This window comes from Canis aureus, chromosome 7 (genome assembly GCF_053574225.1).
Source record: "Canis aureus isolate CA01 chromosome 7, VMU_Caureus_v.1.0, whole genome shotgun sequence".
NCBI lineage: Eukaryota > Metazoa > Chordata > Mammalia > Carnivora > Canidae > Canis > Canis aureus.
This window is the reverse complement of record NC_135617.1, coordinates 42825861-43114218: the sequence shown is the minus strand read 5'-3', so window position 1 is coordinate 43114218 and position 288358 is coordinate 42825861. Positions and strand designations below refer to the sequence as shown.

Genomic DNA, 288358 nt, shown 5'->3' with positions numbered 1-288358 from the left:
GATATTGAGAAGAAATTGTCCGTGGTGAGGTGCAGTAATTCTCCATACTAGAGGCCAAGTGAAGTGCTGTAGGGAGAGGGTAATTAATTTGATTAAGGAGGATGAGGAATGGAAACTGAATATTGGATTTAGCAACAAAGGGATATTTGCTGACCTTAACAGCAGAACTTTCAGTGCATTCACAGGAGCTAACACATGATTAGAGAGGGTTCAAGAGGTAGGAGGAATGAAAACTGAAATAGCAGATAACACTTTTTGTAAAGAGAAAAGAAATAAGATTATTGTTGGAGAATGAAGTAAGCTCAAGACAGACTTGCTTTCTTATTTTGGCTTTTGTTTGTTTGTTGTTGTTGTTTTTTTCTTCTTTTTATAATATATGTATTCCCCAGAAGCTTGTAATACAGCCTCATGTGTATTTGCTGGATGGTCCACTAGAGAGGAAAAACGACAGTGATGCATGGGGGAGTGGGGGGAGGGATCAAAGGCTTTGAGTAGATGAAAAGATAGGCACAGAATGAAGGGTTGGCCTTAGATAAAGGCACAATGTATTTATCTGTAAGTCAAGTCTGCTCAGAAGCTTAAGAGAAAGCTGAAATACCTCTCTCCTTTCAAATTCAACACAATGAGTTTCTGTTTATTTGTTCATTAATCAAGTATTTTATTCAGCACTTTCTAGGCTTTAGATATTCTTCTAACTGCTGGGGACATAGCAGTGAACACAACAGATTAAAAAAAGCCCTTATGTTCATGATGTTCACCTTTTAAGGAACCTTTTGAATTTGAAAAACAAATTGAAGAATAAAACTTGTTACAGTTTTTGTCCAATATCTTTTTTTAAAAAAATCACTTCAGCGTCACTTTAGTTGTCTTTGTTGAAATTTCAGTGTAACTATTTGCTGGGGAAAGAAGCATGAAAGAAACAGCTTGGGTAATGTTTCTTTTAAAAGAACTCCTTATTCAGCTGACAGAAATGATTGTGTCTGGTAATCACTGTTTGCAAAGAACTGATGAGATTGTGTCAGCAGAGGTTTGAGAAGGAACACTGAATACTTCCAGATCTAGTCCATAAGTTCTTTCCTGAGATTGGCCAGACAAAATCAATATAAAGCCTCCATAGGTTTCTTTTCACGTCTCATGGACAAATAACTAACTTGGCAAAAGCTGCAATCAGTTACATCTTTTCAACATCAGAATCTATTTCAGTGACTAGATATGGTTTGTAACTAATGTTTTGTATAAAAGACAATTCACCATCTGTTACTTTAAATGTGGTCAGGAGAATAGTTTACCACTCAAGGTAATAACCACAATTGTCCTCACAAATATATTGTTCATTATTTGTGAATGACTTATATTTATAATTACCTGAAGGACCTAGATAAGAATTTAATTCAAAGGAAAATAGGAAAAACCTATTTGTTGAGGCTTATTTATATACGGGAAAAAAACAACAAACAAAAAGATCTTCCTACCCACTAAAGTAGGATGTTTCTTCTCTGAACCTTCATTCTGGCCTACTTTTTTTTTTTTTCTTTTTTTTTTCACTACACAAATTCTTATCTTGATTTTTATCAACTCAATGAATTTCTTGGACTTTCTATGCATTAATTCATTTCCCTTGTGATTCTGTAGATTCTATACCGTATCTGATAGACTCAATTGAAAAGCTATCAATTTAGAATATCTTAGAAGTGGGAGTCCAATAATCCTTATTTTTTTAAGATTTATTTACTTATTTTAGTGGGGGCAAGGCAGAGGGAGAAGTAGAGAGGGTCTTAAGCAGACTCCTGAGCCCTACGTGGGGCTCCATCTCGCAAGCCTGAGATCACGGCCTGAGCTGAAACCAAGAGTCTGACACCTAACTCACTGAGCCACCCAGATACCCCATGGGTGTCTTCATTTTAAAACAGCATCCAGATGATATGTACCCACATTGAAGCTTAAAAACCAGGACTCTAGATTCTCTAACTGGCCCTACATCTGAGGGATATTTTGGCCAAGAAACAATGCTGGCATCTCCTTTGACTGATTCTTCCCTTCATTTGAAGACTCTGGTTGATTATGAAATGTTGATATTGCTGGTAGTCTTGTATGTTTTGTTTTAGTACCTATAGCTCTGGTTCTCAGCTAGAGTAGGTTAATATTTTGCCATGGCAAATTTGACAATATCTAGAGTCACTTTCAGTTGTCATTCAGGGGACTGTGGGGTTGCTACTGTGTCTAGTGGATGGGAATTAGGAATACTACATAATATAGGCCCCCACAAAAGAAAAATCATCTGGATAAATATGTTAATATGATGGGAGTTGAAAAAGCCTGCCCTAAAGCAACTGCCTAGAACTGTTGACAATTATAACATGCTTCTTTGTCCACACAGCCCGTAGCTCAAGGGCATTTATTTTTCCTTGTGAAATAGTCAGGATAATCTACTTGTAACCATGGAAATTCTACAAGGAAAGGGGCAGACATTTACAGTGTTTAGATTTCCCCCACTCCACCACACTCAGCTTAACATACAAGACAATTAGAGTTGCAGGCAGGGAGGGGCATGAAACAGTGTACTAAAGAAGATAACATCATAAAATCTGAAAATTTGAATGCCAAAATGAGAGATGTCACAATGACATAAACTAGCTATACTTTTTTTTTTTTACTCTGGATATCAAAGACATAATTAAAGGTAGACTCTTACTATAAGAGTTACAAAATACAAAAAAAAAAAAATTGTAATGGCAATGAATAAGTGAAGCTAATTGTTTTTTCAGTTTTGTTTTTCTTCTTTTGACCATATAATTAAAGCAAGAATTCCTTGTTAATTTGTATGAAATTTCATTTGTTATATAACAGTATTTTAGTGTTTAGTGCCTCTGTTCCATCTGGGATTTACAGCTAAACAAAGTAGAAACACCATAGAGTAAAGAACAGTAAAAAGGCACAGTGTTTTAGGTCATCAAAATTCACTAGCACAATCTTAGAAATCAATAATAAATTGACATTCCAGAAGGCATACTCAGGAGGGCAATTCCAGAGCTATAGAAAAACTTATCCTCATGACACAGAATTGTCTCCTGTAAAAGTAAAACAAAAAATAAAAGCAAAAACAAAAACATGGTAGAAATTGAATAAGCACAAGAGAGACAAAGTTCTTGCTCTGATTATGGAATGCTGCATTTGGATTTAGACATCCCTTATATTAAGAAAATAATTTCACAAACAAACAAACACCTTAGATATTAGATGTCTTTTCAAAAGATTATCCTTTTCAAACATATAGTTTTATGATTCCAGTATGAAAGATTGTCCCAAAGAATAATTTGCCAAAGAAAACAAATCTCAGAAAACTACAGAGTAAAAGTTTATCACACCCAAATTTATATCATGCTAATTTTTATTTTTTTCATTAATATGACAATTATCACATGAATGTCTGTCATGTACTAGTTTCTGCTAAGGATACTGAAGTGAACAATAAAATCACATTTCCTCATGGAATTCAAATTTCATTGACAGAAAAAATATTTAAAGTAAGCAGAGAAACATGCACTTTTTGTTAAAAAGTAAGTTAAAATAGATGAGCAGGTTGGTTATGGTTATAATATATTTATTATACCTATATATGTATATTATACATATGTATATGTATATATAGGTATTATATATGAAGGTTTCTCTGGGGAAGTAATATTTGATACTGTGCTTTATTTTCCATACATTTACACAAATATAATAAAAAATTTCTTCGTTGAAAAATAAGATTTCGAACGTCTACTATTCTATCATGCTAATGTTGAACTTATTAACAATGTCATATTTTTAGTATATAGTTTTATATAAAATAATTAATAGGTCAAATCGAATGGTTTTAAAGTTTGACACAAATTTTGAATTTATCTTTGGAAGAATTTTACCTTTTTTTTTTTTTTAAAGATTTTATTTATTTATTCATGAGAGACACACAGAGAGGGAGGCAGAGACATAGGCAGAGGGAGAAACAGGCTCCATGCTGGGAGCCTGATGTGGGATTCAATCCTTGGACTCCAAGATCATGCCCTGGGCCTAAGGCAGGTACTAAACTGCTGAACCACCCAGGTGTCCCAAATTTTACCATTTTTAATCCCATGAAAATGTGTAAGACCAATTTTCACAAAATTCTAACCAACATGTTCATTTTCCTTAAAAAAATCTATCTTAATTTCAATAGTTAAAATAATTTCATAGTATTTTTGAATTTACAATTTTTTAATTTATTAGTGGTCATGACTATTATACATGTTTATTGAGCATTTTTATTTTTATACATGTAAATATACTTTCTGTCAACTGCTGAACAGTTCTAGATGAATTCTTAAAATTATGTAGCAAGAATATTAAAAGCTTGGTAGTTGCTTATACTGTAACAATTCCTTATAAGTAGTTTTATGTACAGAGTATTATACTTAATTTTCAGTCATTTGAACTATCCTCTTTTATCTTGGGGTACTTTCACACTTGAAAGAACACCTTGACATTATTTACCAATGATAAACAATCAACATTTCAAACTCAAATCAGAGTTTTGGAAAACTATCTGAAATGATAAGCCAGACAGTTGTCCAGCACTTCAAAAACTTTCTGTTAAGATGGATGGTAGAATTTGGGCACCTGGGTGGCTCAGTGGTTAAGCATCTGCCTTCAGGCCAGGTCATTATCCAGGGATTCTGGATCAAGCCTAGCATCAGGAACCCTGCTTGGTGGGGAGCCTGCTTCTCCCTCTCCCTTTGCCACTTCCCTGCTTGTGTGCACTCTTTCGCTCTCTGTCAAACAAACAAACAAACAAACAAACAAATAAATAAATCTTTAAAAACAAAGATGGGTGGTGGTATTAATGAGTGTGAGTTTTTGATATTGATAAAGGATGCCTCAATATTTGGAAGATTTCATTGACTAACTCACCAAATCAGATTTCCTAGGAGATCAGTAGATGGCCTTATAGAAGCATGCATGAATAAAGAACCTACTTAAAGTTGCAAGAATGATTTCTTCTAAAAAGGATTTTATTGTAGCAGACTATGACAAATCATTGATAAAGTATCATATTCCATATTATGAAGCTACCACTTGTTAAATTTTGGCATAGTATTAAAGGAAAATATTCAAAATTATATAAAAATGTCATGAAAATATCCTTCCTTTTTCCAACCACTTATTTGTGAGACCAGATATTTTATATATTTCAATCAAAGCAAAATATAGCAGCAGGTTGAATCAGAAGCTGATACAAGAATCCAACTATCAGCACTCCTGGGGTGGCTTAGTGGTTGAGCATCTGCCTTTGGCTCAGGGCATGATAATGAGATCTTGGGATCTAGTCCCACATTAGGCTCCCTGGGGGGAGACTGCTTCTTCCTCTGCCTCTCTCTGTGTCTCTCATGAATAAATAAATGAAATCTTTAAAAAAAAAAAAAAAAGAATCCAACTATCATGTATTAAGTCAGGCATTTAAAATATTTGCAAAACCATGGGGCACCCGGGTGGTTCAGTCAGTTAAGTATCTGCATTCAGCTCAAGTCATGATCCTGGGATTGAGTCCCACATCAGGCTTCTAGCTCAGTGGGGAGTTTGCTTCTTGCTCTACTCCTCCCCCTCTTCATGCTCTCTCTCTCTCTGTTTCTCTCTCTCTCTCGATCTCCCTCTCTCAAATAAATAAATAAAATCTTTAAAAAAATAAAATATTTTCAAAGCCATAAAACAATACCAGTCATATCATTAAATACGTTTGGAAATTATATTTTTCATAAACATGTTATTTATGTTAGCACATAATGGGTTTATTAGCAGTTTTAATTACATAAGAAATTTTTTTTAATTCTCAATTTTAATTTCTAACACAGTGAATATATCTGTATCTATCTATGTCTATAGTTGCATTATGTAAATAAGTCCTAAATTAAAAAGTTTGAGAATTGCTGTATTAAAGGTATTGGTGGTGAATAGTAAATATGCAAAGTAGTATTTCTGGCAAGTCCTAATGAGAGAATCACAGCAAAAGTCCTAAATTTCTACATTAGAGAACTACGCAAGTTTCATAAAAGAGTTCCGGGCCAGCTACAGAATCTAGTCCAATGGAACATTTGACCATGGGATATCTATCATATAATCATAAAGCACTCCTGCTCATCCTGAGCTAGGATTAAGCAGATATACCAATTTAGAAGATTGAATATGCCCTCAGAACTTAATTTGAGGTTGAAAAGTATATCTGAGGCATAAGAAAGATCAGAGGGCACATGTAAGTTGCATGAATAGGGCTCTAACTACCACATTATCCACCACTTTTGCAGAAATGCCTCTCCTTTAGTTTCCACTATGACCACATAGAAGGGTAATTTTGACCAAATGGCAAAGGAAATAAAGGTTAAGCTTAATTCTCAGGTGAGTAGGATAAGTAAGCACATAAAGGCTAAAAATTGCCTGATTTTACCGTAGTTGTACTGTAGGGTAGCTTTGCAGTATAAGGAAATCCTTCTCTTCTCGGGCCAAGCTTCAAGAGTTGCTTATGATCAAACTCTACATGTACAAAGAAAAGCAACTTAGTTAAGAATATACATAGATTCTTGTGTAGTAGCAAATGGCCTGGCTGATTCATCAGAAGTATTTAAGGAGGAAGATTTGTTCTGGGGAAAACACTTTAGATAGACCTATGGAAGTGTGCATGAGGTGTGAAGATCTTGCATTATATATAAACGTACACCAGAGATAATGTACCCTAGATGAGGTGCTAACTAACCAAGTAGATATTAAAAATTTGGGGTTTTTTGACATTAGCCTTTTTAACAGCCATCCCCATTCTAAAATAATGGGTACATGATCAAAGGAGTCATGGTGGCGGGGATAGAGCCTAGGCAAGCACAAATTACCAATGACCCATTCTCCATAGGTAGCCTAAGTACTGTAGCTGTTGAATGTCCAAGTATCCAGTAATAGAGATCAACAGAGTCTTTAATTAGGCACCTTTCTTAAAGAGATAACCATTCACTTGGTAAAAGTTTATTTCAGTAAACCCTGGAACAGGTAGTGATTCATCTTGATTGGAAATTATATATATTCTGAGTTTGGGATTGTCTTTTCTGCTTACAGGGATTTATCCAATGCTACTATTCTAGAAAACAGAGTATTTGATTTCCTGATATTTAATATGATATAATATTTCAGAATAAGGAACTATTTCCAGTAAAGGAGATATAGCAATGGGCTCATACCGTGGCATCCACTGGTTCTACCATATAAAGTACTATTTAGAAGATACTAGCCTGATAGAACAAGGAGATAGTCTTTGAAACCGCAGGTATGGGGACAGCTTTGAAAATATCCCCAACCAGGGTGGGGTGCCATCCCCCCAGGTTATACCATATACCATTAATTAATTACTATTTTATTGTTCTGGGTCTCCAATAGCTACAACATACAGGATGGTACAAAAGAGGGAAATATAAGAATTACTCTGATATCTGTTACACCTAGTGACATTTTCTACTTTCTTAATTTACAGCCTTGCATTTAGAGTTCCCCAGAAGAGAATACACTTCTGCTAAGGGACACAGTAAGAATCCTAGTAAACTTCAAGCTATAGCTGTCACAGACCTCTGTAGTCCATTGATACTAGAATTCAGCAGGCAAGAAAGAGTCCATCTACTACCATGAATTTTGGTTACTGTGAGGTCATATATGAGTGACAGAAAATTTTCCTTTGCCGAAGGTGACTTCACAAAAGATCATGCCCCCTCCTTAGAGTTAGTAAACTGTATCCAGTGGTGGGTCAAAGTGGGATTATGCAAGCTTGGCTCCTGTGCCTCAGTGGGGCAACATGGAATGACCACCTCAGCTCCAGTGCTCCTCAGGGTATCCGCTGAGCTCTATATTGCAACTGCTTCCCAATTCAGGCCCTCTTCAGTTTAATTATCCATCTTTCATTCATCTCAGAGCTCATAATAACTGTCCTACCCACAGATATCCTTCTCATTGTCTATTTTCCAGAAAGTGTACTGTACATTTGGTTAGGTATACTTTTACACACATTATACAGTTAACTCTTACAGAGTCTAATGAGATTAAAATTGTCTTAGTAACACATATTTTATCAAATAGAATTTAGGTATTTGTGTATATATAGATACAGATATATAGTGGACTATATAAATACATTTGTCAACATTTAGCCAGTAGAATATATTCTTTTCTTTCTTTCCTTTCTTTCTTTCTTTCTTTCTTTCTTTCTTTCTTTCTTTCTTTCTTTTTTTTTTCTTTCTTTCTTTCTTTCTTTCTTTCTTTCTTTCTTTCTTTTCTTTCTTTCTTCTTTCTTTCTTTCTTTCTTTCTTTCTTTCTTTCTTTCTTTCTTTCTTTTTTTTTTTTGTAGCAAACCACCTTCACATTTCTAAAAAATATCACTAGTGGCAATGATGTATTTTGATTGAATAGACTCATAACTGGTCTCCAATTAATTGATTAGGCAGATTAACAGCTGGTTTTTACTCTCAGTACTCAATATATTTTTTTAAGATTTTATTTATTCATTCATGAGAGACACATAGAGAGAGAGAGGCAGAGACACAGGCAGAGGGAGAAGCAGGCTCAATGCAGGAGCCCAACGTGGGACTCAATCCCAGGACTCCAAGATCATGCTCTGGGCTGAAAGCAGGTGCTAAATTGCTGAGCCACCCAGAGATCCACTCAGTACTCAATATTAAATTGACAATACCTATAGAACACTGAAGTCTTTTGACAAATGGACATTTCATTTCATTACATGTCAAGATACCTCTGCTATTACTAGAAGAATATTAATCTGAGAATAAATTTAGTTTCTCAATCTTATGATTATTATAGTAATCTTCATATTGTAAATAAATATATTAAGAAACCAGTGAGAGGTGAATAAGAAATAGAGTTCTTTGATTGAAAGTTAGGTTGAATGCTTTGGAAATATTCAAAATATTGAATTGAAATACTGCTTAAAAATGCTGCAAAATTTGGACTAGACAGGCAAATTATGAAAAGTGATGAGAAATTTTATAAAACTAGGGAATATTTGGAAACATTGTTTTCATGGGCTTTAGATTATTACTCTAAAGAAAAGGTATATTTTGAAAATGTCTAATGCAATAAGGATGTGATTTATGGAAAAACAAAGACCAGAAATGGCACTCAGTAGACCCTATAATTCAAGATTAGACTATGACCATATATAAAAAGAGTGGAGAATAAATGCACACATACATGTTTCAAATTTATAGTAAAGGCTTAGGATAAATATTTGTCTTTTTTGTGATCTCCTTTTTTAAATTTTCAATTATCAAATATAGATTAACCAAAGATATTCTGATGGGAGAGATAAGAAGGCTTTTAAAGTGTTTTAATTTTTGCTAGTGTAATAGGATAGTGAATTCATGATTGTAATTTTGTGATTATTGTTGAAGCTCAAATTAGAGAAAACTGGTAAGAAGTACCACATTACAAAAGGTTGCTAAGACAGTGTATGCCAAACTCTCTAAAGGATAGCTATATTTTTTTATATTCCTTGTATGAATGAAACCATATAATGTTTGTCCTTCTCCAACTGACTTACTTCACTCAGCATAATAGCTTCCAGTTCCATCCAGGTTGAAGCAAATGATGGGTATTCATAGTTTCTAATGGCTGAGTAATATTCCATTGTGTATATATATACCACATCTTCTTTATCCATTCACCTTATAGGGAAAGGAGAGAAAATGAATGGGAAATATCAGAGAGGGTGACAGAACATGAGAGACTCCTAACTCTGGAAAACCAAACAAGGGGTAGTGGAAGGGGAAGTGGGCGGGGGGATGGGGTGACTGGGTGACGGGCACTAGGGGGGCACTTGACAGGATGAGCACTGGGTGTTATACTATATGTTGGCAAATTGAACTCCAATAAAAAATATACAAAGAAGTAAAAAATGATAATAATAAAAAGCCACTAGCCACTCTGTCACCTATTTACAACTCAGAAAAGACAAGTATTTCAAGGAAGGAATTGAAAATCACCAAAAGTCATAAAGCTTTCAACTCAGTAGGATATGCTGTCATGGAGTGGGAAGAGCGGGTGAGAAGCATCCATTGAGAATGAGAACAAAAAAAGGGTACTGTCATCTCACTTCCAGGCTTATTTCTATTCTACAGAGTTCTGTGAGCCTTTGCTAGCATGTAGCACTGAAATAGCATGCCTTCGTAGAGTTCATGGTAGGTTCTGACACTTGTCCCCTAGAGCAGTCTATCCCTAGTATGGTCCATGAACTACTTACTGTATGGATAAACAGATAATTGATCATAAATGTTGGTAATTTGAGAACACATATCTAGAAGCCCAATGTGGGACTCCATCCTGGACCCCAGGATCATGCCCTGAGCCAAAGGCAGACACTCAGCTGCTGAGCCACCCAGGCGTCCCCACTGCCAGGTTTTAAAAAACAATAAAAATAAGCACATGGACTCAAATACTCTGACAAATGGCAATATGAGACTATAACTATGCAAATCATAACTAGATGCATATTTAGTCATATCTAATAATAATACAGGATTAGATTTCTAGAGGAATCTAATATATTGTTGTCTTAATATTTTTCATTTTTCTAATAATGTACTTTAATTTTTATTGCATTTTACATAAGCATGGTCTGTCATGATTGAAAAATAAATAAATAAAATACCTGATTTATTCTTTCATATAGAATTTCCGATGGGGCACCTGGGTATTTCAGTAGGTTAAGGGTCTGACTCTTGATATCTGCTCAGGTCATGATCTCAAGTAGGTGAGATAAAGCCCCACATTAGTCTCTGCACTCAGCAAGTCTGCTTCTTTCTTTCTTCCTCTCTCTCTGCCCATTCCCCCCACTGCTCCACCCAGCTTGTGCAAACTCTCTCTCAAATAAATAAACAAATAAAAAAAAAAGAATTTCACAAACACCATCATTGTGTATGGGGAACAGCTGGTACCCAATTTTCATCTGAAAATTTGGAGACTAGCTGAAGCATAAGGGGAGAATAAGAAAAAAGGCAGTAGAAGAGTAGCCTTGGTGTTTCTCCTTGACTAAGCAGAAATATCAGAGGTTGAACCCTGATGAGCAGTTTAAAAGTGTCCTGACAAACAGGATGATGGCCTGTCAGGGTGTGAGGACTTCAGGCCTTGCTTCAGGACCAAGGGCTGTGGGAGCTACTGGTTCAGGAGGTTTGGCATTGGCTGGTCAGAGGGGTCTAGTAGCTCTAGTGGGGATCCTTGTCTTCAGGGGACAATGCAACACATAGTTTAGAATTTCAAACCAAAACTGCTTAAATTTAAAGTCTCTCAATAACTGACTTTTTTAAGATTATCACAAAAACTTTGTGTGTGTGATTTTTTTGATATGCTTTAAGTAAAAAAAAAAAAATAGTACAGGAAAAAAAAAAGCTGCAACAGCCTTAGGTACTTAAATGTAGCACATTTGCCAGTATATACTCATTCATTAGCCAAACATTTTAGAATCTACTCATCCAGGGAAAATGGTGTTAGGGAACTTCATATAGTTTATCCTCGTGAAGTGACATTCTAAAGGGAGAAATGGATGTTAAGCATCAGAAACAGGATAGATCACTTATTTGGAGAATTCTACAGTGAGGCCATTCACATTCACTTCAACAGCTCTAAAACATTTTAAACTCAACATACAAGCAATATAGGAATCAGATTTACTGCAATAAAAATGGATTTAAGAATGTGGCTTGGGCATATATTCTATTTCTTTACCCAAAGTGTAGATCTTACAAACTATCTGAAGAAAGAGAGAAATTTGAAGCGAGGAAGAGAAAATAATGAGGATGTCCTACAGGTTACAGGTTTGTTAGCTCTACAAAGGCCCTAAAAAATTTTGCCATTTTAATGTAATTGGAGAAGAATATTAATATAATCAATTATGGATCTCTAGGTGTTCAGAGGATAGCTCATTTGATTAGAAGCCAAGTCAGTTTCTTCTTTTAACTTCTTTAGAGCTATGTTTCAATTATCCCTTCCAAGTTAATTGATGCAATGCACAGATTGAGTTTGGATGATACCCATGCCCTCTTTTAAGCTGCTCATTCCTAAAGGAGTGCATTGGAAAATGTGTTGATGCCTTACTCTAAGCTAACTGTTCTCAAGATACCACTGTTTTGGGCAGTAATTCCTAGGGGTACAAACCAATTCTTTCCAAAAATGCTTTGGTGACACACCCTGCAATGTTTAACTATACTTCTCCATGAAATGACATTCTGTATAATCATAATACATCTTCCAAAACTATCAATTGTCTGATCACTTCCAGGTTTTATTTTTTTCTTTTTGAAAAGATTTTATTTATTTATTCATGAAAGATACACAGAGAGAGAGGCAGAGACATAGCCAGAGGGAGAGACAGTCTCCCTGCAGGAAACCTGATGTGGGACTCCATCCTGGACCCCAGGATCATGCCCTGAGCCAAAGGCAGACACTCAGCTGCTGAGCCACCCAGGCGTCCCCACTGCCAGGTTTTAAAAAACAATAAAAAATAAACACATGGACTTAAATACTCTGACAAATGGCAACATGAGAATATAACTATGCAAATAATAACTAGATGCATAGTCTTTCAGAATATTTTTGTGTTCTGGAAACCTAATATATCAATATGTAAACAATCTAAATATTCTGAATGCTTTTGAGAAAAATTCTTTGAAGAAATTTAAATTTTATGTATGCCATATTCATCTGTTTTGTGCACAAATCATAAGGCTTGCAATTTACTCATTAATCTGTCAGCTATATGTCTTACAAATATAATCTGGTCAGTCTCAGAACCTGAGACTTTATTTGTAAAATGGATGTAATTTACTAGAGTAATTTACTAGAGTAATTGTTTCATACTATCTTCTTTGAATCATCTCAACTATTACTGGGAAAGAGAAGGAAGAAATCTAGGTGGTCAAGGCTGTAAGATTACTATTGTGGAAATGATAGCAGGTGTTTTTATATATATATATATGCATATATATATATATATATATGAAAAATGTTCTGATATGCCTAAAACCCCCGTATAAGCATTTAATAGTCTTTTCTTGTTTTTTTTAAGATTTTTATTTATTTATTTATTTATTTATTCATGAGACACACACAGAGAGAGAGAGAGAGGGAGAGAGAGAGGGAGAGGCAGAGATACAGGCAGAGAGAGAAGCAGGCTCCATGCAAGGAGCCTGACGTGGGACTAGATCCTGGGACTCTAGAATCACTCCCTGGGCTGAGGGTGGTGCTAAACCGCTGAGCCACCCAGGCTGCCCCTCTTTTCTTATTCTAAATAGGATTCCAGACAGAAAGACTTGAGATTAATATTGATGTCACTTCTTGTTCATTTTAGTTAAATTGTATGAAATTATAGGTTTGTAGGTCAAAGATAGGTGGACCACATGGTTCAACTTAAGATAGAAGTACTACTTTCACAGTCATGCTTTTTCCTCCACCTCAAAAGATGTCAGTCTGTTTTTATATAAAGAAATTGAATAAAATAAATTTTTGAAAAGTTTTAACATCTAAGTACTATTTTCACACATGTCCGCACTGACTTTAGGAAATGATAAGAAAGAAATGTGGAGAGGAAAGCAAATATTTTCAAGAGTATCTTTTTGAAGTCAAAAATTACATGTGATACTACTCTTTAAAAAGTAGTTACAGTTTTGAACTTTATGAGAAAAGTCCATTTTTACTTCATTACAAGGCAGTGGGGAGGGTTGTCATAGAGGGGGAAAGATGAAAAGATATGGGAACATATGGAATTTTCGTTTTTTGGTACCTGTGTTCTGGTGTAAGTAACTCATTGGTCGGCTAGGGTTTATGGATATTTTGAGGTGGGTCACCTAAAGGGCCTTTTTGTATTTAGCCACGGGATAGCAGATCACTGTGGATCCTTCTACCCTACTCAGGTTTCCATTGTTCAACTTGGTTGCCCCATAGTGGCTTTTACAAACGTCAAATGATTTTACATTTGCATTATTATATATTCTAATATGTATATGTACATTGTATCTCTTAGTTTTCTTGATACACAATTTTTATTCCAAATGTTTTTTAAATTTACATCTTGAAAATAAAGAGGTACTTAAAATTTTCTGTTTAGAAAGTCACTAAACATTTTTCTCACCAAACATTTCATCCAAAACAAAATTTTCATTATATTTTGTAACGCTGTACACCCCCAGATGTTTGTGGGGTTTTATTGAATAACCAACATGAGTACTCAGTCAGTTAAGTTCTGTCATCTTTCTTTCTAATGATCTCAATGCATAAAGGAGAGGGAAATCAATATATAAAAGAAGTTCTGATTTTTATTTCTCACTTCCAAAAAAGTTTTCCAAGATGAAGACATCCTGAACAATTATATCTGTCACCAGAACTTTCACAGTAGGAACCCTGTTCCCTGAATTAGAGGCAGCCTAATCATTGAACATTCAGGCAAATCTAGATTTGCCTTGAGGGTTTTTGGGTATTCAGGCTTTAAATCTTATTCAGATGTATGATTATCACATTTAAACTAATTGTCTTCCCCCACCCCCCAAAGACTCTATCATTAAGTGTGTCATTTGAAGTCATTGTGTGTTATCAAAATAAGCATAAGGAAAGAATGGAGACAAACTCTTCCTTGGGGCTAGAGGGTGTATCTCATATAAATATTTATGTTCTAAGTAGAAATATTCTAAATGCATTTAGCTATGACCTATCATTTATATTAGGTGTCAACATTCCAATGTAATCACCTGGAGATTGATTAATCATTTAAGGTTGTACAGTTAAAAGGAAAACATTTACTAAAAGTAATATAGAGCCAGGATGATATTTTTGGGACCTTGACCTGTTTTTTGAGTTTAAGAAATGATGCTGTCATATTTCTATAGGAGACAGCATCTGGGATGCAAGATAAAATGGTGTTTCTCTAATACATCCCAACCCCACAGAACCAGCTGATTAGAAGCCTGGATGTTTGTATGACAAGCTTAGGTATTTGCTTGCCTCTGTGAAAATTAAATTGTCATTGTGCCAAGGGTATACAGAAAATATCCATTAGCAATTGATGTCAGTATGTTTATGTAGAATTTGAATGGGCTTTTTATACAGATCAAAATTGGCTATGTGGAAAGCAATAGAGATCAATTATACACTTAGAACATGAATTCTTAAAATAAATATCAAAGCTAAAAGGGAGGAGGTACTTCAGTTCTTATCTAGTTCCACTCCTGAAGCTCTGATAAGGGAAAAATTATTTCCCTTACAAGAAAAAGGACTGTTTTTCACAAAGAGGTTGTAAAAAATTGAGATTTTTATATGTGAAAATGCTCTGAATTATTGAATTGATAGCAATGTTAATCTAAATTAAAATAAAGCTTTAAAGAACCCCTCATAGCATGAGGTTGAATTTGTTGTATTCTATACAAGATTTCTTGTTTGCACGTCTTTACAAATATATGTGTATATCTGGACCACCATGTTTGTTAATTATCACTTCCAGATTCCTATGTTAATTATGACAGGATGTTTCCACTTATTTCCTCTTTTGATCTGGTTTACTGGAAGTAATACCATTCATGTTTTTGCAAGATAGAGATAAGTAGAGATTGAAAACTGGCAGATACATAACCAAAAGCTGGATAGTGAAGAAGATACATGTCCCTAGATTAGAAAATGGTTGTGTCAATTTAAAAGAAAATCTTAAAAAGACTAATATTTTTTTAATTGCATATTTTATGTTAGTTGGAAGGTTATTGTACTATATTGCTGATTTTTAGAGGAATGGAGAAAACAATGATTTTGAAACCATCTGGCATTTTGGCACTTAGGAACTTTGAATATATTCTCCTATTTATTCTTTATAACCATCTTATTATATGTGTAATAATATTGCTTTTTCACAAAAGACAAACTAGAGTTGACTATCTTCAACACTTATATTAGTGTGTGGTATCACAAAAAACAAACTAGAAGTGACTATCTTCAATACTTATATTAGTGTGTGGTAGATTGATGATTTAAACTCCAATCATTTTAATCACTAAATCTCAGCTCTTTCAAGTATATTGTCATACATGCTAGGCTGTGTGTGTGTGAACACACACATATTTATAGATTCTCTCTCTATTCTTTTATTCTCATTCTATTCAAACTTGGTCAAAATATTAAAGTTCATCAACAGTTGCTTAAAATATACTAGTTTAGCATATTCACACATACAGCAAAATACATAATATATTTAAGAATATAGAAGAAAAATATGTCATTATTTTTAACTTCAAAAGATTTAACATATATTTTGGCAGCTATATATGAATAATGCAAAAATAATATGTATATATTTGTGTATATTTAAATACTGAACTTTTGGTCTGGGAAGAGTAAAGTGTTAACACAAGGATAGAAATACCTGTGGCTACGTGATGAAAATCAGCAAAGTAGTGCAACAAAAACAAGGAATAGAGGTGGCAGGGTCACAAGAGATATGGTTTGCCAAGTCATATGGAATAAATGAATTAAAATACACACCAAGATCCTAAATTGTCTTCACCATTGGTAGGATCAGTTGATGAAGAGCTATAAACTATGATGTGCTGGTAAATGTTTATCAACTAGTTCACTAGGTGGGAAAAAAAGCAAAAGTATGGATTTACATCATTTGCTAATTTCTGTGGTGTAAAATTCTGCAGCATGATTAATTTTAAATTCTCAATTTTATGTCACCACATGTGGCAATGGGAAGAAGCAATCAAATTGGCTCTTGTGAGCCAGTTAAGTATACATATCACTAAATAAGTGACATATACATAATAGGTGCTTCCTTCAATAAATGCTGAATCTTAATTAAAAGAATACCATGAAAAAATGATGCTTATAAGATGGCTTATGAATAGGAATTTTAAAGTAAAGTAGAGAGGACAGTTGAGGCGATTGAAGTTTAAAGGGTAGGTCTGCATGATAGAAGCAGTGAAAATACGAATATTTCTGCAAAAGCTATGTGGATTAAAATTTAAAAGTTCAGCACAATATGTAAAGAAACTTGAATAAATTACACAAATATGTGTAATTCTGTTACTAAATTTGTAGTATTGTTCATTACATGAAATATTTGACTAGTTTGATTTACTAATGGAATTGCAATGCTTAATCAACGTTAGACTTATTTTAAATCAGGTACAACTGGTGTTTACTTAATTTTCTTCAGTTAAACAAGGCTTTGAAGATATGACTATAATCTTAAAATAATCATTTCAGTTGAAACAAAAATAAGACATATCTTAATTCCCTAATTGTTGTTGTTTATTATATTTCTTAGGTCTTCTTAATTTCTGCTGCCAGTTCTCAATATACTTTATGAAGCATTTCATACCATTTCTTTCATGTTCTATCTATTTCTATCTTTCTCAAATGCATTGGGGGAAAAAAGCCTTAAAATATAAAGTTTAAACTTGCAGAAATTTCTTGACAACTGTAATGAACAAAAGGATATATCTATGCTAATTTAAATATCTTCTATTTTTGTAGCCCCAGTTCTTAACAAATAGCATGTTGGAAATAATCATTCTTGTAATGAAAAGATTCATTCACATAATATATATTTCTAAATAAATATAAACATAATATGATTATTAAAATTTTTATCATGGCTTTTTTGTTATTAACTAAAATTGTATGACTATATATCATTTTTAGATAGTGGCATCTTATGAGAAGTTTCACCATACTTGTTAGTTATATGTCCCAACTGAATAATGTTCTAAACAAATATTTTATTATAGATAACTCATATATAATTGCAGTAGAAACTATTGCATGAACCATTGTCAAAGCTTTATTAAACAATATTATTTAATAAACCAATTATAAAGGCTTGAAAATATGAACAACACATAAATTGCTTATGTAAAATTTTAAAAATGTTTAACAATATAATTTTGTAGCTATGTTTGAAAAGGAAAACATTCATACACACATTTTACAGCCCTTACTTTCAAGCATTTACACTTTTTTTTGAAATATTACCCTTTAAGCCAAAATTTCTTATTCTTACACTCAGCTTCAAGGTACAATATTTGGAAAGGTTAGTAAAATTCCATTAAGTCATTTTGAGTTATCTAAGGGTGAACTTTAAGAAATTGTTCAGATAGTTTTAATACACTTGAAGAGTTGAAAAGTAGTTTTGTTTTTAAAGTTCACACTTGGCACATATTTAGTCTTCACTGAAGAATTGACACCAGAACTTCTTGGAGCAAATGGAGGCACTTTAGGAGCATGATTGAAAATCTCTTTACCTTCTGTCTGATTCCTAAGTTATAGCAGACTGGATATGGCCCATATGAGACTGAAAGAAAGAGATATTTTATTTTTGGCCAATTAATATCCTTATGCCTTTCTATCTCTTGTCATATATTTTCTTGTATATTCATTTACTCTCTATAGGCCATCCTGCTGACAGAAATCTCATAATGGATACAAACATTTGCAAATGAGAGAAAAAATATCTTTCAAGGCAAACAGATTTATCTCTAGATTTTCTTTAAACTGTCATAGTTTTATTTATGTTTCCTTCCTATTTGCTCATGGGATGATCTCACATGTACAGTGAGTTTTATAAATAATTTGAGTTAATGAAGGGACTTAACCAAAAAAGTAAGAGACATAGAAAGAGAGGTAATCAAGAGCCAGTGGAGGTGGTGGTAGGGGGAGGGGAGGTCTTTAATTACTTACTTCAAACATAATGTAAAATATAACATTTTGTATTTCCAAAAATAAAAACACCATACCAATACAAATCAAAGATCAAATATTTAGTCTAAAACGTACATTAAAGCTGGCAAAGTACACTAAATTATGCAACCCAGAATACTATTTTTTTTTATTATTGAATGAAAATATTCAAAACAGAATGCAGGTATATATTGCCTTGAACCAGAACAAAACTTGACTACAAAATGGCGTATATATATTAACCAGCAAACCAAATCTGGTAATGTATGAAAACAATTATACACCTTGCACAACTAGAATTTACTCAGTTTGTCTAAGTCTTGGTCAACATTTGAAAATCAATCAATGTAATGACTATATTAACAAGCCAATGAAGAAAAATCCATAGCCATTTCAATTGACATAGGGTAAGCGTTTGATAAAACCCAAACCTATACATGACAAAGAAAACTTGCAGTAATTTAGGAATAGAGGAAACTAATTTACCTGGATGAAGACCATGTAATAAAAACCTGCAGCTAAGTTTATACTTAATAGCGAAAAAACTAAATCCTTTCCTCCAAAGATCAGAAATAAGATAAAGATATCTGTGCTTATGTGCCATTCTTATTCAAAGTACTCCTGAAATTTCTAAACATTTCAATAAACCAAAGGAAAGAAAAAGAAGAAAGAAGAAAGAAGAAAGAAAGAAGAAAGAAAGAAAGAAAGAAAGAAAGAAAGAAAGAAAGAAAGAGAAAGAAAGAAAAAGAAAAAGACACACTGATTGATTAGAATGGAAGAAATAAAAGCTCTATTTGCAGATAACATTATTGTCTACATAGAAAATCTCAGGAAAACTAGAAAATCAATCTCAGAGCTAATAGTTAAGTTCATCAAGGTCACATTATACAAGATCAACAAACAAAATTTAGATTTTTATATACTAACAAAAAACACATGGAAACCAAATTAAAAAGAAATCATCATTTATAGTTGCTCCAAAGAAAATAAAATTCTTTGTTATAATTCTAACAAAATATGTATAGGATTGTGTCCTGAAAATTATAAAATGCTTGAAAGAGATCAAAGAAGAGCTAAATCAATCAAGCAGCATATCTTTTTCATAGGTTGGAAGATAAACATAGTAAAGATGCCAATTCTCCCCAAATTGATGCCAATTTTTCCCAAATGAATTTAATACAATTCTTAACAAAATTCTATCAGGATTTTTTTTACAATTAGATAAGTATATTCTAAAATATAACAGAAAATTTTAAAAAACCTAAAATGCTAAAAATGTCTCAGAGAAGAAGGATAAAGTAGAATGAATCACTTTTCCAAAGATTAAGCTTAAAATACAGTAATTAAGACAATATAGAAATGGCAATGGGACATATACATAGAACAGCAGAAAAAAAATTAAAAAGCCATATATACACACACAACAAATGCCCAACTGTTTTTTGACTTTATGCAAGTCACTACTCTCCTAAAATACCACGTATCAATGCCAACTGAGACCTTATCAGTCTGTGATTTATCCCATGGGGGAAAGTTAGAGTGTGTGAGTGAGCACTTGTCTTCCCTATCTGTGCAGGATACTGCCAAAGGGGCATATTTTTCTCTCACCCTGTCCCGGTACTAAGTAATAAGATGTGCAACTAGTGGATGCAGAAGAGGCTAAGAGAGAGTGGATAGGGCTTTCAGAGGACATGGAAGGAATTCAGACTCTACTCATCATGTCAAGGATGCAGCAAGAAGCCTGCACATAAGCCACTGAGGACAACTTTCCTACAAATCCCCCCAACTGGCATACAGGTACTCCCAGCACTCCATGTACTTCACTCACATATACTCACCTCTATCATGTGGCATACTCTCTGCCTCCTGATTGAGAGTGAGCCTTGGCAGATAGGTAGAAAGCATGTGCAGAAAGTTGGCCAGAATCTGTGTATAGGGAAAGACTACAAACTTGGGCTTTAGCACCATATGTGGTAAAGCAAAAGAGAGACTGTTGACGTTCAGCTTGGTGTAGTGCAGGATCAAAAGAAGGCACACAAGTTTAAGAATTCTGCCACAAGTGGGAGCAAGAGGGCAGCCCAGGTGGCTCAGCAGTTTAGCGAGGCCTTCTGCCTAGGTTGTGATCCTGGAGACCTGGGACTGAATCCCACATTGGGCTCCCTGCATGGAGTCTGCTTCTCCCTCTGCCTGTGTCTCAGCCTCTATATTGCTCTGTGTGTCTCATGAATAAATAAATAAAATCTTAAAAAAAAAAAAAAACAACAAGTGGGAGCAAGAATTATGGAGCAGGTCTGAGAAAGCCTCAGAAACCCTAACAGAGCTAACAGAAGGTATTCTATTTCCAAAGTCAGGAAAGACTGGAGGAGACTGCTACTTCATACACAGCGACAACAATGCAAGATATCAAGGAATATGAAAAATCACAGAAACAAGACACCACCAAATAATCACAAAAATCATGAAACTAACCTCAAATATATGGGGATCTACCTTTTTCCTGATAAAGAGTTCAAAATAGCTATTTTGAGAAACTCAGCTACAAGAAAATACAGGAAGACAATTCAACAAAATCAGGAAAATAGGAAATAAACAAAATGAGAACTTTAACAAAGAGCTAAAAATCATAAAAAAAAACAGAAATTTTGGAGCTGAATAATTCAGTGAATGAAGTGATAAATGCTATAGAGAACATCAATATCAGAATGGATCAAGTATTTGAAAGAACCTATGAATTAGAAGACAGGGACTTGGAAATTATTTATTCAGAATAGAACAAAGAAGAAAGAATAAAAAAGAGTGAAGAAGGCCTACATGATCAAAACAAAAAAAAGAAAAATTATTGGAGTCCTAAAAGGAGAAAAAAAATGGAAATAGATCAGAAAGATTGTTTAAAGAAATAATGGCTGAATACTTCCCATATCTGTGGAGAGATTTAGGTATCCAAGTCCGTGAAGCTTATCAAGTCTCCAATAAATTGAATTTAAAGATATCTGCAAGATATATTACAAGAAAGCTGTTAAAAAGAAAAAGAATATTAAAAGTAATAAGAGAAAAGAAGCTTAAAACTTTCAAAGGAATCCCTGAGAAGTTTATTAGCATATTTCTCAGCAGAAATCTTGCAGGTAGAAGAGAGTATGATGATATATACAAAGAACCAAAGAAACCAACAAAAACTGCCAACCAAGAATACTCTGTATGGCAAAATTGTTCTTCAGAAATCAAAGAGAGAGATAAAGTCTTTCCCAGATAAGCAAAAATGGAGGGATTTCATCATAACTAGACCTGCCTTACAAGAAATGCTGAAAGGTGTTCTACAAGATAAAATGAAAGGATGCTAATTAGTAACATGAAAGCATATGAAAGTTTAAAACACACTCGTGAAGATATATAGTCAAATTCTGAATACTCTAAAATTGTAATAAAGTGATGATTAGCCACTTAATTCTAGTATAAAGGTTAGAGAACAAAGCATTAAAAATAACTAGAGCTACAATAACTTGTTAATAAATACACAATATGAAAAGATACATTGTGACATTAAAAACATAAAAAGAGGATGAATAAAATAGTTTCTGGATGTAATACAGGTTAAATTGTCATCAGTGTAAAACAGGTATCTATGGGAAATTTTATGTAAGCCTCAAGGAAACCATACAGCAAAAACTACAGTAGATATACAATAGATAAATGGAAGAGAATCAATGCATACCACTACAAAAAAAATCGATACATAAAGGAAGACAAAAAGAGGGGTAGAAAGGAAAAGGGAAAGTGCAAGACATCTAGAAAAAAATAAGATGGCATTGGTAAGTCCTCACTTACCAATAATTACTGTAATTGTAAACAGATTAAATTATCAAATCAGGAGCCATATAAAACACACATGCACACACAGAACTAAATACTGCCCACAAGGAATGAACTTCCAATATAAGGGCACACAAAAATTGGAAGTGAAAGGTATAGAAAAACACATTCTATGCAAGTGGAAACCAAAAGAAACCAAAGGCAGCTATACTTATATCAGACAACATAGACTGAGTCAAAGGTTGTAAAGGTACAAAGAAGGTTATTATATAGTGATACAGAGATCATCAAGAAAATATAACAATCATAAAAGCTTCCAACATTGGGACACCTAAATATATTAAGCAAACATTAAAAGATATAGAGGAAGAAATAGAAAACAAAATAATAGTAGTAGGAGACTTGATATCTCACTTTCAACAATGAATAAACCATCCAGACAGAAAATCAATATAGAAACATTAAACTTGATTGTACTTTAGAACAAATAGACCTAGTAGACTTATACAGAACATTCCATCCAGTATCAGCAGGATATATATCCTTCCCAAGTACATATGGAAAATTATCCAGAAAAGATTATATGTCACAAAACAAACCTTAACAAATGTAAGAACACTGAAATAATACCAAGTACTTTTTCTGACTATAGTGTTTTAAAACTAGAAATAACAGGAAGAAAACTGGAAAAAGTACAAATATGTGTAAATTAAACAACATATGCTTGAACAACCAATAGGTCAAAAATAAATTAAAAGGAATAAAAAAAATCTTGAGATAAAGTGAAAATACAAATACCAAAAGTTATGGGATACAGCAAAGCAGTTCTGAGAGAAGTTCATAGTGATAAACGCCTTTATTGAGAAATGAGAAAGATCTCAAATAAACAACCTAAATTATACCTCAAGGAACTAGTAAAAGAAGAACAAAATAAGCTCTCAGTAGACAGAAGGAAATAACAAAGACTATAGCAGATAAATGAAATAGAGACTGAAAAAACAATAGAAAAGATTAGTGAAAATAAGAGCTATTATTTTTTAAAGATAAGCAAAATAGACAAATATTTAACTAGTTTCACCAAGAAAAAAAAAAAAAGAGTACTCCAATTAATAAAAGTAGAAATGAAAGAACAGGGGCATGTGGATGGCTCAGTTGGTTGAGTATCCAATTCTTGGTTTTGGCTCAGTTCATGACCTCAGGGTTGTGAGATCGAGCCCTGCATTGGGCTCTGCACACAGTGTAGAGTCTGTTTGAGATCCTCTTTCCTCTCCCGCTCCCCGTCCTCCCCCTCTCAAATAAAGAAATAATCTTTTATTTAAAAAAAGATGTAAAAAGAGATATTACCACTGACAGCACAGAAATACAAGGGACCATAAAAGACTTGTATGGATTGCAGCAATATGGATGGAGCTAGAATTATGCAAAGTGAAATAAGTCAGTCAGAGAAAGAAAAATATCATGCGATTTCACTCATATGTGGAATTTAAGATACAAAACAAATGGATGTGGTGAAAAAAAGGAGAAGATAACCAAGAAACAGGGGCACCTGGGTGGCTCAGTCAGTTAAGCATCTGCCTTCTGCTCAGGTCATGATCCCAGGATCCTGTGACTGAGCTCCACATCAGGCTCTCTGCTCCGTGGGGAGCTTGCTTCTCCCTCTGCCTTTCACACTCCCTGCTTGTGCTCACTCTCTTTTTGTCTCTCTTTATGTAAAAAAATAAATAAATAAAATCTTAAAAAAAGAAAACTAAGAAACAGATTTTTAACTATGAAGATCAAACTAGTGGTTACCAGAGGGGAGCTGGGCCAGGGGTGTTATAGGTGATAGAGATTAAGGAGTGAATTAGTGATGTGCATTGGGTGTTGTATGGAAGTGTTGAATCACTAAATTCTATGCTTGAAACTAATATTACACTGTATGTTAAGTAACTGGATTTTAAATAAAAATTCAGAAAAAAACACATATATTGGTGTATAATGGAAAATTATAACCAAGGAAAAAATGGATAAATTCCTTGAAATGTACAACCTGCCAAGACTAAATCAAAGAAATAGAAAATCTGAACAGACTAATAATGAGTAATGAGATGGAATCAGTAATCAAAAAGCACCCCATAACAACAAAAAGCCCAGGTCCAGATGGTTTCTCCTATTCTACCACACATTTAAAAAATTAATGGCCAGTCCTCCTCAAACTCTTCCAAAAAATTAAAAAGAGGTGGGAAAACTCCAAACGTAATTTTATGAAGCCATCATTATCCTGATAACAAGCCATATAAGGACACTGCAAGAAAAGAATATTAGAGGCCAATATTCCTATTGAATATAGATTTAAAAATCTTCCACAAAATTTTAGCAAGCCAAATTAAACAGCACATTAAAAAGACCACATGAGTGGGATTTATCCTTATGATGCAAGGGTAGTTCAGCATTCACAAATAAATCAATATAACACACCACATGGTAGAATCAAAGATAAAAATCATATGATCATCTCAATCAATTCAGAAAAAGGCATTTAAAAAATACAACACCTTTCATTATACACTCTCAATAGATATAGAAGGAACATACCTCAACAATATAATGACCATATGTGACAAGCAACAGCTAACATCATATTCATTGGTGAAAGTTGAAAGTTTTTCCTGTAAGATCAGAAACAGGTCAGGGTGCTGCCCATTCTGACCTCTCCTATTTAACATAGTACTAGAAGTCCTAACCAAGCAATTAGGCAAGAGAAAGAATAAAAGACATCCAAGCTTATAAAAAGAAGAAGGAAAATTATTTTGTTTGCAGAAGATGTGATCTTATATACTGAAAATAATAAAGACTCCACTAAAACTGTTGGAACTGATCAATGAATTCAGCATAGTTGTACGATACAAAGTCTACAAGCAGAAATCAGTAATAAGATTGGAGGCTTGTATCAATGTCAATATCCTGGTTGTACTAATGATCTATAATCTTACAAGATGTTGCCATTGGAGAAAACTGAATGAAAGGTACATGGGATCTTTCTATATCATTTCTTATAAATTAATATAAATCTAGAATGGTCTCAAATTCAAATTTTAAATAAAAATAAAGAATATAGTATAACTATCCATGTTTAACAGTACAATACAAAATGGGTTCTCTTTAGTTTCAGTGTTTATAAATATAGACCGGGTAGAAAATTAGTGATTAGCCCAAGAAAACAAGAATTAAACTTCTATAAGGATTCCCAGAGGCCTTAATATTGAAATCTCAGGACAGAAAAAGTAAATGCACATAGACATTACCTTCAAGAAAAATTATATGGAAGAAAAGTCTAGGTTAATATTAAAGTCACAAATTCTTCATCTAGGTGTTTTGCAGTATAACCTAGATTTATATTAGAAAGATGGCATGCATTATGTTTTTCTCTTCTTGGGCATAACAAAGCTGGCAGCATACAACAGAATCTAGAAGAAGAGCTAGAATTTATATTTCAGTTGTTACAGGTCAGAGTATCAAAAAACTCGTAAGTTGAGGATCCAAGGAAGTTAAGTCACTACATCAAAGACAAGGACAAACCAAAGATTTGAAGTTTTGTCACAGAATCAAAATATGTTAACATAAATCTTAATTCTATATTCTAATACATAATTTTTCTAATTTGTTCAGTACATGTAATATAGCCTTCCCAACTTATGTATAATCCTCGACCTTTAGAATAGTTGATTAGTTTCATGTCATGAATAAAGCCATAATAAGTTTCTGCTGGAGCTTTGTTTCACTTGCATTAGTCTAGGTCTACAGATAGTGGCCTTCTGTGGAAGAAAGATTCTAGTAAAGAGGAACTATCAAATGCTATATATAAAGGTTCTTGTTCTTTCCATTTATAAACTAAAGTAAATAGCTCCCAGTGCTGTTTTCCACACAAATATTCCCCTTACCCCATAAATCAGTTTCTTATGATATGCCTCAATTTAATTGTAACATTTTACAATACATTTGGAAAAAACAAAACAAAACAATGATGAATTGCAAGGCAATCTCTCCATGTGAATTTAAAGATCGCTGTAAACATTTCACTGCTTTCAAACTCTTCTAGTCACACAACAACTTATTGGACAAACATGGATTCAGTTCATTTTAGGTTAATCTAGGAAAATGCCTGATGTTCTTTCATTTATTTGACAAATAGAAATTGCAATTTCCTCTTGTTCAAGCAAATGGAATGTGTTAGGCACTCTGCTAAATAATGGGGGCATCAAGCCAGAAATTCATTACCCTTTCCTTCTAAAATTCACAATTTGGAGTAGACATAGAAATGTAAATAATTTTAATAACGACTGCTAACTGCTTGATTACCAATAAAGTTGGGAAGGTCAGATAGAACCTGGAAATAATTAGCTTTTCATTTAAATAGCATATTTAGGGACTCCTGATGGCTTAGCAGTTAAGCATCTGCCTTTGGCTCAGGGTGTGATCCCAAGGCCTGGGATCGAGTCTCACACTGGGCTCCTCTGGGGAGCCTGCTACTCCCTCTGCCTATGTCTCTGCCTCTCTTTGTGTGTCTCTCATGAATAAGATATTTAAATAGCAGATTTAAATATTCACTCTTCCATAACTATTTTTCAATACTCTTATACAAAGAAACATGTCAACTAATACTACCTCCTTTAGGACACTATTTGTATTGGCTATGGGTCGTTCAAAAGAAGACGTGTCCCTTACCATTCTTCCCCAACTTAGTAAACAGAACCATCTTAATATTGCTTCACACATGCCAACATGTGAAGTCATCTTTGGTTCTTCTTTCGGTACTCAAATCATCCCTTCCTATATGATCTACCAAAAATACATATTCTAGGTACAGTATTTCACTTCCTCCATTAGTATTTCATTAACACAGAACTCTAATCTGGATTCTGGCAGTAGCCTCCTTTTTAATTTTTGTTTGTTTGTTTGAATATAGTTGACACAATGTTACATTAGTTTAAGGTGTATAACCTAGTGATTTAACTTCTCTATGCGATAACCTTCTAAATCTTCCTATGTCTCCACTCCTAGCATTCTGCAGCCTATATTTCAGATAATAGAATGATAATACTATTTCCTTGTTTCTCAATACCTCAATAGTTTTTAAACCTAGAATAGAGATCAGAGACTTCCTGGGCCCTATTTAATGCCACCTTTCTCCTTGTTCCCTATTTTAACTATGCTGGCTTCCCTGTTTATTCTAAAATACAACAATGATGTTCCATTTCAGGGACTTTTACACATACAGTTCCCTCTGCTTGGATTATTCTCCCAGAAATGTTTGTACACAATCTCTCACTTAATTTAGACTTCTGTTCTGATGTCATTTCTTCAGAGTCTTCTGAGACCCTTCTTAAATAGAACCTTTTGGTTCTATTATTGAACTAAGATTGCCAGATAAAAGGGGACATATAGTTTAACGTGAAGTTTAGATAAATAACAAACTTTTCAAAATATGAGTAGTCTAAAATATTTTATGAAGGACTTATATGGCATGGGATCTACTTACACATGGAAAAATGCCTTTATCTGAAATTCAAATTTATTTTTATATCTTTTAAGATTTTATTTATTTATTCATCACACACACACACACACACACACACACAGGCAGAGGGAGAAGCAGGCTCCATGCAGGGAACCCGACGTGGGACTTGATCCCGGGTCTCCAGGATCACACCCCGGGGGAAAGGCGGTACTAAACCGCTGATTCACTGGGGCTGCCCTGAATTCAAATTTAACTGTGTGTGTCCTTATTGGCTAAATCTGTTATCTCTATTTATTATACTCTCCTTTTCTCATAAAACTTTATATAGTAGTCTATTATAAATTTATTTGTCTAAGGTCTGTTTCCTCCACTAGACTACTAGATCCATGAAAATAGGCAATTGTTTTGTTGTGCTCAAAGGTAAATGATTAGAACCTAGAGTAGGAGCTACTGCACATGAAATACTTAGTAAATGTTCAGGCAAGGGAGAAATCATGTGCTATTTGCTACATGATTAATACATGTTTATGTTTCACATTCTCAATAAATATCTAGAAGACCAAACCAGAAAGAATACCTCTTAAAGCATAGACTGGTTAGTTTTAGAAATAATTTACAGAGCCTATAGAAATTGAAACATAAGAGAACCTAACTTCAAAGACATTAAAAATCAAGCAAATTAGGGAAGGTTAGGGAACATTTCAAAAGGTCCATTTGACACAAAATGATCTGTCTTAGTATATGAATATATCGAAGCAGTATTACCTATGATTGAAGAGGATTCAGAAGGCTAATGCAGATGAATGTGATTTCATTAAGAGGTAACCCTTTCTACAGTTTGAAATAACAATCACATTTCTGATTGCTTTTTTCAAAGTCCCCATATTTTTTAGGAGGACAAAAATCCCAACTATCTAGGTTTTGTAATCAATATAGTTTGGATGACTTGGATGACTCTGCCTTGTAACTACAAATGAAAATTTTGACAGCTGATACAAGACCTCATGTATGTTGGCTTTAGTTAGTCTAAGCGACTAGTGGCAATGAGTGAATGAGGGTCCTGAAGGGTGGGAGAAGGTGGGAAGTATAGGAAACACATTTGTATTAAATCTAATTATTTCAGTGATCAAAACCACAAACCTGAAGTGTAGCTTGACTCCAGTGCCGACAGTATAGCAAACCATATGCAGAGGGGTCTCAAAGAGTTTATTTATCTCCTCTCAGCCTCTAATATCATTTTAATACAAAAGGAAACTTCAAACGATTAACCTCAAAAATGGACTTTGAATCATGTTTGAACTTCAAGGTGATTTAAAAATAATCTTCACACTGACAAAAATACTTTATTATTTTCTCCTCTTTTTATCATTAAAACACTTGATATTACTTCATGTATAGATATTCTAACATTACTTGTGAGAAAAGACTATCAAAAGTACAAAATTACAAATATATTAAAATTAAATAAACTGGGTAGCTAGAACTAAGCTTTAAATGGCTTATTGCTTATCCTCAGTGGAAGTCATCTCTTCTATAAAGGGCCCAAAGCTGTGATAACACAGATTGGAAGATATCTTTTCTCAAAAGTTTATGGCTTTTAAAGAATTTGTTTCCAAATCTGAAGGCTCAGAGCTTCAGGTGTTTGTCAATTAGATGTACCAATGTAACATTTTACTCATTAGATGACACAAAACAATATTTCCTTTATTTTCTGAGAAAGTATTTATTTAAATTTTTAAATCTTTGCGAAATTTGAGTTAATCAAATAGGTTAAAGTGTTTATTTGTTTTTACACACATGGCTGTTTTATTGGTCATTGTCTGTATTCCCTTCTTGATGTTTGGCAAAATGAAGAACTCGAATCATTGATTTTTTAGTAACTGTTGGCATTTTAAGACATTTTCAAGTAAGACAATAATACATTAAATTCTTTTTAAAATGTTTTACTTTATGTTATATTTTTCAAAATATTTTTTCCAATGAGCAAAGTTTGATTTTTGCAAGTTAATTCTTTTAAAATGCAGAATAGAATGAGAATACACTTTGACTCATGAATGGATAAAGAATACCTGATATATATATTCCACTAAATATATATATATAATATCTCATATTATAGTGGAATATATAATAAGATATAGTATATAATGGAATATTATATATATGATGGAATATATATGTAATATAAAATGGAATGGAATATATATAGTATATAATATATATATATATATATATATACACACACACACACACACACACACACTATAGGACCCTGTGACCCCAGGATCTATGGTATATTATATATATATAGATAGATAGATATAGATATAGATATAGATATAGATATAGATATATAGATAGATAGATATAGATAATAGATCAAGGACCCAGGATCATTGCCTGAGCCAAAGGTGGACTTTCAATCACCAAGCCATCTAGGTGCCCCAAGCATCTGTTTCTTGTTTGCCTCTCTGTTTCTTTATTATTATTAGTAGTAGTAGTAGTAGTACATTTGTTTTGTTCCTTAAATTCCACATACAAGTGAAACCATATGGTATTTGTCTTTCTATAATGGATTTATTTCACTTAGAATGCCCATGTTGTTAGAAATGGAAAGATTTCATTCTTTTTATGGCTGAGTAATATTCCATTATACACACACACACACACACACACTCACACACAGTATAATTACATTACATATATATGCATATATCACATTTTATTTATTCATCAGTTGATGGACACTTGGGCTGTTTCCATAATTTGGCTATTATAGATAACACTGCTATAAACATTGGGGTGCATGTATTCCTTTGAATTAGTATTCTTGTATTCTTTGGGTAAATACCTAGTAGTGCAATTGCTAGATCTTAAAGTAATTCTATTTTTAACTTTATAAATAAACTCCATATTGTTTTCCAGAATAGTGGCACCAGTTTGCATTCAAACCAGCAGTTCAAGAACTTATATTTCTTATTAAGAAAGTTTTTCCTCATTATTTTTCTTTGCTTATTTTTTCATATGAACATGAGAATCAACCTTTCTATAAACAAGCTTTAATATTTTCCTGGGGGGATGCCTGGGTGGCTCAGCGATTGAGCATCTGCCTTCCGCTCATGGCATGATTCTGAGATTTGGAATCAAGTCCCGCGTCAGGCTCCCTGCGAGGAGCCTGCTTCTCCCTCTGCCTATCTCTCAGCCTCTTTCTCTCTGTCTCTCATGAATAAATAAATAAATATTTAAAAATATTTTTGCTGGGAATATATTTACAATTTTAGGGAAATTAATATCATTAAGTTATTGAGTATCTCATATAAGAATTGCATGACTTTCTATTTCTATACTTCTATTTTTGAGTACTTCAGGAGGTTTCATATTGGTGTTAATGGTAATTTTTCCTTTTTTTCTATTTATTTTTTATAATGTCTTGTTTCTGCTATGGACTCAATTACTTAGATATCTTTTTATATTTATTTAATTCATAGAGGTTATCAGACTGTTTTATTATCTAAAACTGTAAAATATGTTTAATCTTCAAATCTTGCTCTTAATATAGGTTTTCTCGGTATTTTTAAATGTTTAACTGAATCTAATTAATAACAGTGTTTTTTGTGGTATCATCTGAAACTTGGTTAGAATAAGTTTTCCTCTACAATGATTTTTTTTTCTGGTTTACATACGCTGGGTTATCATTTCCTTAAGGATAATTTTTAATTTTAATTTATTTTCTTTATAGTATCTATGTCACAGGGGCATTGTAAATTCAAACCCAAATCTGTATCAGAAATAGTTTTTTAGTTACAATTTGTCAGATGATTTATTTTTTCTACTAAGATTTCAGACAGAGATATAAAGCTTTCCTCTTCTACATGTGTAGGTGAGAAGAATTATTTCTCCAAACTTAACTAAGTGTCTGACATTTAAAGGCATTTAGATATTGCAAAGTACACATTTCCAACTTAAACAATTCTTATTATTTCCTGTCTCCATATATTGAAGTATAGAATATATGACAAATTAATTAGCAAAGCAAACAAATAATACTCATTACATAATCACATGTAATTATGAAACCAATTATATAACTGATTACAATTACTTCATTAATTGGAAGTAATCAATACTGATGCACCCTCCCTAATCGAATAGCAATCACTTCATCAACTCATATACTCATGGTTAAAGCTATGTTTTTTTTATATTTCTCTATTTTCTATTGTAAGAATACCAAAATCATAAAATTATTTTTAGGAATCCATAAATATTTTCCCATGAGCAAGTATTCTCAACTACCATATGGCATGCTTTGTTTCCTTTATATTTCGCTCTGATTACTTTCATTTAAATCTGCCTTTAAGGGCCTTTTTGGCCCATAAATCACAGAAGACATTTGCCATAAGAAGCCAATACTGGCAACCATGATTGGGACCTCTGGATCTGGCATCTCACTAATACCAGTTAGAGTGGACTCAACACTCTGGTAAGCACCCTGTTTATGAGTTACTTAGGTCAAAACTCTCTTTAAAAAATGTTTTATTTAGATTCAATTTGCCAACATTTAGTATAACACTCAGGGCTCATCCCATCAAGTGCCCTCTTTATTACCTGTCACCTACTTATCCCATCCCTCCACCCTCCTATGCCAAAACTTTCTTATTATGTGTGTGTTTGTGTGTGCATGCACCTGTACATACATACATATGCAGACAAAGATACACACATTTGTGTGTGTGTGTGTGTGTGTATGATCCTTTGAGGAAAAATTGATATTATCCATTCCTATCTATATTTCACTTAAGAGATGAATACTTAAATATATTGCCTTTTTGTGTCACAATGCTTCGCAATCATTTTAGTCTCATGGACATGTTTTATTTTATTTTATTATTTTATTTTATAACTCAATTAATTATCATATAGTGTATAGTGTATTATTAGTTTCAGAGAGAGAGTTCAGTGATTCATCAGTTTCATATAACACCCAGAGCTCATTACATTACAACATTACATGCCTTTCTTAATGCCCATCACCTCATTACCCCATGCCCCCCCCCCCAACTCCCTTCCAAGCACTCTAAATTTGTTTGCTTGGAGACTCTTTTTTTTTTTTTTTTGCTCGGAATCTCTTATGGTTTGTCTCCCTCTCTGATTTCACCTTACTTTATTTTTCCCTCCTTCCCCTATGATTCTCTTTTGTTTCTTAAAGTCCACAAAAATGAAATCATAAAATTGTCTTTCTCTGATTGACTTATTTCACTTAGCATAATACCCTCTAATGCCATCCATGTCATTGCAAATGGTAAGATTTCATTTTTTTGATCATGGACATGTTTAACATTATATTATTGCCCTTAAGCATGAGTTTAGAATAATCTAAATAGGGGGCTCTGCTTGGCCTTTACTACTAGATATTTTAGATTTTTCCCACCCTAGCAACAATTTAGACATTATTATACTGAGCTTTATTAATTAGTAGTTAGTTAACTAATTAATTAATGTACATTATTCTGTATAATGAGAAGTGTCCCTTAAACTCCAATTATGTTAGCCTAAACAGTCTACTAGACAAGAGAAGATAACCCTGAACATAATACTGAGCATATCTTAAGCTAGACTTGATATACATACACTTCTGCTTCAAAATCTATGAATTATTTATATATTAATCTAGAAATTTAAATTTTTATTTAAAATTTAAAATATATTTACTTAGTTGTACTGTATTAACATATTTTGAAATTGAGTCATCTAAGGGATAAAAATATTTTTTTTCCAAAAACCTGTTTTTTTAAATTAAATTTTATTTTTAAATTTTTTAAAATTTCAATTCAATTAACACACAGTGTATTATTAGTTTCAGAGAAAGAACTCAGTGATTCATCTGTCTTATATAATATCCAGTGCTCATTGCAACATGTGCCCTCCTTAATGTCCACCATCCAGCTACCCCATCTCCCCCCACCTCTAGCAACTCTTTTGTTTCCTATGATTAAGAGTCTCTTATGGTTTGTCTCCCTCTCCGATTTTGTCTTACCACAAACCAATTTAAAAAAAAAAATCCAATCATCAGGCCATACAAAAAGAACCTTTGTTTTTGGGATGCCTGAGTGGCTCAGTGGTTGAGTGTCTGCCTTCAGCTCAAGGTGTGATCCTAGGATCCGGGATTTAGTACCACATTAGGTTCCCTGCGAGGAGACTGCTCCTCCTTCTGCGTATGTCTCTGTGTCTCTCATGAATGAATAAATAAATAAATCTTTCAAAAAAGAACCTTTGTGTGTGTATATATATATATATATATATATATTTCATTGAATTATAATTGTTTAAAGTTCATTTGGCATTAATTTAATGAACAATGCTATAAAATGCTTACATGATATACTCAGTTTTATATAGGCATTGGTCAATTGTTAAATTTCTTTTAACCTTATTAAACATTTAGTATAAAAAAAGATTTTAATGATATGAATGTTAATGTATATTTTATATTTTTAGATAATATTAAGAGGAAGTAATTACTTAAGTGTAAAAAATAAACCATGATCTAGTTGGAGTTGTAATACCTATTGAGTATGAGTTATTTTCATATAACTTCTTGATATAAGATAGAAATTAACCATTTTGAGCATTTATATTAAAATAGTACAAATAGAAATATGTAAAGAATACAATCAATGGTTCCTATAGTACATGACATAACTAATTACACAAACATATAATAACAATATTCAAACTGTATAATATCTGAAACAGAAGTCTGTAATATTAAAATGAAAGAACTCGGGAAAATTAATAGTGTAATTATATTCAAATATGAGATTAATTTATTTAATATAATTAAGTTAATACAACTTCAATTTCATGATTCAGCATTTTTAATATTTCCCATTACTGTATTACTTAAGGGAAGTTTAAAATAGAAAGCACTACATTGTTAGATATTACAGCAAAATGGAAATAGAGAAGTAGAGAGTGAATTTATATTGGTGATTCAGAATATGTAGATATTATATTGAAAAATACAGAAAAAAAAAGAAAAATACAGAAATGGAATGTAAATAATTTTAGTTCATAAATAAATCTCCAGTTTTTGTTCCATTGGATTATTTCACAAGACAAAGGTGATAACTCTAGGATATGGGTCAATATTAACTTTAAGATAGTAGGTTAAAAAACAAAAATACAAAAAAAAAAAAAAAAGATAGTAGGTTAAATTTTGTTAAAATATGCTTCCCTCTAAAATGCTACAGCATTGAATCAGTTACTCTCTAAGGTCTTCCAAGAGTTGTATGTGTCATCCAAGTTGAATTATGACCATAATGCACCTCCCTAGGGATGATATTTGTGCATTACATTTCCATTAGAATTTTACAGTATCCATTGCACCTCTTGTCATATCAGAAGTTTACTGTTGGATTTGAAATTTTTAACAAAATAGTTCATATGGGATATTATTACTTTAGTTTGCATTTAAAGATTTTTAGTGATGCTGAGATACTTTAAGGTCCTACTAACTGACAAAGTCTGTGGATATTCTGTTAATGTTTTTTTTTTCCCCACTTTTCAGGGGGTTGAAATTGTTTTCTATTTTTCTATTTGTTTTCAGAAGCTTTTATAAATCTCATCTAGAATTTTCATAAAATTGCTAGTAATGTAGGTCAGTGAAGACATTTCTAATTGTCTTCATTATTTTAGTGGCAATGATTCATGGCAATTACTTGTATATGTATTTAGACTATTGAATTGGAATAGATTTGTTTATCATATTTAAATAAGTATATGCATATAAATGCATCCCATATCGTTCCCCATGTGTAAAGGAGAATACCATTTTTATGTGCAATTCATTGCTATGTTAAATTAATATATTTTAAAATAGCAAAATAAAATTCTTTTTAGAATAAAGAATACTTAATATCAATATATTTTAGTTTTGAAATACTGCATATTAAATATACCAGGATATTATTTAGGACTTTTCTTCTACTAGTAAAGGAAGATATTTTATGCTTTTCTGTTTAGTATGCATGCTTTCTTGGATTAGTGTGATGAAAGCTCTAAAAAAGAAATTTGTTGTCCATGCATGATTTTCTCAGCTCAAAATCTATTTTATAATATGGGAATCAAGTATAAAAAAAATAATAATATGGGAATCAACAGTTTGTCATAGAAAGAAAACATCTTCATGTTAAATAATCTAGGCCTAGTCATGGCTTCAGAGGCACTCATTGAGATGGCATTTTGTTTTTTGTTTTAAAGTCCTTTTGTGGTTTTTATTTCTGTGTAGGTTGCTCACTTCCTGAGCCAAAGATTTTTTTTAAAACACCTATTTTGTTAAAATACATTAGAATAGAGTTCTGTATTATGTTATTTTAAATTCTCCCTATATTTGTTAAATTTCTATTTGATTAGCAACTAAATTTAACTTTTATTGTTGATTTTTTCAAACCTCTTCATTATAGTTATAAATTCAACTTTATTTCTGTTAATTATTTATAAATTCCTTCTCTGAATTTTATTATTTTCTATGGGTTTCTTTTCTTTTTCTAACTTCATGTGATATTTAAACCCATAGCATTTTATTAATAATTAAAACACTAAAATCTATTGATTTGCTTGGAATAACAGTTTTTGGTTCACGTCCTATGTTTGAGAGGTGATGTTTTTACAGTTGTTTTTCTATGTCATAGGAATTTGGTTTATTTTATTGCAAGAATTATTTATGATTTTACTTATTTTCAAATAACTTGAGTCATAAAGTTTAATTTATTTTTAAATTTTATATAGCAGATGGATAGAAATAGCCCCTTCACTCCTTAATCTCTAAGCTGAACTACATATGCTTGGGGAAATCAGCCTGCTATAGATATTGCTGAGGACTAATATGATGGACAGCCTCCATAGATTCAATAAAACTTAAGTTTCTGAACCTTGACAAAGAGATTTGAAGCCCCCAAATGCTCTGTTTGATTATTCTTGGGAGCTATGTTTTACGTTTAAAACAAACATGCAATAACAAAAATATAAGTTTAAAAGAATGGTTACAGCAGTGGAGACTTTGAACATGTGATTCTAAAGAATTTTGGAGAAAGAAGAAATATTTCTGGGAAGAAGTTAGGCTTGTAAGAAGACAGAAACTTGAGGCAATGTAACAAAAACATAATGGAATAGATTCTAAGGCCAATTTTAAGGGATGTATATACTCTGGAAAATAACTGAAGTTAACATACCGAGTCACAATTTTTGAAGGAATGAAGGTTTTTGTTTTGTTTTTTACTTTTATATTTTTTAAAAAAGATTTTATTTATTTATTCATGAGAGATATAAAAAGAGAAGTAGAGACACAGGCAGAGGGAGAAGCAGGCTCCATGCAGGGAGTCTGAAGTGGGACTTGATCCCAGGTCTCCAGGATCACGCCCGGGCTGAAGGCAGGCACTAAACCTCTGAGCCACCCAGGGATCCCCGCTTTTATATTGTTTTGGATCTTAGATTTCTAAACTCTGAACGAAATTTTTATCTTTGCTTTTGTGCATTTGTTTTGGCATATTAAGGCAGTAGTTTTTAAATTATTTTTTTTATTTATAAATATTAGAAACTCTAGTTCTGATGCACCTAACACCATCTTCTAACAGATGAATTTCATTATTTTTTAAATTACAAATGTGACAGACTCTACACAAAATACTTGAATTAAAAAAGTAATAATACAGGATAGGTCCAAGATTTTGTTTTCCTATTGGGAAGGTACCATATGTATTTTATTAATATGGATCTAGTAAAGTTCAGTATCAAACATCCTCTGAATGATGAAAACTTATGAATGAACCTTTCCTAACTAATACCACACATCATAAATTTAGATATAAAGAGAATTTTAGAAAATATTGTCGGGCAGCCCCGGTGGCCCTGTGGTTTAGTGCCACCTGCAGCCTGGGGTATGATTCAGCCTGGGGTGTGATCCTGGACCCAGAATCCAGTCCCGCATCGGGCTCCCTACATGAAGCCTGCTTCTCTCTCTGTCTCTCTCTCTCTTTCTTTGAATAGATAAATAAATAATCTTTAAAAAAGGAAAGAAAATATAGGCAAAGTAGGTTATATTAAGAATAATAAGAAACGGGCACCTCACTGGCTCAGTGGGTAGATCATTGACTCTTTATCTCAGTGTCCCTGAGTTCAAGCCCAATACTGAGCATAAAGCTTACTTTAAAAAAAATACAAGAAATAGAGCTGCACTAAAAATTTATTTCTTGCTTCTTTAGGGGAGTCAAAAGCAATGGTAGTAGTTATATTCCTTTTTTTCTATTCTTTAAATTCAATTAATTAAAATATAATGTACTATTGGTTTCAGAGGTTGAGGTCAGTGATTCATCAGTCTTATGTAACATCCAGTGCTCATTACATCACATGCTTTCCTTAATGTCCATCATCTAGTTACCTCATCTCCTAGCCTCCCTCCCTCCAGCAAACCCTCAGTTTGTTTCTTATGATTAAGAGTCTCATATGATTTGTCTCCCTCTCTGATTTTACCCTATTTTATCTTTTCCTCTCTTCCCCTGTGACCCATTGTTTTGCTTCTTAAATTCCACATATGAGTGAGATCATATGATAACTTTCTTTCTCTGATTGACTTATTCCACTTACCCTAATATCCTCTAGTTCCATCCACGTCATTGCAAACGGAAAGATATCCCTTTTTTGATCGCTGGCTAGTATTCCATTGTAAATATATACCACATCTTCTTTATCCGTTCATCTGTTATGGACATCTGGGCTCTTTCTGTAGTTTGACTATGTGGACATTGCTGCCATAAACATTGGGGTGCAGGTGCCCCTTTGGATCACTACATTTGTATCTTTGGGGTGAATACCCAGTAGTGCAACTGCTGGGCCATACGGTCGCTCTGTTTTCAACTTTTTGAGGAACCTCCATACTGTTTTTCAGAGTGGCTACACCAGCTTGCATTCCCACCAACAGTGTATAAAGGTTCCCCTCTCTCCACATCTTTGCCAACATTGTTGTCCCCTCACTTGTTAAGTTCAGCCACTCTAACTGGGGTGGTTTTGATTTATATTTCCCTGATGCTGAGTGATGTGGAGCGTTTCTCCATGTGTCTGTTGGCCATTTGTATGTCTTCTTGGGGGAAATGTCTGTTCATGTCTTCTGCCCACTTCTTGACTAGATTATTTGTTCTTTGGGTATTTAGTTTGATAAGTTCTTTATAGATTTTGAATACTACCCCTTTATCTGATGTCTTTGCAAGTATCTTCTCCCATTCCTGTTTTTTGTCGACTGTTTCCTTTGCTGTGCAAAAGCTTTTTATCTTGATGAAGTACCTTTTTGCCTTTGTTTTCCTTACCTTTGGAGATGTGTCTAGTAAAAAATTTCTGTGGCAGAGGTCACAAAGGTTGCTGCCTATGTTCTCCTCTAGGATTTTGATGGATTTCTGCCTCACATTTAGGGCTTTCATCATTTTAATTCATTAACTTTTAAGTTGAATCTAACTATCACTAACTTCTACACAGAAGGAATGAAAGAATGACTGAACAGTACCTTATATATTGATTGGAGTGACACTGCCAGAAGAATGTCTGCAAGAAAACTATTCTCCATGCAGTCCTGTTCTAAAAGCTACTTTTCCACTACTGTTTTATAAGTATTTGAAGGACCAAGCCTCTAGAATTGGTATATAATAGGTAAAGTACTCCTGAGAGAGGAAGCATGATTTGATTATCATTTTATGACTGCTTAGCTATCTAGAGATTTCCTGAGGTAATGGGGAAAAAGAGTTTTCCTAAGTAAAGCACAAGAACTCTAGTAAGCTAAGATATGTAGGAGTAGAGGGTGCACTGAACCTTCATTCCAAACCTTATCTTCTCACTTACCTTTTTTCTGTTTCAAAAGAGGGACTATTTTACCCTTATAAAATAAATTACTGCTTTTAATCAAAGGCTTTTCTAAGAAAGGTATATAGAATATGACTTTCATAGGAAAAAATCATAGAAATAGAAACTAATTTGAAATGACTCTACTTAAAAGTAGCTCAAATATGTCACAGTACATTAGAAACCTCTTATTCTAATTGTGAGACCAGAAATCAGTAGAAATAATCAAAGTAGGAAATTACTAAAACTTGATAGTACTTAAGCCTTTTGAAATAATTGATAAAGAAATGAAACATTAAAATGTGATATATAACTTAAATGTCTTATTTTTGTTTAAAATATCCAAATATAGTCATCCTCTGATCTTTCATGTAGGATTAAGTCTTTTTACTTGAAAACAGTTTTTAAATTAATTAATTGTTAATTAATTAATTAATTAATTTTATTTAGGATTCAGTATTTAGACCTTATTTCTAGCATAAAACATACCTACAGATATTATATACAATTGATATTTTGGTTTTTAGATGCAATGAGAATATTTAGACAAAAATTTTTAGACCCTTCTCTTAATCAGTTATCTATTTTATTTTAGCTGCCACTAGTGAACTTGAACTTCTCAAAACCCTTAACTCAGTTGTTACAGAAAAAGGCTCTATTCCTCACTCACATTTTAAAGTTTGTCTAATAATTGTTTGTAATTATAATTAGTAGAAATGTATAAATAAACTTAGGGATCTATTAATTGATTCTTGGGAAGTAAAATCAACTGATCCTCAAAAATTAGTATATCTTAAGGAATGAGGGGTTTGTGTTACCTTTCAAATGAGTGAAAATGGAGGTCAGTTTTATCATTTATGCACTAATCCTTAGAATGCGCAAAGTATTTATCTATTATTAATTTTGTTTATTGTTTATAAACAGCTTAATTATAAAATTCACGCCATTTTATAGATTTTTTTTTCAAATACATCAATGGCCTTACATATGATTTTGATCAATTTTCTAATGCCCATTCCAAAACTTTATAGCTTTATTTGACTTTGACACTGATAAGTAATGTATGTTAAATATTTATAACATGTATAAATAAATTAGAGATTAAAATTTTTATAGGACAGATAGATGTAGATCAGTGGCTGATTTTTGAGTGGGATTCTGTGGAACTGCAAACAGAATTATACTCATGGAAGAAAAGAAGTGATGGTTTCCCCACTTTGTACAGGAAGCAGACGGTATGAAAGCCAAATACAATTTTCAAGCTTACCACTCAGCAGAAATGCATGTTTCCATATTTTTAGCTAAACTTCAGTTCTCATCCTTTCTACCCAGGCTTTAAAAAAAGGGTAGACCATAATAGAGTAGGTGAAACAGTCTCTGAAAAAGAAATGTTTGAGATGTGAGAGAAAATTTTTGTCTTTCAAAGTTGAAATGGAATGGTTTAAGAGACCCTCACATATGGACTAGAAATGCAAGTTGTGAAGAAGAGCCGACATTTCATTACCCTTTTAGATGGTCATTAAATGGCCTATTCTGATCTGCCTTAGTGCTGCCACATTAGAATGAAGCTGATTCTAATGACAGAGTTACTAAAGAAATTGACAAGTTCCCTGGAGTTGGGAACCTTAACGTAAGGGAGATACTTGCTCCTAGAACATAGTTTTTTGAGATGAAAAGCCTTTTAAGAGCAGCTGATAGCATAGGGAAAAGACAGCACTGTAATAGGTATGTGTAGGTAGAAGATTGAGCAATCCTTTCCCCAAAGCCCTTAGAAAGTTTAGAAGTGTCTTCAGTATATATATATATATATATATATATATATATATATATATATATTGGTGACCCTTTAAAGGAAGACACAAGGAAATATATATATATAGTCTCTTGAGGTTATGTGCCATATCTGGGATTAAAGAGTCATTTGTCTGGCTCTCTCTGAGAGTGTCCTGATATTATCAGGGACTAAAAAACCTGAACACCAGTTCCTTAGAAAACTGCATAAATCCTCTAAGTGGTATCATCATTTTGGTAGATGACATTCATAAAAGAATCCAAAAAAAAGTAAAATTAGGAATCCACTCCCATCACTACCACAGTTAGCAAAGGACTTCAGACTTCTACCAGTTCTCCCCTGTTTCCTCAGACAGGTCCAAAAATAGCTGGTGACAGGGGAAGACATGGGAACATAGGATAACATATTTCAACTGGACTCTACAGGACTAAAATATCTAAAATTTTTCAATTCCCTATGACACAATCCCATTTTACAAATGGGATCATAGGTGTGCAGCCAATTTTCAGGCTCTTCAGCCCAGGGCCTGATCCTGGAAACCCAGGATCAAGTCCCACATTAGGCTCCCTGCATGGAGCCTGCTTCTCCCTCTGCCTGTGTTTCTGCCTCTGTGTGTGTGTGTGTATGTCTCATGAATAAATAAATAAAATTTTTAAAAAAAGCAGTGATTATTAAAAAATAAAATCACTTTTATTTTCCCACCTAATTGAGAGTGCTCAATTACTGAGGCTAGGGTTAAGAAACAAGGGTATTTAAGTGGGAACATATTTAAATCTTCAGTTTATTAGTGAATACTTTTGTGTTAAAATAACTTTCACTTCCCTCTATAATTTCATAACTGTGGATACCTCATTAATAAATGAATAATATGAGCCTCTTAGGTATTTTGGGTGACTATATGGCTTTATTCCTGTGGAACGAGACTGGAGTCAACATAATTATTCGTATGTCTTCTAAATTTTTAAATTAGGGTGCCTGGGTGGTTTGGTCAGTTAAGCACATGGATTCAGCTCATGTCATGATCTCAGGGTCCTGGGATCAAGCCCTGCATCAGGCTCTCTGCTCAGCAAGTAGGTTGCTTCTCTCTCTCCCTCTGCCTCTTCCTCCACTCAGACTCTCTCTCTCTCTCAGATAAATGAATCTTTTAAAAACTAAATTGTTAAATTAACTTAAAATTTTAAGAAAACAACAGCTGTAAAAATCTTGATATATTAGAAGAGAAAAAAGAGATTCTCCTCTTTTAAGGTGAGTGGTGTTGAACTGATTGTTGAAAATGTGGGCACCTGGGTGGCTCAGGTGGTTAAGCATCTTCCTTCAGCTCAGGTCATGATCCTGGGGTCCTGGGATAGAGCTCTACATTGGGCTTCCTGCTCAGCAGGGAATCTGCTTCTCCCTCTCATGCTCTATCTCTCAAATAAATAAATAAAATATTTAAAAATTAAATTAAATTTAATTTAAAAATGTTCTTTAACCAGTAAGCCTAAGGGCAGTCCCAAATATTATTGTTTATATTCTCTAAATCAATATTGTTGTGTAGGACACTAATTTACAATTGTTTCTCAAGTGATACTTAGACAAGTGAGATTGAATTATAATTTTAAAATCTTTGGGATACATCTCATTCTATAACAGCATGAAATTGTCACTAATCATTAAGTATTTACTGAAAACCTACTATGTGCCAGCTACTGTTTCAAATAATGGTAATATTCTTGCACTCATGAGGTTTACAAGCTTGGGGAGTCAGCAAAATAATGAACCAATAGAATACAATTAAGAAGTACTATGAGAAAAGTATGCTTATAAAAAAGCAGAGAGGAGATACCTTGGAATTTTAGGCTCAGTCTGGAAAATGTAGGCTCTGAGGAAGAAATGATGATTTTGCTGAGTTTTGAGAAAGGAAAAAAAATTGAGAGATAGTTCAGTCTGTAAAAAGAATTTCTCAAGAAGCATGTATAAAGCTGATATCAGAAAGCCTTGTATGTATTTGCCCCAGATATGCTTTGTTGCTTGTGGGTTATGGTGGGTATCAAGGCCTGAAGTTGAGGAAAGAGGCAGCTCATGAGGGGTCTTGTCAGGGAAGACTAAGTCTGTTCTGGTATGCAAAAGGAGATCCTATATAGATCTTTATAGAAAGTTTTTAAAGCTTTATATACTTCTGAGAGTCCAGTAGGAGACATTATTAACTCATACTCTCCTCAGCAATCAGTAGAATTGTTTTCAATATGTGAGAATCTTCATTCAGGAAATTCACTTTTTCAGCCTTGGAAGGTTAGACACATTTTTAAAAGTAATAGCCTGTATAGACATGTACTAGCCACCACTATATATATATATTATAGCACATGTTTTGTCTCTGAAATGGACAATCCCACCATGGACCAAATTCATTATGAACTACAGCCTGACCATCCCATTGTTCAGGTCAACATAGCAGTGCAATAGAAAAGTACTTGTTATACATGACTTACAAATTCAATGGAATATCAAATGCTAATATTATTTACCTGACAACGTAGTAACAAATGTTGGAGACATGAGTAATATAACTAAGTGTGTATTCTTTTTTTAAAATTTCAGCTAATTAATATATGGTATTATGTTAGTTTCTGATGTGCAATATACTGATTTAGCCTTCCATACATCAGGTGCTCATCACAAGTGCAGCCTTCAATCCCCACAATATGTGTATTAATGAATAAACACATATTAGGACTAATTGTTTGCCAAACATAAAATTTAAAAAAAATAGAAAAGAGAAGAAAGATTTTCTGTGTTATTTTTGAAATAAAATCTACTTTATTTAGATAAAATAAAATACCCTGTCCTTCATCACAAAGATAGCATAAGTAAGCAAATAAAAATACAGTGAAAGTATGACTCCTATAATATTTACACTTTTCCTTTCACTGTCAAGAGTATACATTATAATAAATAATTGTTTAAGTTCCCAATTTATCCTTGTAAGTTACATTAATTACAAACCATTTAAAGCTTAAAAGATATTAAAAATATAGTCATTCTTAAGAAATCTTAATGAAACCAATTTTTAAATTGAAACATTTGGCTAGGGGATCCCTGGGTGGCTCAGCGGTTTGGTGCCTGCCTTTGGCCGGAGGTGCGATCCTGGAATCCCAGGATCTAGTCCCACATTGGGCTCCTGGCATGGAGCCTGCTTCTCCCTCCTCCTGTGTCTCTGCCTCTCTCTCTCTCTGTCTATGTCTATCATGAATAAATAAATAGATAAAAGAAAGAAATGTAGCCTACCCTTTGGCCAAAATCATTAAAAAAAATAAAGAAACATTTAGCTAAATGAATATATATTCTTACATTGGTATGCTTAGGAGTTCGTGTAAGTTTAGAAGACAAAGCATTTAAAACAAAAAGCATAAAAATAATTGGTGATTTTTAAATATAATTTTACTTTTTTAGAGACACTTCTTTGCAAATATATTAATGGTGGATCCCAGAAAATATCCTTTAAGCATTCCAACCTGTTAAAATCCTAGATCTAGTGACTGTAAGAATATAGAATATCACTCACCAAAAAGAAATAAGAGGCAGTTCTGGCAATCCCTGACTGCCAGGGACTTAATCAGTAGGGACATAAGTAAGATGTCAGAACTATAGTTCAGAGTAATGATTATAAAGATATTAGTTGGGCTTGAAAAAAGCATAGAAGACACTAGAGAATCCCTTTCTGGATAAATAAAAGAACTAAAATCTAATCAAGTTTAAATAAAAAAGGCTATTAATGAGTTGCAATAAAAATGGAGACTCTGGGCAGCCCCGGTGGCGCAGCGGTTTAGTGCCGCCTGCAGCCCGGGGCGTGATCTGGAGACCTTGGATCGAGTCCCGCGTCAGGCTCTCTGCGTGGAGCCTGCTTCTCCCTCTGCCTGTGTCTCTGCCTCTCTCTCTCTCTCTCTCTCTCTCTCTCTGCATCTCTACGAATAAATAAATCTTTAAAAAAAAATGGAGACTCTAACTACTAGGATAAATGAGAAAGGATAAATGAGAAAGAAAAGAGAATTAGTAATATAGAAGACAAAATAATAGAGAAAAAAGAAGCTGAGAAAAAGAGAGATGAACAAGTACTGGATCATGGAGGGAGTGGAATTTGAGAGATAAGTGATACTGTAAAGCAAAACAATATTAGAATAATTGGAATCCCAGAAAAAGAGGAAAGAAAGAGTAGGGCAGAAAATACATTGGAAAAAATTATAGCAGAGAACTTCTATAATCTGGGGAAGGAAATAGGGATCCAAGTCCAGGGGGCACAGAGAACCCCCCCCCAAATCAACAGAAATAGGTCAACATGATGACATATAATACTGAAAATTGCAATACTCAGAGATAAAGAGAAAATCCTGAAAGCAACTTGGGACAAGAGGTCCATAATCTACAAGGGTAAAAACATTAGACTGGCAGCATGCCTATTCACAGAGACTTGGCAGGCATGAAAGGACTGGCATGATGTATTTAGGGGTCTAAATGAGAAAAATATGCAGCCAAGAATACTTTATCCAGCTATGATGTCATTCAAAATAAAAGGAGAGAGGAAAAAAAAAAAAAAAAAACTTCCAGGACAAACAAAAACAAAAAGAATTTGTGATCACCAAACCATCCCTTCGAGAAATATTAAAAAGGATCCTTTAAGCAAAGAGAGAGCCCAAAAAGTAATATAGAACAGAAAGAACAGAGACAATATAGAGGAACAGTGATTTACAGGTAATGTAATGGCACTAATTCATATCTTTCAACAGTTACTCTGAATATAAATGGGCTAAATGCAACTAATCAAAATACAGGGATATCAGATTGGATAAAAAAGCAAGACCCATCAACATGTTATCTGCAAAAGGCTCATTTTAGATGCAAAGACACTTCCATATTGAAAGTGAGGGGTGGAAACCGATTTATCATGCTAATGGACATCAAAAGATAGCTGGGATGGCAATTCTTATGTCAGACAAATTAGATTTCAAACCAAAGACTGTAATAAGAGATAAAGAAGGACACTATATTATAATTAAAACAGCTACCCAACAAGAAGATTGTAAATATTTATGCCCCTAACATGGGAGCAGCCAATCATATAAGCCAATTAATAACAAAAGTAAAGGAACACATCAATAATACAGTAATAGTAGAGGACTTTAACACCACACTCACTGCAATGAACAGATCATCTAAGCAGATTATCAACAAGGAAACAAGGGCTTTGAATGCAGACTGGACCAGATGGACTTCACAGATATATTCAGAACAATCCATCCTACAGCAACAGAATGCACATTCTTTTGAGTGCACATGAAAGGTTCTCTCTAATGGATCACATACTGGATCATAGATCAGGTCTCCACCAGTATCAAAAGACTGAGATAATTTTCAGAATATTTAGGGCCTGCTTTGAAATTAGATCTAACCACAGGAGGAAATTTGGAAAGAACTCATATACATGGAGGCTAAAGAGCATCCTATCAAAGAATGAATGAGTAAAGAAGGAAATTAAAGATGAATTTTAAAACTTCACAGAAACAAATGAAAATGAAAACACAACTGCTCAAAATCCTTGAGATGCAGCAAAGACGGTCCTAAGTGTGAAGTATATAGTAACACAAGGTTTTCTCAAGAAACAAGAAAGGTCTCAGATATACAACCTAACCTTATACCTAAAGGAGCTGGAGAAAGAACAGCAAGTAAAGCCTAAGCCCCCAAAATTAGGCAATCTGGAAGAAATGGATGCATTCCTAGAGACATATAAACTAATAAAACTGAAACAGAGAGACATAGAAAACCTGAACAGATCCATAATCAGCAAGGATATTAAAGGAATAATAAACAAATCTCCCAACAAATAGGAGTCCAGGGCCAGATGGCTTCCTGGGGAAATTCTGCCAAACACTTAAAGAATTAATACCTATTCTTCTGAAGCTGTTTCAAAAAATAGAAATGGAGGACACCTGGGTGGCTCAGCAATTGAGCATCTGCCTTCAGCTCAGGGCATGATATTGGGTCCAGGGATCAAGTCCTACATTGGGTTCCCTGTGGGGAACCTGCTTTGCTCTCTGCCTCTGTCTTAATCTCTCTGTGTGTGTTTCTCTCATAAATAAATAAAAATCTTGAAAACAAAACAAAGCAAAAAATAGAAATGGAAGGAAAACTTCTAAATTCTTTCTATGAGACCAGCATTACCTTGATCCCAAAGCCAGACAAAGACCCCACCAAAAAGGAAAATATCACTGATGAACATGGTTGCAAAGAGTCACACCAAGTACTAACCAATAGTATCGTACAGTACATTAAAAGGATTAGTCACTACAACCAAGTGTGATTTATTTCTGTGCTGCAAGAGTAGTTCAGCATCCACCAATCAATCAATGTGATGCATTACATTAATAAAAGACAGACAAGAACTATATGATCTTCTCAATAGATGCAGAAAAAGCATATACAAAGTATAGCATCCTTTCTTGGTTAAAACTCTCCATAGTGTAGGGATAGAGGGAACATAGCTCAATATCATAATAGCCATCTATGAAAAGCTGAGAGCAAATATCATTTTCAATGATATTTGAGAAAAACTGAGAGCTTTTCCCCTAAGGTCAGGAACACAGTAGGTATGTCCACTATCACCATTGCTATTTAATGTAATGCTAGAAGTCCTAGTCTCAGCAATCAGACAACAAAAAGTAATAAAAGGCATCCAAATAGGCAAAGAAGAAGTCAAACTCTCACTCTTCACACATGACATATTATATGTGGAAAACCCAAAGACTCCACCCCAACATTGCTAGAACTCATACAGCAATTCGGCAATGTAGCAGGATATAAAATCTATGCACAGAAATCAGTTGCATTTCTATACACTAACAATGAGACAGTAGAAATGGAAATTAAGAAATCAATCCCACTTAAAATTTCATTCAAAACCATAAGATACCTAGGAATTAACTGAAACAAAGAGGCGAAGTATCTGTATTCAGAAAAATAAAGAACACTCTTGAAAGAAATTGAGTAAGACAGAAAGAAATGGAAAATGCATTCTGTGTTCATGGATTAGAAGAACAAATATTGTTGAAATGTCTATGCTACCTTGAGCAATCTATATTTTCAGTGCAATCGCTATAGAAAGGCTATTAACATATTTCACAGAGTTGTAACAAATAATCCTAAAATTTGTATGGAACTAGAAATGACCCCAAATAGACAAAGGAATGTTGAAAAAAGAAAACCAAAACTGGTGTCATCACAATTCTGAATTTCAAGCTATATTGCAAAGCTGTAATCATTAAGACAGTATGATACTGGCACAGAAACAGACACATAGATCAATGGAACAGAATAGAGAACTCAGAAATGAACCCTAAATTCTGTGATCAACTAACCTTCAACAAGCAGGAAAGAATATCCAATGGAAATAGGACTTCAACAAATGTGTTGGGAAAATTGAACAGCTACATGCAGAAGAATGAAACTAGACCATCTCCTAAGACCATACATAAAAATAGACTCAAAATGGATGAAAGCCCTAAATGTGAGGCAGAAATCCATCAAAATCCTAGAGGAGAACATAGGCAGCAACCTTTGTGACCTCTGCCACAGAAATTTTTTACTAGACACATCTCCAAAGGTAAGGAAAACAAAGGCAAAAAGGTACTTCATCAAGATAAAAAGCTTTTGCACAGCAAAGGAAACAGTCGACAAAAAACAGGAATGGGAGAAGATACTTGCAAAGACATCAGATAAAGGGGTAGTATTCAAAATCTATAAAGAACTTATCAAACTAAATACCCAAAGAACAAATAATCTAGTCAAGAAGTGGGCAGAAGACATGAACAGACATTTCCCCCAAGAAGACATACAAATGGCCAACAGACACATGGAGAAACGCTCCACATCACTCAGCATCAGGGAAATATAAATCAAAACCACCCCAGTTAGAGTGGCTGAACTTAACAAGTGAGGGGACAACAATGTTGGCAAAGATGTGGAGAGAGGGGAACCTTTATACACTGTTGGTGGGAATGCAAGCTGGTGTAGCCACTCTGAAAAACAGTATGGAGGTTCCTCAAAAAGTTGAAAACAGAGCGACCGTATGGCCCAGCAGTTGCACTACTGGGTATTCACCCCAAAGATACAAATGTAGTGATCCAAAGGGGCACCTGCACCCCAATGTTTATGGCAGCAATGTCCACATAGTCAAACTACAGAAAGAGCCCAGATGTCCATAACAGATGAACGGATAAAGAAGATGTGGTATATATTTACAATGGAATACTAGCCAGCGATCAAAAAAGGGATATCTTTCCGTTTGCAATGACGTGGATGGAACTAGAGGATATTAGGGTAAGTGGAATAAGTCAATCAGAGAAAGAAAGTTATCATATGATCTCACTCATATGTGGAATTTAAGAAGCAAAACAATGGGTCACAGGGGAAGAGAGGAAAAGATAAAATAGGGTAAAATCAGAGAGGGAGACAAATCATATGAGACTCTTAATCATAAGAAACAAACTGAGGGTTTGCTGGAGGGAGGGAGGCTAGGAGATGAGGTAACTAGATGATGGACATTAAGGAAGGCATGTGATGTAATGAGCACTGGATGTTACATAAGACTGATGAATCACTGACCTCAACCTCTGAAACCAATAGTACATTATATTTTAATTAATTGAATTTAAATAAAATAAAATATTAGAAAAATTAAAAAAAGAAAGTTAATGAGATGAATCAAATATATCTAGCACTGTATTATGAGGGGTTTAATATGATACTATTATAAAATAGTTAGTATCTGAAAGTATTTACTTAGATTATAAAAAGTGGAGGAATCCATTAACTAGCACTCCAGTGTTAAAATCATATGGTATGTAAAATTTTCTTTGAATTATCATTTATGGATAAGTCAGTTTTCTTCAGGCTCACTGCTTTTGGTTAATCTATAAGTAGTATTTGCTAATAAATACTATTTTTATTCATCTCATTTACATAAAATGACTGGAACAGAATTTTATACATATTTCTCAATGAAACTTATTGTTTTTCTAATATTTTATTTAGTTATTTATTCATGAGAGACACAGACTGAGAGAGAGAGGCAGAGACACAGGCAGAGGGTGAAGCAGGCTCCATGCAGGGAGCCCAATATGGGACTCGATTCCGGGACCGCAGGATCTCACCCTGGGCAGAAGGCAGGCACTAAACTGCTGAGCCACCCAGGGATCCCCAAACTTAGTGGTTTTATATGTCCACAATGAACTTCTAAGGAAACATGAATTGTTAGTATATAATCTAATGCAAGTTTGTCAACCTTGTACTATTGACATTTGGGGCCATATTTGTTGGAAGGGGATAATTCTGTGTATTGTAGAATATTCAGCAGTATCCAGACCTCTATCTACCACCTCCTGATACCAGTAGCAGCCTCCTTCCTCAGTTATGACACCCAAAATATCCTCAAGTAATTCTTGGGGGGAAAAATTAACCCCAGTTGTGATCCACTGATCTAATGTACTTAAGAAGGATTAGGTTCTGAGGCAATGAAATCAGTTTTACAAAGGAGCAAAGTTTGAATAAAGAAAAGAAAATTACAATCCCCAATCCTGTGTTTTAGAAATTATAGAAAATTCAGATTCACAAATCAGTAATACCAATGCTCCAGTTTTTATGCATGCATTTTAAAACCTTGTGAATAACTTAGTTATTGTATATTTAGAAAATGAGAAATCATGGGTGTACTATATTTTGCTCATACCTAATTATTCAGAAGTCATAGTCTCTCTGAACCTGAAATATACTTATGAAAATATGAGCCCTGATGGACAGCAAAGACTCATGGATATAGTGTTATTCATTCCCTTCCTCTGTTGCAAGTTATTCTACTAGCACACAATTGTCTTTATCAGCTACATGTCATTCCCCTGTCATGAAAACAGTGTTATAATTTAAATCACAAAAAGAATGATACCTTTGTCTGACATTTTTTTCTGGGAATGGAGAACAAAACTTTAGACTTTATTTGACTGGTAAATCATCCATTCATATCCCTGTAAAAAGTCTAACATAGCTTTTCTTATTTATTCAGAGAAAAAAATGTGTCATAGAGGTAATATTTCATCCATGTGTTTGTGGCAATATCTAATTTTATGTTAAATGGCGCATATATTTTAAATATCTACAATTCGTCAAAAAAAATCCCAGAAAAGAAAGTGAAGATGATCTAAATTTATAAAACATGAAAACATTAAGATGAAGATATGTCTCATTATGCAATTTATCAAAGCTAGTAGTTCTTAACCCTGGAAGCATATTAAAAACACCTGGGAGACTTACAACTACTGATATCCAAATCATTTTGCAGACTAATTAAATCAGGCTCTGACAGATTGTTTTGTGCATCTATATCTTTTCAAGGCTTTCCATTGATTATCATGGCAGTCAGTGTTGGGAACCAATTATTCAAATTCTCACCATGGTCTAGAGACTCGTAGGGGTTCCTTATATACTTGCAGTAGTACATGGGTCAAAACTATTTTTATGCTTATATTGAGATCTTATTTGCTATTTTTACTCTTATTTTCCAATTATAGTATGGAGTTTTCCAGAGGGTAGGTCACGTACATATTGCAGGAAATTGAATCCAGAAGCAGGTACAATTATCTGACTGCCTTTGACTAAAACATACATTAGCTTTATAAAAATATAAAATAATGCCACTTCCTTCACTAATTTTTAGTTTTGAAAAAACTGCTAGTCTTATTGGAAAATATATTATATAAATGATATATTACTTTTAGTAAAATATAAGTTGCAAAATAAAACAAGATTTATTGCTTCTATTTTTAAAGGAATTCATATATAAATATACTAAAATTTCTTAATTTTAATTTTAATCGTGATAACTATTGGATAAAATACATTTTAAAAAGTTCTTTAGGTTCCTTAATAATTTACCTTTTAAATGTTTTTTTAATTGAAGTATAGTTGACACATAATGTTACATTAGTTTCCGATGTACGACATAGTGTGTTTCAGTAAGTCTATACCTTATGTTATGCTCTACTCACCACAAGTGTAGCTACCATCTGTCACTATACAACACTATGACTATAGTAACTCCCACTACCTCCCTCCGGTAGCCATCAATTTATTCTCTGTAGGGTCAATAATTTTTAAAATACAAAAGTATGCTGAGAATAAAATAGTTAGATACCACTGATCTAATCCAATATGTCTAAGCCCAGATCTAGGCATCACAAACAATGGAACATCTTTACCCCAGATTTCTTCTTAAAAAAAAAAAAAAAAGATTTCTTCTTGGTCTGCATGATTTTTTTTTAATTTATTTTTTATTGGTGTTCAATTTACTAACATACAGAATAACCCCCAGTGCCCGTCACCCATTCACTCCCACCCCCCGCCCTCCTCCCCTTCTACCACCCCTAGTTCGTTTCCCAGAGTTAGCAGTCTTTACATTGTCTCCCTTTCTCATATTTCACACACATTTCTTCTCCCTTCCCTTATATTCCCTTTCACTATTATTTATATTCCCCAAATGAATGAGAACATATAATGTTTGTCCTTCTCCGATTGACTTCCTTCACTCAGCATAATACCCTCCAGTTCTATCCTCGTTGAAGCAAATGGTGGGTATTTGTCGTTTCTAATGGCTGAGTAATATTCCAGTGTATACATAAACCACATCTTCTTTATCCATTCATCTTTCGATGGACACCGAGGCTCCTTCCACAGTTTGGCTATCGTGGCCATTGCTGCTATAAACATTGGGGTGCAGGTGTCCCGGCGTTTCACTGCATCTGTATCTTTGGGGTAAATCCCCAACAGTGCAATTGCTGGGTCGTAGGGCAGGTCTATTTTTAACTGTTTGAGGAACCTCCACACAGTTTTCCAGAGTGGCTGCACCAGTTCCCATTCCCACCAACAGTGTAAGAGGGTTCCCTTTTCTCCTCATCCTCTCCAACATTTGTTGTTTCCTGCCTTGTTAATTTGCACCGGTGTGAGGTGGTATCTCATTGTGGTTTTGATTTGTATTTCCCTGATGGCAAGTGATGCAGAGCATTTTCTCATATGCATGTTGGCCATGTCTATGTCTTCCTCTGTGAGATTTCTCTTCATGTCTTTTGCCCATTTCATGATTGGATTGTTTATTTCTTTGGTGTTGAGTTTAATAAGTTCTTTATAGATCTCGGAAACTAGCCCTTTATCTGATATGTCATTTGCAAATATCTTCTCCCATTCTGTAGGTTGTCTTTTAGTTTTGTTGACTGTATCCTTTGCTGTGCAAAAGCTTCTTATCTTGATGAAGTCCCAATGGTTCATTTTTGCTTTTGTTTCTTTTGCCTTCATGGATGTATTTTGCAAGAAGTTACTGTGGCCAAATTCAAAAAGGGTGTTGCCTGTGTTCTTCTCTAGGATTTTGATGGAATCTTGTCTCACATTTAGATCTTTCATCCATTTTGAGTTTATCTTTGTGTATGGTGCAAGAGAGTGGTCTAGTTTCATTCTTCTGCATGTGGATGTCCAATTTTCCCAGCACCATTTATTGAAGAGACTGTCTTTCTTCCAATGGATAATCTTTCCTCCTTTATTGAATATTAGTTGACCATAAAGTTCAGGGTCCACTTCTGGGTTCTCTATTCTGTTCCATTGATCTATGTGTCTGCTTTTGTGCCAGTACCACACTGTCTTGATGACCACAGCTTTGTAGTACAACCTGAAATCTGGCATTGTGATGCCCCCAGCTATGGTTTTCTTTTTTAAAATTCCTCTGGCTATTCGGGGTCTTTTCTGATTCCACACAAATCTTAAAATAATTTGTTCCAACTCTCTGAAGAAAGTCCATGGTATTTTGATAGGGATTGCATTAAACGTGTATATGGTCTGCATGATTTTTGAAGTCATTTACTTTTCACATAGAGCTATTGCCTGCTTTCACTCCGACAGCTGATGAAATTTTATAAGACTAAGTCCTTCCTTTGATGTCCCTGCTTCGTACAAAATTTTCATTACCCTGCCTATGTAAAGAGAACAAATTTCTGAGAAAGGGACCTGCTCTGGCATATGCAGCATCTCAGTTTAATATTCTAGTTCTTTAGGGCAGCCCTGGTGGCTCAGCGATTTAGCGCCGCCTTCAGCCCAAGGCATGATCCTGCAGACCCCAGATCGAACCTCCCGCCGGGCTCCCTGCATGGAGCCTGCTTCTCCCTCTGCCTGTGTCCCTGCCTCTCCTTCTCTCTCTCTCTCTCTCTCTCTGTATGTGTGTGTCAGTCATGAATAAATAAATAAAGTCTTAAAAAAAAATCTAGTTCTTTTAAGCATTATTTGCATAAGCTATGAATACATGTAATTAAGCTTGATTCATGTGGTATAGCTATGTAAATATAAGAAGTTCCTAGAATTGACAAAATACAATGAATGTCTGCACAGTTTGGGTGCCATAGATAAAGAACCCACATATAATTAAGGCTAAATATAGGAACTTAATCTTATATTTTAGAGTCTGTATTTGAGAGGAGTAAACCAATACCGCATTTTGAACAGGACTGATTTTCTGAATTTGGTAGACCTAGTCTAATTTTTTTCATGTATCCTTTAATATTACTTGGAATAGTATCATAATTGAAATATGGTAGAACATAGAAAATATTTTTATAAAAGCAAACACAATGTGAAAGTAACCATAATTATTTTAATTATACAGTTTAACCAATCATAACACTTCAGTTCTGAGTTAACATTTAATCTGGAAATATCCAATATGAGGTATTAATGGTTCTTTTATTTGTTTGTTTTGTATGTATTTATTCTCTGGTCATCTATTTTTTTCATTTTATAAATGATAATATAAGAAGATTATTTATTATTATTTGCAATTTCAGTAAGGATATTTGTTGCTCATTTCTAGAATTTCAAGTCTCTTGGAGCCTTCTGATGCTTTTTAATTTTTAAATGTAATTGTTCTATGCTGTTTTATGGTATTGTATAGTAGAAATTGAATTCAAGGATAACTGGATTCTGAGTTTTAAAGTTGTAATGTAATAACTGCACAGCTGGGAGCAAACCAAATTTTGAGGCACCAATTTAATAGGAAAGTGAATTGAATATCATTGTTAATAAGCAAAGTCCCACTGAAATAAATGGTGCAGAAATTCCATTCACATCATGGCGGCTTGGAACAATACAAATAATGTATAACAAGATTGTTGCCTAATATTGATATAAAAGTCATTCAATTAATTTATCTGGAACAGTGTGGTCCATGCATTACACTCAGCACTAGGCATTCAGAAATAAATAAAATGTTCTTCTTATGCTCAGTTTTCTTTGTAACTGTCATCTAACCCTTGAAATACAATCATAATTCTTCCTAGCTTTGAATGGATTTTTTTAACCTTGAATAAGACAATGATCCCAATTTCTTATCATATATAGATGAGGCATTGTACCTAATGCAAAAGGGGAAAAACTTATGTTTCTCTCTTGATCTTCTTTTTACTAGAAAAATAGTCATTATAAATTGGTGATTGCTAAGAAATAGTATGTCCAAAGCTTTCTGCTTCTTTTAACATTTTTTTAAAAAGAAGTCAGGAAGCTAACTGCACAACTAAGTGAAATCACATTTAAAGTTCTTCTGTTAGCTATTGTAATTAAATAGATTGTAGTATAATGGGTAAATGAGAAATTACTATTTAGTGACCATGCAGGCTTGGTATAAGTAGTAACAAAACTAGTAATGGGGTTTGAAGAGTGAAAATAACCATTAAAAACCACAAAATAATTTTATTTAAAAATTGGCCCTATTATCTTTTGCAGTATTTTATTACATTAAATGAAGAAATACCTGGCTATTTGAAAACATCTTTTATTTGGGGAAGGAGACTTTTTTTCCCTTGAAATCTAAAAAGCAGATTTTGCTATCTTTTCTTTTCTTTTCTTTTTCTTTTTTTTTTTTTAAGATTTTATTCACTTATTCATGAGAGAGAGCCAGAGACATAGGCAGAGGGAGAATGTAGGACTTGATCCCAGGACGCTGAGATCAGGACCTGAGATGAAGGCAGATGCTCAACCACTGACCCACCCAGGCACCTCTAAAATTTGCTTTCTTTAATCAGGTTTTGCTTAAAGAAGGTGAAATTCTTAACCTGGAATCTCATAGTTTGAAGAGCAGAAATTGTACCTGAAAATAAAATCACTCGAATTTTTTACAGTAAAGCAATAGAATTGATGAGGTTAAGGTCTTGGGGACAATCCTGTATCACGAGATGGTTCAGAGTATAATTCGCTACAGTAAGTGAAGCCATCTTCCACTTCAGATAGATTTGGATACCTGGTTAATAAATTATTCTCCAATCCATGATCTGATATAACCTAAAGTCATCACAAAGTCTGGGAGATGAGGACACAACACAGAATCTTAATTGTTTCTTTATTTATTTAAATGTAATATCTTCATAACCATTCCAATCAGCTAAGACCCGATAATCACCTGGAGCTGCTGTTCCTTGTTTTGCAGGTTATGTTTCCTCCCATCAAACAGGCAAATGGGGCTAAATCATAGTGTGCAAAGATGGTGGTTTAGAATTAGTAAGATAAAAACAGGGGTCATAATATGGAAGGCCTGGCAAGCAGTGCTAAAGACTTTTAGAAGTGTCAAGTTAATCCTGAGAAGTCACTGAATGGTTTGACATGGGAGTAACTCTTCCTTTTATTTGAAACTACCTTTAAAAAAAAAACAAAAAACCCATATGATGTTTATCCTGTCAAAGCTCACCTGTATTACCACTCCAGATCTCAAGATGGATTTTGTGCCAATAGATTAGTCTCCTCTAACCCATCTTACGTGCTTGCCCACAAATTGCTCTCTCTAAAATGTGACTCTGATCTTGATAATTGCCGATTTCAAATCCATCCATAGTTTGCAATTGTCTCCAGATGTATGGTAGGCTTTTTCTGGATTCAATCGGTTCCCAGTTATATAAATCTAAAAAATTTAAGTTAGGCAATAATACTATTTTCTCTTACGGTTATCTTTCAAGATATTTCTAACTTGCACTGATGGTAGGGAACCTTGCTTTAAACAAGGAAATGCTGTGGCTACATCACAAGTAGTTTCTTCATTGCCAGAAGGTTCATTTTGAAGAGATGAAGCATGAAAATTAAGGGATCTAAATACCGATTTTTTTTAAAGTGATATTACCTTTTGTAAATTTGTTTGGATAAACCAGAATTTAAAGTTCCCTGAATAGGAAAATGGCATGTAGGTCTTGAATTTTCACTAACTAGTTTATTAATGTGACTAACCACCTCAAGCTTTGGAATTCAGTTTCTTCATCCATGAAACTTGAATAATAATAAAATCACCTTCCTTACAAGATGGTCTGAGAATAAAGCTAAAGAATATGCATGTGAAAATAGTATATTATCTCAAAGAAATATGTACATATATTGTTTGTGTTAGGGACACTCAGACATCTGTAGTTTGCATGTATGACTAGGATATGAGGCCTTTTTCAATTACTTTAATTCCTGATCTGCAGTGTGATCTTTCAATTAATAACAAAAATGAGGTGATGCATTTTCTAAAAAATGGTATGAACAAAAATAATATTCTATACATTCACAATCTCTAACATGTAACAAAAATAGAGCATTAGCTGGAGCTTACACTAAAATAAGAATACATTTATTTGCTCAAAGCAAATAATTATGTACTTTAACCATGACAATCAAACTCTCAAAAGCTTAAAAATTCTGAAGTTCACAGTAATAGTATTGTGAGTCTGTTTTGTTCTGTTCAGTTATTCATTTTGTTCACTGAGGTAGGGTGTAATTGGAAGGCAGAGACTAAACAGCTCTAATTGTGAAAACTAAATAGGTATGCCAGGAAAGGGAACCAAAACTTCCCTCTGTTTTTATTTTATTTTATTTTTTTAATTTTCCTACCATTAGGTCATTATTTACATCTCTTTTAAAGCCATCAGACAAGTGTGCTGATTGATAGCCAAACACAAATAACTAACAGAAACATTTTCTCTTGTTTTCATAATGGAGTCTTTTTTTTTTGATAAACAGACAACTGTTTTATATTTAAGTAAAATGATGAAATACAATCACTGTAATTGCAATAAGAAAAGTTTCTATGTATTTAGTTAATCTAGAGAGTCTTAATGTATCTTTTGTAGAGGGTGAGACTGCCTAGTTGACAATAATTATTTCTACATATGTTTTTATTCAAAAGGTAGCTACATCAAACTATGCTGGCAATAAGGCAATTTTTATAAAGATTTTCCAGTTCATTTCCCTTGCTCTGGTTCTACAATTATCAAACATTCTGAATACGGTTTTACTTCCCCATCAAAACAATGAGCTGAACAGAGGCAAAATTATCTAGTTTATCATTCAGTTATATTATTCATTGTAACTTAATAAATTTGGCTTTCTGGTTTGCACATTCATCTATTATATATCTGTTTTATGAGTCAGTTCCCCTAAACTGATTTAACTGTCAACCATTGAGTTAATGAATTTGTATGTCTGCTTTGAATGCCTCAAAAAAAAAAATTCTACCCCCTAATCAGTGTCTGAGTGGCCAATTCATTTTTTCTGTAAGAACTCCATGAATTTATCTTTATTTTTTTTAACAGAAGGCATGTGTAAAATAAAAGGTCGATGACATGTTACCTAAGTACTACTCAAGAACCATGGCTGAACAGAGATGAATAAGTTAAATATCAGGAGGGTTTTTTTTAAGATTTTATTTATTTATTCATGAGAAACAGAGAGAGAGAGAGAGAGAGAGAGAGAGAGGCAGAGACAGAGGCAGAGGCAGAGGCAGAGGCAGAGGCAGAGGCAGAGGCAGAGGGAGAAGCAGGCTCCATGCAGGGAACCTGACATGGGACTCAATTCCGGGACCCCAGGATCACGCCCTGGGCTGAAGCAGGTCCTAAACTGCTGAGCCACTCAGGGATCCATGCAGAAGGGGTTTTGGACCAGGAAATAACCAGATATCAGTGTTCAATAAAAGAATGAAACTATAGGAATTGAAAGCAGCTACAAATGAGCAAAAGTATAGATAGATATTGATAGTATTGATGAGGAAGAAAGCCCCCAAAAGGTAAAACATTAGAAAGCAGGGAAAATGTTAAGAATATTAGGTCTAAGAAACTCCACCTTGTACAGAAGGAGAAGAAAATGGTTATAATGAGGCAGAAAGTTAGATTCTGAGGCAAATGTGGTAGTTACCAAAATAAGTTCAACAATAAGAAGACTGGGATCTGAGCTGGAATAGGTCATGTTTAGGAAGAATTATGGTAGACAGAGGGTGAGTAAGCATTGGGAGTTATAAGGGGTAGTACTGAGTGGAAGATGAACTGAGTCTGAAAAATAAGGAATGGGATGATGGTATCAACATACCTCACTCCTTTCTTAATATATTTCTTCTGTAAAAACACTCATTCTTCAACTATATTTGTAATAAATACCTCTGAGTTTCAATGTAGCTTATGAAAAAAGACAATAAAATGAAAAGCCAATACTTTTTCTACTTGTGTAAGCAGTAAGTAACAAAAAAAGATAACCTATCTTTCATAAAGAAAAAGACCTAAAAAAAAACAACTCAATACTAGATTATTAAAAATAAATAAATAAAATCCAATAACCTGATCTCTGAAAAAGAAATGATTACCACAACTCATTATGGAATGTTTGCCATCTGAATTAGAGACCTCTTTCCCTCTAGAATAATCTAGCTTTATTTTAATAACTCTATTTTAAAGCCAGAGATAATTGAAGTTTATGTATTAACTCAATTATTCAATTATGTATTAACTTTAGGTGCCAATTTTGGTGATGGAGACTAAGAATACAAATGCAAAGAACAATGAAATATGGATGAAATTAGAGGTCAAAGTCTTCTTAAGATTTTGAGATTTCGAAGGACAAAAAATAAATTATGCTAACTTGAATCTCCAGTTTTCCTTCCATTGTACAAGCTAGTGAAATGATATCTTAGTACTTTGTGGATGAGTGGATGAATGAAATGAGATTTTATATGCTTTTTAAAAACTATGTACATTTTACATGGTGTCTGAGTCAATAGACTATAGTTGATATGCATCCTCTCCTCTCTCTAAATAGGCCCTAAAAAGTTTTCCTAGTATGACTCAACAATTCTTTCCTCCTCTCTTTCCCTCCTTCCTTTATTCTCTCCTTTGATTAATGTGAATTTTCCCCACAGCTGTACTCAGTACTGAGGATTATAAAGAGAAACCTCACATGTCTCCTGTCATCAGAGATCTTGTAGCCTCTCTAGTAAGGGAAGATAGGAATACATCCCCTTGTAATAAAGCAGTGAAGTCCTACAAAAATAGGTACAAGAAGTAATGTGGCATAATTGAAAGAGTAGTACATTCCATTTGTGAATTCAGTGGAGGATGCAGCTTAGAAGAGGTCCTCAGTAAGTTAAGTAGAAAAGATGAAAAGATTTTTTGCCGCTGACACAAAAGAAAATAAAGATAAAGAAGAAATCAAGTGTTAGAGGGAATGTGTTCATGGAAGAGCAAATGACTGGCTTTCTTTAGGACAAAAAGGACATGAAAGGACCTGAGAATGAGGTTGGAAAAGTAAGCAGGTAAAGTAAAGTAAGCACTTGTATACTATCTGGAAATTCCACTTTACCTTGTAGACCTTACAGAGTCAATAATGACCTGTAAGCCTAGCAATATAATCATCATACTGGCAATGTCTAAAACTCAATCTGGAGACCACATGGAAGGTAGATTGAAAGGATGTAAGTCTGAAGTCAAGATTATGTTTCTACAATCCAGGAAAAAGATGTAGCTTGACCTAAAGCAGAACTGGTAGCTTTTTTGTAACTTCATGTTCATCTTTTTCAAATCTGAAGTGAATCTTAGACTATTTCAATCATGAAATATTCACTGAAAATTCACATGAAATATTCACATTCACTATCTCACTTTTGAAAAGCAAACATTTGTGAGGCTTGATTTATAATTTTGCAATGTTTGTACCTTCCTAAATTCTATAATAATTGTTAGAGATATTTAGTTCAGATTTATCCTTGGTTTCAGGAATGAATCCATCTGAGTCAGGTGGGCCATTTCAGTATAAACTAGAACTCACTACATTACCCTCCACTCACAGAAAAATAAAAAATAAAATTCTAATTCACAAATATATTGCTACTTTTCATCTGGCATGTTCACTGAAAACTCTAATATATTTCAGTGTGGATGAGTATATGGCATTTTTCCCAGTGTCTACACAAACTCATGTATGACTCTAACAAAGTGAATCTAGGTTTTGGTTATGGTGATGCAGCATAAATAAAATATGCTTCAGGGAATACACATTTTCTATTCCCGTTCTATGATAGACATAACTCAACTTTAGTGTTTCATCTAACTGAAAGATACCTGTGCGCTGGGGAAAACCAGGTTAACACTTGGCTATAGGCTACATACTTTGTAGCAGATAATTTTATTCTAAGACAGTCTCCAGTCATGGAGTAAAAAAGTCTCAGAATGCTGAAATCCTGTTCTTAATTCTATTTAAAAAACCTGAAAGGAGGGTGAGGTTGGACAGGTGATGGAAGGTATCTTTTGTGTAAATTTCACTTTCTTTATCTGAATTTTTAAAGATATTGTTAGGTAAAATTCATAATATACTTATATATAATAAAAGACTTAATACAGATTACCTTTAAAGCCAAAAGGGTAAGGGAGAAAGAGAAAGGAAGAGAAAGACAGAATGATGGCGAGACATAGAGAAATTATTATTTTCTGATCATGTTTATTGCTGGATGGTGAGCAGAAAATTGGAAAATTATAAAAGCTCCACTATGCTTAATTGTGCTTAACTGATCCACTCTGTTTAACCGATACTCTTGCAGACCCAAAATGATGAATGTTCATGAATTAGGAAGGGTCATTAACTCAAAGAATGTTGATGTTAGAATAGACTTATAGAGGTCCAACTTTCTTCCAAAATAGGAACATATTCTATGACATCCAGGAGCAACTTGAATTCTTTTTTTCATGAGATTAGCTAGAAAAAAACAAACATAGTAGAAAGAAAGATAAGAAAGAGGGGGAGAGAGAGAGAGAGAAAGTACATACATACATACTTAAAGTGCTCTTAAAATTTAGAGCTATTTAGATTTAATTTTGAGGAGGAAAAGGATGAGAATTATGAAAAAATTTCTTTTTTTACATTTTAATATTTCTAATTCTAAAGTTTTATGGGGTTTTTTTAGGATTTTAAGTTCTCTTTCTCGAAACATGTAATCTCAAACATTTAGAATGTTAATTTACTTGAAATAGATATTTGCTACAATTAAAATATCACACTGCCTCAAGAGAGTTTAGTTTGGTTTTACAGTGCCAAGAGTTCTGGATTTTTATTTATTTTATTATTATTATTTTTTAATAATAAATTTATTTTTTATTGGTGTTCAATTTGCCAACATACAGAATAACACCCAGTGCTCATCCCGTCAAGTGCCCACCTCAGTGCCCGCCACCCAGTCACCCCCACCTTCCGCCCACCTCCCCTTCCACCACTCCTAGTTTGGTTTTATAGTGCCAAGAGTTCTGGATTTTTATCAGTGATTCCACTTCTGGCCACCAGAGTACAGCCCAGGAAAGAAAGTTAGAAATCAATTCTTTCATAGTATAGGGTCATGAAGATTTATGATCCTCAAAATTGATCATTACAATAGACTTGATTGTTGTTTGGCAGACAGTTTTTGCAGAACTGCAAAGCTCTTAGCCACTTTCTCCTCAGATTAAGCATATGCTATAATGTCCCACTAAATTCTAACAAGAGTGGAGGAATAGTAAAATCCGCTATGGGCTTAATTTCAAGTGTCAAGGAATATCTAGCATCTACTGTGGTCTTTGATATATATATAGAGAGAGGCATCATTAAAATGAGAACTAAGAGTTACACATATTGAGAAGTAGTAGATTAAGGAAAGTATTAACAGAATGTGGTCCATGCATCACTTGTATCAGAATCACCTGGCATGTTTATTACTTCAGTTCCATGATTTCAAAGACCCATGGTAAAATCTAGTATTAATGCATTTTTAAAAGATTATTATGCTCACCTAATTGTGGTTTTGACTGAATTATGAGAAACATTGGTTTCCAAAATGCATCCCATTGTTATTTTTTTTAATCTTTAGTTCAGAGCCCTCTAAAATATTTCTATATTAAAAAACATGGTCTTCACATTATTTAGAGAAATCCTTTCTTGATTGGGAAATACAGTGCGGAAATGCTATCAGTAGAGACTGGATTTGTCTTCAAAATTGCAGCACTCAATAGTAAACTTTAAACTCAATACTTTGTTCCAAGTTGTCTTCCAACCATTAGGACAAATCCGAATTTAGCCATGCCCTCCTTTATCATATGTAACTATATGCAAATATAGGTAATGGCTAACCGATTCTATAAATGATATACTAAGTTCAGGAGTTGGCCCTGAAGTACTCTTCCCTTATAGAGAATGGAACAAGGGAAAACATAACTCACAGACCAAAAGGAAAACAATCAAAATTATTTGTAGAGTTCTAACTTACAACTTTATTTTGTTCTTTCTAACACCTGAAATCTATTCACCCAAAATGGGGGAAATTACATTATTTTAAATAAGCCAAAGTAAGTACAAACTCTATGTAGCCCATTTATGAAGTTTTAAGTTCTCACAAGAGGTTTTCTGTACAATCCATCAATAAATACTTACATATTCTGAAAATATTTGGAATGATGTGTTATGTAACTATTTTAAAATAAATCTGGGGGGATCCCTGGGTGGCTCAGCGTTTCAGTGCCTGCTTTCGGCCCAGGACGTGATACTGGGTCCTGGGATCAAGTCCCACATCAGGCTCCCTGCATGGAGCCTGCTTCTCCCTCTGCCTGTGTCTCTGCCTCTCTCTCGGTGTCTCTCATAAATAAATAAACAAACAAACAAATAAATAAAAACTTTAAAACAAATTCTTTATATTAAAAAAATCTGGATTTGATACAATAATAGGAAGACAAGTTGAAGTACTGGGTTTCAAAATTTACTCTTGAATGCTATTATTTTGGAAACAAATATATATCTCTATACTGTCAATAACAAAGTGATTAATTTTCATTCAAAATATGAGTTCCATCCTAATGCTTATTTCCTTTCAGAAAGAAATGCTTAGAGGTTAAGAACATAGACTCTACTGACTACTGGGGCTACTTATTAACTTACTTAGCCATTTCTCAGTTTTCCAAACTTAACAATTGAGGAGTTGGTGGTACCTGACTCAAGAATTGGTTAAATGGATTAATATATTTAAAGTTGTTGGAACAGTACCTAGCTCATAGTAGACGCAGTATCAATGCCTGAGATTATTATTATCATTATTAATTATCATCATCATCATTAATCATCATCATCATCTTAGCTTTTCAACTATAGACTTTGCAATGTTTTTTAAATATAGAGAATACGTGTTTTTTCATAAATGATATATGTGTAAATTATATATCACTAAGAAAATAAATATATTTTAATAACAAATATGTTACTAGAGGTTTAATTCACCCTGTTTTCTTTCTTAGTAATTGTACAAATCTTTTCGTGCAATGTCTAATGAATGCGAGAAATGTGAAAACATTTCCTCCATATGGTACTGCTGCAGAACAACTTCTAGGAAGAGATTTGTTCAATAATAGCACAGATGTTCCAATCTTCCTTTCCATGAGATGCCAAGATATGTCTGCTGGGAACAAAACCAGGGGGTAATTTGTGTAAATCATAGTATGTTAAGTGCATTATGTATTAAGTGTTTGTCTATTAGTGCTAGAAAAATAATGTCTTTTAAACTTCTGCAGCCTGTTGTCTACCCCATAGCAAGAGAACTGGATTACCCTAATAAAAGACTAATGAGCAACTTAAATTCTGTGCCACACATCAACAAGAGGTTTTGCAAGATAAATGTTAGTCGGCATTTAGTATTCCCTGAGAAGCAGAGAATTTAAATGTTTCTTCCTCTATTAGAGATTGCATAACACATAGTGCTATCGGAGCTTAAAGCAATCACATTTTTTGCCATCCTTTCACGTGGGCTACCTTTATGTTGTGATGTTTGGCTATCAGTTTAAATTAAATATTAAAATATACAGAGTAATGTTGCAAGTGACAACCTTCCATGAATTACCATATCTGTAAGTCCTTAACAGCACGTGTGTTGTGTCAGAGCATCATGAATGCTAGACATATTTGTTCTTTAGGGTAGATCAGAATGTTCACCATCTATCTTCCTAATACTCCTATGGCCAGCCAATTGCAGAACTTGCAGAACTAATTACAACAAAATGTTCTTTGGTATTTTGAGATTATTACTCGTATGTGTCTAATTCAACTATTCACCTTGTCATTCTACTGGCAATATGAAAATATATTTCTTACATAACACATCCTCCAGCTACTAGGCCATAGATATCCCCACACTGCTGTAAAATTATGCATTTATTGCTTCATTTGTTTTCTGCCTGGCTTCCATTTCTAGTTCCTAGAACTAAATAATCGAGTCTGCCATTCATTACAAGAGTCACTTGCTTAAGGAAATTGCATTCCTTTTCCATGATGTTTTTAATTAGCAAAGACATAAGATGTTTTTCTGGAAAAGCCTTCTCTTTCTTGTATTTCTTGTCAGGTAGACAAAGCTGTTATTTTATGCATCAGGTATGTTTTTAATCCATTTGAGTTCTTTAAGAAGCTTTATTAAAATTCTACTTAACAAAATACCTTCATTCTCGGAGTAATCAATGAAACTCATTTCTTGGTAAAAGGTGAAATTATACTCTTTAAAATTTTCTTTTTAGGAAATCCTGGTTGGCTCAGTCAGTTAAGCATCTGACTCCTGATCCTCAGGTCTGACCTCAGGATCGTGGAGATTGAGCTCTGTGCTAGGTATAGAGCCTGCTTAAGATTCTCTCTCTTGTTCTCCTTCTGCCTGTCCCCACCCCCACATCACAATTAATTAATTAATTAATCCTCTTTTTAATAAATGATAATTTCTAATATTTTAAGTGGACAAAATGTATTTAATAATCAAGAGTTTGCTATCAGGGGCACCTGGGTGGCTCAGTGGTTGAGCATCCACTTTTGGCTCAGGTCATGATCCTAGTATCAAGTCCCATATTAGGCTCCCCCGCCCCCACCTCAGGCAGCCTGCTTCTACCTCTGCCTATGTCTCTGCCTCTCTCTGTGTGTCTCTCATGAATGAATGAATAAAATTAAAAAAAAAAAAGATTTTGCTATCAAATATTTATTTCCCTATTTTTCTATTATTTTTTTCCCCTAAACCATCTTCTGGGAATGGGATGTATATTTGGAATCCATGGATTCTTCAAAACTTAAAAGGTCACTTCTTCTCTTCCTTGTTAGGTGTATTCTCACACTTTCTTGTCTACATCATCAGGTCATATTATCATAACCTGTTTCCAAACACAGGTGGAGAAGAGAAGTGAAGTGTATTTTTTATCAGGAGGGAAACTGCTCATGATAAAAATCTGTCATTATTTTACTCTCACTTCACAAATAATTGTCGTAGTTCAGGCTCTTCTCTCACTTACTGAATTCTGTTTATTTAGATGATGCTTCCACTGTTAATTTTTAATTTCTTATTATTTGGAAAATTAGTGTTTTTGTAAAATTAATATTCTATTTTTTATTTTTTTCTGAAATTATAATTTGAAATGCATATGAGGAGCTTGTTAGTTACTTTGGATTCCTCATTTTATTTATTTAAGTAATAAACCCTAATGTTCATACTTTATGTAACTAAAATGGTATACAAAAAATAAATCATTTGTATAATAATTCTTCATGTTTAGATTGTATATTCCAAAGTCAAACTAATTCTTTTGCACTGCTTGTGTCTATTTTCCTACTTCTAAATATGCACAAATGAATTATGATGAACGAAATTGTGACTCATTTATCTATTCATTGAGTAATACGTTCTTAGATTAAATATTTCCTTGAGCAATAATGGATATCATGCATTGAAGTGTGAACAAAAAAACTGAAATAGTTCTAATCATGACATTTTACAAGAACTTCAGTAAAATAGTAAGTGATGAATATAAGATAATGAGTAGTGATTAAAGTTACCACCTGTTTCAATTTAATCAAAGGGAAAAGAATACTCAAGTCAGAAAATGAATATGGATTATATCATGCTGAAAATGCATCTTTTTTTTTTTTTTTTTGTTATACTTGAGACTCTTTTGTGAACTATCTCTAATTCAGAGACTAGTCTTTTGGGAAACTTAAATTTCCAGTATGGTGCCAGCTTCAGAATTTAAAATAAAATAATAGAAACCAAAACACAAAGATATTTTTAATTAAAAATGCAAGTTTTGAGGAAACAAATAATTAAACAATTAAAAAGAGCCAATAAGCTAGAAGCCCAAATATCACATATGATAAAGTATAATAATAACAAAAATCTTCATAGATAAAAATAAATAAATATTGTGATTCAATATGTACAAAAGATAACTCTTTGTGGTGGAAAATAAATATTTGGGGAAAACAGCTAAGAATAGAAGATGGAAAAGAAAAAAAAAAGAACTGGAAGAAGTCAGAGGAACAAAGGAAAAATGTTTATCAGTGAAATAATGCCAGCGCAGCTAGTCACTACTAACCATGCAAATAGTGGAGATGCAGGCATATAACAAAACAAAAAAAGAATAAAATTGTTGCTGAAAAACAAGATAGAAAATTTTATATCCATGAGATTTCCAACTCATAATGTATTGCTAATGTGCATGAACATGGGAGGAAGAATAAAAAGAACATGTTAACAACAAATGATGATGGGATAGGTTTGTCAGCTCTGTGTACATGGAAACAGAGGCAATACTCATTTGTACTTCAGCACTTTCTTCAAGACCCTAAAAGGTAGCCTTGCAACCTATTAAAGAATATAAGTTTACCATAAGTTATGGTAGGAATTTTATAGCTGCCGCCATACACAATTACAAACAGTGGGACAAGACTGGGATCATTAACTGGGATCATTACAGAGACCACTGAATATCAGTCTTTTGAGAAAGGAAATGGGTGAAGCTGAGTGTAAATAGAATAATTACAACAGCCAAATGTGTATTATTTGCTGCATGTCAAAAGGTGCACTTCAACTGTAACAGACTTTTCAAAAAATGGTGTTTGAGGAGTCACTTAGCTCTTCTCTTCTGATACACACCCCTGTTTAGAAACTATATGAAATGCTATCTCTTGGTCTAGCTTTAGCTTTTCTTCTCTGCTATCTTCTTGGACATTAGGCATAAGTATCATTTTTCAAAGCAGGACAGAATACATATTTGCTTGTATCATTAGTTTTCGGATTACATAAAGAAAAATTTTTGGATATATATGGTGATAAAATGAGGGTCTGTCCATAAGGTGTTCCTACACCGAAGCAGTCTATATAGTTTATATATTGAAGGTGCATGTAAAAAGAAAGTACATAATGGGATAGAATGTTTGTTGAGGTTTTTCTTAAGCTTTGGATACCAGAATTTAGTTAATAACATAGGCAATTTCAGATCACAAAAAATTACAGGTCCCAAAGCAGAGGGAATTCTTGCATGGCAATGGTAATGCAAAACAGTTTGCCTGAGGAAATCAATCACATCTACCACTACCATGGTATTCTTTGCTAACAGTCTTCTGTTTCTCTAAGCATGGAACATTCTGAAGATAAGATTATCATGAATATTTAGATCTATGACTGGAGCCTTGGAGAGGATCAGAACACCACACAGCAGAATTCTTATGATCTGAATTGGCCTCACTGAGATCAGTGAAACAAGAAAGCAAAGTGCTAAGCATAATTAAAAGAATATAAATTACTTGACAATGAATGAGTTACTACTAGGCTTTGGGTTGTTATAAAAACTAGCTGGTTCTAGGTCAAGCATGCAGCTGATGTTCGAATACCTCCTAACTTGTGACACAGCTTGGCACCTTGGATAGCCGGTTTATGATCCTGAAGAGCTCGTCAGTAAAACCTTACACATATGGAGCCCCATGGACTGTTTTGCTCTGAAATAGCGTAGTAATACATAACTCTGAGGAAGATAGCATCTTCCATCTGTTAAAAAAGAAAAGAAAAGTATAGAAATATAGATTGTAGTACATATAGGATCACTAGACTTACTGGTTTCTGTGACCCACCATGACACAGCTACTACAGTGATTTCAGTGACACAACAAAGAGCCTTTCATTAAGTAGTTGTGTGATATAATTTTGACTGGTTTTTCAGAGAATTCCATTTTTGGCCAAGAGATAGTATATGGCTTCTTCTGTTAAGAAGAATGGAATGAGTAGGAATGTCTGACACCCTTGTGCTAATCTAGGCTCAGGGAATTTTACACTCATTGTGATTGAAACAGTACCCCAAAATGACAAAGTGAGACAAAGCAGTTACATGCATCATACTACTGTCATCATCTAAACATAACACTGTATCTCTTTCATTCATTTTATGAAAAGGTATTTGTAATTTGGAATGTCTTACAAGCAGTTCTAAATTCTAACACAGGGATAACGCTAATTATATTCTTTTTCTTAATATGGTTTAGCTCTATATTTTAGTAAGTAATATAAGTACTTAAGGTCTTTAATGGGAATTACTATTTTTACTTTGTTTCTATTACACTTAGTGTGCATATTTCTAAACATTTCAAACAAATATAAACCCATACTTCTTCCATCTTAGCACAGATAATACTTTCTTCTCTTAAGTTTTAGACTACGGGAAGTATCTATTTTATAAAATTTGATCCAACAACTTGGAAAAATATATTTAACATAAAATGGAAAACATGAAAATATTTAATTGGGCAGGTACAGAAGTATATATTTCCTACTTACTAATGCCTACAAGTTTCATAAAATTTAGGTCAATTTGCTTAATCTAGAGCCATATTTTTAATTTCCAACTTATTTTTTATTCTTTTTATGTTCATCAAAAAGCACATTTTTCTCACTTTACCATATATAATATTGAAATGCCTCTTATAAATAATGATGTCTTAGATAATGAAATTGAGTAGCTATGATACTAAATGCGATTAATTTTGTGCTTTCTGTATGTCCGAAATCTCTATAAATACTTCATTTAATAACAACTCCAGGACATAAGAATTATTATTGTCTCTCTATGGAGTTGAGGAAATAGGATTAGGGCAGTTAGGGAATTAGCTCAACGTTGCCTAGGAGGTAAGTGATAGAGCAGGTAATGTGTTGGGACACATTGGGTCTTACTATGACAACATCCGACACTCATTACTAAGACCCCAGCAAGCCAGAACCAGTGACACTGTATGTTCTGAAATGCCTTTAATTTTTATTTCACAATTGTAATACAAGAAAACAAAAGGTGATAAATTCATAATCTTGGTTCTTATTATAGATAATGTTACTTTAACATGGAATCATAAAAATTCTCAAAAGTCTGTTTTTTACTAGTTATTACCTCTCCCTCACTATTCAAGAAATAGTGTGGTGCTAAGTTTCTCATCCTCACCTCACCCTTTCTCTCCTTCTTCTGCTGCTGCGGCTTCTTTATGGAGAATGTACATAAAATAAGCTTCATTTTTCTTCCCAACCAGGTTCTGCCTTCCCAAACTAGTTCTTTACTAGCTCCAGTAAGCAAATGGAAACTAGTCTGTAGGACTTGTACCTTCCTTAGAAGGAAGTGGATAATATTATAGAGTGAAGCATTTATGAGCCAATCAAGTCCCATAACAATTATTAACAATTTGCCCCTAGCACTCTGGCTTAATCTTTTATTTTTTCAAGGGATTTCTTCATTTTCTCAGGGCAATTGAGCAAAACTGCTATTTTCATGGTTGAGTCTATATCTACATGATCCAAAACAATCCTTCATTTTAAATTGAACACTAGACATGCACAAATGATCAATGCTTCTCATGTTTGGTTTAGGGCTATTTGAAATTCCTCGGTCTTTATTCACTAGCTTATTAGAGGTTTTAGGTCCAATTTGTACTGAACTGTTCTCCAGATTGCTGGGAGGATTTTTGTTTTGAATAAACAAATACTGGTTAAAGTTTGCTAGAAAAAGTTATCATTGTGTATATTTACATTTATTTGTGTTTGAATCAACAACTGAGGGAATCATCACAGGGTACTTCCCTTTCGGGTTTATTAATAGGAACAACCTCAGTTCCGAGTGTGGATTTGAGTAGTCAATAATTTTACTCTTATGTTTATTTTGTTTAAGATTTTTAAAATTTATTTATTCATGAGAGACACAAAGAGAGAGGCAGAGACATAGCCAGAAAGAGAAGCAGGCTCCCCATGGGAAGCCTGATGGGGGACTACATCCTGGGACCCAGGGGGACCTAAGCCAAAGGCAGATGCTCAACCACTGAGCCACCCAGGTGTCCCTGTATTCTTATTTTTATAAACATAACTTACAGTGTTGTAAATGAAGAATATCATTAGGCCTGCAATTTATTATCTCATTTATAGAGGGAAGACCAAGGGAAAGGCAAGTAATGAAAAATCTTTTTAAAACAAGTCAATGACAAACCTGCTGGCAAACACACAAAACTTAAAATCTTTACTGATATTTATTTTTGGAAAGTCCTTCTATAGGGTACGTTTTTAGCATGATTTACTTAAATCTATGGTTTTAAGATGTATTACTACCTGGAAAATACCACAAAAGCTAGACCTTTGGAGTATAAAATAAAGATGCTTAATGACCAAAATATCTCAAACTTTCACAATGTAATGTGCCAGTTTTATCTCAATTAAACACACACACACACACACACACACATACACATACACATACACACACACAGGGAGGGAATAAACTGGGACAAGAAGAAAGGCACTGTTTTAATTGTGTTTAAATAAATTTATTTCTGTAGATACACAGGGTAGGAGAAAGTTGAAGACGTTTTATTTTACTTATGTTACATCATCCTTGAAGTGGGTAGGATCCTGACGGCTAAGGGTGAGCAGGAAGGAGTTTGTGTATTTGAAGAATGGGAAAAAATGTTGCAGAGAGGCAAAGAAAAGAAGCTGATAAGGAATATATGATAAACTTGTTAGGCAGCATTGATAGATTAATCTGTCTGCAACATGCCATATGAATTCATATTTTTTTTCACTAGCAAAGATTATTCATTAGTTACATGTCAGGCACTATGATAGACATGTGGAGGTATAGATATAAATAAACCACAAATCCTAATCTCAAGTGATTTACAGCCTCCAGGAGATGTACGAAGACAAAAGGCAGAAAATATCCAGAAAAAAAAAATTTGAAGAATATTGCGACAGAGTTTAAGTAGAGGTTGAAAATATTTCAACCGTGGTTGTATTTGTGGAACTGCAGAAGAACAGAAGGATCCAAACTGATATGCCTGCTCCATACACTATGGTAGTCACACATGTACTGTTTTGTGTTTTATTGTTGTGGAAGTGCTTATAGCAGAATGCTTCAAGAAGAGATGGGCACAGTTTAAACTGCTAATCCCTGATACCCCTACATGGTACTGAGTTGAACAAAAAATAAATCAAGGATTGTTATTTTTCCTGATGCATTCCTAAAAGAGGGCAGACTATGAATTCCAGAAAGTCAATTCAAGAACTTACTTTCTCAGATTTTGCTCTGATATCCTCGGAGTTATCTATTGCAGACACAGAAATTTAAGTGCTATGTTTAGGTAAATAAGAACAACAAGAGTGATCCCCTGAAAATATGACTTTGACCAAGAACATAAAGTTATGCTGTAGATAAGATGATTCAGGGCAGCCCTGGTGGCTCAGCGGTTTAGTGCCACCTTCGGCCCAGGGTGTGATCCTGGAGACCCGGGATCGAGTCCCACCTCGAGCTCCCTATGTGAAGCCTGCTTCTCCCTCTGTCTGTTTCCCTCTCTCTCTCTCTCTCTCTCTCTCTCTCTGTCTCAAATAAATAATCTTAAAAAAAAAAAGATGATTAACTTCCTGGCAACTAGATGGAGGAGTAATTGTTAAAATAACCACCCATTTTTAATCTAAGATGTCCCTTTATGATATTGAAAGAAAAGATGTCATGTTTCTCAGAATTTAATTTGCTTAGAAGGAAATAAAATGATCATAGACAGTAACTCAAAATAGCAAAATATCTTCACCTATTAGCAGTCAAAAGTAAAAATTGCACAGTATCGATTCACTTGCATGAACTATTCATATTCAGGTCAATTAGTACTTGATATCACAGAACTTGGACTGATTTGGGGAAAATTCCCTGCAAATTCTTATCTATGACAAAGTAATTTCAGTTTGAAAATGTACACAAACATAGAGACCTATGTAATTAGATGTAGGGAATGCCTATTACTCTTTCTTTTGAGTGTTGTGAGGAAAAATAACTTACGATTGAAAATACAAAATTATTTTTCTCCCAAATTTTCATTGAACAAAATGAAATTTTGTTCTCCCAAATTTTCATTGTCCAAGATTATTTATATTGCCTGGTTGAACTCTTCCCCATAAAGGGATGTAGTAAAATGTGTATGTGTCTTAATGATCAGATCCTCACTGCATGAGAGCTGCTGTCTGAGCATGAACAAGACATTTTCCGCAGATACTTTCTTTTGTGCTAAATTAATGTCAGAGAAACCTGTAACCAAAAGGTGAAGCAAATAACCTCTAAGTTGCATTCCTGACATAACACTTTATGGATCTATAAATTGGTGCTTGAATGATATTGCCACAGTCCCCTGTAACAACAGAAAAGAAAACAGAAAAGATGCATCCCAGTGGCTTACTAGGAGCACATGGATTGTTATGCACCAATAATTCTATTATTTACTATCTCCTTGGGCCATGAATAATTTTCTTAAGGTATATGTATCTTTACATTGAATTGTGTTTTTAAAATATATATATAATCTCCTCAAATATTTATTTTAAACTTATTCAGGAGAGACACAGAGAGACAGAGAGGCAGAGACATAGGCAGAGGGAGAAGCAGGCTCCTCACAGGAAGCCCGATGTGGGATTCGATCCCCAGACCCAGGGTCATACCCTGAGCCAAAGGCAGATGCTTAACTGCTGAGCCACCCTGGCATCCCCTCTCAACAAAATTTTAATGCCACAAATTACAACTCAAATGGTTTTTTATATCTAACCCAGTTTCTTATATACACTGAGTTCTCTATTTTTTTTGTTTGTTTTTCCAATAAATGTATCTGTAAACTAGTAACTTAATAAATGTCTGAGCTTATTATTCTTAAACCATGACCTGACCTGCAACTGGTGGCTACTGCTTCATTTCTAGATAGTTAAAAAGGTTTTCCTCTTTTGTTACACAGATCCCCTTGGACATTCATCAACAGTTTTTTGATAGATTGGTTCTACTTTCCACAAAGGCTTTTGGCCAAATTACCTAAATTTCCAGGTCTCTCTAAAGAATCCCCATGGCAGGTTTTTTATTCTGTCTCATGCCCAAGGAAATGAATTTATTCACAGATGAACAGAGTGAGGATCTCTTTGCCTCATTCCTCTTGTCCTCAGTTAATGTTGCTGCCAAAATTATTTCCCATATGTATTTATATACACATCAAATCCTTCTCAAAAACTCCAATGACTACAAGTTATTTCTAAATTTAAATTAAGTTTCTGAACATCATAAAAGATTTCCTTTAAAGTCAAGTCTGAAGCCAATATAGACAAACATTTCTACAATTATTTTGCAAGTCATTGAAATTAAGCTACTATGCGTGCAGGCTCTACGGCTGCTGCTTCTTCTTTTTCTTCTTTTTCTTCTTCTTTTTCTTCTTCTTTGTCTTCTTCTTTGTCTTCTTCTTTTTCTTCTTCTTTTTCTTCTTCTTCTTCTTCTTCTTCTTCTTCTTCTTCTTCTTCTTCTTCTTCTTCTTCCTTTTCTTTTTTACAGAGAGACAGAGAGAGCACTAGTGGAGGTAGAGGCAGAGGGAGAGAGAGAAGCAGACTCCCCCCTGAACGGAGCCAGACATGGGACTTGATCCCAGAACCCTGAGATCACCACTTGAGCCGAAGTCAGACACTTAAATGACTGAACCACCCAGGAGTCCCTGTGACTTTGCTTTAAAAAGCTGAAAATTCTGGTCACGAACACCATTCATTCATTTATTCAGTCATTCATTTAGCAAATACTTGTTGAAGATTTACTATGTACCAGAACTCTGTTCGAACTGGAGACAGTGATGTGAATGAAATATTTATGTGTTCTATAAACATTTCACTAGCAGTGTGTCAGAGAACACATCTACTAAAAAATTTTTAAAGAGTACAGAATGTCCTGAAAGGAAGGTCAAGATGCTGATGAATCTTAAAAGGGAAGGGCTTAACATGGCCTGGGAGATTCATTTCTATAGATACATGGTAATTCAGTTTGGTCAAAATTATAATAATTTAAGTATTGTGCTTATTAGTTACATTTCAGCCTGTCTGAAATACATCTGCTTCCATATACAGCTTTTCCTTCTATTTTCCCCTACATTGTTATTATTAATAAAAAACAAACAAATAAAAAATGACTTGTGGTTAAATTTCAAAGGAAATATGTATAATATAGTATTTCCATGAAACATTCTGAGTTTTATTTTAGCTGTTACTGACAGGTAACAGACACACTCTTTTTATAGGTAATGCCAGTTAATTTAGGGTTATTCAGGTCTTGATTCTATGCTCCCTAGTGTGTGATATTGAAACTCAGCAATTTCATTTTTCATGTCAACACTTGTTCTTTCTTTCTTTTTTTTTTTTTTATTGGTAATGGTAGTGATGTGTAGGCGAGTGTGTGCTGAAGTTAAGATATTGATTTTTTTTCCCACACCAACCTAATCTTGTTTGTACATGTATCTCTTTATCTCAGCACTTCTCTCTCTCCCTCTCTTTCTCTCTCTCCCTCTCAATCCCTCTCTTTCTCATTCTCTCTCCATTACCCTCAATATTTAAAGCAAGCTTTTAAAAATTAATAATTTTGACTGTTCTAAGCTGAGAATTATGGTAGGAATTAGGGAAAATGTGAGAAAATAGACATGGTCCTTGAACTATTAGAAGGACATTTTTTCTTAAGGAAGGATAACAGACTATGTCATAATCAACTAAGATCATTTTTAAAATTTTTGGGCCTTTTTTTGGACACATTCATTGAAACTCACTGGCAGTGGGGCCTTGGAATGTTTTTTAAAAGAAAATCATTTACTTCTTTCTGTTTCTTCAAGCTCACTTGCCTTATTGCCTTGAATTTGCTTCTAATTCCTATTTCACATATGTCCTTATTTGGCAAACATATCCAGTCTTTCTATCCAATTTGACCTAACATTACACCTCAGAAAGAATTTAATCTTTATAATCACCCTCCTCAGCCATTGAGCAGGGCCACATGTGAGAGGTAGATGAGATCTCCTGTATCTCCCACTTTGATGCACGGAACTGAACAAGTGATCCCACTTTATGCACTTTCTCTTAGGGAAGATATATCGGATCAATTATTTAAATTCCTATGGAATTAATAAGTCATGGAATAAAAGAGACAGCTTAGAGAATATAGTCAATGATATTATAATAGTGTTATATGGTTACAGATAGTAGCTACATTTGTGGTGAACATAGGGTATAGGATAGAGAAGTTGAAGCAGTATGTTGTACATCTGAAACTAATGTAACTTTGTGTGTCATCTATACTCAAAAAACTTAAATTACCCCCCCAGTTAAATAAAATTCCTTTGAAGATGCACCTCAGATTCATCAGTTCAACAAGTATATAAGACTCAATATTTTGACTAAAACCAGAAATATTTACCACTTTCCTAAATAGAAGGAAACAGTTTATACACTATTCTAAGATTTATTTTGTACATTATTCTAAGATTTTTTAGAGATTAGCAGTAAAAATACATAATTTATAGCATTTGTACTAGTTTGATGCCAAACAACCTCCAGCATATTTTTCTCAAGTATATAGTACAATTCAGATTCCTGGACACACTGAAATATTAATTATCTAAGAGTGGATTCCTGTTACCTATGTGACAAAAAGCTTTCCATATAATTATTACACATATAGAAATTTGAGGTTCAATATTATTTATTTATACAGGTTCTTAAAACTCTAAATATAATATTTACACTCTATTTTCTATGGTGTTTGAGATCATCCTTTAATGGTTCACAATTTGAATACATCATGACCATATATGGAAAAGAAAGGTTTTTTTTTTTTTTTTTTTTTTTTTTTTTACAAAAACAAATGTATTCTCACCTAAATGTGTTACTGAAGTTAGCATGGCTTATAGAAATAATGAACAGATATGTCATCAGAATAATATTATTTACAACAATAGAAGATTGAATCTATAAATATTTGTCATAGCAAAAGCCATATAACAAGTTGAAAATAGTAAATTGCCAATGTAGCATTTGGTTCAGCAATACAAAGGGGGTCAAATATTATTGCTACTTCTTTAGGAGATATAATAAAAAAGACACTTTTAGAATGTCTGCAGCTCAGTATGCAGCAAGAAAACAATGAAATTCTCTTACAATTGATATAGGAGAACAATATCATGGGAGTGTATTAAAGGTTTCCAAATAAATGTAACCCTGACTTTAAAAATATTCTGAGGTACAGACTAGAGAACTTTATATTACCTGATTATAAAACCTTATACTATTTCATATCATGTGTGATTATTTGCAAAAAAAAAAATTAAATATCCTACAAAAACTAAGTCAGTTTTCATTAAAGAACTACCAAATTTAATAAACAGTAATTAATAACAGCAGTGGACTCTGCTATGGTACAAACCATATTATAGTCTAACAAGAGAGCCTCATGTGTACCAAGTAACTATATAATCCTATCTAGAATATGATAAATGCTAAAGGTATAAAAATAATGTCATAGCTTAAGGGATGGAGAAATAAAATCACAAGTAGGGGCCATTTTTGTGGACATTTTGAAGATACTACGTTTTATACATTTTGTATGTGACTTAGCAACTCCCTCATAACAAATAAAATGAAAAATGAAATCAGGACAGAGATATGATTACATAACAGAATGAAAACTAGAAGATTGAATTTGGGTTGTCTTTTTTCTTTCTTTTTTTTTTTTTTTTAACTTTACTGGTCTTAAGAAAAATCATCCCAAACTTGGGAATCAAAAGAGAGTACAGTATTATCCTTCCAATGACATACTGAAACAATATTTAACAAGCATACTGAAGGATTCTTTCATGATCTGGATATTGGAATGGAACATATCTTTCATGATCTGGAACATGGAATATTCCATGTTGCAATTTACAATTTGATCAGAACCCAAGTGGTTAAGAAGTTAAATGTTACATTGCAGACTACAGCCCAATAGACAAGATAACCACAATGGTTATGATGTTATTGTCTTATAGGACACAAAACAGTTTTGTATGTCACCTAGCATCATATTCTTTTGCTTTTTTCTCTCTTAAATGACTTTCTGAAGTACTGTACTAGGGTTAGCAAGATTTTCTTGTATAGGTTCAGATAATAAATGTTTTCTGTTTTGTGGGACATGTCTCTGCCTCAACTACTTTATCACTGTAGCTTAAAGGTGGCTATAAAAATATATAATCAAAGACTGTTGTGTTCTAATAAAACTTTATTTTAAAAATTAGTAAGTAGTTGGATTTGGCCTGTGGGCAATAAAATGGTATCTTATTGGCTTACTCATTTTTCATGAACATGTTCATGTTTATCTTATATTTATATGTGAGTTATAGTTTTACCTTTGGAAAATAATATATTGACAATAGCATATAGTAAAATAAGGAGGAAGAGGTGACCCAAAAATATATTCTCTTTTTATGTTAATCCAGACAAACTACCAATTGTATCATAATCCTGCACAATGAATAAATTTAGGACATTTCAAGAAGGACCATCTTGCCCAATAACCAAGATAATTTCAATGTGACAATGTTAGTTGACATAACTTTTTGTGATGCATCTTATTGATGTATTTCTTCTACATTTTATATTCCTATAAAATTTAAGATAATCTTCATGCTTGACAACTTTTTTGAATAATTTATTTTCTATTATTTTTTAAAGATTTTATTTATTTATTCATGAGAGACAGAGAAAGAGAGGCAGAGACGCAGGCAGAGGGAGAAGCAGGCTCCATGCAGGGAGCCCAACACCGGACTGGATCCCAGGTCCCCAGGATCCCGTGTCAGGCCAAAGGTGGCGCCAAACCGCCAAGCCACCCAGGCTGCCCAAAATAATTTAATTTAAATATTATCTTAAAACCTAATAGATTTTGAAAATTGTAAAATGTAGCTGCATCACTCTTTTTACCAATATAAATTTAAAGCCATTGTGCATCTCCTAGAAAAGAAGTAATGAAGTCATGTTGATGGATAGCAAGCTTTTTATTTAAGTGCCAAAAGCATAGTACAAATTCATCTGGAAGACATTTTTAATTAAATATAAGTATTTAAAATATTTGGGTTAAGACTATTAATATTAAGAGGAAAAAATTAATCTAAAACAAAGCATATTTTGATGGACAGCTATAGGACCCAAGTCAGCCAACTAGTGAATTGGAGATGAGGAAATATATTAGGATAAAAGGAGTAACATTTTATAAACAGAAATCAAATATCTGACTTCTATCTAGTGGATGAGAAAAGGGTGGGAATCAGTGCAGGCACAGGAGGTAGGGACCAACAGCTCATAACAGCTTCTGTTTAGAAAAATCAAGAGATTTGGTGTGGTAGGAAAGGCATATAGCATAAATTCAAGGTCACCAGGGTCTGGGTTCTGAACAGGCTTAATCAACTCAAGAGTCTCAGAGTAATCATCTGGGTTATGTGTGTGGCTCAGTAAGTTAAGCATCTGACTCTTGATTTCAGCTCAGGTCATCGTCTCAGGGTCATGAGACCTGACTGGTGTCAGATTTTGTGCTCAGTATGGAGTCTGCTGGAGATTCTCTCTCTCTCCTCTTCCTCTACCCCTCCCCCTGCTCATGCTTTCTAAGTTAAATACATACATACATACAATCTTTAAAAAGGAGTCTCAGAGTAATCATCTATACAAAGTTGCATTTAATACCTACCTCAGGAATAATGAGATAATTTATATTTGGAAAAACATTAAAGATCTCAAATACATTGTTTTGGATTTATGTAAAATGTTAGTTTAAGTTGAAATTTTGAGTGAAGAATTTGACCCGATACTTTTCAAGATTGCTAAATTGTACTACTGGGCTACTACCAAAACAAGAAGGAATGCCTGCGTGGCTCAGTCAGTTGAGCATCTGCCTTGGGCTCAGGTCATGTCCTAGCATCCTGGGATCGAGCCCTGCATTAGGTTCCCTGATCTGATGGGAGCCTGCTTCTTCCTTTGCCTGCTGTTCCCCTTGCTTGTTCTCTCTTTCTTTGTAAAATAAATAAATAAAATCTTTTTTAAAAATGAGAAGATATTGACATCTTTTACCTTATTATTTGAATAATATCATGTCATTTACTTTAATATTTGAATTGAGAATTTATTCTGCATTTCTTCACTACCACCTAAATTTTGGTCTGTTTATGGAAGAGGGAAATAAATTAGTTTCAAAAGTTACTATCTAAAAACTATTGAGTTTGAAATGATATATTTGTTAAAATTTCCATTGTAGAAGAATGTGTATATCCCCTTAGGATGATAAACTATATTTGTCAAAAGATTGTGGAAAATAACTGCTGATTACTAATACATTAGTCTTATTATCACTAACCCTCCAGAAACATAAAAAAAAAAAACCTATAGATTTTCTTGAATTTAGAATAACAAATGAAAAGCTCTTTATTGACTAGGTTTATAAAAGGGAAAGTGAGATGCATAAAAAAGATTAATTTTAAAGGAATACTATGTTTCTTTAGCATTTGTACACAGGGTTTGACAAGAAAAGAGGTATAATTTTTTCTACCTTTCTTTCTCAAGTCCTTTACTTACTTGATTTTATAATTTCATTCAAGAATTAGAAAAAATCAGAACATATAAGACAATAAATTGCTCCACTATTCCAAAAAAGCAAAACAAAACAAAAAAACAAAAACAAAAACTATTTCACTAATTTTCATTTTTCAGCTTCATGTCTAAGATCATGTTTTCATTAGGATTCAAATAATATATCCAAATGATAAATCCTCCCTGACAGGTGGGAAGTATAGCCTTTCTCTAGGTTTTCTATAAGCAATTTCAATGAAATCTTTGAACGCTATACTAGGCAGAAAAATGCACCGCCCCCCAAGATGTCCATACCCTAGTTTGGAACCTGAGAGTATATTCATTTACATGGCAAAAAGACTCTGCCGATGTGACTAAGGTAAAGACCTTAAGATGGGTAGATGGTCCTAGATTACCTAAATGGGTCAGTCTAATTACACAAATCCTTTAAAGGGAAGAACTTTTCTGGGCTGAGGTCAGATGAAGATGCAACATGTCTTCTTCCAAGATGAAGGAAGGTAGTTATGTTGCCAAGGAATGTGGGTAGCCTTTAGAAGCTTGAAAAGGCAAGGAAACTCATTTCCCCCTACAACCTTCAGAAGGAACATAGCCCTACATTTGTGATGATTTGTTATGACATAGATAGGAAACTAATATAAGTACCCATAGGAACGACAAAACCATCTTCATGTTTGCTATTGCCTAGCCTTTTCATACACTCCCCGTGTGAAGCTACCAGGTCACTTAGCAGAGTTTCTTAAACCTTAACTCCAGGCCATTAGCTTTCTTTGTACCTATTTACTTCACATATGATTTTGGTTGTTTCCTTTAACTTCCTCTCTTATTAAGGTCATACTATGTGTTTTCAAAGTTTGTAAAAATTCCTTTTTTAAAAGATTTTATTTATTTATTTGAGAGAGAGAGATAAAGGCCACACATAAGCCGGAGTGGTGGGGGGGCAGCAGGGAGCAGGGATGCATAGGGAGAGGGAGAAGCAGGCTCCCCCCTGAACAGGAAGCCCAACATGTGTCTGGATCTCAGAATCCAGAGATCATGACTGAGCCAGAGGCAGACACTTAACTGACTGAGCCACCCAGTGCCCCAAAAGTTTGCAAGAATTGCTGAAAGAAAAAAAAAAAATAGTACTAAGCCTAGTTGCCTGTCCTATTAGCCCAGACATTGCTGGTCAGAATTTCAAGGAATGCCAACAAATCATTTATGATAAAGAATAAAGCACATAGTGTAGAGATTAGGTTTTGTACAATAAAAAGGAGGACGTAAAAAAGTGCACAAAAAGTTGTTTCTCCTGAAGCTGCTGTAAGTTACCAGGGCTTCAGTTAGGAGGAAAAGCTAGACATGACCTGGGGAGAGCAAGGACACCCTGGAATCCACATTTGCTTCTCAATGCCTCCAATGTTGATGGGACAACATTTTCTGTAGGTGGCCTACAGAAGAGGATGCTGGCCTTGGTCACATGACTCACATCATTAGGACTTAGAGAAGATGAAGTAATTGAGCTGGTATAACCTGGTATAGTTGCATAACCTGCAAGTGCCCCAATCATGCTAACCGGGCAAACTGGTGTATCAGAGACAGCATCTGCAAACTTCAGTGGTATCCTGTGCCCACTGAACTTCACAGCATATGGCTGTCAACTCCTTCTTCCTTCCAAACTTCATACAAATTTCTCTTGTGGTCAACTCTAAGCCAGAACCATTCAGTCAAGTGAAGTTGGAGGGAATGTAGTCCCATTAAGTGGGCAGGGTCCAATCTACCAAAAGGCTGTAAGATCTTAGGCTCATGTATTTTAGTATTTTCCATTGAGTTCTAGTATGTGAGAGCTATCTCTGTCCCCATAATAAAAAATCCCCAGGGCTTTCTATTATTTTATTTGTGTAGCATCCATTTACAAAAGTAAAAGGGTCCTCTTGTCCTCCAATAAGAGATATTACAGGACTAGCAGTAGAGAATGGCAGTGTTCTAACAGTCAGGAGGCAAGGAGAAATATATTCCAAATACATGTGTGACAATTCTTATATCCAATCATGTGATCTGAACTCAGTGTTCCAAATAAAGTAACCATAAAATTTATTGAATTGTTAGGTGTTTGAATTTTTCAAAATTAAGTAAAATTTATGTTGGGAAAACCAGTATACTAATCCAAATCTGCTTTGGAGAGAAACCTGTCTCTAATGTTTTAATATCAGAAATTGTTTATAAACACAGTTTATTTTACTAAAAAGCAATGATGAATAGTTCCATTTCACCTCTCTGATTAAGATGACATTGCACTTTTTAAAAGAAGTTATTGTTTTGCTTTTGCCTTTGTGTTTCTGAAGTATAATTTTACCAAAACAAAGTCAGTTCCAAAACTAATCAAATTATTTCCTTCATGAAGAACTCCACTGATAAAAAGAATCAACCTATTCCTCTTCACTGGGCACTCTACTAGAGGAAAGCAAAATATTCAGAGTTTTTCATGAGCTCATAAGGATACCCTAGAATTGGGACTGGGAATTGAAAAAAATTAAAGAGTATATAGCAAAATTTGTTCATTCTGCATTCATTTTGTGACGAATTGCTAATGTATATTTAGTATTTCACACCAAGACCATTCTAAGAGTGTTTTTGTTTTTGATCTGCCTACTTATATCTAAGATTTGATAGGAAGTTCATGGTAATGGGTGAAGAGTGTTATCAAGACAGAGTGTTGGTTACAAGACAAAAAGACTGGGTTAATTTATATTTTAAGAACATCAGATTCTTTTTTTTAAGGCTTTTATTTATTTATTTATGAGAGACACAGTGATAGAGAGGCAGAGACATAGGCAGAGGGAGAGTCTGGTAACAGCCTGGTGTGGGACTCCATCCTGGAACTCCAGGATCATGCCCTGAGCCAAAGGCAGACAGACGCTCAACCATTGAGCCACCCAGACATCCCAAGAACATAGGCTTCTTAAAGTATGCACAAAAATGGGTAAAGAGTAAGAAAGATTAAGTCAGTTTGAGAGAAAAGTCCAGCAAAGGTTAGAGTTTAAGAAAAAATAAATTCGTATCAATACCCATTGTAATATAAGAATTTAGGGGAAATTGGAAAATAGTGTTTTTAGAAGTTTGCATTCATGGTACTGTATTATCTCCTTCTTCCTTGTCTAAGAGGCTTCATCAAAGACATGTTTCAAGATTTTTTGTATTTAATTTTAGATTTGGTTCAAGCTATAACATGGTACCAAAATTAAACACAAGGCCATATAACTTTAGGGAGCTTAACATGTACTTATTGTTTCATTTTGCATGCATTTCTTGAGAAGAATTTTCATGCTGGAATCTTTTGTTGATGAGTTCACATTGCTCCCTCTTCCCCCAAACAACACTCTCCCACCCCAACCCACCCACCCCCACAAAAAACAGGTAGACAGATTAGTCATTACAAGTCATATTGATTAAGTCCCTTAGAGAGGATAAACCAAACTTGTTGTGGGAGCAAAAACAAAAAGGAAAATCAATGTTCAAAAATATAATACATTTGTTAAGAAGTGATGATCTTTTAAAAAGTATCATAATTTATTAAAACATTTATAAGTAGAAATATGGAAGTATGAAGAAGTGTTATTTGAAGTGAATAAAATGAATTAGGGTGACACCATTAAAATAAAGTATGTGGCTAGCAGCTTCTGGAATATTCTCTCCTGATTTCCCTTTAATACCTATAAAAGCAGCAATGTCCAACATGGGTAAACTATGGAAAGAGTCCAGATGTCCATCAACAGATAAATGGATAAAGAAGAGGTTGTATTTTTACACACACACACACACACACACACACACAATGGAATACTACTCAGCCATCAGGAAATGAAATCTTGCCATTTGCAATGTCATGGATGGAACTAGAAGGTATTATGCTAAGTTAAATAAGTCAATCAAAGAAAGGCAATTATCATATGATCCCAGTTGTACGTCGAATTTAAGAAACAAAACAGCGGATCATATAGGAAGAGAGGAAAAGATAAAACATGACAAAATCAGAGGGAGACAATCCATACAAAGCTCTTAATCATAGGAAACAAACTGAGCATCGCTGGAGGGGATGGGGTTGAGGGATGGGGTAACTGGGTGATGGGCATTAAGGAGGGCACCTGATGTAATGAGCATTGGGCATTATATAAGACTGATGAATCACTGATCTCTACCTCTGAAACTAATAATACATTATATGTTAATTAATTGAAAAATTAAAAAATAAAGTACCTATAAAAATATTCACAAAAGAGAATGAAGTGTATGTGTATATGTTGTGTGTGTGCGTGTGTGTTTGTGTGTGTGTGTGTGTGTGTGTGTGTGTGTGTGTGTGTTGAGGGAAAAATAATTGTTTGGCATATAAATAAAAGATCATAGACACAGATACAGGTTGGCAGGACCTGCACGTCTTCTCCGTAGAAAAGTCTATCATATCTAGGACATATTTATTTATTTATTTCTCATTTTTTCTTGGTGAAGAAAGAGAAGGCATTGAAATTAGATATGATTGGGGATCCCTGGGTGACTCAGCGGTTTGGTGCCTGCCTTCCGTCTGGGGCATGATCCTGGAGTCCTGGAATCGAGTCCCACGTCAGGCTCTCTGCATGGAGCCTGCTTCTCCCTCTGTCTGTGTCTCTGCCTCTCTCTCTCTCTGTCTCTCATGAATAAATAAATAAAATCTTTAAAAAAAAAAAAGAACTTAGATATGACTTGATCCACATATCATTTCATGTAACTGGCAATGTGATCTTGTGACTATGTGAGCAACATAGTCAATCTCTCTGGAGCTAAGTTATAAAAAGAAAATAAAAGCCAAACCACAGGCCATATTTCATCTTATCTAAATCTCTATCAATTGATAGCACACTATTACTGTATATACCATTAGGGAAGGAAAAAAAGTTCTGTATTATAATTTTAATATGTATCCTGAGTTGAGCATTAATAAAATAACATAAATATAGCTCTTGGTAAAATACATGCACTCAATAAATTTTATCTCTGCTTTTTGCAATATAATATTATAGAAGAAAAGCAAAGCAAGAAACCTAGCAAATTAATATTTTCAGTTTCTTTTCCTATTCCTGCCTGGGTTTATGCATATATCTTTAGGAGTTACAGTAATAATAATGTCATTTTAGTCTAAGGATTATACTTAATAGATCATAAGAATTTTCCTTATTCTACAATCGTCAGTTTCTGACTACATATTTCTAACTATATAGCTAGAAAAATGGTTTCTAACTATATATTTATTAAATTCATGTAAAAATGCATTTGATCATATATCTTTGTGTTCTAAATGTTAGTTATTATATATGATACTATCATGAATATATTCACTTATTTAGCTTTACTGCTTATTATATGAGTTCCTAATAGTAAATATTGACACAATCAAGTTACTGGGTCAAAGCAGAGAGGCATCCCATAGCTCTTAACATTTATTGCCACATCTTGTTTTAAGCAATAGCAAGTCATTGTGAGTCTATAAATATAAAAATGCTATATATATATATATACATATATATATACAAATTCAAAATTGCAGAATTATAGCAGTTTCACATTTTCTCTAAAAAACTTGAGTGTATCATTTTACCAAAATATTCAAATAACTTTGCAGTATTTTTAAAAATTTCATTTCAATGAAACAGCTTAATGTACATTTTTTTAACTAGTCAAAATAGTCTTTTCTTCCATACTCATTAAAAATTATAAGTCCTTTTGGTTATGTTTTTAAAAATCATAGGTACTTATATCTATTGTTTGAAAACCTAGCCCTTATTTTACCAAATTTTGAAACTGTTCTTTGTGATTGAAACATAAAATTTTTATTTTTATATATATGTTAAAAATTTACATGTGAGAACAAATTCTGCTATATTTTGTTTACCATTTATATTTTTAGGGCACATATCCATTGTATTATTTTTCCATCTTACCATAACAAGAAGGTAATTTATCTTTTCTTCTAATTTTATTTGAACATTTGAAACTCATTGACATCTAAAATCATGGACGTTGCTAATGATAGGCTAGACAATGAATAGTTAGAAATTAGTGAGATAAAGATATATATATGATCATTTTAAAAACTGCAAAACTCTTATGGTGTAGAGTGGAGTTAGTTAAATATGCTTGATCTTAATTACATGTATCAAATTTGAGAACTTAAGCTTTGGAGCCGTAAAATAATTAGACGAAGCCAAGTCCCAAACAAGTAGATAAAAGTGTTTAATGGGGGTCCTCAGTGATTCAGTCAGTTTATAGCCATAATCTTGATTTTGGCTCAGATCCTGATCTCAGGGTCCTGATGTCAGGGACATGATTTTGAGATTATGAGACTGAGCCCCACTTTGGGCTCTGTGCTAGGCATGGAGTCTGCTTAAGACTCTCTCTCTCTCCCTCTCCCCCTCCCCACCTCTCCTCACTTCCTCTCTAAAAACAAAACAAACAAAAATAAGAGTTAAGTAGTAAGAAAAAAAATTGATACATTTTCTTGGTCAACTTAAACAAATTCACTTATAGAATCAATATATATTTAGCATTAGTGAGATAATTTGAAAACTATTAGAAAATATTTATATAATGATATATGGAATATGCTGCACAGCAGTATCTTTTTAAGCTACTTAATGAAACATAATATACATAAAGAAAAATACATATATGAAAGTATAGAAATTGAGTTTTATACTCAAGATGGCACTATGATTACTTATGCCATCATTGTTATTTTTAGTTATTTGCTAAACTTGGGGCTAACTTCATGCTTGAAGATAGGCAGAAGGTCCAAGAGACCTAGAGGTAAAGGTCTTCATTTATTTATTTTTTTATTCGTTTTGAGTTATATTGTATTTGTTGGTTACTCTGCATAATTATTTTCTATTCAAATAAGATTAAGGCATATTTAATATTACTCCACTGATCTCAGGCCAATGTTTCTGAGATTTATCTGTTCCCTTCTCCTTTTCTTTACCTTCTCCTCCTCCTCCCCTACTCTCTTCCTTTTGTCTTTTTCTATACCAATAATAGGATCTGATTCCTCCACTATTTAAAGGAAGAACAAAGATTGATATCAAAGACTGATAATTAGATTGATTAAAAAAATAAAATACAGAGAATCAGGAAGTTCAACCCATTCCAAGGACACTTTTGGTTTTGAAATTTTTCAATCTTGGGCAGCTCCGGCAGCTCAGCAATTTAGTGCCACCTTCAGCCCAGGGTGTGATCCTGGGGACCTGGGATCGAATCCCACGTTGGGCTCTCTGCATGGAGCCTGCTTCTCCTTCTGCCTGTGTCTCTGCCTCCCTCTCTCTTTGTGCCTCTCCTGAATAAATAAATAAAATCTTTAAAATATATATATTTAAAAAAAGAAATTTTTCAATCTCTTAATCCAACATATTTGAAACAACAAGCATACTGATCACAGAATGTGCATATGTATTCATTTTATAGAGGTAATCCTTCTTGTGTCCCTGCTATGGCAAAGAGCACAGATAATGTTTTAGTACTTATGAGGATCACTGAACATTATTAAAACAATTTGGCAGAGTATGCTCTAAAGCAGACTAAGAGAGCAAAACATAGGACTTATGCCATTTTTTTCTCTTTTTACATTCTTTATATAGAATCTGTATATTACTGTATATTATTATGTTTTTCTCACTATAAATTTTATTTTTTTTAAGATTTTTATTTATTTATTCATGAGAGACACACAGAGAGAGAGAGAGAGAGAGGCAGAGGGAGAAGCAGGCTCCCTGCGGGGAACCTGATGTGGGACTCGATCCCAAGACTCCAGGATCACGCTCTGAGCTGAAGGCAGGCAGTAAACCGCTGAGCCACCCAGGGATCCCCCTACTATAAATTTTAAATCAATTCAAACCAGAGTAGAGATTTTGGAAATGTCTGTAGTATTTGTTTCTATAATTCAAAAGATAATATTTGGCAGCTCTACTTTCTGAATTTTTCATAAGCTGTGATTGAAATGACTATAGTTTGGTATACTTACGAGGTTTTCTGCTTATGACTTTCAGATAGTATGTGTATATTTTACTGAGATACAGATGAAATATACAAAAACTCATGGCTGAAATTACATACAATAAACCTAAGTTTTGTTTAACTCAATAATAAATCATCCGTGATTATTGTTAGCACAGATATATGATAAATTACTAAATATTCATGCAGACAAGAAGAAAAAAATGTCAAAACATTGGGGGCCACTGGACAATTACTAAAAAAAAAAAAAGAAAAAGAATAAAGGTAAAATGAACAGTATGAGTCACTACCTAGGAAACTGGGAAATTGAGACACATTTAGTTTTCCCCTAGACTTTTCAAAGGAGTAAGAGAAATGGAATTATGTTTTCTCTAAACATGTAGAATATCCTTTTATTCCTCATCTGGACTTTGAAAATATAAACTCAATAGCAAGTATATTAAGGCTTTTATAAATGTGTTCAAATAAATTTTCAAGTTCCACCAAGAATGCAGAGGGTGTTTACTGACACCTACTTGATCAAATCATAAATATAAACAACTGTCAATAGTGGAGGAGGCTTCTATTACCATAAGTAATTGGATCACTGATATTACCTGCCAAGAATAAGATGATTGAATTCAAAGTTCTTATTTTTAAATATTATTAAATGAAAACACTCTTTATTATACTTAGTTCAAGTATTTTATTTTAAAAGTCATTAATGTGCTTAATTTTTGCTCTTTCAATTTATTTGTGTTGAGCTGGTTTTTAGTAATGCTCTTTAGCAAGGATTAGCATAGGGTCGTAATAATGAATATTTGCAATCTCTCTTTTGCCAGCAAACTAAACCAAATAGAGAACAAATAGTCTAAGGAGAAAAAGCAGTCACATTTTGTCTCCTTTCATCCAGCTTATTCTGAGGCATCAGTGTGTGTTTTTGAAAATGGTCATTGTCTATATCATCAGGACCAAAGATCATTTTAGTCACACAATTTCTGATATAGACATGTGTCCTGCCTTCAACATGATGTATTCATTTCTTTAGGCTTTCCTTTCCAAAATCATCCAGCTCTCATGAAACCATAAATATTCTTTCTGAAGCAGAAATCACCTTTCTGAGTATTGTTTATTATAGCTAGAAACACGTGGTGTATATGTATGATAGAAATGTTGGAAAACATGTTTGCATGTATTAATTTTGGTGGAGAGTTATGAAATCTAATCTTTCTGCTCCTCTAATATTAGATGCCTCTTTAACCTCAGAGAATGCGCAAATTCATGAAATACCTCTGACACTTTTACTCCTCCTCTCATTAACCTTATTCATGCATGAGTTCCCAGTGCTAATATCTATTCTTTAAGACCCCCGGTGTTTTCCCTTTATAGCTTTTTTAATATGCTTGCAATTATTAGTATTTGTGTATTTATTTACTATTCCTAGCTCCCCTAGACTACTATTTATCTGAGGGCAATAAATGTATCTGTGGTTTGCCTGGTGTTTTGTGTACCTAACAATGAATTCACTAAGTGTTTTTGGACAAATGGATAAAAATAGATCTTTAAAACATACCTATTCTGGTAAGTTGTAGCAATCAAACATACAATTGTTACAACTAAAGATCTATGTTGAAAAATTGGGTAGTACAGATTGCTGACTGAATTCCGTGTCCTCTACAACTCTTCCAAATATGAATCATTTTCAAAGTTAGGGGCGAACACACAAACACACACACACACGCACACACATGCACTTATTTACACACAACATTGACAGTGCACTTATTTTTATTCTGATAAGTGATAAAGCTAGGAGTTTGGCTAATTAAAGAACAGTAAAAAATAAGAAATAAACAACCAATTGGAATGCTATGAATAATGTAAAATACAAAGCCTGCCTCAAAACATCTAGAGAATGTATAATATTTTGGGGATCAAAAGGCTAAAAAAACATTTAAAAGAAACAAAAACAATGAATACAGGCTCAAATGCAAGTCCTCAGATTTTCAAAGTTTTAAATGTAGAAGCTGCTTCATCTTCAAAGGAAAAATAAAATTCTAAGGAAGCTTACTTGATATGAAATGGGAATGACACCCTATCTCTTCCACTGTTTATATCAGTTTCCCTCTTTGCCAACACCAATTAAGGATGACAAGGAAGCTGTGGCCCATCAAAGAATTCTAGGTCTTGTTCAACTGTAAAGGAACCCGGTCCAATCTAAATTAAACTTTTATCTCACATCTCAGTTAAATTTTCACACTCATCTCTCTGCTCAGTACTGACCCAGACTCCTTAACTTGTGATAACGAATATCACAAGACCTGTCCTTTTGTCTTGTTCTTTTCAACCTTATCCCCCTGCTTGTCAAGCTGCTTCTGTTTCCTCCGGGGGCACATTGGGTAGAGAGATAAAAAGGAAAAAATGAGGTCTCATTTGACACATGATGCTATAGTCTGGAGGGGTGCTGTCTTGAGTAACACACACTCAAATGCTGCTTCTTTTTTCATATAAGGTGATTTTGGCTCCTCAAAGACTTGCCAGATGGGGTAAATGAATAATTACACCATTCTCTGAAGTGGGCAAATGACTCTATTGTGGCTTCTCCTCAATTTCTCCTTTGATGTCACAAACCACAGAACAATGTTTTTCTGGGGTTGGCAGCCCTTTATGCACAGTCCTTTCAAGATGGATCACCCTGTCTTTCTTCTGTGATGTCCACTAAGACCACTATAAAACTGATGAAATTCTGGAAGAGAGGTATATCTCTCTCCTGGCTTTTCTTTTAACATGGAAATCTCTGACAGCTCCAGCCAACTTCTCATCTTTAGGCTGAGAATCATTTACAAGTCGTTTTCTCCTGGGCCTTCCCAGCTCCAGAGGGCATAGACGACATTCTCATATCTCTCTTAGCTCTGGAGTAGGGTAATAGCTTAGGATAGTCTACAAAGTTTGGCAGCTCAGCCATCACCCAAAGGAAAAAAAAAAATCAGTCCCTATGGACAGAAAAACCCAATAGTTTTGAAGTTGTACTCACGAAGCTTCCCTTCACTTGTCTTAAGATGAAAGAGTGACATCATTACCCTTGACTATTAAAAAAGGAAACTATATGCTAGCACATTATATCAGGGAACTAAAATAGCCGTATCAGGTTCTTTGGAACTCTCCTCAGTTTTGGATTTTTCTTTCTGTTTTTCTTATAACCAGAAAGTGGATGATGAGCTAAGAATCAAAGAACTATCCTGTGGACCTTCTGAATTAGTAGCAAGTCTAATGAAAAGGAATGGATTCTTATCATTCACTAACCTCAGCCTTAGGACCTCAGAAATCCATCTGCAATAACCAAAGTCCCATAAGTTATCCTGTTTTGATTAAATGATATAAAAACATTCATAATAAATAGTACAGTCTTCAAACTCATCTTCAGTTTTACTTACTATAGAAATGATTTTTGAATGTTGTCATTTTTAATTTTCAATTTTAATTCTTCTGACTCCTCTATAATTTTAATATCTTTTGTCTTTCTTAATTGAATTAAAAAATATCTATTGTCCCCCACTATGAAAAAGGCTAAGATGTTTAACATATACCATGTTTCTTTATTCCTACTTTGTTCTTCAAATTGTTCATACTCTCTAATTAGTTTTTCAGTTGATTATTTTTACAGCTGACTGACATCTTTTATCTCTGGTTTCATTAAATATAAGTAGTATATGTCAATCCTCTAATAGGTGAAATGTAGATATTAATAATTTTCCTTCTATTTACCTCTCCCCTGCTAGCTTCCATCTTGACAATGATGAATTTACCTTTATATCATAAAACTACTTTTATATTACACTTTGCTTTAAAATTATATATAAGCTATTTTTTTCTGCATGCTACCATGTAAACAATAAAGAATGCTTATCCTATTATTGCTACAATAATACTGGCTGTGGCAGATCCAATAAATATGCTGAGATTAATTTTCTTCTCTGCAGGTCCAAAGCCAGATTCTCCATAGCACTTAGAAAAGAAATTTTCTGGTGTCAAGGTCAAATTGATTCTCAGATTCTCTACTCTGTGGTAGAAGCATTTACTGTTCACTGAGTGTGTGTGTGCTTCCTTCATTTCCCAGAATTTTTACACTCGGGGATATAAAACCACATACTACTAGTGAATAGGACAACACTATTGTAAGCCCTCCAGCTTGTTCCTATTGAGATGCAGTGATCTGCATCCCATGTGTTCTAGATGATATGATAATGAGATATAAACAACCTGAATCCCTGAGTCCCCACCATTTGAAGGCAGTCTTGCTATGGAACCAATGAGCCCAGGATAGATCCTGACTGATAACATGTAAATCTCTACTTGTTAAGCCACTGATACATCAGATGTGTGTAAACTGCAGCATAGTTTAGCATAAGCTAAGTAGTTGCACTATAATATTTGTTCAAAATCATGCAACACTTTAATCTGCTTTCTACTTGGACTATGGTATGCTTTTGCAAGTCTTGTTTCTTTCAGCATTTTCATTTGACTTTCTTTTCTCTTGATGAGCAAGCTATAATATAAGCTTTCATCATATTCTCAATAGTAATCAGTATTTCTCTCATTCTTTTTAGTATTTATAATTGTTTTCTTCCTGGTGGTATTCTCCCAAGGAATTGACAATCTTCTGCTGTAATCTATCTGTACAGGATTTTCTCTTAGCCTGCTACAGATCTGTCCCATTTAAGGCCTCCTTTCAGTGTTCCTACCAGTTAGAGGAAGAGTATCAGAGCAGCTATGCCTTTTCTCTTATCTTCCTTTTCCTTTTACTGAATATTACCTCAATTAATATATTTCAGAGAGGTATGAAAGAGATAACATTTCTGATTGTATATCTGACAAATATCTTTATTTTTATCGATAATTAGCAAGAACTATCTTTGTATTATTAGAGTACTGAATTCTTCAATCAAGGTAATTTTTCCATCTTCAACTCATTTTCTATTTTCCTCTGACATACATTTTAAGATGAATGAATGCTAAAGTGATTTCTAAGTGGCCTGCTGTCACCCCACCCCCTGCCTTTGGGAAGATAAAGAATCTTTTGTGTCTTTTTGAGGTCTCATAGAAGTATCCAAATGAAGTTGCTAGATGGGATTCATTTGTTTTCTTTCATTTTGTTTTTCATACTATATGGGACTTCATGAGTACTTTTATGATGAAGACTCTAGTCTTCATTAGCTCTACAATTTCTTTTTTGAAAGATAATTGTCATTTAAACTTTATCTATTATTTTTTGCATTAATATCTTTAATTTCTAAGAACTTTTATTTTATTTTTATTTTATTTTTTTAGTAATATTTTATTTATTTATTTTACACAGAGAGAGAAAGACTGCTATGACAAGCAGGAAGAGCAACAGGCGAAGGGAAAGTCAAAAGCAGACTCCACAAAGAGCAGGGACCCCCAAGGTGCTGGATCCTAGGATTGCCAGGATCATGACCTGAGCCTAAGGCAGATGCTTAACTGACTGAGCCATCCAGGTGCTCCTGAAAGTTCTTTCAAATTACCCTCAGGGTTTTGTTTTGTTTTGTTTTTGTTTTGTTTTTACAGTTAAATAGAAAAGCCTGGCTGCTGTCCTCAAGTGTTGAGGGGGGGAGTGGGCAGACAAGGGGACAGACTGGTGTAACTATTCTCAAAACAGTTTTTGGTTCAATCATATTACTATTTCATAGCTGACAGGTATGTCCATTTTAAATCCCTACTTACAATTGCTTTTTATCTTTCAGTTTTGTGTACCCATGAACTCTGAAAGCAAAGTCTCCCTAAGTTCTCAGTAAGACTGGCTCACCTCCACTGCAGCACCACCTTGTGCATATGATATTTCAAGCTCTCTTCATCAATCAACAAGCTCTCGTATGTCTTTGAATTTCATGAACTTGTGGAAGTCATTCATTTGGTGTACTGCTTCTTATTCATTTCTCTTCTAGAATAAATTACCTTAAAAATCTATGCTGTCTAACCACTGGATTTTTAAAGAGATGGGGAAAAATAAAGCACGTATGCCCACTTTGTTACAATGGTGCTTAACCTTCCATGCCCCACGTGTCCTAGAGATGAGAGAGTCAGTTTCCTTACTGTTCAAAAGCACTTGCAGGTCCATAAGCTTACACTCTGGGTAACATTCCAGAGATGTTCTTTATCTGAATTCATCCAAATGTTTTCTGATTACAAGTTTTCAACCATTTCTCTATTACTTCCAATACACTACTTACTTTTTACAGAATTGACTGCTTCTATTTTCACTAATTTATACATTCCTACATTTCTTCCTTTCCATCCTTCTCTAGTTTCAATTTTAGGATTATTTCACTTGAACCATTTTCTTGCCAGTTTTGGGATCCCTCCTGTCCTCTTGCCCATGACCTCATGTCATTTACTCATGTTGACCTGGGAAATCATCAGCACTAAACCAGATGTCTGACTTTTGTGTGCTCACATAGAGGCCACTGAGTGATAATACAAACACACACACGCGCACACATGCTTACATATGCACATTCACATAACACATTAAAATAAAGGTATCTCCACAAATCTGTAGCCTTATATATTAGCTAGTCACTCAGTAATTAATGGCCATGAGTCTCGTTATTTCTATGTAACTTTCTCCTCTCTTACACAGTAAGAATGACTATATTTCCTCTTTTCTTCGAATGTTCTAAGCAAAAACTTTGATCTTTACTCTTAGCAGATAACTTCATCTTCTATGATGAGAAAATAAGACTTTCTTATTCTCTTATAAACAGCATAAACTGTCTCCATGTCATTTATTTTTCTTTCCAGCTATTAAGATAAAGGTATGTATAAAGGACAGATTGGTTATATTATGGTAAGGAACAATCTTTGAATCTTAGTTGCTTAAACAAGAAAGAGGGCTAAATTTCTGCCTTTTCCGTATCTTTCTTTCCCAGACACAATTCTTAAGTGTGATTGTTTATTTGCTCCTTCAGGTATATTGTTCTTTGGAACACAGCCACAACCACTCACTGTGTATTGTCTGTTTTCACATGACAGCAACAGAGATGAGTAGTTGAGACAGAGACAGTATGTTCCACTAAGTTGAAATTATTTACTGTGTCCCTTTACAGAGAAAAATTTTGCTACATGCTCCGGGAGGTTAGAGGATAAAATCTAGTAGTTAAATAAGAATAATTAACACTTGGGCTGCCTGGGTGGCTCAGTCAGTTAAGCATCTGCCTTCAGTTGAGGTCATGATCCCAGGGTCCTGGGATGGAGTCCCAAATTCATTGGGCTTCTTGCTCAGTAGGGAGCCTGCTTCTCCCTCTCCTTCTCTCTCTCCCTCTGCAAACTCCCCTAATCATGCATCCTCTCTCTGTCAAATAAAATCTTAAAAAAAAAGAATAAATAATATCTGTTGAATACTTGCTCTTCAGTGTTCAATGAGTAAAGTGAATCTTTCCATGACTAATGAAGTAGAATTAGAAGGCAGCCCAAGCATCAAAGTTTGCATGATTAACCACATTCTAACTGGTGGTTGGCATCTGATTCCAAACTGTGTTTTACTCTGTAAATTTCTTTTACATAGTTGTCTAGATGAAAGAATCAAAAGTGTTTTATTACTGTATTTGTTGGCTTCATTTTAAATACTAAGACACTTTAGTGTTGCAGATGTATTATCATTATTATTATTATTTAGAACTGCTTAAATGTTTTAAGTGTTTACTTTTTTTTTTTTTTTAAGATTTTCCCATTGATTCATAAGAGACACAGAGAGAGATAGAGACAGAGAAACAAGCAGAGAGAGAAGCAGGCTCCATGCAGGGAGCCCGATGTGGGACTCGATCCTGGGACTCCAGGATCACACCCTGGGCCAAAGACAGGTGCTCAACTGCTGAGCCACCTAGGTGTCCCAAGTGTTCGCTTTAATAATCAATGACTTTTTCCAAGTCCGTAAAAAAAGGTTTTGGTACTGTTCTTATGGTATATGTAAAGTCAATGAACCTTCATATTAGCTGCTTTTCTTTAGGGGATAAGTTTTGATTGGTCTGAGTTTATTGTCTATGAAGTATTTATTTCCATCCTATTGATGGATAATATAGACCACCCCGTAACTTTACCTATGATATCATTTCATAGTAAGTTATGCATATTGGCATGATTATTTCAGTCATAGGGATATGATATACAGTTTTCTGTTAATGTTTTAAATAATAAGCTCTATTATTATTTTCAGTTTATATAATTTAACTCCTGAATTATTTAGTGTAGCTTAAAATGGAGGGACTTTGCAAATGTTCCAGATATCATGTGAGAGCTCAATAAATTCAAAACGGTGTATACTGTCAACTGACAAGATTTTGTACAGTCAGACTGTCAGAACGTAAATTCAGGAAGAAAACAAAGGTGATAGAAAGAAACTTCTTTTGTTTTGCAAATTTCAACTCTATTTTTTAAAAATCTGTTCCTATCTCAAATACTTGCGTTATCTCAATACAGTCCTATCTCAAAGACTGACAGCTTTTTAAATTGTTTATACTCAATCTGGAACTCCAAAATTCAAATGTATTAGATTGGATTATTGTATCTAATCCTCCATTCATGTTTATAATGTAATTACTAATCCAAACCCTTTGTTTGGTGAATTTACAGGGCTTCCTTTTAGAATACCCGGAGTAAACTTTCTTGCCCCTTTAAATATTGGCCTTGTGATTTGCTCTCTCCAATAGAATGTAAGGAGAAATAATGCACACAGAACCTCTCTGTGTATGAGTGATTTGACTTGACTTTTCAGAGCTTTTGGTCTCTGTACTGAAGAGAAATGTGTTACAGGTAGCCATACACCATAAATTATAGAATGAAAACACATGAAAAAACCTAAACTAGTATATCTCCACCTTCATGATGTTATTGACTTTCTCTAAAGAAATCCTTTAGACCATTTTTTTCCCTAAATGCCTTCTCTCACTCATGAAATTTTAATACCACAAGTATTCTATTTTTGTTTCTATATTGTGGCCCTTTGGAAGAAGACAAATCATCATAATATCTAAAATCCCACACACATATCAATAATAAATTTTTATCCCAGTGGAGTTGACGTTGCTTCCATTGGCAATGCATATTTTAAACCCAACCTTATGCCAGGAGTCCATGCTTGCCTATCCAAGACTGATAATACTAGAAAAACCGTAGCTGATAGATAGCCCCAAGATTGTGAAATATTGTTTTACTGTAGTCCATTGAAATTTGGACTTGTTTGTTATGTTGCAATTTGGCAGACAACACTAACTAATATATCACCTTTTTTTATACCAATATTCATTTATTTAACAAATTTATTGAGAAGATGTAGAACACCACACACTATGCATGACATGGATACAAAAGTAGAGCTTATGGCTTTGAAGACACAAAATAATCAAATAAATACCATGATAGCTGATATGTTGATCAGATAGGAAAATTATAGCAGAACAGAAACTTTCTAGGAAGAACTTTTAAATAAAGCTTTAGCAATGTGCAGGTAGGTCCTGATGTTGGAAAAGGATTACAGAGTTTGGGAAAATTATGTGTAAATTTTCTGAAATTAGAGTAAGGCTCATTCAAATGGAGAGGAAAGTAGGGAGAGATGAGTCAGGATAGAAATGGGGACTCCTTAGGGCAAACTGTAGAGTTCTGATTTTATCCTGTAGCCATGGCAAGTCATTGAAAAAGTGATTTTTTTAATATAGAGGTTGTGTACCCATCATAATACATCAATGTATAAGCCTCAGTTCAATGTATTTCCTGACTGTTTATATGAAAAATTATGGCAGGGATGCCTGGGTGGCTCAGTGGTTAAGCACCTGCCTTCAGCCCAGGATGTGATCCTGGAGTCCGAGATCAAGTCCCACATCAGGCTCCCTGCATGGAGCCTGCTTCTCTCTCTACCTATGTCTCTGCCTCTCCAACTCTGTGTCTCTTATGAATAAATAAATAAAATTAAAAAAAAATAAAATAAAAATTATGGCATATGGGTATATTGTTCTCATTTTTGAGAAGGTCCAAACCTTGAAAACACCTTATCAAAGGTGACCTAGCTAAGATTAAGACATATTCTTATTTGTTGAGAAGGTCTAAACCTTTAAAACCCTCTTAAAGGCGACCCAGCTATGATTAAGTCACATTTAATCAAAAGATTTGTGTGTGGGATTATCATATTCAATTTTGTGTTTTAGAAAGATTACTCTAGCTATACGCTGTAAAATAAATTTAAAGAATTAAGATTGAAATCAGAGAAGTGAGTCAGCAGGGAGTGAAAGTCAGGGGAAAGGTGAGGATGAGAGAAACTATAGTGATACCAGTGAATAAGTAGAGAGTTTAGAGAAATATTTAGGAAACAAGATTGATAATATATGGTAACTTTATATATGGGGACACTGAGGAAAGTTGGAGTGGACAAGTAAATAATTCCATGTTTCGAGTTAGGGAAACTGGAGGAATGGCAGTAGCATTTCTGTGTAAGGGCAGAATTTGAGCCCAGGATGTTAATGATATGGCCGGAGTGAAAACCAAATTTGAGTAGGTGCAAAAGGACTCCTATGTAGCCCCTTTCCCATCCATAGGGCAAGATAAACTTGTCAATCTCAAGAGTGTCATCTTGATGGATAAAGAAGGTACTGAGAAGATTATATGTACTTTATCACCAAGTAGAGCATTTCCCTGAACTAGCTGAATTGTATCCCTTCTCAAGTTCAGTGAGTCTTGTATTCCTGTGCATCTCACTTTTTCTGACCTGCTGGAAGCTGTAGGATGGTCTTTTCCATACATCCCCAACCCATCTTGTCTCTCAAAGCCATATGACTTGCAATCTCTGCTCCATTAATACCTCAGACTTCTTACTTTGCTTACCGTATACCATATTATTTATGAACTGTGTCTTTAACTTCCCTCTGTCTGCTTTGTGACTAAATTTATTTAACTTTTATGACTTCTATTAATCCTCTGAAAATCTAATTTGACAACTTCAGGCTTGGCTATGAGCTTCACCCCTATCCATTAATAATAAATCATTTGTACTTTTATGGCTAACGTAAAAATGTTATATTATCTGCTTTTCTCTCTAAACTGTGATCATCTTAAGTGCAAATACCTTGTCTAATGTACTTGTTTTTGCATCTCTAGGGCATATTGTATTACCTGTGAAACAGATATTTCCTATTTGTCTTATTAAATAAATGAATAGATGAGTTGCTGTTAACAAAATGGCCTAATATATTTTTCTCATCACATTCACCTTCTGAAATTCTACCCAAACTCCACCTACTTTAAGTTCCTTAAGGCTTAGCAATTCCTCCTTATCTCAGTCCATTCAGCTGCTAAATAAAATACCACAGACTAGTTAGCTTACAAACAAGAAGGAGGTGTTGTTCACAGTACTGGAGTCTGGAAGTTGAAATTAGGATGCCAATATGGTCAGGTGGGGGTCCTTTCCTGTCAAAGACTTCTTATTATATCATGACACAGAAGGAGTAAGCAAACTCATTTGGGGTAATTTAATAAAGATATTAATCCCATGCATGAGGACCACACCTTCATAACCTAAACATCCCCTAAAGTATCCATATACTAATAACCCTCATCTTTGGGAGGTAGGATTTCAACATATGAATTTTGGAGGGACATAAACATTGAAACCATACCCTTTATTAGAGTTAGACTGACTTTAACTCTAATCTTATATCAAATTTCAACTATATCAGGAGTTATTATAATCTACTAAGACTTATAGTCTGACTCATTAAAAATACATATGTAATTTTTTATTCATTCAGAGTACAAATTGCAAACATTTTTGTTCACTTCTTCACAGTGGTACACATAGACCTTAGCAGATTGTACACTCAATAGTCAAAGCCCAATATACATAAATACATAATTTTTCATTTGAGAATCGATATATTGTATATATTTTTAAAATTCATAACATTATTTTGGGTAACTCCATTAGACTTTAGAAGCCTTTATTATAACTCTAAAGAAATTTTGATTTATTTGCCATTAATAATTTGATTTTTGCCATGTCATTGATACCGTTTTGTCCATTTTTATATTAAATAGATGTTTTATGTTATATGTTTTATGTTTTTATACATAACATAAACATAAAACATATGTTTTATGTTTTTTATGTTAGAAACTGGCAACTAGGACACCTGGGTGACTCAGCGGTTGAGTGCCTGCCTTCAGCCTATGGCATGATCCTGGAGTCCCAGGATCAAGTCCCACATCGGGCTCCTTGCACGGAGCCTGCTTCTTTCTCTACCTATGTCTCTGCCTCTCTCTCTCTCTGTGTGTGTCTCTCATGAATAAATAAATAAAATCTTAAAAAAAAATGAAAAGAAAAGAAACTGGGAACCAGGTTCATCCTTTTGTTATTTCAGATGTGCTCTCCACACCATTGAGAGTTGCTCTTTACATGCAATAAATGTCACAGATCAAATATCTTTACATGCAATAAATTTGTCACAGAAGTTTTATTCCAGATACCTATAAAAAACTCTTAATAGAAGTCAAAGAACACACTGAAACTTTCTCTTAGCAGTGAACTAGAATCATCCCAAACTTTGCTGAAATAGTTTAACTAATTGGTGCATTTCTCTAACAACTATCTTTTCCAGTTTCTTGTGCAGAATTTTTTCCTCTCTGGTATATAAATCCACATTCTCATGCATTACTTAAATTTGGTACTTTGGAAACAAGTGAATTTCTCACAGTAGGAAGCTGAGTTTTCCTGGAGTAAAGGATCTATAACATAAGCTTTGTGAAAACACATAACTTCTTCTACAAACTCAAACCATTTAATGAATAAAACATGAAGCTCGTAAAGAACAGTGCATTGCCCTTTAGCTAGGGACTTCAAAACTATTGTCTAGAAGAGACTGCCATTTTTTTCTAACCTTTTTGAGAGACTCAGTTCTGCAAATCTATCTCCTCTATGTTCTCTTTTATGTCATTTCAATCAGTCTTTTATTTAATTGTACTGCATTGTCATTCAATAAATCACAAATATAGTTATTGCTGTATTTTCAAACTATAAAGGAAAGAAGGATCTTATTTATATCCATTAAAGCTACTAGTAGTCATGGAAAACTATGCTTTCTTAGGGACTGCCTGAGCATGATTTTGTGACCTATACAAGACACTTAGTGACAAATGTCTGCCTTCTTTTTAGTTCCTATTCATACTTAAAAAGATTAAAAACAAAAAAGATTAAAAACAAAAACCATACTTTTGGCATATCACTATAAAAGCCTATCATTCCAGACACTGATTAAACTCTGAACAGAGATAAAGGACCCTGACTTTAATGTGTGTTCCTGCACCAAATCTCCCTGGGCTCATCCATTCTGACAGTTTTACTAGGCTCCATTAACCATTAGTTAAATTAGCCATAACTTTTTAACATTATTGGCTAATTGCTTTGTGATTCTGAGGTAACTCGGGAGTATGCTAAAACTTCATACCACTATGATACACTTTTACTTCACAGTGTGGTATTACATTATTGAAATGACTGGTTTTCAGGATACCATAGAACTTCCCTATAGAATCATAGAGCAAGAACTAGAGAATTTAGTAAAACAACTCATTATTTGATTCATTTACACATGCAATTATTATCCTTAAAGGTTACCAATGTTCTGAAAAGCATTCTTTTGAAAGCATTCTATGAGTACCTGAAGTAAAACAGCTATTGATGATGGATAATTTCTTTCTTATATTGCTTACTTAATTACCTTCTTTTGAAATTTGCCTGTCTTTTGGAACTCTACATAAAATGAATAATTGAACATAATTAAACCCTTGTGAGTACAAGAAGAGAAATTGTACCCATATTTTTCATTCATGTGTCCATTTACTAATTTGTCCTACAAATTATTGAATTCATATGATAATATAGATACGAGTTTGGACTCTTTGGTTGTGTTTGTCTTAAAGAATATGATGTATTCTGTATATATTTGGGAACCTGGGGGGTTCAGACAGTTAAGATATGCCTTTGGCTCAGTTCATTATCCCAGGGTCCTGGGATTGAGCCCCACATCAGGCTCCCCACTCCGCAGGGAGTCTGCTTCTCCCTCAACCCCTCTCCACTGCTCCTGATCTCTCTTTCACCCTCTTTCTCTCTCAAATAAATACATAGAATCTTTTAAAAAAAAAAACTATGTATTTTAACCATTTAGGAAATTGTGTATTTTTAGTATCTATCTGCTAGATAAATTAGAGTGCTAAATATACAAATGGAAAAGAAATCAATCTAATGATAATTTTTAAGTTTTTAATCATTCTGTTTTTCATGATTTTCCATCAACTCTTGTTTTTTCTCTCATACAATCAACAAATATTTATTTTTCCAGCTTTATTGAGCTATTATGGACATAAGATATTGTATAAGCTTAAGGTATACAGTGCGATGATTTGATATATACGTATATATTACAAAATTGCCATAATAAGGTCACCTAAATAAGATTATTACCTTACTACCAAGATAAGGTTATAACACATCTATTTCCACACAGTTGCCTTGTGTATATGTGTGTGTGTGTGGTAAGAAGTTTTAAGATCTACTCTCTTAGCAACTTTCAAGCATATAATATAATATTAACTCTAGTCACCATGCAGCACATTAGATCTCCAGAAATTATTCAGCTTATAACTGAAAGTATGTGCCCTTTGACCAACATCTGCTCATTTCCCCTACCCCCCACTTTCTGGCAACAACCAATCTACTCTCTGTTTCTGAGTTTGATTTTCCATGATAGGTGAGATCTTACGGTAACAAAAAATATTTATTGGTTGTCTATTACATGACAGAGAAAAATGTAAAAACTGAAAATATAAAGCGGTGAATAAAATATGTTCTTGGTCTCAGAGAGTAATGGGAGAAAATCATTAAAAAACACATAAATAAATTCCTATTTAATATGACTGGTGCTATGAAAGAAAATAAAGAAAAGTAAATAGAAGAATGACTGCTAATGGCATTTTTGAGGAAGAGGTATTTTTTGAAGGATGGTCAGGGAAGGCCTCAGTCTTAACGTTGCATTTGAGCAGAGACCTGCCTAAACATGGTACTTTAATCAAAGTTAATAAATTATCATTGATACAATGATATCATCTACAGATTTTATTTGGATTTCTCCATTTGCCTCACTAATGTGCTTTGTTATATTTCAGGATGCAATCCAGTATACACTATCTTATGTATTTGCCATGTCTCCTCAATCTATGGTAAGTGACCATTCTTCATTTTCTTTCATGACCTTGACATGTTTGAAAAATACTGGTAAGGTAATTTGCAGAATGTCACTCAATTTCTGTTTGATGTTTTCTCATGATTAGACTGAGGTTATGAATTTTGGGAAAAGTGCTGGAAAGGTGATGTGCCCTTCTTGTAGCATCCTATCCAGGGAAACATATCAACATGAGTTATTATTTGTGTGATGTTAATTTTGATTATTAGCAAAGGATTGATGTGACCTGATCTACCTTTAGAAACTATCTGCCAGCTACTTGTTTGAGAACAGATTGTAGGGGGATGAGGGCATAGCAGGGAGACCAGTAAAGAGGCTTTTGTAATAGTCCAAATGGGAAATGACTGTGTTTGTACAGGGATGCTGGTAATGGAGGTGCTAAGGAGGGGTAGCACGGACTCCAGAATGAATTTTTCATGGATTCTTGAAGGAATACCAGCCAGATTTGCTGACAGTTTATAAATGAGGAGACAAGGCTATTACCAAGGATTTTATCCAGAGCAACAGGAAGAATGAGATTGTCATTTACTGATATGGGGAAGCTTGTGGGAGGAACAGATGGCAATAGAAGTAGTAATTTGCTTTTAGACATGTTAATATTGAGGTGCCTACTCAGTGTCCAGGTGGAATTATTTTATAGACTGTGTTATATGACTTTGGAGTTTGTATCTGAGCCAATAATGTTCATTTAGTAGTCATTTGTGTGTAAATCATATTTAAAGCCATTAAACTACATGAGGTCACCTAGACAGTGAATAATGGGAGAGGCCTAAGGACTGAAACTCAAAACAGTACTAGTGATAATTTCTATTTATTCTCTTCTTAGTGGCAAATAAGGTGTTGTTAATATGCTACCATGATACTGGTTGATTTCATTTTATTTATTTAACAACTCTTTGTTGACTGCCTACCATATGCCTGATACACAGTGGTGAACAAGTCATAAAATAGTCTCTGTTCTCAGAGCACTTAACATCCTAGTGGTAGAGAACAATAAGTAGGCCAAAAATGACTTATGTATTAGGAGTATATGTCACTTAGTGGTAAGTGCAATGATGGAAATAAAATAGAGTGAGAAGAGAGGAAAGTACTATGTTGTCCACGCAGGCCTTAGAGGGTGACATTAAACTGGTACCTTAATGTCAAGGAACCAAGTGTGAGAAAATTCAAGTGGGATAGACACAAGACACATAATTCTTGGCCCCAGAAAATCAACTTCTAAGAATTGATTCTATGGATATGCTCAAGTACAAGAATCTTCAATGAAGAATTTTTATATCTCTGAGGACAGAAAATACTTGAAATGCTTGATTTATATTAATATGAAACTAGATAAGTAATCATCAATCACATGGAACACGTAGTAGTACTGTGGAATACATACCACAATATAGCTCTTCAATAGAATGAGGTTTAACTTTATGCATTAATATGAGAATATTCTTTAGGTATGAAGAAAAGTTACTTAACATTATGTATGTTATAATCTCATGTACATTTTTATTGAAAATAAAGACTATATTCTCATAAGTATTTCTCAAGGAAGCAAAAGAGACTGTTAATGAATATTCATGAGAAAAAAATGACCAAGTTTTACTCTTCCTTTGAAAGCTTCTAATTAATTTTGAAGTTTTCCCATGTATATCAATTATAGTTTTAATGTAATTCTGAATGGATGAACTTAAATAAGAAATACTATTTAAACCATAGGCACCTCCATTTTAGCATTGATGTGTTGTTGTTTTTCTGAATACTTTGTTCCTTTTTATCCATTTGTTTTCCATATATTTATTTATTTTTATTTTTTTAAATTTATTTTTAAAGATTTTTTTTATTTATTCACGAGAACACACACACACACAGAGAGGCAGAGAGTTCTAGAAGCAGGCTACATGCAGGGAGCCGGACGTGGGACTCAACCCCGGGTCTCCAGGATCACGCCCTGGGCTGAAGGCGGCATTAAACCGCTGAGCCACCCGGGCTGCCCTGTTTAAACTCATATTCACAGAGCCTGGCCTCCAAAGCAGCCTTGGAAAGCCTTCAATCTTCACACTCTTTGCTCCAACCCAACCAAAGCTAGTATTATTTATTCCTATGTAATCCAGTTTGCATTATGTCACTAATGCTGAGGAGCAGATTGTAATGTTAGCGAGTGATGGGGTAGAATGGGAAGAGCTATCCAGGGTGTCAGAGAGAGCAAGGTTGACCTAGGCATACATATTAAAAATACAAAAAAGGATAAGGAGTTAGAAGAGTAGTTGAAAAAAGTGGAAGAGTTTAAATTGACAATAAGTGTAAAGAAGAGATTCAGAAAAAATGAGAACATGAGATATAGGAAATGTATTTCAATTGGTTTTTCCTAGAAAAACGAAATCTAAAGTTCAAAGGGTTGAAGGTGGGAAAGTATCAGAGAATATTGCAATTCAGGTTGCCCAAATGTGTGACTGCCAAAGCAGAATGAATTGATTTTCTCCATAAATTCTCATGCAGGAATTCACAATGTATATTTTTATGTTATAGGTAATTCCCATCTCTCAGGGGAACAAAGAGTATGCTGTGATTGGAAACTTTCCAGTAGAGATAGTGGTTTCTGACCAAGCCATTGTAATGATAAGAAATATCTGTCAAACAAGCTCTGTAAACGATTAGCAGCTAAGCGAGCTCTGTAGCTTCACTAAGATGCTCTGCTGATTTATGCATATTTTGCAATCCTTCAACCCCTGTGCCTGGGCCAGGGTCAGCAGTTGTAACTTAAAGTAAGTGATCTGATGCTATTAACAAGAGATATGCTTAAGGTAGCTGAGGTTCATCAAATTATTTCTAGTATACTTCTGGGTCTTTCAGAGATCTATGTTTTTATTTTATTTTTTTAGCTGCATTAAAAAAAATGCTGAAGAGACACCTGGGTGGCTCAGTGGTCGAGCATCTGCCTTGTGCTCAGGTCATGATCCCAGGATCCCCGGATGGAGTCTCGCATTGGGCTCGCTGCAGGGAGTCTCCTTCTCCCTCTGCCTGTGTCTCTGTTTCTCTCTCTGTGTGTCTCTCATGAATGAATAAATAAATAAAATATATTAAAAAAAAGAAAAAAAAGCTGAAGTATAGGTGAGATTTGGCATGGAAATAACGGAGATTTTAAATAATTGACTTTATATGGTGATTAAATTTCTGATCTTAATTATATATTTCTAATATTCTTTGTAGTTCACAGTACTTTGCTCAAATTGTACTTCTTTCTGCTTATGGAGAATATTGAATAGCTGTCAGGGCTCCCTAAGAATGAATGACTATAAATGCATGAGGCAAGAAGGAACCCTTTAAAGTTGCCATTATAAAATTGGAAATATTGTTAAAAATGCAACCATACAGCAATTCTCTATATTCAAATAATATATGTAAGAATTAATAATATAGATTATTAATGTTTAATATGCATTAATAAAAATTCTTGAAAGACTGAAGAAAGGTCTGTATTTAATTGTTTATGAACAAAGAAAAAGGAACTAAGGCCTACCACCACACTAAGGTTACACTGCAAAGTCAAATCTACAGTCAATCTACTGCAAAACTCAAGATTGAAATAGTGCAGAGAGTCACATAATTAAAAGAACATGGAAACTATTTTATTTCTTTTATTTTTCTAAATGTTTTATTTATTTATTTGAGAGAGAGCAAGAGAAATCAGAGAGGGAGAGAGAGAAGCAGATTTACTGCTGAGCAGAGAGCCTGATTGGAGGCTTAATCCCAGGATGTCAGGATCCTGATTTGAGCGGAAGGCAGATGCTTGACTGAGTCACTCAGGCACCCCCAAAGGAGACTATTTTAAAACACATTCTTAAGAGAGTAGTAAAGATGTCTAATACTTAAACCAAATCCCAATAAGGGAAACTTTATTCATGGAAAAAGTAAATGCAATTTAGTCTATGGCAGTTTTGTAATAGGAATATATATGGATGATTTCACTACACCTAGTTTTCATTTGAAAGAAACTATAATCTTTCAGAGTAATTGTTTGTAAGTAACTCTGGTCTCATCTTTGAAGACTTATAAAAGTAGAAAATTATTTTTAGGCATTTTGGTTAATGGACATATTTTTCTAATACACAAAGTTATAGTTTATGGAGTTTAATGTATTTTTGACCTAAAATGGAAGTTTACACAATATTTCAAGTGGAAGTAAAATACTATGATTAATGCACTCATCCTCCTAATTTAAGAATTTATAGAAAATTTATAATATACTAGAGTAACTAAAAAATTCATATCCAATCAGGATTCCACTATGGAACAAAAATTAAATTCTTTGGCCTTCATTTTTTTTACAGTATATTCTTTCAGTGGTTTCATTTTTTTTTTTTTTGTATGTGTACTATTTAACAATTATAATCCCAGTGTCAGTAGCTTCTGTCAGTAGCATTTTTGACATACCATTTATTTCAGTACACATTTAGCTCCTGCGTTTGCAATCTCTTATGTTTCTTAACTACTGACAAGATATTTGTAAAAATAAAACAAACAAAAAAGTCATATAATCATTTCTCTTAATAGGATATATTACAAAAGTGTAAAATATATTCCAATCATTAAAATCAAATCAGTGGGAGTTTTTAATATGATAAAACATTATAAGACTCCATAATTACTAGAACTAATACTCTTTATACAAAACAAGCACATTCATAACTTCAAGTACTCATTAATATTCAAAATAACCATTAATAATATTATAGAAATGTATAACAGAGGAATGGCGATTCTTCAGATTAGCAGTGTCAGCATACCTGAAAACTTTATAAATCCAAATTCTAAGCCCCACTTCAAGTCTATTGAATCAGAAACTACAGAAGCAAGTACAGCAATGTGATGTATTCTAAATTCTGTTAATTATTAACATAGAAGAAGAAAAATGTACCAGTACAGTTAAGACGGGTTCCTGGGTGGTTGAGTATGTTAAGTGTCTGCCATAGGCTTAGGTCATGATGCCAGGGTTCTGGGGTCAAGCCCCTCGGGCTCGCTCCTCGATGGGGAGTCTGCTTCTCCCTCTCCCCCACTTGTGCTTTCTCTCACTCTCTTTCTCTCTCATAAATAAATAAATAAATAAATAAATAAATAAATAAATAAATAAATATCTAAAGAACAAAAAACAAAACTAAACAAAAACACTACAGTTAGACATGTAAGGCAATTCAAATGGCAAAACCAATTGGACTACATGATTGCTATAAGTAGGAATCTTTCTTCTGAAATAATTCCAGGTTGTATATACTAGTAGTATTTAAGTAGGTAGCTCAAAGATTTTAAGCTGTACAATCAAATCAGCGTCATTGTTCCATAAATCTCCTTAGACCTTTTTACCATTTCCAGCTTTCAGGATGCTTGTACTCCCAACAGCCAGTACCTGTGTTTTTGTCTGGTGGTAACCTCAGACTGCCCCAGTTTGTCTGCCTCACCCAAGTTGGACATTTATGGAAATTTAAGAGTACCTTATTTCACCTTGAGCAGGTATAACCAGTAACTGTGGTGTGTAAATGCTCCATCTGCCTTGTTTTCCCAAAGATATTCTGAAAGATGACTCACACTGTCTGCAGGTCTCCCCTGTGGGACCAGTGACTCTCCATGAGACTGCTCAAGAACCCACCTGTGCTCATTTTTGTGTTCCTAGTTTCACTTCTGTCCTCCCCACCAGTTATTCCAGAAGGAATAATTCCTATTATCTCTCTATCACATGAACGCTTATCTCAGGATTTACTTCTGGGTAACCCAAACTAAAAGTGATTATACCCTTATCTCTGTAAGTAAAAATATTAGGTTTTGTACTGATGTGGTCAGAGACATTCTCAACATCATTTGATCTTTTGCCATGATACTGTATTTCCACCACTATTTTTTTTTTTTTTTTGTGGATATGACTTTACATAGATGTCATTGTTCAGGCAGTTTTAGATATGCAGAAAAATTGAAAAGACAGTACAGAGAGTTCTGGTATGTCCCACACCCACTTTCCCCTGTCATTAACATTTTGTTAGTATGATGCATTGGTAACATATAATGACCTGATATTGACACACTATTATTATCAACAGTGGAGGACTGTGTTTTTAGTTAAATTCTACTCATTCTTAAGACTCCACTCATGCCCAATAAGGGCTTTGTATTTGTCCTCATTCATTCACTAAACAGTTCAATAACTTTTTTTATTAAGTACTTATATATATATATGTATATATATATATATATATAAAGTATATATATATATATGTGCCAAAATTGTTCTAATAGTTTGAAACAAGGCAGTGAACCAGACATACCAGATCTAAGCTATCAAGAAAATTAAATTTTAATGAAGAGAGTCAAATAAAAAAGAAGTAAATAAATGCATACAAATATAATTTCATATAGTAATAAGTGCTACAAAGAAAGAAGAGTTGTAAAACTATACTAGTCTTTAGAAAACTGGACAACTAATAAAAAAAAAGAAAAAAGAAAACTGGACAACTTTGGGGAGGATGATCTGTATAAATCCCTCTGTGCAACATCACTGGAATTGCCACTTGAATTGTGAGTGGCCACAGGTAGAGGTGACAATGGGAAGACCTAAGCAATGAAGGTAGAGGGAGAAGGAACAGTAATTCCAAAGGGCTTATAGCATATCTGATGTATCTGGAAACAGTGAAAAAAATCCAATGTGTCTAGAAGGCAAGGGGAAGATGAGTATCAGATGGAGTGGGGGGACTTACGTGGGCAGAAATCCCATGAGGCTATCAGGAAACAAAAGGCAATATTGAGTTTATCCTAAATGGAATGAGAAGTCATTCCATACTAATAATTAATGGATGTAATACAAGGATACCATATGAGGTGATTAACTTTTAAAAATGTAATTCTGACGAATGGATTGGGACATATAAAGAGTAAAAAGAGGAAATTGGATGGATGCCTCATGTTTATTTTCTCAACCACCTAGAGCCCTAGGTTCTAGTTTGTATGCTTCTTTCTATATTTCTTCTTAGAATGGGGGCATTTAGGTTCAAGCGCCAAATTTAATATTTTTTTCCCAAGTGATAAACCCTGTGCTTGATACAGTGAATTTTCATTGTTGAAAGAAGGAATGAATAATATCTAAAAACTAAGAGCTAGTTAACACCAACTTCAACTCTTTTTGCTTTTAAAGCCAGATAGCTCAGCAAGTGCAATTTCACTTTTTTACTCATGTTTACCAGATCTGTTGTATCATTAGATATTATATTTAATTTTCTTTCTGAATTCTTTCCCCAGTAAGTTTGAACAAAATCTGATTCCTCAAGCATGTTCTACCTGGTTTTATTTCTCAACTATTTGATAATTTTGATATATTTTAAGTGACATATCTGCTAATTCACTACATCCTTTTTCATAGGTACATTTCAGTAGAAAATCAACATTCTAAAATATATTTGGCAGGATAAAGACAACTGCATTCTATGGGGCTCTATACTGATGCTTTACATTTGCATAGGAGAATCTTGACTGAATTCTTTTCACAATATCTCTACCTCTACGTTGTTCATGTTAAATGATTAATAATTTATCACTTTGAGTTTTAAATCTTTATTATATATTTATACTTATAGCCACTTTTATTTAATTATATTTATAATTTTACCTTTTCTCTGAATGTTAAGTCTTAGAAAGCAGAGTATTATTAATTTGACATATTTTTAGATGGCAAGCTAATAAGTGATTTAAATTTTAATTGTACTATATATTATAGCACTATTTTAAAAGTTTCTGGTTAATTTTAAAGGCCAAAAATTCTTTCTAAACAAAAATCCCTACCCACTTCTCATTTATTCCATTTCCTTTTTTCATTTATTCCAGTTTGATTGCCACAGAGATTTGAGTAGCTGACCCTAGATATATTCAAAATAATGAAATACCAAAGTTCAATAATCTGCTAATTATCGTTATCCTTTTGAGATAGCTTACTTCCATTATTTATTAACCATGGGAGTGATCTTTGCATAAAATATGTACTCCTGTAGACAAAAGAGTATGTTAGTAAGGAGATAGCCATGTGTTAGTCCCTTTTCTCAAATGATCTTCCCAAAAGAGCCTTTTACATAACTTGCTGAACAATGACTTTGAGTGTAAATTACTTTCTCTGAATTTTAAAAATATTCAGTTGAAATATAGTATTCTTCAGTGATGATCACCCACAGGCATCATAATAGGAATATATACCCCCAGATATCAGAGTAGCAGAGGTTTTCTATTGTTTCTCAATGATTACTATAGTAGAAGAAAAGATTATAAATAAAAACTTTTACTAAAATTTACAGGGAGAATTGCCTATCTAGATGATCTTGCCAATATTCTTTATGAAAAAAAATGGAATTTATGATTGAGCTATTATTTTTACTGTGGCTACCTAGAAATAGACACACATTTAATGTTAAATTCAGTCATGTTAGCACCCTTTGTTCCTTGTAAAATTATTAATTTGTTTCTAAATTTTTTAGACTCACAAATTGTTTTCTTATCTAAATTTTTGTTCTGTTCTGTATTTAGGTATTTTAATATAGTAAGTTACTTAAAATCCTTTATCGTTAATTATGTCCCATACATTATAAACAATGGATTAATTAATAGTATGAGTTTCCTGAATAAAATACAATGTCTACATTTTTGCCTCTGATTATATATACATCAGTTATATTAAAGAGTTGAATGCTTTGTATATTTGCCTAAGCTACAGGTAGTTCTTTAAAAAAAACACTTTGAAAACAACAAAAGGTACTTCAGGTTAGACCATTTATCTAAAGGAAATTGTATTTATGTAGTTGAATGTTCAGATTTCAAAGGAAAATCAACTCTGTGAGATTTATCTAATATTTAAATTGCTATTCAACCTGTTCATCAGCTGTGATCAAACATTGTTTAACATCTGATCAAGATGGACACCCCAGTAGCTCAGTGGTTGAGTGGCTACCTTCCGCCCATGGTGGAAGTCCCAGGATCGAGTCCCTCATCGGGCTCCCTGTGTGGAGCCTGCTTCTCCCTCTGTTTGTGTCTCTGCCTTTAACTCTCTTTCTCTCTCTCTCTCTCTCTCTGTAGGTCTTTCATGAATAAATAAATCTCTAAAAAAAAAAAAATCTAATCGAGAAACTTAATCTCAAGACAATGTATCTAATAACTAGAAATTAAAAGTGTCCTAAAAATTCATTCTTGGAATTTATTTATTTAATAAATTCATTTATTTAATAAACTATGATAAATGTACAGAATAGAAAAATATTCAAATATTTCATTATGATGTAGTTTATACATTGACAAAGAACATTATTTATGAAGTAATTTAAAGAAAAACACTGTCACAAAATTGTATATACAGCTGTACATCTCACAAGTGATACAATCAAATCAAGATGGCTCCAAGCCTTATTATGAATGGAAAATAAAAAAGTGAACAATAGAAAATAAAAGAAGATAAAAAGAATAAAGCTTTATTTACAGGTTTATAGATAATGATTGAATTCAGTAATTTTTTTTTTTTTAGTAATTTTTTTTATATAATTGTCTCTCACGGTATAATGAAAGTAGGAGTTAAGGGGCAAATATTTTGAACAAAATTAATTTTAAACTTTGAGTAAGTATTATTAGTAGAGCAATCATGAACAAGACAAAATGTCAGTAGTTTAGTGACAACAAAAATTCACATACACATAACAGTACACTGGCAATGTCTCTGGTTGGCAGATTGCCTTTATCCACCTAGTGATTCGGTGATTCCAGCTCTTGTCATCTTGTGTTTCTACATGCCCCTAGGACTTGCTGTTCTCTTTATCCAGCCAGGAGAAGGGAATAAAAAATTCGAAGAAACTACAACTTCTTTAACTCTGGCCCCACAAATACAATATTCACTTTCCCTCAAAAAAAAAACTCATTTTTGTAGCTAACCAAGATACAGAAGACTAGAGAATTTGGTTCAGAAACTGGGCAATGCTTTTCAGTGATGGTGCTACATTATCTGTCACCATGCTCACAGAGGAACCTGTGGTGAGCTTGTCCCACGGCCCTCAGTGCCTTTTCTTTCACTCAGTCATCACCTCAAAGTGGTGACTTTTGGATAAACACACTATTATTTGACTGAACACATGAATAGATTTTATGTACTTACCTCTTTTTTCTGGATTATCTGTTCCTTGTTAGATCTTCTGGAAAGGAGATTTATACCATGTTGGTTCAAATGCTCTTTTTTTTAAATATTTATTATTTATTTTAGAGAGAGAGAGAGAGAGAAAGGGAGAGAACATGAGTGCGAGAGGCAGATGGAGAGGAAGAGAGAGAATCTCAAGCAGACTCTGCACTAATTGTGGAGCCCTACTAAGGGCTGGATCTCAAGACCCTGAGATCACGACCTGAGTGGAAAACCAGAGTCAGAGGCTTAACCTACTGAGTCACCCAGGTGGCCACAAACGTTCATTGTATTGAAGAGAAAATTGAAACCCAGAGAAACTAAGTGACTTGCCTTAAGGTCATACATTGCATAAGAAAGAAACCAATGATTAGAACCCATTTTTGTCTGATTTCCTTAGTACCTTATCAATCCTGATAATTTCAGCAAAGTATCAATTGGTTTAATGCAATGGTTTTCAAATACTTAAAAGCAGATCTATAATGTATTGGAGAATAAAATAATAAACATCCGTTAGGCAATTTGCATATGTTTTGTTGGATCTGAAAAAATACTTTGTTACTTTTGGTATCCCTGAGGCAACCAACTACCTGTAACTATAGGACTCTACAGAGTTCAGGACTAGCTAATTTCAAAACATGTAGTCTTTAAATTATACATACCAAGACTATCACATAATGGAATGTACAGAAATGAAGTTTTCTTGGTTAAGCTCCTACAAAACAGCCTATGAATTGGAGATTAGTATGCAGTTTATCAGGGACTGCTCTTGTTATAAACACCTCTGAAAGGGACAGGAAGGTGGCAGGATTGAAAATGGAGAGAAGTATTGCTGCAATACAGACATAAAGGCCTTATGTCTTTGGAGTTTTGATGCTGGGTTTTCATACCCCAACATTAATTACTCATTGAATGCAAGCCATACCAGGAAGTGAACACTCCCTTGGGTAAGGTAATTTTCTTAATTTATATTTGAAAGGGCTGATAGCTGAGGCTGCTGTGGCAGCAGCTGGGTGTACTATTCCTGAATTGTGACCTAGTGGATGCATCACATTGTTCACTACCAAAGTTTATGTGACAGATCTTCCTAGGGAAAAAGAGTAAAGGGAGAATCCAAATGGCTTTGTCTAAAACTTAAAATCATTAGTCCATTTACTTCATAGACCAAACTGAAACAAGTTTTTTTTTTTTTGATATATAATAAGAAATATTATTCTATTGAAAAGTCAGTTTTCCTTATATAATTACACATTTGCTTAGGTTTTTATTTGCACATTATTTCTTTTATTCCACAAAAAAAAAAAGGAACAAATAGCTTAATCTTAATTTTTCAGTTAATTCCCCTTTTTGGATACTGTGTTGATCTACAAATTATTAACGATAGTAGCATTTTTGCACCTAGCAGAAAGATGCTGCAGAACAATTAATTTTTCATTTGTGCAACTTTGACTTGAGTCCCTAAAGGAAAACAATGCGAAATACCATGCACTAAATCATTCAAAAAAGATTTATTGTGTTTCTTTTGTGACTGGAACTAATTTATTGATCATTGTAGTTCATTCCAAATTTTCAAAAATAATCAAGTATTATTTCGTAAATAGTGAATTCAATTGCTGTAAAGATTTACCAGTGTATTATTGCCACTATACTTGTATGTGTAACAAAAGATTTTGCATAGTCAAATATTTATAGTTGCCATTTAAAAGATTTTTAATTCTCGTTTATATTTAGAATAATACAGTAAGCATAAATGTATTCTATAAATCTAATTGATGTAATGTAACAAGTAATTAAAATTTAAAACTCTCTATGAGGTATTTTTATTCAATGTTGACAAATTTAAGATTTAATACAAAATTATTGTGCTCTATCTCTTCTAAATTATTTTTCCTAGTCAAAGAAAATAAACAGTTTGAATTAACTTCAGTTTTATGGCTTGTCCATTAAAACTTGCTGAAAAAAAATTCATACCAAAGAATCATTGCACTACTGCTTTCAGAGAGGACAATATATACTGCTGACATTCAATTTGTCTCAAAGTGCAAAACAGATACATTTTCAGAAATTTAGGAAGTGATGGATTTTTATCATAACAGCAATGAGGAACATCTATTGAATTAACTTTTGAAAAAAAACTATGGAATGTGAAGAATGTATTAAAGACAGGGTAAGAGAGAACAACTACTATGGTCATGTTAGGAGGAATTCACAGCAATCTAAACATGGGTAATGGAACATTATAGGTATATAAAATTAATAAATGTGTGTTAACCTTGGTAAATAGGTATATGTCTGTTTACATAGATTTAACTACAAATGCATGAATAAAATTAAGTTGATTTTGGTTGAAACCATTTTTGTCCTATGTTGTTTATTCTTTAAAAAACTAATTAGATTCAGTGTATTTAAAATATATCTCAGTGTGATTTGGAAAAAATATAAAAAATAAGCATGCATCAAATATTTATTTATTTGGGGATCCCTGGGTGGCGCAGCGGTTTGGCGCCTGCCTTTGGCCCAGGGCGCGATCCTGGAGACCCGGGATCAATTCCCACGTCAGGCTCCCGGTGCATGGAGCCTGCTTCTCCCTCTGCCTGTGTCTCTGCCTCTCTCTCTCTCTCTGTGACTATCATAAATAAATAAAAATTAAAAAACAAAACAAAACAAAACAAAAACCCACAAATATTTATTTATTTATTTATTTATTTATTTATTTATTTATTTATTTATTTTTGCATGCATCAAATTTATATGGGTAGGATTGGGAATTTGTTAAATTTTCTTAAATATTAAAGATGGCATAGAAAACTCTGTGAAACCAAATCAAAGAGTGCCTTCATGTTGGCAGATATTATAACAGAAGGCTTGATTAATGGTGAGACATAGTTCACTGTAGTCTTGAAGCCAACAGAGCTTATCAATGCTTTCTATTACGATTTTATATTAATGCTTCAATAAAACAGTCATGTTATTGCTGAATAGAAAGTTTTAAATAAGATTTCAAATTATTTTTGGACTCTGGAGAATTATTAGACTAATACCTGGGAAGAGATCTTTACATGAAAGTTTCGTTAATACCTTCAGACTGTGATTAATAAAAAAACAAAAACAGAGTAAGAGACTAGATGCCTAGTGTTTGAGATAGGGACACAACAAAAAATTCAGAGAAGGCAAGAGCAGCTGCCAATTGTCTTATACATGGTACTCTGAAGCAAGGCAAAAATATATACAAACATAATGACGTAGATATAAACATTTTAAAAAATATTCATAAGCATTGTGGATATCAGCAGAAAAGTCTTCAAATGCACATAATATAGAGCATATTAATATTTTAGACTAAAATATAATAGGCTAAATGAAAAATAATAATAGATAGACTAGGCTATCTAAAAATAATAGACCAAATGAAAATAATAGACTAATGAAAGAGGAAAATCTCCTTCCCTGAGAGAAAATAATAATATGCTTATTAATTTTTCATTTTTGTTTTATTTCAATGGAACCATGGATTCATTTGAAATTTACTGCTATCATTTTCAGAGTAGAAATTCACCATTCGAGAACTGACTGTACAAGGAAACTTAGATCATAGAAATTTACAAGGATCACTATAAGGAGCTGATTGCATAAATATATATTTAATTCCATTTGGTAATCTAATTTTGAAAAAAAAGGCATATAAAATCAAGACTAAAACGTTAAATGAAGATATTTTTGTCTTCAAATTCTCAAAGGAAAAAAATTTCTTGACACTCAAGTTAGAATGAATGATCCAACATATTTGAGGATATTAGCTATATTTATATTTTTAACTATCTATTGTCTATCTATTATCATCATCTGTGTTGATGTATATACAAGAAACAAAATGAAAAATACTGTGAACAATTGCTGTCAGAAAAGATACTGTCTTTTATTTGACTGACTCAAATTTTACTTAGCCTGAGATATTCCTAATTTACAACTCTTTCTGGACATGGAAAAGAGAGTAATGAGTTAGACGCTAAGCTCCATTGGCTCACTGATGCTCCCTGCCCTTCACTCATTTTCCCAAGTCTGATATCTTACTTGTCATTTAAACAGTATGTCCTAGTCTCTGCTTCTCTACCTCTCAAATTATAAGCTAAAAATCTTGATCCAGCCTTTCTTTCATATTATGATGATAGCTCCTTATAATCAGGTGTCACATATTTTTTCCTACTGTATTTCTCATGGAATCTATTAAACAATTTTGAATGGCAGATATTTAATAAATATCCATTGAATTAATTATCTCCCCACTCCTTTCTTCTGGTTTTCTGAATCCTGGAACCTGTTTTCACAGCTTCCTTTCTTTTTCTTCTTCTTCTTTTTTAAATCTGTTTATTTGAAGAATATCCACTTGACCTCACCATGATCTCTACCCCGATTTTAAGTGACTTTTTTTTTAATGACTCAGTGTAATTCTGGAGTATTTTGAGATCTTTCTTTAACTAATTAAACTTCTGATTTTGACCCTAACTATTGTTCTCTACTTTGTTATCTCTTAAATTCTAAGGAAATATGGCTAGTCTCTAGTATATGTGTAACAAGCCCTTGGTAATTACGTGGCTATCAATGATTCTGCAACTTTGAATTCCTATTAGTAGACTTGAAAAACACAGTAAGGAAGTCACCACCATCATTACTGTCATCACCACTGAAATCTTTGTCATAGCTACCACCAGGTTCAATTTATTTAGCACTGGCCATTAGACAAGAGCTATGTTAGACATTTTAAACAGGATCACTTTCGTTTTTGTAAATCTTCAAAGTAGTTATCTTCAAAGAGAGAAGAAGTGAAAGACAAAGAGAGAGAGAAAGATGAGTCTAGGACCTGTAAGTAAATGGCCAAAGACCATTGATAAGAAATGCATCCAGGATTCAAAGCCACATACATCTACAAAACCCATGCTCATTAGTACTTTGTTTTTGTTTTTTATTTTAAGATTTTATTTATTCATGAGAGAGGGAGAGAGAGAGAGAGAGAGAGAGAGAGAGAGGGAATGAGAGCGGCAGAGATACAGGCAGAGGGAGAAGCAGGCTCCATGCAGGGAACCCCACGATAGACTCAATCCGGATCTCCAGGATCAAACCCCCGGCCAAAGGTGGCGCTAAACCACTGGGCCACCGGGGCTGCCCACATTAGTTCTTTTTTATTACAATGTTTAAGACATTCAGAACTTAAGCTGAATGGCAAAAGGAACAGTTTAAAATAGTTTAACCTAACTTCTTAAAAGAGGTAATTTACTCTGATACCATGAATAAAAATTTGTGGGCAACTAATAACTAATCCCAATAAAAACCTAACAAAATGTTATGAGGCCAAAACTAATAGAAACTATATTGTCATTCCAGGCAGAAAAGTTAGAGAACGAAGTGTGAGGAGAAGTCCAGAAGACAAGGAAGCCAGATAAGGGGATTCCCTAATTGTATATATAACCTCCCACTAGCTAAATGTCAGCCTACCACTTGAGCCTCTCATTCTTGGGATGATACCAAACCACTATAACTCAGGATTTGAGAACTAAAATGAGATCTGAACTACTCTAACAAAAGCAGAGAGGAGAACATAACGTTTCATCTAGTTTTGATTGAGATAATGTAGTGGAAGATAATACTTGAAAAATAATTTTCAGCATTTATAAAATTAGATAATAAAAGCATGAGAAAAGAATTTCTTTAATACACTGGAAAAATGTAGAGCAATTAAAAAATTAAGTATATGGATGTCAGGATATGTAGGTCACATATGCTTAATATTTATTTAAACAAAATCACACTAGTTGTTAATGGATACATGCAGTAAAAATTTTATTTATGTAAGCTTATAAACAAACAAGAAGCAATGTTATAATTACATATGGAAGAAAATTATAAAAATATACAAAGAAGGGATATATACAATAACTTCTGTGGATGATAACATAGTATGATAAGTGTTGGTTGATTTCAATTATATCTGTAATATTTTAATTTAACTCAAGGGATAAAATAGAGAATTTTGATTGTGCTATCTAAGGTGTCTGTTATCTCTATCTATATTTGTATCAATATCTCTATATCTCCTATTAGATATCTGTCTTTTTATAGATATCTATCATCTATCTATCCATCTATTGAGAAAGGTTCATTATATAGAACTGGATCACATAGTTATGGAAGCTGACCAAGGAAAATCAATGGTTAGCTCCGGTTTGAGTTTGAAGACCTGAGAATCAGAAGAACTGATGGTATATGTTTTAGTTCAACTCTGAGACCTAAGACAGAAGAACAATGTCCCAACTCAAAGACAATCAAGCAGAGAGAGTGAATTCTCCCTCATTCAGCTTTTTGTTCTATTTAGGCTTTCACTGAATTGGATGAGGCCCAACACTGGGAAAGACCCACTACACTGGAGAATCTGTTGTACTCAGTCTACTGATTCAGATATGAATCTCATCCAGAACCACCCTCACAGATATACTAAGAATAATGTTTAACCAAATATCTGTGAACCTTGTGGCTCAGTCAAGTTGAGGCATAAAATTAACCTTACAAGTTAATTAAGTTTATATTGAATTATGTAATATGTACAAAGGAAATGCAATAAAATATACCTAAAATTATGGACATTTTACCAAAAAAAAAAAAAAAGGAGAATACATCACAGAAATACATATAGGTAATGCTACCTGTTTAGAAACAAAGATAAATAATAGTTGTCTGAAATGATAATTGCACACTTAACATTCTTATACAGCACCAATCATAACTCTGCTTAAAATGCATATTAAATATTATCTAATGATGTAGACTCTATATTTATCACTAAAATTGTAAAATCAACTGAAAATTAATGTTACAGTAATTGAAATGTTAAAAGCACAGAAAATATAGATTCAAACAATAAATTTATCCCAAATTCTTAACAAAACAACTTGAGTGAATTGAGGTGAAAAAAATTGTCTTTTACAAAATTAATATTTAATCTTAAATTAAAAATTATTGTAATTATCAAATCAACCTGGTCTCAAGGTCATATCTTCATTCCTATAATATCATATGATTAGGTATAGTTGTTTGAAATAGCATTTATAATTAGATTTTATAAAATATTTCTTTTTTTAAAAAAATTACATGCTGTCTTGTTCATTAAGAATAGACTCCCTTTCTTTTGGCAAAATTAAAATTAAGTGATATTTACTTGCACATATACCTGAAAGTAACTTAAGAACTTCAATTATTTAGCATCTTTTTATTTACAATGTTCCATTTTCATTATTGCACTTCAATATGTATTTTTAAAATTCACATTACATAAAAGTTATTATTTTAACCATTTATTTGTGTAGTATAAAGTAACATTAAGTACACTCTTATCGTTATACAACCATCAACATCATCCATCTCCAGAATTCTTTTTATTATGACACTAAAATTATGTATTCATTAAACATTAACTTTCATCCTTCTCTCTTCCCAGTTTCTGGCAACCACTTTGTCTCTATGCATATGACAACTTTAGTTACCCCATTCATGCTAATGAAACCATACAATATTTATCCTTTTGTGATTGGCTTATTTCACTTATGTATATCTTCAGAGTTCATTCATGTTGTAGCATGTGTTAGAATTCCCTTCCCTTTAAAAGCAGAATAATATCCCATTTATGTATATGCCACACTTTACTTATCCATTCATCCATCTATCAGTTTTCCATAGCAGCTATACTAGTTTACATTCTCACCAGCAGTGCACAAGTATTCTAAGTCCTTACCAATATTTGATATTTTCTGTTTTTTTTTAATAGCCATCTTATTGTATATCAAGTGGCATCTCAATGTGGTTTTGATTTACATTTCCCTAATACTTAATGTTAAGATATCTTTCATGTGCTTATTGATCATTTGGAGAAATTTATTCAAATCTTTAGCCTATTTTTAAATGGGGTTTTTGTAGTTGTTGAATATAGGAGTTCTTTATGTATTTTTGATATTAACCTCTTATAAAACATATGATTTGCAAGTATTTTATTCCATTCAATGGAATTTCATTCTATTGTGCCCTTTAATGCACAAAATGTTTCAATTTTAATTTAGTTTAATCAATTTTTAATGTACTTTTTCCTGTGCTTTTCATGTTATATCCAAGAAATCATTGTTAAATCCAATGTTATGAGAATTTTTCCTTACATTTTATTCTAAGAGTTTTATAGTTTTAGCTCTTATGTTATTTCCTTGATCTATTTTGAGTTAATTTGGTATGTGGTATATGAAAATGTCCAACTTCATTCTTTTATACATGGGTATCCAGTATTCCAACAGTATTTGTTGAAAAGGCTATCCATTTATTATTTAATAATCTTCTCATTTTTATAAAAAATCCTTTGACCATGTATGTGATGGTTTATACTTGAGCCTTCTATTCAATTACTTTGATCTGTAGGTCTGTCTTTATACTAATACCACATTGTTCTGGTTACTGTAGCTTTGTATTAATTGTTGAAATCAGGAAGTGTGAGACCTCCACTCTGTTTTTCTTTCTGATGGTTGTTACAGCCTCAGGATCCCTGCACTTAAACCCTGAATGCTTATAACCCCAAAACTTTAAAATCTGAGAAATATATATATATATCTAAAATAAACACCATTTTGTATATGCTGTGCTGCTCTTGCAATTGAATTTTGGTATCATTGTATTCTTTAAAAATTGTTAATTTTAATTACTACTTTTAGATTTATTGGCACTAAAATATGAATTTTTTTGTTACTGTTTATTTCCATTTTAAAACATGACTTATCAATAGAAAACTAGAATATTTTGTTCTAATAATGGATCCCACAACTGTTTGTACATACAATTCTTAAGTTCTTTAGAAAGGGTGGCTACCTAGACTGGGCTCCACCCATGGGAATTCTACTCTAGTAACTCAGTGGTGACACTGGGAAATTTGATTTCTTTGGCCATTGCTAAACTGATTCTAAGCAGAGGTATTTGCAAATAACTAACTAGGATAAATATAATTAAAATTGTTTATTCAATTTTGTCCCTATTTGATAGAAGAGAAGAGTGGAAGATGGAATGAGAAAGAGATAATTTGTTATATCTTATATTCCATAGTGAAAGGGATTATAAGGGAAAGGAGGGGAACTGAGTGGGAAAAATTAAAGAGGGAGACAAACCATGAGAGACTCCTAACTCTGGGAATCAAACAAAGGGTTGCAGAAGGGGAGGTGGACAGGGGGATGGGGTAACTGAGTGATGGGCACTAAGGAGGGCACTTGATGAGATGAGCACTGGGTGTTGTAGTTATGTTGGCAAACCAAGCTTAAATAAAAACAAATGTAAAAAAAAAAAGAGAGAGAGAGAGAATTTGAAAACAAAGTGGTGATCAAGACTAGCCTAATACATTGATTGGTTGTTAGTGTTATTACTGAAGGCCAGCATGATGCCTAAACTTTCAAGCCATATAAGATATTTACAGGTGCTTATTGTCGTTATCACAGTCTTAACTCAATTATATGAATAATTAGTTAAATAAATATCTCATTATTTTAATGATCCGGCATTGAATTTTCTCAATGGTTATATAAAATTACTAATCATTCCTTCTACCTTTTGGTCTGCATTTTTTGTATTTGGCCTGGAAAATATTTGTAATCTTACTAATATTAATAATAAGGGAAAAAAAGAGAAAGAAGAAAGAACAACAGGAAGAAAGGAAGGTATGTTGGGAGGTAAGGATGAAAGTAGGAAGGAAGAAAGGGAGGGAGAAAGGGAGGGGGGAAAGGGAGGAAAAAGAAAGAGAAAAGAAGGGAAGAGAAATAAAAAGCAGGAAAAGAAGAGAAAAGAAAGGAAGGGAAGGAAAAGGAGGAGAATCACTTGCCACCATTTAGAATATAAAAATATTATAGAAAAAATTTTAAATTTCTGGCTTCTCTTGAAAATATTGAAACAACTGGCCACCCAAATGTCAGCAAATGGAAGATGCAAAGAAATGGCTAGCTGGTCCTTTACCTATGGCAAACACTGTTCATGACTCTGTAGAAACATTAGCTATTCTGCCTCACATGTATATTTCCCAGATTTGGTAATTTTATTCACATCTGGCATCTTTAGATATTTTTTTAATCGTAATCTCAGTAAAATCACAAAGAATCTTGCTGTTTATACTGGCTTATAAAACACAAAGGCATATATAAATCCTTTGGTCTTTACTCTAATGACCTTTTCCTCTTATGCTTATTATCTGAGTTCAGCCCAGAAGGCAACTCATGCTTGTTTGATTTTTTTTTTTCTTATTTTTTCTTTCTTTCTATAACAATTTTTGAGTTAAAATTAACTGGTGCTATGCTTAAAACAAATTCAGCTAAAAAACAATAACAAGTCTACAGAAACAAAACAAAAACAGCATTACCAGTTCAAAGCAAAATTTTGGAAGCAGGAATGTAGTGTGAAAATTATGTTAACTCTTCCAAGCTAGAAGCAATTTGGTAAATTGCTTTTGCTGTGATCTTATTAACTTAAAGACCTACTGAATGAGAGAAGATATTTGCAAATGACATATCCATTAAAGGGTTAGTATCCAAAATATATAAAGAACTGACACAACTCAATGCAAAAATATTTCTCCAAAGAAGACATACAAATAGCAAACAGACACATGAAAGATGCTCAACATCACTCATTATGAGGACAATGCAAATCAAAACCACAATGAGATTTCATCTCACACCTATCAGAATAGCTAAAATTAAAAACACAAGCAACAAGTGTTGGTAAGAATGTGGAGAAAAAGGAACCCTCATGCACTCTTGGTGATAATGCAAAATTGTGCAGCCACTATGGAAGACAGTATGGAGGTTCCTCAAAAAAATTAGATATAGAACTACTGTAGGATCCAGGAATCTCACTACTGGGTACTTAACAATAGAATATAAAAAATGCTAATTTGAAGAGATATATCGCCTCTGTGTTTATTGCAACATTATTTAATGATTAATAAATAATAAAAACATTATATAATGGAAATTTATATATATATTTATATATATATAATGGAAAATTATTCAGCCATAAAAAATTTAAATCTTACCATTTGCCATCTAAAGAGTATAATGCCACGCAAATAAGCCAGTCAGAGAAAGACAAATACCATATGATTTCACTCATATGTGGAATTTCTGAAATGAAACAAAGGAAGAAAAAAGGAGAAAGACAAACCAAAAAACTAAAAATAGAAATAAAACAGATTCTTAACTTTAGATGACAGATGGTTACCAGAAGTGAAGTAGTTGGGAGAATGGATGAAATAAGTGAAGGAGATTAAGAGTACACTTATCATGATGAACACTGAGTAATATATGGAAGTGTTGAATCACTATATTGTACACCTGAAGCTAATATGACACCATATGTTAACTACTCTGAAATTAACATTAAAAATTAAAAATAAATATAATCTTATATAAGTGTCTAAATGTCCTAAATCAGGCTTTACATTTTTTCTTAAAATAAGTAGGAAGCTATATATTTCAGTCAGTATTCATTTATTTGAGAATAAGGAACGTTTTAATATTTGATACCATAAGTATATATTCCTTGCTTAATACAATGAAATTCTGCAATATGTCTGGCATCTTGGAGTATTAAAGATTTATTCTTGGGGATCCCTTGGTGGCGCAGCGGTTTGGCTCCTGCCTTTGGCCCAGGGCGCGATCCTGGAGACCCGGGATCGAATCCCACGTCGGGCTCCCGGTGCATGGAGCCTGCTTCTCCCTCTGCCTGTGTCTCTGCCTCTCTCTCTCTCTCTCTCTGTGATTATCATAAATAAATAAAAATTAAAAAAAAAAAGATTTATTCTTGGATGCCTTCCCAGTTAAGAATGCATTCCTTTCTGAGAAATATACTGTCCCAACCCTCCTACCAATTGCTTCCAAAATGTGAAGACCTCAGGAGTCATGTGATGCTGTAGAATTTAGTCTATATTTGATTATAACAGGTGAGGATGACTGACCCAAGCCAAAGAGATCGTTTCTATTAGGAATCTGGAGTTGAGTGTCAGGGATATTGTTCAGTCTCTTCTGATTACTAAATCTGAGCATGCATGTGAGTGAATGTACTGTCATATCAAAACATCATATAGCTAACCTGTACTTTCACAATAGTAATTTCAACTTAAGTGGAAAAAGACAGATGAGGCCATGATAATTTGAAATGATGCAAAAGAAGAGTCTCATACATAAAGTTTGCAAAATTATGAATAGTCATATCTGTTTGAATATCTATCAACTAGGGAAGAAGTGGACATTATTTAGGTTGTGATCTGCATATACTGTCCCCTGGAATTGAATCCACATCCATTATCTGGAGGTCACACTGGAGAAGGGAGACTTTTTTTTTTTACCTGTAAAAGGATAGTTTGGTTATATTAAGTTCAAACTATCTCTAAATGACAAAAAGTTTTGACTGAGAAAGCACTGGATAAACTACCTTGGGCAATTTTGTGCAGTCTACTCAACCCAGGATGTTTCCTTATGAGACCTACAGTAATGTCAATGGATGTGGACCCCAGCAAACACATGTCATCTGTATGACCCAGGCATTCTGCCATAGTTGACTAGGTGAGGACCAGATAAGTTATTCACAATTAGCCAAATAAGATTGCCTTGTGGGAATTTATGTTTGGGGTTCACTGATTACCCTTATTAATTACTTAACCTGTAGACATATAAACCTTGGAGTTACGGAGGCAAGCAATCTAATATTTTGGGTGGATAGAAATAGGAAAGGCAAGGTTCTGATTAGTTCTTCAATGCATTTCTGGATATTTGAATTAAATCCCCTCTTTTATGAAAATATGGTTTTCTAATTTTTAAAATCAAGAGTGATAATCAAATTGGAATAGTTGTGTCAGAATTCTCAATTGTACCTTAGGTCTGCATATGTTTTTATAGAATTATTTTTTATTTCTCCATCCTGGTTTTCTGAAAGAGAAAATGAATAGAGAATTACCTTAAAACATATATACAAGCTTCCAAGAACTCTTCAAGAAATGTCATCACCAGCTGTCCAGCTGCTCAAATCAGAAACATGGAAGTCATTCCCTACTCTAAAACACATATCCAGGGATCCCTGGGTGGCTCAGCGGTTTGGCGCCTGCCTTTGGCCCAGGGCGCGATCCTGGAGACCGGGGATCGAATCCCACATCGGGCTCCCGGTGCATGGAGCCTGCTTCTCCCTCTGCCTGTGTCTCTGCCTCTCTCTCTTTCTCTCTGTGTGACTATCATAAATAAATAAAAATTTAAAAAAAGATACTTATATAAAAAATAAAAAATAAAAAATAAATAAAACACATATTCAGTCCACCACAGAGAACTTTTAAAAATATCCCTCAAAGCTGGCCACTTTTTTCCACTTGGTACTAATTTTGACCAACTCATCATTAGTTTTCAGTAGGATTACTGAAACATTCTGTAATGATTTCTGTGTCTTCATCTTCTCCTGTTATAATCCATTCATCATATTAGTCAAAGTAATCTTTAAGAAGTGTAATTTTCACCATGTCACTCCTTTACAGAAATTTCTTCAATGGCTTCCTGTTGAGTTTATTATAAATTCTAAAATGATATAATACTATCTAACTTCCAGTCACAATTTATATCTTTATCCCCTTAGCTGTCAAACATTCTAGATCATGGCCATATAGTCTTGGAAGTACTAGCTTCCAAGTCAAACATTCTAGATCTGGTCATATAGTCTTGGAAGTACTGGGTTTTTCTACCAGATTATTCTTTGCTGTGAGAGATTGTCTTGGCATTATATTTAGTGGCATCTCTGTCCACCATTCACTAGATTCCAGGACATCACTCATTATTGGGACAAAATTTCCCCAGATATTGTCAAAAATCCCTGAGGCTTAAAATCACTGAAACTACCACTCTAGATAAAGTCTTGTTCTTTTACATATTGTAACAGTGTTCTTCCTTTCTTTTCTCCCCCAAATCTTCTAAAACTATTGCACCCTTCCTGGAATATTCTTTCTGTACTCCCATTTATTTTTCCATTGATTTAGTCACTCCCTCCCAACGCAGTACACTAGGTTAGTTTTGCTCTCTGATATCTTTTTGATTCATCATTTTATTCTCTGCTCTCAATTTCTATGTCGCGTTATCTTTTCATCCAATGTGCAATGTTCTAGTTCGTCACAAGAACTTTTTCTTTAAGATTTTTATTTATTTATTCATGAGAGACACATAGAGAGAGGCAGAGGGAGAAGCAAACTCCTCACAGGGAGCCTGATGTGGGACTCAATCCGTGGATCCTGGGATCACACACTGAGTGGAAGGCAGATGCTCAACAGCTGAGCAACCCCAGGTGGCCCCATCACAAGACCTTTGCTCATGCTTTCAAATTTTCTGATCACTGCCCTATTTTGTTTCAATGTCTACTCATAGCCCCATCTCACTTCTTTTAAGAAAACTTTCTTAGCACCACAGACTTCATTTATGTTGTCAATATGCCTCCATACATAATTGTGTTCCTTTTATCAAAACACTTGACTCAGTTTGCCATTTTGTATTTATTTGTGTAATGATCTGGCTAATGTATTTCTCATCCAGAAATATTCTTCTCAATGAAAAAATGAACCATGTTTATTTATTTGTTTTTGTTTTATTTACCATTTTATCTCAAGCACCTATCACAGATTCTGACACATAATAGATACCATATATATGGTGAAGAGAATGAGGTTAGAGCAATGCTCACAATTATAATTAGATGATTACCTATGTGATCATGCTACTAGTATGGATTATAAGCTGTCTGAGTGCTGAGATTTTTGTGTTTGTTTGGAATCAGTACATATATAGTACCTAACACAAAATCTCGGTAAATGTTGTTTTTCAAAGCAATGGATGTTTCCTGGAAATAACTGTTGTTGTAAGTTAAAACTGCAGAATTTTTTTTATCTACGAAATTTCAGATTAAAAAAATGCACCTTAGACATGTTCCAGATCATTTTTATTTACTTGTTTTTCATTTTTTAGATGAACATGCATATATTCTTAGTGCAACATAAGTTAATGGTAGGTTAGTGCTAGAATCTGGTCTCTTGACACCTGGTTAAATATTACTTTTTCAGTTGCCTAATATACCCGCCAGAAATATTTGAAAACTACAAAATACTCTAGTGCATGTTTTCTAAACTCTAATATACCTACAAATACCCTAAATTGGTAATATGTGTTATTTTCCTATCTACCTTATCTTCACTATTTTGCTTTCCTATTCAGTCTCTATTTGCTTTAAATATAATTTCTTCAATAACACCTTTGGCAATAAGTTGACACCCCATTAAGATTATATAATTAATGTATAGATTTAGTAAAGGCATAACTTCTTTTTTTTTATTGTCATTGTTAAGGAAACTTATTTGCCAATATAAATATAGGTTTAGATCTGTAAGTTCCTCAGTAAAAGAAGGGCCTTTATATTTTAAATAATATCACTGATGCCCAAGGGTCTCTTATTACCCAGAAACCATATGAACTACATAGAATGTTATCAAACATATTTGGGACCACCATACTAATAACTGATTTCATAAAAAACATGGGAAGCCCTGGATAAGCTTCATTTAGCCAATCTCAAATATTTAGGAGAAAGGTTATAATTCATTGATACAAAAACATTAAATGATACTGACATAGATCTTGAGGAAGACATATATAATAGGAGAAGTTAATAACTCCATCTCCACTATGTTGAATAGCAAAAAGCAGAATTTACAGGGCATGCTTACAATTCCCCTTGTACACAAAGGCTGCATGGATTAAATGGTTCCAATTCCTAGATATACTGTGGTTGAATAGCTGATGTAAGCATGCCATTTCTGGAAAATAACTCATTAGGTTTGGCAGCATGAATCACTTCCTATATTACTAACCATGAAAATTATATGATGCAGGCCCTTTGTGGTGAAATGTCTGAGAAAAACCTGTCCTCTAGGCTTCACAAAGGAAGGATAAAAATCTGTCTCATATCATCCTTTTTTTTTTTTTTTTTTTTAAGGAGATTGGTGTTTGTTTCAGGAAAAGTTTTGCATTGATCACATCTTGAGGGCATTGGGTATATGCATCTTTTTACAAATTATTGATGAATATTAAATCTAGAAGAAATAAGTGTCTCAAAAAAAAAAAAAACTTTTCGAAGTAGAGATCAACAGTGCCTTCCTTTAACTGATATATTTTACTATCCACCCTCCAAAGAGGATAGCTTGGAATATATATGTTTCTCTCTAAAAATAACAGCATATATTTAAAAATGTTTTAAAAATAAAGCCCTATAAAGTACATTGCCAGTAACTTACAACAATAAAAGCCACTCATTTTCTCATCTCATTCTTTAAATATTCACATTTACTCAAAGAAAATATATATTTATATTTTAAATTTTCTGTGGTTTGTTGTTCCAAATATACAATTTTTTATTTTAATAAAAAATCATTTATAAATCAGATTTGATGAATGAGTCATATAAATATTTTGGTTATAAAGGACAGAAGCATATTTTTCCTCTTTCTGAATTTTCCTGTAATGAAAGTCCACAAATTATCAAAAATCCCAACATGGTGATTTAGAAATCTTATATTCTGAATTAAAATTTCCCAGTAAGTAGATCTGTGGCTTTAGTACAACTCTTTTCTTGCATCTCAGCTAGTTAAAAAAATGAGGAGGATGTTTCAGTGAATTGCCTTAAATGTATATTCCAAATTTGTTTATCTATAATTAAGAAGAAAAATCATATTCATCTAAATGAATGACAATGAGCAAGAAGCAATATTACATCTCAAATGTTGTTTTTAGGAATGAAAAGTATTGATTTAGCTTAACAAATGTTAACCCAGAGGTCTCAGTGCAGGTGTCCTTCCCACAAAGCCTGACTAATTTCCCCTAAATGGCTCACATGGTTCTTTTTGTTGAGATCCAGTACTGCTGCTTCTTCTGCCTCTTCAGTCATTTTAAGAGGCAAAAAGATCAGCTGGGATGTCCTGAAAGCTATGGCTTCATGCCTGCTTTTGTAAATTTTTCCTATTTGGTCTCTTGTTTTCCTTTATTTTTTGGAGCTGGTTATACGCCAGTTGAATTGAATTTCAATGTATTTGTCCCATATTAGAAATATAGTTCTTTTACATCTTCATATTTAGTCTTTAAGTTTATTTTAGATCCTTCAGTTCTGATTTTTATATAATTTCACAGATATCTAAACTGTACTCATTGGTAATTACCAATTCTGCCCTATAGTTTATTTCCCTACAAGGAAACTCTTGCAGTAAGTTTTTTTTTTTTTTTTAATTTCCCCCACATTTACTTTACTTCAAATATTTTTACAGTAGGCATCCACACATTTCCATCACACTCTTCTCCCCTTTGCTGTGCACTGAGGCTTTCACCCTAGGCATTCTCACCTAGCAAAGGGGCTGCTGATGTATTTGCAATTTTCCTCACATCTTCACTTTTTTTCTTTCTTTCTTTCCTTTTTTTTTTTTTTTTTTAAGGTGTTGAAAGGAATCACAAACCTAACATAGCTCAAAGAGACATCTGTTTCCTCCTGAACTTACTCCTTCTGTCTTGGTATCTCACTAACTGGTACCACAATCTACCTAAATTTCTCAAAACAAGACTTAGAAGTCATTTATCACTTCTCCTTTTCTCATCAATTACATGCAGAACCACCTAGTCCTTTAATTATAAAATAGGTGTCAGCACCAGTCACCTTGTGCTAACTTTGATTCTACTCCCCAGTTCATTCTACTATATCTCTTGCCCAAATTGTAATAGCATAGCTGCTTTTTCTGTTCCAAAAAATTCTCACTGTACATGAATTTAAATCCAAATTTGTGTTCCTAAGTTGTATATAATGTGGCTCCTGTTTGTTTCTCTTCAGTTTCCCTGCCACTCGGAACCATGACTTTTTAGGTTTTGTTCATTTGCTTGTTATTCTTAGTGTTTTACAAATACAAATGTGGATAACTTACTTCCAATGTGTAGTCTCACGCTTGTTGATCTTTCTGTTGAGAATGCTCTGCTTCTAACTTTGCTTGGCTGGTCTTTTCTTGCCATGAAGTTTTCAGCTCACATGTGACCCCCCTTCTTGGGTTAGCTTTTTGACTGCTTCAACTACCAGTTTCCATCCATATCCTCACCTCCATAAACTCAATTACTTTATGTTTATTCTTTTTCATTATAATAATAATGTAACTATCTTACATTCTCAATTTTTTAAAATTTTGCTTTTTACGTGTAATCTTCCCACAATAGAATATATATTTTATATATATATATATATATATATATATATATATATATATATATTCCCCCCCAAGAATATATATTTTAAGATGTTTATCTTGGCTCAGAATTGAAAATCAATAAATACTTGTTGAATGAATGATTGAATGAAGAAATAAACCACATTGCAAGTGATAACTCTTATATGCTAAACAACCTAAAGAATTAAAGCTAGAACACATCTTAGAGCTCTCTAATCAAAGTGACTCATTTTATTAACAAAAAACTGAGTTCAGGGTAGATTATGTAACTTGCTGAAATCCACACAGATGGCTAGTAGAAGAATTAAGACTGGAATATGTATATCCCACAACACAGAGAAAAACTGAGAAAAAGAGAAATGATCAATAGTTCTCCAGTGATTTTTCCTTTTCACACCATCTGTTTCACTCTGTTATATCATATTACTCTATAGGCACCTTTATTCTCTTTCAAACTTATTCTTACAAGAAAATATAACAAATCAGGTAGTATAAAAGTTCTATCAAGACCTTATGTTTCTGCTCACTAAAGATCTTGAGAGTCATCGCAACCATTCAGACAACAAAAGCTAAGAAAACTGAAAATGACTGGCAGAGATGCACCAGAGAAGTGAGGCCTCAAGTCAAACTACCACTCCAAAATTTGAAAAGACAGGTAAATACAGAGAATCACAAGCATCATCTGTGAATCTAGACCAGAAACCACAGGTGACACTAATTGGATGGAACAGTTATATGGTAATTTTGACAAATTGTTGGAAACGGAGTATGAACTAGTAAGAAAATATGAGACCCATGGAGGCTGTAGTCTTACGGGTCCCGACATATTCATGGTTTTTACATCCAGAGACTGTATAGGTTGTCATGTTGGAGAACCAAGAAAGATACACTCATGGCTCTAGCAGAAGGAAGAAAAAAAATGACCATTGTGAAATATACCATTAAAAAGCAGCTTACTTTCCATGGTAAAATCTTACTAAAGCCTAACCTACCTAAATGAAAGGCAGCTGCACGAATCCAGTCTGCTTTAACCTTCCTACCTCACCTGATTGTGTGTGTGTGTGTGTGTGTGTGTGTGTGTGTGTGTTGGGGGGGAAGCTGAGAGACACAGCCCAGGGGCACAGGCCTATTAAAAATTGAGATATAACCATAAGGTAACAAATTGCTTTCCCTCCTGCACACCATACCATCATATCAATGGGACTCTATATGATAATAGTGGGTTACAGATAAAAGACATAAAAGATAGACCATATCTAAAGAAGAGTTCTTAAGAAATTCCAAACAAAATCATGGAGACAAAATTAGAAATACTACAAGATTTGATTGTCTGACCCCTACAGTTATAGCAAATATTAAACGCAGCCTAATTCCTGGTCAAATTAACATAAAATCTCACACTAAATTTCTATTTACTTCAGACTCTGTTATCCATTACATCATATCTGACTTTTTACAACAACAACAAAATTATAAGGCATACCAAAAAACATGAAAAAGCAATCTGAAGAAAAGATTCAAATATGAAAATTTGGGGGAATGTTGTATTGAGATTTAAAGCATCTATGATTAATATGTTAAGGGTTCTAATAAAAAAAAGTAGACAACATGCCATAACACATGGGTAAATGTAAGCAAAGATGATAACTCTCAAAACAATTGAAATATAATAGTATAAATTTTTTAAAAGGGCTGTAACACATATGAATAATATATTTGATGGGATCATCTATATACAACACAGCCAAGGAAGGAATCAGTAAGGTTGAAGATATGTCAGTAGAAATTTCACAAACCAAAATGCAAAGAGAAACAAGAGTGCACAAGAAGAAAAGAATATCCAAGAACTCTTGGGCAATTTCAAAATGCTCAACATAGGTATAATTGAAACGCCAGAAGGAGAAGAGGAAAGGGAACAGAAGAAAAATATGTGGAATATTAATAGCCAAGAATTTTTCAAAATTAATAACAGACACAATATCTCAGAACCAGGAATTTTAGAGAACATCATACATAATAATAAATAAATCCAGACCCATGTATATGATATTCAAACTGCAGAAACTGAAGGCAAATAAAAAGTCTCAAAAGAAGACAAAGGAGGAGTGACTGGATGGTGCAGTCAGTTGAGCCTCTAAATCTTGATTTCAGCTTAGGTCGTGATCTCAAGGTTATGAGATTAAGCCTCATTTGGGACTCAGCACTCAATGGAGTCTGCTTAAGTTTCTCTCTCCCTTTCCCTTTACTCCTCCCACCCATTCTCTCTCTCTCTCTCTCTCTCTCTCTTTCTCCAACAAATAAATAAATCTTCGCAAAAAAAAAAAAAAAAAAAAAAAAAGGAGGGGCACCTGGGTGGCTCACTTGGTTAGCATCTATTTCTTGGTTTCAGCTCAAGTCATGATCTCAGGGACTTGGGATCCAGCCCCCCATTTGGCTTCATGCTCAACAAAGAGTCTGCTTGCCATTGTCTCCTTCTCCCCCTCCCTCTGCTCATGCTCTCTCTCTAAAGTAAATAAAATAAATCTTAAGAGAGAGAGAGAGAGAGAAGCCAAAGTGAAAAAAAATTAACTTATCATAGAACAAGGATAAGAATTACAGAGGTCACTCATCAGAAATCATGCAAATAAAAACAGAATGGAGTAAACTACTCAGAGTTGAAGAAGATAAATTAAAAAGGACACCAATGTATAATTCTAACTCCAGCGAAATTGTCCTTCAAAATGAAGAAGAAAATACACCGATTTTAAAAAATGGAGGTTATCACAGTGAATAAAACAAAAACAAGACCCAACTATGTATTGTCTAAAACAAATCCATCTTAAATATAAAGGCTGAGACCAGTTAAAAATAAACAGGTTTAGAAAGATACAACATGTACCCCTTAATGAAAAGTAAGGTGGAGTAGCTATATCAACTATGGACAAGGCCAATTTCAGAACAGAAAGATTATCATGAGTTAAGTAGGGGATTACATCAGCAATACTTTTAGAAGACAACCATTCTTAATGCATATGCACCTAACACTAGTGCATCAAAATATGTGAGGCAAAAACTCATAGAACTGCAAGGAGAAAAAGAAAAATTCACACTTATACTGGTGACTTCAACACCCTCTTTCAATAGTTGATTGATCAAGTGGTCCCAAAATCTGTAAAGATATAGCTGACCTGAATAGCACTATCGATCAACTTGACCTAAGTGACATTTACGAAATAGCACCTCCAATAACAGCAGAATATACATTTCCTCAAACTCATATGGAACAGTCACTAAAATAGATAATATTATTTTATATATAATGCCTCTCAGCAAATTTTTAAAAATAGAAATCATCAAAATGTTATTTTAAGGAGACACCTGGGTGGCTCAATCCTTTGAGCTTCTGTTTTAGGCTCAGGTTATAATCTCAAGGTCCTAGGATCAAGCCCTAAGTCAGGGGCTGAGTGAGGAGTCCACTTGTCCCTCTGTCTGCCCTTCTCCCTGCTCATTCTCTCTCTCTCTCTCTCTCTCAAATAAGTAAATAAGATCTTTAAAAAACTGTATTTTCAGGTCACAATTGAATAAAATAGAAATCAAATCAGAAGGATATTTGGAACACGCCCCACCCCCCCCCCCATTGAGAAATGAAACACCACAGTTCTAAATAATGCAGGGGTCAAAGAGGTAACAAGAGAAAAAATTTTTAAAAATCTTTTGAGCTAAGTGAAAATAAAATCTCAACTTATTAAAAACTGTGAAATCCATTGAAAGCAGTGTTTAGAGGGAAATTCATGTATTAAATGCATATCTTATTAAATTAAAAAAATCTAAAATCAATCATCTAAGCTTTCTAGAGAAATAGAAAGGAAATTAAGCCAAAAGTGAGCATAGGAAAATAAATAGTATTACAGTCTCAATAAATGAAATGGAAAAGAGAAAATCAGCAGATAAAAATCAACAAAGCTAAAAGCTGATTTTGAAAAGATTAATAAAATTGATAAACTTTTAGCAAGCTTAAAAAAAATGGCACAAACCTGCCACTATCAGAAAAAAAGAGATGTCATCACTACTTTTTTCATAGACATTAAAATGATAATAAAGGGACACTTCAAACCACGATATACCCACAACTTAGATAACTTAGATGAAATGGACCAATTCTTTAAAATACAAAATGCCAAAACTTACATGAGGAAGGGGCGCCTGGGTGGCTCAGCAGTTGAGTGTCTGCCTTTGGCTCAGGGCATCATCCCAGAGTCCTGGGATGAGTCCCATATAGGGCTCCCTGCAGGGACCTTGCTTCTCTCTCTGCCTGTGTCTCTGCCTTTCTCTGTGTCTTATGAATAAATAAATAAAATATTAAAAAAATAAAAATACATGAGGAAAAATAGATAATATGAAGAGGTCTATATGAATTAAAGAAATTGAACCAATAATAAGTACCTTTCCAAAAAAGAAATTATTAGCCAAGAGGGTTTTGCCAGTAAATTCTACCAAATATTTAAGAAAGCAATGACACCAATTTTACATGATCCTTTCTGGAAAATAAAAACAGGGAAAATTTTCAGACTCAATCTATAAGGCTAGATACTCTTCTTATATTAAAAAAAGGAAAAGATAAATACATTACCAAAAAGGAAGAGCAAAGACTGATATTTATCACATCAGAATATAGATATAAAAATCCTCAAAAAAGTAAATAAATATAACCAATATATTAAAAACTATACACTATGATCAATTGAGATTTATTCCAGGTATTTATTTCAGTTAGCTTATTTCAACATCTGAATATCAGTCGGTGTAATCCACCACATCAACATATTAACAAAGGAAAGCCATCATATACAATGATGAAGAAACTTGACAACGTTTCTTCAAAGTTTCCAATATACATTTGAAATAAAACCCCTCAGCGAACTATACATAGAGAGAACTTCCTTAACTTGATAAAGGGCATCTGTAAAAAGCCCACAGGTAACAACATACTTAAAAGCAAAGGTGTGTCCTCTTACTACTGTTCTTTAACATCATAATGGAACTCTCATTTAGTGCAATAAGAAAAGGAAATTAAAATACAGAAATTGAGTAGGAGAAAGAAAACTGCTTTTGTTCATAGATGTTACTGTCTATATAGGAAATCTCAAAGAATTGACAAAAATCTCCAGAGAATAAAGGGTCAGGATGCAGGTTAGTATGCAAAAGTCAGTTACTTTCTTCTATGCCAGGAACAAACTGGAACTTGAATATTTTAATTATAGTACCAAGAAAATGAAATAATGCCTATGTATATACCTACCAAATATGTATAGGATCTATATGCAGAAAATTACAAAACTCTGGTGAAACAAAATCAAGATCTCCGCAAATGGAGAAATATTACATTTGTGGATTGGAAGATTTAATATTGTCAGGATGTCAGTTTTTCCCAACTTGATCTACCGATTCATTGCAATTCCAATCAAAATTTCAAGTTATTTTATAATAAAATGATTCAATTTTTTTATGGAAATATAAATGATCTTAATAAAATCCTAAAGAGAAAGAGAGACTCACATTAGTTGATTTCAAGACTTTTAATAAAGTACAGTAATTAAAATGGTGTGGTATTGGTAAAAGAACACAGATTAAGGAAAAAGTTATGGTATATAAATCTGTTCTTCTTTACTCTCTATTTCTTTTGGATATTTCTGGTTTCATCTATTTTGGCCATTATGCCTACAATTCTAACTAACATGTTTATGTTTCTCTTTCTTGATTTTTTGACTTTACATATCTGTTAATTACTTAGCTTTCCACACAAAAGAACTCAAAATTGTGTGGAGGCCGAGAAAATTAAGGCCATTCCACTTTAAGTTCAGTGTTATCACAAGTACAGCCATCCCGGGCCCCTGTGAATAAGAGCTGAAGTTTACCTTACTTCAGTTACAGGAAGAAAACAGCTTACAGCTTAATGTCCTAGAAAGCCCCATATTAGAATAAAAACAGAGCCCAGGCCAAGGGCAGGAAGCCCCTATTAGAATAAGAACAGAGCTCAATGCCCTTGAAGGCCCCATATCAAAATGTAAACAGAACTGAGGAATTGCTCCACCCCTTCTGGAGGTCCCCAGACTTTTAAGTTAGTCCTTAAAACTAAGCTGAAACCCACCTGGGGGTCTACGTCCCTGCTCTGCTGCCTCGGGTACACTTGGACCCAAGCTCAAGCTTGTAAATAAACCCTCGTGTGTTTGCATCGGTGTCGGCTCCTTGGTGGTTTCTTGGATTCGCGATCTTGGGCACAACAATTGTAAAATAATACTAGAACTCTGGAAATACAAACTCTTGCCTGCACTCCCTTCTCTTTAAAGGAAGCAATTGCCATTCTGCTTCTTAAGTTAAATAAAGATTCACATTATTTTTATTTATTTTTATACACTTTTTTACAACAGTGAAATTATTTGTCTTCTATCCCTCCTTATGTGAACTAATGCAGTATTATAGGTGTTTTTTGAATATAATCAATAACATAAAGCCATCACACCAAAGAGGCTCAGATCAAACCACTAACATAAGAGCCACATAATCAAGCAAAGGAAGATGACAACAAGGTGCAGGTCACTTTTTGTGTGAAAAGCTAAACAACCACAACTGAAATTTCCTCCCTTTTCTCTCTTGTATCCAGAAGGGTCATCTTTACAACAGCCCAGAATGAAGAGGATTTTGTGGAAGCCCCAGAGAGCTAAATTAAACAATCCCTGCTGCACTAAAATCTAGCTTTTCATTGCTTGGTTTGTTTCTTGCCACTGAACATAATCTTTCAATCACAGGAAAGCTCTGCCAACCTAGCAGTCCTTGGTAATTAGTGAACTAAAAAAGAGAAGAATTTTTAGTACATACGTCAGAAATCGAAGACTTTAAATAAGCCAAGAAGGAAGTGTGATCTGAATCTTAATTACTACTGTCCATGCTTTCCACTTCTTTAGAGAGAGATTAGATGTCTTGACATTACTTTGGATGAAAAAGGACCAAACACATATATACACACACACCCCACACACATACACATCCCCAAAAATGAATGAAGTTACTGAGTTCTACCAATGAGAAAAAGATTACTTGGTACAATTCAGAACCCTTCTACCTCTCACAGAGTCACTTAAATAAATTACAAGTATGAAACCTGTAAAATAATTATGTATTAAAAAAAATTAACATCAGGGAGTTTTGACAAGTGTTACCAAAAGGGCTCAGAAAAGAAAAGGTGTTTTAACAAAGAGAATTGTTGATTTAGTGTAGCTGTAAGCTTAATACATAGCATCTGGCCTTGCTACTCAGGACAACCTTTTTTAGTTAAACATCAAAAAGTTTTCTTTTCTCCTGCCTTGATTATTACCTCAGGTCTTAATTAACAAGTTGTTGTTGTGTGTGTGTGTGTGTTTTTTCCACTTTGAATTATCGCTAAAAGATCTAGAAAGATCAAGGGAATGCAGAAAGAATGTAGGAGTGATGTAATCCTTGCCTAGTTATCAATGGCCTTTTAATTCCCCTAAAAGCTGTGTTTGCGTATCCTGATGGACCTAATGTGATCATAATCACAACAGAGACAACACCTCATCTAATATTCATGGTGAGCATTTTCCACCCACCCTATTCTGTTCAGCATTCAGAATATTTGTAGGTAAAGCAGCTGAAATCATTGAAATGCTTTATTTCCATAGATGCACTTAAATAAAATCAGTGAAGTGTTACAGCCATCCTGTAATTTTGATTTGCATTAATCTGTATGACATATAATTGGCCATTCCTAATGCCTTGCAGCAGAGAAGAAATGCATTTAATATTTATCCCTTGCATGATGAATCAGCATTGCTGTGTCTAAAGAGTTCAAAGTAAAACAGAAACTTGACAGATATCTGGCTAATATGATCATAGAGAAAATGAGTTATTTAGTGCACGAATTTCTCCATTGCCAGTCCAGTTTTCAAGACACATTCATAGATAATTTATTTAAGCTTTATAGATCTAAAAATTGTTTATCAAAAAATATTCAAGAAAATATTACTTTGGGAAATCAAGTCACCACATATCAAAGAAATAAAGTTTGAACCATCATATGTTTCTTTACATTTATTTATATAAATATATAGCTATATTCACAATGAATCTGAATAACATCTCATTTTATATAGTCTTGAAGCTTAGCTTCAACCACATCATTTTCAAAATATAAATTAAAGCAAGCAGATTGATAATGAAAAGCACAGGTGCAGAATTAACACAGAACAAAGTAAATAACACAGAAAGACCTATTTAAAAAATATTGAAAAGAGAATAATATAGAAAAATAAATTACAGGAATTAGTTACTCCCATATTTTACCCCTGGTTTATTTTCGAATTTAAATTTTACTGAGTAGAACTTAAAGACCTGGGAACTATAATAAATATTTGCCAATTTAAATATAGCATTAAATAGAATTATTGCAATAATGAGAATAGAGCTTAAGTAAAAAAGTATAAAATGCACATGTTCATCTTTGCATCAAATTTTGAAAACTGTATGCATCTGAATACATTTATTGCGTGAATAATTTCTTTTTGTACGTATAATTTCTTTTTGTATGTTGTAATTTACATCATTTTCTTCATGGACAAATTTTACAGGACTAGAAATTACATAGTATATAAATATATTTTGTTTTAGCCTTTTGGGAAATACACTCATTTCACACATAGACAAAAATATCACAATTTTAGAGTGATAATCATTACTGCCATCTTATAATCACATAAATCAGAAAGCTAATCAAAAAGTACTGAAAAGAGAGCTCAAGATAAACATTTCTCCCATTAGTCTACAAGCTGAGCAAATAAATTAAAAAAATCTTTGGCCAATCACCTTTCCAGGATATAATTATTTTAAAGACAAAAAATCACCATTCTTTGAAATGAAATGACAAGAAAAATGAGTTAAATATTCTTGAAATTTTTATATCTAAGTAGCTGACTACAAAGATCTTCCTCAGAAGTTATTATTTAGCCAAATTCTATATTTGGATTAGGGTAACATTCTCTCAGTGCTGAGGAGAAAGCATCTCTTTTCTTCTTTCCCATTTTAATCAGGAGACATTTTCTCCTCTGTTGTCAACACAAATATAAAATATTTCAGAACTTTAACAGTTCTGAAAACACAGCAGCAAAAATGTCCTAAAGAAATCTAGTGGCAGTATTTTCAGAGATTCCAACAAACCTGCTTACTACTGAGTGAAATAAAAGAAGGTAAGCATTTGTTCATGCAACCACTCTACCATGACCCAAAAGGAGATGAAAATGACATTTAAAGAGTTAAACATTGGTTATATTATTATCAATGTTCCAGACTTTTTTGAAGAAGAAAACAAAAATCAAAGAAACTCTTATTTTCAAAATGTTTTTACCATGTATATTAAAAAATAATATTATAAATTGAATATGACATTAAATAATTATGTACAGGCACAAGAGTAGATAATAGCTTAAGGATCAAAATTTAATATGGATTTTTTGTGTTATATTCTTTTAAACTTTTATTTTATTGTTTCCCATATTCTATTACTTACATTAGCCATTTTTAAAGAAAAGTAAAGGCTGTTTAGTTGATCATCTATTTTATGCTATAGTATTTTTTTCAGAAACTGATGAGAGAAGTTTTTTACTCCTAAAGATTCCCCTTAACTATTACCCACCTACATTCAGTTTTACAAAAAATTTCAAGAGATACAGGAACATTCTGTTCTATATCCATTGACCTCTGTTCAGGAAACCCAGGACTATATAATTTGATTTTCGGTGCACATGGTATATTATTTCTTTGAGTTCTATATCAGTATTTCTATAAAATTTGTCCTCTCTTAATTTTTTCCTAATTTTTTGCAGTTTGTCTCCAATGCCTATTAAACTGAATATGTTTGTATTTTATACTTTTTTTTTTAAATAAAAATGATGATTGGTTGCTGCTAAACAACAAAAATTCAACTGAGTAATTTAAAACTTGAAATGGGCTTTACTGAACTATTTGTGAATCAGCAGCAGCTCATCTAGCCAATTGAAAGGAGCTCTGTGGAGCCACAGAGAAAGAAATGTTCTTAAAGGCAGAGATTGGGAGGAAAAAAGGAAATTATTAGCAAATAATGCATTGTTTTAAGCCAGGCCACACTCCTAAGGGGAATGGAGAGGGGTTAGTAAATTTCCTGGTGCTAATGAGGAAATTCCATGTTGATTGGTTCAAGATTACATTCCGGGCTGGAGGGGTGTGATTGAAACCAAATTTAAGTTAGATATTAAGACTTGGTTTGCTGACTTGAGACAATAATGGAAGTAACTCCATTTTGAGTCTGTGATCTTCCTTTTACCAGCTGTATATTTCAGTCTCTTAGCTTTCCAAATGTGTGTACCACAGCAGACAAAGCAGTTAGGAGTCTGGGATCGTAAAGAGTTTCTGGATCCCAGTCCTTGTTTCACCCCTTGCTCGGTATTCTTGGAGAAACTTTTTAAATTTCCACCATTGTACAGTGTCTTCAATGTTAGTAGCTATATTCTAGAATTGCTGTTACTATTAAAATAGAATATCTACATAAAGCACTTGGTATGATGCCTACCACAGAAGAAGCATTCATATAACCAGTAGTTTCCACCATCATCATCATCAAAATGCTTCAATTTTCATTGCCTTTAAAGTTCCTGTAAAATGTAATGATCACACTTTTTTCTTTTGTACCCCAACTTATTCAATACAAATTTTCAATTTTTAAGTCTGGAATGACCACATTGGTGTGTCCGTCACATGCTGCATTTGGACATTTTTAGCAACTGTTCAGATTCATACATCTCAGCCACTTAGCTGATTCTTTCCATTGCACTTTCTCTTCCATTATAAGTTCTGTTTCTAACAACAACAAAAAAAGATATTTTTTAAAATCTATTTTTATAATAACATTAAAGTAACATGTTTATTAAAAATACTCCCATTTGTGTTTTAAATTAAATGAAATTCTTTGTACATTTTAGTATAGTATAGTATTCATGTTTGTCTCTACTCACAATGGATTGTAACCATTTTATTTCACAGCAACCTCAGCTAGTGTGTAAATAAATTGAAAATATTTTGGCAATATTTCAGCCACCCTCCCCAAAATATTTATAGTTTACTTTTCTTTACACCTTGGAGGCAGTGAAAAAAGCTCTTCATTGGAAAATTGTTAATTTAAAATAATTTGAAGTATCATTTTTCATTGTTGATTCTAAGCAGTCTTAGAGAGGAAACAACACTGGATGTTTATCTCTAATAGATTAAGCCACAGAGTTGATATCAGAGACAAATAGTTTCTATTCCTGGCATCATCTCCTATATACATGACCTTATATAAATCATATGTATTGAAAATTACTATACCACTTGGTGCATTACTAAGCAGTGCCAACACCAGCCTGTTCTTCCCAGTATGGATCTTGACTTGGCTAGCACAGAAAAACTAAATGTTTATGGTGGTTGTTTCTTCCTTTGTTTTTGTACCATTAATTTTCATGGAATGTTCTCTTTTCATGGAATATTCTCTTAATATATTGCTTGATTAATATCTCTCTATGATGAAAATGGGATATTTGTGAGCACTAGCTAGTATTCAATGTACTCTCTAGTAGGTAAATATCAAATTCTTCATCTAAAGCTATTGGTATAGCCTCAATAAGTTTGATAAGTTTATTCTATTTTATGATTATTTCAGAATTGCTCTTAGAGAAATAGCAACAATAATAGTATATTGTAAAAATGTGAACTTCAAAATGTTCATGTTTGGGTTTTGGAAAACATTTTTTTCATATCTCAGTTAAAATTCTTTTAATTAACATCCATTAAAAAATGGCATGAAGAGATATATTTTCATACAGTTAGGCCATAGTAAGGAGAAAAGTGCTGTTTAATTCCAATTGAGTCATCATTGGGAAGTTTATTACATTTGACAGATGTTCCCAAATAAGTTAGTCATGGTAATCTAAAAGCCAGAACCCTGAAAAGCTATATTTAACTTAAAACAATATACTATTTTACAGTGAAAAAAATTAATACACTTCAGCAATGACTGGATAACAATTGGACTTAGCCATCTTTAGGAAAAAAATTTTACAAATTGAAAAGTGTAAGTGTTCATTATTTTCACTAATTACACAATAGATAGTGCAGGACTGCCATACTCAGGAGATGAATAGCACATGGAGAGACCTCCAAAGAATAGCACATGTAGTGACTTCCAAAGCTGTACTTGCCTGCATAAAGGGCACTTTCCACATAATAGGACAGGTAAGTGCAGCCCAAACAGTGATCAACAGACTTGTTCAGTATAGGAAACTAAAGTCAGAGGTCAGAGCAGTTCACAAGATGGTAATTTGTAGAGCTGGCACCAGGAAAGAGAGGGCTGCCCAAGAAGGGAGCCCAAGCATCTACAAGGTAATGCCTGTGAATGTTTGACAGACTTTTAAGTTATGCATGCTTAGAACTAGAGTCTGCTGGGCCTAGCAGAAAAAGGCAATACAGGCTTCTGAGCAGAGAAGATATTCCAGAAGCTGTGTGGTGCTGAGCACCATTTGAGTTCTAACAAGTCAGAGTGGAGAACCTAACTGGTCTCCCCAACCAACAACAGAAACTTCAGAAGGCCACCAATTTAAGAGAAGGCATAAACAAAATGTGACAGGATTGAGCTTTAATGTGACTAAATGAGGTTTCCATTAGAGGAAAAAACAAAACAAAACTCAATGTACATTCAACGAAGACAAAAATAAAATAAGACTCTCAACAATATAACATCTACAACATCCGCCATACAAAAACAAACTACAGACTGGAGAAGTAGGAAATTGTAACCATACCAAGGGAAGAAGTCAGCAAAACTAGACTCCAGAGATGTTAGAATTAGCAGATATAGACTCTCAGGCAGCTATTCTAAATATATCTAACTATTTAAATAAAAAGATGGAAACCACTATTGAGACCAATGAGAGAATTTATTCTGTTTGCAAGCTAAAACTTAGCCTGCTTAGCACATGATTTCTGTCAGAGACATGGAACTCTATGGCAGAGGTGACTTCATTACTTGTGGCCCAGCAAGTAGCATGAGTTTTCTGTCTGTAGCAGTTCTTGCAAATATTACTGTTTTACTGAATATCTAGTCACATCTTTCATATATGCTACACCATTATAGCTAATATGCATGGTACCTTTATGTATCTGTCAGGCTTTTTGTTCTACACTCTGCATATTAAATACCATAGCACATTATATAAAATATTCTTTGATACTGAAGGTTAGTGGTTCTGAAATTCTTTGGTTTCAATATATTTTTTATATTTTTATTTTTTTAGAATGTCAAAGAGCTTTTATGTCATATATATTAATTTTTACTGTATCATTAAAACACTGAGAAAATAATTAAAAATATGTCTTAGTGAATTATTTTAAGATAACAACAATAACCCCATTACATGGTTTTGTTTTGTTTTTTTAGATTTTATTTATTTGAGAGGGAGAGCGAGCAAAGGAGAGGAGCGGAAGAAGAGGGAAAAGCATAATCCCCACTGAGCTCCATCCCAGGACGCTAGGGTCATGACCTGGGCCAAAGACAAATGCTTAACCAACTGAGCCACCCAGATGTTCCCCCCCCCCCCCGCATTTCATGTTAATATAAATAATGTAAGTCTTATTTTTCTTAGTATTGTTGCAGGTGTTTGTAAAACTCTTTAATGTGTGGCTTAACAGAAACAGCTAGATTCACATATCTACTTTTGCATTCAAATATGTTCCTATATGATAATTAATATGAAGAAAATTCAGATTTATCCAGATAAGAAGGAAAAGAGAGGTATATTTTAGCATTTTTGTGTAATTATGAATATTCTTTGTTACTATACCAACATTGACAAGTGATAGTTGGCTGCAATGTGACATCTGAAACCATACCCATATCCTTTTCATACTCTGTTATATGAACATCCATTTGTTTATCCTGAAGTTTGAATGCATTTTATTTCTCTGGATATTTTATGACATCATGGCACAATTATTTGGAAAGTATATATTCACTAAGTTATGCAGATATTCTAAATATTGAATTTTTACCAAGTGCATTAAGAGTTTGATTATTAATTGAGTATTGGGAAATTGTTCATATGCCAAGAAATTAGATCTTAGCTTTTTTTTTTTTTTACTAAGTTTACTCTAATAAAACCATAGTTTCCATATCTGTGAGTTGACTTTAGGTATTTCCTACTGGTGCTTAAGTATTATGGGTAGTATTTCTCAGCCACTATGTTCTCAAATAAAAAAAAGAAAATTGCTCCTTTAAATAATGCAAAACATAATAAATTATGTGAGTTTATGTCACTATTGCAGCATCAAAGATCAAAAACATTGGGAATCTTTAAGACTGAAACAGAAGTGCTTATGTGTAGTTGAAGTTTCTGTAGTGTTTGTGGTTACATCATGGATTTGGTTGGAATTCCAGTAAAAACATGCATACTTTTTACATATAAAAATATGTATTCATGACATTGTTCTTTGTGTATTGATGTGTTGCCACACAGAAAATATTTAAGTGAATGTAGTCTTAAAATGTTATATCTGAATGGGACCTCAGAGATTATCCAGGCCAACTTTCTCATTTGTTCATAAAGAACCCACGTACTTTAGAGATTATTTGAATTAGTCAAGGTAATGACTGGTTGGTGATACAGTAGACCAGAATATAGAGGCAAGATTTCTGAAAGAGGTGCTATCCTACTTTCCCCTCCAATAAGAGTTATCATTAGTTTCAGTTTACTTTGAAAATGGATAAGAAATTTGTGGTTTTGTATTTTATAAATGAATCAGATTAAAAATAAAGCCATGTAAAAAAATACATAAATATCTATTCACATTTACTGTAGTTAAGGTAATGCTAGTCCATGAGACTATCCTTTTTTGTTATTTATAAATCATGTATGACTGTATAAAATATCTGGTGAGTCAGTGGAATTATCCAAATACCTGCATAAAAAATTAATGTAAACTTGAAACTGTGTTTTCTTTCATAATCTGATTTTACTTACCATAACTTAGAATAAAAGACAAAACCCTAACTTCTGAGTTTGGATTTTAGTTAGCTGGATATGTCTCTTTATTCTCACTCACCATTATAGACAAAATGTAAAATGTAAAAAAGATGTTTTTGTAAAATTTTATATAAATTGATTTAAATTTTTGTAAAAATAAAAAAAAACATGTTATAACAATAATTAAGTGTTCATTATTTTTAAGAATCTAACTCTCAATATAACCAATAAAATCCAGATTTGAGGGGAAAAGAAAAAGGTTTTTTTTTTGAAGCACCTAACAATAGACACATGAAAGAAAACAGTTCATTGTTTGCACTGAATGTTATCCCATCAGAGGATTGGAGCATGAACCATTATCTGTCATCAGGAGTGGCTCTATAAGGTAGACAAGCCAAATGTATTGCTTCTGCCTGCTCTGTGGTTAAAATTACATCTCTTTTGCAATTATTTGGAAGAAATGAGATTGGCAATACTTATAGAATCATAAAATGTGTATTCAACTGTAGGTAAGGGCACTGAGAGTCAGAATAGTGTTAACAATATATTCATTATACTTTATTTTCCATATTTCAATTTTAACACATAAACTACAGGCTATTTCACATCACCCACAGAAATATGATTTCCATTTTCTCATAGATTACCAATAAAGCAGAGGAGAAAAGGCCTACTGAGCAGGAGAGGGTTAGCTGCAGGGCTGCAGAATTAATTCTTTTCTGTAGGTAGGAGGAGGAACATTAAAGAATAACACATCAATAGTCTTAATTTCCTCCATATAATAAGAAGCACAGTCTGCTGTTAATGATAGAGTGGATATTGAGTATGGCACTTATGAAGATTCATTATGATTTGGAATAATCTTCAAGAGGAAAGAACATTCGAGCTGATCAAGGAAAAGTAAATCGTTTGCTGATTGGCCTTGAAGGTTCTGCTGAAGTTTGAGACTGTGCCTTTATGGAAGAATCAATCCACCCATTTGGTTGCATTTCCGTATCATACAGGAACAGAAGAAACAAATAGCAGTGTTTTAGCAGGGTTTGGGGACAGGAATATTGCTGTATTTCTGAGATGGAGAGTGAAATAAAAAGTATGCTGGTGTAGCTTAGAATCATGTCAGAAGATAGAACAGAATGTAGGTTGAATTGTAAGGGAAGAAAATATAATAGAAGCTGTTGCCATGAAAGAAATAAAGGAGATTTAAATGACTTTGAAAAATAACTCTTGAGAGAAAACTGTTAAGAGAGAAATTTTTGGAGCTGAAGATGTGGAAGTAATTTTGTAGATCTAGATTTACAATGGATCTAGATTTTTAACAAAGTGCAAAATGTAGCCCTATAGTAGGTCATTGGAGTTAAAGAAATAAAGTCACTGTGAGGAAAGGGTTTTAAGGAGGTCACCACCTTGAACAATAAAATGACTCAAGCCCTAGAAGGTGAGCTAAATAGTGATGAAGGACAAGGACAGAGCCCCATTTCTAGAGTGAATGTTGTGGTGTAAACAGGCCTCTATTAAATTATGGATCCAAGAAAATGAGAAAACATACATTGCAAAGCAATGATAAAATTGAAAGTGGGTCGAACAATATTTAGAAAGTGACCAACAACAGTGCTGACCTCAGCTTTGACTTTAGAAGTAGATCAGAGATTGACTTTCCTCAGTATAGAAAGCCTCAGGAAGTGAGTTCAAATTTTTGTTTCTTTTACCATTTTGTATTCAAAACAGTGACTTGCTCTCTTAATTCTTCTCTCTGGCTTTATAGTAAAGTTCGATATTTTTATCTCTTTTTATCTCTCAAATTTCCCAATATTTTTTTTTCTTTAGTTTAAAAAATAAAAACCCTGGGCAGTATAGAAAGGTCAAAGATTTGAGTAGTAACTTAACATTTAAGAATTTATCCTACAGAAATACAAAGATATGAGAGGTGTGAATTATGTGGAAGAATATTTGTTTGTAACATTTATGCTACTAAAAATTTGGACATAATTTAGGTAATTAAATATTAATACAAGAATATATAGCTTTACGTCTATTTTGGACCAGATATAATACAAAATATGAACTTATGATTTAAATGATATTTTCAAAGTATTTTAGTATAATCTAAAATTCTTAAATAAAATATTGCATAAAAAATAGAATGCTGCTAACAATACACCAAAAATAAAATATATTTTTCCTGTATACATATACTCAAAAAATGATATGATAGCAACAAAGCCATAAAAGTAGTTTTCACTGAGTAGCAAAATTATGTAAGATATTATTTCTATTGGGTTTCTTATTATCCAAAGCATAGTCAAATTAAAAACAGCAAGATGATAAAGTTAAGCTAACTTTAAAAATTATATTAAATGCAAATTGTCTAAACACTACACATTAGAGGCAAATATTGTCAAGTTGGTTAATAAAGCAAAAAATTTTATGTTGCCTATATATGATTTAAATATAGACACAAATAGGTTAAAGATAATTATTGGAAAAAGAAATAACTGTTAATACTAAACAAAGTAAAATAGAATGCTTGTGTTAATACCAAAGTAAACTTCAGGTACTACTGCCATAAGTAAAGGCAAATATTACCTGTAATAAAGAAAAGGCATTTCATGATGATAATAGAGTTAATTCAGCAAGAATCTTAAATGTTTATGTATCTAATAACAGAGCTTCAAAGGATATGAAGCAACACCAGAGAACTGCAAAGAATAATAGATAAATTCAAAAATATTTTGTGAGATTGTAATTAATACCTTCCCTTTAATGATAAACAGAACAAGTAGGCATAAATCAATAAGTATGATATAGATGATTTTGAAAACAGTGTGGACCAATTTGACGGTCATATATAACATGCCAAATACAATATAAAACATATTCCTTTCAAGTACATATGGAACATTTATCATAATAGGATATATTTTGGGCCATAAACCAAGTCTCAAATTTTAAATTATTTAAACTATACAAATTCTCAAGACATGAATAGACATTTTTTTCCAAAGAAGACATACGGATGGTGAACAGACAGGTGAAAAAAATGGTCAACATCACTCACCATTAGGGAAACACAAATCAAAGTACAATAAGATATCATCTCACATCAACAACCTTCCTAAACATAAATGAGAAAATTCTATTTTTTTATTTTTTACTTTGTTTTTATTCTTTTTTTTTAAGATTTATTTATTTATTTATTTATTTATTTATTTATTTATTTATGGTAGACAATAGAGAGAGAGAGGCAGAGACACAGGAAGAGGGAGAAGCAGGCTCCATGCCCAGAGCCCGATGTGGGACTCGATCCCGGGACTCCAGGATTGTGCCCTGGGCCAAAGGCAGGCACTAAACTGCTGAGCCACCCAGGAATCCCCCTAAATGAGAAAATTCTAAACACAACATTAACTAATTGAATCCAACAATAATAACAGATAATACTTCCAGACCAAGGGGGCTTTATCTCAAGAATTCAAGTCTGGTTTAACATTTAGAAATCAATATAATTGACTATACTACAAAACAAAAAAATATAACCTTATGATTATCTGTATAGATAAAGACAAAACATTTTAAAAAATCTACTTCTATCTGATAAGAACTTTCAATTAATTAGGAATAGAGGTAAATTTCCTTGACCTGATAAAAATCCTACTGTTAATATTATTCTTGTCAAAAACTAAATACATATCTCCTAAATTTAGAAGAAAAGACAAGGGTATCCATTCTGTCTACTTATATTCATTATTACACTAGGGAAACTATATTATGCAATAAGTCATGACAAAGATGAAATAACTCTTTCAAATTCAAAAAGAAGATTGGCAGGACCAATCTTCATTTGCAGACAACATAGTCTCCTACAGCATAATCTTCTAGAAAATCTGTAGATATCTACAAAATAGCTACTAGACCTAATAAGTGAACAAAGCTGGACAACACAAGATGGATATAAAGAAATAATTAGAAAATTAGATTATTATTTTTTAAAGATTTATTTATTTATTTTAGAGAGAGTGGGAGTGGGGGCAGAGGAAGAGGGAAAGAGAGAATGTCAAGCAGACTCCCTGCTGAGTGCACAGCCTGATATGGAGCTTGATCCCAGGGCCCTGAGGTTATGACCTAAGCTGAAAACAAAGGCTAGAGTCTTACCTGACAAAGCCACCCAACTACCCCTAAAAAATGGAATTATTAAAACAATACTATTTAGAGTAGCATAAAACAATGTGAAATATTATGCAAGAATCTGACAAGAAACAAAAGATCTGTACAGTGTAAACTATAACATGGTGCTGAGAAAAATTAAAGAAAACCTAGACATAGAGATATACCATATTCAGGAGTCAGAAGATATAATATTGCTATATGTCATTACTCCTAAAATAGTTGTGTGCACAGCACTTTGCCTTACTACTTATGTTCAACTACAAATACACACTACAAATTATTTTGGGGACAAAAGGTTGTATAAAAAAAAAACTGCAGCTGCTTTAGTTATGCAGTGTAACTACAGTCCTAACTTGAATATTCCAGATTGGCAAGGGAGTTCTGGCTCCTGAGAGGGGCTCAATTAATATTCCAAAAGATAATTTTATAGAAATTGATAAGCTGATACTAAAGAATACATGGAAATGCAAATTTAAATGAATAAAAAACTTATTAAACTTAAAATATAAGAGAAAACTTTTTGTGACCTTAGATTGACAGAGATTTTTTTAGACATCATTCCAAAAGCATCGTCTGTTAAAAAAAAAAAAAATCTCATTGATAAAATGAACTGCATCAAAGCTGAAAAGCTGTGCCTTTTGGAAGACACTGCTAAGAAAATTATTAAAACAATCAGCAAACTAGGAGGAAATATTTGCAAATCACATATCTATTAAAGGACTGCTGTCTAGATGCCTGTGTGGCTCAGCAGTTGAGCATCTGCCTTTGGCTCAGGATGTGATCCCTGGGGTCCAGGGATTGAGTCCCATATCGGGCTCCCTGTAGGGAGCCTGCTTCTCCTTCTGCCTATGTCTCTACCTTTCTATGTCTCTCATAAATAAATAAAATTTTAAAAATAAAAAAATAAAGAACTGCTGTCTGGAATATATAACTCTCAAAGTTGAATGATAAGTAAACAAGCAAATTCTAATATTGGCAAAATATTTAAAGAGAAAATTCACCAGAAAGAATATACAGATGATAAAGTAGAAGATGAAAAAAAGAGATACAACAGCACACACAAATGACGTACTTCAGAACCCCATTGAAACACTAATACAGGGGATCCCTGGGTGGCTCAGCAGTTTAGCGCCTGCCTTTGGCCCAGGGCGTGATCCTGGAATCCCTGGATGAAGTCTCACGTTGGGCTCCCTGTATGGAGCCTGCTTCTCCCTCTGCCTGTGTCTCCGCCTCTCTCCCTGTGTCTCTCATGAATAAATAAATAAAATTAAAAAAAAAAAAAGGAAACACTACTACAGAACTATTAGAATGTTTATAATAAAATTATTTACCATACCATGTGTTTTAAGCACTGGAGCAATTGGCAATCTTATACTTCTCATAGGAATGTAAAATGTTATAAACGTGAATGTTCATGTTACTATTTTTGATAGCTAAAACTGGAAATAACACAATTGTCCATCAAGAGGTAGATGAATAATCTAATCCTGGCATGTTCATAAAGTAAAATACTGTTCAGTTATAAAACAGAGTGAAATACTGGTATACACAACCACATGGGTAAATTTCAAAATAATATGCTGAGTTAGGGGTGCTTGGGTAGTTCAGGCAGTTAAGTGCCTGCCTTCAGCTCAGGTCATGATCTCAGGGTCCTGAAATCAAGGCCCCAGTCGGGCTCCCTGCTCAGTGAGGAGTCTGCTTCTCCCTGTCCGTCTGTACCTCTTCCTCCTCACCTTCTCTCTCTCAAATAAATAAGTAAATTTTTTTTAAAAAGTTATGCTGAATTAAAAAGCCAAAAAATATATGGAACATACATACAATATCTTTTTTACATAAAATTTGATAATTGTAAACTGACCTATAATTGCAAAAAGCGTATCTCTGTTTATATGGAAATGGTATGGGACAGAGTGGACTAAGAGGGAGAGATTATTAAGGATTAATAATACTTTGAATAATTATCTTTATCTTTATTTTTATGATGGTTTCATGAGTCTATGCATGTGTCAAATCACATCAAATTGTGCACCTTACTAAATGCAGTTTATTCTATGTAAATTATGCCTTACTAAAGTTATAAAATCTACAAAAAAAATAAATAAATAAACTGGTGTCCTTGAAGCAATATCTTACCCAGGAAAATTAAAAACAATTTTTTCTGGGTATAAATTATAATAAATGTTATAATGATATACAATTATTATATCAAAAGAACAGATAAGTTCAATGTTAGCATCTATATTTTAATATTTTTAAACTTACTGAATTTTTAGCATCAGAATGTGAGGAATTAAATGGTTACTTAGTTAATTGTTATCCAAAACCAAATGCTTAATTTGATTAAATTAAATTTATTAACTTATTTTAGTAATTTGACACCATATACCAGATCCAAAACTAAAAATAAAAGGACATTTTTAGAAAAATGTTTTAATATTTTAAATAATTAATTAAATCATTTATTAAGATACTTTCTCTTTTATCTTTATATCATGTAAGTCAGTATACATAGAAAAAGTTTAACAGTACACAAAGAATTAAGACTACCTGAATTCTATTCCCAATGAACATATGATCTATTTATGAAATAGTCATTTATACACACAATAGATATTTCAACTGAATAAAATAAAATATTCACAATAATATACTTCAAATGAAGGAGAGGTATATCTCTGGTTGTGGTAATCAGGAATGGATTTATAAACTACAGGAGGAATGAACCCAGTTTAGATTATTTGTAGAGTTTGAATAAGCTAATGGAGAAAGTGTGAGTAAAATGCCATTGCTCTTTTTGAGAACTAATAATAATTCATAGATATGAGTTAAATCATAACTGACATGGTTTTCTTTTCTATTACTCAATAAAATATAAATACCATTGACATTTAGTAAAACATTAAAAATAGTTCTAATAAACCATATAAATAAACACATCTGATAAAATGGTTGAAACAAAGGCAAAAATTCAACATACAATTAAATCCATTAGGATATGTTTATATAAAGTTTTCCATCCAAGAAACAGCTTGAACATTTCTATTCTACTCCTATTCTATTCTATTCTATTCTATTCTATTCTATTCTATTCTATTCTCTGAGTACTTTAAAGACACTAGAATATTTTCAGGGATGTAAGAATATAGACACCTAAAGATTATCAGATAATATGCTGAGTTTTAAAGTATGCTGAGGTTTAGCAATGTGCTAGAGGATCACATATTTTTTTCTAGAAATTTTTTCTTTTAAGTTCAAGTGACTGATACGTACCTAGAAATAAAAGCACTCAGGTGAATGGCTTGAGGGACAGGATACAGGAATATGACATTCACTGAGAATAGGCAAGCAGAAAAAATGGTGGAGGAGATTTTGAAGAACAAAGGTAAAGAATTAAGTAGGTTTGATCTAGTTGGTTTCAGGAACCTCAGGTCTGTAGGTATATTAAGCTGTGTGGTACAGTGGTACAGAGTGGAAGAAAGCCATAAAGTCAAGAGTCATCGGCTTAGATGTTAAACAAAATCAGGGGACAGTATGAGTTCGTTCAATAAGATCTGTTAGACAAGTAGAAGAGCATGTAAAGCAAAACAAGCAATAGAAAAGAGAGAGAGAAAAAAAAAAAAACCTAAGAAATAGACTCTTAGCTATTGAGAACAAACTGATGGTTACCAGAGAGGAGGTGGATGGGGGGATGGGTGAAATAGTTGTTAGGAATCAAGGCATGTACTTGTGATGAGCACTGGATGATGAATGGAATTTTGAATTATTTGTCATCTGAAACTATTATACATTAACTATTGGATTTAAAATAAAGCTTAAATTAAAAAAAAAAACTGAGAAAAGAAACATTTAGATGGAGCATAGCAGGTAGAGATGGCAAGAGAGACAGAGTATGGGTGACTAGAGAGGTAGGAGGGACTGCATATCTTCCACTGCATTATACAGCTGCCAATTGTTTATATATAAAAGCATGCTATATACACTTTTCAAAGTTAAAAAATCTAATTAAACATTTTAGCTAATCTATTTTTATTTATATAAAAAACTAATCTATTTATTACACTTGATAAGTATTAGCAGAAATACTGAACTTTAGTGGAAAGTAAAACATATATTAAACTAAGTTTTGTAATCATATTTGTTTTCTGCATGAACCTAAGTGTAAACTGTATTTTCCCAAAGGGAAAAATAAGATATTTTCAAAATAAAATAAACAATACAATACTAATTTTCCCCAGAGTTTCTTGATCTAATTGCAGTATTTATGATCTTTGAGCAAGTCACAATTCACTCAGGTTTTTTGAGAGAGATAACTGATGTTACATTTGATTTTTATAGTTCTTGATGTCTTAAATAATGGTTGCAGTACTGCAGATTTTATTCGGAAATATGCTCCATTGACTTAAATAAGAAGCTGGTTTTTGAAAGAGAGCTGAATTACCCTCCACACTCCACATACTTATTTTGTCCAGCAGGGATTTTAAAAAGGATGCTCACATAATAATTATTATCTGCTTCCTGTTGGCAGCTGCTCTATTTCAAAAACAGAGTTTGTGATGTCCCATGTGACATGTTTTGTGCTTCTCTTATTGATGAAGAAAAGGGAAAGCCTAAACTGATTAAAATTAAATTTAGGGAAATAGTGCTTCAAAGTTTAAGTACTTATATTCCAAGTTTCAGAGAAAAGCAAATAAAAACTGCCAAGTTATAAATCATTCAAGAAGGGGGATTTATGATGGAAACAACAAGCCAGGTTTAACTATGCCTTCTCTGCTGGGTTCTGCTCTACAGAACGGTTATAATAAATCGTGCAATGAATGAATAGAAAATAGAATTCTTTTAACTTCCTGAGGATAAGCTCTTGAGACTTACTTCTCTCTGACTGTACACTTATGCATGCATATCTCTTTTATTATTCCAGATACTTTACACTGCATGGAGTGTATCATACTTACTAAATTTCAGAAAACAAATTAGACAACTGTATATGATCAGATGGATATTCATGCTCTATATTTTATTTTAATTTGGTACATTATGTATTTGTGTATACAGTGCCAGGGTTTCAGTACAACTTGCTGTAAGAAAACCTCCCATATTTGAAGAGGCTATGAAGGACATATTTCATATAGCTGAAAATGTAATTTGCAATTTTATAAACTACTTGAATATTATACGATGTTTTTTTTTTCAAAATTTTAGAGTTTATTTTTAGGGTTACTGAAAATATTCTCCTTCTTGTATCATTATTGCTTAATCCAACTTATGAAATTGAGGACTGGCCTATACATTTTTTTTTTCACAATGGGTATAGTTTTTTCTACTTCTGTTTACATTAATCAAAAGCTTGGAAGTTTTAAGGAAAAAAATAAAAAGTGATAAGAGAGGGCAAGATAGGAAATCAGGTGAAAGAGCACAGGAGAAAAGAAGGACATACAGTGACAAAGAGAGATGGAAAATACTTTGGAAGAGATATAAGGGGAAAAAAAATCACAATAAATTGTCTTTCAAATATGGGACTACTGGTATTTAATCTCCTGGATAATTTGTGTACATTTGCTGCCTAAGAAACTAAAAAATATATAAAGAGGTGCAGAGAAGGAAGACAGGAGTATAATTAAAAGGAAAAAAAATTCTAAAAGTTCACAACTCTGAAATTTTCCCACAGACTTAACAACTCCTCAATAGTTTGATCTAGCTTATTAGGATTAAAATTACCTTAAAAACTAAGCTTCTTGCTTATTAAGGAGTGCCTTGGATTCAGAAAATTATAACAATGTTGTCATTTGTCATTTTTCAATTTATAGTCCTTTCTATCAGGTAACCCAGAATAATTATTTTCTAAGGAAAAGCATTTTCAACTTAATTTTGTTCAAATTTTCAGTCAAAAAATGATTGTGTACTACCTAAAGTAAATAAATGAGATTTTAAGTAAGGAGTCTTTATGCTTATCCTTAAAATGGTGAATGAAGGACATATCGTATCAAAGGGTGACTATGTACTTTCTGAGAAGAGTGCTTCTTCAGAATTAAGAGACAGGAAAGGACATCTACTCTACCTGCACTCATTTCAAAGATTTGCAGCAAGTTAATGAGAAGAGTTTTGGGAAATTCACCAGCTATGATTCTCTTCCAGGGCTTGCTCATGAATATGAGGATAGGAATAGGACAGAAGCTTAATGCTAGGAAGAAAGCAGCCACAACAGAGAAGAGACAGGGTGACAAAAGGGGAAATGCCACATTGTTTATTAATATCAACATGTCTGTGATATTTAGCAAAGACCAGAATGTAGTAGGAGAGAGAAAGAGGTACACCCTGCACTAAGCTGTTATGTTAGGTTCACTGAAACCGTTTGACTCAGTTCATAGGCAATTATGTATTCTTGAATGGGCAATTGGATTTTATTTACAACTGACAGCCCACATAATTAGAAAAGACTACCTCCAATCTTCCAGTGTGATTTAGTTTTGTAAACAACATCAAAGCTTTTTTTTCTTTAATGATGTTTATAAGAAATAAAAGAAAATGAAATGGTCGTGGGTAATTGTAAGGTGCTACTTCACACAGGGCGACTTAACTTTTGACCTGACCTGCTGTCAGGAATCTATAGAGCAGGTGAAGTGGAAAAAAAAAAAAAAAAAAAAAAAGAAGGGCAGACTAACAATCAGGAAACCAGAGTTCTTATCTTAGTGTTGCCAATAATTAGCTATCTAACCGAAAACATCAGTGTCTCTGAATTTGAATTTTTCTCATCTGTAAAATGAGGGAGTTGTTGATCTACAAAGTCTTTTCCAGGGCTTAAAAATCTATATACAGTGCATTTTCTTTTCTAGCAGCACAGATAGATTCATGCTGACCTATCCATGTACATTTTTTTCTGATCTTTTGTGAGTAATGCTATGCTCCAGTAACCTTGACTGGCAGGTAATGTTTATAGGTACAGCCCAAGTGACAGAGAGACTCAAAGTGATTCATTCAAGAACCAAAATCCCAACTACTGTCAATTAGCAAAGGCCCCAATTAATGAAGTCACCTGGTGACACTATGATTGCCAATAATTCCTTGGAGATGTTTCCATGAATGTCTATTTGACTAAGAATGAACTGCATGCACAGTGAAATAATCAATTAGAATTTCAATAACAATTGGATAAGATATGCTGTCTTGAAAGCAAAATTACAGCTTATATTGCTTCTTCAACTATGTCTTTATGATACAGATAGAAAAGATGGAAAAAGATTAGTAAATTAAGGAGATTATAAATCAGCACCAATGGAGTTAAGAGTGCTTCTGTGAGCTAAAGTTGCATGCATAAATATACTTAGATTTCAATAGCCCAACCTAACAGTTGAGAAATACTTATGTATATATAAAATATCATATATAATTATATAATATATATACGCATATATGTATGTATGTATACATATATGTGTGTGCATACACACACACATAGTGGGAACACTATAACTGTCATAAATATTGCATTGGCTTGTAGTTCTAAGTCTTTGTTTCAGTCTCATCTCAAGATCACTGGTATTTCTGGGCCATGATATCTTGTGGAATTATTGAGGAATTGTAGTTAAATTTTAATAAATGTGTTTAATTTGTGATGTCTTTAACAATCTGAGAACAGAATGATGAGTGACTAATGTACTTTTGAATGACACCTCTGCAATATGATATAAATAATAGAATTTTGCTCCTTTTCTATTAATCAGTTTATTTAAGGCACATTGTTTAGGAGAACAAGGTCATGTATATGAAACCAATGTGAACTTTATCCTGTATGTAGTTACAAACTTTATTACTGGTGTTTTCAAAAACTCTTTTTCAAAGCTTTGTTTTCTGTCTAAAAAGGACAGTATGAGAGAATGCAGATAAATCAGTATAAACCTTCATGTCATTTATCAAGAATGATAGGCTAATAATGGGTCAGTACTGATACAGAATTCAAATTTATAAAATATAAAAGACTGAGAAGACCATATGGACTAACCAAAGCAAACTGTTTTTTCCTTTTCTCTCCATTTTTTTTTACATGTCTCCTAGATTCTCTCTCATATGACTTAAAACATTTACTACTCTGAAATACGATCTGACTTGAAAACTACTGACCCAACCCAACCTTATTTCAGATGAATTCACTGAGTTCTAAGGAGTTGAAGTGACTTCCTAGAATCAAATAGTTCATTAAGAGCAGAATTTAGCACCTAGGTCTCCTGACTTCAAATGTAGCAATTATCTTTTAGTCTTCAGACATTTATTTCTTAGGCTTTGTTTAGGCTAAAAATCAAGACCAATTATTTTTAATGTGGCTTTCTTGTGGTATTCAAAATCCTGAGATTATTTAGGAAATTAGAACTCATATAATTTTCATGGAAATTAGGTTCTTTCCCAGAAGATGTAATTAATCAAGTGAGAAAAGAGAAAACAGGGTTTTCAGCAATTAGAAACAGATCCAATAGTTTAGGAGGCTTTGCTGGACAGATGTGAAGGAAACACTAAATGGCAGATCCAGATGTGGCCATCCATCTGAACCCATGTGCACAATGTAGCATCTTGACCCAGGATCACTTGAGAAAAGAGTCTCCATATAATTACCTGCTCAAACGTGCAAGAGAATGCTCTCAGGAATTTTTAAGTAAGGAACAGCATAATCACCGATAAACTTTATAAAGGCAAATTTGGGGAGCCTTTGCCCACCCCAGATCCACACAGGTATAGGACCAGTTAATGGAAACATAAGGGGTGAGTCTATTAAGGAAGTAGGGCAAATACACAGTAGGATTTTTACATTTCCAACAGAGTAGGTCCATGTAAAGTTCATAATTTAAAAGGAGAGAAATAAGCCCATTATTAGAAGGTTTTAAATGGAAGAGTTACATTAATAGAATAATACATTAGATTTGACAAAGAAACACTGGTTAACTCCCAATTTTTCATGTTGGTCTTTGGCCAATTTAGCACAATCTAGGGTTTGCTCCCATGCGTCTAAGAGTTTGTAATGAGAAAATTTGGCATATGCTTAATGATAACACTCGGACAAAAATCTCTGTAAGTAGATCAACATGAAGTAAGTAGATCTCTGTAAGTAGTCATGAAGTCAGTAAATCTCTGTAAGTAGATCAACATGAAGTCAAATATAATTAAAAACTTACTTTATAAGCATATAGCCAAGACTAAGTATGTGATGATCTATACATTTAAAACTTTTGCATTTTATTCTGAAATAATCTACACAAAAGTCAAAAGAGAGAAATTGAAATTTTAATGGCATCTGGATAAGTGAGCCTTATCTCTATCTTCACACTGGGGACATTATTATCAATGTGACTGGAATATCCATGGTCTGATGTTTTAAAGAGATGTGCCAACTCTTGCTCTGTGATACTCATTTTGCTTTTAAGCCCAATCCATTCATAAAAGGCCAATTCTCAGCATGACATGCTGTATGTTACTTGGATCGTCTCCATGTTCAGCCTCTGAGTTGTACATGTTTTAATCCTATGGAGATAGAAAACTATACATAAAAATTGAAAGATTTTTAAAACCCTTTTTGTGGGCAGCCCGGGTGGCTCAGCCATTTAGCGTCGCCTTTGGCCCGGGGCCTGATCCTGGAGACCTGGAATCGAGTCCCACGTCGGGCTCCCTGCATGGAGCCTGCTTCTCCCTCTGCCTGGGTCTCTGGCTCTCTCATTCTCATTCTGTGTTCGAATGAATGAATGAATGAATGAATGAATAAATAAATAAATAAATAAATAAATAAATAAATCTTAAAAAATAAATAAAACCCTTTTTGTGGAGCACTGTAGGAAAAACTATACTGTTTGGTACTTAACCAAGAGGAATATAATTGTTGGAATGAGAGATTTCCCCTGAATTTCCCCCTGAAACCAGTTCTGTTGGGAAAGGAGTGACAGCCTCAGAATTGTCAGGGGCATAAAATGGGATACAGATGCCTGGCAAGAGTCTATGGTGCAGCCATGGAAGCGATGAGGAGGGTATCATAGTTGAGCATAACTCATATTCAGTGATGACAGGCCAGAATTCTTCATGAGTAAGTGTACAAAATCCCTTGGTTTCCCTGGAAGTACTTTGAGAGTGTTGTGTTGAGTATAAACATGAACAACTTGGGGCAATGACCTATAAAATGTAAGCCTTTGTTAATATACCATCATTTTATCCATTGGGTATTAAAGAATAGGGAAAATTGATTTTCAGATAATTTGATTTTCAAAGGAACACTTTACATCTTCCTTTACCAAACACTTGACACAGGTGACATTTTACTACTCCTAGACTTTTTCTGAAAATCTGTTCTGTAGCACCGTCCCTTTCTCCAAACCATAGAGAAATCTACTGTTGAGCACTTCATGGCAGTGTGACAGTGTAAAGGCTTATGTGAGATCTAGAGTAATGTTTCTAAATGTAACACTGTGGTTACTCTGGGCTTTGAGACTAGGGGACTAATCCCTTGGAGTCTTTTGGCCCTAGTGCATCAAATATGCCTGCTTGATACTGCTCACTAGGGGATCTAGTATTCCAGTCAGTGTCCATTGCTGAGAGAAAACAGGGACTTCTAATTTTTCTAAAACAAAGTAGAACATTTTTAAGCAACGTTCCCGGGATTGCTGACATAGTGAAAAATATTTACTAAATTTAGTCCCTATGTTCCAACAAGAAATGCTAATTCCATTCATTATTGATGACTGGGAGAAAAATACAACTCAGTAGACTAGGAAAACACTTTTTGAGTATTATACTCAAGGAATTATTATTACTTCTGTCCAAATTATCACACATCTTAAAGTCTCTGGGTAAAACATAATGATAGTGCTTACCGAAATTTGCACGCTTGTAGCTGATAGAATCCTACAGTTTTTTTTTTTTTGTTTTGTTTTTTTTAATGTACTTCTATGGCCTCAAGACCTAAATTTAAGATTATCAAGATTCAACTGTACTAATAGCCAAACCTGTTTATATCAGTAGAACTTGTTATAGCATTTAATCAGATCATACAAACTAATGAATTATAAGGAGGAAAAAACTTGAGCTTTTTTTTAGCTTTTTATATGAAAATGTTTTGAATGTGATAAAGTGAGTTACTAAAAAATCAAATGAATGAGCTTAAGTGTAAATATTTTAAAAATTAAAATATTCTGCATTTGTAATTTAAGTATTTAATTTTTGTTTGTAATTTAAGTATTAATCTACTTTTTAGACATTCTGCCTTGAAATCATAGATTAAATTCACTGAAGTTTTGAAAGAAAGTTAATAGAATCCTTCTTAAGCAAACTGTATCTTCTAATACTACAGTCTCACAATTAGGTTTGTTAATGAGCCAACTTATATACTTGAAATTTAAACAAAAATGTCATGTATTCTTATGTAATTTTCATGTTTTCCTTCCTAGTAGCACTTGTAAATTTACTGACAAATTAATCACTTGAACCAATCATGAAGGGTAGGCAAACCTCAAAATAATTATTATGCTAAGGCTTGTGCAGTCTGATTTTAGGATTTTCCTGCTGTTATTGTTTTGTTGTTTGTTTGTTTGTTTGTTTTTTTTGTATTTTTTTCATCCAGTAAAATAGATATGAAATAGGAAACTATCTCAGTCTATACGGAGGCAAATCCCTTTTATAAAAATATTAATTTTCCTCTTTTTTAAACTAAAACCCCTGAAGATCAATTGCAAAGAGCATGGAAATGTTTAAACTTAATGTTTAAACTATGAAAATTATTAAATAAGCAAATGATGAATTTCCATTATGATATCATATTTGCTTATCTTTCCCAGTATGTATAAGATGATTTTTAGATGGATGCATGATTATCTAGATCTAAGCATAGAGAAATAACGCTTACTAAAAAGTAGCTGAAAAATATGTAGTCAGTGATGCAGTAAGTGAAAAATGTAACAACAGAGCAGAACAAATGCCTGTTTTAAGATTCAGTAGTCTATTTCAAGATTCAGGAATAAATGAATAATTGTTATAATAATAAGTTGGAAGCACTTTAACTTCATACAATAAAGTTGAAACCAAATTTGGATGTATGTAGTTTTTAATATACTTGTTGCCAACAGGATGCTGGCTGTAATGTTCTTTTCCACCTTCTGCTTTATTGGAAAGCGTACACATATAATTGTTCTATAAAAAAGAAGAAATAGTATATGCTCTTTTCATTCAACTGTTTCATGCCCCCAAAGCATGATGGGAAAGTTATCTGAAAAGCTCTGGAATGAATGCACTATAAACCATACTACAACTCTATGGATAGTGAAATGACGAAGTACTTTGAGATTGTTAAGCAGAAGTTAGAGGACAAATCCCTTTCAACATTTTAGTTATGGACTTTTTAAATCCCTGGAACATTTGGCTTGAGTTTGACAGCACAGCACACTGCAGAATATCTTATCTCCTTTGTCTGAAACCACTGCAGTCACATTGTCACATTTTGGTTGATTGATTCTCAAGTTATAATTCAGTTTGAGCATGACTTTGTAGGATATCTAGCCAGAGGAAGAAGATGGTGATGATGAGGCTCCTGGAAGGGTGAAAGGCTGGTACACCAGTGACAATGAAAGCCTCTGTACAGAAATTTTCAAGCAAAGCCTTCATATAAGAAACAAAATAGTAACCTCCACAGTCATATTACATTTTATTTTCTCAAGCAAATAGATAATTTGTTTAGTAAATGTTCCAAGAGGATACTTCATAATGCTGTTTCCAAATTATGACATATGTGTCAGAGGACAGATAAAACTGAGTAACTATATTAGGTCAATAACATTTGATCTATTTCCTTTCTTCTATCATATACAGAATTTTCTTTGCCAAACCATGTATTATAAATATTAAGAGAATTTTACAAAAATCACTTTACTTATTGTGAATTAGGAGCCCTCAGCTCCCGACACAAATTTCCTAAAACCCTTGAAAATAGGAGTAGTAGGACAATCTTTTGTTTTAACATTTATTCTTTGACTCCAGTTCTTGACACAGAGCTTATAAAGCCTTTGTAATTTTCTGAGTGATAGGAGCATCTATTCTGAACTCTTAAATCTCTTGGAATCTCTTGAGTGTTGGAATACTTTCTTTTAATGAGGTGACTCAGGGTGGCTCCTGGATGGGGTCTAGTCACCAGAAAGATCAAGCCATGATTAGAATCTTTGGACTTTCAGCCCCACCCCAACACCATTCTCTAGAGAGAGAAGCTGGACTGGAAATGGAACTTAGTGATCATACCTGCATGATGAAGTCCCCATAAAAGTTCTAGCAGTATCAGATATGGGGACCCTCCAGATTAGTTAACTGTATATACTGGAAGGGTAATGGACCCCAACTCCACAGAGACAGAATCTCTGGCACTTAGGATCCTGTCAGACCTTACTATATGTATGTCTTCATCTGGCTTTTCATCTGTATCCTTTTTATTGGGGGGGGGGTGCAAGGGGTTTTTATTTCAAACATTTCTGCGTTGCCTGAGGTTTGTGATAACAGGCATGAATTATTTGCAATCGGTACTTAGAGCAGGAGGTTCTATGCTCTCAGGGAAGAAGGTACATGTGCACATATGTGTGTGTGTGTGTGTGTGTGCACGTGATGAGCTGAGTGCACAGAGGAAATACCCCCCAACGTCAAGGACCACTTCCCAGAGGAAGCAGTATCCTTTAATATATAAAGTATACTTTATTATATCATAAACTGGTAAAAGTAAGTGTTTCCCTCAGTTCTGTGAGGAAAATAATAATTTTAACAAATTATTGAACCCAAGGAGGCTCTCGTGAGAACTCTGATTTATACCCAGTAAGTCAGAAGTACAGGTGACAACCTGGGACTTCAGATTAATAAGAAATAATATTTCTTATTATTTCACTATGGGTGATCACTGACTACATATTTTTCAATTACTTTTTAGTAAGTGTTATTTCTCTATGCTTAGATCTAGATAATCATGCATCCATCTAAAAGTTTTTGTGAAATTGCCCTTAACATTTATAATATGTTGTTTAGCAAGGAAATTTCTTTGGAAGATACAATGGGGAAATAGATCCGTTGTTAAATTGATTAAATTGGGGACACTTTGTGGGACTCAGCCCTTAATTTGTGGGATCTGATGTTAACTCCATGTAGATAGTGTCAAAATTGAGTTGAATTGTAGGACACCCCACTGGTATCATGTAAAATTGGTATGGAGGAAAAGAAAAGCAAGCAAGCAAACAAACATAAAAAACACTGGTTACCAGTGACAAAAATCATTTTCTTGACCAAACTTTAGTCAGGCTCTTGAATCTTTTCCTAAGTCAATCTGTGCAATTCTTTGTAGATTCCAGTTTTAGCAAAAATACTATTAAGTTAGTTTAATAGGAACCCCCTACCCTCTTCAATATCTGATCACCCTTAATACCTGATAAGGTTCCTCATCCTCCACCATCACTCAAGCTTGGCTTTAGTCAGAATCTTGTTAGGTTGGTTAAGTAGAATAACCCTTGCTCCTGATATTCCTCTTATAACTTTCCATTCACTGACCTACACCCCTGTTCCTTGGTTATAAATCCCCACTTGCTCATGCTGGTTTTGGATTTGAACCTAATCTTTCTCCCATTGCAAAATCTCATTGCAGTGGTTCCTATTCCTATCAGGACAGTCCTGAATAAAGTTTACGTTACCATCTTTGACAAGCATCACTGAATAATTCCTTCTTTAACTCCAGAGATTCCAGCAGTCCTCCGTATGAGTAGCAAATGAGAAACATGAAGGACTGTATTTTCCTTTACACACTTTCAATAATTAAATTAAATATTTTTTATTCATTTTGGTCTGTAAGTTTAAGACTGTACCAATATAGGCAAATGGGTCATGAAGAATTCTCTATTAAAAGTATTAGTGATTCTGAATCAGTAAAATTCAAGCATTCACATAAGCATTTAAAATACCTAGGAAGGACAGCCCGGGTGGCTCACCAGTTTGGTGCTGACTTCAGCCCAGAGCCTGATCCTGGAGACCTGGATCAAGTACTGCGTCAGGATCCCTGCATGGAGCCTGCTTCTCTCTCTGCCTGTGTCTCTGCCTCTCTCTCTCTGTCTCTGTCTCTATGTCTCTCATGAATAACTGAATAGAATCTTTAAAAAAAATACCTAGGAAATGTCACTGAAGAAAAACATTATGTATTCTATACATAGTAGACATGAAAAGGTTAGGTAACAAAGTTCCAAGCAATTACAACTGGGTTGTTGGTAGGGTGCATGTCTTATAGAGTTATTAAATAACTGACATAGAATAAATTACTTCTGCCATTAGTAGAGATTTTTTTCTAGGTAACCTCTAAACTATTTTCTTCCTACAACTCTTCTTAACTCATATGCCTCCGACCACAGTCACAGAGCTGGACAAAGGATGCAGAGGAAAGATTTGGCACTAAAGGAACTAATCCATTCCTGGACATCCAGGAAATGGTGAAATTTTGATGAAAGCTTTGTGAGGTACAATGAAACTAATATTTCTGGATCTCTCTAGAATCAAACTAGGAAAAGCAGTAGCTAGAGATTGGGAATGTTATAATGAAGACTCCATTTTAATCTTTGTTAAAAGATAAGCAGCTGACTTTTAACATAGTCATTTCACATGAGATAAAAAGAATTGAAATCCAACAAAATCATTAAAAAGAACTCCAATTAATTACTAAAAATAAGTCACCCAAAAGGCAAATGTCAAATGATATGAACTAAATAGTAATAAAAAATGAATATAGTAAAAGGTGTCCAATCATACTAGTAATCAGAAAAATGAGGATGGGACTCTGTTGATATATAAATGTACAACCATTAAAAATTACAGTGTAAAAGAAGACAGACAGCCCATAGAATGTATTAGAAAGGTTTTGGAGGGTGCCTGGGTGGCTCAGCAGTTGAACATCTGCCTTTGGCTCAGGGCGTGATCCTGGAGTCCCGGGATCGAGTCCCACATTGGGCTTCCTGCATGGAGCCTGCTTCTCCCTCTGTCTATGTCTCTGTCTCTTTCTGTATCTTTCATAAATAAATAAATACAATCTTAAAAAAAAAAAAGAAAAAGAAAAAGAAAAGTTTTGGAAAAAATAGAAACTCTCAAACCCTGTTAGAAAGAGGGTAAATTTGTATGAACTATTACAATGAGACAGAGAATATCTAAGAGAATTTTAAATGTTTTAAAAATAAATTAAAAATTAATAAAAACATAACAAAGGGTATAAATTTAAAAGTAATAAACTGTTTTTAATGTGTAAGTAAGCTCTAAATATGTAACCTACATGAATGTTTAGAAATATGCACTAGAAAACTTTTATATGATTGTTTATTTTATCTCTCTTTGTAAAGAAGGATACTGGAAAAAAACCAAAAGCACTTCTGATGGTTTATAGCTATATAAAGGGAGGTATATTAATAAAATAAATTATAATATAACTATTAAAATGAATAAATTAATTCTCTTTGTATTAATATGGATATAAATACCTAAATATAGATGATACAATTCTACTATGTAATAATAATTCATGTAAACTTAAAGACAAATATTTCAAAATATTTCATATAATTAGATATTATTAGCAATAAATTTAGAAAGGAAGGGGTGGAAATGGAACAAGAAGAGTATTGGAGGGAATTTCTATTTTTTCCTACTTATTAAAAATAATTCAAAGGAAATATAATACATATTTACATTCACTGATTGTGGCTATTTATGTGATGAGTGGATTATATATGTGTTTTCATTGATTTCAAAAATAAAATAATTATGTCATATTTAGATTAAATAGTGTAACTTAAAGAAAGATGAAAATCTGAAGAAAATATAGTGAAAGAGAAGACAATTTTAGTTATGCAGATTCACAGAAATTTTTCAGGGTTAGGTAATCTACTGCGCATAGAAATATTTACTATGTTGTAGAAAAATAGCATGACCATCCAAAACTAGCAATATGCATTTTTAACTTCCTAATGTTGTACATCATTTTATAATTCATCCTCTCAGTCTACTCATAAAGAGAAGAGCTTTTATACACTCTTGGCTATTAAATATTTAAAATACTATTTGTTTAACCATAACTACACATTTCAAGTCTTTAATATGGAAATAGTTACAGAGCTATTAATAGGAATTTTTAATCAAATTTTGCTTTGATTTTAAACATTAAGGTTACAAAATGTATGCAATAAGAATATATATGTAAGAAGTAGCTATAGTGTTATTTAATAAATCAAACTATCTTATTCAATTTCTGAAAAAGAATTTTTGTTAATTATTTCAATCCAAGGATGATTTTTAAATTTTAAATTGTCTCAAACAGCTTGTATGTTCTGGAGTTATTCAGCAACATAACTTTTAATATGAAGTGTAAATGCCAGTTTAATGATATAATATATTTACCAAATTTCTAAGGCTTAGTATTGCAAAGACAAAGACTGATGAATTACATTGTATTTGTCTTCATATAAAAAGAAAAGATTTCCTACAACTCCCTTCTTGCCCTAAGACACTGTCAGTAAATCAATTATATTAATATATTTATGATGTAAAACTCTGAAGAATAACAGCTGAAGAACATCATTGACTCTTCTGTCCATCATCTTGACTTTTTAAAGTGACCAAATATTGACAAAAGGAAAAATATCACGGAAGTAAGTGGCTTTTTTAAAAAACTAAAGTGTATCTTATTTAAACCAGTATGTCCAAAATATTGACATTTCAACATGTAATTAATATAAAGCAACTAATGATATATTTTACATTATTTTTTTCATAATAACTTCAAATTCTGGTATGCATTTGACACTTAGAGCACACCTCAATTCAAACCAGCCACATTTCAAGTGTTCAATAGCCAAACTGTCCAGTGGCTGCCATATTGGACAGCACAGCTCTGGATTTAAGAAATCAGTAGAGGAAATAATGTGAATTAAATTTAATAGTGCTGAGGCTGAGAAATTTCAATCCAATTAACACAGTTTGTGCTAACGATGAGAAATCAGTATGTTATGTACCAGATTTAATGACAGAGACTTATTTTATTATTCTTTTGATCAGCTTAGAGCAATTCTGTAGGAAGGAAATGCAGAAAAAGTGATATTACAAAAAATCAAAATTGTACTTAAGGATAGATATAGGATATATTTCAGGGGATGTACCAAACAAGATAGAATTCAAAAATATTGTGAGATAGAATCAATATCAAGAATGATTTATAGGACATGTGGGAAATTATAATTTAAGCCTTTTTTATTTGTGTCAGTTCATCTATCTCCACCTCAAGTTCTTTTGAACACATACATTTCCCATACTGATTTGCTGAGGATCAACTTCAGTATTCTAGGGAACTGGAAGATATATTTTCTGTGTTTATACAAAAGACAATGAATTAAGATAGTCAAATTTTGTTTGGAAGGAAAATAAAAATTTACTTTTATACTTTTTATATTGAGATATTTGTATTTAATTGAACCCAAAATCTCTACTATATTTCATTGAACATATCCTTAATTGGTCAAAGGTTAAAAATGGAATATCTGTAGTCATCATTCTTTCTTAATTTCATTTCATTTTCCTTCCATTTGACCATTTTTGACATTTAGTATCATTTATTCATTACTGAGGTAGAAAATGTTATAAATCAGACACATGCAATTTTTTTTTTCTGGTAACTGATATGCATGGGACTGGGAGTAGAATGAGTACCTCCTTTTCATAGGATTTATTTATTTATTTGAGAGAGAAAGGGAGAGAGAGCAGGGGGCATGGGGCAGAGAAAGAGGGAGAAAGAGAATCTCAAGCAAACTCTGGAGCTGAACAAGAGCCTAATGCAGGGCTTGATCGCAAGACCCTGAGATCATGACCCTAGCTAAAGTCAAGAGTTGGATGCCTAACCAACTGAGCCACTCAGGCAACCTTGAGTGCCTTCTGTTTTCATTATTATTATTAAATTAAAAGTTGAGATATATCATTGTGTCACGGTATAGGTTGCATAAAAAGTCTGTGAGGGGGGATCTCTGGGTGGCGCAGCGGTTTAGCACCTGCCTTTGGCCCAGGGCGCGATCCTGGAGACCCGGGATCGAATCCCACGTCGGGCTCCCGGTGTGTGGAGCCTGCTTCTCCCTCTGCCTATGTCTCTGCCTCTCTCTCTCTCTCTGTGACTATCATAAATAAATAAAAATTTAAAAAAAAAAAGTCTGTGAGGGTCACCTGGATGGTGCAGTTGAGAAGTACACTTTTGGTTTCCTCTCAAGTTGTGATCTCAGGGTCCTGAGATCAAGCCCTACTAGGACTAAAAGTTCAGCACAGATTCTACTTGAGATTTTCTCTAGCTCTGCCTCTCCCATTTGTGCTCTCTGTCTCTAAAATAAATTATTAAAAAAAAAAAAAAAAAAGTCCATGAGGTTTCAGAGTCTATGTTGGTCCCACAACAACACTTTGAAAAATGCAAAAAACAAACATACCAAAAGTGGCCTAAATAGTTAATTCATCCCTAGAAATAATTGTTTATGCCATAAAAAAATAAAATAAAAGCAGCCCTATTACTCTACCTATAACTGATTGTAAACAAAGAATTAATTTGCCAGAGTCAATGGCCACCATGTGAAAGAACAGAGATTATGGATTTAACTCTACATGATAAGGTTACCACAGATTGAATGGAAGCAAACCTGACCAATTAAATCCTCTTATCTGTAAAGTGTAAATGGTGTGTGAACAAAGAAAATCTGAATCTCTTCTCACGTTGCTTCCCCAATTGACACCAACTCATCAGATTCCTATAAAGCCTAGGGGCTTGTCAATTTCAGTATGCAGTCCACAGTGTCTGTGGTATAAAAGTACTACATCTTCTATATATTTCTATAGAATATACTCACCAAAGGGAATCCACACATTTCTTTTTTCTTTCAAATTTTTAAAGCTTAACTAATAACTATGGATTGCCAGATATAAGGACACCTTTCCATTGTCATTTTTATAAATGTATACCTGTGATTTAATGTTTTATAGACTTTTTTCTCTTTTCTCTATATTGAGTTGGAAATATTTTGATCAGTTAAGGCAGGAGAAAGTATCATGGTAAAGTTGTCTTTTGCAAATCTATTCTGTTTTCATGACATGCACTGCATTATTTTTGAGGTAGTACTGTGGATAAGAGTTGAGTTCTGAAGCCAAACAGATTTTAGTTTGAAACCCAGTTCTTCCCTTTACTCATAGTGAGATCCAGGACAGTTTGTGTAATGCCTCTGAAAATTGGTTTCTTAGGAAAAAAAAAAAAAAATGAAGAAATCATACGAGGTCACAGAAATAATATATTTAAAGCACTTAGGAGCTTCTGAAATATAGTAATTCTCCAAAAAATGATGGTACTTATTATTATTAATAGAAAAACTGAAAGTAACTACAAGATGGAAAATATCACTTTGGAAAATTGAAAATGAGAATCATAAGAAAAGAAGAAAGACAAGTAGGTTAGAAGCATTTGCATTCAGAGAAAAAAAAACAAATTGATAGGATCTAAAAATGTTAAATACTTATGCTGACTGTATTATTTGCTTCTGTAAATAATTATTCCCTGCAAGTCTCAAGGCATCTCTCCTAATCAATACCACCCCTCCTTGGGGCAGCAACTCAGTGACATACTCCTATAACACCAGGGCTTCATGCTGCTTTGTGATTAATCAGAAAGACAAAAATTAAATGATTATTTTCTTACTTTAAGGGGCCACAATAAGAATTAGATTATGTCATATATTGTCTTGTTTCAGTAATAGTGTCAGATCCACACTGAACCATCCTGCCCTCTTGCTCTGTTACCCTAGGGTCTAACTTATTTAGGCAAGTTTTGCCTAGTCTAAGTAGCATCCAGCTGCCTTCCAATGTGCATTTGAATAGTCATACATTTCCATTAGTTTTCTGGTCCCATTTAATCACTGGAAGATAGTTCCTGAAAAAAAAAGTTGTTAACTATCACACCCTAGGGGGTCTCTGGGTTGCACAATCAGTTAATCATCAGACTCTTGGTCTCAGCTCAGGTCATGATCTCAGGGTCCTGGGATTAAGTCCTGCATCAGGCTCCATGCTTGGTGGGAAGTCTGCTTGAGATTCTCTCTCTCTCTCTCTTTTTCTCTCCCTCTCTCCCTCTGCCCTTCCCACTGGTGTTATTTGTGTTTGTGTCTCTCTAAAATAACAACAAAAGAAAATCACACTTCAGCACTGTGTGATGTTAATATTGCAACAAATATTAATTTAATGAATGATGAGCAAGAGAAGTTCTATCTTTGTGAATCAGCCAGATACAAATACCCCACTGCTAAAACATAAAGTATGAAACATAAAACACGTAGTGCCATCACAAACTGTTTAACCTGATAGTGAATGGAGATTTGTTCAGGAAAAATAATGCTTTTAGCTGCCATTATTCTGAGTACTCTGTGGAGCAGCAACATTCAGTGTGATCTATGTCTCAGTATCCAACCACAAACTATTCGCATTCTACATAACTTTACTACATAAATTTAGAGCAATCTATTAGAAACTGTAATAGCAATTTGATAAAGTATGTTATGTCTGTTGAATGTAATAAAATGGATTCATAGCTTTATATTTTTGTTTTATTTTAATATTATAGTAATATATCTTTTATATCCTTGTACAAGAGTTTGAAAATAATTGGGGGGGGGGAACACCTGATTGTTCACACAGTTTGTGAAGAACTAAAATACAGTTCTGCTATTCAAAGTACAATGTTTAGAGTAACAGTTTTAGCATTGCCTGGGAGCCTGTCAGAAATACAGGATCTCAGGCCCCAACCCCGACCTACTGAATCCAAATCTGTACTTTAACAAATCTCTAGGTAATTCGTATGTACATTGAATTTTAGCAACTATTTTATAATTAACGTACAACAAATACTTAGTTGTACAATTTGGTAAATTTTAGCACATTTATGTAATAGTAAAACCATCACCACAGTGAAGATACCAATATACCCATCGATCCCAAAAGTTTCCTTTGTCCTTTTATAATCACTTCATCTTGCTGTTCGCTTTTTCTGCCTCATTTGTAGGCAACCACTTCTGTCCTTTCTGTCACTGTAGAGTATTTTTCATTTTCTAGAAATTTCTGAAATTGAATTATACATTGCTCAGTCTCTTTTGTGTGGTTTTATTCATTCAACAATTATTTTGTGATTCACGAACATTGTTATATATATCAATGGTAAGTGTGTTTTTATTGCTATTCTATTCCATATAGTATTCTATTACATGGACATACCACAGTTTATCAATTTCCCTGTTGATAGACATTGGTTTGTTTCCAATTTTGGAGCTCTTTCAAATAAAGTTGATGTTAATATTTATATACAAGCTTCTGTATGGACATATGTCTTATTTTCTCTTTCACAAATACCTAGCAGTGCAATGCTTCAACCATATGATTGGTATATGTTTAACTTATTAAGAACTCTCAAATTATCATTATACTATTTTACATTCCTACCAATATTATATTAGAGTTCCAGTAACTCCACTTTCTTGTCAGCATAGGGTATGATCAGTCTCTCCTGTTCAGCATTCTAATAGGTGTTTGTGTCATTTCATTGTGTTTTTCATTTGCATTTCTCTAATAAATAGTGTCATAAAGCATGTTTTCTTTAGCTAATTTGCATCTGTATGTCGCATTTGGTGAGATAACTATTAAAACCTTTTGCCCATTTTTATTTGGTTGTTTTATTTTATTGGGTTTTAAAACTTACATATTCTGGGTAAAGCAATCTTATCAGGTATATGATTCAAAAATTTTTCTCACATTCTTTTATAGTGTCATTCTTTCAACAGAGACTTTCTTAAAAAGATTATTTATTTATTTGATGTATATAGAGAAAAGGCACAAGCAGGAGGAGAGGCAGGCAGAGGAAGCAAGAAGCAGGCTCCCTGCTGAGTAGGGACCTCGATGTGGGGCTCAATCCCAGGACCCTGGGACCATGACCCGAACCTAAGGCCTAGCCAATTGAGCCACCCATGTGCCCCTTTAACAGTGACTTTTATCATGCTTTTTTTTTTTTTAATGTATCATGTTTTCATTTGCATATCTAAAACATATCCTCCTAATTCAGGTCATGAACATTTTTTCTTATGCCTTTTTCTAGAAGTTTTATAGCTTTAGTTCTTAAATTTAGGATTCAGGTTAATTCTAAAGTAATTTCTACACATAATGGGAAATTAGAGTTTGGTTTTGTTTGTTTTTTGCTTTTATTTTTGTTTTGCATATATATCCAATTGTACTAGCATCATTTGCTGAAAAGACTCGACTTTACTATCTTTCCATATCTTCATTAAAAATCCATTGTCCAAATATAAGTGGGTCTATTTCTGGAATCTCTATTCTGCTCCATTGATTTACACATCTATTTTGTTATAAATACTACAATTTTTGGGTAACTGTAGCTTTATAAGTCTTGAAATTAGGTAGTGCTATTCTTTAAGCTTTGTTCTCCTTCAAAGTTATTTTGTCCATTCTAGATTCTTTGTATATTATATGAATTTTACAGTCAGACTGTCAACTTCTACCAAAAATACCTGCATGGATTTTGATTGGGGATGCACTGAATTTTCTTTTATTATTTTAGGAAAATTGATATCCTACCTATATTGAATCCTCCAAACTATGAACATGTTTTGACTTTCAGTTCATTTAACAATCCTATAACTTCTCTCAGTAATATTTTGTACTACTCAATGTAAAGGCTCATATTTTTTAGTTTTGATTGATCTCTAAGTATTTTACATTTTGGATATGATGTTAAAATGGAAATACTTTATTAATTCAATTTCCAACTGTTTATTGAAAGTTGAAAAACATTATAGTGATTTTTTTTTTTTTTGGTATACCAATCTCATATCCAGCAACTCTGATAAACAAACTGATGAGTTCTAGTAACATTTTAGTAGATTCTTCCATCTTTACTGATATGGATGATGACATTATTGAATCAAATAGTCTAGTTTTCTATTCATTCCATCTAGTGTATTTTTAATTTCATTTATTGTGTTCATCTCTGATTCATTTTCTTTTTATCTCCGTGTTAAGGGTTTCACTGATATCCTCTGTTCTTTTCTCGAGTCCAGTGTTTGTCTTATGATCACTACTTTAAATTCTCCATCTAGCATATTACTTATGTCTGTTTCACCTAAGTCTCTTGCTATGATTTTGTCCTATTATATCATTTGGGACATATTCTTCTGTCTCCTCATTTTGTGTCTGTTTCTGTGTAAACTGCCCTTTCATTCTTAATATAAAGCCCATTTGGCCATGATGAATTATCCTTTTTACACATTTTTGGACTTGATAATATAATTTTGTTTAGGATATTTATATATTTTTCATGAAAGATATTGGTCTGTCGTTTTCTTTGCTTATAATGACTTTGTCTAGTTTTGGCATCAGAATAATGGTAGTTTCATGCATCAGACTAATGGTAGCTTCATACAATGTACTAGAAAATAAGCCCTCTTTTTTCAATCTTTGTAGAAGCAATTGCACTGAATTTATACTATTTCTTCATGAAATATTTGGTAGAGTTCACCAGCAAAGTTATGTAATTTTGGATCACACATACACACAAATAGACATATTATTATAGGAACTTTAAAGATTCCAAATAACCAAAATAATCTTGAAAGCTAAAAGGACTTTGAATTCACCTTACATCTTAAAAACCATTAAAAAAAAAAAAAAAGGAAGGAAGGAAAGAAAACCAATGGAGAAGAAATGAAATAATCAATGTCACAGAGGACAATAAACTAAAAAACAGGAAACAATAGAGAAAAAATCTATAAAGTCAAATCTAGTTCTTTAAGAATACCACAGGAAAAAAAAAAATCATTCTTTTGCATGTGGGTATATTGTTTCAATTTTTTATGGTTACCTGGATTCATTCAAGATCCTGTATCAATTTTAGGAGTTTTTTTTCATTTCTGCAATATTATCATGAACTAATCAAAAGTATATGATAAACAAATTAAAATTATTTAATGAGTTTTCTTAGACATTGAAACTGCATCCAACTTCAAAAGAATCATGAGGCAAAGAAAAAAGATATCTAAATATGTTAGCTTTATAGTATGTCAGATGGGAGATTGAGGAACAAAAATCATCTGAGCTGATAAAGTTAATAAAATATCTTTCCTTCTTTTCTGGAGCAAGCTCCATAACTATGCCAATTTGAAGATCAGTGACAATTGGAAAAAAATAAGTGAGGGTTGAAGGTATAAAACGTGTTGTCTTGACTTAAAGCACTTTAAAATGTAGACCCTTCCTTTTGATAACAAGATCATATTTTACTTCGTGCATCTGAGCAAATAAATATACAGAAATCAGCATACCCTAGCAATTACCAACCTTACTAGTATCATACATTTTCCACTGCTCCTGTCTTTCTCTGTCATTGGGTAATATAATTACTATACTGGATGTTCTTTATTTTCTGCAAAGTTATTCTTCATCCTGTGCCTTGTAATGCAGTTGAAAATATGTTGATAAATTGAAAAATGCTTCAGTGTAAAATGAATACATCCTAACTTGCTTATTTTTAAGAGCAAATAAAAATATTTTTCAATAACATTATTTCTATCTGTGTTTGCTTATACTGATTGTTTTTAATTATAAAAATAAAGAGATTCAATCAAAATAAAAATTAGAAACAAACAAAAATTCAATGTGAAGATGAAGTTTAATTCTATTCTTTCATTAGTAGTTCTATATATGCTTGTAATCATAATAGTGTTCTATATATGCTTGTAATTATAATAGTAATCATTTTAATGAATTTTTGAGGAAGTTAAGTTTCTGTAACTTGAGAACTTGACACATTTGCATTTGTTCCTATTCTGGAAACTCATAATGTTGAAGATGTATTGAAGAGTAATTTCGTTAACTTTTAAATTCAACCAGATATGCCCTCGAACCATTTGAGACAGATGGATTGTCAATAAATATTTAATAGTTCTTCTTTTCTCAATTTTTTTTTTTTGAAATTTAGTATCTACCAGAAGAAAAAATGAAGTGTTTGGACTATTATATCTAATACCCCTTTCCAAAGATCTTTCTAATAACCACAATCTGTTACCTTATTGTAGGGGACGCAAAATGGATAAAATTGAGATTGTCTCACCATTAACATGAATGTATTTTACTTTAACACAAAATGGGTAACTAGTTGCCCAGAACATACACATAAATAATTTAAAATAATATCTAAATTGCAAAGTCAGTTTCTGTGATGCAGCCATTTCAAAATGTCCAATTTTGAGGTTAATATTTCCATAGAGAGTAGCAGAAGATCAGGTCATTAAGAAAGTAATATAATTCGGGAAGAATTAGTCAATTTTTAAGAGGATGTGGAATTTATCTCTTTTTCAACTAGGAAAGAACATAACCAAAAGGAAGAAAAATAGCATTTCAGCATTACTAGAAAGTGAAAGAGGTTTTTGAATTGGAGACTAAATAAATTCTAAACCAGTTCCCTTCCTCAAAAACACAACTAGATAGGACAGTCCCTGTCTTAAATAAACAAAATGTAAGATTAATCACTCAATCTGTGCTTCCATAACTGTTTCTCCCACCCATTCATCATCAAACCTAGTGAATCATAGATGAAAATAAAGTGTATAACTATATATAAAATTAGTAGATATATAGTATAGATATATAATATATATTCACACACATTTTTACATACATATAAAATGTGGGTTATTTCATTACTGTGAACATCACAGACACCTGGAAGGAGGATTTAAAGTCACAAATAGTATATTTTTATTTTTATTTTTTTTATTTTTTTTAGATTTTATTTATTTATTCATGAGAGACACAGAGAGAGGTAGAGTCACAGGTAGAGGGAGAAGCAGGCTTCCCGCAAGGAGCCCAATGCAGGAATCAATCCCGTATTCCAAGATCATGCCCTGAGCCAAAGGCAGATGCTAAACTACTGAGCCACCCATGTGTCCCTACTTCACTTTTTCTTAATGACTTGAACCTGATGGTAAGTATGTGTCACTGAAGGTAAAGGAGATAGACATTCGTGTTTTTATGCTTGTGTGTGGTCTCCAGATTTATTTTGAGGTACATGGAAGACCCACTTTGACCTATTTCTTATTGCTTTAATGAAAAAATGCTCACCTCAAGCTGCCAGTCCTAAAATAGTAATATATCAGGTTCTGACTCATTCTACCCTAGGAAAATTCTACATTTTGAAATATATCAGAGTTTAACTTAGTCAAGGACATGGATTCCCTTCATGCTAAGCCTCTGTAGCACCATCACAGAGAAGAAGCCAGAGAATAAGTTATACCACAACATGAAAAAAAATACTATCAAATGAATATTGGTTGGAATTTACAGAAATGTTCAAATACCCAAAAGTAGAAGTCATCCTATGATTGATTTCTCACTTACCAACTTGTAGCAAACTTTGTGACCCTAATAAGCAATGTGAATATTTTGAGATTATGTCTTTTAAATAAGGGGACCTGTCAAGACTCCCTGCTCTGCAACCAGTTCATGGGTTGATTTGGTTATATGGATTTGTACATATGGAATTGATTTTGTCATATGGATTCTAACAGAATCCTGATAAAAGCCAGGATACATATATACCGAGATAGATAAATCTGTCATCCATATATATATATATATATTTTATTTTATTTGTGTATGTATGTATGTGTGTATATATATATATGTGTATATATATATATATATATATATATAGAGAGAGAGAGAGAGAGAGAGAGAGTGTGTGTGTGTGTGTGTATATAAAGGGGGAGGGAGGCACACATCTTCTTCATTGCAAACCTAACTCTACAATGCATCATGTTCACCTGTAACTTTATTTGTTGATGATTCCTGCTAGACATATATACAATATTATTATTCCTTCAAATTTGATCAACTTTCTCCAGGTGATATATTTAAGAATATAAGGTCAATATATGATATTTTAAACTTATACTGAGATTAGTGTTAAAAGTGGCTTACAAATCATTTTGTAAAGAAAACAAAACTAACATTTTGAAGAAGTTATGCACGTATATGAGTCTATAAGAATATGTGTGTGACTCGATGTGTAGTGGCAAAGCATTTCATCTGCTATTTTTTTATTTAACAAAAACATTTTTCTAAGAAAAAAGAGAAAATAAAATGTATTATATACCTCCAACACTTGCATTCTACGATATTATAAAACAATAGTAATCCTGAATTCACATGTAACTTCAATCTTTAAAACTAGTCCCCCAAATACTATAATTTTGTGTCTCCAAAATTCTTCATAATTTGTAAATGTATCCTCCATTTTCAGGGTATAATTAATTTGAAGACAACAATATGAATAATACTATATATAGTTGTTCTCATATCTATGTTGCAGGGTTTCTTTTCTTTTAGTTCCTGTAGCTCTTGTTCACACCACTTGGAAGAATGAAGAGGTAGACCAAGTGAAGAGTGATCTGCAGCAAAATTTATTGAGCGATAGTACAAAACTCCCAGAAGACGGTTGCCACAGGAGTTTCTAAATCTAGGGAGTTTTGTGGACTTATTGACAGACTGTTTTAACCTGATTAACCCTCCAGGAGCCTGTCCCCCAATCAGGTTTTTGTCCACGTGCTTATCTACCTATCAGGCTGCTGTTGTTCACAGAGTGGCGGGCTCCTTTCAGGGTGGTGTAAAATCCCTTTAAGGATGATTTCCTCTTAGAGCAGGGGTGGGGGGTGGGGGTGTGTGTGTGAAGCGGAAGGTCCTTGTCCCTGCCTGCCTTTCTTTTGACTCTCCTTCATTATCTACACTTTGAAGAGAGAGTCCAATTTATTGCTGTGATATTGCAAATAAGATTCTTTTAGCATTCATGCCTTCTACTAATACACAGAACTTAGATGGAGAGTTTCATTTATGTGTATTTTGGCAAATTGCCATTAAATTTTATTTTTTACCTTTCCAATATTAAATAATACAGTGTAATTATAGAATTGAAATGCTTAAAGCTTTATTTCTCCTTCTGTCTTTAATATGCTATGATTCTAAGCTAGGCTTTAGACATAATATCTGAATATTCTCCTCAATTGATTCTTCAAATATTCCACAAACAATGATAAGTCATGTTAAGATTGAAACAACATCTCTTTAGATCAATTTGCTACTAAAATGTGTTCTGTGATAAGAGTAAATCATTCTTAAGATAATAACTATAATTACAAAGAATATTTGAGAAAATAAAAGACTATTCCATTTTTTTTCCAAAGTTTGAGTCAAAGCTAAATATCTTCTGAAACACTGGGCATTTCACCAGAACTCTGCAGGGAACGTCTTCTGCAGTTAGTATCATACTCAAATGATCACTTTCTGATATAGTATTTTAAACTTTTATCCTAAAAATAATTATATTAGCTCAGTCGGTGAATTCCTACTTGTTCTCTTAATCATTCTCTCTCTTAAAAAAAAAAAAAAAAGAATTGCACATGTTATTCAAGTATTTAATGAGTGTCTCTGCAGTACAGTTTTACATTAATTGATTTTGACTATTACTATGACTTGTATGTAGAAACATGAATATGAAGAAGAAATTAGATTTCTAATTAATCAGTCCACAATAAGATTATTTCCTGGATGTGAATTAGTTTTAAGGGCATTTATAAAGAGATGTTTGAGGAATATTTGTGTCCAATCCTCACTAGTCAGGGAATTATTTAGCAAAGTTCTGGCGCAATTCCTGTACCAGGTGTGGGACCCAGGAAATTTAACAAAATCCCCTACCCCTGGACAAGCAGAGCAGGACTGACTATTTTGTGCTGCACCCGCCTTGTGCTGACCTGCTTTTTACTTAGGGCACTGCCCCACCCTAGTCAAGCCCAGGGCACACCCTAATCGGAAATCCGGCTCAGTGATAGGCCAGTTCAAATGGATACTTATAGGTAAAATGTAATTCAATAGGCCACCTGCGAGTGGACCAGCATGACTGTGCAACCTTCTGCTATCCCATTGGCCACTGGCCCCTATAAAGTTGCTAAGCCTCTTCGTCTCGGGGTCCAAGTCCCTGCTCCCCTGTGTCGGGACCCAGGCTCGAGCCTGTAATAAACCCTCGTGTGTTTGCATCAGTGTTGGCTCCTTGGTGGTTTCTCGGATTCTCCATCTTGGGCACAACGCCATGAGCAAGCAAATTGTGGCTTTGTTTACTTGTTTGTTTTTGGAGACTGTTAACAACTAAGTGGGTGTATGTATGCATGGTTTAGCCCTGAGGAGTAATTCCAATCAAAGAATTTCAGAAGAGATAATCAAGGTCAATGGTGCATATCTACTGTGAAAGGAAATTTCAAGCAGGTGGGAACTTCCTAACACTTCAACTTGAGGACTAGGCTACTTTTTAAAACATAGGCTGCTCTGACTATAGTATCCTTTTATTTTTATTTTTTTTCTCAGATTCAAAAAATAGACTATTAACAATTCTGGAAGATTTGGTAGCATTCTGTATGTATCCAGGAATCTAAAAGGAGCTAAAAGTCTTGAGATATATTTATCTCCAATTTTTTTTTCAATAGCCTGTTATTGGTATCTTCAATTTAATGTTTAGATGTTTCTCATTCCCACCCACTAAAATATCTTGTGTGACCCCTCTGCTAGGCAGGTTTTATTTTATTCTTATTTTCATTTATTTTTTTGGGGGAGGGGCAGGTTTTAAAGTAGAAATAATCTTGAGAAGAATAGAAGAATAAATGGCAACTGAAGGAGGAATGAATTGGTTTGTTGACAGGAATCATTAAGAACAGCATGAGAGGGGGATCCCTGGGTGGCTCAGCGGTTCAGCACCTGCCTTTGGCCCAGGGCGTGACCCTGGAGTCCTGGGATCGAGTCCTGCATCGGGCTCCGGGCATGGAGCCTGCTTCTCCCTCTGCCTGTGTCTCTGCCTCTCTCTCTCTCTCTCTCTCTCTCTCTCTCTCTATCATGAATAAATAAATAACATTAAAAAAAAAAAAAAAGAACAGCATGAGAGTATTTGGTGATCTGGGTATGAAAAGGGGACAAAAGAGTAAATTACAAAATGAGTAGATATAGAAACTGAATTAAAACTTAAATACTTTAAAACTTTGCTCCAAGCACTTTTCATCAGTGAATAATTATACCCATTAGTGAGCAATTATTTTAAAAAAGGGTTGTAAAATAGATTTTAATACTAGCCAATAAGTTTTTAAATTTAATAGCATATAACTTTTGGATAATTGAAAACATTTTCTTTCTTTCTTTTCTTTCTTTCTTTCCTTTTCTTTTCTTTTCTTTCTTTCTTTCTTTTTCTTTCTTTCTTTCTTTCTTTTCTTTCTTTCTTTTCTTTCTTTCTTCCTTTTCCTTTCTTTCTTTCTTTCTTTCTTTCTTTCTTTCTTTCTTTCTTTCTTTCTTTCTCTTTGTTTTTTTCTTCTTTTTATAAGAGAGGGATAGAGAGAGAGAGAGAGAGAGAGAGAGAGAGAAACAGGCACACACATATACAGAGCCTTGAGCCAGGAGCTCAACACTGATCTGAATCTCACAATTCTAAGATTTTGACCTGAACTGAAATCAGGAATCCAATGCTTAACTTCCTGAGCCATCTAGGCATGGTGAAAACATTCAATCTTTATTGAATGCTGATTTGTTGATTGAAGACATTAAAAGTACTGTAATACTCCTACTTTGATTAAATCAAATAACAAATACTTCTAACTAATATCTAATTTCATACTTACAAAAATTTATTAAGAACATATAAAATTAATATATATTAATATTTAATAGAGTAATACATATTTATATGAATTTCAATTACTTTAAATATTAGTCACATTTTTATAAAATGTACTTTTGCAACATTTGCTGACTACAAATTCAATGTCAATTTATTTATTTTAAATATTTTATTTATTTGACAGAGAGAGAGATTGAGCACAAGCAGGATAAGTGGCAGGCAGAGGGAGAGGGAGAAGCAGTCTCTCTGCAGATGTGGGGCTCGATCTCTGAACCCCAGGACTCCAGGACCAGGACCTGGGCTAAAGACAGATGCCTAACTGACTGAGTCACCCAGGCACCCCCGAATGTCAGTTTAAACTGCAAATTGTTTTGAGGTACTTATTTGTACATATATATTTGATTTTGGAAATTATTTTTTGGGTAATATCGAGAAGCAAATAATCTGTTGTAAGACAATCATGTTAATGTTATTTTTTATTTTTAATGTTATTTTTTAACAAGTGAAATACTTTTAAAAAATAAAAAGTAAAAATGACTTAAATGTATTGATGTTCTCTAATTTTCTACTCTCTAATTTTTTTTTATTTCATATATTGACCTACTTTACATTTCATTTTTGGGGGGAGCAACTGTGAATATAACAGAAACCTTAAGAGACCTTTATAATTGGAGATTCTTATGATAACAGCTGGTCTAATACTTATGACCTGTCTGCTCTTTGGACTGATAGGTCCACACTTGCTATTAGTAATGGGATGTATAATTCCAATTTGTGATCAGATTAATCACCTCCTATTTGTGTTACATAAGGCATGCAAAGAAGCAAAGTACTCAGATTAAGAAATCCTTTATTAGTTCTAACTAATAAAGTGTAACTAGTCTTTATAGAGTCCTTAATATATAATATTATATCACCTGCCTACAGAGATTATCAGATTTTTACCAATAAGTATATGAGCTGTGAGCTTTTCATATGCTTTTAATATGTTAAGATAAATTCATTCTATACCTAGCAAATTCAGTAAAGTTGCAGGATATAAAATCAACACACAAAAGCCAATGCCATTTTTATATACTTAAACTTTTGAAAAAACAATTAATAAAAAAAATCATTTACAATAGCCATGGAAAAGAATAATACTTATGATTAAACTTAAGAGTCAAAAGATTGTACACTGAAAACTACAAAGTAACCTTACACATAAAGGAGCTGGAGAAAAACCAGCAAATAGATCCTACACCCAGCAGAAGAAGAGAGTTAATAAAGATTCGAGCAGAACTCAATGAAATCGAGACCAGAAGAACTGTGGAACAGATCAATGGAACCAGGAGTTGGTTCTTTGAAAGAATTAATAAGATAGATAAACCATTAGCCAGCCTTATTAAAAAGAAGAGAGAGAAGACTCAAATTAATAAAATCATGAATGAGAAAGGAGAGATCACTACCAACACCAAGGAAATACAAACGATTTTAAAAACATATTATGAACAGCTATACGCCAATAAATTAGGCAATCTAGAAGAAATGGACGCATTCCTGGAAAGCCACAAACTACCAAAACTGGAACAGGAAGAAACAGAAAACCTTAACAGGCCAATAACCAGGGAGGAAATTGAAGCAGTCATCAAAAACCTCCCAAGACACAAAAGTCCAGGGCCAGACTGCTTCCCAGGGGAATTCTATCAAACGTTTAAAGAAGAAATCATACCTATTCTACTAAAGCTGTTTGGAAAGATAGAAAGAGATGGAGTACTTCCAAATTCGTTCTATGAGGCCAGCATCACCTTAATTCCAAAACCAAAGACCCCACCAAAAAGAATTACAGACCAATATCCCTGATGAACATGGATGCAAAAATTCTCAACAAGATACTAGCCAATCGGATACAACAATATATTAAGAAAATAATTCACCATGACCAAGTAGGATTTATCCCCGGGACACAAGGCTGGTTCAACACTCGTAAAACAATCAATGTGATTCATCATATCAGCAAGAGAAAAACCAAGAACCATATGATCCTCTCATTAGATGCAGAGAAAGCATTTGACAAAATACAGCATCCATTCCTGATCAAAACTCTTCAGAGTGTAGGGATAGAGGGAACATTCCTCAACATCTTATAAGCCATCTATGAAAAGCCCACAGCAAATATCATTCTCAATGGGGAAGCACTGGGAGCCTTTCCCCTAAGATCAGGAACAAGACAGGGATGTCCACTCTCACCACTGCTATTCAACATAGTACTGGTAGTCCTAGCCTCAGCAATCAGACAACAAAAAGACATTAAAGGCATTCAAATTGGCAGAGAAGAAGTCAAACTCTCCCTCTTCGCCGATGACATGATACTCTACACAGAAAACCCAAAAGCCTTCCCCACAAGATTGCTAGAACTCATACAGCAATTTGGCAGTGTGGCAGGATACAAAATCAATGCCCAGAAATCAGTGGCATTTCTATACACTAACAATGAGACTGAAGAAAGAGAAATTAAGGAGTCAGTCCCATTTACAATTGCACCTAAAATCATAAGATACCTAGGAATAAACCTCACCAAAGAGGTAAAGTATCTATACCCTAAAAACTATAGAACACTTCTGAAAGAAATTGAGGAAGACACAAAGAGATGGAAAAATATTCCATGCTCATGGATTGGCAGAATTAATATTGTGAAAATGTCAATGTTACCCAGGGCAATTTACACGTTTAATGCAATCCCTATCAAAATACCATGGACTTTCTTCAGAGAGTTGGAACAAATTATTTTAAGATTTGGGTGGAATCAGAAAAGACCCCGAATAGCCAGGGGGATTTTAAAAAAGAAAACCATATCTGGGGGCATCACAATGCCAGATTTCAGGTTGTACTACAAAGCTGTGGTCATCAAGACAGTGTGGTACTGGCACAAAAACAGACACATAGATCAATGGAACAGAATAGAGAACCCAGAAGTGGACCCTGAGACCATAAAGTCAATATTCGATAAAGGAGGAAAGACTATCCACTAGAAGAAAGACAGTCTCCTCAATAAATGGTTCTGGGAAAATTGGACATTCACATGCAGAAGAATGAAACTAGACCACTCTCTTTCACCATACACAAAGATAAACTCAAAATGGATGAAAGATCTAAATGTGAGACAAGATTCCATCAAAATCCTAGAGGAGAACACAGGCAGCACCCTTTTTGAACTCGGCCACAGTAACTTCTTGCAAGATACATCCACAAAGGCAAAAGAAACAAAAGCAAAAATGAACTATTGTGAATTCATCAAGATAAGAAGCTTTTGCACAGCAAAGGATACAGTCAACAAAACTAAAAGACAACCTACAGAATGGGAGAAGTTATTTGCAAATGACGTATCAGATAAAGGGCTAGTTTCCGAGATCTATAAAGAACTTATTAAACTCAACACCAAAGAAACAAACAATCCAATCATGAGATGGGCAAAAGACATGAAGAGAAATCTCACAGAGGAAGACATAGACATGGCCAACATGCACATGAGAAAATGCTCTGCATCACTTGCCATCAGGGAAATACAAATCAAAACCACAATGAGATACCACTTCACACCAGTGAGAATGGGGAAAATTGACAAGGCAGGAAACCACAAATGTTGGAGAGGATGCGGAGAAAAGGGAACCCTCTTACACTGTTGGTGGGAATGTGAACTGGTGCAGCCACTCTGGAAAACTGTGTGGAGGTTCCTCAAAGAGTTAAAAGTAGATCTGCCCTATGACCCAGCAATTGCACTTTTGGGGATTTACCCCAAAGATTCAGATGTAATGAAACGCCTGGACTCCTGCACCCAATGTTTATAGCAGCAATGTCCACAATAGCCAAACTGTGGAAGGAGCCTCGGTGTCCATCAAAAGATGAATCGATAAAGAAGATGTGGTTTATGTATACAATGGAATATTCCTCAGCCATTAGAAACAACAAATACCCACCATTTGCTTCAACGTGGATGGAACTGGAGGGTATTATGCTGAGTGAAGTAAGTCAATTGGAGAAGGACAAACATATGTTGTCATTCATTTGGGGAATATAAATAATTGTGAAAGGGAATACAAGAGAAGGGAGAAGAAATGTGTGGGAAATATCAGAAAGGGAGACAGAACGTGAAGACTCCTAACACTGGGAAATGAACTAGGGGTGGTGGAAGGGGAGGAGGGTGGGGGTGGGGGTGAATGGGTGATGGGCACTGAGGGGGGCACTTGACAGGATGAGCGCTGGGTGTTATTCTGTATGTTGGTAAATTGAACACCAATAAAAAATAAATTTATTAAAAATAAATAAATAAAGTAAATCCCATGAAAGCTCTAGAGTAAAAATTTCTCCAAAATCTCAAAGCATAATACAAACGAACAGTAAATCAGTGTTACATTAATGGTGATATACTATATTTCTCATAATATTGGATTATTGTATAAAGTATTAGATAGATAATAGAGATTAATTCAATAAAACTCATCATATATTTTAGATTAAAATTCCACATTGCACTATCACTTGTAAGTTTCTTAGACTGAATGAAATTATCTAATGCAATAAATATTAAACTGAATCCATAAGACATTATATTGGGCTAAAGAAACTAAATAATGTTCATGCTTCCTATGCTAAATGAGCTGTTCTCTAGAAATTAATTAATATTAGAATGTACCAATTGTAAATACATTTACTTTGCTGATGATACAGACTTGAAGAAGCATTGGAGCAAGAAACAAGCAGCTAGTAAAATTTAAAAGAACTGTAATTTTATCTTCTGTGTAACTGCTGACACAAGATATTACACATGCTGTAGAATTGTGATTATAAGGCTGTTAGCACATCCACAAAATTTGGGGCAGTTTCAAATTTAGAGGAAAAAAAAGATTTGAGGCCATTCACTTTTCAAGAGGTAAAGAGAGGGAGGAAAATTGAGGGACCTTTTGAATGAATGCATCAATTACAGAAACCTAATTTCTCATTTGATTAGAGTCACAGAGGTGACTAACTTGAGTGAGAAGTTGTCATGTATTAGAAGTGACACAAATGTTATTTGTCAAGAAGTATATAACAATAACAAATAAATGAATTTTAAAAAATGAAAGCTAATCCCAAGTTGTACAGCTCTTCTTAGATTTTTCTACTCTCCATTCATCCTGCCATCTTAAGAATTGATATTGTGGGGGGATCAATGGCAGGCTGCTCCAAGATTCTGGCATAAAGACTCTTTTGAATTAAAAAATAATCGAAATCTGGCAGGCTCAGGAAAAGTTCTTTACCTCCTTCTCAACTGCCTAGAAATAATTTAGAGGGAGGATCACTCCAGGAAGAGAGTGGTATCAACCATCGATAACTACACTGTGATATGAACTGTGTACGGTGGTCAGAGAGGGTTCTAGCAAGGCCTGTTCGATCAGCATCCTATCTTTGTCCCATTCTCTCTGAGTGACCCAACAAACATTTGTTTGCTAAACATTTACTCTTTTTCATTCTTCCGGAGGACTACATTCCTTTCCTTTGTAGTCTCAGACCACTACCCCCTTTTTCTTAGTTCAAAATGACATATGTACCTCATTTTGCTTGACTATCTTTGGATTGTCTGTGTGAGTTTCCCATGTGTATGCAATTGAATTTGATTTTTCTCCTTTTAATCTGTCTCATGTCAATCTGATTCTTAGTCTGGCTAGAAGGACTTGAAGATGACAGTAATTCTTGCTCTCTGACAATATCGAGGTTGGACTTTTTTTTTTAAGGTTCTAATTCTTTAGTAATGCTATAAGTGATATATAGCTCCATGAAATTACAGAGGATAATGGAGCACTGACGGTGATCAAGTCTGACACTTCATGTTAGTATATTTGGATGAAATGTCATACAAGTGACTGAGTGTAAATGACCATGAGAAGAAAAGTAGAATGACTACTCACTCACAAACATGAGGCATTTTTAAAATGTTTATTGCCATTTAATTAACACTAAATATCATTTTTTCCTCCAAAGTATTCATATTTATGAATTAATCTGATTACATCCACTGTCTTTACACTATTTTGTTTAAAATTATGATATATAAATATTTGGCATATTTATTACACTTCCTTTTCTCCTTTGAGTTGTATATTAGTTAATACACTCATTAAGAATTCTTCTTTGACCCATTAGCTGTCAGAATGTGAAGAGTTTGATTTCTGATCCTGTTGGGAACAAGACCCAATTTACATTGCAGTTAACCTTTTCTGCATGTCTTCAATAAAACAAAACATAATAAAACAAAACAAAAAGATGTGGAGAATATCAACAAACTGGTTGGAAAATATTCCCTTTGAAGGATTCCACTTAAAATAAGACTAGTATAAACTAAGCGTCACAGAATATATGAATACTTGATTTCTTCTGCAGCAAATATAGTTTGAGGGCTAACTGTGCATCAGGCCCCATACTAAATGGCATAGATATGAAAATAAAGTACGAGGGCAGCCCAGGTGGTTCAGCGGTTTAGTGCTGCCTTCAGCCCAGGGCCTGATCCTGGAGACCAGGGATCCAGTCCCAGGTCGGGCTCCCTGCATGGAGCCTGCTTCTCCCTCTGCCTCTCTCTCTCTCTCTCTGTCTTCTCTGTGTATTCTCATAAATAAATAAAATCTTAAAAAAAAAAAAAGAAAGAAAAGAAAGTACAAAGCATAATCCATATTTTCAGTGCAAGCATGCTTCGGGGGTGTGAGTGAGAAATAGGCCCATAAAACAGATCATTACTATTCAGCATGCTAGGTGGTACAGTTATCCTGAACAACATGCAAAGAAAACTACAGCAGGAGACTGACTATCCATGAGGAAGGTGAGAAAGGAGCTCCAGAGGGAAGTAATGTTAGAAATGAGCTGTGAAAGATAAGTAAGAGTTTCTCAAACAGAGAAAGAGTACTGGGGGGAAAATAGTAGTTCCAACAAGAGAGAATAGACTCTTCCTCCCCCTTTCTCCCACTCTCTTTCTGTCTTTCACAGACACACACACAGTATAGAAATATGAATTGATTTTACTTAAGTTTTATTCATTTAAGTAATCTCTGCACCCAATGTGGGGCTCAAATTCATACAGACAGGAGTTGCATGCTCTTCCCATTGAGCCAACCAGTTGCCCCTGAACTGTTTTTTGTTTTGTTTTGTTTTTGTTTTTTTTAAAGTAGTCTTAGGAGTACTGAACCTGTAGGCTTCTTTGAGGGTTCAGATCTTAATTTCTAGATTTCCAAATGTGCAAAGAATTTGAACCAGACTGTTCATGATGACAGCCTCAAAGATGGATCTTTTTAAGGAACAAGAATTTTGGTGAATTAAATTTTGTATTACTATACATTTTCTCATATCCACAAAGATCTCATCTACCTAACTACAGTGTTCTAGGGACACTTGTTTTATTTATCCATTGCTTATCGAGAGACTGGCCATTGCTTAAGGACAAATGGCAATAAGCCCTTTTATTCGTTTTTCATTTTGAGTCAGAGATTCAGTGTAGGTAAGATTATACTGAAGATTTTAAAAATACAAATTTAAAAAGAAATAAATAATGAGAACTTTTAATGTTTTTAAGTCTATTAAAATCAGTAAACATCTTCAGTTCTCAAACATCTAAGTACTAAAGAAGACCATGGATCTGATATTGAAAGTAAGTTTTGAACCACATTGTATTATGATTGAATGAAAGAGATGTGACATTATACCTAAATTATGTAAGTTGTTTCTCTCAGATATTTTGTGGCTTCGAAGAAATGTAGTTATAAACGTAGTTATAAAAACATTCTTCTTTCTGATAAGGAAAATGTGCCTGCTTCACTAAAAAGAGATCTAAAAGAACCTAGATTATCTTTTGACTTTTGGACATACACATAGAAACCTATAATATGCATGACATCTGTCACCCTCCACTAAAGGACACAGGTGTGAATGGCTATAGCAGCAAGCATTTGGTATACAATTTGAAAAAGGCAATTATTAAAATACCAATATTTTAGGATAAACTTGCATTAAAATTACAGTTGCCATCAAGTTACCTTAAAAAAAGGAGGAACAAAAGTAAATAATTGATGATGCATTCTATCAACATATTAAAATATACTCCTTTCTTCTTTATAGACAATTTCAAATATAGGCTGTTTTTTCTCTAGCTCCTTTATGTGTAAGGTTAGCTTTTGTATTTGAGTTCTTTGCAGTTTTTGAATGGATGCTTGTATTGCAATGTATTTCCCACTTAGGACTGGTTTTGCTGCATCCCAAAGATTTTGAATGGTTGTATCTTCATTCTCATTAGTTTCCATGAATCTTTTTAATTCTTCCTTAATTTCCTGGTTGACCCTTTCATCTTTTAGCAGGATGGTCCTTAACCTCCACGTGTTTGAGGTCCTTCCAAACTTCTTGTGATTTAGTTCTAATTTCAAGGCATTATGGTCTGAGAATATGCAAGGGACAATTCCAATCTTTAGGTATCGGTTCAGACCCGATTTGTGACCCAGTATGTGGTCTATTCTGGAGAAAGTTCCATGTGTACTTTAGAAGAATGTGTATTCAGTTGAGTTTGGATGTAAAGTTCTGTAATATCTGTGAAATCCATCTGGACCAGTGTATCATTTAAAGCTCTCGTTTCTTTGGAGATGTTGTGATTAGAAGACCTATCGAGTATAGAAGAGCTACATTGAAGTCACCAAGTATAAGGGTATAATTATCTAAGTATTTCTTCACTTTGGTTATTAATTGATTTAAATATTTGGGAGCTCCCACATTCGGGGCATATATATTGAGGATAGTTAAGTCCTCTTGTTGGATAGATCCTTTAAGTATGATATAGTGTCCCTCTTCGTCTCTCACTGCAGTCTTCGGGATAAATTTTAGTTTATCTGATATGAGGATGGCTACCCCTGCTTTCTTTTGAGGACCATTTGAATGGTAAATGGTTCTCCAACCTTTTATTTTCAGGCTGTAGGTGTCCTTTTGTCTAAAATGAGTCTCTTGTAGACAGCAAATAGATGGGTCCTGCTTTTTTATCCAGTCTGAAACCCTGCGCCTTTTGATGGGGTCATTAAGCCCGTTCACGTTCAGAGCTACTATTGAAAGATATGAGTTTAGTGTCATCGTGATATCTATTCAGTCCTTGTTTTTGTGGATTGTTGCACTGAACTTCTTCTTAAAGGGGAATTTTAAGAGTCCCCCTTAAAATTTCTTGCAGAGTTGGTTTGGAGGTCATATATTCTTTCAGTTGCTGCCTGTCTTGGAAGCTCTTTATCTCTCCTTCCATTCTGAATGAGAGCCTTGCTGGATAAAGTATTCTTGGTTGCATGTTCTTCTCATTTAGGACCCTGAATATATCCTGCCAGCCCTTTCTGGCCTGCCAGGTCTCTGTGGAGAGGTCTGCTGTTACCCTAATGCTCCTCCCCATAAAAGTCAGAGCTTTCTTGTCTCTTGCTGCTTTTTAAGGATCTTCTCTTTATTTTTGGAATTTGCAAGCTTCACTATTAAATGTCGAGGTGTTGAATGGTTTTTATTGATTTTAGGGGGGGATGTCTCTATTTCCTGGATCTGAATGCCTGTTTCCCTTCCCGGATTAGGAAAGTTTTCAGCTAGGATTTGTTCAAATACATATTCTGGCCCTCTGTCCCTTTCGGCGCCCTCGGGAACCCCAATTAAACGTAGGTTTTTCTTCCTCAGGCCGTCGTTTATTTCTCTTAATCTGTCTTCATGGTCTTTTAATTGTCTGTCTCTTTTTTCCTCAGTTTCCCTCTTTGCCGTCAACTTGTCTTCTGTGTCACTCACTCGTTCTTCCACCTCGTTAACCCTCGTCGTTAGGACTTCTAGTTTGGATTGCATCTCATTCAATTGATTTTTAATTTCTGCCTGATTAGCTCTAAATTCTGCAGTCATGAAGTCTCTTGAGTCCTTTATGCTTTTTTCTAGAGCCACCAGTAGCTGTATAATAGTGCTTCTGAACTGGCTTTCTGACATTGAATTGTAATCCAGATTTTGTAACTCTGTGGGAGAGAGGACTGTTTCTGATTCTTTCTTTTGAGGTGAGGTTTTCCTTCTAGTCATTTTGCTCAGTGCAGAGTGGCCAAAAACAAGTTGTATTGGGAAAAGGAGAAAAAGAGAAGGAGAGAAGGAAAGAAAAGAGAAAAAGAAAAAAGAAAAAAGGAAGAAAAAAAGGAAAAAAGAGAAGAAAAAGAGAAAGAAAAAGAAATAAAGGTGAAAAAAAGGGTGGGGGAAGCAATCAGAAATCAAAAAGAAGAAAAAAAAAGAAGAAGAAGAAAAAAAGAACCACGGGGGAGTATCTTCTGATTCTGTGTACTTTAAGTCCCTTGACTTCCCCTGGAACTTGTCCGTCTAGCTGGTCTTCTGGGGGAGGGGCCTGTTGTGCTGATTTTCAGGTGTGAGCACTTGGGGGAGCTGCTCTGCCCCCTGCCTGGTGCAGGGCTCAGAGGGGGTTGTTTACCCCGTGAGGCCCCAGGAGGAACAACCGCAGTGGCGGGGCCAGCTCTGGAGCCCTGGGTTCAGCCCCCGCAGTAACTCCGGAGCTCTCCGTCTGCAGGGCCTGGAGGCTCCGGGGCGGGGCCGCTGATCTGCTCAGCTGGGGCAGGAGCGTCCTCGCTGTCCTGGGCCCTCCCGGCCTCTGCCTGTCCCAGGGGAGGCCGGATCCTGGGCTGTGTCCCGGCGCCCGGTGCTCCCGGTCCGCGCTGTTGGATTCGCGCTCCCGCCCCGCAGCCCCCTCCGCGGAGCCGCCCCCGAGCCCCCCGAGCTGCTCCCGCCCCGCAGCCCCCTCCGCGGAGCCCCCCCGAGCCCCCCCGAGCTGCTCCCGCCCCGCAGCCCCCTCCGCGGAGCCCCCCCGAGCCCCCCGAGCTGCTCCCGCCCCGCAGCCCCCTCCGCGGAGCCGCCCCCGAGCCCCCCGAGCTGCTCCGGGTCCCGCCGTGCGCGCTGCAGCCCTTAGGGAGCTCGGCGCACTCTCCCGGGGCGCAGGTGTCTGTTAGTGTCCCCGGAGCCCGAGGGCATCCTCGCCCTCCTGGGTCCTGCTCCCACTCCCCGCGAGCCCCTTTCCGCCCGGGAAGGTCGGTGCAGCTCCTGCTTCCCCGGGACGGGGCTCTCCTGTCCTGGGGACACTCGCCCCGGCCTCAGCCCGGCTCCTCGCGGGGCCCCTCCCCCTCGGAGGCCTTTTGTTTCTTTCTTTTTCCCCGTCTTCCTACCTGGATAGAAGCCCGAACTCTTCTCACTGTAGCATTTCAGCTGGTCTCTCTTTAAATCTCAGGCCGAATTCGTAGATTTTCAGGATGATTTGAAGGTTATCTAGGTAATTTGGTGGGGACAGGTGACTTGGGGACCCTAATCTTCAGCCGTCTTGCCCCTCCTCCCTAAATTCACTTTAAATAAATATGCAGTCAGCATAAGGATAGTATTGTTAGTATGAAAAATTTACACAATTTTCTCTTTTGAAAATTCAATTATTTATATAGTATATATTTACTTAAGCATTACAGTTAATTTATATTAAAGTCTCTGTTTCATTTAGTGACATTTCCTATATTATTTTTTTTAATAAAACATTTACAATAAACATGAAATAAGCAGTGTAGGTGTGGAATAAATTCAACCAAAAATGGAAAATGTAAGATGAGAATGATTGTTTTTCAACTAATATTTCAAGCTTCAAATTAATCAAGTACTCTCTTTGACATGAATAGTAACGCTCTCAACTTTTCACTTTATTACAGTTTAACAGTTCAAAGACAAATCTATACATGAAAAAAATAGCCTGGTAAAAATACTTGAATATATTCTTCCCAAAAATTTACAATTAACATAAGTAAAACTTTCTTTTTGGTTTATAACTTCCTAATTTCAAACAAAAGCTGATATCTGGCCAAGAAAACAAAATATCTAAGTTTCATTTTCACTAACATAAGCTGTTTATTCAATTCCTTTAAAAAGAGAAAAAACCTGATACCTCTTCACAAACACAATTTTTAAGTCAAATGTACAAAGTTAAAATTAAGTTCAAATTGAAATGTATATGCTCAATCTTTCCCCAAAGGACATTTTTTGAGAAAGATAATAGAAGGATTTTTTTAAAGGTATTTTCTTAGATTATCTTATTTAAACCTCCTAAACACCCTCTGGAATACATATTATTAGTCCTTCTGGATTTAAAAATCACAAACTAAAATTTTTAGAAATTAGATAAAATGTCAAGGGCACATAGATTCATAAATAGTGGAGAATATGGGATCAAAAATAGTTAGTTTTCACTTTTATTTTTCTTTCTTTTTTCAAGCACCAACTTGGCATTGAAAAAATCTTGCCCTAGGGAACAATTTTTAGACTAAGTACAAGGCACAATATTAGCATTTTAAAATTTGCACATTTTTCTTGAGGATGACTTATATTTTATTGTTTTGTGGAAGATTCCCATAAATCATTAATATTTGAAATGCTGACTTAACATTATAATCACTTTCCTGCCCCCAAGAAACTTCTTCACAACTAAGTTAATTCATCTTTGTTTAGTTATATTTTTATAGGTTAAATGGCTGCTTTTATTTGACAAATTAAGCACTTAAGAATTTATTATTGGGTCTTGGTTTTAACGGTATGATTTCACTGCAGTTCTCTCAGAGCTCATATGAAAAATAAATAGTTCTGAGGTTTGAAATAAGGCTTAAAAGTTAAAAGTGCTGCTCATATGATCAAGTAAGGCATTTAGTAAATAAATATGGTTCTTAAAATGAACAATAACATCTTTTTAATGTTTTTTCTTATAAAAATTTTCAATATATAATTCTAATTGGGAATCAGAATTTTCTACGTATCATATAATATTATTTTGTCTCTATTTTAACTGCCTTAAAATAATACATTTTAAAGATGATGAAAATAATCTGTGAATAAAATTTGTCAAGAGAGAAATAAATGATATCAGTTTTCATATAAATAGACCAAATGACTAAATGCTACTTACAAAGTGAACCTAATGTGGCTTAAATCCATATGATGAATAAAATAGGTAATCTCTTAGGCATTATGAGTTGAAGTCACATTTAATTAAACCTGTTGGAAATATATATATACTAGGACTAAGAGGTAAGGACAGTAATTATGAAGCACCATATGAAACGATGGAATGGAAGTCCTTCCATATACTCTGTTTCTCCTTCACCAATGCTAAGTAGTCAGAGAAACAGGAAATACTCCAAATGAAAATCCCTTCATGATGATCTTTATACCATAAGCATATTAGTATTCTAAAAATCTTCATAGATTCATTATTTTTTTTAAAATTCTGTTTAACTTTATTCAAATCAAAAGTATTTGACTATGGATTTTTTTTAATAATGTTTATATCTTTATGTCAATATCTTGTGTAAAAACACTTTTTGAAATGTTGGTATGGACTATGTAGAGATTGTCAATACTAATAAGTCATTTATATAATTAATAAGCTTTTGTTATGTACCACGATGATCTGTTGAATACTTTAAATAGATTCTCTATACAATGAACACAGCAATCCTAGGAAGGAATTTATTGCTATTTTCATCTTCCAGGGCAAGAAATTACTTATGAAAATTCAGATGATAGGCCCAAAGACACATAATTGTCTGAGAAAGTAAGTATATATTGTTTCCAAATGCTAAACTTGAAAGAGAAATTTATGGAGTTTTTCTTTATAATAGCAAATATTTTATTTGACTAACACTTTACATTGATTAGAAACCATTGTAGTATGCCAAACCTGACACAGTATTCAAAAACCATCAATGAGGTATTCTAGTTTAGTGCTCCTTCCAAAAACAAGAAAAATGATTCTAAAAATTGATTTGGAAGTGTTAATAGTAAATATTGTCAGCTAGAACATACAAGATCAGAACTTATTTCAAATAATTTTGGATAATAGACTCTCAAGGATAGCTCAAATTATTGCAGAGATAAATAGGACAAACATCATTTACTTGTGTTTAATCTGTAAATCACATTGGCAAAAGATTACCAGACATATAACAGTTATTGCTTTAAGTGATTGAGCAAATATGTTGTTGATATGTCCTACATGATGTCTATTTTTTCTATAACTTCCTTCTCACGTTTCTTGCAAGAATTCTAGTTACAATCTGTGTTTTTTTTTTTCTTTTAAGATTTTATTTATTTATATGAGATAAAGTGAGAGAGATAGAGAGAGAGAGAGCAGGAGAAGGGGGAAGAGGGAGAGGGAGAAGCAGACTTTCCATTGAGCAGGGACCCTGATTCAGGTTTTGTTTCTAGGACCCTGAGATCATGATCTGAGCTGAAGACAGATGCATAACTTGACTAAGACACCCAGGCACCCCACAACCTGTGTTTTAATTGACAATAAGTATTCTATCTGCAGTCTTTCTTGTATCCATTTCTCTCCACCCTTCTTGAAGATTAAAGTTTTAAAAAGCATATGTCTTATGCAGGTACCTTCCTTTGTAGCTATGTTCAAGATGGTCACATTTAGACTATGGAACCCTAGGGCTCATTCTAACTGATTCTTTGTGGAAAGGGGTGAATAAGGAAGATGATTTTAACTAGTAGTTTATGACACATGGAAACATGGAGGGGAAATCTGGGTGTCACAGTCGATTAGGTGATAGACTCTTCATTATAGTTCAGATTATTATCTCGGGGTCATGAGACTGAGCCCCATGTGGAGTTCTGGGCTCAGTATGGAGTCTGCTTAAGTTTTTCTCTTCTTTCCCGCTCCCTCTGCCCTTCTCCATTGTGCTCTCTCTAAAATAAACAAGTCTTAAAAAGAGAGAAAAAAGAAAAGAAAGAAAAGAAAAAAGAAAAGAAAAGAAAAAAAGAAAAGAAAGAAAAGAAAAAAAGAAGAAAAGAAAAGAAAAAAAAGAAAAGAAAAGAAAGAAAAGAAAAGAAAAGAAAAGAAAAGAAAAGAAAAGAAAAGAAAAGAAAAGAAAAGAAAAGAAAAGAAAGCAATGAGGATCCCAGGACTAGACTCAAGGACATCTCACTCAGCCATGTGATCTTCCTTTTATGTCATATTTATTCCAACTTTAAGATTTATCTATCCTACCTTGTCTTCAATTATATTATAATAGTTCTGGAAGAATAAGGAAAATGGCCACAATAAATATATACAATGCATAAAATAAATAAATATACATAATTATTAATATGGATATGTATAAGTAATTAGTGTGAATGAAGAAAAACTATCACATATGAGGGTATGATAATGCTACTTTCACTGGTTACACAGGAGCATACTTAGTGTCTCAAAAGAGCTTTTAAGTAGTCATTTAAAAAACTAGTTTTTACTTCATATAAAGTATGCCCTGCTTTGAAATGGCTGCAAAGTAAAAATTTGAATAAACGTAAATAAGAAATAAAATGGTATCTCTAACTTGCCTTTCACTCTCATTGCATTTATAAATAAAACTTTATGTTAATTATACAGATAAGAAGCAAGGTCCTCAAATAATTTTTTTAAGATTTTATTTATTTGTTCATAAGAGACACAGAGAGAGGCAGAGACATAGGCGGAGGGAAAAGCTAGCTCCCTGTGGGGAGCCCGGTGTGGGACTTGATTCCAGGACCCTGGGCACTCAACCACTGAGCCACCCAGGCATCCCAAAATAAATCTTTTTGATGTGAAATATTTAACATTTCTTTAAATGCATCTTTGGAGTTATTTCTTCATTATAATAATTTATTTTAATGTATTATATTACATATGTTACAGTGATCAAAATTATTGACAAACATCATTTACTCGTGTTTAATCTGTAAATTATATATCAGATTATATCATGTCTTGAAAATTATTTTGCATACTGAAATTTATTCTTAAAGAGTATTTGAAGAATTAACTTTAAAGTAGAAAGATTTCTAAGCCTCCATGCAGAAAAATGGTAACTAAAGATGATCTGGTCATCTCAATATAAAAGGAACAAGAAGAGGTTTCCTTATACCTCCATGGAAGTATTTTGTGACTTGTACCAATAATTCCATAAATGCAATTCTAAATTATTAATATGTTGATATATTAACATGATGTATATTCAAGTGACATCTCGATGGAAATTAAAACTATAATTTAGAGTGTGATATTTATTTCAATCATCATCCAACAAATAAATATGTACATATTGGAATAATAAGAAATGCTTGTTATTAATTAACATAATTGTACCCAGGGATGGATGAGACACAATTAAAAAATGACAACCTTCCTGCTTTTGGAAATGTGATCACTAAGCATAATGGAGATCCCTCCTTTCACCTGTAAGCCTCAGTTAAATTACAAAAAGCAAACAAACAAAAGCAAACCACCACCACTACCATAACAATAGAAAACAAACTTAAAGCAAGGCATGAATCTACAAGGACAACAGGAAAGAAAAAAGAGACAAGCATGAAGAAAGAACAACATAATTTTAAAGATAAAAAAGTGATTTTATTTTCTTATCTCATGGAAAAGGCTGAAATTCATTGCTGCAAGAAGGAAAAAAAGGCATTTACCTATGAAACTCTGGAAGGTTGACAAAATTAGCACAATCAGGAACATTAAAAATTGGAATGGAATGGTGAAGATTGAAATTATAATTATTTGTTGCAGGTCCTTTGTGGTAGCATTTAGAAACACAGATTTTTTCCCTTCAAACACACATTGTTATTAGAATACTTGTCTCCCATAAGAGAAGAATAGCAATTTATTTTTTGGAAGTTGTTGCAGTAAGAGGGACTCTGCCTTTGGAGACATGAACCACATAGGGAAGTCGGAATGCTTTCCTGAAACCAATAAATGAAAGAAGCTTTATTATAATAAACTGTATGATTTCCACATGCTATCCTATTCTTCGTTTTCAGAACACAAGGTTAATGCTTAGCCCAACTTCTATTTACATCATAGGCTTGTGCCTTATGGAGTTTACAGTGTGGTTGTAAGCCAAGCTAGAATTAGCAAGAATTGGCAAGGATATGAAATAAAAATGACTCTCATATATTAATGATGGAGTCTAAATTGTTGCAACTACTTTGAATAACTGGCAGTATGTAATCATATGACCCAGAAAAACTACTCCTAGTATACCAATAAAAACATGTGCATCTGTGCACAAAAAAGGCATTAACAAGAATATTTATTTATTTATTTATTTATTAACAAGAATATTTAGATAACAACATTATTTGTATTAGCCCCTAAATGGAATCTACCTATATTCCAGTCATCAACTAAACAGATAAAATAATGGTAGTATATTTACATATTACTATAGCAAGGAAAATAAACATACTAGAATTATATGCATGGGTTTGGATGGAACTAATAAATAGTGTTCAACAAAAGAAGCCAGACACAGAAAAGGTACATACTGTATGATTCTATTTATATAAAGGTGCAGAGGGTTTCAAAGATGCTGGTAAAGTTCTCTTTCTCAACCTGAGTACTGGCTAAATTAAATTTTCTCTGTTTGTGAAAATATTGTGAACTGTACCACTTGATTAGCATATTTGCCTATTTTTTGTTATTCTTCAATAAATATTTGCTATTTATATATATGCACCCGTATGTACACATATATATTTATACATTTAATATATATGTATGTATATATGAATATGTAGATTGCAAGATATTTGAAGGTAGATTCTTAAATTAAATGGAAGGAGAAAAGAATAAAAACCAAGAATGAGGGACTCCTGGGTGGCTCAGTGGTTGAGCGCCTTCCTTTGGCTCAGGTCATGTTCCAGGGGTTCCTGGGGATCGAGTCCCACATCAGGCTCACCGTGGAGAGCCTGCTTCTCCCTTTGCCTATCTCTCTGCCTCTCTCTCTCTGTGTCTCTCATGAATAAATAAATAAAATCTTTAAAATAAGTAAAACTAAGAATGAAAGAAAACACAGAGGAAAAAGAACTAATAAAAGAGTAGAAGAATTTTCTTTGTCTGGAAATATAATTAATATCCTGTGACAGATAAAATAAGGTAAGCTGAAACAAAATCAATATAAGCAGTGGAAGATAAAGTTGAGGAAATTCCCCAGAGAACAAAATAAAATATCAAAAGATAAAGAGATGGAACATAGTAAAGAAATGTGTGTGTATTCATGTCCATTTTAGTAAGTGATTGGACTAAGAAGCTCAACATTCAAATAATATAAGTCCCAAACAAACAGACAGTAAACACTGAGAGAAAAGAAATGATGAAAGTAATAATATTACAAATTTCCCAGAACTGAATGACAAAACATATGTCATTAAATACCTGGTATAAAAAACAGGAGTAAGTGCTATGCACTGGTTAACAGACTTAAAAGCTTCCAAAGAGTAACAAACAAATGAATATTAACAAATGAGTAAAATACAATTGAAAGGTAGAATAAAGTCCTTTTCAGATATGCAAGTTCTTTAGTAGCTGGAGATTTATGTGCTCCACAGAGATGGCAAGTATGTGATAAAAGAGGAACAACAGAGATTGGGATCCAACCTTAAAATAAGGAGGGGTTGGGGATGAAGGTAATTCAGAAGATAATGACAAAGGAAAAGATTAGGAAAATAGCAGGAAGCTGGCTTAAACGGTATACTCCAGATTGAATGAGGCAGACTTGGATTCTAATCCTACCACTGCAAGGCAATGAATTCTGCTGGCACCCTTGGGGATCTAAGAAGCAGACCCTTCCCTGGCCAAGCTTCAGCTGAGAACCTAGAGCTGGTCAACACCTTCACTGGGGCCATGTGATACTCTGATGAGAGAACCCAGCTGGGCCATATCCAGATTCCTCCTAACAGACCCTGTGAGATAATAAATGCATTTGATTTTAATCTGCCAAGTCTGTGGTAATTTGTTATGCAATGTGGAAAATTAGTACAATAAATATTTCACAGTATTTACTCCCAGGTAGAAAGTTGTTGGCCTGTTTCAGTCTGTTCTTTATTTCTTCTCACAGTCTAATTCTCCTTCATGTGCCAGATTTTATCATGTACTTCCAAGTCCTCCCCAAGCTCAATTCACATGCAGCGTGTTTTCATACTCTGCCCCAATGTGGGAGAAAGGACCACCAGTACTATTCAGTAGGCTTTCTTAAAGTAATAGGCTTAATCATATAAAATTGAACATTTTTTGTTTTTTTGTTTTTTTACTTCAGGACATTTTAAAGCCTATGATACACTAATAGGTGTAGGGTTCTCCAAAAGGGAGATATATAATATTCAGTATTCAGTGAAATTGAAAAACACCAAATAAATAAATAAACAATAAAAAAGTAAGTACTTTAAAGCCCCTATGACTAGCTCTTGAGAAATTGTGCTGCTTAGAATAGTTTAGGGAATATGGGCCCAGGCTTTATGTTGGTCATTATATTAAAGCAAGTGATGAATGATATGAAATATGAAATATTTATTCTTTTCCCACAAAGCAATTGTAAGTCACCCATAAATGAGGCAAATCAGACTTTTATTGAAATTTTGCTATGAACCAGGCACTGTGCTAGGCTAATGCACTCACTCATTAGATCATTTCTTTTCCTCAGTACAATATTATAAAGAGATATTATTCATACTTTACCAGTTTTAGATACTGAGGATCAATGGGAATGAGAAGTTTGCACAAGGTCTACATCTACCAAGTTCAAGTTTTGGATTCCAACCAAACTGCTCCTGGGTCTAAGTCTATATCTTCTAACCATGTAAGTTCATTTCTAAGGACAAATACAAGTGCATGTCATTTTGTTTGTAAGGCCGACCTATTAATCAAGAAATTATATAAATATTGAGTGTTTAGTCCCATTGGGCAAATGAATATTGTTTCATTTATATAATTAAATGATAGTTAGAAATTTACTAAAATCCATAACATACTTCCAGTTAACAATCAGTATTCCTTTGATGCCTTCTGAGAAATAAGACATCCCTTGGGATGCCTGAGTGGCTCAGCAGTTTAATGCCTGCCTTCCACCCAGGGTGTGATCCTGGAGTCCAGGAGAGAGTCTCACATTGGGCTCACTGAATGGAGCCTTCTTTTCTGCCTCTCATTCTCTCTCTCTCTCTGTCTCTCAGGAATAAATAAATAAAATGTTTTTTTAAAAAAGACATCCCTTATTGATAATCAATTATAATTTTTGCCTTTCACATTACTTACATTACTTAACCAGGTGTTTCAATGCCTATATATTAAAGTGTAGTTCTATATTTAAAAACTGACAAGTAAATATTAGGAGAACATTTTTATTTTTATTTATTTTTTTTTTTAGGAGAACATTTTTAAATTCCAATCTGTCTCACACATAAACAGGTAGATAGAACAGACCAATGTAGCATGTATTTGCTCAAATGCTTGCTGGGTAATATCCCTATCAGCAGAGAAACCTCACCTTTTCCCTAGGGTAAATTTAGGAACTTGGCCTAAAGATACCCATCCCAAACTCAAAGGTTTGGCAAAATCTGGGATACAAACTTTAAACTTCACATGAATTTTGAATGTTTATCCATGGTAGTTTCAATGCAAAATTTTAAAAACCATTTCAAAACCAAAATTCTGTTGCAATTAGTCTATTTATCTTGAAAATTAAGATGAATTGAACAGAGCTAAAACACATATCAAGATATACATCCCCTTAATTTCTTTTCTCTGTCTTCAGATTATAGTGTGTGAGACAGATTCTTACAAATATATGGAAACAAATTTCCTCCCACTGCTCTATGAGATTATGTCAAGATACAGCTGTTTCAATCTTACTACTATTAATAAAAAATTCAGGATACTGTTAGTAAAATGTTTGAAAAACAAATGCATTGTTTTTTGGAAAAGATAGCTAACTAATTTCCTACCATGGACTAAAAGAGCCTCTGATTGATTAGTCTATTTTCTTATCTGAGAAGAAAATGAGTCCAAGGACTTTTTTTTTTTTTTTCATTGAGTGTGGATGAGTAATGAACTTTATTTTAACACTAGTTTTCATTCCATGGAAACGAATTGAGAACTTCCAATGACTCATAGATCTCATGATAAGCCTTTATCCAACTATCAAATCTAATTTCCATTGCAAAGATCTATTAATGACAATTCCTTTTATTCAAAGCTGTCTTACATTTGATGATTTGTGTTGCACTCTTGAAGAAATATCTCCTGAAGAAGTTGAATTTGCAATTTACTCTTAAAAAATAAAAAATAATTTATGTAACTCGCCTGAATTTTAAGCATTATGTTTTAAAATATTTTACTGTCTTTCTAAAGAAAAATTAAGTACTTTTGGTCAAGACAGTGTAGTATATTCATCCATGAATCTCTTTCAAATCTATATGAAAACTTTAAAAAGTATGAAAAAGATAAAATAAGAAAAAACTTATCTGGGTTCAAAAATAAAATAAAACATCCTTAGATCTTGCTCAAAGTAAAAATTGCAATGGATAGAGTAAAATAAGCATTAGAAACTATTTAAGGCAATAGGAAAAAGAAATCAGAATGTAGTTAGACCTCAAGTCTAATAAAAACAAAGGCCTGAAGAGTTTCTAAAAGCTGACTGGGTTGGGGGTGTGTGTATTTGCTAATTGGCCTGACACAAAGGAAAGTAAAATTCTTGTATCTCAAGGACAGGAGGTAGTTCTACAATTCAGAGCTAGGAGTTCATTGATGTAAACTCCTACTCTCCCAACAGAGACTGGGAGATAGGGAGCACTATCTTCCTCAAAGATTACATTTTATTTATTTATTTATTTATTTATTTATTTATTTATTTATTTTTATTTTTTTTTAAATTTTTATTTATTTATGATAGAGAGAGAGGCAGAGACACAGGCAGAGGGAGAAGCAGGCTCCATGCATTGGGAGCCCGATGTGGGATTCGATCCCGGGTCTCCAGGATCGCGCCCTAGGCCAAAGGCAGGCGCCAAACTGCTGCACCACCCAGGGATCCCCGAAGATTACATTTTAAAGGGCTGGCTCTGCATTCCTTGAGAAAGAAAGGCTGGGTGGTAAAACTGGCAAAAGGCTTTTAAAAATATTTACATTTCAAAGGGGCTAATAAAAAATTTCCAATGATGAGATTTCTAAAGTAAATGCTCTAAGAAAAAGGAGTGAGGGGCCTCTATAGTTATGCCATCTGGATTCTTCTATAAGGCCCAGAATAAGAGGGAATTCAGGGACCTAGAGGCAGAAAGAAACCTGTCTTAAGTTTACTCTGAGAAAATCATCAAGACCTACTTGGTTAGTCTAAAAAAGGAAAAGTGATTGCTTTTAAATCCAAGGGCCAAATAGGTCCAGAGTCTATTAACAATCATAAATTTAGTTTCTGAAGGGAAATGGGGCTACAAGTGATCTATGTATGATATGAATCTGAGCCACTACTTTGTACTAGGGCTGTATGTAGTTTTAGTTCCCCTTCATGTGATCTGAAAAAAAAAAAAAATGTAGTCAATTGTTGGCTATCAGTATTATGGGTCTGAAGGACTGAAGACATAAGGGATAGAATTAAAACCAGGAAGTGAAAAGAGCCATCTGCAGTTCTCCAACTAGAACTGCAATCTTTCCAAGAGCACCTTAGGGTAAGAATCTTGGTAGACCATTATAAAAACATATTCTGAATAGCCGATAGGGAGGCTAGTAAGATATAGTAGCAACAAACCAAAAAACAATCGAGCAAACAAAAAGTCCCCTGGACATTAGGGGAAAATCACAAGAAAAAAGAAATCCAATTCATAGTGTGTTAGACAATATAATAAGAGTAAAAAAGGCCAATGAAATTAAATAGAGCTACCCAAAACAGACCTAAGAATAAACCAGGGAATTGGGTTTGAATTTTTTTTCTAATGGAGGGGTGCATGATTGGCTCAAGTGGTTGAGCTTTTTTTTTTCTTTATTGAAGTTCAATTTGCCAACATATAGCATAACACCCAGTGCTTATCCCATCAAGTGCCCTCCTCAGTGCCCATCACCCAGTCACCCCCACACCCAATTGGTTGAGCATTGACTCTGGTTTCAGCTAAGGTCATGATCTTATGGGTCTTGGGATCAAGCACTGTCCCATGCTGAATGCTCAGTGGAGAGTCAGCTTGGGGATCCTCTCCCTCTGGCCCTCTGCCTACTCACATTCCTGTGTGCATGCTTTCTCTCTCTCTCTCTCTCAAATAAATAAATCATTTTTAAAAAAATTGTAAAAAGTTGCTTTAGAGGAAGCTCAGTTTAGAAATTTAAATAGGATAGTTGAGGAACCTCAGGGAGAATGTAACATTTGAGCAAGGATATGAAGAAGGTTGAGAAGCCAGTCTTACAGATATCTGGGAATGGGGTGGGGAGAAGCAAGAGGCCCAAGAAATAATGAGTATAAGGATTGAAAGAACAGCAAGAAGACCATTGTGGAGATTGGAAGATGATGAGATCAGGGAAGTAATAAGAGACTAGTTTGTAAAGGGCTTGTGAGGATTTTGATTTATGGAAAGTTTTGAGCAGAGGAGTTTTATGATCTGACTTACATTTTAGAAGGGTCATTCTATCTGCTATGTTTAGACTACATGGAAGAAAAGCAAATACAGGATGGGATGGGAGTGGAGGATCAGCTTCATTAATTCAGGTGCACAGTCATGGTGACTTGAACCAGAGTATTGCTTGTAATATGTGACCGTGTTTTCATATAATATAAAGGAATGAATAACCATAATATTTCATTAATTGATACATATTTTCAAATTCTGCTATATGAACCAAACTGAATCAGCATCCCCTATATTTTCTATAATGAAGATAAGTAAATCTCTTGGAAATATAAGTATTTTCTTATTAAAGTGACCAATAATTCTTTTCATTGAATAACTAAATTTTCTTCTTCATATATAAAAAGATTTTTTAAAGATGAAATGGTGACTTACAGAAAGATAAAATGAACATGCTTTAAAAGATATTAAATCTTTATTAATGAGGAAACAAGATGTTTCAACAAGTTCAAAGGAGAAGTCAAAGAAACAAAGATTAATATATAACAAAGACATGCTGAAATAATTCATTTTCCCCCTTTCTAAAGTTTTTATTTAAATTCTACTTAATGGGGGCCCCTGGGTGTCTCAGTCAGTTAAGTGTCTGCCTTTGGCTCAGGTCATGATCCTAGCATCCTGGGTTCAAGTCCCACATCAAGCTTCCTGCTCAGTAGGGAGTCTGCTTCTCCCTCTCCCCTTGCCCAGCAACCCCACCCCCCACCAAATTTGTGCTCTCTTGCTCTCATGCTTTCTCTCACAGACTCTCTCAATAAAATCTTAAATATGAATAAATAAATAAATAGAATCAGTTAACATATAATGTAATATTCTAAATATAGAATTTAGTGATTCATCACTTACATATAATACCTAGTGCCCATCACAAGTGCCCTCCCTACCCCATTTTTCCATAGAAGACATACAGATGATTAACAGACACATAAGAAGATGCTCAACATCACTCATCAACAGGCAAATATAAATGGAATAACTTATAAAATGAATACCAAACTGACTTCTTTTTAGAGGGGCTGAAGTTAATCTAAATTTCACCAAATCAGTTTTATTTGCACTTCTATAGAAAATTCTTATGCGTTACATTATTTACAGTTTAGCGAATTAGAAATTAGCCTAAAGGCAATGAAAAGCAAGGATCAGATAACCTGAAATGGTATGCTCTAAAAAATGCATATATAGTTTTTCATTAAAGATATCTAGTAATTTTTTAAAAAATTTTATTTAAATTCGATTTGCCAACATATAACACCCAGTGCTCATCTCATCATGTGACCTCCATAATGTGTTCATCACCCAGTTACCCTATCCCCCCACCAACCTCCTCTTCTGCAGTTCTTTGTTTCTCAGTTAGGAGTCTCTCATGGTTTGTCTTCCTCTCCAATTTTTCCTCACTCATTTCCCCTTCCCTCCTATGGTCTCTTTCACTATTTCTTATATCCACATATGGGTAAAACCATATGATTTTTTTTTTTTTTTAATTCTAAGTCTCATTATGCCAGTGTGTTCAGTCAGTTAGGCTTTTGGCTCAGGTCATGATCCCAGGGTCCCATGTCAGGTTCTCTGCTCCTTACAGAGCCTGCTTCTGCCTCTCCTACCTGCCACTTACCCTGCTTATGCTCTCTCTCTCTCTGATAAATAAATAAATAATAAATAAATAAATAAATAAATAAATAATAAATCAATCTTTAAAAAGGATTTTACAATTCTAGAGAGTGATATATTTAAAAAGCAGTAAACAAAATGATGATTAGAGATAGTAATTCATAGAATCAGGTTCAAGATAAAACATATAACACCCAAACAATCAAGTACTAGATCAATAATAAAAGGACACATAACTACAAACCATACCTTTCCCAACTATGCTAATCCTCTGTTCATTCCCTGTAAACAATCAGAATTATTATGGAAATTTATAGGTGTGGTCAAAATGAGTCAACTTTGACTTCTTTTTTTTTTTTTTTTTTTAACTTTGACTTCTGATTACAATTTTGTCCTTATTGGTTCAAACAATTATCCTTGACTTTCTTTGTCAAATATGTATTCAATATGGCAATAAGAGAGATTTTTCAGAATGAACACACCAACTGGAGTCAAGGTATTCTTTTCATCTCTGCATCCACAGTTAAAGTCTTACACTGTGGTTTTCTGCTATCTGAATTATTTTTTTTTAATTTTTATTTATTTATGATAGTCACAGAGAGAGAGAGAGAGAGAGAGAGAGGCAGAGACATAGGCAGAGGGAGAAGCAGGCTCCATGCACCGGGAGCCCCACGTGGGATTCGATCCAGGGTCTCCAGGATCGCGCCCTGGGCCAAAGGCAGGTGCTAAACCACTGCGCCACCCAGGGATCCCATATTTTTAAATTATATCTTCAATGGTTTTTGCTTTTCTGGTTTCCTGCCAGATAAAAGTAAAACTTATTCTCAATTAGGGGGCTCTTTCTTATGAAATCCTAGATTATCTGCTCTCATTTCCTACTTCCTTACTCACTTCTATATCACCCAATTATCTTCTCTCCTTATGTTTCTTCCCAAACTATGGCACTTTTATGTGATATACAGTTCTTATGACATACCAAAAAATATTAGCTTGAATGGCTTCTGAAAAAAATTTTCCTTTGGAGATTGTGTCAACTCTTTTTATCTATTCTGACTTTTCTTTTGAAGGTTAAGTCTTTATCTTTCTCAAAATAGTGGTAAAAGATATTCAGGCATTGGATAAGGGTTTCAATAGAAGTTATGAAATAGAACGGAGAGGTTTACTACAGTCACTGACATTATGTGATTCCTGAATTGGGGTCATGGTGGAAAATATAGCAACAAAATAAGGCTTGGATTTATTGAATCACAAAGCAATGTGAGTTCAGACTACTTACCAGGCAAGTGATCTCTCTGTGTGGATTTAGTAATTAACATTTATAAAATGAAATAACATACCAACTGGACATTGTGTGAATAGTAAAGAGATGCAGTTGATTCACACTTTTTGGATAATTCTGGTCAAGAGACTCTTGCTGCCAACAAAATATCCTGGACCATTATTGTTTAGTTTTAGATGTTTTGCTTTCTTTATAAAGAGTTAAGGATTATTTGCTTATGACTTCTACTCATTGGATGATATTTCTGTGGAATCATACAAAATGAGTCTCTTAGAATGATGAAATGAATCATTTTAAGGAGAAATAAACTAAGATCCAGAGAAATTAGGAACAGCTCTAAAAGCATAGAATGGATGGTGATGATATGGTATAAAGTATACAATAAATGTATGCTGCCGCATATACGTATCTGAATAAGCTCTACATTACAAATATGTATGTATGTGTATATGTACAGATGTATTACATAGGTGATGTTAAATGTCAAATTCCCTATAATGCATGTAATAAACTTGAAGTTACCTATAAGTAATAAAAAACCTACTAGCTGAATAATCCAAATAGTTGTTTCAGTTTTCCTTTCAATTCTGTTTGATTATAAAATCACATTTTTCATAAGCTTCTGATCTAAAACTAAATTCCTCAAATCTGTTTATTTTTTACAAACAGGCTTAATATCTTAGTGGAAATAAAAATAGTTCACTAGAAAAAATCAAATATATCTTGTGCCTTGTACATTCGTAATTTAAATATGAAAATTCCTTTGCTTTCTATGATTTGAAATATTTCACAGTGATGTGAATAGTAACTATCTGGCAAAAAAACACAACGAAAACATCCTACTCACATTCATATATTTGGGAAAATTTCAACTAAAGTAATAAGATTTTGTGGTCCAAATAAATAATGATGGATATTAAAATGAATGTTAAGGAAATTTATGGTTTTATATGAGGAAATAAACTCAGAACTTTGGTGTCTTGAGGAAAAATGAGAAGAAAATCACATATTAATCATAGTGGGAGGCACCTGAAAAATGTCTCCTCTTTCTTGAGACATGTACCGATGCAATATTCAAAGATGAGGCTCTCAAACCCAATGGCTCTGTTCACTGCTGTGTGCTAGGCAGCATGCACATGGCTATGTTAGCACCTGGGAACTGAACGGACCATGAAGAAGGATAAGGAGATCATCCAGTGGTGGAATACGAACAGTTCATATGTTGGAAACAAAAATAACATTATAAGCTGATGAAAGGAAATAAAGTAATTCACTTTTGAAATCCTCATTATATTTGTATATTTCTCAAATTCTTTGACTTTGTTAAACAGGTGTATAAAATGTGGATTTTAAAGCAGGGGAAAACAGAAAGATTTCACATTCAAAGCTCTTTCATAAACAGAAATGAAAAAATGATGTGTGTGCATTTCAGTATTTAATATGACCTCCAGAAGAATTCAAACTGCCCTACACATTCATACTAAACACATATTTGAGGGAACAAGATGCTTCCTTTCAATTGTTTTGAGAGCAATAAGGATTCTAATCTTTACCATCCTATATACACATTTGTATATTTTAAAATGCTAAGACTTTTTAAATTTTTTTTTTTAATTGAGAGAGAGAGAGTGAGCATGAGTGGGAGGAGAGACAGAAGGAGAGGGAGAAGCACACTCCCTGCTGAGCAGAAAGCCTGATGTGGGGCTTCATCCTAAAACCCTGAGGTCATGACTTGAGCTGAAGGCAAACCCTTAACCAGCTGAGCCACCCAGGTGCCCTAAAATGCTAAGAATTTCTAAGAGTATCTTTACTAAGTAAAAATTAAGCAGGAGGTAATAACCAAATGAATGCTCAATCTACCTGGCTATTACACATTTTAATTGTACAAGATTTGGATGAAAGAACAGAATAGCAATAGTTGGAGGCTGTTTTGTGTCTCCACTTAGTTCCAAGTTTTATGTAAATATGCTTTTAGAAGTATTTCCCAAGTAACCCCATCCCCCTCAATGCACATACACAAAAACAGTGCCATATTTCAGCTAGAGTATGGTATTCTATATTCTGAGTAGTACGTATGAAATGATTTGTAGAGGGAGGATAGCTCTAGGTTTCTACTTGTTGTGGCTGTTACATTATTTTTGTCATAATGCTCTCCTCCCCAAAATTCTTCTTAATAATAACAAGTTCATGTATTTAGGGGGAGAGAGAACTACCTCCTAATTATATTACTCATTCATCATTCATTTTTTACCTAGCATTATCCTGTGAAGAAAATTGTTCTTTTGAGAATTGAGACAAACTAGAGTTCATCCTTTTTTTTTTTTTTTTTTTTAAGATTTATTCATGATAGACAGAGAGAGAGAGAGAGAGAGAGAGACAGGCAGAGGGAGAAGCAGGCTCCATGCACCGGGAGCCCGATGTGGGATTTGATCCCGGGTCTCCAGGATCGCGCCCTGGGCCAAAGGCAGGCGCTAAACCGCTGTGCCACCCAGGGATCCTCGAGTTCATCCTTTTAAAAAAATGTGAATGTTAAATTCGTCCTTTTGCTTATCCTTTTTATAAGGTTAAAAGGTTGGCATAGCAATCAATGCTAGTAGTGGCAGACAAGCTTGAGGTTTTTTTTCTTCCCCTTTCCCTCTCTCCTTTCCTTTTTCCTTTTTTCTCTTTCCCTTTCTTCTTTCTTTCATTTGTTCTTCCCTTCTCACTTTCTATTTATGTATTATTGATGTACGAACAAGTTAGGGGCAGATCCGGCTAGGCAGGAAAGATAAGGGAAAGGCCCTGAGTCAGTCTCTGACCCATCTCAAGAAAACAGAGACAAGGCAGTAAAAACATAAAATAAATATAAAATAAAAAAATAAAATAAAATAAAATAAAATAAAATAAAATAAAATAAAATAAATAAAATAAATAAAATAAAATAAATAAAATAAACCTGGCTCTCTAGCTCCAAAATGTTAGAGAGCTTCCCTTTTAATGGCTACTAAGTAATCACAGAAATCCCAGATGTAGAGAAATGTTATGTAGGAGATCTTAACCAAAGAGAAGGGAACAGCTTGTTTGAGCTCATGATATTTACAAAAATATTTTGTTTGTTATTATGATAGTTACATGTCCACCTTGTTTATTCCAAATATCCACCCTGATATTGATAAGAAATTTACCAAGTTCCCTCCTCAATTTCTTCAAAAGACAGACTCTAAAAGCCCTTAGTGGCAACCTTGTCTGGACCCCTCCCACTTTTGAAAGCTCTCTCTGTTGCTCTGCTTAATAAACTTCTATCACTTTGCTCACTTTCTGTTGTTTGCAAGATTCATTCTTGGATTCCGTGAGACAAGAACCAAGTTGTCCGGTATCATTGTTAATGCATTCATGGATTTTTAAAATTCAATGTTTTATATTAAATGACAGTCATTTTTCTTTTTGTTATTCATATTGTCATAAAGAGCTTTTAAAACTCAACAACAAAAATAGAATCAATCCAAATAAATCATGAGCAAAGGGCTTGACTAGACAATTTCCCCAAACAATATATGCCAATGACCAAAAAGCATGTGAAGATGTATTAACATTAGTAAAGAAATTAAAAAAAAAAACCACATAGAATGAAGTATCACTTCCCATCAATGAGGATGGCTATAATAAAAATAATTTTTAAAAATATTTTATTTATTTATTTATGAGAGAGAGAGAGAGAGAGAGAGGCACAGACACAGGCAGAGGGAGAAGAAGGCTCCATGCAGGGAGACTGATGTGGGACTCGATCCTTGGTCTCCAGGATCACACCCTGGGCTGAAGGTGACGCTAAACCGCTGAGCTATCCGGGCTACCCAATAAAAATTATTTTTATTAAAATAAGTGTTTATAAAAAAATGGAGAAATCTAAACCTGCATATGTTGCTTGTGAGAAAGTAAAATGGTTCAAATGTGCAAAATAGTTTGACAGTTCCTCAGAAAGTTAAATATGGATTTATATTACCTTGCCATCACACTCCTAGCTATATACCCAAAAGAACTGAAGACAGATATGTAAACAAGTACATGTACTTTCATATTCATAGCAGACTATTCACAGTAACCAATAAGTGAAAAAAATCCAAATGTACGTCATCAGATAAATGAATAAACACATTTTGGATATACTTGGGAAAAATTCCACATGCAATGTAATATTATTAAACCAAAAAGGGATGGAGTACTGACACATACTATAACATAGATGGATCTCCAAACATGCTGAATGAAAGAAGCTAGCCCCTATTTTTCCCTTCAGTTCTGTCAGTTTTTGCTGCATATATTTGGAAACTTTACTAGTAGGGACCATATCCATTTAAGACTGTGAGGCCTTCTAGATTAACTGATTATTTTGTCAATACGTAATATCTGTTTTTATATCTCACAATTTTCTTTGCTCCTGCATCTACTTTGTCTGATTTAACACCACTGCAGCTTTCTTTGATTAATACTGGAATGGGATTTTTTTTTTCCATTTTTTCCATTGAACCTACTTATATAATTCCATTTGAAGTGAATTGCTAGGAGACAATATTATAACGCAATGTTTTGTTTTTGTTTTGCTTGTGACAATCCTTGTCTTTTGATTAATGTGTTTATGCCTATACATATATTTATTGGCATGTTTCGATTTAGAACCACTATTTCACTATTGTCTTTTATTTTTTTTTCCTCTTCTTCATTTTTCCCATATTTACTCTTTCCTGCTTCTTTTTGGGCTATTGGCCATATTTTAGTGTTCCATTTTAATTTTTCCATTTTATATTACATCTTTTTATGTAAGTTTTATTCACTTAAAGTGAAATTTAGAAAACTTACTACTATATAGATCCATTTAAATCGCTCTTTTTTATATTATAATTGCCTTATACACTATAGCTACCTACATTAAAAACCACATTAGTTATAAAATTTGATTGGAAACAACAAATCTAATTTTAAGAAGTCTAGAATAGAATAGTCTCTCACATATACCCATCCAGATAGTTCCCATTTCTGTTGATCCTCCTTCAGTCTGATGTTTCATGATGCTTCCTTCTGGTATCATTTAACTACTTTCTGAACAACTTCCTATGGCAATACTTATAGAGGTACAATTTTTTTAGTTTACTTTTATCTGAGAATGTCTTTATTTCATCATCTTTTCCAAAGTTTGTTTCCACTGGATATATAATTCTGCAGAAGTGATTTTTTCTGTACATTAATTTTCCACCTCCTCATGGCCTGAATGAATTCTGTTGAAATATCTAGTCATTTCAATCACTATTCTCCTATAAATATTGCTTTGATTTCCTCTGTTTTTTCTTTAAGATTTTATTTATTTATTTGAGAGAGAGAGAGTCTACATGTGTGAGAGAGTGCTGGAGAAAGGGGAGGAGCCAAGGAGGAGGAGCAAAGGGAGAAGAAGCAGCTAACTCTTTGCTCAGCAGGGAGCCAGAGGCAGGGCTCCATACCAGGACCCTGGGATCATAACCTGAAACAAAGGCAGTGGCTTAACCAACTGAGCCACCCAGGAACCCCTCCTCTGGTTGTTTTCAAAATTTTTCTTCTATTCAAATTGTTTGGTTGTGATATGAGTGGGCATTTTTTGTTTGTTTATCATTACAAATTTTTTGTGTGTTCCTTGAATCTGTTGTATATTTTCCCAAAACTTAGGAAATTTTCAGACATTATTTCTTTAAATATTATTAAAGCCTTTCTTCTCTTCTTCAAGTATAGTGACATGTATATCAATCCTCTTGCTGTATTTCCGGAGATCCCTGAATCTCTGTTTATTTTTTCCTAATCTCTTAAAATATTCCTTTTGCCCAGATTAGATAATTTCTATTGTTCTATCGTCATATTCTTTTCTTTGTCATCTCCAGAGGACTACTGAACCCATCCTGTGTAATATTTTGTTGTTGTAGTTGTTACTGTATTTCTTTATTTCTTATATATTCTATTTCCTGGGTAAGTCTTTAGTTTAAATTTGTTTCAAGAGGGTTCATAATGGCTTATTGAAACATTTCTATAAGAGCAGCTTTAAAACCTCCAGTAATTCCAAATTTTTTATTTTGGCACTTTTCTCTCTTGATGTCTTGCTCCATGCCAGTTGAGAGTTTCCTGGTTCTTTATGTGCTAAATAATTTTAGATAGTATACTGTACACTTTGGGTATTGTGCAATGAAATCTCTGATCCTGTTTAAATCATATGGAAAATGACATTTTTTTCTTTAATCATGCAATTGACCTGATTAGCTTTAGGCTGTAAATTTCAACCCAACTTCTACAGACTGCAGGTCCGATGTTAGTTCAGTTTTCAAAGACTTTGAAGTGCCATTTGGATCTGTCCCTGCTGTGTAGGGCCCAATTACTCTGAGATCTGAGTGGTAGTCTCTTATAGCTTATTTTAAAAAACATTTTATTTATTTATTTGAGAGAGAGAGAGCAGGAGCCAGAGGAGGGCAGAGGGAGAGAAAGAAGCAGACTCCCTGCTAAGCAGGAAGCCTGATATAGAGCTAGATATCTGCACCTAGAGATCATGACCTGAGCCAAAGGCAGATGCTTAACCCACTGAGCCACCCAGGCGCCCCTATAGTCTCTTAGTTTAGTTCTCAAAATCCTTGGCTTGCTAGTTAGTGTCATATTTGTGCATACATATCTCTCCTTTATTTCTCCAGAAAGCCAGAAAGCTGAAGCTTTAATAATCCCACTCTGTTGCACACTTCTACAGCATCCCCTGCATTGAAGATGAAGCAGCAGGGGGCACCTGAGTGGCTTAGTGGTTGAGCATCTGCCTTTGGCTCAGGTTGTGATTCTGGGGTCCTAGAATTGAGTCCCTGCATCAGGCTTACCACAGGGAGTCTGCTTCTCCCTCTGCCTATGTCTCTGCCTCTCTCATGAATAAACAAATAAAATCTTAAAAAAGTAAAAGATGAAGCAGTGGGATACATAGAGAAAAAAACAAAAATAAAGAGATTTGCCCCATACTTCTGGAATCAGAGCACCATTTATCAGAGTTTTCTTTCTCTCTGCATTTTGGCTCCTATAGATTACTACATTGACATTTCTGGTAATATTGCCAAGAGATTGTTTGGTTGGCTAGAACATGAGAATGAGAAAGAAAGGGGGAAAAAGAGGGTGGAGGTAGTTCTGCCCTGTCTCTACTACTTAGCCAGAACTGGTAGGGTTGTCCTGGATTATCCTTTATTCACATTCATACCCCCTTTGGGATTGTTCTTGCATTCTAGGTAGAGATTTTTTTTTTTCCAAGTAAGGGAAAAAGGGTAAAGTTACTGCTGGTTCTGTGGCATTTAGAATTCTAGGGTTTTTTCCTCCAAAATGCCTATTTTTTTTCAAAGCCCTCAAACAGATGATCCATGCATTCTGTCCAGATTTTATAGTTACTTTCAGTAGGAAAGACAGAAGAAAGTGTGCTTATTTTATCTTCCCTTGGCCGAGAGTAAATAATTTAGATCTTTAGTTTTTTCTACTAATAGTGACTATTCTGTTCTAATTGATACATGATGTGAAAGTTTATGATATATGCATTTTACTGGACATATTACTCATCTAATTAATAACCAGTATAAGTATTTTACAGTATTCTTAGACATTCTGTGGCTCTCTGAATAAATTGTTAGATTACTTGTGATGTGTTTTCCTTGTTTTTTGTTTATATAGATGTCCATTTACTTCTTTTTAAGTCACTTAGTGAGACATTAACTTTGTCATTTTTCTGTTATGTCTATCACTCAGTTTTTGCAAATTTCCTAATTAATAATTGATTATCACAATATCAAGGTAAAGAGTATGTTGCTGTATATATATATATATATATATATATACATATATATATATATACATATATATATTTTTTTTAGTTGAACTGTTCATGTTTTCTGTTCCTTCTCAAAGAAATTTTGGTAATTTCTCTTTTTTTTTTTAGGAAATTGTCAGTTTCACAAAAGTTTTCAAATTTAATGATATACATCAATATTATTTCATTAGCTTTTAAATCTAGCTTAATAGGAAGAATCACTTACTCTTCCATTGCACAAATGCTGTGTTGATCTCTGTTCTACATATTTCACAAATAATAGCACACTAATTATCATGATTAAAGAGTAGTCAAAATTATTGTGGGTTTTGTAACAGAAAAAGAGTAATATCCCATAAAATAAATAATACGATTGATATGATTCTCCCAATTTTAGAGTGGAAGTAACTGAGGCATGAACCCAAGTCACACAGCTGATAAATAATATAGCCAGGTAGTCTGGATCCCCGGTCTTTGGCCTTAATATCTTTACTCACCACCTTTTTATTACTGGATTATGTGCTTAATTTCTTCAATATCTCACTTTTGTTTTTCTGAGATGATTATTTTTGTGTGAGTTTTGTTCCTGTAGCTTGCTCATGATTATTGTTTGCATCTCTGCTCTGTTTTGTGAAATATTCAACTTGATCTTACTTCTCAACACTAACAACCTATTAAACAGTGTGGATTTATTTATTTATTTATTTTAGTTTAGAAATCAAGTCTTACTTCTTGAAAGTTTATTTTTTTCTTTTTTTTTTTTTTCTTCAGCAACTCTTTGAGGATTGTCATTATTTTAAATAAATGTTCTCATACCTCTATGGTACTCTTGCAATGTTGTTCATTATCATAGTTTTGTTCTTTCACATTAAATTTCTGCAAAACTTTCAGTTTTGAGAAAGTTATAACTTTTTCTTTCTTTATTAGTTAGTTGTCTGTTTATTTTCTATAGTTCCAGATCAGTCTATTTTTTTTCTAAAGAGTTAATTTATTTGCGAGAGAGAGAGTGACGGAGAGAGAAAGCGAGAGACAGTATGAGCAGGAGGAGGGGCCAAGGGAGAAGCAGACTCTGCTGAACAGGGAAGCGATTTCAGGACCCTGAGATCATGATCCTGAGCCAAAGGCAGATGTTTAGCTGACTAGCCACCCAGGCACCCCGTATCAGTCTGTTAAATAAGAAAATAGGGGGAGGCATATGTTTAGTGTGTGGACATTAGAAGGGCTAGGAAATGGTCACCTTTGAGCTGAGATGCACAGGGAAAGTCCCTTATTGACAGCCCTTTCTAGATGTAAAAGTCTATCTGCTCCTTTTCTTGTAGACCAAATCATTCAGTCCCAGAACCGTACTCACAGCTGGATTGAGGATTGCCTGCATAGATCATTCATGTGGATAATACAGAAAGATCTCCTTAATTTGTCATGAAATATACAGATTTCTATGATAGCTTTTTGTTTGGTGGCTCTCCAGTTCTCTTACTGTATAGTAGAGAGTGAAGGCCATCCCCTGGAACTTACCAGAATAAAAGAGCCTGAGGCATGTTACCTAAACTACATAAGCATGCTTATGTTTTGCTGTGCTATTTCAAAGGATGTGACACTATGACAAGGAATTGAGAATGTGTATTCAAGTTGCACCTTCCCAGAATCCACTTTCTTCACATTGCTTCTGGAAAGGTACCTTTCTGACTCCTTTACTGCATACTTAATATGATAAAACTTTAGAAGTGGGGCACCTAGGTGGCTCAGTTGGTTCAGTACCTGACTTGGTTTTAGTTGAGGTCATGATCTCTGGGTCATGAAATTGAGCCTGGTGTCAGGCTCCATGCCCAGCATGGAGTCTGCTTAAGGGATTCTCTCTCTCTCTCTCTCTCTCTCTCTTTCTCTCTTTCACTCACTTTGACCCTCTCCCTGCTTATGCTTTCTTGTGCTCCCTCTCTCTCTCTCTCTGATAAATAAATAAATAAATAAATAAATAAATAAATAAATAAAATCATAAGATGTTAAAAGTAATATCTTAGGCTTTCCATTACACATTTTACATTTGGAAATGCAAAGTCCATTGCATTTTATTTTAAGAAATGTTTATACTGTGAGGAATCCATCCACTGACTAATGAACTATTTGTTACTTTGCTCTTCAGCATAAGGTGTAAAGCTAAGTAAAACATTTTAAAGGAAAATTATGTTTCTAACCATTATGGGGCAAATTTAAATGTTCTGAATAATTGAGAACAACAGCAATTAATTTTCAAGATAATGAATCTGTCATGCAGAATTCAATCATAAAAGAATAGAGCCACTAGAAAAGATAAAGAGTATGGAATTCATGCAAAAAATTTATATTTAAACAATTGTAGGTCCTGGTTACAGTTTATGTACACTTGTTGCTTTGCTTTTGGTGCTGGTCCTGAAGAGCAGGGCAGTCTGTCAGAAAGGAAAAATAGATGTGAAAGAGAGGAGAGTGAGGGCACACTGGAGCCTATGAAGGCCAGCCAGAATTTGTACCGGTCTCTCACAATCTCCAGTTTTGATGATGAAGGTGACATGCAGAAGAAACAAGTGCCCAGGAGTTGGAGAAAATGAGGAAGATCTGGTGGGAACAGAAGAAGCCATGGGCCTGGCTACTGCCCCAGGCCAATGAAGTGAGCCAGCAAATCTGTTACAATATGTGTGCATTACCACAGCGCCTAGCTCTGCACTACCCTTCTGAGCCTAAAAAGAACTTGGCTGCTGGTTTACTTTCATTTTCCAAATCCAACACAAAATGTCTCTCATGGCCCATGATGATCTAGAAATACAGATTTGGAAACTAGTACCAGCAAAGCTCAGTTGACCCAGTACAAATCTGTAACAATGAGTAAGAGTATATATGTTGGCCTTTGGAATTTTTAAGAAGTTATTGTAACAACTTCTATTTGCTCAGAAAAGAACAATGAAACATACTATCCTGAGGAATAACTATATTTTGAACTAACTTGAGGAATTATATTTTAAAAAGATGTTACTATATCAATAAATTATATTTCAGGAAATAAAAACATGCTGATGGATGGATTTCTGAATACTGTGAGGATTTGAGAATTCTGTGTCCACTTAGATTTTTTTAATGTCTGGGTTTTTTGTGTTTTGGGCTTTTTTCTCCCTCATAATTTCTTCGTGTTCATATATGGCAATTTCAGGACAGTTGCATATAAACCATAATATTGTTCAGGTATTGTTAGTAGAACTATTCATGAACAGTATGGAGGGGCCAAAAAAGAAATATTTGTCCAAAGAAAAGTGACCATTTTGTAACAGACTACAATGATTCCAAGCTTAAGAAAAATGACATACCTAATGTGGTGTGAAAATATTTTGTGAAACCCAAATGTAAGAAACAGAATCCAAAGCTTATCTTTTTCACACCAATTTAGTGTCCATTAAGGATTATGAAAGATAAAGTTAAATTGATTCAGCACTAAAATTCTATGATGCTTTTCAAACTAATGTAATGATAATGTATTATTCAGATTTTGGGTGTCATTAACACTGAAACAAAATGAATGGAAGTTATATATTTTCTTCTTTGAAATATTAAAGTGCTAGAAAATTCCACTAAACACCATAGTCTTTGAATAAAGAAAGTGAGCCAAACTAGAATATTATTATATTAATGATATAAAGCTTTTGACCTAAGGTAATGAGCTATTTTTAAAAAGTTATCAGTTATTAAATGTAAACAAAAGCCTGTGTGCTTGTTCTTAAACAGTAAGGAACATTTAGTCAATCATTGTCTCAATTTCTGTGCATTTTGTCCAGTCTTTCCTTTCTCTTTGTTAAGTAGACCAGGAGTCAGCAAACTAGAAAACTGGAGCCAAATCCTCCTCACACATTTTTTGGCACACACCTCAAGCTAAGAATGCATTTTACAATTTTAAAGGTGGTAAAAAATACAAACCGTAAAACAAAAAAGATGCAACAAAGTCCTTATGTGGCCCAACAAAACCTAAAATAGTTACAACCTAGCCATTCATAGTGTTTACCATCTCCTATGCTAGATTGTAAATTCTTGGAAATCATGGTATATATGCTTTTCACCTTTATATACTTAGCCTAATATATGCTTAATGACACAATAAATTTTCAATAAAAATGTTGAATCTATGAAAAATTACTTGATGTTCATTAGTATAGAGGAGTCATATCAAGTATGGAAATAGTGGCATAGCTATCTAAAAAGTTCTCAAGGGGCAATTACCAGCACATTGCACGAAGAAACTTGAATATGGACTATGGCAAAATAGCTATTGTACTCACAAAATTCATATGTTCCTTTAATCCTTAACATGAAGATTTTTTGGAAAGTGACTTTTTAGCTAGTGACTGTTTCCTAGCCAAACTGATAACTAGGTGTGGAATTGTGACCAGCTCTAATTTCAGCAAATGAGAGATTTGTCTTTTTTCTTTAGTTTGCTTGATTCAAAGAGCAACCAAAGTATAACATGCATATAAGCACATTCACACAACACAAATTACAATATGTCATGAAGGATTTGCATGTAGCAGGATGAATCATGAGTTATATTACATCTTAAAACCACTCATCTAAATATATAATTTGACCAACAATACTATAAGTGTATATGTATTCAGGTATAACAAAAATTAATTTTACGTACAGATCTTCCTCTGGCAATGTCCACAGTGCTTTGCAGCATACAAAAATTACTGGCATGGACTCTAGCTTTCTGCCATCCACTTGACCCCAGAGTGCCTCATTATTTTCATGCAATTATAAAATATATGATTGAGAGGCTATTTTTAGAGTAAAAAATGAAATTGTTCAGAATATCTAAACAAATCAACACTATATATAATTGATTGAAACAGGTAAAATGAGTGACAATCTTTTTTTTTTTTTTGAAGATTTTGTTTATTTATTCATGAGAGACACATAGAGAGAGAGGCAGAGACACAGGCAGAGGGAGAAGCAGGCTCCATGCAGGGAGCCCGACGTGGGACTTGATCCTGGACTCCAGGATCATGCCCTGGCCGAAGGCAGGCGCTAAGCCACCCAGGGATCTCGAGTGACAATCTTTAACCCTGTTTTTCTTCTTCTCTCCTTTTCTTTCTTTCTTTCTTTCTTTCTTTCTTTCTTTCTTTCTTTCTTTCTTTCTTTCTTCTTTCTTTCTTTCTTTCTTCTTTCTTTCTTTCTTTCTTTCTTTCTTTCTTTCTTTCTTTCTTTCTTCTTTCTTTCTTCTTTCTTTCTTTTTCTTTCTTTCTTTCTTTCTTTCTTTCTTTCTTTCTTTCTTTCTTTCTCTTTCTTTCTTTCTTTCTTTCTTTCTTTCTTTCTTTCTTTCTTTCTTTCTTTCTTTCTTTCTTTCTTTCTTTCTTCTTTCTCCCTCCTCTCTCTCTCTCTTTCTTTGTGGCAAGACCTTCCCAAGGCATTGTTTTCACATTAAATTCATGAAATCCATTACAAGTTAAAATGTTATGCAGTATTTCTCGACTAAATATTACCTTCTTTAAATTATTCCCAAAAGTGTTGCCACAATAAGTACAAGTAGTTCAATATATATGTGCTTTAAAGAGATGATGCACCCACAGAAAAACATTGATGGGAGAAGGAGCAGCAATAGTAGAGGCAAGAACCTGTTCACCAATTTACTCATTTCAGGAGGTAGATTACTGGATGTTAAAGGAAATTGAACACTTGATACTAAGAAAGCTAAATCACTTTACACCCAAGTCATCATTGTTCTAAACATGTACGGTGATTCTATTCCATTGGGTGAAGTGATGTAAGATTTCTTCAGGTAGCTTCTGGAAAGGCTTTCATCCCTACTAAAAAAAAAAAAAAAGTGGTTGGAAGAAGGCTTTGTTTTTGTGTTACCACTTACTATTTGGATCCTGGTATGGGTCTTGATGCCTTTTTTTGCAACTAATACTCTGTATATGTGAAATAGAATGGGGAAAAGCACCTCAGTTCTTGCTGAAATTTATGAGCTACTGAATAAAACTTTAGACAGTCTGTTTTATAAATCTAGTTAAGAAAAATATAAATACCCTTAAGATTTAAACCATGGTCGGGGTTTGTAGATGAGGGCCTTTCTAATTCCTATCTTCAGGGCACATAATATTTATGGAAAGCACATAATGAAGATAAATATGAAAATCAACTCTTATTTTACTGCCTTGAGAACTTTCCTGAGTGCTTTAAATATATCAGTTCATTTAATCTTCAAAACAACATTCTGAAGTAGACACTAATATACTGGCCAGAAGGGAGGAGGATATTGGCCAGAGAAGAAATTGATATACAAAGATATGTAATTTGACAGAGATAATATATGTAGGTAATAATTGAACCAGCATTTAAACCCAGACAGTTGGCTTGGGAGTCTGGGATTTCACCACTAAATTAAATGATTGTTTAGGAAAAAAACAAAAGTAAAAACAAACAAACAAAACCTCTCCATTAAAAACAATATTTCCTCCTAACTTTTTACTTCTAATAAAACCCAACAAATTTACTATGAGCATTACAGAGAAATTACATTGCCTAATCTTTAACAACTCTATGCTATTTAATAATCTACCACTGAAATTCAAATGTCTCTAAACTTTTCATGAAAACATATGTTTCTTTTCTTGTCAGATGTCTATATACTTCATTAATTTTATTTACTTATTTCTATAATTCAAAAAGGCAGGAGGAAAATAACTATGATGGAGGAAGTGAAAAGTTTGGAACAGATTATGGAGAGTCTTATATTTCTCAGTTTTTCATAAAAATATAAATATACATTTTATGAAAAGAATGATCTAATCTCATAACTAAAATTTTAACTTGTCCTTTAAGGATGTGGGTATTCCTGGTGCACTGAGTTTTTACATTTCACTTTCCAGAGGAAGAAGTAAAAGGAATGCCTATATGGTAGAAACTATATTTGGCCATTATCTATATTTATGCTTATTTATACTATTGGAAATATTTAATAGTGCTAGAAAAATGTAGAAGATAATATTAGTTCCATTAGCATAGTCACCTATATTTACATGATATGATATGATATGAATGTGATAGGATTCCATCTGGTCCATTCCCAGCTCCCCCCCCGCCCCCCGCCCCCCCCCCAGGAAACAAGCAGAAGATTATTTTAAGCTGAAATCCACAGTATTTATTTCATTAAATATTTTCATAACCAAATACTCTCTATGATCTTTGCTGTGGTCTTACGTGCAGGCTTTCATCCCATTGCCTGGTGACTCAGTCTGTTCTCTATGTACACTGTAAATGGAATTATATGCTTCACTTTGATATTTCAAATTTGCTTCTGAATCTTTTCTATAAAATTAACCTACTTTTTATGCTCACCAAACTCTAATTCAAGAAAGAATTCCTCCTGAGCTCAATTTAAGCCTGGGGGTATGCATACCACACTCAATATTCAGGGCACTAAATTGACTTGAGGGAGGATGAGGTGGAATCAGGACAATACGGGCAGAATCTGACAGGACAGAATAAATTTTCTTTAAGGTCTTATTTAACTCTGCAGTATATATTTTCAGACATACTGCAGGCTATTTCAGTGCAGACTATGGACTTTGCATGGAATTATTTTTTAAACAAACAGGAAGGAAGAGAATACTGCATTATGTGGAATGAATTACATCAACTAAATTTTTCATCCAGTTGTCATGACAACCCTCATATTTTCCATAATGTGTAGTCTATTAAGTGTTGAACTAGATGTGCTTAAAAAAGATACTAACATTCAGGAAAACGTTTTCCATTAGAACTCTTTGAAAAGACCACAGGATTATTATGCTTCAACAAACAACCTGTCATCCTTATGCTATTCCTTGGATCACAAAATGGGTGAGAAAAGCATGAAAAACACCCTATAATATCAGGGTTCATTGATATTTTCTTTAAATGTCAGGTACTTCAACCATCAGCAGAATTTTGGGTCCTATCTATGGAATTTGTGACAGTTGTTGTCCAGCTAATGTGTAGAATATCTCCAGTGACTGTGAATTAACCACTTCTGTGGAGAATTTCTTGAGACTAAATAGATTTGAGATATTAAAACACTCTCCAAAAACCCAAACTAAACCAAACCAAAACAGTACCCTCTCCCTTTATCTTTAACCCACTTTTCTTCCTTTTGTAGTTATAAGCTTGAATCTTCTTCCAAATCATTCCCCTTAAAATAATTAAAGCCAACTTATGTTTGAATTGAATTCTCTAGTTAGCAGATTAAATAATACAATTCTCAGTAGCTATTTCCATATGGTTATTATAAATATTGTTTCCATTCTGATATATTTTTTGTAAGAGAGGCACTCCAGGTTGGTCAAGATCAAAATTTATAGACCATGTATCTCTTCCATCATTCTATAGCTCTGACTGCTTCAGAAATAGGATTGGCTATAAAAAAAAAACAAAACAAAAACAAAAAAAGTCTCATTGGATAACATCACCATTTCTAAATCCAGTATGTCACTCTAATATTCCCAATTTTTACTTGCACAGATCAGTCTAGTTTATTAAAGTCTCTTTCTCTTCTCCAGGCACTCATTCCTTCCTAAAGTTGAAATAGGAAGCAAATATGCCTAAAGAAAAGTCAAGGCATACCATATTTCATAGGCATATAATGCCATTTTGGTATAAAGCTTTACTACAGAAGTCTGTCTAGAATGACTTTTATTTCCCCTAAATTTACCTAATTTTCAAAATCAGTTTAGCCAATATTTATTGACCCTCAATCATGTGGCCACCATTTTGCTAAAAGAGGAATGAAAATGAGTAAAGTAGCAATGCTAATCTAAGAAGGAAAGCAAATGTATACACAACATTTTAATTTAATAGCTTATGTTTTTATTATGTAGTTCTATAAATTGAATGTGTTCTTCCCAGATTCATATGTTGAAACCTTATCCTCAGTATGATGGTATTTAGAAGTGGGGCTTTGGGGGTGGTAATTAGGTCATGATGGTAGAGCCTCATGAATGGAATTAATACTCTTATAAAAGGCAGCTGTCTATGAACCAGGAAGTGGGCTCTGACCAGACATTAAATCTACCAGCACCTGATCTTGGTTTTCTGAATGTCGAGAACTGTGAGAAATCATTTTTGGGGTTTATAAGCTACTCCATCTATGGTATTCCATTACAGCAACCTGAGCAGACTAAGACATGTAGAGAACTCCACGCAACACAGAGAAAAAACAATTTCAAAGGGAAAGTCAGTTTTCCCTGAACAAATAAAGACAGAGACAACACCGAAGGATGGATATAAGGAAAATTTTGTTCAAGATTTATGGGAAGAGCGTTTTAGGCAGAGGTAAGATTGTGACGAGAAGATATATACATATAAAATAGTAAGAGATGTGTGAGACACTGCAAGCTATCAAGCATTTTAAAGTATAAATCTAGATAGGACAGTGCAGAGATAAGTATGTGCCGAGTCATGTTGACCCTTGAATAACTTGTTCCCAAATTTGAATTTATCTGGCATAGTGATCCATTAACAAGTTTTAAAGCCCATTGGTGATGGTCATCTATGTTGTCTTTTGGTGGGAATCTATATATTTTCCTTAATTAGCTGGAGGCCATACTTAAAAGTAAGGTCTTACTCCTAACATGTAAGGAGTATGCTATACTATACTATACTATAGTATCTAGCATTGTTCAGAAAACATTTAATAAAAAAATAATAATACAGTAAAATTTTTACCTGACCCTTAAATATGCTACTGCAAATGTCATCTGATGTATATTTCAGAGATTATCATCAGTCTCTTTTGTGCTCAGATTCTAATCATTTTATGTTAGATGAATCCTAAAGATATGCATGTAACTCCTCAATGCAAAACTTCAGCCACTTTAAAATCTACATGCAAAGAATTCTGGATTCCACAACTGGGAAAGTTTTGGATTTTTCAGTACATCTGTGAGACAGCTTGACATCTACCTTATAATATGCAAAGTGTTGAAAAGACTAATTGAAGGTAAAATTTTTTAAAACCATACTTATATCAGGACAATCATTTGCAAAACTTCAACCTCAAAGCATATAGTCTCTAGTGGGTTCACTGTTTTGATTCATTTTATGTGTCTGGAAACTAATTCATATCTACATAGAATTACAGAATCATTATTCTTTTGTGACAATTCACACTCCAGAAGACAAAGCTATGTCCTGGCACAAGGTGAATGAGATTGCTGCCTAGTCAAAACAAGCCAGAATACATGGCAGAAAACAGACATCACTCATGAGCGATAAATTACAGCACATACTTGCTACTAAATCCTGAAAGAAAATCTTTTATGATGCTCTTTAACAGCTCTTTTAGACATACGGAAAGTAGAAATGAATTTCAATACATTAATTTATGGCCAATTTAGTCACCAGAAAATGTAAGCAATCATGGAAAAAATACCAAGTCCAAGATCCTGCCCTAACTCTGTTAACTGCAGGTGACATTGGGGAAACTCCTTACCACTTTGGTCTTGATGAGCTAAGATTACAAATGATGCAGTAGGTACATCAAAATCAGTCATAATGTTAACTTTGTACTATCTATAGTTTTTTTTCCCCACAAAATTACTGTGTTTAAAAAAACACTGCAACAGTTGTTCTTATGTGGCAAATCTAAACCAGTTAATTTCTTTGAATTGTGTGCATAGTTAATGAAGTCAAAGTTTTGATTTTAATCTCTAAGGGAAGCCAGTTAACTCCACACAGAAAGTGTTCTTCTAATGCAATTAATTGTACTCAACCATAACCCTGAGCAGCTATATCTCAAGTCTGATCTTGATTGTAATAGAAATTAGGTGAAGTTCAAACTACTCCACTTATAGAAAATAAAATATGTGGTACAGTTTCCTATCTAGACTAAGCCATCAATATAATTTTGAAAGTGTATTTTTCAAGTGTTTTCTGGAATAAGTATTTTATTAATGTTTATTGTATGGATTTTCAGATTATCTTATTAAATAATAATAAATGCATACTTGTAACACAGATTTATTATATTTAGCACACTATTTGTAATTTACATGTTATTTATTAATTTATTTAGTTTAAAAGATTTTATTTATTTATGAGAGACAGAGAGAGAGAAAGAGGCAGAGATGTAGGCAGAGAAAGAAGCAGGGTCCATGCTGGGAGCCCGATGTGGGACTCGATCCAGGACTTCAGGATCATGCCCTGGGCCAAAGGTGGGCACTCAACCACTGAGCCACCCAGATGTCCTGTAATTATATGTTATTTATATTTCTTATTTTAAAAATTAATATTTTATTAAATTCAAATTATTAAACATGTGCTAACATTTTGAATTACATAACATATATAAACAAAACAAATAGGGTACCTGGGTGGCTCAGTCGGGTAAGCATCTGCCTTTGGCTCAGATCATGCCCCACATCTGGCTCCCTGCTAAGCAAGGAGGCTGTTTCTCTCTCTCCTGCTCTGCCTACTTGTGCTCTCTCTCTCTATCCCTCTCTCTCTCTGTGTCAAGTAAGTAAGTGAAATCATTAAAAATAAATAAATAAATAAATAAATAAATACAACAAATGATTCATAACATGTTTCAGACATCTTTTACTATCATATATAATTAGTTGCTTCATTTTCAATATAGACTTTGTGCATATCTTTGAGTCAGAAAAGAACCATCCAAAAAATGTAAATATTAAGATTATGCCTAAATTGGGTCCTCTTTCTTCAACTTTTTAATATAAAATATACATTCAAAGAATCATTTGGATAAATACTATTTCATAAACATCAAACAGAATTTTATACTTATAGTCTTCCATTAAAGGAAAGTATTTGTAGAAGTGTGTTTTGGCCATGAAATCCTCCATTTAAAGAAGGCCAGAAAAAACTTAAAAAAAAAAAGAAAGAAAGAAGGCAGAGTACTTACATTTTAACTATTTCTTATTCTTAAAATTATTATAAATTCCTCATAAGCATTGTACATAACCATATTTGTAAATGCTGTATTAAAAAACAAAAAGAGATTGTTAAACTATGCCTGCCTAGGATGGCAAAATGAAATAGAATGGAAAATTATTATTAGAATAAGACCACAATAAAAATATTCATTCTAGGGCAGCCCTGGTGGCTCAGCCGTTTAGCGCTGCCTTCAGCCCAGGGCATGATCCTGGAGACCCGGGATCGAGTCCCACGTTGGCCTCCCTGCATGAGGCCTGCTTCTCCCTCTGCCTGTGTCTCTGCGTCTCTCTCTCTCTCTCTCTGTCTCCCATGAATAAATAAAATCTAAAAAAAAAAAAAAAGAATCAGAGTGTAGTTTATCAGATTATGATAAATTCCATAAACCTGATATATATAAACCTAGTGATAAGAAGAAAGACCCATAATTCCAAGAGCTTGGAACAATAAAGTTATATTACACTCTCACTTAGAGTCTATTACTTGGCTAGAGACGTAAGGCATGCTCCTTCAGGTGTTGCCTCAGCATGTCAGATATCTCCAATCTTTTAGACCAATGTAACAAAGGAGCTTTATGTTAAAGTAACTAGATTAGGCCCCAGATGGAGTCACTCATGCTAAGCCCCACATCAGCAAACCAAAACTCAACTAACTTTCTATACTTGGCTCTCCCATAAAAGAAAGGCCTAGGTCAACCACTCAGCACTTCCCTGCTCAACACAAGTAAGCAACTTCATTCCATGACTACCCGTTGCTCTATATAAGGAAAGTAGCTCAGCTTTAACCAATCAGCAAATGCCAAGTATAATGTCTTTATTCCTGTTCACTGTGTTTTATAAACATCTCTCACCTTGTAGAGCTCTTCAGAGCTCCTTTTTGTTTGCTAGACTGGATGCTACCTAATTCATAAATCATTGAATAAGAGCTAACTAGATCAATAAATTGTCTGTGGACAATTAAATTTTCTTTTAACAATTATTATGGTGCTAGCAACTAGATGTTTTGACCATGTTCAATTTTATCCAGATCTGTGATCCTAGAAAACATCCACAGTTGAAGAAATTGCTTCTCCTTTGTGTTCTAGGAAATAGCCTACTATAGATAGACATCCTTATCCACATGATTTAGATGACACTTGTGGAGGCCTCCTTGTTTATGACAAAACTAGACATGAACACTCCAGATTCTCCTTCTTCACTCCATAAATGATTAGCCGAACTGCTTGTCTCCAATGATTGATTAGAACAAAATGCTTGTTTACCAAATTTCATTTAAGATTCTTTCCTTCCCCGGCTCCTGGACTTTGACCTACCCTTGGCCTAAATTAGGATAAAGCCCTTCCTTAAATGCCACCCAAGAGTATAAGATGGCCTCCAGCTAAAACATTATCTGATCTACTATATAATCATGCCACTTCCATTCATTCCACTGCCCCACATTGTTATTTTTAGTTGTGTTTACTCCTTCCCATAAAAGAAAAATCATCTTTTTTTTTTTTTTGCCTAACTCTTGAGGCTTTGCAGATCTTATGTTCTAAATGTTTTCCATATTGCAATAATCCCCCTTCCCCTATTGCCATGGTCCTTTCTACCCTCTTGCAATAACTTTTTTGAATAAGTCTCTCTTTAGTGAATATGGACTTGTTTTTTTATTCTATTCTGTTTTTGCTTCTATGTAGAATGGACATATTTCAATTCTGCTCATTTTTCCTTAGACAAAGCAATTCACATAGCCATGCTTGACCTCAAGGTCATGAAAGTGTTATCCCCAATGGCCCAGAAAAAGTAGGAATTATTAGTTCCTTTGTGGAACTTGCAACAGGATACATGAACACATTTTCTAATAAAAAGAGATGAAAAACCCTCTTCCTATGATCTCACAAAACCATAATAATTTCTTTAAAACTTTTATTTAGTTTTTGGTCACAAGACTTCTGTTCTCTGTAATATCATGATATTATTTTAAACTTTACTTAAATCTACTTTAGTTTTCTTTCAAGTTTCACGATTTTCTGTTATGCTACCCAATATAACATCATGGTACACTAAATAAAAAAAGAAATTAGATAGCTTGTTGAATTAATTTTAAAGTTTTCTGTTATAAGATCACTGACTACATATTCATCAAATAATGATTTTCCAAAAAGTAACTAAATGAAAGACAAAGATGATATCACTCTGTCATTATTTGTTTGAAGAATGGAAAAAAAATGCTCACATTCTATAAATGTAATAGTCTAGATTAGGAGTTGGCACACTATGTCCTATAGGCCAAATCTGGTCCAAAGCTGTTTTTTATAGCTCAAGAGCTAAACAATTTTTTAAACTTATTTACATTTTTAAAAGTGTAAAACAACAACCACTAAAGTATTGGTGGAGGGGAAGGGGTATACTTCAAAGCACAGTCAAAAATATTCACTACCTGTCTCTTTGCAACAAAAATTTTGCTGACCCCTGACCTAGATAGATATATGTCAAAGTTAAGAACAAGATTAAACTAGCGACTAATTTTGATTTATTTTTTGCTTTATAAAAATGTTTGGTGTTAAAAGAAACTAAAATATATGGCAAATATTATATTTAAATTGTCTATCATTCCTAAAAGGTTTGGATAGTTAATTCTCAGATTCTCAGATTTTTAAATCAATATAAATGTTATACAATATCCACTACTTTATGTGAGATATTTCAAGTTACTAGTGGAAATATATAACTCTCCTTAAAAGCATTACATAAATTTATAATATAATTTTGTAATGTGAAATGTTCATATTTCAACCAAAATATTAATTAAAGAAATCTAAATTTTATGTATTTTGAAATTGTACTCTGTTTCTGAGCAATTGTCTCACCAAGAAACCTTATTGAATTTAGAATGAAAACACATTTAACTATATTTCAAGTGTAATAATTTTTGCCAGGACTCAGTTGTGCCACTAGATGGAGCATTTAGCACTGCAGAGAGCTCTTGAAGAAAACTCCTAGTTTTTGTTGTGTTTTAAATACAGTTTAAAGGGAAAAGTCATAAAAAGTGTGATGGAAAGAACATATTCCTAAACTTTTATTGAGTTATCTGGAACTCATCTAAACACTGTGTGATTATTTTATAGTCAAAAATTACTTTTTAGGCTACTCTAGTTGATAGACAACTGGGTGATCAGATTTTATAAAAAGAAAAATTGCAATGAAGTTCCAAATTGACTTTTCAGTGGTATTCTTAATTTTCTCTGACTTGACATATGTTCTAATATAAATGTGTTTCTGTGAGGTTTGGAGAGCAAAGAAATACTGCTACTATTCAAATAAGATAATGGCAATTTTAAGAAAGAATAATGGAGTCTGTGTCAGCTGGCACCTGTGAGAAGAAAAGGAAAAGAAGAAAAAGAGAAACAGTTGTATATCAATGAAAAGGAAGCAGCAATGGATGTTACACTGTCACTGCATGGATCAGAAAATAAGAATGATATAGCCAAGAATATTTCTCATGCCTGGGCCTGAGCAAGGCAGTCACAATGGCTGAGGCAGAAGGTCAGGGTTTATAAGTTGAAGCCACAGAGCTGAACAATGGCATATTGTGCATCATTCTTCAGTCTCCATTTTTAACCCATTGTCTTCATCTATAGATAGATGTCCATATTTGGATAGATATCTATATTTTATCTCATTTTTAAAATACTATTTTTATTTTTTATATAGAGATAGATGATAGATACATAGATGATAGATAGATAGATGATAGATAGATAGATAGATAGATAGATAGATAGATAGATAGATAGTAGATAGATGGGAATCAAATTTCTGAAACTTGGCTTTTGTCCAGGTTGATTTATACATCTTCAAATGTATGCTTCACCGACTTACTAAAATCCTTTCCAATGTACAGCTGTTTAAATGAGGTTGAAAGCAATTTTGCCACATGATGCTGATGTCAGTTAAAAGCTGAGTATTAGCAGAATGGGCAAACTCCAGATGAGTGTGTCAGCTATGTTGATCAAAATTCCCCAAATTCTAATGGCTCTGACTGACAAAGAGGCCCAGCTCATTGGTCTAGAAAGTGAAAATTGACCTCTTGACTATTACAGATATGCATGTATATAAGGGAAGCATTTAAAGTAGAACAAAAACTAGAACTTTTTCCTCTCTGGAAAAAAGCCAAGAAAATTCTGAATAAAGATTTTCAGGCAAGGCAGATACAAAACTGCCAAGTGTGAAAATGATTACAAATGACAACTTATGTGGAAAAGCACTAACCAGAAAGGATTTCCAGTTTCAGGACTGTATTCTGTGATAACATGACTCCACCCATATCAAATAGTGTTCCAGACCAAAGGATGGTAATTGCTTCAATATTTATTTGTAAATTAAAAGAAAAGGAAGCCAAAAGGAATATTTCTAACACAAATATTTTCCTTCAAGTACTCATTGAAAAATATTATTTTGACATAAACTGTTTATGTGGTGTATGGTAGGCATTTATAGTAAGACAAATACTTATTTTGGAAATAATTATATTTAGGTAAATAAAATCAATCTTTTGCTGAGCTTTGAGATCTATTCTGGACTTTTTTCATCTCTTCATTATTAAAACTATAGTCAAGTTTTACAAATGTTCTCAGATGCTTTGCAAGAAAGTCTCATGTTGTACTTAACTTTAGATGGCCTTTACTTTCTTCTTTTAAATTTATTGATTCAGGCAACTATTATTATAAAATAGTGATAAATGCTTAAACTTAAAAAATTACAAGTAATAAAAATCACTGAGGAAAAGACCAATGATGAATAAGGTATAGAAAAACAGATTTACTCCTTGACGATAAAAAATACACTCTAAAAAAAATCTTAACACTGATTATTTACTTATACTGTCAATTGGTATTTTACAAGATTGATCTGATGAAGATGAGACAATTTTTTAACTGATCAGATTGTGACCATATGAATTTGTCGGAGATAAAAGTAATCACTTTACTTGGAGGGGATCACTTATCAACATAAATTTTCAATTGAAAGTTTTTAAATAAAGGCCAGATTGCACATATTTGAAGAAACAAGCATTTGGAAGTCAAAAGACCTTTCCTGAAATGATAATTTTCTGCATCGCTACTTAATGTACATTATCTAACACAACTTCCTGAGTTCTAAATTTTTCATATATGAAATGAAGATAATGATGGAACCAAAAAATTATGAAGATTATAGAATATAATAGATTACTCTTAAACTTTCATTATTAGTAGCAATAGTAATTAAGCTCAATATTTTTATTTTGAAGACGTTTAATTTTTTGTATGTGTCATCCTGTAATGCTGATCACTAAATAAATAAAACTATTCTGGAATCTATAATAGATATAAAGATAGGAACAGAAATGGAAATATGGATATATACTGTTTACTATGTGCCAGTTGGTATAATAGGCCCTGAACAGTACTTCATCATGTTTTAAGTGATAACGGTAATTATGGAAAAAAAACAAACAAATTGAATAAAAGCTACCAAAAGTGTTGTTGATAAACAAGTTCAGCTAAGATTCTGAAGTGTATATCCTATTTCCAAATATATATGTTCAAATATGTTCATAATAGGCAAAGCTAAGCAGTCTGGTTTATTTTATTTACAAAAACAGGACTCATATTTATTATGGGCTTCATATAATGTATAGAAGCAGGATGGGTACCAGTGTGTTATTTTTAAGAAGTTTAAAAGTAGACCCAAATATACATGTTTCCAATCATGGGTCTATAAATCCACTCATCCACTTGATATATTAATTCTGAAGCTCTTTTTGTGGATCAATAAGAATGGATCAATAGGAATTGATCGACAGTCTTTTTAAAAATTGGCTCATGTTATTAGTTCTTATCAAAATATTACTTAAACTTTAACTACAAAGACAAAGTAAAATAGATAACTGGTATGATAATCTAAACTAATTATGGAGCATTAATAAATGGGTTTATTGTTCTAGGTAATGGATATTGTTACTCCTATAAGTGATATAACTAAACAACCAATGGACTCTTTATTTTTTTCAAATTTAGAACATTTCCTATTTGAAAGCATCCTTGAAAGTTGTCATTTGGAAACTGACAGAATACACTCTACTAGATTAAGACTCCTAAAAAAGAATATTATTGACTTGCTTGATATAATTGCCTCTTCATAGCCATTATAATCATTCATGTAAATACATATTTAGGGAGGCATCAAAAGCAGATTATTCACCTAGCGGAGCATGACAGCTCCAGAGGATTTACTGTGTTTGTTCATTGCTGCAGTTGTCACCAAAAACTGTTAATTCACAAGCACAGCTACCTACTTTTACATAGAAATATCTATCAGTCATTATTTCCCCTCATTGTATCAAGGGGAAGTCAATCTATATGGAACTAAATCTTAGTCTTATTTTGTAAAAGGTTATTGAAGAGGGACTGAGTTCATCAGTAATGACATTTTCAAATGAATATATTAATTTAAATACCTTTCTTTTAAGAAATATGGGCAGATAGTTAACTGTACCAGACAGGGTGCACTTAATATCTCATTTTTGAAAGAAAGAACATATAATTTGGAATAAGTGCTCTTACGTATCTTCTAGTTAATACTTCTATAATTCAGGCTTAAAAATATAGATGCAGCACTTAGTGAGGCAATCTTCAAATGAATAGTGCTAATGAATATCTGCCATTTGCATGGCATACTTTGAGAGTTAAAATGAATGCCGTTGGGTGGACACTAAGTTTCTTCTTTTTCTTTATAGAAAACATTCTGGATGCTGGTTAAAGTACATTGCAGGATGATTGTGAGAGGTGGCTTGGTCTGTTTCTGTGTTTGCTTACTTGCTTGCTTGCTCTGTCCATTCAGATAGTTAGGGGAAAACTTATTCCAGGATAACTTTCTATCAGATGATAGAATTAACTAGATGATAGATAGGTAGACAGACAAATGTTAGATGGGTAGAAAGGACATTAACTAGATAGCTTAATAGATTATTTGTAGTGCTTTGCTCTGTCCTGTAATTAGTTGATAAATGTACTTTTAACTGTAGAGAATGTGTATGGAAGAAGAGAAGTCATTCTGTTCTTTTCACAGTGAATACATTTAACTGCTGAATTCAAAATCTGAATTGAATATGCAATTTCATATAATCATTTTCAGCTTTGTTATGAACAGATCATCTATGGATTGCAAAAAGCTACGTATCATTCTTTCCTGTAACAATGAGTACACACTCCTCAGGGATAGGACAGACTGATGCAATGTATTCACTTAGAGAACATACACTTATTTTGCTTTCCCCCTCTATTATGTCCATCTGTTCCCGGCTTAACCGAGCTGGTAAATTCTGGCAAAAGTACTGAGTATTCTATTTCGAGTATCATAACATAATCCCACGGCTAGTCACAGCTCTTCTTTGAGCTTTATTATTCCAACATGTCATGATGATACAATTTTCTTCCAACCTCCAAACGTTTTGAGAGAATTAATGATATAAAATGGACAAAACATTCTGAAATCCTTAGAAAAACTACTCAGTACAAACTATTAATTTTAGTTTTGAGGACATGGAAAATGCTTCTTGGCATAAGTGTAAGGCACTATTTAATATTAATGATGTAGCCTGACTGCTTTGAGAAGTCTTGGTTACATCATAACAAAATATCATAAATGATACATAAACTTTGTACTCTGTAAATTTTTTTAAGATTTTATTTATTTATTCATGAGAGAGAAAGAGAGAGGCAGAGACATAGGCAGAGGGAGGAGCAGGCTCCCTGCAGGGAGCCTGATGCAGGACTCAATCCCTGGACTCAGGGATAATGCCCTGAATCTAAGGCAGGTGCTCAACTGCTGAGCCACCCAGGCGTCCCAACTATAAAGTTTTACTCAAGTAAAAGTAACATTAGAATTATAAACAATAAGGTGCCTGGGTGGCACGAGGGTGGCACCGTCCCTGGGTGGCTCATCCCTGGATCCCTGGGTGGCTCAGCAGTTTGGCACCTGCCTTTGGCCCAGGGCGCGATCTTGGAGTCCCGGGACCGAGTCCCAAGTCGGGCTCCCGGCATGGAGCCTGCTTCTCCCTCCTCCTGTGTCTCTGCTTCTCTCTCTCTCTGTATGTCTATCATAAATAAATAAATAAATAAATAAATAAATAAATAAATAAATAAATAAATCTTTGAAAAAACATGTCTTTAAAAAAAGAATTACAACTATATGTATACACAGTTATATATTAAAAACATATAGCATGTATATAAAAATATATATACATACATATCTTTTCCATTGTGATAGTAATTGTTTTTTCTTTTAGCTAAAAATAGTTGAGGGAGGCTTAGAGACTTTATATCCTTTTATTCAACTTAGCTAATGTCAATTATATTTTATCAAGAGTCTAAAGTGATTTATTTCTTGTACATTTTCTAACAATATTCCTGGGAGAAAAATATAAGCTTGATTTATATTCAACTATAAGCATTTAAAAATAAATGTATAGATATCTATATACTAGAATAAATATACGAAGACATTTAATTTTACCTTTAACACATAGATGTTCAGTTTTTCAAATTTCAGCTGCTTTTATTATATAACTCTTTTGTTCATTTTTCACTTCTGCCCTGAGGAATTCATACTGCTTATCTGTGAAATAGGAGAAATCCTCCCTTTATGCTTTTTTGTAGTATAACTTGATTTTATGTCCAAGAGGATGTTATTGGCTTAAAACCTATGGAGTGTTGGAGCAGGCTTGCACTGGATTGCAGGAGCTGATTGTACATATCTCTTCCCAAGTCTGAGCTCTCGGTGATATCTCACTGAAAGCTTGAAATCAACAGCAGTGGGACACTTATCCCACAGAGATTGGCAAATGCTACAAAGCAGAATTTGTTCCCTCTGGAGAACTGGTAGTTGAAAATTTACTTCTGCACCACTGCTTACAACTGAAAAATCAAAGGAACCTGTTCCCACATATGAGGGTATATACAGAAAGCTTGTGAAATTGGGTGTTGTACCTTCATTGATAAATGAATGCTAGAAAATATACATTTACCTTATGTATACTCCATGGAAAGAACAATGGAACAATGTATGAAGGTATTTCAAGACTTTAATAGGAAATATAGAGGTATAACTACAGCAAGTTTTCTGTACAAGAAGATAATGTATGTCTTTATCAATAATTTTTGAAAGATAAGTGGAAATACTATGCGTGAAAATTTGTGACACTTTCCTCTCCCATGTGTTCTCATGCAAGAAACTCTAAGCAGTCCTATTAGGAGGGAAGTAGAATCAGATCCTGCTTCTGTGAGAAGATACTACTCTTGAATTTCAGTGTATCTATTTATTTAGCAAGCATGGCATACAATTATGTCAAACTCAATATGTTCAAACTAAAAAAAAAAATTTTCCCCAAAATTGCTTCACATTCCTTTTTTTTTTTTTTTTTTTTAAGATTTGTCTATTTATTGGGGGGGGGGGGTGGGCAGAGAGAGAAAGAGAGAGAATCTCTATCAGAATCCCTGCTGAGTAGGAACCTGAAGTGGGGCTCAAGACCCACAACCCTGAGATCATGACCTAAGCCAAAATCAAGAGTCCAAAGCTCAACTTACTGAGCCACCCAGGTGCCTCAAAATTGCTTCACATTCTGTACACCTCACCTTGTTTAAATGATTCCACAATACCCACCTCTAACTCCATCTGGTCCAGAAACATGTTTTCCTAATGCCACACTCTCCTTTGTGTCTTATCTTCAAATTCTAATTATTAGCTGGATGAGAGCTACTCGGTTGACATTACTGAGCCAGAAATTTTGAGAGAATCATTTATAAAATGAAATAGAATTTTGCTAATTTTCTGCTTCAAGTCTTTCCAAAGTTTCAAGTCTTTCCAAAGTTTTATTGTCTATGGCCAAAAACTTAAAATCTTTATTAGGTTGAATAAGATCTTCTTCGACCTGCTCCTATGTTTCCTAGGTATATTTTTGTCATGCCCTACTCCTTGCCTTCGATATTTCAACCATGATAACCTACCAATTGCATATTCTCTAGCTTTATTCTTTTCTCTCCTACAACACCATATCTCACATCTACTTTACGAATCAGGATAATTCTGGTCTCAACAAATCTAAATGTGGTGATCTCCTAGATATTCAATCACTAGCAGCTATTATTTACCTCCATCTGAGAATGCCATGAATTTTCATCATTTTAGTCATCTGTGAGATCTTTGAGGGCAAAAGTCACTGATACTCAGTTTTATGGACCAGCACCCAGCACACAGTAGCATTGCATAAATGTTTACTGATGAACGGATATATTTGCTGTACTATTTATGAAAGTAGTTTTCAAAAAAAAATAATAACTTATTCCTATCCTTAAATACAGGTAAAACATGGGTCATATGTTGTGATCTATACTAACATCTATAGATGATAATTCTTTCAAACAACTTAGATTGAAGAAGAAAGGGTTAATTAGTGAGAGAGCTGGAGGCAAATTTGGGCAAGTTCATAAGACCTTCTATGTTAGCAAATGGTGAATGCTCCAAGAACATCAAACATTCTTTTGTAGATTTTAAGTCCATATTTAATACTTTACATTAGCCATTTTTTTCCAGTGTGTCTGCTCCTTTTTTATTAATTCACATAATCGATGTTTTGATTTTATGGAGGAAGATCTTTTTTTGGAAAATGTAAATGTCTTATTCTTATTTAAATATACCACAGGCTAAACCTTATTCCTTCTACATCATCATTTAAAACACTTGAATATTTTATGAGTTGATGATTATTAAATATATTAAATCCATGGAAAGCTTCATATTTTTAAATTCCACTCCAGTACAGAGAATCAAGTTGGAAGTTTCCTTAGAAAAATCATGTTATGTTCAAAAGCCAACTTCTTGTGAAAGTGAATAATAAATTATTGCAGATATCAAAGAAATGTCTTTCCTGCCTGTCTTCCCATTGCACACAGACTCCGATGAAACTGACATGAAAATCTGACCAAACTGCAGCAATACAAGTTTTTTCCTGCAAAATAGTCACGTTATTCTGTTTTGGGTGCTATAGAGCCCTACATAGCTAGAAATTGAGTATTAATTTTCTGTAAGGATGCACCAAAGCAAAGTTAGTCTGCTGAGAGAAAAGAAAAGTTGAAACAAGCTGAAAGAGCCACACACAAAAAGTCCATGAATTTCAGCAAAAAATATTTTTACTCTAATCTTCCAATTCTTATGTCAGCCTCTCTTGACTGTATTTCTTTGCCACTTGGTTTTGTGGGATTGAAGCAGTCAACTAATGGTTTCTATTTCTTACAGCCGAATGGCCGCTGATAAACAACCAACTCAATTTTTTCGTTCCAACTAACCTTTATAATTCTGATCTCTTTTTGTAATTTCTACCTTATTATTTTTTACTTTTTTCAGTACTTTATTTTTAATACACATATGAGCACTTTCCAGATACTATTCTAAGCTTTTTACAAATATGAATTAACATAATTCTTATAACAATCTTATGAAACATATAGTGTTATTGGTCTGATATTACAAGTGAAGAAATAAGGAACTGGCTAAGTAGATTGTTCAAGATCACACAGTGAATACATGACAGTGAAGACTGAACCCCAGGCATCTGGCTCTTGGGATATAATCAATACCCTCTACTCTCCTCATTTCTACCTGGAAGGACTTTAGAGGATATACATATTTTGTTATTTAAACTAGCTTCTGACTTCTGAAAATCTGCAAGGCATTACATAGCACATATCTAACCTTAGCTCACAGTCTCTTGAAAGAGAGAACTTGGTAAACAGTGTGATAATATTTACTGTAGCTGGATATAATTATCCTTTAAAATGTAATTTTAAATTAATTTCAATTAACATATTAAGAAGAATGAACTAATTCCTTCCTTTTCATGAGATAAGTTGGTCTCTCTGGCAAGAGGCAGCTTTCTTTGTATCAAAACAGTGTGTTTTTCTACAACCAGGCTTATTTACCAAAAACATTAACAGCCTGCCTTCATAGGCTTCTTTAAAGAAGTAAAGCAATGCCTCTGCCAGGACACTGAGGAGCATATTTCTGAGCTACTGGCTACTTGCCTATTGTGAGGGGCAGCCAAAACAATATAGAGAACCCAAGCAATCCCTCTCTCAAAGGCTGTAAGCAAGACTCTAAGCAAAACATTTATCTGAGCTCCTGATTATATGACCTAGAATTTGTGTGGACAGACTGCTTCCGGAGTAACAAAACTAATTTCTTACACCAAGGGAGTGAGGCAAAATATAAAAATGTTAATATTTGGTTTACCTTTGAAAATGAGAAACAAGTACCTGGCCATAGATGGACTCAAGAAACCAAAGATATTTACACAGAACATTAAGTTTCTTTTCGTAGCTGCCAAGGGAATAAAAATTATTATTAAAAGATATCGACTCCTCAATCTGTGGCATGGGTAAGGCACTTTTACGCAGGTAGAGCAGAATACCTTTAGACTTGCTGCTGGTAGTATAAACATCAACCTGTAGTCATTCCTACTATTATTGTATTGGTTTCCTGTTGCTGTAACAGATTACCACAAACTTGAAACAACACAAATTTAATCTCATGTTGTTCTGGACATCAGAAGTCTAAAATCAAATTTATTAGGTTAAAGTCAAGGTTTCTGTAGGACTGGATCTTTCTGGAAGCTCTGATAGGGAGAATTCATTCCCTTGTCTTTTTAATCTTTTGATAGCTGTTGGCTTGTGGCCCCTTCCTCCAACTTCAAAGCTTATCACTCTAATCCATTATCACATCATCTTCTCTTCTGATGCTAATTTCTCCTGTATCCTTTTTATGAGGATCAGAACTATTTGTGTATCAGGCCCAAAAGGATATCAGGTAAATCTCCCCATCTCAAAGTCCTTGACTTAAGCACATGTGAAAAGTCCTTTTTTGATGTATGAGATAACATTCTTTGGGAGATTGGGGAATGCACATATCTGGGGGACCATTAGTTAGCTACAATTACATATTCATATTGTTTCTTTTCATTGTTGTGCTTAGGAGCTTTCTTTTGTGACTTCTGAAATAAGGGGACTTTTGATGGATTTGGGAGCAAAAGATGACCAAAAAAGAATGTATGGTGTGCTATGTGTTTCTGTTTGATCTGGTAGACTGAGCTCCTATTGGAAGGGAAGTGAATTGGTTAAAAACAGGATTAAAAAGCACGGCTCAAGCCTAACCACAAATCTTTGAATTCTCAGGTATTTGTAAACCTTATGGAATAGATAGAAAGAAGCTTTCCCCTGGCTCTGCTCAGAACTCATGTTTGATCTCTCTAAAGCATAGGCCAGGTGTTATTTTTAAGATGTTCAGTCAATGAAATAGCTTCTGCAAAAAAATCAACAAACAACAGCAAAGATTTTTTAACTCAACTATAGGCAATTAGTTTTAAGTCAGTCTGGGAGTTAGCACAAGGAAGGAATAAAAGAGCCAATGTTACAAGAGGATTAGCATAGGTAATTGGTTTATGGGCAAATAAAAAGCAAACCATTAGTGACTATTTTATTTATCTATTGACATATAATAAATAATCATATAATTTAGGGATTAAAATACCCATTATATTATCTCTTTCATGAGTTAGCTGGATTCAGTTGAGGAGTCCTATTGATGTCACTTGTGGTTTCTTAGCTACTTGCAATCAAAAGACAGCTCAGCCTGGTGTCATCTGAAGGCTTAACAGAAACACTGGATTAGTTGGAATTATCCTCATTCTTCATGTAGTCTCAAGGCCTCTCTGACTATACATCTATGTATGTCTCCTCATAGTTTCTCCAGTTCTGGGTTTCCAGAAAACACAAATGCAAATGCTTCCAGGCTCTAAATGCTTAGGTTTAAAATATCCCAGACTTGGGACTATCGATGAGGCAAGTCACAACCAGGTCAGATTCAATGAGGATTACATTAGGTCATGAGTGCCAGGAGCATCATTCCTAGGAGACCAGGTTTTTGGTGACCACTAAAACAACAACAACAACAAAACAAACAACCAACCCAGAATTAACCAACTCTTCTAGCTTCTCTAGGACTAAGAGAATTCCCTGGACATGGGACTTTTAGTGCTAAAACTAGGTAATTTCTTTTCTTTTCTTTTTTAAGATTTTATTTTTACATAATCTCTACACCCAATGTGGGGCTTGAACTCACAACCCTGAGACTGAGAATTGCATGCTCTACCGACTGAGCCAGGAGGCACTCCAAAACTAGGTAATTTCTAGGAAAAGGAAAATGACTTGGCCATCCACAACTAAATTATTGGAGAGTTTGCCAATGGGAGTTATAGTAGTCTGGTATCACATGAATACAGGATAGTAAGACAAAAGACATTTACTTTGAATAGATTAACTCATTTTTCCTTACCCTAATTTTAGACTTACTGTTTCAATGATTTTTAGAGATAAGGACACACAAGATAAAAACAAAAAACAAACAATAACAACAATAGCCAAATATATTTTCCTTGTCAATGGTCAGTCAATTTTAGATGGAAAGGTTTGGAGTTAAGCTTCTTTTGATTTTTTTTTTTTTTCATCACACTGCACTGACTACAAAACTGTCACAATGGATTTACCTATAGTTTTACTTATCTCTTATACCATTAAAGCTTGAAGTTTGGCCTTCTAGCTAATTTTTACATAAGGTATAGACGAGGCATGCTACTATATCATGAGATCCTGAAAAGGAGAGATCATTCTTATTTATCTTTGTAATAGCTGTCATAGAGATTGGTCTACGACATTTTTTTCAGTAAATGTTTGTGTGTCATATATTGTTGAACTTTTTAGTATCCTTCCATTCTATACTATTATTTATAAATGTCTGAAAATTCCATAGTCTTTTTTTTTTTTTTTTAGATTTTTATTTATATAGTCATTAGAGACATACAGAGAAAGGCAGAGATCTAGGCAGAGGGAGAAACAGGTTCCCTGGGGAGCCAGATGCAGGACTTGATCCCATGACCCCAGGATCACAACCTAAGCCAAAGGCAGGTGCTCAACCACTGAGCCACCCAGGTGCCCTACATAGTCTTTTTTCATTTTCATTTTCCAAGTATACTGTCATACCTTTATGAGGTTGCTGTAACCAATGATCACAAAAATGGTGGCTTCAAACAACAGAAATTTATTCTCTCACAAATCTGGTAGCTAAAATTTTATAATCTGGCAAGGATACACTTTTTCTGGAGGGCTATAAAGAAGAATTTGTTCTTTTCCTCTTCCAGCTTTTAGTGGCTGTTGGCTTTCTGTGACATATGAACCATATCATTTTAATTTCTAACCTATGGTCATAGAGTACTTCCTTTTTTGTGTCTCTATGAAATCGCCCTTTGCCTCACTAGTATAAAGAGGATCATTGGATTTGAGGCCCACTTGTAAAATGCTAGGATAATGTCCTTCTATCAAAATTATTAAGTTAATCTCAGCTTTTGCCATTCTACTAAGAGATTAGTCACAGATTCTTGGGATTAGGATGTGGAAATATCTTGTGGAGGGCTATCAGTAAGCTCATTATAGGTATGGAAGCCTATATATGTCCAAATATTCAGAGTTAAAAACACAAGTCTAAAGTAGTTTACAGAATAAACACTACAGATCTCTGGATGGTGAAAACAAATTATTATAGTTTTATACTTTTTATGTTCATATAGTCAAAAAAATTCACATTTAGTTTTCTTAAAAATGATCTAAAGAAACTGAAGAAATGAATTTGTAGTTTCTGTGAGAGAACACTAAAATTCATGAGTCCAGGATAAGAGCTGATGAGCTCAGCTAATGAACCAGCTAGTAAACTAAGGGAGTGAACTCTTTGAGATGATGAGTTTCACAGTCATGTACTAAAGTCAACTGAGGAGTAGTTAAAGGGAAAGCACTTTGCTGGATATGAGAAAGAAGGAATTGATCTTTTTCCTTCTGATGGAGGTGTGTACGTGTGTGTGTGTGTGTGTATTTGTGCGTGTGTGTTACTGACCTAAGAATTGACATATTCTTAAGAAAGAGAGTTGAGTTTATTAAGAAAGACAGTGTTATCTGAAACCTGAATTTTATTAAGTTCAGTTATCTAAAACCATCCTTGGACTCAGGCCATAAATAACTTGATAACAAAATGTCTGTATTTAGAGAACATAGCACATATTTTTTTTCTTAAGATTTTATTTATTTATTCATGAAAGACACAGAGAGAGAGAGAGAGAGAGAGAGAGAGTCAGGGACACAGGCAGAGAGAGAAGCAGGATCCAGGCAGGGAGCCTGATGTGGGGCTTGATCCAGGGACTCCACGATCATGCCCTGGGCTGAAGTAGATGCTCAACCACGGAGCCACCCAGGGATCCCCCATTGCACATATTTTATAACAGTTTGATACTTATAAACTGTTTGTTTTCTACAAATATTTAAATCAATTAACACAAAAATACTTTAGCAGTTTTCTTTCCCTACAACATGAGAATATCCACAGTATTTTTTATTAATACATTTCTTGATCTATTAGTCATTCTCAAGAATAACTTGATAAAGATTAATTTTACTTGATATGAATATGGTATATTAGCTTTTTTATAAATATGTCCAAATGCATTGAAAACAAGTTATGATGAAAAGATTTAGCTTTCATTCTTTTTCTGTCCTGTTTTGAACTATAACCTTCTTTCCACTCTATTTATTTTGGTTCCTTTTGCTCGATACAGTATATCCCCTTGAATTGCATTTTAACACGGATGTCCAGAAATGTCTATTGTCTTTCTCTTTGCAGAAGCTTACACAGCAGATGGTGCAAATGGTCCAGCATATATTTGAGGGATTGATATAAAAATGATTTGCCAGAATGCTAACTTTTTTGGCGTTTTGTCAAATTTTATCAATGACATGTTAGAGAAATTCAGAATATATGAAATATTTGCAATATTTTCTCATTTTCCAAGTCTATATTACTATTTTCACAACATATGATGTAATTTTATCTTCTAAAAATGTGCTTTTTCTCAAATCCTTTCTTCAGCTTGCTTCTCAGGTATCATCCGTGGCCATATTTTTATTTTTTTTCTCTTTGTTTTCTTCTAAGAGAATCTCAAGTATTTAGCTTCTTTTAACTCATGGAGGATGAAAATTAGATAAAAATTAACTGGAAACAATGAAAATGCTTTCTGTGACTTTATATTTACAAACTGTCTCAATACAGATATTTTAATGAATAACAATTATTAAAAAGATAGATCATTGGAAGAAACCTCAATACATTGGTTTATCTTTTCAATTATCTTTCAATAAACTCACAAATTGAAAACATCACAGATATAAAAGTAACAGCCATGCCTTCTTAAGTATTTCATTTACTTCTATATTCATTATTACGTATTCAGTAGAGATTTTGTTGGGGCATTGTTCTTGAGAATGATTTTAGAAAGGAAAAGGGGCATGTAAACCTTAGCCAAGCTAGCCTTTCAGCTCTGACTTCCCAGTAGGAAAAGACTACTCAAAAACCAACGTTAGTAGAGAGGAAGGCAATTTTACTTAGAATAACCTAAGATGATGCAGGCCATTGAGGCCAATGAGGCCATTGTAATTGTTTTGGTAATGTATTTGTGTTGAAATCTTTTGGTTTGTTTTGTTTTGAATCATTTACTGCTTCAACCTGAAATGCTTAGTGGCTTGTAGTTACATTAAAAATTTGTGATAACAGTATAATGCAATGAAGCTAGTTTTATATTATTCACTGCCTAAAAATTGCAAAAAAAGAAAAATTTGGTGAATTGATTTGGGGACATAATATTTAATTGATTATTAAAATAAATTAACTCAGTCCCTGGGAAATGTACTATAAGATACTGAAACTTCTGGATTGGTTATCTTCTGATAGCCTCTGAAACAAACTTTCCCCCCAGTCCTCTGTAGGTATAAAATGAAATTCTGCTAAATATTAGCAAGCATTTAGCAAGTTACCTTATTGCCTCCATGTCTTCACTTCTCCTTGCATTCACATATCGCATGGTTCAGTGGTGGAATGATTATGTGCTCTTCTCCTTTTCTTTGGCTCTGATCATGTAACTTGCTTTGGCCAATTGAATTTAGGTAGATGTAGTATGCCAGTAATGAACGTAAACCATAAGATGTCCTGCATTTTTTCATTTGTCCTTTTGTGTCTTTGCCAACATCTTGAGAAGAACATTCTCCAGGTATTCCAAGGAGGATGAGGGATATGTAAAGAGGCATCATGGTATTGAGAAGTAAAGTGTTAATAATTATTACCACAATTATTAAGAAGAAGAATTATGTAAAGAGTGGAGAAAACTCAGAGCATGGAATTTACAGACGTTAGTTGATATAGTCTACAAGAAAAATGTAGTGATATTGTTGGCAAAGTGGAAATTTAAGTTTGGTATCACAAATTTTGAAATAGAACTACTTTGGCCAAGCATATAATTTTTTTACCAACAATCGTGAGCTCTTCTTTGTCAGCCCAGAGAATAACAGGACAATCTAATGGGGGGTAGTGTTTGGCCATGGATCATAAGAAGATGGAGGTCATTCACAGTATCTTCAAAAAACTAATTAGCATGATATCCTAAGTGATCTTATAGGAAAAAGTAGAGAAATGAGGGTAGTGGCACTGTTGAGAGAGCCTGAGAAGAAAATAGTAACATGACCTTATAAGACTTAAAAAATAAGGTAGAAAAATTGCAACAAGTGAGCTGAAAAGATATTCCCTTACAATTGAGAGTAAAGTATAAACATTATACATTTCAGAGATGGTGCCATTCATTTCTTTTATCTTTAATTTTAAGCCTGAATTTTGTTTTCCTCTTCCTGCCCAAGTTTGGCAAAGATGAACTACACATTAAAAAAAGCATAGGTTTTAGATGCCAACATTGTAGGATGCCAGTCCTCAGTGAAGGAGTTCCTAAACTTATAATTTTGGAGTTACAATTTGAAGATACTTATCCACTATTTTTTCACCTGTAAAATGAATAAATAAAATATTAGTATTTAATAACTACAATATATATAAAATACAACAAATATTTAGTAATTATAGCAAATGGAATTATAACAAAAAATATCTCTGGTCACTTCAGAAAACTTGGAAAGGCAGAAATCCATAAAGAAAATATAAAGACATATTTTATTTACAAATAGTGACTAAAAGATATGAAATCATTAATAATTATATATATAATTATTATATATATATTATATATATACCACATATATATGTTATTGATACCTGGATCTCTATTATAAAGATTTAGTAGTATTAATTCATTTAATCTTCACAGCACATCCGTAGTATTGATGCTGTTATTATCTGTATTAGATGTGTTTTATAAGCAAGTGGAAACAGGAAAGTACATCATTCAGAACTCAAAGGCAGTTTAGCCCAGATTTGAACTTGGGCAAGCTGGCTCTAGAGACTGGAGGTTTTTGGAGGTTTTTATTTTCTGCAGTACATTAAACATAATTGCCATATAAAAATTGAATACAGTGTACACAATCAATACTCACCTTTAAATATTTGCATTTTCTACTGAAAATATATCAATGTCAATTAGAATCTGGAAAAATATTTTTGTGGTGACAGCAAATATTCCTTTTGTTGGTTATACCTTGATATTATTTCATATTGTGTTATTGAAAATATGTCACATACTTTTTAATTATATAAATGCCATTTCAACGAACATCTGAGGACATAGATTGTTCAATGTTTCTTATTTTTTCTAGAAATATATTTAGATCTCAGTTTTCATAAGTGAGTGTAAAGATAGTATGAAGGTTTAGGAGTTTATTAAAAACAAGTTGTGTGAAGATAGTGTAAGCCAAGTGTAAAGATAAGCACAGAAATGTACAGCATTTATAAGAAATTTGATATAATTTTTTTTGTCATAAATGCCTAGACTGCCTTGGAGAAACTTTTTTCATTATCACTTTATCTATTACAGGTACGTAGGTCTTGTTTATTATAATTTTTAAAAAACACACAAAAAAGCTTACTTTTAACTTTATGCAGCTAGAATTTACAAACATATTAAGGAAAAAACCAAGAGGGGATGAGTCCACAAAGGTAATCTTACAACCAGATTTGGAAGAGAGGAGAATCTAGCAACATGGGAAGCAGTGATAGTTAAAATAATTGTCTAGTTGTATAGTAATGAGAGCACAAAACAGGGGAGCAGCTGTGAGGGAATATAGTTAACTGGTGAAAACTGGGAGGTGGAAGGAAGCAGAAAATAGAAAAGAGCAAATAGAAAGAGAGCAAATGAAAAACAGAGAGGAAACAATGTTGATTTGTATGTGTTGAGCTCCGGAAGATAGAATGATGGTGATGTCAAGGAATATTACTTATGAGAGTGGATTTTCAAAATAAAATGTCTGGCTTACATGCACATTGAATGTAATCCTCTTTTCTACTTATCCTGTTCTTTCATCTTCCACCTAAGCCAGCTCTCCATAAATATATCAGCCTCAGGGAGAACCTTATGAATAATCTTATGAAAATAATTTCAAATGTTTTTTTTTTCCTAGTGCACTAAGGAAGACCTACATGAAATCATCACCCTATGTTTAATAAATCAATCAATACTAACAAGTATATACATTCTTCCACAGTAAGTATTCAATCTCACAATGGATTCTTAAGGACTCATCCAGTATGCTTCTGAGGAACATTTCCTAAGTTCATGTGTCTTAAATGAATATAAATTAATTACTGAATAATCCTAAGAGATGATTGATAAGACAATTGTTTTTTGAACTGCATATAATAAATTTAGATAATATAACAATGGCTTCTTTCTACTGAAATATTGAGGATTATATCCAATATGCTTTCCTCAGTGCTTTAGAAATGCTTTCATTTTGAATATTACCTTTACCTTCCTTTTAGATTCTTTATTTTTAATATCATCTTTAAAGCTACAAAATATTTTCATTTCCCCAGTTAGATGGCAAGTTTATGATGTTCATATATTTATGATTGTAAGCACTGGAATAGAATATTGAAGAGGTGGGACTGGCTGAATGGGATAACTATCTAAAATTACCTTATTCTGTTAGCATATAAATCTGCCCTGAAGCAAATTGTAACCTATGAAGTATTTTAACTGTCCGTTAGTAAATAGGTGGACATTTTAGAGGTTGTTAGAGACCTATAGTGCACCATATTCTATTATTCTGCTTATTTCACCCTATTTCTAACTACCCCACCTTTCCCCTACATATGTGTCTATAGGCTCTTCACATGATACATGGTCAGTGACATTCTCTTATGCTCCTCAGTGTTAGATCTCCACTGAAGGCCTTCATTTTATACTTCCATATTCCACTTTGATCTATGACAAATATTTTTTCTTGGTAATATTAATATTATGGTAATTCACTAGAGGTCTCTAACTTCACATCTGCAAAAACTCACAGTTCAGGTCTTATGTTTTAGTTTTTAAGTGACTAATATATCATTTAGCAGTGCACTTTGCTTTTTTTGCTATTTCTGTTCTAAATTATTGCAGCATAGTATAAATGTGCAATATGTGTCCATAAAACACAGTATAAGAAGATGGTAAAACTTTACTTATACTTTCTTTGCATAGATTTCCCATTTGTAAGGAATAATAGTACTAAAGTGCTCTGATTTCAAAAAAAAAAAAAAAAAAGAAGAAGAGCCAGCAAAACAAAAATCAGTGACTACCAAGCTCCTAATCATTATGAAGGAATCTCATTGATCTTAATATTCCTTAAGTCATCCCTCTCAATTTAGATCGGAACACTGCCTTCAATATCTTCAATATTTCTTTTCTAGTGCTACATTAGTTAGAGTCTTTGCTGCTAGTGATACATATATAGCTCACTTAAACAAAAATCAGTTAAATTTGCATATGGAAAACAAATGTGACCATGACACCTGTGTTGCTTGCTGTGCCCTGGGTAATAATGCCCATGGTTTCTGACCCAGAAATTTCATGTCTTTGGCCAACCATCCATGAAACTGTGACAAGTTAATTTTTAGCTTGAAAGGAGGTTAAAAATTCTTACTCTTTATAGTTCTTGACACTGTTCACCTTTTGATGGGTATTTAAATGGTTTCTAGTTTGGGCTATTAAAAATAGAGACTATAAATATTTGTGTACACATTTTTTTTTAAGATTTTATTTAAGATACAGAGAGAGAGGCAGAGACATAGGCAGAGGGAGAAGTAGGCTCCCTGCGGGAAGCCTGATGGGAAACTCGATTCCAGGACCCCTCCCAGGATCCCAGGATCATGCCCTACGCTGAAGGCAGACACTGAACCATTGAGCTTCCCTGGTACCCCTGTGTACACATATTTGTATGGATATTTCCTTTCTTTTATTTCCAGGAACCATCTAGTAAAATGGCTAGATTATAAAGTTCATGTATGTCTCACCTACTTAAAAAACTGGCAAAGTATTTTCAAGATGGTTGTACCTTTTCATACTTTCACAGAAACATGTGAGAGAAGCAGTTTCTCCACATCTTCCCATTTGTTATAGTTAACATTTCACTAGTGAATATTAAGGTACATCTTTTCTTAGATTTGTCTATTTGTCTATCTTCTCTGGTATAATGTCTTTAAATATTTGACTCATTTTTATATTGGATATTTATTATTATTATTAACTTTTGGGAATCCTTTCATATATTCTGGATAAAAGTTCTTCATCAGATACATAATTTGAAAATATTTCTCCAGTTTATGTCTTGTCAATACATTCCCTGAACAGTTTTTTTTGAAGACTAGATTTTTAAATTTTTTTTTTTATGAAATCAACTTTTCCAAGTTGTTCTTTTATGAGTCAAGACTTTGATGTCACATTTAAGAAACTTGCCTAATCCAGCATTAAGCAGGTTTTCTCCGGATGCTTTTCATTTAGTTTTTGTTTCTAGCTCTGGCTGGAACCTTAAGAACAATACTGAATAGCAATAGCAATGGTAAAAAAATCCTTGTCTGGTGTCTGATATGAGGGGAAAAGCTTTCTGTCTTTCAACATTGAGTATGATATTGGCTCTGGGTTTTTCCATAAATGCTCTTTATTCTCTTTGGTGGTATTTCCCTGTATTCCTAGGTTTCCAAAAGTTTTTATCATGAAAATTGGTGTATTCTATCACCAGGTTATTAATGCAAAAGGTTTTTTTTTGCATTAATTGAGATAATCATGTGCTTCTTTCTTTCATATGCTAAAGTGTGTTAAATTGATTGATTCTCTCATTGAGAACTTCAGGGATTCTTAATCCCAGTGCTGAAATATATTCAACTTGATTATGGTGTATATTCCTGTTAGTATGCTGTTTGATTCAGTTTGCTAGTCTTGTTTCGAAGATATTTGTATTTATTGTTGTAAGAAGTATTGATCTGTAACTTTCCCTTTTACAATGTCTATTTGGCTTTGGTATCAGAGTAGTGAGTATTACTCAGGGTGGGTGTCTATTCTTTATAAAATAGTTTGTAGAATTCACTCGTGAAGCTATCTGGCCCTGGGCTATTCTTTTGGGGAGGCTTTTGATTACTGATTCAATTTATTAACTTGTTTTAGATTTGTTGACATTTTCCATTTCTTCTTGAGTCAGTTTGGTAATTTGTGTGTTTCAAAGAAATATGTTCATTTACTTTAGGTTATTTAACTTGTTGACATAAGATTGTTCATAGCATTTGCTAATAATCCTTGCAATTTCTACAGGCTGATAGTGATGCCCCTATAATTTCTTACTTGAGCTATTTGCATCTTCCCTTTGTTTTTCTTAGTCTGTCTCAGTACTCATTTTCTGAAGTTGAAAAGCCTAGTATCTTATTTATCTTAAGACAGACCAGCATTCTAAGTAGGCCATCACCCAAGTGGCTAGTTAGTGGCCAGTTAGTGAATGAAGCACATAGTGGAACTGGCTTATAGACACATTTTTCTGAAGGTAGTCATGAGATCCATTAGAAAAGTGAAGGGAATGCTTTGCCTCTGAAGCAAACCATAAACAAATAATTGGAAGGGGAAAAGTTCTGTGTAGTTCTGAAAGCTATAAAGGAGAACTTCATTTTAAGCACTAGTTCAGAAAAGATACATTTTTACCACAATAAGGCAAACACTGGCAAATTAATATTTTAACAGCTCAAATTCTCCAGTAAAACATGTCTATAAGTATAAATACAGTTATTTCAATAGCTATAGCTCTATCTATGTCTTAGAGTGACTCTCCCCTCAAATAAGCAAATGGTCAGCTTGAACACAGATCACCTTGTCAGCTGCTCTCTTCTCCAACATAGTGATTAAAAGCCTTCTACTCTTACTCTGCATGAAGCAGTTAAAATGGACAAGGAAACAGGGTGGGGACAATTAGAAGAAAGCAAGATAAGAACAATTTAAAAAGATAGAGTCCAGCAGTCAAGTCAGGAGAACAAAGGAGTGGAACTCCTAATACAATCAAGGCCTACTGCTAACTACAGGAACTATATACAGGAATATTGCTAACTGCCAGATAGTAATTTGCTCTTGTGCCAATACAAATTAGCTGGACTGGGGAAATACCCTGACTTCACAGTTCCCCACCCCATTTTGTTCTTTCTTTATAATTGGTATCATTGACCCTGAAATAAGGAAGTGACTGATCTTCATACAATTGTATCTTAGTTTCTATGATAGGGCAATTTATGCACTTCATAAAGGTAGCCACTGAGGGGTTGATTGAGAAGGGCTGCTATATATTCACTATACACTATGTTTATGTGAATGCAGGGCCATTTTCTTCTTTGAAAAAAGCTTCATCTATTCATTAAGGCATGCTTCACTAGGGCTCTCTCCTGTGATCACCCCCTTCAAATTTGCTTAAAGATACTTCTTTATAGGGTAGTGTGTATTTGCATATGCACATATATTTGCATATGCATATAACCACATGTACATACACATACTTTCATTAGACTGCTGAGGAAGAGAGAGAAAATGCTATTTTTGTTCTTTTCTACTGATGACCATTGCAAATACCTGAAACTGCTTTCTAAACTGAAATTGGTTGACAAATGAATCTAACATTTTTAATATTACAAGTTAAAGTTTAGGGTATAAGAATGGTGAAAATGGGGGATCCCTGGGTGGCGCAGCGGTTTGGCGCCTGCCTTTGGCCCAGGGCACGATCCTGGAGGCCCGGGATCGAATCCCACGTCGGGCTCCTGGTGCATGGAGCCTGCATGGAGCCTGCTTCTCCTTCTGCCTATGTCTCTGCCTCTCTCTCTCTCTCTCTCTGTGACTATCATAAATAAATAAAAATTAAAAAAAAAAAAAGATTAAAAAAAAAAAAAAAAGAAAAAAAAAAAAAAAAGAATGGTGAAAATGAACAAAAAAAAAGAACAATGAAAATGTATGGGTTTTTGTCCTTATTATGTTTCTAATTTGCCCTACCACTTCAAACTATAACCTTTCTTCTGAGTTCAGTTACAAAGCAGAAAGTCTTTGGTAGTTCTTCTCTTCTTCAGTTTTCACACTGAATAAGTATGTGCTGAATTAAAGCTAGCCACAAATTCTTTGTTTAACTCCACACCAGGATATGGAACCTATTCCTCCTCCCCTGGAATCTGGTCTTGTGACCATTCATCCAATAGACGTGCCAGAGTGACCCTCCTTCATTCCATGTCCAGCCTACAGGAGGACTGGCAGCTTCTGCTTCTTGTTCCTTAGAATGACTATTCTTGGGAGCCCCCCACCCCCACCCCTCTGCCCAAGCCATCTGTAAAAAATCCAGCTTCCTGGGGAGACCACGTGGAGAGGAGATGTCCTTGGACTACCTGGAGTAGGAGAGGCTGAGCCATTTTAACATCCTAGTTAAGCCTCCAGTTGAGCTGGAACGTCAAGAACGATGAAAATGTATGGGTTTTTGTCCCTATTATATTTCTAATTTGCCATACCACTTCAAACTATAACCTCTCTTCTGAGTTCAGTTACAAAGCAAAAAGTCTTTGTCTAACTCTAGAAATGACTATGGAAATTGAATAACATGTGAATAAGTTTTGAAAAATATAAATTATGTATAGTATATTTATACTTTGAACTGAACTTCCAGTCTTAATTCTAAGTCATATTCCTGTACTTTGGCCAAAATTGAGCACTAAATGTCCAATTTATAATTATACCATATTATTTTACACACCATAAGCACATGTTTGTTTTTGTTTTTGTTTTTTCTTCTTTTTCTGACTTATTCTGTCCCTCTGGATTCCATATCAAGAAGCAAGCATGAAGGTGATGCCATATCTGATCTTTTAAATTATATAATGATGAAAGAGAATATTTCATACTATTCTCCTTGCACATATACATGCCTCCAGTCTTGAAATAATTTGCTTGGATTTTGTACTAAGCACAGAATGAGGAAAAGAAAATTCTCTGGAGAATAATTAAAATTAGGATAGTTGCTACCTTTATACTGACTTGGAGGTTTTCACTGAAAATCTCTTAATTTCACTTCATTGAATAAAATCATTCTTACATATTTTTGCCTGATTACATTATTGCATATCAGAAACAAAGTCATATAAGACACTTGAAAGCACACACATTTTAAGTTACAGAAAGTGTGACTCCACCTTTACTCTAAGGTTAAATCTATAGCCCACATGCACACAATCAATCCAATTAATTCAGTCTATATAAATAAATCCAGTTGAGTGTCATATTTTGTTTAAAAAAGAAATGACTGCTGAATAGGAATTTTTCATTATTTGAATATTACAAAATCTCAGCTACCAGAATTACTTTATGGAAATGCAGTAATATATGTAAATGTACAGTGGAGATTTTGGATTAACAGTGTAATTTATAGTTTCTTTGTGATTATAATGTTAACTTAAAAAAGACTTCCTTTCTATGACATACTTTTAATTGGTGTTAGAGTAATTTTCTATATTACTTTCTAGATCAAGTTAATTTCATACTCAGTCCAGACCCATTTTTATTAAAACTGATTTGAAATTCATATTTTATTATAGAATTTTTTCACATTTTTCTTTATCTTTAGTTATTTTGCTTGTCTTTCCTTACTAGGAGCTTGAATAAAGTAGAAATAACTATGCCTGAGCTGTGTTTTCCAATGCTCTTTATAACTGTTATGAGTCTTCACAAAAAGTTCCAAACTCTGCTAAGTCAATTTCTTCCTTGTCAGATACAACTGATATCTTTCACTTTTCTTTTGATAACAAAGATTATTTATTTCAGTTAACTGAACCTTAGTTAACCAACATGAGCAATGATAATGCATCTTTGATAATATATTTCGTGTAAACAAAATCCTTCATTTAAATGAATGAGTTTGTTTTCATGTTATTTCACGAGGGCTCTTAGCTTCATTATTTACAAATCATAAATTTATATGTAGTGTGAAGAACAATTTCTCATATGGGTGAATGTGATGAAAAGTGTTTTCCTAGAGTTATTAACATATTTTTTTTTCAGTTTCCCAAATGTCTGTCCCAAAATACCCTAAGGTATTTTGTAAAAATATACTTTTTAAAGATGTCATCTTTGGAGGAAAAAATAATTTAAATTTCTCTATTTCTAATTGAATCAGAGGGAGGGAGAATAAGGAAAACTGAATTAAGCTATTATTCAAAAATCTTCATTGGATTATCTCACCTACACATTTTTTGACATTTGCTAAATAATTCAAAATTGGTTTATAGCTGTATTAGGATAAATTAATGTATAATATAAAATAGTTCACATTTGATTTAAGTTTATTTGTCAATCAGTCAGTAGATGAAGATGGACATTGTTTGTTGGTAGGTGGTCTGCTTCTATGTGGTGAACCAAGTACCGAATCTATTTATTTTTCCATTTTACAGCTTTGCCATTCCTTTGGATACCTTGTCTTCCATAGCTAGTCAGTTGAAGAGGAATGTAACACTGTTTCTTAGGAGCCTTTGTCTAAATGTGTCATGCTTCACTTTCACTCACATTTGTAGGTGAAGTCACACGCAAGAATTAGAAATAACAAATTATTTACTCAGGTAGAAACACAATTTGGTGAATAGCTAGCTGACTTTCATAATTATTCTCATGGGTTGAGATTCTAAGGTATATAATGAACAGAACTAGCATTCCTCCCTCCCCACAGGCTCATCACTCTGCCAAAAGGGTCAATAAATATTCTACTACTAATTTTTTAAATTCAGATTTTTCTTGATGTTTAAAACTTATTTATTCTTAAGGATGTGATGTGATGTGTGTGTGTGTGTGTGTGGGGTGTATCTCCCAGATTTAAGGGATTGTATCATATCTCAGACTTGCCCAGGTGTGTTTTTTTCATGGAAATTTTGAAGTCTTCTTCAATTTTGTACTTAGCACTCTCCAAAACAGAATCATGTCAATTAATCCTTCTGGTGCAGTCAAGGTCCATTGATTGACTACTCTAACTTTTATCAATCTTAAATCTGGGAGTAGATACCAAATATTCTTTGGTGATTTGAAGTGGATCAAAGGGCAGGGGCTACCATTTTATGTATTTCCACTTATAAACACTTGCCCTAATTATTAATTTGCTTTCCTATGCACTCAATGAATTCTGTTCAGTTCAATGATATAGCAAATTTAATCTCATCTTTCAGAAATCTTATTTTTTAAAAATAAGTCTGTTTAGGGGCAGTCCGGGTAGCTCAGTGGTTTAGCCCTGCCGTCAGCCCAGGGCATGATCCTGGAGACCCTGGATCAAGTCCCATGTCGGGCTCCTTGTATGGAGCCTGCTTCTCTCTCTGCCTGTGTCTCTTCTTCTCTCTCTCTCTCTCTCTCTCTCTCTCTCTGTGTCTCTTATGAATAAATAAATAAAAATTTTTTAAGTGTGTTAGTTATTTGTATCTTAAACTTTGATGAAGATATGGACTTGATGATCTGTTTTCAGGAAGAAATTTTTAAGTGTTTAATAAAAGTTGGATTATTTTATGTAACAGGTTTACATCCCAATCTAAAGTAAATAAAGTGCATAATATAGTGAGCAAATTAGATGTCTTGTAAGTAAATTCAAATAATTGAAACTACTAAGTACTCACCTCTAAATGACTCCTCTGGCCATAATCCACCATTACACATCCATGATAAACTTCGGAAGTAATACAGTTTCATGAAGCTGGGGATATCTATACTGAGTCACAGAGAAAATAATAAATGAAGAACAAAAATTCTTAATAAGCCAGATTTCAAACAGAAAGAATGAATTTGTTATACTGGTTGCCCATAAAAATAGTGTGGTATTTGTAAAAAGTACTTTTATTCTTTTATGTTTTATTACATTCTAATTATATCTATTCTGTACTGCCTTTAGAAAAACCCACATAAACATTTTTCTTCTTCAAGCTAGGAATTTTGATTCAATGTTTTTGGATTCTTACACAAAATTTACTTTTAAATCACATCTTATTGTCAGACTATTTCTTCCCAAATAAGAGATAATATACCCAAGGAAATAATTCAGATAATACAAAGAATAACCAATCTTAGTAGAAGTGAAAGCAATTAATTACCACATGTACTATATGTTCTGGGTTTGTCCCTCTAGATCCATTCTTCACTCTGCTCTTATGTAGGCAGAACACTGATCTCTATGAATTGAATCATCCAGGTTGTCTTGCCTTGTTTTCTTTTGGGTTCATCCCAGAGGAGGCAGTGACCTGGGATCAGAGAACAATTTCCTTCTTCCACTTGGCCTTACCAGGCCCCAGTACTTTTGAGCATTTGTAGAACTTTGTCCCTCCCTCACTTAAGTTTAATGATAGTGATGGCTTCTTGTTTTACTGCTTCCTGGATGCCTTACATCCTTCAAGAGTGTTTAGCCCTGCCCTCACCTTTGGTATGGCAGTATTGAATTGTTTCCATGGGTTTCTTGCTGGAACCCTGTTTGAGACACTGAAATGGATCTACTATTAAACTAATTAATGACATTCAAGCTTCAGAGCCTACACTTCTACAAATCCCTGGTGTCACAGAAATGCTAGTTATAATAGACTATTCCAAGTGGAGAGGTGAAGAGAGGTAGTAATCAGGAAGCTTTACCTGGTAAGATTTCTGAAAAATGGCCTAAAAATTTTCAGAAGAAAGAGACCTATATCTCTAAAGGTCAGGTAATTGGGTTAGATTTTTGTTTTCATCATAAATAAATATTTACTTTCATGGCAGATTATATCTTTGTAATTTTATTTTTTTCCTTAAATTATAACAGCCATACATTATCCTAAATTAGACAATGTAAATAAGATGTTATTTGCTGGAAATGTAATTCAAATACTAATTAGTAGATCTATCTAAATGAATTCAGAAACCAAAGGCGAGAGGATTATGCACATCCTGCCTGGCTTATTGAGAAAGAGCATATTAAGAAGGTGACATTTGAACATCGTTTTGAATACTGACAAGGATGTTGCAGGGCAAAGACTAGGGTAAGGGCAGGAGAGGTACTTGCCTCAGGTAGAAATTTATTAATCTACATAAATAATAATTAAGTCAATGACGGCCTCAGAGGAAGGCCACTCTCTTTTCCTGACTTCTTCCAGGGTCCAAGTAGGAAGGCAGATGGAATCTTGGGGCTGGGGCTTCTCCTCCACACTTTGGTGCCCACAAGTGGAAGAGAAACTAAGGGATCTGGAGAGAGAAGAGACAGGAAAGCAACGATATCAATCAAGAAAGATGAAGGCTGAGGGGCTGAAGAAGAATCAGAGACAAAACACCTTACAAATAAAAGGAGGGGAGAGGGCAAAACCAAAATCCACCCCAAATTAGAAACTTCCTAAAAATAATGGAAGTTCTCCAGTCTTGTCAATGCTTCTTCTGTGGTGGGAGTGCTCAGGCATCAGTGCAGCCTGGGAGTTGGTAGTATAGTCCCTAGGGCTCATCCTGGGCCAGACCAGACACAGCATCTTCCTCTTCCTCCTCCTCATTGTTCTTGTCTTCCTTGTCCTCCACCTTGTCCTCACTGTCTTCTTAAAAAAAAAAAAAAAAATCAAATCAATGTAAAAGCCTAGGGTGACCAAAGTAGCCTGACTTCAAATTAAGACAAGATTAATATTGCTGTTTTTATCTGTCTTTTACCTTTGTCTTCAATAGCGCTCAGCACAACACTGGATCTAGCTAAATTTCTATCTCCAACTCCAACTCAAGTCTTCCCTTAGAAAACTCTTTCCATTGCCATTTTGCACACGTCACACTGGACATTTTTGTTGTTCCTTGAACGTACTGAATATTTACACCTTCTTTTCACATCAACTATAATGCTCTTCTCCCTCATTTCTTCTGGCTAGTTTCATCTTCTTTGTTCTCATCTCATAAGTCACCTCTCAGTGAATGTTATTCTTAACACCTGGTCTAAAGCTAACACCTCGTTTCTCCTACCATCTCACACCAATAATCTAAAATTATCTTATTTACTGTTTTGTGTTTAATGCTTATCTTTTCCCAGTAATATGTGAGTTTCAAGATACAGTTTCCTTCTCAGTCTCATATAAAGCTGAAAGCACACAACTTAGAACAAAACTTGGTACCTGATAGAAATACAATAAATGCTTGTTGATGATTAATGCTCTGCAATAGTGAGTTCTCTATCACTGAAAATGCTATGTAAAGTCTGCATGACTTTCATTGTGGGGTGTTTTGAAACATTTGGTTGCTCTGAGTGGGAGGTTGTATAGGGTGGCTTTAAGCAACTACTTCAAGTAGACAATGTGAAGAAGCAATACCTTCTATTTCTTCTGTAATTGATCCTTTGCTTCTAAATTGAATTGACAGTGAATGCCCAAGCTATTTCTATATCTCTAATCTTCAATATTAAATATTGAGAGTTCTGGACTGTAAAATAATAAAAAGACTAAACTGTCCGCGTGATGTTTTGACTGTAAAAAATACACTCAGAAATATATTATTATTTTTATATTTATCATATTTATATATTTTATTTTTATAAATTTATTTCATGATTATATTTTATACAAATTATATTTTTTATAAATACATATATATATTTTAAGATTTTATTTATTCATGAGAGACAAGGAGAGAGAGGGAGAGGAAAAGACATAGGTAGGTAGAGAAACAGGCTCCATGTAGGGAGCCCAATGTAGGACTCTATCTCAGGACTTCAGGATCATACCCTGAGCCGAAGGCAGACTCTTAACCACTGAGCCACGCAGGCATCCCAATAAATGTATTTTTAAACATAAAAGTAGTCTTTATTTTTAAGGATAAACCAATATGTTTAATAAGAGGTTAGTTTATATTTTCTTTCATTACAGATAATAAATAAAGATTCTTACTTTATTCATCTTAACTGAAAGATAGAAAGCATAAGAACAAATATGATTATTGGAGTTGTGTTAATACAAGCATTTAAAGAATCTTAAGCATGTCCATTTCCACCAAAATTATCATATGTCTTATATCCTAAGAATGGTGGGAACCTGGCTGGATAGACCAAAAATTTGGATGAACCAAAAATTACTTAATTATACATAACAAGGGTAATCAGGATATCTTCAATAATGCCAGAGAAACAGAGAGAGAATATCAAATAAAGGAAATGATACATGTTTTTCAAAGAATAAGTTGAATATGAGATTAAAATTTAAACATATCATTAGAAATACCTAAAATCAGCAGCCACTTGTATATGTACTCACAGGTAATTGGTTAGTAAAATTATTAGTCCTAATTTATTCATTAGAGATTTATTAAGTTTCTGCAGTATATCAAGTTCTATGCTAGCTGGTAATGATATGTTATTGAATAAAACAAAGACTTTGTCTTTTTGGAGATTATATTATTTGGGAGGAGATGGTAGAAAGAACTCCATATATGTCAACTGGCTATATGGGCTATAGAGGAAAGTCAAATAGAGTAAGAAGTTTCTCAGAGAGTGGTATTTTAAGTACACTAATATTTTATTTCTTTATAGTTTCATTTTTTAAAAGATTTTATTTATTTATTTATGAGAGATAGAGAGAGAGGCAGAGACATAGGCAGAGGGAGAAGCAGGCTCCATGCAGCAAGGCTGATGTGGGACTCAAGACCAGGACTCTAGGATCATGCCCTAAACCTAAGGCAGAGGCTAAACCACTGAGACACCCAAGTGTCCCAGTACACTGATATTTTAGATATAGTGATGAGGAAAGATATCTGTGAAGGATGTTAAATTTAGAGAAAAGCTCTTATGGAGAAAATGAGATTTTGAAAGATATCAAAGAAACTTTGGAACTAGGGAATAGAAATGAGGGATGTGAAGAAAAGTCATAAAAGTAACAGAAGAATTTAAGTTATCTGGGAAGCGATTAGAGGATTTTGAGCAAAAAATGAGATGGTCTAATTTGTATTTTTTTTAAAGATTTTATTTATTTATTCATGATAGTCACACACACAGAGAGAGAGGCAGAGACATAGGCAGAGGGAGAAGCAGGCTCCATGTAGGGAGCCCGACGTGGGATTCGATCCCGGGTCTCCAGGATCGTGCCCCAGGCCAAAGGCAGGCGCCAAACCACTGTGCCACCCAGGGCTCCCGTCTAATTTGTATTTTAAAAGAACTGGTCTTGTGAAAATATACTAAAGTCATGTGAGAATATACTAAAGGCATAAAGGTAGATAAAGAGATAATTTAGGAGACTATTACAATAACTAGGTAAGAGCGAAGATGCTTGGGCCATAGTATTAGCAGTGGTTCAGGTGAAAAAAATGGCATTATTTTCAGCATATTCTGAGAGAAAAGATAACAGAATTCACTAAATGATTGGATGTGGGTTACAAAGTAAGAGAAATACAGTGGTGATCCTAGGATTTATGGCTTGAGTCACTGAAGAGATGGAACTGCCCTTCATTCAGCTAAATGATCTAGATCAGAGAGTAGAAAGTTTGGTGGAATAAATCAGGATTTTGATTTTTAAGATGTTAATTGAGATGTTTCTAGTAGTTAGATATTCATATCTGGAGGTCAGAATGTGGAAAAAATTGGAGATAGAATTTGGGAGTCACCTGCATAGAGATGGCAGTTAAGTACTGGAGCTAGATAAAGTTTACAGACTCACGGTCTTGACATTAAAAAAAAAAAAAAAAAGAAAAAGAAAAAAGCAGCTAGATTTTATGACTGTTTCTTGGAAGATAAAAAAAGGCTGAAAATATTGATTTAAGAATCATCTACATAAAGGTCATAGGTGATACTAAGAATGGGTAAATCCTCTAATTATATTTCAGCTTGAAATTACAAAGATAGAAAAAGGAACTTTGGGCAGTGATGATATCAGAAAAGTCCTCTCTACCAGTAAGTATGAGAAAATAAACACCCATAATCAAATGTCCTTGATATTAAAAATGTCAAGCTACTCCATAGCTACTCCACAGCACCTATAGAAAATATCTACAGTAGACGTGGCCTCCAGTAATGCTATCTCACAGAACAGGTTGTATTGTATTAATTTCTTTTTGCCATAATGATGCTAGATGTTAACACAATAAATATCTCTGTATATTTTATATTTAAGTAATAGGTAGATTTTTAAATTGTTTAATGTTGTTAATTATTTTGGACTTTTCACTTTGGACATTTTCTAATGCTTTATATTTTATTTTACCATCAAATCCCTATTTAGCACTCTTATCATCCAGATACCATGAAGTTTAGTTTTACATTTATTACAGGTATTAGATATGTCAAGGTGTCTGTAAACTATCGATTTAGCTATATATTTGGAGATAGAAATTAAATTCAAATTTTGAAGAATTATTTCCTTTATGTTGAACAATTGAAGCTCTTCTTTTAATCACTATTTCTAGTTGTGTTCCTTTTTAACGAGGAGGCATTTGGATGTTTGAAGGTAACTAACACATAACATAATGAATACATGATAAGTTATTTAAATGTTCTCCACTTAAATTACCTAGAAATTTTAAATGCCGAAATAAGTTAGATGGTCTGACATTTCTATGATTCTAGGGATTCCATATTAGCTGTGTTGTGAATTTGTGCATCAGGTCAGAGACTTAGAAAATTGTGCAGTCTGTGTCCTTTTTAAAGTAAATTGTATCTTATTGATATTTATAACTCTATTATCATGAACAATGCTGGCACACAGCAGGCATTGGCATTGATATAATTACATCATATATACTCCTGCCCTAAGATTAACTGGAAAGCTCTTATGCAACAGGAAAAGTCAGCTAGACATTAGGCATAGTCATCAACTATGCCAAGATGTAAAATTAACTCAACTATTTGATGTCAGAGTAACTGGAATCAGATTTCCCTGTTTGTTTTCCGGGGCATCATCATAGTTCACAACATTACCAAGAATTTTTCAAGATTTTAATAAAAACTTATGGTCATTTCTAATCTCATTTTTATTCTCTGCTTTCCTGAATTACTGTCACAGTGGGAATTTTGTTATACTAGCACAGTGGATTATGGGTACATCCTATCTTCTTGCATATTTTCTCCCAAGGTGCATGTTCATCCTAATCCTTTTTCTGTCTTCTCAGTTTTGGAGAGAAAATGCATGATTTTATTTCCTTCCCAAATATTTCCAACTTGGTTGGTTTCCAGCAGCAGAACAGCAGCTCTAAAAGCTTAATTGGAGGATTGAAATCATGCTTTGTAGAAATGAGGAGACCCTAAGTGCTATTAATTTATCAGAGGTGCTTAGATTGTCTGAATAAGAGTCAAAAGCTATTTTAAAAAAGATAAACTAGGTTCAGTAACAGGTATAGGAAAATACATACACATACAAGTCTCCTCTCTGGAATCTTTCCCATGTCTTATTTTAGTGATAAAATAACTGAGGAGATTTCCAACTTGCTAAAATAACTTAGACTTTGGAAGATAGTTGTTTCTAACATTATTATTAATTTTAATGGTACCAATGTGTATCGAGAGTTATAGGGAAGGACCATAACATAAATTCTCATTCTTTTATTTTTAGCAGTTTCTATGTGCTGAGCATTATACTGTATATTTGTAATAAATATGAGAATATAAGGGCATGTTTTTTTCTCTCAAGGAAATTAAATTTTTGTAGGATTCATTTTGGTTATGAAATATAAAAACAATATGTATATAAAATATGAGGTAGTAATGAAATAGGCATTTTGGTAAATTTCATAAATGGCATTTATTTATTTAATTTTTAAGGATTTTATTTATTTATTCATGAGAGAGAGAGAGAGAGAGAGAGAGAGAGGCAGAGACACAGGCAGAGGGAGAAGCAGGCTTCATACAGGGAGCCCGATGCGGGACTCATCCCAGTCTCCAGGATCACACCCTGGGCCAAAGGTGGTGCTAAACTGCTGAGCCACCCAGGCTACCCTACATGGATGGTATTTAATAATAAATTTAGTCATTTCAAAATCTAATTTTAATTGTCTTAATGACAGAATCAACTATATGATTGTGTATCTGTTTCACAACTTACTTGCATATAATGGTTCCAAATAAAACATTACACCTGAATCCTGCTCTATTCAACTAAACACAGCCATATGATACTATTAATTGGTGTTATAGTGGTAAATATTCCAAATTGCATGACTCTATTTTGATAACCAATAAAAAAAAAATCACATAGTTATCTCTAACCTCCCTGGCCATAGCTCTGCCTATTACTCCTTCTTTGTTCAATGACTTTCAATCCCAGTCTTTTCAATGTCTTTTCCAAATACCCACAGCTCTTCCCTTGCTCTATTCTATCACTAATCCTTAGCCCAGAGGACAACCTAACATTGAATATTAAATCAACAAGAAAATGTATTCCATCCTCATCTGTGGTGAACTCTAATTTCAGGGTTTTTTTCCAACATACATCCCTCTTATTTCCATCCTCAGCAACCTCTCACCCTCTACTTTTAATGACCATTTCCCTCAACTTATAAATATGTGTATGTCTATTTCATCTTCATCTTATAATTTTTATTTACTGGATATTATTCTCCAGTCTAGTATTTTGCAAAATATCTGCAACTCTCAAAGTCTATTAACGATTTGACACAAAAGCAGACTACAAAACTAATGTACATTAAAAATATCACAGCTCTTAAATTATAAAAATAAAATATAACAATTGAAAATGAAAAGAACTATTAAGAGTTTCAATGGATGAGGGAGTTAATATTGTTTATAATCTTTTCCAAGCTTTTTATAACCACATTGTTGATGAATGACTTAAAACACTCATCTGGTTTGACCTTTACTAGGTTTCTTTGCTTATTCATTACATATAATAAATTAGAATATCCTAACTTATAATTATCATTCATTTCGAATGGCAGGAAGTGTTTGATGATTTTGTCAGGCAATTTAAGATATTTGGATTGAACATGGACTGAGAATTTATGAAGAGATTTCTCACTTGTCAAGGGAAACTCACTTTACATTGCTTCTTGGAAATGAATCTGTTAGAGTCACAAAATTTGTATTCCCAAAAAGAGCATGCAAGAATAACTTTATAACACACAAAAAACTTAATTTTTCTGCCTATGAAATCAAGTCATCTACATAAAAGTGAATATAAATATAAATAAATATATTAATTTCAACATATCCAATTGAAATTAATGTACCTACCTAACAAATATATTTTCTATAAAAATTTGTAATAAGTAAAAAAAATGTCTATGCTGTTTATTTAAAACAGACATTTAAAATGCAGTAATAGAGATCCCTGGGTGGCTCAGCGGTTTAGCGCCGGCCTTCAGCCCAGGGCGTGATCCTGGAAAACCGGGTTCGAGTCCCACATCGGGCTCCCTGCGTGGAGCCTGCTTCTGCCTATGTCTCTGCCTCTCTCTGTGTGTCTCTCATGAATAAATAAATAAAATCTTAAAAAGAAAAAAAGTATGGGGCAGGGTATTCCTGGGTGGCTCAGCGGTTTGGCACCTGCCTTTGGCCCGGGGTTCTGGGATTGAGTCCCACATCGAGCTCCCTGCATGGAGCCTGCTTCTCCCTCCTTCTGTGTCTCTGCCTCTCTCTCTGTCTCTCTCTCTGTGTGTATAATAAATAAGTAAGTAAATAAATAAATAAATCTTTTAAAAAATAAAATGCAGTAATAAAATGCTAAACATTTTAGAGTTTTAAATGCAGCAATGTCAGAAGAGGGATTCTTTCAAATAAATTAACCAAATTTACTTTGGTTATGAAATATCACAAATATAACTTGAAATAATGCTTACCCTAATCTGGATTATATAAACATTTTATTTTCCATATATCTAACTGTAAATATCCTTCAGAATTCCATTTTTGTTTTCTATAAGATATGATTGTGTATTCAAAATGTTTGTATTTTCATATGTCCAAGGTGTTTTATTCAGAGATATTGAAACCTTTGCCCTATGGCTTCAGCTATAATTTTAGAAAAGCAGAGCCAAACTGTAAAATATTTTTAGTTCCTATTATTATGCGGAGAGTATTTCAGTGCTCTAGGAGATGCACAGTCATTTTCAAATCTAGAGTATTGATTATGTTTTGGTAGTGGCAGTTCAATAACTACTTTTGGTTAAATAAAGCTGAAACATTTTTTATCTTACGGATGTACTTATTAAATTTGCCAATAAAAAATAAATTTGCCAATAACATTTATCTACTTGTTTTCCAAATCATAATGAAATCTCAAAAATTAGTGGTGTTGAATTCTCAATGATTATGTCATCTGTATCAGTTTTGCCTTCCTTACCATTCTTAATATTAAAATATCATTCTGGATATCTTTCTTAATATTAAAAATCCAGAGATTTCTACCTGAGGTAAAATACATATCATTCAATTATTTTAGCTTAGTAATCTGAATATTAAAAATTTCCCCTTACATCTTTATCAATGTCATAAAATCTAATCATACATTAAGAGAACAAAAATAAAATAAAAACAACAGCAACAGCCAAAACTCATGAAAGTAGCTCTCCTTAAATAACTACCTAACCTCAGTGTAGAAAAGTTATAACAAAATGAACAGTTTTTATTTAACATCACACCACATTCTGAAAGCTGTGTACTCACAGATAAAACACTTGACCACAATCACAATTTTACTGTTTTAGTGAACTAGAAACCAGCATATTGTTGATGATCACCTCTTCACTATAATGAAGCAAAATGTGGATTGCTCTCTATGTTCAATCTCTCTTTGTACATGAATAATGATCCCTCCTATATTTGTGGGTGGATGCCCATCGGTACCAACTTCAATTCTTTTTAGTCTTGTTTCCTCTAAATGTGATGACCAGTTATCAAGGAATTTATATATACACACTCATGAATGTATACACACAATATTTACATCAATAGCTAATTTCATTACTGAAGATCATTGGTATCATCCTTGGTCAGATAACACTTAGTGCTTATTCTTCCACAATATATGTCTTTAATATCAGGTAACATTAATTAGTATAATGAGATGAAGAAATTTTGTCTATAGCAAATTTTTCTTTATACAGATTATAACACTTAACATTTCAGGAATAATGAAATGTATCTTGTTTTGTTACTAAGACTCCATTTTTAATAAAATCTCTGTAGTTTTCATTGTTTTTAACTCTTCTAGGTATAGAATTATCAGTTTTGTACCCAAAATATTTCCTTCTGTTTTAATCTGTATAATAACATGTAACTATTTAAATGTTTAAAACATTAAACATTTATGAGTAATGGAAAATGTGGAAGATTGGTAAAGCAAAATCTATAATAAAATATTGAAAGAATTTAATGAAGTCCTAAATAAATATATATGTTATGTGAACTAATTGGAAGACTTGTTATCATAGTCTTTGGGAAGATGTCAGTTCTCCCCTAACCTATATTTAGAGTGAAAATAATCCAAATCAAAATCTGTAACAGGCCTTTGGGGATGGAAAATTGTGATTAATTGATGTATATTCATTAAAATTAATATGGGAATGCAGAGTACATTGAGTCTAAATTAAATACATATTTTATTTATAAACATATTCTATAGATTCATATATATGAAGAAAATTGGAGGAGGTACACAAAAGGCTGGTATACCAGCTTTTGAAGCTTACTATAAAGCTCTAGTAATTCAGAAGAGTGTAAAACTGGTGGAAGAGCAAAATTATGATCAATGAAACACAATAGAGAGTCCAGAAATAGACCCATATATACAGTATAAATTCATTTTTAAAAGGCGCTAAAACAATAGGAAAAGGAAAGTTTCTTTCAAGAATAGTGTAGAGATAACTGGATAAATGTTTCAACATGCATATCAAACACAAAAATTAACCCAAAATATTAAAGAAACATAGAAGAATATAGTCACAACATTGAAGTAAGCAGGATTCCTACATAGGGGTTGGGGGTGGGGAGATCTAAATATTATTTTGTCTTCATCAAAATTGAGACTTGGAGCAATTCTATAGTCATCATTTGGAAAATGAACATTGCTCAATAGTTTTACGTGTTTGGAAAATTAAATGTCAAATTAAATTTGACAATTTGACAATTACTTAAATAGCTAATAGTGAAATCATTGGAAAAATCAAATGTTGGTGAGGCTGTAGAATTACTGGAACTTTCATTCTTTGCTGAAGGAATATAAAATTATGCAACCACCTTGGAAAACTGTTAGGGCTTTTTAATAAAATTATACATGAATACACATTTTTACATAGGTCCATCTTTAAGTATTCATACAGGAAATATGAAAAATTATTTTCAGATAGAGAAGAATCAAATAATATTTATATCAACTTCATTCATAGGAGATCAAAACTCAAACAACTACCTGGATAACTGACAGATTTGTTCCACAACTGGATAACTGATGAACAAATGTGGTATTTCAACTTATGGCATACTACTCAACAAGATACAAATAATTTAACTACTGAAATTCCACAACAATGTAGAAAAATCTTAAAAACATGTTGAATTATTCCATTTATGTGAAGATTAAGAATGTATGAAATTTATTTATGGTAATAGAACCAGAAGATTGGTTTCCTATGGAGGTAAAGAATGACAAGGTAGAGGATCCCTAGGTGGCTCAGCAGTTTAGCGCCTGCCTTTGGCCCAGGGCGCAATCCTGGAGTCCTGGGATCGAGTCCCACATTGGGCTCCTGGCATGGAGCCTGCTTCTCCCTCCTCATGTGTCTCTGCCTCTCCTTCTCTCTCTCTCTATGTCTATCATAAATAAATAAATAAATAAATAAATAAATAAATAAATAAATAATCTTAAAAAAAAAGAACGACAAGGTAGGGTCAGAAGGAAAGTCGCTAAGGAGATAAAAAGTTTTGTTATTTTGATAGGGGTATTGGTTATATGGGTGTGTACACACATCAAAATTAAATGTCTCCTGATTTGTTAATTTTAGCCATTCTGCATGGTGTGAGGTGATATCTCATTGTGCAGAAAAGGGAACACTTTTATACTGTTGGTGGGAATATAAGCTGGTACAACCACCCTGGAAACAGTATGGTGGTTTCTCAAAAAGTTAAAGATAGAGCTACCCTATGACCCAGCAATTGCACTACTAGATATTTACCCAGGGAAGAAATGTTGTGATCCAAAGAGGCACCTACACCCCAATGTTTATATCAACAGTGTTGACAATAGCCAAACTATGGAAGGAGCCCAGGTGTCCATCAACAGATAAATGGAAAAAGAAGAAAAGATGTAACTATATAATAAATACTACATAGCCATCAAAAAAGATGAAATATTACCATTCACAATGATGTGAATAGAACTAGAATGTATTCTGCTAAGCAAAATAAGTCAATCAGAGAAAGACAATTATCATATGGTTTCTCTCATATGTGGAATTTAAGAAACTAAACAAATGATCATAGTTAAAAGGGAGGGAAAAATAAAGTAAAACAAAATCAGAGAGGGAGGAAAATCACAAGAGACTTTTAGCTGTAGGAAATAAACTGAGGGTTGCTAGAAGGGAGGTGGGTGTGGGGATGAGGTAACTGGATGATGAGCATTAAGGAAGGCACATGATGTAATGAGCACTGGATATTATATAAAACTGATGAATCACTTATCTCCATCTCTGAAACCAATAATACATTATATATTCATTAATTGAATTTAAATAAAATATAAACAAAACAAAACAAAAAAACCTAAACAAATGATATTCTCAAGAAGTTCTCATTTCACTGTGTGTAAATTTAACCCCAATTCAAAAAAATGAAATGCAGTGAGAATTAGATGAAAAGTTTTGATATGTTGTACAGGTATTGGTTATATGGGTGTGTGTGTAAATATAGCCCCGAAAAAAAAAAAAAAAGAAATGCAGTGAGAATTAGATTCAAAACTATCACTAATCTAATAAAATCGAAGTCCAGACTTCTTTTAGATTTTTAAACATTGGGTGCTTGTATGAATTCTCTCCATAGAAGATTAATTTTTTCAGTACAAGTAGAATTTCATTTTATCATTTTATTGGATTCCTCTTTACAATTTCTAGAAAGAGAAACAGTAACAATAATTATTTTTAGTAAGTATTAAATAAATGGAGTTATATATCAATGCAATATGTATATATCTTTAATTTTGATAATTTTCAATGAACCCTCCTTCATACCAGATTCATTGTATCAATTAGGAATTTAACAGTGCAATAATGTGGTAAAAATTATAAATCTGTCAGTTGATAACTACTTAATGTAAAAAAAAAGTGAAAATACTTTTGGCAAAATAACTGCACATACCTAACTGTTAGCTAAATTTAGACTGGGACATTGTATGCATTCTATGTGTCACATATCCAAGCAACAAAAGTCAAATATTACTAAAATCACAATGAGATTTTTGTAAAGTTATAAAAATAATATAATTTGCGAATTGTGGAAAGATAGGACAGTAACATTTTTAACCATTTTTTTTTCTTCTGATACTGACAAATATCCTTTAATTCTCTTAACAAAATCTCATAAATTATCAAAGGTCCACCAAGTACTTTTTAAATGAAAAACTACTATAGTCTAATATATGCTTTCTACCACCAACATACTTATCCAATCTATTCAAAAGAAATTTTTTCATGTATGGTACTCATGAATGAACTCTGCTAAAGAAGAGGGAATTCTGTTAGTCGAGCGATTTTTGGACTTGACCTGCAACATGAACTCTTTCCTGTGTCTCCAGCATGTTGGCCTACCTTGCACATTTTGGACTTACCAACCTTCACAATCATATGTACCAATCCTTATAATCAATCAATGAATCTCTCACATATATACACACCATTGTTTCTCTTATTCTCTCTTAGATAGATACCATCTCCATATAGATATGCATATACATATTCATATGTATACACACACACACACACACAGCCTATTCTCTGGAGAATGCTAACTCCTACATCATGTTTGTAAGTTTATATTTAAACATGACTGTTTGAAAGACATTAACTCTTTAGCTAAATCCAATAAAACTGGATTTGTAATGCTTACACATAATTTCAGTTATAAAGGATGAGTTGAAGGCCATTGTGTAAGAGGTGCTAATATTTTTAATGTTAAAATTGCATTCTATGTAAAGAAAATTCTATAGGAAGTGCAGAAAATGTGACAGGAACTTAATTCACTAAAAACAATACAAAATATTGGGAAGAAAAAAAGGCATTTTCATTAGAAATAATGAAAAGACAGAGGGAGTTTGTCTGAAAATATTTAGTAAAAAATAATAATTGAAAATTAAGTTGACTGATTAAAGTCTGCATCTGGGTCAAATACTAATATCACCTTGTTACTGTTATTTTAAATATAGTTCATTGTAGAGCTGTAAAACAGCACTTCATTTGGTTCAAATATTATTATATCTTAGAGATTTTTGTCAAGGTGATGGGTTGTTTTAAAATGTCTAGCCATTTTCATTCAAATTTTGACTTACACAAATTAGAATAACGGTCTACACCAACTGAGAATTATGTGTTTTTATCGTGTTTTTAAAACTAATTCATGATTGATACTAATTCATGATTGATAATTCATGACTGATACAGGTTTGCAGGTATCTTTTTAGGAAAATGTGCAAAGAAAATATCTCAGTATACAGAAACTAAGATGAATCTCTCAATGAGAGAGATTGAATACACTACTGTTTGTTGTTTAACATCATTTTCTATCAAAAGTTAACTTTCAAAAAACCTTTGAAAAAATGACAGATAAAACTTCCCATTCTGGCAAGTTTTATAATGAAACAATTTAGATTTATTTGTTTTAATTAATATAATATCATATTTTTAAAATGCATTTCAAATAACTTTTTATCTTTATTACTCTAAAATTAAATACCCAATGAAATATGCCATCATCATAATATGATGGCAGACCATGACCTCTCAATGATGTTGAAAGATGCAATGTGATCAACCTGCTACCATGCAGTTGGCTGTCCTTTCTGGACAATGGTTCCATGTTGAGCATTTAGTTTACTCTTGGCTTCTGCTCTTGGCAGGCTGGGAACTCAGCAGTTAGATAATCAGATCAGCCTACCACATACACTATGATACAGGAAAAGCTGGCCTAATATAATTTTATGCACCAACAGAGGAGTCAGTTATCATGCCAAATGGTAACCAATAACCAATAAGATTAATGAGCTGTCCTCCCAATTTTTTGAATCAGTTACAAATATAAGGTACTGTCTCTACCGTTGGCTAGATTACACAGATCAGAAACTAAAGATTGGGGTGAAAAGTGATATTACTGAGTATTATATACCTAATGATCCACCAGAAATTTTTGGCATCTTGTTTCTGCAAACTTGCTCTGATGTTCCATAGTTCTTAGTTTCTGAATGAAGATGTTTTCATCAGGGGAACAATAGTTATCTTATTAAATTGAGAATTGATACTTAACACTAGGATATTCTGGGCTCCTCAAGCCACTATACACTACTGGTCAGAAAATATATGTCACATATCAGGGAAAAAATTAGTAGCTGCTACAAAATACTTGCAAAGATGTCAATGTCTGGGACTGAGGCAATTTGGGAGGATACCCTTTTGTAAATTATGCCCAACAGTAAAGGTGACTGGAATGTTAGAAGAATATAATAAAAGGAGAACCACTACTAATTCAGATATTTCATGAATAACGTTTTACTACCAGATTAAAAAAAAAAACAAGAAAAAACAATGAACTGAGATATTAACTGAGGATAAGAGCTAAATGATATGGGTAGTGATGAACTTAAGTAATAGCAAGTGAAACTCTATTCAGTTTCAAATATGAGTACTTTAGCAAATATGTGCACATTCCAGAACTCTGGTGTCATGACCTGAGCCAAAAGCAGATGCTTAACCAACTGAGCTACCCAGGTGCCCCCAAAGATCCTGTGTTTATATGTTTATATGAGAGATCACTGTCTTATATTAGGCAGAAGCATGAAGGTTTTTTGAAGACAATAAAATACAGCAAAATGGATGAAAGAAAACACACACAGAGTGAAAACAAAGATTGTCCCATTCCTGCCCCTGTACTCCCAAAGACATTTTTTTTTCATTTGCTATTTCTCTGTTCTAATATTTATTGCAGAAGGGCTGACTGCAGTAGGGATATTCCCTAGGCATCCTTATCAGTTGACCTCCAGCTAGATTTTACCTATGAAAAGAACCAGTGGAAGATTGTGTGCCCCTAGATGTGTGGAGCTGCATCTCTGAGGCCAGCTGAATCTATATCTACATGGAACCAGCTCTTACCAGATTCCTTACTCTTACAGTTTCCTTTTAGTAACTGCAGTCTTTGAGCTCCAATTATAGCTCCCAATAAATTCTAGTTAAGTGTTGGAACTATAGTATCATCAAATCAGAACCTAATATCTTTACTGTAAGGATTCAGCAGAGGACTCAAAGCCCAGCTACGAGGTTAGAAAACTTTTGCAGTGGTCAGTAACATAAGAACTGTGTTGGATATTATGCCTCTTTCATGTTATGCATTCTATCATCTGAAATGTACTTCCATGTAACTCCTGCTCTTGTTCAAAAATTCTTATCTCAGAGAATAGAAAAATAGGTTAGATAAAATGGGATACATTGTTAATATAAATCTAAAAGCTTTAAGTTAGAACAGAATGAATTATTATTAATTTGAAGCAGAAATGTTTTTTCTCAAATATAAAAATTCTATAACAATTATGAGAAAAACTGAAAATTTTTATTTTTAATGTTAACAGTCCATAATTTTCTCTTCTAAATCAACAGTGTCACTTATGTAAATCATTAGTATATTCATTGCTAATTTATGCGTACAGTATAAAAATTAATAGGTATTTTAAGACAATTAATTTAACATAAATCATTATTAAGTTAATATTACACAAGAGCCACTAAAATAGATATTTCATTACTGTGCCAAAATAAAATAGTGATGCAATTATAAAGATGTTCTTCATAATTTTAAGGAGAATTTAAGAAGCAATTTGTTTAAGATGATCTGAAAGCAAAATGAACTTGGTATAAAACTTGTTTTCATTTTATAGAAAATACAGCATTTTATTCTCTAGTTTTACATCAAGTTTTCAAAAATGACAAAAATAAGATTACTTTGAAAATTATAAATTCTTAGAAAATAACACATTGTGTGCATGAGTTTAGATTAAATTCTGATCAATTTTGCATGTATCGCAATTAGGTGTTATTTACAAAAATCTAAAAGTTAATAAGTACAAATGGTGAAATTAAAAAATTATGGATAATGGCTCTGCACATATAAACTAGACACTCTTGTAAACAGTGGCTATATAGTAGTGAAAGTAGAATGGCTGCTTTACAGCTTGCTTTAATATGGGAGAGCCAGACAAAAAAAAAACAATAAAATATAAGTACATAACATGTCCTGTAGTTATATGTATTTTGGTTACAATAAAACAGACTGAGTGAAATAGAGAACTGTCATGGAGACAGTCAAGAAAAAGGTTTGCTATTTTATGGTAGAGAAAGTCTCTCTCAAAAGGTGTCATGAGCAGAAGGCTGAGAATGAAAAAACAAACTATGTGGGTATCCAAAATAAGAATGTCCCAATTAGAGGAGGTAGAAAATTCCAAAGTCCTGATATTGGAGAAAACTTGAAGATTGCAATAAACACCGGGAGGCTGGTAAGAGGCTATCAGAAGAATTGAGAAGAATGATGCTGATGAGTTGGACATTAGTAACTATGATCCAGTCTTAACATGTATAAACAAGATGTGTGGTTAATACACCGAGTCCGTGTTAATTATTTTTTTTTCATGTCCACATAGTTTAGGATGTTTCCTTTCATTGGAAACAACTATCATCAAATTACTATCCATTGACTCTGAAATATTAGAGCATTAAATTTGAGTTTCTTATTTTGTTTTGGAGGCAATTTTTTAAATTTAGTAATTTTTTAAAAATATTTATTTATTTATTTTAGAGAGAGAGAGAGCACATGAGGAGGAAGAAAGAGAGAGAAGGAGAGAGAGAATCTCAAGCAGACTCCCCAATAAGTAAAGAGCCCCATGTGGGGCCTGATCCTGTGACCCTGAGATCATGATCTGAGCCCAAAACAAGAGTTAGATGATTAACTGATTGAGCCAACCAGGTGCCCCTAAAATTTAGTGAAATTTTAAAAAGCATATTTAAGGGCAAGAAAATATGGCTTAAAACCCAATTTAAAAGGAAAAATGGAAGAAAACATATATATATGACTTTATGTTGAAAGTTTAAATATGAGTGCAGAGTCAATGACATATCATTGATGGACAGTAGCATAAATGCTCAGTGATATGCAGAACTTTATATATTATATAATCAGTTACAAAAGGGCCATTGTCTACAATCATGGACAAATCTGATTAATTAACTAGGAAAAGCTTTATTCATAATAAATACAAAAAATCAACAGATAAGCACAAAATAATTTCAATAATTCTACTACTCCTTTAATCTGTAATAGGACTAAATTTTGGATTTGTAATGCACATGTGAAATAAAAATAATATAACACAGATCAATATTTTGCTTTCCTTGAAATATTCTTTCAAATACTCAAGCTAGAAGAAATTAATTAAAAGCATTATTTGTTTATATGCACACACACACACACACAAACACACAAAGTTTTAATCATATGGTAAGTAGTTTGGAAAAATGGAGAGAACATATGCTTTATGATTAGGCCTATGTTTAAATCATTTCTCCACTAATTAAATATATACATGTTGTGAGAATTTACTTAACTTGGACCTTATTTGAAAAATGGGGATATTAAATTATAATATCTGTTGCATAAAGTTGATGCAAATATTAATGATAATACATGTGAAATATTATGCATATATCAGGTACATAATGCCCTTTCAAATAAGATTAATTATTATTATATTAATTGTCTGCTTTTTATGCTATAGGAAACAAATTGCATATATATAGCTTCAAGGTGCACAAATACAAATCATGTCATCAAAATCTTTTAGAGCAACCCTAACACCTGTGAATATTATGAAAATAATGCTATTATTTTCATGTCAAACGTATAGAACATAATTTAGAGGATTTCTCTCCTCATTATTCATTATCAAAAGATGAGGAATGCAGCATTTTCCTTAACTCCTTGCATTATTGACTTCTCTAGCATTGTTGTGTCACATATTATTCAATAAATAATAAATGAACAAATTAAATAACAATAAACAAATATTGGTAATTCCGCCTGAAGTGTATGTCAAATATTTCTGAAGCAACATTCAATGCTTAACTTATGCAGCATGTTTCATTGTCAACTAAAATTTAAAATAATTTATTGTCTTTTTTTTTTTCCATTTTACTTGGTGGGAAGTGACTAGCAATATGAAGAATGCATTAAACTTATTGCCCTATTTTTATTGTTCTAACTCATTTCATGCATTTCATGTATTTGATTTCAAATACACCTAGGCCAAAAGGAGCAAAAATATGATTGTATTTTTGAAAATAAAATCTAAAGTCTTTTTTTCTGATTTATTGTCAAGTTGCATACCATAACAAGGTATTATTAATAATGAATCAAATATACAGAACATTTTTGCTAGTACTTTCTTATATATTATTGAAGTTCTTATTTTCATATTTAGCACATTTTAAAGTGATGGCAAACTAAATAAGGACTTCTCAACCAATCAACTCACTAAGAAGAACAAACTAAACAGGACTTAAAAGATACAATTTAGAAGGCAAACTGACAGTTTGCCAGTTAATTTGCTTTTTAAAATTAATAGATTTGAAAATTGTTTAAAATTCTTTGAGAATTTCTGACACATCTTTCATTCTTTGTTTTATCTATTGTCTTTACCCAAACACCCATGCACATGCACACACATGTATGCATGTGCACACACATGAATACTTGGTCACTGAGCTTGGAATTACTATTGAGAGGCTGTGTTCTCAGGTAAGCAGAGATCTCTGGTAATATGAAAAAATATATGTATAAGTAAGATTTTAACAGAGCTGATACCTAATAGGTACATAGCATGTGCTTAGAACATTAATGCTTAATTTCTATTCTATAATTGTAGCTTGGGTGTCTGATTAAAATTGTGAAGTTCAGAATAATTTGATCAGTGGAACAGAATAGGGAACACAGAATTAAACTCTCCTTTATATAGTCAGTTAATCTTTTTACAAAGGGGATCCCTGGGTGGTGCAGTGGTTTAGTGCCTGCCTTTGGCCCAGGGCGCGATCCTGGAGACCCGGGATCGAATCCCACATCGGGCTCCCAGTGCATGGAGCCTGCTTCTCCCTCTGCCTATGTCTCTGCCTCTCTCTCTCTCTCTGTGTGACTATCATAAATAAATAAAAATTAAAAAAAAAAACTTTTTACAAAGGAGGCAAGAATATGCAATGAGAAAAAGACAATCTCTTCAGAAAATGGTGTTGGAAAAACTGGACATCTACAGGTAAAAGAATGACGTTGGATTACTTTCTTACACCACACACAAAGGTAAACTCAAATGGATTAAAGAACTAAATGTGAGATCTGAAACAATATAAATCCTAGAAGATACTGCACAGGCAGTAAATTCTCTGACATGGGTTATAACATCTTTCTAGATATGTCTCCCAAGACAATGGAAACAAAAGCAGAAACAAACTATTGGAACTACCTTAAAATAAAAAGCTTCTACATAGGAAAAGAAACAATCAGCAAAACTAAAAGGCAACCTACTGATTGGGAGAAGATATTTGCAAATGACATATCTGATAAAGGGCGAGTACCAAAAATATATAAAGAATTTATACAACTCAACACATAGAAAAACTAAATAATTCAATTTAAAGATGGGCAGAAGAAATGAACAGACAATTCTCCAAAAGAGACATACAGATGGCCAACAAACACGAAAAGATGCTCAATTATCACTCATCATCAGGGAAATGCAAGTCAAAACCACAATGAAATATCACCTCATACCTGTCAGAATGGTTAAAATCAACAACACAAGAAACCACAAGTGTTGGAGAGGATGTAGAGAAAAAAGGACTTTCATGCACTATTAGTGGGAATGCCTACTCGTGCAGTTATCCTGGAAGACAATATGGAGGTTCCTCAAGAAATTAAAAAAGTAAAATTACTACATGATCCTGTAATTGCACTTATGGGTATTTACCCAAAGAATATGAAGACACTAATATAAAGGGATATAGGGATATATACACTACTATGTTTACTACCACATCATTTATAATAACCTAATTATGGAAACAGCCCAAGTATCCATTGATAGTTGAATAAAGAAGATGTAGTATATATATATATATATATATATATATATATATATATATATATATATATGTTTGTGTGTGTGTGTGTATGTGTGTGTGTAAACCCACATGTATATATGGGTGTGTGTGTATATATATATATACACACACACCCATATATGTGTGTATATATGTATATAAAATTAAATTTAAAGTTAACTTTTCTCAAAAATATAAAATAAAATATTTAACCAACAAAAAAATCAGGAACAATTATTTGTTACTCATTACTCTTTTAAAGGATATGATGATATATGTTGTTCACCACTGTGTGTCTTTGCAGTTAGAACTGTACCTTGTTTAAGCAGCAATTATTGAATAAAGCACACATAATTCTGTTCCTAGAAAACTAGCCAAATTTCTAAACTTGTTTTTCATCTTGTACTTTCTATGCCTTTATCTAACTCACTTCTAAGAACAGGACTGAAGTAGTTATTAACTAGTGAGCATGTGGCAGGTAATAAAATGGCATTTACTTTATAAAGGTAACCTTTCTCACAATAAAGTGTTTTTGTAATGTATACTCCAATTATTAGCAAATGAAGAGATAAAGACACATTGTTATATATTATATAACGTGTCCTTAGAAAACAGAGGCAGAGAAAGATTTGATGAAGAATAGGAGAAGGCAGTTTGACCATGGAGGCCGAGATTGGAGTGATGTGGACATGAGCCAAGCAATAACAATAGCCATCACAAGCTGGAAGAAGCAGAGAACAGATTATTCCCTAGAGCCTCCAGTGGACGTATGGTGCTCCTAACAGCTTGATTTCATTCTAGTGAAATTGATTTTGGATTTCTGGCCTCCAAAACTGTGAGGGAATCGATTTCTGTTATTTTAAGCAACAAAGACTGTGGTAATTTGTTACCTCAGCCGTGTGAAACTAATACACACTCCTCCCCAAACTCACACCTAAGGCCCCACAGAAGGTCCTGTATAACAAGCTTAATATGGAGGAAAAAAGGAGATTAATGCCTGGATATAATTCCAAGATGCAAATGGACAGTAGTTGTACTGTAGTCATATTCAGGCGTGGTTTTAAAAGACATTAGAGAGAAAAAAAATCTTCCTACCTGCAAGTAAGACACTTTGTTAGCCAAATGGTGGAAAAAAAAAATGGCCTGAAGAAAAACTGCATACTGGTCTAATTGTGAGATCAGGGTTGGAGAAGAAAATGACCTAAAAACTTGAAGACGTGACAGTCTGAGTAAAGGTATTTCAATAGATATCAGGGTAGCAGGAAGTGTGAAGATGTTTTTTATTACATGTTGATTCTCACCAGAAAGTGTTTATCATGAAAGAGGTAACAAACAACCAAATAGACTAAATCATGTGCCCACTCTAACATCTACCTGTGTGTGTGTGTGTACACAAGAACGGAATAGTCATGCTGTTTGACTGCGGCTATGTATGGTCCCAACATCATGGACTCTCCCTTACCAGTACTGGTCTTTTTATTGCTACCTCTGAATATCCAAACTATAAACAAAGGAGATCTCCAGAATTGCACTATTCCTTGAGGGGTTAAAAAGCCACTTGATGACCAGTTAACTATATTGAGACCCTTCATTCTGAGGTTGCTTTTGCTGCCTGTAGAGCCTCAGCCAATACAAATGAAGCAGATGATGATAATTTGCTCTTCTTTCTAATCTCTATAATCTTTATTATTTTCTGGTTAATTTTCTATGATTTTCTCATATGGAAGATGGTGTTCTCAGTACACAATCTTTAACTTTGTTATTTCCATATAGCTTTCAATTTTGTACTTCCTTATCTTCCATTCATTTTCTGAAGCCTAACATATATGAGAAATATCATTAGCTTTAGCAGATCTGTGAGCTGTTTCATCTATCTTTCGCTTTCTTGTGTCTCAATTTAGAATTATATTTTCTGATTTTTTTCCCCCCTTGATTTGCTGGGAACAGGAGATTTTTCATTCCGATATATAAGCCTTGCATTTTGGGAAGTTTATTTTCTGTTTTGTGGATACTCTATACACATAGATTATCTGATATTTACTATTTGTTTGATGAGAGGAGTTCAATCCTGGCCCTTCATGTGCCGAAAAACATGGTGTCAATAGGCAGAGAAATGAACAAAAGCAGCTGGAGGGTTTAACTATATATATATATGTTATATATATAAACTATATTTAATATATTAAACTATAAATTTAATTTATAATTTCATTTAATATAAATATTAAACTATATATATATTTTATTTATTGATGAGAGGCACAGAGAGAGAGAGAGAGAGAGGCAGAGACACAGGCAGAGGGATAAACAGGCTCCATGCAGGGAGCTTGACGTGGGACTTGATTCTGGATCTCCAGGATCACACCGTGGGCTGAAGGCAGCGCTAAACTGCTGAGCCACCAGGGCTGCCCAATATATATATATTTTTTAAAGTAGACATTTTGGGGCTCCTGGGTGGCTCAGTAGGTTAAGCATTGAACTCTTGATTTCAGCTTCGGTCATGCTTTCAGGGTTGTGAGATCAAGCCCAACCTAGCATGGAGCCTGCTTAGGATTCTCTCTCTTCTTCTCCTTCTGCCCATTCTCTGCATTCTTTATTATCTATCTATCTATCTATCTATCTATCTATCTATCTATCATCTATCTATCTATCATCATCATCATCATCATACTCTCTCTCTCAAAAAAAATTCTGTCATATATTAGCTTTGTTTGCTAATATTGATATACAGTGCCCTTTGGTTTCCAGCATCCCATCTCTTAGGGCTAAGCAAGAGCTTTGCATAATTCATTTTGAGGTTAAATACAAAACGTTTTTCTTTCTTTCTTTTTTTTTTTTTTTTTTTTTTAGTTTGTCTACTTGGTTGCATCAGGCCCATAGCAGAAAACCTCTAGCTTAGGAAGGTAGGCAAAAAGGAAAACAAAACAAAACAAAACAAAAATAGAATGTCATTTCTTTTTAAACATTTCTGACATTCTGGATATGGAATTTAGTGGGTCAGTTTTTATACCTTCTCTGTGATAATGCCCAAACTACTGAATTTTCATTCTTCTCGTATTTTGCATGTGTTTTCAACAATGTCCATTTGTTACTAGGAAAATCTGTACCTTGTCAGTTTATTCAATGTATTTCAGTAAGGGAGGTGGTACGGAAATAGGCAGCTCACATTTATCTTGAGAATGTGGTCTTGATTGTTAATTTACTCGCTTTGTTTTTATACTTCCGTGAGTGTATACGGGTGTGTATGAGTGTGTGTTAGCAATGTGATTATGAAAAGTAAGCATACACCAGTTATCATGCTTTGTTTCCTTTCAGTCAGATATCACCAGAATAATAATAGTGTCACTCAGTCAGAAATAAGTGTTCTTTTTCATTCACATCCTAGGTCCCAGTTTATTTTTTTTATAGCATGATGTTATTTTATTTTATTTTATTTTTAAAAATATTTTATTTATTCATGAAGACACACAGAGAGAGGCAGAGACATTGGCAGAGGATAAGCAGGCTCCCTATGGGGAGACTGATGCAGAATTCATTCCCAGGACTCCGGGATCACAACTTGAGCCAAAGGTGGGTGCTAAACCACTGAGCCACCCAGGTCCCCCAGCATGATGTTATTTTAAATTATTTCTGATGGCCTAACCAATCTGTGGGCACAATTTGAACACATTATTGATAACTATCATATTTTATTCAGTTTTGATTTTACTTCCTCATACCGAATACAGTCCAACCTCTTCCTTACTGGTTCTGATGTATAAATTCAAGCAGCTACCATGATGCTTCTTTCAGAACTATACTATCTCCTTTTCAGAAGGAACAGTGATTTTTTTTTAGCTTTCAACCACAGTCTCTGACCATTCTCCATTATGAATGTCCCACTGATCTGGAAACTTCAGGCTACCACACTCCAAGATTCTCTATGGATCCCTCACTCCTGAATTTATACTCAGTTATATGTGTTGTAATACATTGCTGAGTTACCTTAAGTGTTTCATTGTAAACATCTTTTTAAAAGACCTTTCTTTTGGGATGCCTGGGTGGCTCAGCAGTTGAATGTCTGCCTTAGGCTCAGGGCGTGATCCTGGAGTTCAGGGATCCAGTCCCACATTGGGTTCCCAGCATGAAGCCTGCTTCTCCCTCTGCCTGTGTCTCTGCCTCTCTCTCTCTCTGTGTCTCTCATGAATAAATAAATAAAATCTATTTTTTTAAAAAAAGACCTTTCTTTCTGTATGATCTAAAAATAATTCCCTAAACAGGTGATGTATGTTAATGTCAGAGCCTTGCTACACTAAGAATCAGTCCTCCCTTCTGACAATCAAGACTTTGATAATAACCCAAACTCCTTGAATATGTATTCAACTTCCTTTAAATTTTTTACTCCAGAAAACACATCAATCCTTTATGAAAATAGGATCTATAAGGTTTCAATGTACCATTTCTCAGTTATGCTTACAGATGCCTGAATCTGAACAGCTAATAGTGTTTGGCCTCAAGCTAAAAATACCCTCTATGGTGAATTATGTATATAAGAGAGTACATGTTTGATTATGTTGTTAGATGTTTTCTTAGTAGGTATTTTATATGCAAAATATGAATATTGTGATTCACTAAGTTGCTTTATTTAAATTACAGTTTTCAAGTTAACATTAATAATATCCTTCAGTATGCATTAACTATCCAAATCTTTCAGATAATTTGATTAGTTTTATCTTAAGTCTTCAACCTTGGAAGTACTTTCTAAGCACTTTCTTGAACTTACTTTTGAGGTTAAATCACTGTGTCATTAATATTTAAAAAAGACTAAATGGAAAGAGATGCTCATAAAGTCCAGACATCTTTGTCACTGATATAATAGGGCAACGAGACAATTTCCCTCCTAAGAACCGGAAGATAGTTCTGACTGTTCTGTGTTGGCTCATTTATCTCTGTTACATTGATGAATTCATTTTCATGACAATACTTGGTCTGAATAATGAAAAGCTGAAGGAGATAGTCTGATGGTTGAGATGGAATATTTAAAATTTTCTTTCCAATTATAGCTAACCATCTTTTTGAGATTTACCATTGAGATGATCAATCATTTAGGGGGAACATTCCTAGATGATATTCCTAGATGATATTTTTAAACTAAATTACAAGTCATTTGAATAGCATAATCTCTTTTAAAGCTTTACTAAACTGGTGTGAACTCCAAGTCATTATATCTTCTTAAACATAAGTGCATAAAAGTATAACAATGTGTTTTCAGCTATTCACTTGGCAAGAACTTGAATATACATTACAAAAAAGTTTATTGAAAGATAACCTTTATAAAACAAATCAACTTTCTATTATATGCTCAGTTCCACACATGTTCACTAGTTAAACAGATTCATTTGTTCTCTTTTTAGTTATAAATGAGGTAGATAATTATTCTGCAAGATGACTTAAACTTCAGGATGCCTAAGAAGCACTTGAGGATCTTGGCAGAACTTGAGACTGCATTTTCTCAAGCTTTCTCAACATCCACCTAACTAGTCAAAATCTGGGGCAAGTTTTCTGCATAAGAAGTTCATATACTTGGATGGATCCTGTTTTTTGATTGGCAGTTAAAATACATACAATTCTGAAAGAAATAGTGCTTTAAACTATATGACAATTTACAATATTTTTAACAATAACTGCTAAGATAAGTTAGTGCCATTTGTGAGCCTATTTGATCAAATTTTGGCTATGAATGACAGTAACAAAATAGGATATTATCATTAAAATGATGACTCTGTTTTCATAATTATCACAGCACACCTAATACGACTTGTGTGTGTGTGTGTGTGCTCCAGGAATTTTTCTAAGGCTTTACATATAATGAGTCATTTCCATGCTTACAACAATCTTATCAGTTACACAGAATAATTATCCCCATTTTACAGGTGATAAAACAGGGGTAGAAAGTGCTTAAGTAAGTTCAACAAGATCACAGAACCACAGGAAGTAAATAAAAAAGCCAGACTCAAAATTTACAGTCTCTATAGAGTAAATTCTTAAACATTTTGCTATACCTCTTGTGTTTCAGAATTGAAAGCAATTGTAAATTTTAAAAATTGAACTGATTTAATCAAAGAAGAAATGGAAGAAAAGCTTAAGGTTTTATAAAGATGCTGCTTGACATAGGAAGCAAGATCTTCCTCCAGTTGAAGAAAGAAGACATGTGGAAGCTTTAGCAGTCTGAGACTCTTGCTTACTTATTTATGGCTCCACAAAAAAGAAATACCCCAAACCCAAGCATGACTTTACAGTATATTTTAGATATTGCTAAATTAAATGAATAATCAAAATCAAGCTAATTGAATTAGTGACAAGAGGCTCAAGTAAATTTATTGTCCTACATAAAAATAAATGGAAGTGGATTTCTAAAGAAACAATCTGAAAGCTGCCTCTTGCTTTACTAGGAAGAGTAATGAATAGTCTATGCAATGGAAATCAGAAGATATGCATATACGCTCAAGTTTATGAACAGTATAATTAAAAAAATGGGTTAAAAAGTAGAATGTTTTTCAGTTGCTTGTGCTAGGTGTTACTTCTAAAAAATATTATTTATTTTTAATTTACCAGCTTGAGTTTGGTTTAGATTCTGACAGAGAATATGAATTCTCTAAAGGTACATTTTTTTTTGAAATCTCACTTTGTACTTGTAGACACACAAAAAATATCAGCACAGTGCTTGCTATAGATAGACTTCTTTTTGTGCCCCCAAAAGTTCAAATGTTGAAGCCCTAAAATTCATATGTTGAAATACTAATCCCCAAAGTGATGGAGACTGCAGAGGAAGCTTTGGGGAGAT

The 288358-nt window shown here is 33.6% G+C and overlaps 1 long non-coding RNA gene across 1 annotated transcript in view; it reads right to left on the bottom strand.

Moving 5' to 3' along the window:
* LOC144316832 (uncharacterized) overlaps nucleotides 1-7676 on the bottom strand; it is a 13833-nt gene extending 6157 nt beyond the window's left edge. Inside the window, exons 1-2 of the long non-coding RNA XR_013382673.1 lie at nucleotides 7621-7676; nucleotides 6461-6546 (exon numbers count right to left, since the gene is read on the bottom strand). This is a non-coding gene — a long non-coding RNA (uncharacterized LOC144316832). The remainder of the gene's footprint in view (nucleotides 1-6460; nucleotides 6547-7620) is intronic.
* Between the last annotated feature and the right edge of the window lie 280682 nt (nucleotides 7677-288358).